Source organism: Camelus dromedarius, chromosome 9, assembly GCF_036321535.1.
Source record: "Camelus dromedarius isolate mCamDro1 chromosome 9, mCamDro1.pat, whole genome shotgun sequence".
Classification (NCBI taxonomy): domain Eukaryota; kingdom Metazoa; phylum Chordata; class Mammalia; order Artiodactyla; family Camelidae; genus Camelus; species Camelus dromedarius.
This window is the reverse complement of record NC_087444.1, coordinates 14,065,447-14,300,520: the sequence shown is the minus strand read 5'-3', so window position 1 is coordinate 14,300,520 and position 235,074 is coordinate 14,065,447. Positions and strand designations below refer to the sequence as shown.

The window sequence follows — 235,074 nt, the reverse complement described above, 5'->3', positions numbered from 1 at the left end:
AACGTTCAGGCCTTTACACTGAAATACTCTGGGTGACTGGAGCCAAAGTTATAAAGAATGTCCCAGGTAACAAGAGATTATTTGGAGGTTTTGGGAATAGGCATTCGGTTCCCTCCATCCTTCTACCTTACAGAGTTTAGAGCCACCCCCAGTGCCCCAAAGCTAGCTGTGCTAAGACCTTGGTCTCATGCCACTTGCTTGTGCACCTGTCATGAGGATATGGCATTGCTATCCTTAGTCTCCAGCAAGACTCTGCCAAGCCAACTGAGATGTGGGACAGGGCTAATGACAGTGGTGGAGCTGAATAGTAGAGACCCAGAGTGAGGCTTAGGAAAATGGGTTGTCTGTGCTTTCCCCCCTAGGTTCTGCTTGCCTAGGATGTTCGATTTAAAACCAGTGGAAAGGAGCATAGGGAACTATATTCAATATCTTGTAGTAATTTATGGTGAAAAAGAATGTGAAAACGAATAAATGTTTGTTCCTATATGACTGAAGCATTGTGTTGTACAACAGAAATTGACACATTGTAAGCTGACTATACTTCAATTAAAAAAAAGTGGAAATGAGTGTTGGAAGCTGCAGTCTCTGAAGAAAGCACGTAAGAAGACTGTCCTCAAAGGGTTGGGTTCCCTGAAATCTGAGGGGAAGCCTGTGATGGCAGCTGACTGCTTCCATGACAGTGAAGGCACTGCCAAAGTGCATTGTTTGTTAAGTTTCAAAACAGTGATGGTTGTTCCTGAGGCTATACTGGGCCCAGGCCTGAAGGAGGAGGGCTCTGGGCTAATCCTTTAAGGAGGTCATCAGTATAATTACAAGGATGGCCTTAAAATTCTGACCTCTCCAATTTTGCTTAGAAATTTTCACCATTAGTCTTATCATTAGATTACAGCCGTCTTTCTTTAAAATGCTCATATTACCTGATAAGCATAACAAATTTACATATTAGCATATTTGATTTATCAGTTTAGAGTCATAGGATTTTTAAAGCTGGAGGGGACTCAATTATCTGCTAGTTTAATAATCCCTAATCTCTTTGTCACCTTGTCCCCATGTTTTGAAATACTTTTGTCTAACGAACATGATTTTTTAAAAAAATTTGTTTTCCCTTCTTACTAATCAGACACATATGGATGCCAATTAGAATTTCTTATCACTGGGTAATAACCAGTTACTACACTGAGTACTTCCTGCCAGAAGCTAACACAAGAGCAGCCCAACATGATACTTGGGTTACTGGTGATGGTGTGAAGCCACATCACCTTCAGATGTGTGATTTCTGATAGGCTTTAATACTGAGACTAGTTCTTGGGTGCTGCATCTGAAAACTCTGGGGATCAAGGACCCCCCAGCTGCTAAACAGCTAAGCCAACTCCTTTATCTTTTATATGAAGAATCTGAATCCCAGGGAAGTTAAGCAATGAAGCCAAAACCTGAATACTGGTTACATGTCTAAGATAGTCTAATATTGGGGCTTGTCTCTGTTAGCATTCATTAGCAGAAAACAGAACCTTGAGGAACTTGGCTAAAAAATGTGGCTTTATCTTATGGGGCAGAGACCATTGGATATTTGCATCTTTATCTCCACAAGACCTACCTAGCACAGTGCCTTACACATGGTAGGTGCTTATTACATCCCCATTGGGTGAGAGTTGCAGGGAGTAGGCTGAGGGCTTAGAAGCTTGTTGCAGTTCAGAAGCAGAATCCTAGGTGAGATACTGCCTAGGGGGTCCTGGGCAGCTAGTAGGCAGCCCAACAGGGAATGAGTCCTTGCCACGTGGGAGCAAGAAAAGAGGGCGGAGCACCCAGCCATAGATGCCATTTTGAGTTTTCACCAGTTCTGAGCTGGCTAATGTGGGACGGCACTCTTGGGCCTCGCTTTAGCACCTCCTTGCCCTTTTTGTTCCTGTTTTTGTCTTGGATTTGGAGTAGAATTTCTCAGGGTTTGACAAGCAAGCCTTATCCTCTCATTCCTCTGTTAGAAGCCTTCAGTGGCAACCTGTTGCCCTCAGGAAAATATCCAAACAGCTTGCAAAGCCTTTCATGATCTGCCTTCTACCAGCTACTCTTATCACGTTCCATCTTTGGGTCTTGGCCTTCCCCCCTCACAGTCCCCATATTGAGCTACTTGTGGCTCCCCTTCCTTGCCATGAGCCTTTATGCAAGCCCCTTCTCCCTGGAAATTCCTTTCCCTCCCCACCCCTCCCCCCACCCCAACCCCACCCTCCCCCACCTCCTCCCCTCCTCCCCCCTCCCCCCACCCCATTCCTCTAAACTGGCTAATTCCTCTAAACTGGCTAATTCCTCTAAACTGGCTAATTCCTCTAAACTGGCTAATTCCTCCTTCCTCCTGTTACCCTCTTCACCCCTTCCCCCAGATTAGTTCCACACCCTTCTAGGTAGCCACAGTACATAAACATTTCTCATACTGTTTCAGGAAGAACTGACAACTTAACCTCAGGTTCTGGCCGCCCACTTCCTTCTATTAGAGACACAGTAACAAAGGAAGTTGATGTTGACATCCTTGGGCAAACCCAAGGAGGAATCATTTAAAAATATTATAGATGGGCTTAGGGGGTGTGTATAGCTCAGTGGTAGAGCACCTGCTCAGCATGCAGGAGGTCCTGGGTTCAATTCCAGTCCCTCCATTAAAAAAATGTATATATATGTATATCATATTAGAAAATATATGTATTACATATATCTTATATAAATATATGTATATATTAGAGAGGGCTGCCAGGACCTGGGGGACCTGGATCCTGCCTCTCCCTCTGTTCAAATTGGAACAGGGTGTCAATTTTCCTACCACACTGTATTATATGGGAGATTACATTTTACATGGGATTGTTAACTTCAGCACTAAAGTGGAACTAGTTTATTCCACTTTATTAGAATATTATTATTATTAGAATATTATTCTAATTGGAATATTAGAGCTATTCCAAACTCTCCTTGAATAGCTTAATTGTCCACAAAGTTTTGTATATGCAACCCTACATCAATTTCTCTGGCTCTCTAATACCCATTGTTGCTCTGTGGTTCTCAATCAATTAAATGTCTTCATTAAGTTTTAGACCAAGTCATTAGACTCTTCTCGCCTGGTCACCTGACAATGTGTTTCACTTCACACATTCCCCACAGCCCCCACCCTGGTTTCAAGCTTGGTCATGTCTGTTGCTTATTTGATGCACTGGGACGCTGCACAGTAAGTACATGACTGAATTCAGGTCAGCTAACTGCGGCATTCCCATGTGATTGCTTCTTCACTACTGCATCCCCAGTGGGTGAACCAGGGAAGGTTTCACAGCGGGGTGACCTTGAACACTTGGTGGGAGTCTGTCAGGTGAAAAGGAAAGGGAGGGGAAGAAGCAGAGGCATTTGTCAAGGCAGAGAGTTGTGATAAGAGCTTGTGACTGAGGGACAGTCAAAAATTCAGTGTGGTTAGAGTACAAGGATGTGCTGTTAGGGACTGTGTACACCACATTACTAAATCTGTGGGAGATGCAGTTTCCTCACCTATTACAGTGGGGATAGGACTTGCCTCCAGGGCTTTTCTGAGCACCAGGTAGGCAATGCTCTGAAAGCACTTATTCCAGTCTTGACACATAGAAATGACAAATGAATTCGAGCTTCCTTTCCTACTTTCATTCTAAAGAGTTTGGACTTTATCCTATAAGCAGGGGGTGATATTTAATCACCAGTACAACCCAGGTACCACCAGTCAAAACAAACATGGGTCACAACCAACTAGCTAAGGGAATTGTTTTTAGGGGATTAAGTGCCCACAACTAGAGTGATGGAAAGCACTGAAACAGGAAAATCCAGCTTCCCTGGGAAATGGTGCATCCTTGATGTCCTCTAGGATTTTATCCACATCTGGTCCATAATAATCCACCTCAAACCAAATAAGCTAATTTTACCTCTTTGTAGGTACATCGTTATGTGGCTGACCTCAGTGCCACCCACGAGAAAACTGAACTGGAAGGGAATGGACCTGACATGCTAAATGTTTTATGTGTTCTCTTTTTTGATCCTCACCCAATCTTGGGAGGTAAGGCATTATCAGCTGCTTTTTATTATTGTGGAAACTGAGGCTTTGGTTGACGGCTGATCCCTCAACAGGCGGTGAGAGGCTTCTAGTGTAGGTCCATATTGTTCCCAAGTATGCCTTTTTCTCTGTCACTTTGGGGTTCTAGAGTCTTTCTCTTCAGTTTAAGCTTCAAGAACATTTACCATTTCTCACTCACCCATCCAGCCATCCAACCCATGTTCAAGAAAAACAACTAAAATGTATTTTTTATTTCACAAAAAAGTGTGACATGCAATACCCATCCCCTAACAAACTAAACTACAAACTCTGGGAATACAGAGTAAAAAGGAAATCCAGTCAGTCTTGATGAGACAAAAATTTGGTTTCACAAAGCTGAAAAATCCATTACAAAGTCTCTGTTGTATAAATATAGTCAGTCTTATCTTTAATGTAGAGTGAGACAAAAAAAAAAAAAAAGTTTTGTTGGCATAAGAAATCCCCTGGTCCTTGAATACAGCACAATCTTCATTTGTATTCCTGGCCAAACAGAGGTGATGTCTACATGGTAAGAGTTACATATGTGTTCAAGGACTCCTAAGTAGCCAAATAGGATTGAAGTATTTTATCTCCTGAGCCCACAGTCTCTCCCCCAATAGCTTGTGCAAAACACTATAGCCTTAGCTACGTAAAGTAACATGTGTCTGTTTTAAATTTGGTTGTGGTAATGGATGCACAATTCTGTGAGTATACTAAAAATCTATTGAGTCGCACATTTTTTTTTCCTCTTTTTTCTTTTCTTAATGGAGGTACTGGGGATTGAACCCAGGACCTCCTGCATGCTAAGCATGCACTCTACCTCTGAGCTATTTCCCTCCCCCTTGAATTGTACATTTTAAATGAGTGAATAGTATGGATTTGAATTACATCTCAATAGAACTGTTAAAAAATATCGAAGGTGTGTCTAAGTTGCTGGGGGAGCAACAGGTGACTCCCATAGCATAACTCAGGAGCCCCTGCCAGGACACAAGGAAGATACGCAGAAGTTGGTACACTAAGGGGTAGTTGAAAGGCAGGAAGGAGATCCTTAAAGTATTATGACCAAATCAGTGGAGTCTGAGGTTGCTCTGGGAGCACTCGGTTTCAAGATGTCAGAGTAAAGACGTCAGCAGGGTGTGTGCTTTTTCCTGTTGATTCTAGAATACTCTAAGGACCGTCTGTGGCCTTTGTCACAAAAGAAAGTTATTTGGTGGAAAAGCAGATGCCTGGGGTATTGTTGAGGCTACAGAAGACTTTAGGCTGGAGCTCGGAAGCTAGCTGTCTGCATCCACTGGGGTAAATCCCACCATGGCCACAGGTTCTGAGAGCCTGAGTCCCACAAGAAGACAGGAGGAGGGAGAATTTAGATACCAAAGAAAAGCTTTGATTCACTGAACCAAACTGAAGCCTGCCTTCAGTGACGCTCCTGTTGGCCAGAAGTCACAGCAGGGTTCCAGTTCTCACTGACCCTTTTACAAGACCACTGCCAGGGTAGCAGAGGCCAATCAGATCAGCAAACCATTATGTGGCAGACAAACCACTTAGAAGTGCTGTCTAAATTCTTCACCTACCTTCTGGTCACCAAATGGCCATTTAAGAAAGGGGACAGGCACAAACCATGGGCAACTGGGCCCTTGACCAGGTTTGGTCATTCTAGCCAGATAGTGAGGGAAGGAGAATTGCCATTAGTAGAAAGACAAATAGAATTTAAACTCTTGCTCTGGTTTTACCATTCTAGCTGCTTAAATTTCATCGGATATAACTTGACGTGGAAGTGGAGAAAGGGGGCGCAGAGGACTTTGACTTTACTCACCTTTCAGAAGGGATACTGCCAGAAGCTGGGACCAGAAGCCTTTTTAGTTTTTTAGCACACAGAGGAAATGAGAACAGAAGAAGGGAAGGACAGGGACTTGAAATTGCGAAGGTCCCAGTTTGGTGGACACCTTGTCCAGCTCCCCTAGTTAGTCCGGTAGGCTGATCTGGATCTGCTGCTGGGGTGTGGGCTGGGAGTCCATGCCTTTCTTGGCCAGCCTAGAAATTGTTTATTCTGTGGCTGAGTGGATGTGTTAAGCTTAGAAGCAGACATCATGGCCACCTCAGGTCCATCCCAGTTAGGGCTGGCTCCCCAGTATGGCCCCACTAAAACCTTGGCCTCCTTGTGTTCTTTCAAAATATGATACTCTTGTTCCCTAATATGGCCCAGGTCTCTAGGAATGGGGACTCAAGGGTGAGGAATTTTGCTCACTGGCAATGTTTGGCATCTCTGGGTAAAAGCAAATAGAGACTAAAGCTTGAACATCTGGGCTTGGGACTTACCTGGTTCTCTTTAGTGTCATAAGGAGATGGAGGGAGGTTAAAAAAAAAAAAAAAAAGGTAGGGGGAGAATAGATCCATGTCCATCAGAGCTTTGGGTATTTTCTTGACGAACTTCTTCCTTTGGCTCCAGTGAAAATATTTATCACTTTAGGGAAGGGAATGAAGTACCTAGTTTTAAAACAAAACAAAACAAAACAAAACCTTCCTTATTGCCTCTCTTTGTGCTTATCAAGCCTTTTCTTACCCAGGCCTTGCTCATCTGGTCCTCAGCCTATCCATTATGCCAGTTCGAGCTGGTATTCCAGGAGAGGTGAATCCAGGCAACCACGAAGATGGTGCATCAGGGCTGCCAATACCCTCCTCCCCCAGCCTCGCTCCTAAAGTCGTGTGCTGAGGGCATGTGATCAGGGAAACTCCCAGCTGCTTCTGCCCTTAAGTAAGAGGACAGAGGAAGTAGTTTCTATACTTAAGAAGAGAGAAACATTTTTGTTCCAGAGCTATAAGAAATATGAGCAGATGAAGCTATGGCTCCGACGGCTGGGCCATTTTGGGAAACAAGATGCAAGCGAGGGAGTGATATATAAACAAAGTGTGGGTATATTTGGCAGGTTTGAGGCAAGCAGAAAGGAAGGTTTGGGTACTCTATAAAAAAACAAAGCTCTGAAATTCAAACTTCTTCTGATAAGGCCACAATGAAGAGATTTCCGGCAGTGGGTGTTGCAGGAAGCTGGCACCCACACTGCCACAGGCTTGCCAGGTGCGGTGCTCAGGTGAGGGGGCAGGTGAGGCGGGGCAGCGCCCCTCACAGGTCCATGTCTGGGCCTCCTGAGGATGTCTTCAGTGGCACCGAGTCAAACCCATCAGGAGTCCTCTGAAAGAGAGATGGTGACAGGAGCTGGCTGCTGCACACGGGCAAGTTTGGGGAACAAAGGAGAAAAATGGAAGATAGGTGACAGAGGAAGCCTCATGAGATTCTTGCTTTTAGTCACTTTGTGGAAACATGGACATAAGATATCCTCTATTCTTCTTGCCCCCTTCAGTCAGTCAGAGGATAAGAAACATCTTTAAAACCCCTTGCTTTACATATTTGCTGAATTCTGGAAGTTCCAGAAAGACTCAAGGTTTCCAGGGTAAATTATTCCCCCATTGGTTAAAAAAAAAACAGTCAACATCTAAGGAGGCCAAGGGAGTTGCCCTGGGAGGTCAGCATAGGGGAATGAGGTTCGGGAAACACCTACCCACATTCCTCTCCTTACCACCCTCCCTACCCAGTTTGGATGAGCTGAATCAGGGTGGCTGTGAGTTGTGGGTGCTGCCAGAGTGGGACCACAGAAACCTGTGGCCCTGGAGCAGTTGCTTGAATAGTCTCTGCTTGTCCCACGCCCAGTGAGTGTTGTCTGAACTGCATTTATGAGCTTCAAACTCACTCACTCACCCACAGCTCTCCCAGCTCAGAACTGCTCGGCAGTGAACAGCCTAGATAGACTTAGCTATGACTCAGCCCTCAAAGGACTGGCCCAGACATCCAGGGGACAGCATCCTCCGCTGGCCAAAGGAGACCCTCACTTCCATCAGAAGTTGATCCTAGAGATCGCCTCTTCCCCTCCCTCCAAAAAAAAAAAAAGGGCAGGAGCAGGGATGATTCTTACAACATGGATGGTTCGGTACTCCTTCTGGAAGTTAAAGGGCCCAAACAGTCCATGAACTGGAGTGCATGTTGGGAGAAAAGGGGCCTCGTCAAGAGCAGCCTTGGGCCCCAGAGGAAAGAGTGTCGGTGTGGAAATACAAGAGGCAGAAGCCAGGATTCTCAGGGTGGGGGGACAGAATAGAATGGAGGGTGGAGGGCAGAGTAGTGGTCCCTGAACGGTGTGGCACCATTCAGTGTCCTAGGACTGGTGTCTTTTCCAGCTCTCCAGGCTGACCTCAGTGCTCCCTACCTTGGAGGTAAATGATTTGATCTTCCCAAAGAGTGACTTCTTGCTGGTGAAGATGAGGTCATCCTCCACATCTTCGCCCTCCATGATGGCACAACTGTCAGCTGCTGGCAGGTCACAGTCCTTGAGGGTAGCATTCATCACCAGCTTGGAGTACTTGTACTCTAATCTATGAAACAAGGAGGAAGGGAAAGACAAGACACCAAAATGTGAACTAAAGGGGAAAGAAGGAGAAAAGCTGGGTGATAAATAGGTATTCCCATACCATGGGTAATGGAAGTGAAGCATGGCAAAATGGTATTAGGTCCGGGCATATAGCTAAGACTCTTGGCTCCCAGGTCAGTGATCTTTTTCCTTAAGGCTGGCTGTTTCTGTGATCTCAAGGCTTAATAGAAATATTGGAATTATAAAGTCATTATTTTTGTTAATAACAACAAATTAAGAATTCTCTGCTTTTTTTCTTTTTTCTTTTTTTTTTTTTTGGTGGGGTTAGGTTTATTTATTTTAACGGAGGTACTGGGGATTGAACCCAGGATCTCATGTATGGTAAGCATGCACTCTACCACTAGCTATACCCTCCCCCCATCGTTGGTTTCCTTTTGATGATCTAACAGCCATTCATAGATTGCCATGTGGTACCATCCCTGTTTAGGAGTCAGAATAACCAAGGCATATACCGAATAAGTGGCTCAGCAAGTCTCTGGCCAGAGTCACAGGGATATGGCCAACTCCAGAGAAAAGCTCCATGAATTTATACTCTCAGATATTCCCCTCCTCACTCAAAGATCCCACCCTGGCTACCCCCAAACTCCAATACCCCATATGTACTTTTGATTCTTTTTCCAAAAGTAACAGGTCAAGACGGTGAGCAGGATGGCAGTGCAGGTGCCTCCAGAGATGCCCACTTTCAGCCAGAAATCTAACGTTTTGCAGATGGTGACTCTCTGCTCAGGCAGGGAGATGCCACCGGAGCATAGCTTTGGTTCTCGCCACACGTAGGTCGTTTTCTGTTGGGGAGAAAAACAAGGAACTCAGATATCACATTCTGTTCTCTCCTGGGAAGTCCCCAAACAGAGAAACATACCTGGATCCCAGCCACGCAGCTACTGATGATAGCGTGGTAGTCAGCAGCCGAGCAGAGCGGGCAGGCAGCCACGCTCTCCCACAGGAAGTGGAAGTTACAGCCATCACAGGTCCCTTCGGAGCATGTGCTAGCAAAGCAGAAAGGAGACTTGAGGGCTTACTCGCCAGACAGCTGGGAAGATCTGGCTGGAGTCCTGTCATCTCACAGCTTGCCTGATCCATCCTCTCCTTGCCAAACTCTTAGCTCCATCAGGATCCTTCCACCTAGTCCTTAACCCAGGTTTTGCTCTCCGACTGTCCTTCTGCTAAGCACCCTCCCCTAGGTTCCCCACCTTCTGCCTGTTTGTTTCTACTGACAGCAGATGAGAGCTAATGTAAGCTGTCTGAGCCCCAGCAGGCTGCCCAACTAACCTGCCCAGCTAACAGAGGCTCCTGTTCTCCCCATGGACATGTGACATTTTGCAAAAGTCACTTTTATGCAGCTTCTTGCCGGGGAGGGTGGTGGGGCAGGGTTCAGGAACGGACTTCAGGTCATGGCTCCCTGTCATGTACTTTTCTGTGATGTTTGCAACGAGAAGAGCGAGCCTACATTTTGACACCACTGCTGGGTCAAAATGTCCTGCTTGGCTCTCCATCTCCCTGACCATCTTCCTCAAGACACTAGTGCCCCTCAAGATGTTAGTGTTGTGTGGAAAAATAAAAAATGAAAAGGGAGGTGGGGGTAGGGTACTGTAGTCAGATTAGTTCAAGAATTCTCGATTTAGTGCACTCTGCTATCACACTCAGAATTGGGTCTTTTCATTGTGGAGAGATTGCTAGGATTCCCTAAACTTTTACTAACCCTAATAGTCATAGCAAGTACATTGCTGACACCGGGGGAAGTCCTCAAATTTCATTGTGTCCTTTAATCCTTACAGCAACCCCGTAAGGGAATTTATTATCATCCCCATTTTACATATAAGGAAGAGGAGGCTTCGAGAAGGTAAGAACTGTATCCATAACAGAGCTAGGAAATGGAAGAGGGAAATTGAATGTGGCTCTCAGCCCCAGCACTCAGTCACTTTGCTAGGCAGCTGCCCCGCTGTGGTCTGGGAGTGGGAGGGCAGCTTTGGCTCTTCCTCCTGACCCATTCTTGATATCTAAAGACTGAGGATTTGGAGGCATGGCTGTGTCCCCAAGAGCCCATTAATGGATCTCGGATGGTTTTCTCTTTTGCTCTTTTTCAGTAACCTTTGGTTCTTGGGGTGGGATGAGTCCAAGGAAGGGAGACTTTGTTACATCCCTTTACCTTGGCAGCGACAGACTCCCAGGCACAGGTTTCAGCGGACTGCATCTGACGCGGATGGTGGTTGACCTCCCAGAACTGCAGGACTGGGTCACGTCATTGGACCTGCAGAGAAAACAGCCCCCATGGGGGAATGAGTCACTCATCTGTGCCACTGGAGAGCCACCAAGTCAACATGGAACAGTTCCCCCACTGGGGGAGTCAGGACTTGGGCTCCAGCCTGACGCATAGGAGAGAGTGAGGATCAGGGAGATCTGGTCGGGGGAGATGTGCTGGTCTAGGAAATGTTAGCATATGCATAATACTGGAGCCTCCTTAGATGGGAAGGGTAGTCCTCCATAGGTCATCCAATATTCCTCCCTGCTGCTGGGGCAGACCTGCCCCAGTAATACCCAAGAAGCTGGGATGGAGAACTCCCAGCCTTTAGCTCTCATGGCTAGGCAGATCTGCTAGCCCTTGGATGTGTTCTGACTTGATGAGTAGTAGGTGGCTAGAGAGGGAGGGACACAACAGAGATTGCGGTGGGGGGGGGGCCTTGGTTTCCCTTGCATTACCCTAGCCTCTCGTTTTCACCTATAAAAGAAGATCACGTCCGGTATTCCCAAGGACTCCGGGTGGAAAAGTTCAGCTGGGGAGGTGATTCCATCCAGAGTCATATTTGTTGTCACGCCTGCCAAATTAGAGCTCCTAATTAGTTCTCACTAGTAGCATTTAGCTGGCAACTACTTCAATCCTTTCAATATCTGTCCACATCCAACCTGCCTTCATCTCATCACATCCCTAAATGGCTCATAAAGGGTGAACCAAAGTTTTGTCAGCAGCTCCTGGGGCACTTGGTATCCCAGGATGGACTAGAAAACAGAGGTCAGGATGATGGGCCCCTCCCTCATCTGGGACCTTTCACCTTAGTGCCCAGTAGCCTCACTCTCTCTTACACAGATTCACGAAAAACAGACTAGAGCAACTGAGTTACTCACCGATAAGTCGATCGGCGAGGCTGACAGGCTGCGAGGACACTCCGGCCTTGTAGCCTGTCACCTCCGGGGGAATGATGACAGCTTGGCAGACGTAGGCTGTGATGGATTTGGAGAAACCTGACTCACCCTCAGGAATCCGGAGGTCTGTGACATTGTCGGTGCACACGGACATTTTCTTACCCTGGGCAGGGGATGTGGGGAGGAAGTGGGAAGGAGCGAGTGATCACAGAAGAAGTCCCAAAAGGGAACAGGGAACAGTATTTCCATGTCTAAAATTTCAGCCTTCCAAGAGTATGCTGCAGTGGAATGATTCATCCCGATTCTAATTACAAGACAGATTTAAAAAGATAAAAAAGCTAAGGATAAGGCCTAGGTGTCCTAGTTTCTGGAACTCTGGCCAGAGACCTCCCCCCTCAGTCTTTTGTTTCCATGGAGTCACCTGGGAGGCTTGTAGGAGCAGGGTTGTGATGGTGGCAACTGATTTGGAGATCTAATCTACCAGCCCACTGGTTAAGGGCCTTCCTTATCCTAGTCGGTTTTCTCAGCAGATACTGAAACATGTGACTGACCACATGAAATTTATTTGAATATCTGGCCTGTTTCACATTCCCTGTCTGTGACTTCCTCGGAGCTGTGATTCCACCATGCTTGTCTTGGAAGCACTTTCCAGATAGTGTCTCCCAGGGGTTAAAACAGGGTCCTCATAACCAGCCTTTTCCCTCTCTGGAGGGAGGGCATCGTAGGAGCAACTGGAACCTATTCCATGAAAAAATATTTATCAAGAGAAGAAAGATTGCTTCTCCTCCTAAAACAACCCAAACTGTATAGAATAGAACTCTGGAAGATGGTAGGAACTGAGACTCCTTCCTCGTGATTTTGTAATAGAAGAAATATTGAGATATGGATGGTTCCTTCAAAAATTTCTTAAATGTATGGAATATCAATATATAACTTGCCTGCTAATGTAAAATCATTTGTTCAATATTTTAAACTTAAGTAGACTAAGCATTTAGAATGCAGGATTTTCGATACTATAAATTTTATTACAAATAGAGCTAAGTTGCTAAATCTGGCATTTATTGTCAAGATTGTAAGAAATAGGTAAAGAACACGAGAACAGAAAGAAACCTTCACGTTATATAAGAATAAGGAAGCAAAGAAGAAGAAAAAAAGAAAGCAGAAAAAAACACAGACTCTCCAAATTCCCATCTTCTCTCTCCCAACTCACTGAATGAAATTTTTGCTATGTGGGACTTGCTTTCATCAGTCTCAATTCCTGAGTCATCACTGTCACCTCGCAGGCTCTCTTTTAACTTCTTCAAAGACTTTTGAAAAACGAGATAGAGACATCTGTCTCCAGTCTTTCACAGATTAGCCTATTTCTCGACAAGTTCTCTATATGAACACAAATCAACTGTTTTGTGTGCTGCAGAAGATGTCTAGAAGCTGTGTGGTGTAAAGGCCTTACCTCCACACAGAGTCACAGACTACATGCTCAAGACACTCTTTATTTTGTAACGTTCGAAACTGATTTTCCGACTGTTAATCCTGGCTTGTTTGTAATTTAGTCAAGTGCAGTCTTGATGTGATCACCCTTTACATTTCTGCCTTTGAATCTGGGATCCAGAATATTTGCAGCAGCATGAAATGCTGACGGTAACATGTACTGTCAGCAAAGATACATGTAGACGAACTAAGCATGATTTATTTTATCCAGCCTCTAGACAACACATGAACAAGTGCCATGATTACTGGAGACTGCTTTTTCAAGGAAAAAGAAAAATCTTTCTCCTACATAGTTTTTTTAAAATTGAAGTATAGCTGATACACATGCATAGTTTCCATGTAATCATTTTGAGGGAATAAAGAAAGGTCAGGGAGGAGTCAATGGATACTTTATTTTAAACATTTTCATTTTTGTAAATGTTTCTAATCCAAATGACTTGACTTTGGAGGAGAAAGTCCTCAGGGAGAATAATAATCATTTAAAAACCTTTGAATCCCCCCGGTTCCTCTGCTGCCTGAATCTCCTGTGTCCTCTCTGGCCTCTTATCCACTGGCGCCCCCTTTCCGTGCTCACACTGTCGGCGCCTGCACACCTTACCTGGTTTCCGCAGAGACTGAGGGTAAAGTGGTGGAAGTATTTCAGCCCTTTGGAAGTGAAGCTTGGCCCCCCAGCCACAGAGACGGTGTTTCCCAAAGCCAGGAAGTTGTAGTCATAAGTCCTGCTCGGAGTGCTGACTGAGAAGGTACAGTCGTTGTAGCACAGAGAGTGGATCTGAGGGGAAAGGGATCCATCAGGCCGGCGGCACAGGCAGGGCCTTGGGGGTGCCCAGTGGAGAGTGGCAGTCCCTCTCCCCAGCCTGGCCCGGCCCATGCTGGGTGAAAGCAGAGGAAGTATGGACAGGGGGTGGGCGTTAAAAGACGTCAACCAGAGGCCAGTGGAGTTTATGCGCATCTTGCCATTCAGTAATTAGCACTGATACGACGTACAAACCCAAACCTGTTATTTTTCAGTAGGTACTTTGGTCCGATTCTGTAGCCTTTTCCTAGGCCTAGATTATAGAACTCTCTCAAGTCACAAGAGATCCCTTCTTACTTTCAAGCAGAAGACAACAGGAGCTAACTGGAAGACAGGTGTCCAGGATAGCAGAAGAGAAGCTCCAAGCCTGGCCCCCTGCCCCCATTTAAAACTCACCGAACCCCAGGTTCCTTTTTCCCAGGCTTTCTGTGAGAAACTGAACCATAAACCCCTTCCTTGCTCCGTTTTAAGGTCCCCATGCAGTATACAACTGTCAGTCCCTCCCACAGCAGCAGGGGGAGCCCTGGGGGAAGAAGTTTGTAATGAAAGTCCAGGGCGCCTCAAATAGGTTGCCAGGGGTCTGCAGAATCGAGGCACTTACTGCACAGCTAAATGGAGCAACGTCTGCAGACTGTGTAAACAGTGCCTTGCAGATGCGTGTCCATGTGGCTGTAATCAGTTAAAGTTTATTTAAAGGCATTAATGAATAACTAAGAGCTTTTGGCCGTGGTACTTTCTTCCATTCGGAAAGTGCATGGGGGCAACAGCACTGCTGTTCCACTTCAGAAGAGACCCTTGGGAGAGGAGATGGCAATGCCAATTAACTGTATGTCCCAGCAGAGGTGGGTTACCTTCCCCAAGAAGAGGGGACAAATTCCCATAATAACAGGCTGGATTGAAGTAGGCTGAATGCGAACCACAAGTCCCACTGCTCCTTCCCCTTGAGTCTCTGCACAGATGCCAAATAACCCTCTGGACCACATGGTCACAGATCTCCCTTACCCATCACCTCAAGATGAGACTTGTCCATGACTGAAGCTCAGACCCTGAAAACCACCCCCTCCCACTAAGAACTCTCCATCTACAGTCACAGCCTGGATGAGTGTCCACTAGGACTCCAACCTGGGAGTATGCTCAGGGGAGTCCTTGAGTATCAGCCCCTCAAGAATCCCACCCAGGACCCAGCACTCTCTGAGGTGGCCCATCCAGAGAGCCAAGGTCAACTGCTGCTACCTTGTTGCTCTTGGTGCCTGGACCGCAGGGCACGCAGGCCTGGGCGCCATAAGGCTGGTGGGCTTTCAGGATTGTGTTAGCGGGGCAGGAGCGGCAGGTTCCTGACTCCCGATCAATATAGTAACCGGCAGGACAGGAGGTGCAGGAAGAGCCCACGTCAGAGGCTTCCAAGGCACAGGGACGGCAGTAGGAGGCCACTCCATGCATGACATTGGTGACATTGATGGAGTAGATCTTGGCGACGTCTTTGGTGTACTTTCTGCCCTGGAAACAAAGAGTGAAGAGGAGAGTGGGCCAAGGCCTGAGCAGCTGCAACTGAGTGCTCTGGAAATAGTAGAGTATGATTTAATCTTTTTTATCCTATGATACTTGAGAAAAATCTTCAGAAGCTTCGTATCCTTTCTACTCACTATTAACTCTAAATGTACATTTTGTGTCATTTAAAAATGATTGAATAGTTTAAATGGCATATAAAATATTAAGTACCATGGGGCAATATGCAATAGATACCCTTTTAAAAAAATTTGGGGGGAGGGTTATTAGGTTTTTATTTATATTTAATGTAGATACTGGGGATGGATGCTAGGCATGCACTCTACCACTGAGCTATACTCTCCCCTAGATACTCTTAAACATATATATAAAGCAGTTCTTTTCCTTATAAAAGGAAAACAATATTTGTAGAGAAATGAAGACTGCATAGGAGATATTCCACATGTTAACTGGGTCATCTCTGGGTGGTAGGATTATGGGTGATTTTATTTCTTCTTTTTGCTTATTTCTTTTTACTTGTATATTTTCTTGCAATAAACCTGCATTATTTTGAGTTAAGAAAATAAAACCAGAGTTGTTGTTATTAAAAATATGTCTGTGAGTCTGTTTCTGTTTTATATTTAAGTTCATTTGTCTTCTTTTTTTTTTTTTGGTGAGGGGAGGGGGGTATATAGGGACAGACTGGGAGTTCGAGATTTATAGATACTGACAGGTATATATAAAATAGATAAACAAGTCTATACTGTATAGCACAGGGAAATATAGTCAAGATCTTGTAGTAGCTCATGGTGAAAAAGAACATGAAAACGAATATACGTATATTCATGTATGACAGAAAAAGTGTGCTGTACACCAGAAATGGACACATTGTAAACTGACTATAACTCAATAAAAAAAATTTTTTTTAAATAAAAATATGAACAGGGTAGCCATGGCGACTAATGCTACTACCACTAACCTGTTGTAGCTGCTCCCTCTAGGTAATGGTTGTTCTGTGGGGAGCTGGGGTGGGGAGCTGAAACTCTGAGTTGGGGCTGAAGGGCAGCACAGCCCTGGCTAAGTGTTAAGAAAATGTACTGGACTGATTGCTTTCCTTCTCCGCGGCTCTCCTCGAGGCTCCAAGTCTCCGTGGCCTCAGGCAACCCACATCTCTTCTTCGGGGTGGTAGGGTTTTCTTGAGGCAGGGACTCCTCAAAATTCACTGTCACCGGATAAGGTTCACACTTAGTGAATGCATTGTCAGCCTTCTTTGTTTGAACTTGCCTTTACAGTAGTGGATAGCAGTCCCGTTCCACAACCTGGCATTTAAACTCCCCAGATCAGGCCTTTTTGTCTATCTGGCCGGCTGAGAGGCACCAGGGTCTGGAATGAGCCTTAAAAGAGGACTCTGGAAACTAGTTCTGATTGTCATTCATTCATTCAACAGACAGTGATTGCACAGTCTGTGCACTTGACGCCGTGACTGGGCACTATTCTTAAATCACGGCTGTTGTCTTCAAATAGCATACAAACCAGTGCAGGAGATAGGATACTGGACAAATAAACATACTGAATAACATGAAATCACACCAGAAGGAAGAAGAATTACTAAATTAGATCAAATTTTGCAAAATGGAAACAATATAACAATGTTAGTTCCTGGAAAAGGACCTGAAGTATGAATGGATATCCTTGACTTTTGCTAGATTCTGTTTTGTCTTATGATGACAACAAAGTAGATTTTTTTTAACCTTTTAATGTTTGGATTCTGTGAAGCCAAGTTTCCCATTAAAGGGAAATGCTTTCAAGATGCATTGTAAATGCTCATTTTTGTAAATTAATCATGATTATTTTGGGAAAAGAACAGTTTGTTCTTTGAAGACAAAAATAAAGGTGTTTTTGGTTAAAAAATAAAAAAAATAAAAATATGAACAGGGCTGAACAGGGTATACCAGGTCCTCAGGGCAGGGTCTACTGAGGGGAGTGAGGTCATTTTAGGAGGTGACAGTGTCACCTTCCCCTGGAAGTCATTTGGACAAGGCTTGATGCTCCTCAGGAGGCTGGAATAGGAGGTTCTCTGCTTAACTCCCTAAGATTCTTCCGATCATTGGATTCTGAAGCTCATACTTAAGCTAGCCTTAGGAATCCTCCCAGGTTCAGAGGTCTCTTCTGGAAGCTGGGGGTCTGAGGAAGGGGAGGAGCTTACTGTCTCATGAAACGTGGTCCTCTGGAAGGCCCAGGTGAAGCTCATGGTAGCATTCTCCTCGATGATGTAGGTATAGGACTGTTTGCCTTTAGAACCTTTCCATGTCTCCACAGGAGTGTTGGTCCTCGAATTCACACCCTGAACCCAAGAGAGGCAAGTGAAGAAGGCAAGATGGCTGGGTGGCTGGTGTGGGAGAGGGTGCCCACAGTGCTGCCATCCTGGGGGCCATCACAATTGGTCAGACCCATATTAAATGGTGAAGTCCCAGACAGTCAGGTCCATGGGGCAGAGGGGACCAACCCTCCCAAATAGTCCTTGGAAGCCCCAAAGCGGGCAAAGAAAGGAAGACATACCACCATGAAGTAAAGCTCGCAGTTCACAGAACAGATGGTCTCAAAGACAAACGTGATCCTGGCCATCTCTTTATTCTCTGTGTCTGCCATCACTGATTGTGGAGGTCTGTGGGGCAGAAATCGGAAGTCAGTTCCAGAGGCCAGGCAGTGGTTATTGAAGAACCCAGATGGCAGCAAAGGGTCTGCTGGGGGCAGATTAAGTTCTGAGTATGCTGGAAAGAGCACGGACTAAGTCCAACTCTGCCACCCTAGCTGCGTGACCTAGACCTAGACAAAATGTAGTTTCCTCGTTTGTAAAAGGGATGTGATAGTATCTTTCTTATTTACCACCTATCATTGTGGTGAGATTGAAAGGCATATGAGACGTGGAAGTGCTTTATAAAATGCTGTATGGCCTTGCTGGCAGAGTGTGGTGTCCAGACCCACTGAATCAGAATCTGTGCGTTAACATGACTCCAGGTGATTCATATGCTCATTAAAGTTTGAGAAGCACCACTATCATAATATGTCAATTGTCCACATTTGCTCAGCAGCGCACCTCCCAGGATAGTGAGGGTTTTGCCTAGGTCAAATGAGCAGATACTTCAACTTGTAATTTCTTTAGTAAAGTTCTCAGACTGGTCCTTCTTTTATGAAAGAGAGAGCCATGCCCAGTGGGTAAGGATGGGGGTGGGGTGGGTGGGTGAGGAAGTGCTTTACTACTGTAACCAGATTTCCAAATTGAAAAGTACTTTGGCAAATGTTCCCTCTCAAAAGTCTAAAAAGTTTGCTCACCTCATGAACATGGAATAAGCTGTTCAGCTCTGAGTAATGTAAGTTAAGGGAAGGGAAACTAACACCTTTTGAGCAACTACCGTGGGCTGAGCGCTGCGCAGGGATGGAAAGGAGGGAGCTTGAAAGAGGGAAGGGAGAAGCCAGACTGGCAATAAGCAAGCCCATTCGTGGTTCCCCCTCATCTTTAAAGCAGATGTAGCCAGAAGACGTCACTTGGGCTTTGGAAATCCATTTATGGCTTTTCTTTCAGCTTTTGCCATTTTCTTGAAATCTGAGGACCTCCAGGTCCCAGCTGCTGTCTACACAGCTGTGCTAACCAATGGGCTCAACCTGAGCTAGCCCAGAATCACAGACTGTCAATCCCTCTTGTTTTACAGACGAGGAGCCTAAAGCCTACAGGGGAATAGTGGCTTTCCCAAGTTCACAGAGCTAGTCAGTGGCAAAGTTCAAGTGCCCTGTGTTCTAGTCCAGTGCTCCTTCCATGGAACCACCTGCTTGTAGTTTTTGGGTTTTTTTGTTTTTTTAGTGGCAAACAAGTTGCTTATTGTCCTAGGTCTTCTTGGGACATGGAGGCAAATAAGACAATAAGAACAATCCCTCCTAATCTTCTTGCACCAAATAAAGATGAACTGTCTATGTGCACGTCTGGCTTTATGTTTTACAGTTTTTTAAAAAAAATCTTATCTCATGCTGTGAGGAGGAAGAATTCGAGTAGCGTGTGGCTAAATGATGGGAGAAGCTAGATGGGATGAGAAAGCAGTAGGCAAATCAGCCTGGGGAGCAGCTAGGAACGAGTGTTAGCGTTCAGGGTGACTCTGTCAGACCATTACCCTGGTCTCCTCTGCTCTGAACCGACACTTCCGCAAGCCAGAAGCCCTCTCCTCTACAACACTCCAAGCTGTGTGGGACTTGGATGTGGCTGAGGTTGGCATGGGCTTCCCCTTAGCTTTGCATTTCTCACCTAAATCCCGGCACAACCAGGGTGAGAATCATGAAGTCATTGTCTGAGGCTCCAACAGCTGTATAAATGTGGTCATCAGCCACCTCCCAGCCTGGAAAAGGAGAGGGAGGAGTTAATACTGAGCAGTCTTGGGTGCAGGGCAGACTTGCACTCAGATGACACTCTGGAAGGGTGATAACACCATCCTTTGAGATGTCCAGAACTACCACGGAACACGGACCAAGTTACTCTTCTGGTTACTTTGGTCAAAGGCTCTGAAACTCTCAGAGCAAGATCTTTGGAGCATGTGCACGTTGTTTCTAGTTCTGTTTTTGTCTCAAAAACTAAGGTTTGGTAGAATTATGTCCATAAGGAGTAGAGCATTCAGGGGAATGCATGGCCTGATTAGCTGGGTTTTTTCCAGACATCACTGCTATGAGGAGACATGAGGTGGGAAGAGCCCCTGTGGCAGGGCAGCGAGCTGAGAGCTCCTGGTCGGGGAGGCGATTACCTGTCATGCCCTTGTACTCAAAGTTGATCCCGCTGAGGACAGTCGTTTCCATGTTTGTGGGCAGCGTGTTCCACCATTTGTATTCGAACCCCACGGCAGGTTCAGTCCCCGCTGGGCAGTGGCTACAATCTGGGGGAGCCATAAGATCCCCGCATTCAGCAGGAAGGCTGCAGCCACCCTGCCTGGAGCTGCTGTTACACAGACAAGTGGCAACAGCGGTGGGCAGCCCCACAAGGGTGGGGCTGCGCACAACTGCACAGTTAAATCAAGCTGACTCGAGAACACTCTGACAGTGTATGTCAACACTGACCCTTCATTCCAATATCCTAGCTAGCCTGCATGCCCGTCAAATGATTCATTTCAAAGCTTAAATGTATCTTCTAGGCTGATACACATAGCGCATATTATTTCTCACATCATTATCAGCAAATGCATTCACAACGGTGGACACACAAATCCCCCAATTCCTCTTTGCAGAGTGGCTTACAAGTTCTATTCGTGTCAAGATGGCCATCCTAGCTCCCCGAACCTTCTAGTTAGCACCACTGCCACGTGGTGGAAGCCTCTGTTGTGAGGATGAGGTCCCTTCAGGACTGAGTCACATTTGCAGTTGGAATGAGGAGGAAGGCAGGCGGTTCTAGGTGTGGCTCGGACCTACAGACCCGGCCCACTTGATGGCTCCTCCCCTGAACTTAGTCCTCAGAGGTGGCCTGGCCCACACTGCTTCCCTGGGACGGACAGACGCCGTATTCAGCTGACACTCTGCGCCCATGCGGCCCGCCCACATGAGTGGTGTGAGAAGGGATGTGCGGCAGGGAGTGGGGCAGGAGGGGGGTTACCGGAGCCATTGGAGTAAGAGCCATAAGGGCAGGGCTCGCAGGCGCTGCTGTTGGTCTTGAAGAAGCCTGGGTTGCAGGGCGGGCAGCGGGTCTTCCCGCCAGAGGCGGGCAGCCTCACCGCCCCCTCCAGATCTTCGCTGCAGACTTTCGGCTGGGCCCATTTGTACATGAGCTGCGTCTGCAGAAACAAAGCACGGCTGCCTGTGTGGGAGCAGCACATCTTCAGGAATCTGCGTGGAAGGTGGGGGGCCCTGGGCTCTGGTGTAAGCTCCAGCAGGGTGGGGAACTTTGTTTTGGTCACCGATGTATGGCAGGCACCTAGCCCAGTGCCAAGCACACGGCGGTGCATCATAAATACCTGCTGGAGAATGTTGACTGGATGAAGAGAGAGAGACCTGAAGAGGACTTGTGTGTCCGAGGGAATGGGGGGACCAGCTGTCTCTAGAGAAAGCTCTGATTCCAGTGTAGACTCTTATCACTACCAGTGTCACAGGACAAGCAGCTGGTGAAGATCCCAGAACACAAAAAGGCATGGAGTTGGCTCACGTAAGCCCTGAGGAAAGAAGGGTGGCTAAGGCGTCCCAATTTGTCTTCCAAGTGTTTGCTGTGCTTTCTCATGTATTCAGTAGACATTTATAGAAAGTCTAATACATTTCTGTGCCAGACCTGGTGACTCAGAGATGACTGACCGGGCCCCTGACCTCAAGGAGCTCACCGTCTAACAAGGGCACTAATCACACAGTAACAATCCCCATGGGGGTACAGACACGGCATTCTCTAGAACATCAAGGCAAGAGGAACAATCGTCAAAGAATAGAAATTTGCAGTTATAAGGCCAGGAAGTTCTGGGGATCTATGGTACAGCACAGTGATTAGAGTTAGTCAGACTGTATCATATACTCGAGAGTTGCTAAGAGAGTAGATCTTAAACATTCTCACCACCATAAAGAAATGGTCATTATGTGACCCAATGGAGGTGTTAGCTAACTCTGTGGTGGTCATCATTTTGCAATATGTAAGTGTATCGAATCAACACATTGTACACCTTAAACTTACGTAATGTTATGTGTCAATTATATTTCAAAAAACTGAGGGGGATAATAGGCAAGGGGACTGGTCAACCAGGTCAGCAGGCAAGAGAAGCATTGTGTCTGTCAGTTACTAGGGCCGCCCCGAGGCTTTTGCTGGAGGCACTGGATAGAGCAGAGGAGATGGACTGCAGGAGGCCCCAGCAAGTCAGGGGTGAGGTTGGACAGCTTCCTGTGTGGTCCTCGGGCAAGTCAGAGACAAAAGGATTGCCCTGGAGTGGTGCCAGAAATGCTCTGTGCAGCATACTGTACGTGTGAAAAGGTGGGTGAATTAGGTATCTGTCCACTTTATTCAGGATAAGAAATGACAAGGTCTTAAAAGGAGCCCATGCTGCCTTCATTGAAGTTGAGCCCTGAACAGACAACTCCTCCCCTGCTCAGCTCAGCCTTCCTCTGAGCAGAACAGAGGCAACCTCAGCCAATGGCTGGAGCCCCAGACTAGTGCTCTAACCTCATCTCCCCCGACTTGTCCCCTCGGGTCTCATAGAGAGAAGGTCTGGGAGCAGGCAGATTGGCCTGGGCTGATTCTTGGAGCAGCACACTCAGCAGCCCCAAAGGGTAGGCCATTCCCGCCCTGAGAATGAAGAACAGCACAGGCCTCAGAGGGGATTACAGGAGTCGTTCAAGGTGTGTCCCTTGATTTTAAAATACAGCTTAGAAGACAAAGTGAAATCATGAGACAGAGCAGAACCAGTGTGGATCTGAGGCACGAAACTTCTGTAAGGGGCTCCTCACCACGTCCCACATCTACTGCAGGGGCTCCTCCCTGAGCTGTGCTTTGCCTGGGCTGCAGTGAGGGTACAATGGCTCTGGCCCCACCCAGAATTTAAAGGTCCCCCGAGGTGGTCAGGGGAGGGAGACACCCAGGCTTACAGGCATCAGAGCACATAACAGATCTAGAAGGCTTGGTCTAAGCCAGGAGGGGAAGGAATAGGGCCGAAGGAAGCAAAGACAGCCACAGTCAGACACATGTTATGTCCTGGAGGGAGAAGAGGAGCAGGATGGTCCTCATTTAATTAGTGAGTCGACTGAAGCCAAGAAAATGACAATAATTTTTACAAGGTCATACAGAACACCAGACACTACAGAGGTCTGTGGGGCAACTGACGAGATATATCATCTTGCTTGGCTGCTAGGGAAGGTGACGGAGTAAGAGATGACTATGAAAACAATCATCATTAAGGACTAGAGTTTATTCCATGCTTAATTAGCAAAAAGAGAATTTAGCCAGCCGTCCAGCCAGCAAACATTTATACATCCTAAGCCAAGCACATGCTTAGGGCTAAATGATGCAGAATTCCTGACTCCTGTTTTCCTAAGGGGCTTTGCATTAGGGATACAGACAGTTCCTCCAGAATATCTAAAATCTCAGACAGATCCCTCCACTTATGCCCTGGAGCCATCCCTGCTCACTGACTGCTGTTCCTCGATGTCACAGGCGCACACCCATCTCCGCTACTCCGGCTGTGCCCACTGGACAGTGGTGTGGCTCTGGCTCCCCCTGACCTCACTCAGGCCTCTGCTCCAAGGTCACCTTCTCAGAAAGGTCATCCCTACCCTCTCTAAGAGAGCTCTGTCATGTGCTATCTCCTGATCCTGTTTTACGTTTTTCTTCTTACCACTTATTACCATCCAACTTATTATATACCCATTTGTTGTTTATCTGTTGTCTCTGCCTTCACTCGCTCCCTAACAAGAATTAAGCTCTGTGGGAGTAGATGTTCCCTTGGTTCCGTGAACTGCTGCAAACCTAGTGCCCAGCACAGTCACTGGATGTAGATGGGAACAAATGACCTCCTCTGAAAGGCCGTCCCTGGCCCTCATTCCCTTTCTGCGTTCCCCCAGTGCCCTGCACACCCTTCTTGTCCCCTCCGCACTGGACCGTGAGCCCTCTGAGGGCAGGAGCCGGTCTTACTCATCTCTGACCAGCCCCCCAACTGGAGCACGATGCCGGCACAGCAGCTGGTACCCAAAAATGCCTGCTGACTGGATGGCAGAGCAGACTACAAAGGGAAGTCTTTCTGAGGCAGAAAGCCTGCGGGGGAAGAGGGAGCCGGCAGAGACTGAACAAGTCAGGCCATTCTCCAGTGAGCCAGGAAGCAGGAGTCATCCCCTCGGCCAACCCGCCAGACCAGGGCCGAGGGGACAAGTCTGACAGATTCCATGAGGAAATAAGAATGCATGGACAGGCAGTCACTGCCCAGGGGGCAAAGCAAATTGAAGAAACCAAGCAAAAGAAAATGAAAGCGTGTTTTTTTTTTTTTTTTTGAAGCAGAGCGTATGTGAATAAGCAGAAGAACAAATGTGGCAAAAACAGTTTCTGACCTGAAATGAATGACCTCATTTTGCCTCCCCACTGGCCCCAGGGGCACTGAGGGGGCCTGTGGGGTTTTCTCGGGTGCCAGCTTCAGGGACCTCTGGAGCTTTTAATCTGGCAAAGCCAAAGGAGTGGGCAAAGGGGCCCCAAGAGCATGCTACCCACCTTTCCTTTGGCATCACAGGCCGTGTGGGTGAAGAAGTAATCTCTGTCCGTGCAGGCTGGCCGCACTTGGCAGGTGGCGGATCCTTTTTCTAAATGGCAGAAGCAAGGACAAATGTTTTAAAGTCACATAAAGAAGCAGAGCTCTTGATCACTTGCTCACGACGCTGTGACGCCCAAGACCCTGGAGGGCAGCGCAGCACAGATATCGTGGAAAGCAGCAAGTTCTGCACACCCACCTTCCCTTTGCCTGAATGGCATCATTTCCAGTCCCTAAAGCCCTGCTCAGGCACCCTCTCCCTGGTGCTGATGAGAAACCACTGGATCCACCCTGTGGAGCAGGGCAAGGAAAGGTGGATGGGCCAAGACCAGCCAGGAAGGAGGTAGCCAGAAGGACCATCTTGCAGGTTAACCACCACCAGCCCAATTCCCTGAAATGCTGCATCTTCCAGGTGCCTCAGAATCCTGACTGTGCTGGTGGTATTTCTACTCCTGAAGGGTTGAAGCAAAACATAGGAAAGCATAGGACAGTGCCTTCATCCTCTTATTCCAATTCTTTCTCTGAATTTTCTCTTACTATATGCCTAGAAGGCCTTCCGCCTTTTGATTTCCCCTTCTTCGTGAGCCATCCTACACGGATAAGGTGATGGTTTCCTCCAACTCTTTCCACCTTCTCCACTCCCAGGCATCATAGCACCATCTCTAACCCTTGACTGTACTTAATGAAAAAAGTTATTAACTATCATTTTATTTATTTTACTCTCTGTATGTTCTTATATCGAGGTTAGTTCTGCTTTAACCCTATGAGCCCCTGGACGGCAAGAACTATGTCAATGAATCGCTCTTTAAAGCAATGGATTTCACTTTTATTGAATTACAAACCCTTTTGGGAATTTGAAAAAAAAAAGACCTCTTTCTTGTATCCTGAAAAATATACGCAATTCATGCAAATAACTTTTTTTTTTAATTTTCAGGGAATTAATTTTCTCCAGAATAAAAACCTTTGCTTTACAGAGTGCCAGTACAATACTGCCACCAGTACTACTGTCACCACTATGTCTCATATGAATATTGTGTCACCCTCAGTTAAGCAGATGATAATGGTGAGACTGCCTCTCTTTGTACATTACCTGACAGGCTGTTTGGTAGAGTGGAATGATATTTTAAGTCAGACAGGTCTGGGTTTGGATCCCACTTAATCATTTAGTAGCTGTGTCACTTTAGGCAAGTTACTTAACCTCTCTGAGCCTTGGTGCCCTGATTTGTAGAGCAGGAATAATAACATCTACCTTGCTGGAACGAGCACACACCTGATACATTGTTAAGTAGGAACTTGCTAAATGCTGGTAACTATTATCACTTGGGTCTGTGGGAATTATTTTTATTTGGTAACTGTCATGGGATTTTTAATAAGGATTACAAGTCTCCTGTCTCTTCCAGTTAAGGCTTATTTCTCAGCTGATCCCTTCTTCTTCCCAAAGCATCAAATGAGTCGCTAGATCAGAGACTCTCCTAATTACCTGCCTTGTTGGCCTGCACTGAGGAGTTTCCTCAGTCACACATTTCCATACATCTTCTGTCCCCATCTTATTAGCCTGGGAAAGAGGGAGCTGCTGGCTGAGAAACAGCTGGGGTCTTTTCAGCTCATTTACTTGGTTAACAAGCAAAGGCCTGTTTCAACATAGAGGGATCCAGGGACTCCTGGTTTTGACAGACTTGGCCAGGAGAAATTTGGGGGGAGATGCTGAAAATATGCCAATCCCCAGGACCTCGCATGTTCGATCTAGCACATTGCAAGTTACATGTTAGAAGCTGTGTTCCATTCCACACAAGGACCTTTCTCTGCTTGTCAAATATTTGCTCAGCCTGACCCCCCCAGCTCCAGGTTTTGGCAAAAATCGCCCAGCTGTTTACACACTGACAACTGCTAAGCTGGTTTTAATAAATGATTAATCCAAATGCTGAGACAGACCTCACTTCCCTAGCTCAGGTTTCCTCAAGGTGTTGAAGTTGGAGACTAGTCTATTTTGAGTGATCCACCTAGACGTCTTATGAGAAAGTGACAAGTGATTCCTGTAGGATTGGCCCTGGGCAAAACTGTAAGAAGATAAAGTTTATCTTGTGGGCTCCAGCTCCTCTTTCTGCGCCTTCCTCCTCCTTTCAGTAGCTTCTCCCTGCCTCCGGAAGTACAGCATTCTTGTTCTGATCCTTTTTATTGAAGGAAAACATTTCCTTTGAGGATTTCAGCACATAATGAACACGAGGCCCAGCTCATACACCACCTCAGGCTCTGGGCAAACCCCTTAACCTCTCTGAGTTTCTCTTTCATTTATAAATGGGGAAATCATTCCTGAACTAGGCTATGAGTTAACAAGTGAGATAATGTTTTATAAATTATAAAGTACCATACAAGTGACTTATTATTTTTGTTACCTATGCCCAGAGTGTTTACACATTAGAAGAAGACTGCTGGGACAAGCTTTAATGTAAATGAATTTATAAAATTAGTGCTTACTACATGCCAGGCATGTCTAAATCCTTTACCTGCTTTAATCAATCCACACAATGACACTATGAGGGAGTAGGATTATTGTCATTCCCATTCTGCAGATGAGGAAACTGAGGCACAGACGAATAACTTGCCCAAGGTGGCATAGCTAGTAAGAGGTGGAGCAGGGATTTGAACCTTATTGATTTTGCTCTTAAACCCTGTGCTATTCTATTAGGAAATGAGTCCCTAATATTAAACATAACACAGAGGAATTAACCCAAATGATCAAATTTAAGCTATCAATGAGAAAGGTGCTCTCAGTCAAGACTTTGTCCTTGACATCTCCACCCCGATCAGCTCCTTGGTCTAGGTCCTGGATACTAGCAATGGCCCCTGCTGCATAATCTTCCGACTGTGGCCCCTGCCTCCAGCTCTTCCCTTCCTCAACCATTTTCCAAACAGCAACCAGAGTGGTCTTTCAAAATCACAAGCCAGATCATGTCCTTCCCCAGTTTTAAATTCTTCAATGGCTTCCACTACTGATAGGGACAAATCCCAACTCTGTAGCAATGACACAGAAGGGTTCATCCATAATCTGTTCCCTACCCACCTATTAGCCTTAGAGACTAATTCTCTCCAAGTAAGCTCCAGCCACACTGAGTTACTCCTGGATCCCTGAGACTTCTGGCCTCGGCTCACATTTCTTCTGGAACATCCTGCCCCCATCAAATCCTCAACTCATTTTTCAAGACTCAGCTCATCTTTCAAGACCACAGCTCGTGAAGCCTTTCCTCCCCCCACAGAAAGGACTGACCACTTCTCTTTTTTGCTTCCACCACACACTACCCTCAGGACTCTCATCCCAGCACCTCCTGCACCATGGAGTTCTTACACTTGGTGTTTCTATAACTGTTTCCACTTCTGACACAAGCTGGAGGGCAGACACCAGCTGCAACCCTAGCATCAGGCCCAAGCCCTGGCACCTCGTGGGCACTCAGAATATATCTGCAAGTGAATGACTAAATGGTCACAGGGTGGTGACCATCTATGTACCTTCCATCATAGGCTCACATGAGACTCTCTCTGCACTTTTCCAGCCTCCAACTGACCCTGTCTTCTGGAAGAGTCAAGTCCCAAAGAAATCTGCCTCTCTTTGTACCCCACGCTGACCATAATCTTCATTGTGAAAACTCACTTTCCAGTCAAAGGGGGTGGATTAGGAAACTTATGGCAAAAGAATAGATTTCAAGAACTCAGATTCCCAATCTAACACTTTCACATTAGCTCTCTGGATAAAAATCAGTTTACATAGATCAAAACACTTGTAGGCAGTTTTTCTAGAACCATCTTGCCATTTAAACCCTGTCCCACGGTGGAGCTGGAAAGGAAGCTGGAGAAAAAGACTAACAAAGACTGTCATTGATAGAGCAGGGAAGAGAAATAAGAAATTCAAGCGGAAAAACAGGAATTTAGACATTTAGACTTACAGATAAAAACTTGCCCCAAGATCTAAACATTTCTATTCTTGCTGAAAACTACACTCGTTTGGCAAGATCTGTGTAGATAAATAAGACTTTTGTTTTAGGAACAGTGTAGAAATAAGCAGTTCACAAGGTCAATGGTTGGTCTTGGCTGAGCAAACATGGACTGTAACACCTGTGTGAAGGCGGGTGTGTCTGTGTAGGGATGGGGGCGTCTGCTTGAGAGAGGGCCTTGAGCTGGGTTTGTACTTAGCTCTGTGCAAAAAGAGCAAAATGGAATACTTATGGGCATTTGCAGGGGATGGGAGGAGACACTTTCTCTCTCTCTACTTGTTTGTTTCAGAACCTGTCTTGAAGATCGGTCCCTGTGCCAACCACTGGACTGCCTGAGCAGAGGCCCTCTGGGGCCACTGTCCATCTTACATCAGAGCCCTGCTGCCCCCAAGACCCTCTCAAGTGACCAGATCCCGTTTCTCAAGTTGGGATGTTTCGGGATGCTATCCAGGGACGGCAGAGATAGGCTGTTTCCAGCTGTCCTCTTATTTTCCCTTAGAGCAGTTGTTTTCAAGCTGTGTTCCAAGGAACTCTGGATGTCCTGGAAAGGCTTGCTTTGAATTCAATGGATGCTTTGAATTCAATGGATATAAATATACCTTCTGTCTTTAGCCCCTGCTATCAGAATGTTCTGCTCATCAATACAATCCCATGGCTTTTCTAAACTAACTTTGATAATAGTTGTTATAAATTAAACTATATACATTTACACCTCTTTTATCTACTATATACATTATAATTATAATCTTGTTTTCATTAAAATACAAAAAACGTCCTTGCCCCTCCCTGCTCCCCCCAAAAAACCATTGCAACCCTCTTCCCAAGCTTTCCTAATCCGTCTAACCCTGACTGCGTTTTATTTTTGCCCTGGTGCCTTGCAGTTTTTGCTGTCTAATATACTATATAATTTATTATGTAGTTATTATAGTTATTATTTATTATCTGTCTTTCCCTCACCAGAACCTAAGTTCCATGAAGACAGGGACCCTCGTCTATTCTGCTCGCTGATGTGTTCTAGACATCTAAAACAGGGTCTGGCAGATAGTAGAGGCTCAATAAATACTTATCGAATGATTTCATTTGAAGGATGATTAGTTGGCAGGGCTCTTCCAGTGCCCAGAAAGCAAGGGCTTAAGAATTATCATCTTCAAATCTGAAAATATATGTATATATGTATGTATATGTATAACTGAATCGCTTTGCTGTACACCTGAAACTAACATTGTAAATCAGCTACACCTCAATAAAAAAAAAAAATTTTTTTAAAGAATTATTGTCTTCAGCTTGGCCAAAAGGATGGCTCTGCTTCCTGTTTCTCTCTCTGTGTATGTTGGTACCTCCCCCGCCAAACTCTTCCCACCCTCAGAAACATCACCTGAATATTTGTCAGGGTCACACTGGTGGCAGGTAGTTTCTCCCTTACTGGAATAAGAGTTAGCTGGGCAAAGTTTGCAGAAAGAGGAGCCCTGCTTGTCTGCGTACGTGCCGGGTTTGCAGGGGAAGCATTCTGAAGTGTAGGCCACTCCTAGGGAGGAAGAAAAACATAGAAAAGCAAGGAGCCTGGAGCAGTGAGCCTGGAGACTGAGCCTCCTGGGAACTAACCCCACCCTCCCTGCAGAGTCACGAGGCCCAGAAGTCAGCAGCAGACCCCAGACCCAACCCCGCTCTCTGCTCTCCGTACCTGTTATGGCGATGTTTCTCACCAGCACAGGCTTGGAAACTTTGGACCACACTGAGAAGGCTGTGGTTCTCCAATAGAGGACATTATTGCCTCGATTTAGCTCGACCTAAAAACCACAAACAGGAAGAGTTCGTTCAGTCACAGAGACAGATGTTGCTAATCCATTGCATTAGCCTCTCGTTGGAAAGTCTCCTCTTGCAGTCTGCAGGGCAGGGCCCATTCTGCTGCTCTCCCTCAGCTTCCCTAGCTCTGCCCTTCCTCCCATCTTGGCGTAGCCCCTCTCTCCTTCTACGTCTTCTCTTAAAACCTTCCCATGCCCTCTCCCACTTCTCCCTCAGTCACCTTATACCATGAGCATCTCTGAGACTGATGAAGGGACCTGAAGGTACTGACAACAGGATGACTGAAACTCCCTCATTCTCTGTGCTATTTATCCATGACCCATCCCCAGAAGACTTGGCCCTTAAAGCTGGAAAGCTGCTCATCCTTGAGGTCAAGCCATAGAAGCAAGTCAGTCCACACCCAGGTTCTGTCAGCTCAATAGGAGAGAAACCAGAGCATCCTCATCATGTCAGACCTCTGCTTTCTAGGGAGAGGAGAGTGGAGGCCCAGACTGGGAGGAAGCACTCTTTGAAGGAAAGGTACCTGGTCCCTTTTCTGGGGTCTCCAGGGAGCAGGCTGGTATGATACTCACACTGTGGAATTCCCATCCTTTCTCTGTAGTTTTCATCCACCTGGAGTCATCTGCATTGGGCTGGCACTGGTCATTTTGAACCTGAGGCAGCAGGAATTTGAGATCAGAGTCTTAGCTTTCTAAGGAAATGAGTTCCTTACCCTATGATGCACCAGCCCCTCCACATGGTCCTTCTTATGGGGGAAGAGTCGCCCATTTCCTCTAGGGACTGAGCTCAGAACTCATGAGCCTTGAAGTAGGGCAGGAGCTAGTTATACACACAAACTGTCAGTGCATTGACCCCAAAGAAATAATGTGTAACTCAGAGCTGCTACATGCTGTTTTCATGTCTGAACAGGGTGAAACACCAAGAATCTCTCAGATTCTACTCTTCCCCCCAGGGTCCTGTGATTTTCTGTCTTTATCTGTGCCTCTTGAAGCCTCAGCTCATTTTGCCCACAGTTCTCTCCAGAGGAAAAACAACGGTGGAAACTTCCCAAGCAGGACTATGCGTGTGATTGCTGTAAAGGAATCTGAACTTGGAGAGCGTTTGCCTCCCACCCTCCCCCTTGGCCAGGGGCTCACAAAAAACTCGAAGATGATGCTGGAGTCTGGGTAGTAGTACTCAAAGTTAACAGTGCCAGACTGCTTCAGGTTGACGGCGTACATCAGCGTGGCTGTACATTCGTCCGTGTTGGAGGAGATGTAGTCGCCCAGAGGAACCCACTTGGACCTGTAAGGGAACGGAAAACAAGTTCACTGTCACAAGCCAAGCCCACCAGGATTTGGCCGATATGCAAGTCTCATGTCCTGCCAGGTCTCTGAGGAATTCTGGATCTGTGATTCAAAAGCGAAAGCTTATACCTGAAAATGCTCAGTAAGGAATGACCTCCAGATCAAGGCGCCTGGAGGTACAGCCAAGAGGAAGACAGGTAGATGTTCCCCCACATTACATGGAGCTACCCAGAGGAGAGACAGGTGAGGCTGGGGCAGGGGAGATAGATAACATTTATTGGTTGCTTACTTTCTCCCAGGTATTGAACTACATGTTCTACATTCCTGATTTCATCAGTAGGAGGAAGTGCAATTTTTCCCCCATTTAATGGATGATAAAACTGAGGCTTGGTGAGTACCTTGCTCAGTATCATGCAGCCAGCAAGTGAAAGGGCTGAGATTTAAACCCAGGTTCGCATAACTTAAAGCTGTCAAAGAATGTTTACATACAACTATTCTTCAGAACTCAGAAATCCATCTGGTCTAATTCCCACCCCACCCCCCTTTTTTTTTTGGAACTGTCCACTTTTACACACCACAAGGAACTGGTTTTATGGGAAGAGGGAAGGCGTATCGGTTTCATTTTCTGAATATCTCTCTACTCTGCCTACCCTGCCCAAGGGCTCTACCTGCTCCTCCCCCAACCCCCCTCAGCTCAGAACTGGCCCCAACTCACCTCCCTATATCCAGTCCTGCCTCCTCCCATTCATTCTCCACAGTGTGGCTGGAGAGATCCTCCAGGACAAAAATCTGACCATGTCACTTCCCTGCTTGAAACCCTGTGACTTCCTGTTGCCCTTAGGATTGAGTACAAACCCTTCGCCCACTCTCTGTACTCCAGAGAAGTACGAATTTCTTTCAATTCCTCTGCCAAACTTTCTCTCACCCCTGAGTCTTCCCACACACTGTTCCCTCCTCCTAGAACAAACTTCCCCCTCCTTCCTTCTGGTTAATTCCTATTTGTGTCTCAGAATAAATGTCACCTAACCTGAGAAGTCCTCCTTGACCCCTTAACCTGTCTCAGCTCTCATGGTTTCCCTTCCCATAACCACAGTCCTACTGCATTTCACTTAAACATGTTATGAAATATTGAAGGCCCACTGCCCTGCCTAAGAAATGCAATACAGCAGAAGCCTTGGTGTATGCTTGGCTCACCTCAACCCCCTTTGCATCACACATTTCTTTCCCCATTGCCAAGGACCTACTTTCCTGAATCTGGTACTTAGGATGTCGATGTGGCTCTCGGCCCTTTACTAATTACGCATGTGTCTCTGAACAGCATAGTGCATGATAGTGCTTCCCGTGTTTTTCCACGTTATGCCAATGATATCATACTAGTGTATTCTGAAACTTGCTTCTTTTTCTTCAACAAGTATAATGATTGTGGAATTCATCCATCTTCACACATGAATAAAACGTCTTTCATTTTCACTAGTATATAATACTGCTTTATATGGTTCACCAAGATTTATTTATGCATTACTTGTTGATGGACATTTAGATTGTTTCCAATTTTTTTTGTCATTGTGCACACTCTGTTAGGAACGTTCTTGTGCCTGTCTCCTTATACACACATCTGAGCTGAAAGCCTGGGAGTGGAACTGCTGGGTCAGAGGGTATGTGAACCTCCAAGTTCACCAGCCACTGCCACGTTGTGCTCCAAAGTGGTTGTTATCAACTATGCCGACCGGTCATGCAAGAGAGCTTCTGTTGCTCCCCGTCCTCCCCACATTTGAAGTGGTCAGATGTTTAAATTGTTGCCAATATGATATGGTGGGAGATAGTGTCTCACTGGGCTTTAAATCTTATTTCCTTGATTATTAGTGAGGTTGAGCATCTTTTCTTAGTTTATTTGCAATTTGGTTTCCTCTTCTGATCATACTTTAATTTTTTAATTGCTTGTCTTCCTGGCTGCCTTGTAGATGCTGTGAGGGCAGAGACCGAACTTAACTTGTTCACTACTGTCTCCCCAGCACCAAGCCCTGGGCCTGGTGCATAGGAAGGCGTCAGGGTACTGAACAGATGCATGCAGGAAATGGGTGATCGAAGACAGTCCCACTGTTCCACTGTTCTGCCTGAGACCAGCCCAGGTCTCCACTTATTACTAACAGTCAGCTAAGGGGACCTCAAGTTAGTCCACTGGTTTCCCCCTGTGTTTGTCAGAATAACATGGTACTTCCAGCTCTTCGATAGTTAGTATTCTTCTCAAATGGAAGTATATCCAAAATACCTAGGCTGAGCTCATCCAGGATACCCAGCTAACCTAATGGTATCGATTTCTTCTCAGTAGAACAGACAGCACTTAATGCTGACGCCCTCCACGGTATCTGCTATAAATATCTCCTGAAGGCGGATGAATAATTAAGAGGATGCCATAAGTGGGTTACATCTGCAAAATGCATCACAATTCTGATTTTCATCAGCGCTGTCCCTGGTGAAGATCATTTCATGTTCAATAATAACATGTCTTGATTGATTTCCAGTGCCAGGCATCACTCCAAATCTTTCCAAGTATCATCTCATTTCATCCTTACCACAGCCTATAAGAAGAGTACCATGTTTATCAGCAGTTTTTAGGATGGTGGCTGGAGCATAGTAAGCAAGGAGGAGAGGTACTTGAGAGAGGCTGGAAGAATGGGCAGAGGGCAGAAGCCAGGTCAGGCAGAGCCCTGCAGGATATAAGGTATTGGATTTTATTCCAAGAGCAATAGGAATCCATAGAATCCAGGGTTTTGAGCAGGAAAGTACCGTGACTGGGTTTGTGTTTAATATCAGCCTGGCTGCTGAGTGGACAGCGGCCTGGAGGAGGCTGGGGGTAGAAGCGGAGACCAGCTGGGAGGTACTAGAGGCAGAACAGGCAGGAGTAATGCTGGCTGGAGCTGGGCTGGAGGCAGTGGGCGTGGACTCAGGCAAACACACAGGAGAGCAGGAAAGCCAGACTCGATACCAGCTCAGTTACTGCCTTTCGTGGGGGCAGTGGGGAAATCACAAAACTTTCAAGGTGGCCATTGCTGCTCCATCTCTGCAGAGAAGAAACATCCTTTCCCCCGCCCAGGGGGATGCCTTCATCCCAGGGATGTCCTGGGAGGCCTTCAGACCTAGGCCCTGAAGCAGTCTGTGCTGTGGAAACACAAGCTGTTATAAACGGGCCCGCATCCTGCCTTTCTGAGAGATAATGATTTCTGGACTGTCATTGCAGTCCCCAGAGAGAGAGAGAGAGAGAGAAATCTTTCCTTCACGCAGGTGGGAACTGACTGAGTGAGCCAGGCCTGCACCTTGTCCAGGGTCAGCCACATTATCTATCAGGACTAAAATGGGCACTGGTTGCCTTAATCACACGGTCTGTCTCCTTCCAGCTTGAATCTTCTCTGGCTTTATCTCTGCTGCCAGTGTTGACATGCTAATGATTTTGGTTCATAATATTGAACTCTGAAATAAATTAAAGGGGGACTATTAAAGGCCTGCTGCCTGGTTCAGACAATGGTGCCTCTAAGAGATTTAAGCATAGGAATGGGAGGCATTGCTCCCACCTTTAGAAATCCAGGTGTAATACAATTATTAACTCCTTTTTATCCTTCTGGCTGCTTGGGTATAAAAGAAACTTTCATGTACTCTTCTCCTGTATTCACCTTCTTCTTTTACTTTTTTTAAAATGCCTATGAATATGTTTAAGGCATTTTTTATTTTTAACACCTTTATTATGGTATGATTGCTGTACAGTAAACTACACATATTTCAGATGTACAATTTGATAAATTTTGACAGATGTGTACACCCATGAAGCTACCACCACAATCAAGATCCCCAAAAATTCCATCACCCCCCAGGATTTCTCCTGCAGTCTTTGTCAATATTTAACAAAGAGCAGTGAAAAATTGTCTTTTACATCTAGGCATTCCCCCTACTTTTCCTCTCTAGACCCAATACTGCCTTGCATGCACTAGATGTTATTTAAAGGTGGCAGCATGGGGCAGTGGCAAGCTTGGGACTGGGTGTGAATTCCAGTCTCCTCAGTTGTAAGCTGGGTAGCAAAGGACAAGTCACTTAACCTCTCTGAGCCTCCAGGTCTTCATGTGTGTGATGGGAACAATAATACCTATTTCACCTTCACAAGGGTTCGTGTGAGGACTATAGAAAGTACCACATGGAAAGCACCCAGAAGAGCGCCTGAACTATAGAAGGTACGTTATTTACTTCCTATCCCTGGAATCAAACATCTAAAGATTTGCTAAGGATAACTCCCAGTTCGCTAAGCACCCTGGGCTGAGCTTTTCAGTTACAGAAAAGATCTGAGCAAGAGAATTTTCTGGTCACCGGGGTCTCAAAGGGTTTGGAAGATCTCAGCCACCACTGACCAAAGCTCTGGTCCTACGTTATCCCCCCAAACCCATAAACTCAGGTTTAGCAGACCAGTTTTAGAACCCAGCACCAAAAGCCAGAAAGATACCCAATGCTTTGCACATTGTGTTGCAGTCAAGTTGAGGAAGTTTATTGGCTGATCTAAAATTCCATGGTAGAAAGCCAACTGGATTTTGTTTTAAACAGACTGGGCCATTTAACCCTTGTTCCTCTAATCCACCTCTCTATTTCTCCGTGTTTTTCACCTGTCACAAATGCCTGTCAGTCACTGGTAAGCTTAGGTCTGCAAGGTTGGGCTGAGGTGGACATGGCGTTGGAAAGCCCAGTGGGGCCCTGCTCCAGCCCTCACCCCCACAGCTTGGCTCCCTCAACCCCATCCTTCCTGCGCAGCCAGAAAAGCAGGAGAGGAGGCTGTGGAGTGCTCCCTGCAGCCCCTTAACAAGCATGTGGAGCAGGGAGGTGAGGGAAGGCGTGGCGAGTGGAGAGGGGCAACTCACGAAGTGCAGTTCTCCTTGGATTCAGTGATGCTGTCCTCGATCTCCATGTTGGTTGAGAGGCTGGCAAAGCCATGGGGCAGCTCGTCCCACTCGTCGAACCGGATGCCTGTGCCAAGGGAGTAGCGGCCCTCAGCGCATGGCTTACATGACTGGTCCTTCATGTCCAGAAACTCCCCGGCTTTGCAAGAGAAGGCTGGAACACAGAGCAGGGACAAGGGTGTGGTGGTGAGGTCAACTGCCGCCCAAGAGGATGGGTTGGTTGTGGGCATCCTAAAGGGAGGAGCAGAGAATGGAGTTCTAGGAGTCTGACCCACTAAGATTTAGAGCCATGGTGCATCTTGTATGATTCCATTTATATGGGATGCCCAGAACAGGCAAATCCATAGGGACAGAAAGTAGACTTGTGGTGATGGGGTGTTGGGGGAGGGAGTACGGGGGAGAGATCACTAATGGGCATGATGTTTCTTTGCAGGAGTGATGAAAATGTTCTGAGACTAGATAGTGGTGATGATTATGCAACTCTGTGAATATTCTAAAAACCACTGAATTTTATACCTTAAAGGGGTGAATCTTATGTAAATTATATCTCAATAAAGCTGTTATTTAAAAAAAAAGATTTAGGGCTTTGTTTCAGGACGTTCGGCTTGCCCTGGTCAATCTCATTTCCTAAACCAGTAGCGTCGGCCATTCTGAGGTCTCTCCAATGAAGAGGGTACCATGATCTCATGCTGACTCCTCTGAATGGGGCCTGGCCCTTCAGCCTTGAATCTCCCCCTGGAGTCTCTGGCTTCTGTCTCCTCCTTTCTTGTGCCACTACCACCATGCTAGTTGGGATTCTTGTGACCTGTTACCTCAACCACTGCAACGTCCTCCTAACTAGTTCCCTGTTTCTTGTCTTGGCTCATTCTGTGGTCAGAAGTATCTTTCCAAAACATTGATATGTATTTAAAAAATAATCAGGAACACCCCCACCTGTGCCTTTTGGTTACAGAATTAAGCTCTCAGCCTGGCGTTCAAAGTCTTCCACAATTTTCCCCCAACCCAACTTTCCAGCTAAATCTCTGGCTGCAGATCTTTCTCCACCCCACTCCCATCTGTCCCCTTCCCTGTGTTGCTTCCACCCCAGGCCACATGCTCTTTCCTGAATGTGTCTGGCGTTCTTCCGCCTCCAAACTTCTGCTCCGTGGTTTTCCCAGCTGTTTCTTATCCTTAAGCATCCAAAACTCCCATTCTTTTTCATCTCATATTAACACATCATATTGATGTGTGCCTCCCAGTAGGCTCTGAGCTCCTCCAGGACGGTGGCTCAACAACTGGCACGGACATAGCAGGGGATCCAGGAAGTTTGGCTGAAGAAATGGATGGATGAACCGACGTTTGCTCCTCCCACCAGAATGTACACTTCTGAAGGCAGAGATTGTGTCTTATTTATCTTTGTGGTTCACGTAGCAGGTGCACATAGTGCTCAATAACGTTGGCCACGTTTACTGAAGATGGCTCATTTGTTTCCATTAGCCACACCTCAGTTCTACTCAGATCGTGGCAGTATCCATTCATTGATTTGTATTTGTCCGCTCACCTACTGAACCAGGCACTATGCTAAGCTCATTGTAGACTTTAAATGCTCTCGGTCTCCTTTCCAAATCTTCAGGCATTCCTTGATTCTAGTCCCTGTCTTTTACTGCCATCCCCTTTGCACTTCTCAAAAGAACAGCACAGGGGAAATAGGCAATGGGAGAAAAGCTGCGGCTAGAGTCCCAGGGGCCGGGGTGCGGAGCTGAGGCAAGTCACTGCCCTTCTGGTGGAATGGTCGGCTCTGTGGCCAGGGAAGATTCTTGGCCCCTGAAGGGACGCCTAGTGCATTTCAAAGGTCTGTCTCTGCGAGAACTCATCTTCCTTAGTTTCTTTTTCAAGAATGACTGCAAATCACAATCTTTCCTAATGAGTGCTTGTGGCCGGTGAGTGTAGATTGGAGAGAAAACCACAGGCAAAAAAGAAAATGTTTGCAAACAGAAAAAATATCTAAGTGGTGCACAGCTGGAATTTTTACTTGCTCTCCTGATGGGATTTAAATTCTAAAATAAAATAAAAGTAAATTGAGATACCCGGTTTGCCTCCACGAAATAACATTTCTGCCCCAAATCTCAACAGGGTTGGGGATGGGGACTAACTGGGGGAAAGATCTGATTCCTTAGCCGCAGGGTCAGGAAGCGCCTAACTTGGAAGGCAGGAGGCTTGGGGCAGAGGCCAAAGCTGCGAGGCAGCACTGCTTACAGCACTCGGTGCCCTTGACGGGGTCAGGGAGGCTGGTGCACAGGCCCGGGGTGTGCGGCACGGCGACCCTCCACCTGGAACCCGTGCTGTCACACGCGGTGTACTCATAGTGGTACTCAGACTGCAGGGGAGAGAAGAGTGGGCAAAATGCACATTAGCAATGGCCAGACATTAACAGCTTCCCACCCACTTCCTGCTCAGCGCAATGGCTACCGACACCCATCACCACAGTCACAGGCCCTGGGGCCCCGGCAGGTAGTAAGGCACTATGGAGCCCGAGTGACTATTATCAAGCACACGCAGGAGCTACGATTATTTGGATCATTCCTCTTAACTGGCCATGGTCTAGTTCCTAGAATTTCCTTTTTTTTTTTCATGACTGTCTTTGCTGTTGCGTATAAATAATGTCCTCATAGGCCAGAGGGATGTGGGAAGGTAACTAAAGATCGGGCTAGAAACAGGTGGAATTTTTCTTGTCCCAAATTGCATTATTTATGAGCAAGGACTGGTCTATGGAATATTTACAAAGGATTGTTGCAGAAGCTGTATTTCTATTTCCCTGATTTCCTTATGTTTTTCATGCTCCCTTCTACCCAGAAAAACCATGAATTTCCACCTCAAGTTTTATGAAAGCGTCATATATACATATTTAGCCCAGGCAGGTGATGGGCTGTCAACATGTGAGCCTATGAACGCCTAATTTCTCTGTGCTATGAAAACTCACAGATCAGTTGCTTTACCTGAACTAAGAATAAACTGAATGACAGCAACAAAACAGCCAAGTCAAGCATTAAATAAAACAACAAGAGCCACAACAAAAACCATAGAAAGTACCACGTGGGAAAAAGAAAGCACAACAGACACGCCAAATACCCTCAAATACCCTCTTTAATCTTGTAATAAACAACAGACCACAGAATTAATGTGCTTTTGGCTCTGACAAGTATTTTACAATTCTCACTTACTAAAAACTATATTCAAGCCATAAAGTACTTTGTATCACTGTCTCCATAAGAAAAATAGAATTAACGTCCCCCTTCAGCCCATATGAAAGGATGATTGCATAACATGTATAAATGCAAGGAACTGAGGCTGAAATTGAGACCATTTGAAGTTGGCTAATCTAAGAATGCACCAGAACCAAAAGGAGAAATCTTTACTTTTTGGAAGGGGAAAGCAGACTGCATTTCATCTCTTCTAAGATGCATATTTCTTTTAAAAAATGCATATTTCTTTCACATTGTAACACCTGTGAAGTCAAGGTGTGGCTTATAACTGACACAATGAGGAAGCATCGTGTCATGTTTTAACCGATGGAGCTTTTCCTTTCTTTTTGGTCCATAAAAACAAAGAAACAAACAAACAAAAAAACCCCAAAACACTAAGAAACTGGAAAAATATATATGTATGTATATATATGCATAACTCAGTTCTTTTGCTGTACACTTGAAACTAACATTGTAAATTGATTACCCTTCAATAAAAAATAAGAATTAAAAAAAACCTGGTGTGTCTTAGAACCAGTAGAATCTCAGACTTGTGGAAATACGGTAAACATGTTGTTTCTTGATTTGTAGTTTCAGAAACTTAGGATGATGAGAGGACAATTTTAGAGTTCTGTTTTTATTTCCTCTATTGTAAATATTTATCAAATATATATTGCCTGCCCAGCACCTCGAGGTACTAGATGTAGTGCCTGGTACGGCTCAGGACAGCAACGCATAAACTTGGCGCTTTAATCCAGACGGAGAAGATGCAGAGGAGACGGGGGAATTGTGAGCCTGACTTCTGATGAGAAGCTTTGGCTTTGGTTTAGATGTCAGTGTCATCTAGGAAAGAAAGAACATCTGGGTGGGAATTCTTTGTGCCCTTGGGCTGCCATTTCTCTGGGTCTGTTTTCCTGTTAATTCCACTCTTTACTTTATCCCAGAAGACTCTGTGGATAAATAGGGCAACTACACACATATCAATTCCAGGTCTAAAAATGATACTCTCCGAAAGGTTTTGCTGCAAGAAAGAGGGGTAAAATCCACAGTATGTAAATTAAATGGAGAATCGAGTGAACCAGGCAGAAATAATTCAATGTTCTGCCTGTGAACATAATTATGCCTGTCATTTGCACAGTGCTTTTCCAGTTCCCAAGCACCATCCCATTTGCTCTTCAGACTCCCCAGAAGGCAAGCAGAGCAGGGGTTGTTTCCTCTACCGTACAGATGAGAAAACACTCCCCACGGGGTGAGATTGCCCAAGATCACAAAGCTGGTAAGTCACTGAGCTAGAACCCGGGCCTTCCCACCAGGAATCCTCCACCCTCCCATCAAACACAGACTCACACTGGGCCAAATTCAACAGCCAAATCTAAAAATTAAATAAGACAATGTTGGTTGTCTGCCAGCAGCCAGGCTCACTTCTGAGTCCTGAGAATTGGTGTTAAAACATTTCGTCTGTTTGAGCGGATCATTTCCGTCACTCTGACTGTATTTGGCCCCCTGGAGACACATGGGCCATGTCCGCTTTGCATCATCGTTTATTTGGCAATCCCTGGGGCCCACTCGGGTGGGAGGTTTGCTGGGAAAATGGTGGTTCCGAGCCTTAGAAAATTTCCTTTTCAATATGTGCTAATTTACTTCACCGTCACTTGAGGATATTTGCAGCCTCTAATGCGCTGGCTCTGCTGCAGCTGTTTCAAATCTGAATTACACTTCGCAATCTCGCCGTCCAAGACAGGCTTAGACAGACAAATCAGAGCTGTAACTGGCAGCACTCCTCAGTTGTATTCAGAGTTCTGTGAATAAATCAATTCCCCAACACTAACTCAGTTTACTCAGCGATCTGTTTTTGAAAGCATATAGTCTGCATAATATACAGATCCACAAAAGGAAACACACAAATACATTCAATACATATGTCCAGCACACAAATTCCTCGCTCTCCCTGTGCACAATGACATAACAGTATCCAAATCACAATTTTAACTGGGGCACAGGAGGCAGTGGCTGCTGCGTGTTCATCAGGGAAAGAAGGGTTTGAAAATAAGAGGTGGGCACCTTAGTTAAGCTGTCCTCCCGTAATTCACCCAGCTACATGCAATGCTCCCAGGGAACATGAGACGTTAGAGTGAAAAACGCCGAAATTGGAATTTGTTTGGCCAAATATTGAGCTATCTGTTGGTAACACTGATCTTTTGGCTCCAGAAGAAGAAGGATCCACTCAGACCCACAACGTTTTCAGTCCTTGCTGTCGAGGTATTGAGTGGACTGCTGAAATGAAAACACAATCGCCAAGCCAGGATGGTGCCTGGATGGAAATGTGTTCTTCCTTCCACCTTTCCCCTATTCTTTCAAAACACGTGTTGTAGTTTTTTAAATGACTGTCAAAGCAATAGATTAGAGACTAGAGACTAGAGACTGGTATCACCAGTCTATAGATTGGTGGAAGACATTCAAGATGAGCTGGTGACAAAGGGATGTGGTCTACGGCACCAGTGGTGGGTAGCTTCTTTGGTGTGCCGTAACTAAACAGCCAGCTAGAAGGGACTCTGCACCCCCTCACCACACGATGCTCAACTTCTCTAAGCCACAGCTGCCTCATTTGAAAAACGGGGAGACACAAATACCTGTCTCCTGGCAGGGCTGCTGTGTACGGTGTGCAGGCTCTCCACAAGGCTGCCCAACTCAGGGCATGAGTAAAGTGTGAAATCTCGCTCAAGTTCCTCATGCTTGGTGGTGTGCCCAGAAAGGGGGTGTCTTTTCCCCATGTGTAGTGGGTTGGTTGTGAGCATAAATAAGATGATACAGGTCAATCACTTAGCACAGTAGTTTTTTCGATCTTCAAAACATCTTAATGGAGGAGGTACTATTATTTCACCATTTTACAGATAGGAAGACTGAGGCATCAAGAGGTGAAGTCACTTGCTCAAGGCCAAACAGCCAGGAGATTGTCAAGCTAGGACTGAATGAACCCAGGCAATCTGAGCCCAGAGCCTGTATTCCAGGCTGCTGGTATTTGAGGGCAGCCTGTGTGGGCTCCAATCACACTCACAAAGTGTGTCTGGGGCCCAGCACTGGCTCTCAAGATGCTGAAAACTTTGCAAGGAAATCAAAGGGTATAAAAACCTTTGCAAACAGGGCTCAAAGGGGAAAGAGTCAAGCCTGGAGCCGTGTGGCGTGGGAAGGCTGAAAGGCACTTTAAACCTGGTTGGAGGACGTCCCCTGTCCTGGACATCTGTTGTCTCCACCTGCCCACCATCCATCGCTCCCTCCTGTGGTAACAGCCTCTTTGGGCAGATACATCCCCTCCTGACCATATTCAGTCTAAGTAGCATTGTCAAATAAGGTGGCCAATTCACTTTTGTCAAGACATGGACACATGGCCCACATGAAGCAAATCAGATGGTCTCCCTGGGTAAGTTGGAGATGGGATAAGGGGTGAGGACGCTTAGCCATGAGTAGGGACCTGAGGTGGGTGGAAGCTCAGGGAAGGATGAGGCAGGAAAGCGGGAGAGCTGGAGATAAGCCCCTCCTTACTTCTCAGCTCTACTGAGGGCTGGCGTTAATGCCTCTCCCCCACCAAAACCCACAGCATAAATAAAAATGAAAATTATGCCAAGTGAATTAAGCCAGTCACAAAATGGACAAATACTGTCTGATTACACTTATATGAGGTGCCCAGAGTAGTCCAGTTCCTAAAAAGAGCGAGAAAGTAGAAGAGTGGTTGCTAGTGGCTGGGCCCCTGAGTACAGTTTCAGTTTTATAAGATGAAAAGAACTCTGTGGACGGATGGTGGTGATGGGTGATGGTGACAATGTGAATGTACTTAATGCCTGAACTACGCACTTAACATGGTTAAGATGGTACACTGTATTTTTATCACAGTTTAAAAAAAAAGCTGCGCTACAGGAACATGCCCATCCTCTGACTTTTCCTAGTCAGTCCTCCAGAGGGCCAAAGCCTGATATTCTGGTAGTCTAAATTTAAGAAATACTCTCAAATAAAAGTATATATGTTATCCTACTAGATGGCCAAATTCAAGAGGAGGGAGTAGAGGAAGAAATGGGAGGCAACGGATGGAGTGGACATCATAACAGTCTCCCTGGAGATGCCCATGGTGGTTCCCTGATGCTTCTGTGTTTGCCATTGACAACTGTTTGAAAGTGTTGCATTGCAGTTGTGCAAATAAATATTTTAAAAAATACCTTTTTCCCAAACATCCAGTTCTTCTGGAATTAAAAGATTTCAACTCTGGAAATACGGGTAACTTGGAACGTGTCAGATCTTCTAACAATCTGGGAAAATGATGTTTGCTCATTCCACATTCAACAAGTGTTTATGAGGGCCTATTATGTGCTAGGTTCCGGTGGAGCAGCGGTGTCTGAGACAAAGTCCCAGTTCTCAAGGAGCATAGACGTGTGTGTGGTAGAGAGTGGGCTGGCAGGGACGGAGAAGCTGCTTTCCAGTCCTCCACCATTCTCTACGATCATTTCTCATTGTACTCTCTGCTTGCCCCACTTTCTCCAGAGAAGCATCTTGACTGATGTCTGTTATCAACTGTATGTTCGTTTTCTCCCCCCAAAATTCGTATGTTGAAGCCCTAAAATGATGGTATTTGAAGGTGAGGGCCTTTGGGAGACAATTACGTCATGACGATGGAGCCCCCAAGAAGGGATTAGTGTCCTTAGAAAGAGAGAAACAGAGCCAGCCCTCTCTCAGGCGCGGTAAAGATGTAGCATGAAGAGAGCTGTCTGCAAACCGGGAAGAATGGTCTCGCCACACACTGGATCTGCCAGCACCTTGATCTTGGACTCCCCAGAACGGTGAACTCCCCAGAACTGTGAGAAATAAATGTTTGCCTTTTAAGCCACCCAGTCTATGGTATCCTGTTCTAGAGCCCAAACGGACTAAGACAGCGTCTAAGGGCTTTGTCAAAGACGGTGACATGTCTCTGACTCCAACTTGACACCAACCATTGGACCATACTATTTCCTTTTTCAACTAATGATGGTTTGAAAGTCATGACAAGCCAGACCCCACAAACATTTAGCCCAGCTCTTAGGAGTAACCTCTGCCACAGCAGAGCTGGACAGACACAGATGGCCAGCTACAACTGTCAAAGGGACAAATAGTGGGTGACTGGGTGGCAGTGGGGTCTTCTGTTCCACTGGCTTCTTCCTACCAGGGTATTTCTCCAGCCCAGCTGGCCAAGGATGCTAGCAACAGGTAGCTCAGACCGACTGGAGAGTCCAAGGGCTGCCCCCCAAATTGGGCCTCCAGAGGTTAACATGGGGGGCATGCCCCAGAATGTAAAGGTCCTGGGGTCTCCAGGGCTCAGTGGGTTACTGAAACAAGCGGTCTGAGAAACTAAGAACAAATGGCCTAAGTGGGCATTTGATGCTCTGGACTTCTTCTCATTTTTAAAATGAGAAAGTTAGATTTAGGCACTTTCTAGTTTTTAAGATTCCCTCCAGTTCGAATACACCTTATTATTTTACAGTTGGTAATTACATAGAACTCTGTTCTTCCTTCCAACTTTCCAACTCTTCCTTCAAAATGGCACTTGTCAGTTTTCAAAATAATTACCAAAGTAATAAATGTTAATTGTAGAAAAAATGAAAATATAGGCTAGGATTAAAAAGAAAATTAATTAAAATCTGCCATAAGCCCACCAAACGGAGATCACTACTCATAATATTTTATTGTATTTCTTTCCAAATTCGTTTCTATATATACATATCCATTTTTAAAAACAAAGTGAAGATCATATGGTATGTAGTTTTGTATTTTGACTTTTTTTTTTTTACATTTTAGGTCACAAGCACTCTCCTGTGTCTTTAATAGTTGCACCATAGTTTCTTTAACCATTCCCCTATTGTTGGAAATTGAGTTTTGTCCAATTTTTCCTTATTTAAAATAGAACTACAATGAAGCTTTATGTGCATCTCTGAATATTTCCTTTGGATAGATTCCCAGAAGTGGAGTTACTAGGATAGAGAGTATGAGGGCCTTTAAGATTCTTGATCAGGGAGGGAGATTTCGAAGAGAAAACAGACATTTCTAAGTTTTTTTTATTTCATCACTTTTTATTATGGTAAATTTCAAATGTATATATTTTTAAAAGCAGGATATAATGACCCCGTGTACCATCACCCAGCCTCCATACTTACCAGTTTCTGCCATTCTTGCTCATCTACCTCTATCCACGCCCCAATTACTTCCACCCCCTCCTCCCCACTGGAAGTTATTGTTTTTATAGGTTGTTTACTTTTAGGGAAAATTTATATACATTGAAATGCACAAATCTTAGCTTCTTGAATTTGGATAAATGGATACACTTGAGTAAAACATTGACAGGGCTAAGAATCACTGCCCAGAGATGACCGAGGAGAAGGGATACCCCCAGCCACTGCCACCCCACAGACAGAGCACAGCCAAGCAGAGTCTCAGATCCTGAATCTTAGAATCACCAAGCTAGTGCTGCATAAAGTCACAGCCACCGAGGAAGCAGCGGATCAACACAGCTTGGGTTTGTCTTGGCTAGGACAACACCTGTGTCAAGAAACAGGTTCTTAAGTAAACACGGATTCTGACTAAAAGTCTTGAGGTTTGGAGGAAGCTCCTCCCCCAGCTGTGGGTCCAGCCCCTCCTCCTCTCACCATCCCTGAAGGCAGATCCTGTGGGGAGAATGTCTGAGATTGGGGCCCAGTGCACCAGGCAAACGCCCGAGCTGGTACAACGGCATCAACAGGTATCTGTCGACTTAGTTGCCAATGCCTCTTTGCTTGGCAAGCGCCTGACCCAGCTGGAAGTAGATCCCATTAAACAATCCTGACGGTCAAAGAGAGACCAGCCCTTTGCTGGGAGGGAGGAGTGAACTCTACTTAGCACAGAACACGGAAAACAGGGGTGAAATGTTCAGAATTTGAACATTAGTGCCTCAAGAGAGACTTTCTCTGTGGCCCAGCGCTGACTTTGCTCTTTTGGCTTTGGAGTGCCCTCACGCAAGTTTTGGGGGGATGGTCTGGCTGACACTCAGGGGCACAGTGACCTCACTGGACCTTTCCTATTGTTCTCCAGCCACCAGACCAGGGAGACTCCCTCTTTCCTCCCTTCTCTCCCTCCCTCCTTCTCACCCTCTTAAGACTGCCCGCTCAGTAACAGTGTCTTCTGGGCCCTAGGACCTAGACATACCAGCCCCACACAACCAGAGGCAGAATTTTAGGTGTATGCATTTTTCTGGCCACAGTTTTCCTCAGATTCTCTAAGGAGTTTGTTATCCAACTCCCCTTCCACACATACACACACACACACACACACAGAAACATTAGAATCTATAATAACGCACTCACAATTTTTAAATAGCATAATATTTTACCCCCAGACTGTTCACTTTTTTCTTAAACACAAACTCCTAATTTATCCCTCGCACTACCCACTAGGGTAACCACTTTCCCCTTTGATAGCCATAGGTTTGTTTTCTATATCTGAGTCTATTTCTGTTTTGTAAATAAGTTCATTTGTATCATTTTTTAGATTCCACATATAAGTGATATCATATGATATTTGTCTTTCTACATCTGATTTACTTCATTTAATTTGATAATGTCTAAGTCCATCCATGTTGCTGTAAATAGCATTATTTCATTCTTTTTTATGGCTGAGTAGTATTCCATCATATAAATATACCACAGCTTCTTTATCCAGTCATCTGTCGATGGACATTTAGGTTGCTTCCATATCTTGGCTATTGTAAATAGTGCTGCTATGAACACTGGGGTGCATGTATCTTTTCTAATTAGAGTTTTCTCCAGATATATGCCCAGGAACTTTAATGGAGCAATGTTATTTTTTAAATCTCTTACATGTTTATTCTTCTCAGTCAAGATTTTGTTTGAACCCAAAGTCCCACACCCAAAAAAAGCTTAATGCCAGTCTCTACTTGAAAGAGCAAATCAATAAAGGTAAAACCACAGGCATGAGGCAGACGCACAGGTTAAGGATGCATTTTTTGCCTTCCTTTAATCACCCCACGTAGTCAGTTGTTTCCTCTACCTACGAGCAATGCTCCTTCTCTCCCCGAGCAGGTGCCAGCAGCAGCCAAAGCAGACAGACCCCAAGCAGACTGGCCCCTGCCGGCTGTCCTCAATCTGTGTGCTGTTGTCTAGCAACATGGTGCCAGGAGCCCCGGGGCTCCCAGTTTGAAGAAGTATTGGGGAGCCTTGGCCTTCATTGCCCCTTCTTTCAGAATTTTCTGTTCTACTCTGGATTTCCAGATTCTGTTTTATCAAAAACATCAGAGACAGTGTTTGGTCACCCTGGCAGGGCCTTCCTGCTGGTCTGGCTGTGAACACATCGCACAAAGCGGCTACTGGGTCTGCACATCCAGCTGGGGCAGTCTGAGGCACCATGCTCTGGGCCAGACAGGCCCCTGACCCTGCTGTCTAACCTGTCTATAACAAGCTGCCTGTCCATTTTGGGCACAGTCTTGTCCCGGGGGATCCTAGAAGATGGGACTGGTATGGTGCTAACAGCCACCACTAGCGAGCACATAGGCACGCCCATGTGACAGCTTCTGGGCTGGGCACTTTACATGCATCTTCCCTTTAGCCCCTACAAGCCCCACGGATGTTAACCCTACTGCATTGACCTCCCTGTTTACAAGTGTCATCCACTCCCCTCAGTCCCACTGATCGTCAAATCCTGAATGACTTCTTTCTTCCCATAGTACGTATCACCTTTAAACACACTTTGTAACTTAGTTATTCATCATGTTTATTGTCTATTTATGCCACTGCCCTCACTCCAGATCAGATGTAAGCTCCAGAAGAACAGAGATCTTCGGTTTTTTTCACTGATACAGCCCAAGAGCCCAGAAGAGTACCTGACACACAGTAGCTATCAATAAGTATTTGTTGCGTGATTTAAAGATGGGCAAAAGGCATGACCCGAGAGCAGCTCTGGAGCTGTGCAAGGCACTGTAGGTTAGTGCTAAAAGGTCTGGGCTCTCATCTTGTCCTGCCACCCCCAAACTATATGATTGTGGGCCAGCTATTAAATCTCCCCATACCTCGGTTCCCTTCCCCATATAGCAGGGATGGTAACACTCTATTAAGATGATTAACAGATCCTCACTCCCCCAGACTGAGTAACATCAAACTCTCAGGCCAATTAGGAGATTGGGTTCAGGAAAGCTGTTTGTAAACTGGTTAAAATAGATAAACAACAAGTTTCTACTGTATAGCACAGGGGACTATATTCAGTATCTTGTAGTAACCAATAATGAAAAAGAATATAAATATATCTATGTATATGTATGACTGAACTATTATGCTGTAAGCAGAAATTGGTACATTGTAAACTGACTATACTTCAATTTTAAAAAATTTAAGGAAAAAAAAGAAGCAGCCAGCTACTGCTATGACCCTGCCTGGAGAGGGCACATGAAGGGGGGCACCCAGGCCCTTCTCTCTTTTTTTCAGCAATAGGACAGGGAGAAAGCAGCTGGGTGACATTTCTGGCCTAACAGCAATGGTGACAGCAACAGTTAGATCCTCCTCGGTTGCTCTGGATGTTTACCACTCGCCCTGACTCACCCCTTCTCTGATCAGAGTCTACTCATACATATGAAACACCATCTGTCCTTCTTCTGCCTTTTTCCCCCAGCAACTCCCCCAAAGTTAATCTCTCCAAGAGAAAGGCCGGCCGCTGACATTTATGACGCTCGGTAACTGCGGCCAGTCCATCAGGTGCAGAGGGCTTTTCACATTGCTTATAAATATCCCTAGGATCGAAGTGGCTTTGTAGCCAGGACACGAAATGTCCCCCATAAATTCCAATCCCGTTCTGATAGGTGAGAGTTTGGTGCACACATCTGTCTGCTAGGCAGGGCTTTATGAGGTTGTATTTCAAAGATGTGCTTGTCTTGGTTTTTAATGAGATCAAAATGTTCCATTAAATGTTTTCACCTGAGCTTTTAATCATACGTGAAAGGAACAAGCCAGTTAGGTCCTGGCCTATGCAAAACTCTCTCCAAGGACAGCTGGGTGTTTGGATGTGTTAGCTGTTTATGATGAAGAAACCTGAACCTGGAGGACAGACTTCTAGCCTAGAGAACCAGGTCAACAGACAAAGCTCCTGTAACTCCAGTGGAACAAATATATATGAGCAACTGCAACACCACAATCTCCCAGTGCACTGTTTCTCAAACTGGGGCTTGAGTCCTCAAACTCTTACCCAGGGACAGTCACTTGCCATCGTACCTTTCCCCGGCCTCTGGCAACCACAAATCTACTTTCTGACTTTCTGTCTTTATGGATTTATCTATTCTGGACATTTCCTATAAATGGAATCATACAGTATGTGGCCTTTTGTATCTGGCTGCTTCTACTGAGCATAATGTTTTCAAGGTTTATTGTGTTGTAGGCTATTTCAGTACTCAGTATTATGGCTCAGTAATGTTCCGCTGTATGGATGTACCACATTTTATTGACCCATTCATCAGTTGATGGACAGTTGGGATTTTTGGCTATCATTAATAATGCTGTTATGAACATTCATGTACAAGTTTTTGTGTGAACATACATTTTCAGTTCTCTTGGGAATATACTTAGGGGTAAAGTTCCTGGGTCACATGGTAACTCTATGCCTCCTTTTTTTGATGAACTACCAAACTGTCTTCCACAGTGATTGAACCCACTAGCAATGTACGAAGGTTTCAATTTCTCCACATCCTTGACATTATCCGTCTTTATACCCACACTGGTGATTCACTTTATCTCTTAAACCAATCCTCCCCTACTGCCTGATAGAATCCTCTGTTTCCATCTGGACTGCACCCAGCTGTGGGCTAGGGTTCACTTGTCTGATCTCGCAAGAGCTGACTGCTCATCTCTCCTCAACTCCATGCTCCGTGGCACTGACAGCTTGCAATTGGCTATGATGGGAGTAGTCACACCATGGAAATCAACAAACACTAAAAAGCAGGGCTTCCCTAGAGAGCCAGTTGTTAAATATTTACCAGCACACCACTGAGAGTATCCACTTACTCCTAATTCTGTAGCTTCCTTTGATTTGTTCTTTTCTTCAGCTTGTAAATCCACCCTTCTACCTATATACCCTCTAGTTCAATTAAAATCCTAGCCTTTTCTAAGGTTCAGTTCAACTTTCTTACACGAAGCTGTTTGTATAGTTTCAATTGCCTTCATGCACTGATAGTTTCTCTCTTGAGCTCAGCCTTTACTCTAGAACTCTCAGTCCTTATCTGTAACTGCCTATGGGGGTGGTCCTCAGGCACATCAGAGCCAACATTTAAAAATAGTTCTCAACTGCTCTCCCCACTGGTGTTCCATATCTAACTGAATGGTACCATCATCCACTTCATGTGGCATTCCTGGTCTTTGGGGTTTTTTGAAAATACTTTCTTTTCATTAATTTTATCTGCTAACAATTCATATTAGAATGATGACAAGTAGTGTTTATATTTTTATAAATGTACATATTACTTCATGTGTTATATATAGAAAATGCATTTGAAGTATTTAAATATTTAGTTTTGCTTATTTCTTTAAAGTATTTAATGAATTTTGAACACTTTAAAAAATAAAATATCACTCTCAGCATTGTCCTCTTGCTCTGATATTGAAACTGTTACATTCAGCACCTCTTCAAGTCAGGGACTATATCCTTGACACCTTTCTCTCTTAGGCCCCGTGTATAATTATGGAGAACTATCCATTTTCTACCTCCAAAATGTCTCGTGAATCCGTCCCCCTCTCTCCATCCCCACTGCTACTTAGGAAGTCAAAACAGTGACTTCTTGCCTCGAGGAGCCTCCTTACTGGTCTTCCAGTCTTGGCTCCCTCCTCTCCTCCAAGCCACTCTCCAGACCACAGCCAGAGTGACCCATCTGAAATGCAAATCAGATTGAATCACTGCCCCACAGTTGCCCTCAGAGTTGGCACCAGACCCCTCGCAAGGTCTACAAGGGCCTTCACTCCCTGGCCCCTGCTTACATCTCCAGCCGTCTCTCTCTATTCCAGCCCTAGGTCCCCAGCCATAACGATTTAAGATGGTGCCAACTTTACCTCCAAGCAATTCAACTAAAAATATTCACCAAGTTTATGGTGAGGGAATACAAATATGATCAAGGCAGTCCTGGCACAGACAGGGATCACTGCATACAGCTGTATAGGTTGTGCACTGCACAACCCCAGGGAGTGCTAGTCACATAATAGTCTACAAGGTACTGTCACATAAGGTACATACAACAAAGTAAGAATGCTAGAAATATAAAGAGAAACATAATTATCAGGGAGAAAGTGACAGTTGAGAAATAACATGCTTTAAGAATCTGAAAAAGAAGTGATTTCTTTAATGCGTCTTAGCTTTCTTTTTACCTCCAATCTACATCTATAATCTCCTGGTTTATAATATCTAGAATTCAGTCCCAATCTGGAATCATTAAAATTAATTTAAAGGACCCCTCATCACTTGTGCGCGATACTTTGATTTTGTGACCAGAACGTTGTCCCATGCGCATTCTCCTGCCTCCGGTTTTTTTCTCCTAGAGAGAGAAGCCTATGGTTTGTCATCATGTCTTCTGTGTGCCCCGGGTGTTACAGGCTGCCCCAGGAGTGCACACGAACTTCAGTAGTAAGACTGAAGGCAACAGGGACTGCTTCCTGGCAGGAGAACCAGGTGGCAGGGGACAGGGGTGGAAGGGACACTCATTTTTCATTCTGTACCTCTATATAACTTTTTGAATTGATTATCATGTGGGTGAATTACCTGCTCAAAATTTTTTCTTAAGTATTTTTAAGTTAGTGCCTCCCTTAGAGAGAAGGGTATTTTGGGGAGGCGGGGGCAGGATTCTCGGAGTTGGGAGTGTAAGGAGTGTGTAGTGCGGGAGGCTGAAGATTCATTTCTCAAACTGAGCAGGAGCCGACACTGCCATTGTGTTTCTCAGATGACTCTGACCCATGGGAAAATGTTATTTAGAGGAAAAATTAGGAAATCAGGAAGTCTCAGCCTGCTGGTAGAGGGAAGGTGACAGAAATAGTTTCTCATGTTACGACATCTTATCTGTATCTCACAAGGGATCTTATCTGCTATGGACACTGATGAGTGTGACACGTGAGTGCTGAGAGCCAGGGGCTGAACAGACACCTGGGCAGGTGCCTCTTGTGCTGTAAAATGAAAACTGTAATGGTGACGGGGTAGCTGTGGATGCATTGTTTGTAAAAGTTCTGAATAAAAATTCCAGGCCATTCTCTGCGACAGTCTCATCCTAGGTCATTGCCAAGTGTCACCAACAGAGATTCTGGCCCAGCCCTCTGCCACCACTGGGGAAACTGGAGATGGGTGAGTAGAGAATCAGCTCTAGAACATCTGGCCTTCTCTGGTCAACCTGATCCTAAAGGCAAGCAGAAGCCTGGCTCTTGCTTAAGCAGGCTTGACTGCAGCCAGGGACCAAGATCTAAGGGCAGGAGTGGCTGGAAATGTGCTTGGGCAGGTGGTTTTAGGAAAGACCCAGCAATTGACCAAGTTTCCGCACCAGCAGACTCCAGTTCCTGTCCCATAAAGCTGGAATCTAGTCACTCTGGGCCTCAGTTTATTTGAGCTTCATTCTAGAAATAGCTAAGAAATCAGAAAAGTCTGTACACTTGTGAAGGAGGAGAGAATGCAGAACTTTCTTGAGAGACCTCTATAACTTTTGAACTGCTTACTGCGTGGCTGTATTACTTGTTAAAAAAAATTTTTTTTAAATAAATTTTTTTTTTAATGCAACACCCTGCCTTTGTCACTCAACCCTCCAGAGTGGCCTGGGTTTACATCTGATCCCCGAAGTGAAAGGGTCAAAAGAGAGCATTTTACTATCTCCTCTGACCCCGCAGAATGCCCTGCCTAATCCTCTTCACAACTCCCATCCCACCAGCCCCAGATGAAGCACGTTTTCCCAGGCCTTCGGGGAACAGTCCGAGATCCTTCTAGAAGGCGAGATTTCCATTCCTCCACACCATCTGTGGGGTAATAATCATGAACTGCTTTGCTCTGTTGTTCCTTCTCAGTTTTCCTGGTCCCAATGAGATGGTAAATTCTCTGACTCATATTTCTGTGTGACGATCTCTAAATGACAATTGTGTTTTGCCTGCAACAGACACTCCCCAGGTATTTTGGAAATTTTCATATTGTTGTAGATTGAAGCGAGGTCTTCTAATCCAAACGTCAACCTGGTGCCGACATCCCTGATAGAGCTGATGGATGGTTAGAGCAGTTGGCTAACTGAGAGATTAAAAAGATCTAGAGGTGGAGGAATGTACGCTCTTCAGGTTATTTAGTGGTAATTATACCTACACTTAAAACCTTTTTCATTATAAGCATGCTTTTAAAAAAATTCATGGGAAATGTATGGGATAAAAAGTAAACATCCTCCTTCACACCCCCTCACTGCCTCCATGAAGGATGCCGTGTTATCCTACACAGGACCTGGGTCAGTCCGCTAGGGCTGCTTAACAAGGTAGCACAAACTGGGTGGCTGAAACAATGGAAGGCTATTCTTTCACAGTTCTGGAGGCTAGAGGTCTGAAATCAAAGTATCGACAGGGCTGATCCTTCTGAAGCTGGGAGGGAGACTTTTCCATGCCTCTCCAGCCAGCCAGCCTTCGAGTTCTTAGGCTCAGGGGAGCAGAACTCCAATCTTCATGTGGCATTTTCTCTGTGTGCATGTGTGGGTCCAAATTTCCTCTTTTTATAAGGACACCAGTCATACTGGATTAGGGCCCATCTTGATGGCCTCATCTTAACTACATCTGCAAAGACCCTATTTCCAAGTAAGTCACATTCTGAGATGCTAGAGCCCACAGGGGGCGCTCTAAGGTACATATGAAGTTTTGGAGGACACAATTCAACCTGTAACAGTACCCATACCTCGAATTTGTCATCTAGACAGGGAGAGAACCATAGATAGCTCTAGGTTCCAGGCCGTGAAATTTGAGACATTTCCCTTTTTGGACCAAAAAAAAGTAAAAAGCAGAATTATGTTGCCTCTTGAGATGAAAATAAAATTAATGATAATTAGACATCTTTCGTGGTCCTCAAACGTTGCCAATTTTATCTCTTTTTTATCTTCACAACCACCCAAAATTCCTTGACATCAAAGACTATGTCATCCATTGTCATGTGCCCACTGTGTCACTTAGAACCTAGTACTGCAACAGTCATACAGTAAATATTTGTTGAGTCAATGAACTCTCAGGTCGATATTCTTTCCCCCATTTTAAGGATGAAGCAGGTAGTGCAGAGATGCTCAGGCCCATGGCCCAAAGTCGCACAGCTGGTAAGGTTTGGGACTCAAGCCCAAGCCTGCTTTTCTCCAAAGCTTTTGTCATTTCCATTAAACTTAAGCCAATGGTTCTCAAAGTCTGTTTGCAAGACCAGCAGCGCCAATGGTGTCTGGGAACTTGTTAGAAGGTCAGCAGTCTAGATTTTAGCAAGCCCTGCAGGTGACATGGAGACGCCCTGTAGTTTGGCAGCTGGGGCACTAAACCAGGAAGCGGCTAGAAGTCGGGAGTGGGTGTGGACTTAGAGATTGGCTTGGTTTTTTTTTTTTGCTTTTTTTTTTTTTTTTTGAGTAGGCTATGCAGTTCCAGGATTTCCAGAAACCTCCCCTGCTATTCAAACCATTGTGATTTTTAATGCTGAACAATTATATTACCTCACTATTTTCCAAAAGGAGGGAGGAGAGAGAGGAGAGTGTGCAGAGGTCATTATTCAAATTTGAACTCTTTCTTCCAGTTTCTCTCCTCTGCTAGAAATGATGAGACATCCTGGGAGAAGCTCAGATGAAAGCCGGCGAGAACTCTCAAGTTCCGCTTCAGCTTTTCCACCCAGAAAAGAGCACCGGCAGTCCTCTCGAGGATAAGACTGGCAAGATGCTTTGAAAGCTGCCAAAGGGCTTCCAAGTTGAATGAAGTAATGATGAAGGTGGAATTGGCTCAGCTCCGCAGACTTTCACCTACACAAGCACGAAAGAAAAGACCAGAACAGCAGGTGCAGCAGCCGACTGAACAGATACACGTTTCTTATCGGTAAATCAACAGAAGGTGGTCATAAAAGCCAACTGCTCAAGGGACAGAGGGCCAGGACTCAGGAACCCTTTGCAAGAATGACCTGGTTCTCAAGGAGAGGCACTTTTCTTCCCGAGGGTGTTGATGACAGAAGAGGGTGGCAGCCACATGCCGGTTGGAGGGGTGAGGCCCGGAGTCCGGCGAGGTGGGGAACTGAGCAAAGTCCAAACCAGGCTTCGGGTGCGGGGCTCCGCCCGGAGAAGGTTCTGAAGCTTTGCAGCTAAAACAAGAGGGAGGAACAGGGCCGCTGACTCGCCAGCAATGTTCTCCTGTGGGAAACTGTTATATTGTCCATCGTGAAGAGAGGAAGTGGGGCTGGGGGAAGCGGAGCTGGTGAAAGAATAGGATCTAATGCAGAACGCTCAACTTCTAGCCATTCGCCTAAGTTCTCTCTCTCGGATGGCTTCCGCTACAAGGTAGAAAATGAAATGTTCCTTCACGCGCTACTAAAATTGGTATCAGCATCCCTGCGCCCGCTCCCACGGCCAGGCATCCGACTGTGCCCGAGGCCCTAGCAACCGCCGCACACAGTCCTTCCCAGGGGGCTCCCCTGGGCCAGCCTGGAGCACCACCTCTGAGAACAGAGTCCGCGTCACCGCTTCGCGCTTTGAAGTAGAAATGGCCTGCGTCCAGGAGTGAAATCTGGCGTAAGAAATTAAGGCAGGATGCCGTTCGCCCTAATTTTCAGGAAGGCCTCAGATGATCCTCTTGCTTTTCAGCAGTCACAGGAGGAAACAGGACAAACCTTCCCACTTCTTTATTTTTATACCTGCTGATAAACAAATCATCTTGGTTTTTTTTTTCCTCCCACTCTGAGTTGTGCCAACTTCTATAATGGTTAACAGATAGTAATTAAACATCATGTTCCCTGCTATTTCAACTTGAGACCAATTTGAGAATCTTCGCTTTGTTTTGTTTTTTATTGAAGTGCAGTTGATTTACAATGTTAGTTTCACGTGTACAGCAAAGCGAGTCAGTTATACATATACATACATATATGTTTTCTTTTCAGATTCTTTTCCATTATATGTTATTACAAGAAATTGAGAGAATCTTAGTTTTTAAGTGACAAAGAAATAATCACTGGTCCCGTAACAGTCTCTGCAGATACTGGGAAAATTATCTTCACTCCATAGAGTCTGTAGGTTGTCTCAGAAACTATATTAACTAATCAGTGAATTGTTCTGTAACGTCCCCTGATGTTCCTAATCTTTTCCATTCTTATGCCACACCCTGCCCATCAATACAGCTTTCTGTTGCACCTGCCTGATAAGTGATTTTTTCCCATGTGTTTTCTTCATGAGCTCTGAGCACTACATATTCTATAATGTTTTTATGTTTTTACCTTGGCCACCAGGAAGCTAGGGTCCAGGTTCCGGTCTGTTTGCTTATATAGCATTCATGTATTCATTTAATTATTATTCCTGCATTTGCCACTGTAAACTGTGTTTTTCCTGCCAGAGTCTTTCTTTTATATTTGGCTTTTACTATTTTGATGGAACATTTCCTGAAAACTAGTCCTTCTAGAAGGAAATGTTATTAATTAATTAATTAACTAATTAAGACAAGACCATTTGTGGTTTAATCCTTGCCTTCCTCTCCTATCTCATTTCTAACCATTCTCCTCCTTCTCTGCTCCTCCCGCTAAACTGGCCTTCTTTCAGTCCTTTGTACTCACCTCAGGGCCTTTGCATGTGCTGACTCCTTCAGTCCTCAGCTGGGTTATCACTGCATTGGGAAGAGTTCCCTGAACTTCCTGATTAGGTCAAATCCCCTAATACGTGCTCTCATTGCTCTTCCCTAGAGGCATCAGAGAGAGCATGGCACTGTTGACACTCTGACTTCAGACTTCTAGCCTCTGGAACTGTGAGAAAATTAATTTCTGCCATTTTAAGACACCCAGCTTGTGGTACTTAGTTACTGCAGCCTTCGCAAACCAACACAACTAGTCCATGTGCACATCTTCTTTCTCACTTCTCATTTTCACAACAAGCCTTCAAATCACATATGACTAACTCCTTTGATAAAGGAGTCTCACAGCCAGGGAAACTACACCTGGGCCATGAACTTGCGCTCTGCCCACTGCTCCTTGCTGTCTGGCCTCATTCCATCATGCACTTGATCTCTATTTGTAACCCCTTGTTCCTTTGAAGGCTGTACATGCCATCAGTGTGAGTTTCATGTCCATAATTCTTCTATGCCTCTTTCAGTTCGTTATGCTCAGTAAACTTGGCGAGTGAATTATCTTAAATGTCAGCAGATTAAAAATTTTAAATATAAGAGAAAAGAATAAGTACTTGGTGCAGAAAGCATGACAATCACCCCGATCTAGAGGAAACCTGTCACTGATGTTTTCAAACTGAGCACTCTGATGATTCCTGCTCTCTGGGACCAGGTACTGAGATGGACAATATTGTCAAGATGCCTAAGAGAGATTTGAAAAACAGAAAGGGTATAGGGTGGATGAAATAAATGTCAGAAACAATGGGCCATCAGGTAACCAGTTATGTTGCTTAAAAATTACAAACATTTAAAAAAGAGTATTTTCTTTTTGCCCCAATGATACGAGTTAACTCTAGAAATAGTGAGCCTCTCATGACCCAGGGTAAAAAGTAGTCCTTTTTAAACATTTGTAATTGCTAGGCAACACAACCCAGCTAAGGATAAAAACCCACCCAGCTATTTTAAGGAGCTAGTGAGGATGCCTTAGGTCTGAATGACCACTGAGATCCACCCTAACACCAGCACTTTATGACATCAGAATTTTACAACTAAATGACACAGAGTGCACCGATCTGTTGATCTCCTTGGCCTTCAGTTTCTGCAAGTATAAAATTAAGATTTATACCTGAAACTAACACAATACTGTAAATCAACTATAATTCAATCCTAAAATGAGTTTAATAAATATGGGATGATAGAAATGGCTTTTTTAAAAACCTTAGATTTTTAGCTTATCTGAAAATTAAAAGGATGTCTCCTCGTGCAAATAAGCTCCTGAGAATCCTCCCAGTGGGATCGCCTTTATCCGCTCCCTTCAGTTACTCATCATCTGACAAAAATGAGAATGTATAAGCAATTCCTACATTAAAGACAATCGAGTGCATCGGCCAGCATCGCACATTCCTCCGAAATAGTCCATGAATCTGTCTCCATGTGGGGAAAACTAGCTGATGAGTACGAGAATCAGGGGCAGTGTTTCAGATAATCCAGGACTAAAACTCTACATGTTCTTTTTAAAATGTGGCTATTCCCTGCTTTGTTTTTCTTTGTTTTCTTCTGATGTCTTGCTAACCTGCTCATTATTTATATTTGGGCACAGCTCCTCCTTTTCTTCTACAGTTGGTTTACACAGCTGAATTCATATTTGTAAATGGAGGCTCTAGCACTAATCTTTTAAAGTTTTCTTTACAAGGAAAATAAGTTGATCCATTAACTCAAAATGTAGGGAGCATCCAGTCTGTGTGTTGTCCAGGGCTGGACACGCCTGACTTTTTCCCCAGGTGCTATCCTAAGCCAGAACTGTCTTTATGAGAATTTGAACAAAGTCAGATGAACAGACAGAATTGATGCACCCTTTGTCTTTTCTCTTGGTGGCTTACTAGCCATTCTCTTCTTGTCATATGATTGGAGATGGAGAGTGAGGTAGTCAATTTCAAACAGAAAATTAGCCAATTTCAGTTTCCTTTCTATTTAGAAACAGCTTTCCTTTATTGTTCAGCACTGGGTCCAGAGAGGGATGCTCCAATTAGCATGCAGGCATAGTATATGAAAGTCCTTTTTCTGTGTGTCCTTTTATTGTGTATCATCAGTGAGAATCAGATTTGGAAAATCACAGTCTAGGCCTGTGAAACATTTGTTTTTCCGTGTTGCATAGTTCCGTGGGTCTTTTTTTGTTTTTAATGCCTTTAATAGTACCTGACAAATCGAAGAAGGAAAACAGGTGATAACCTCCTATTAGGCTTCTCAGACTTAAAGAAATTTGAAAAGTGGAGAGCCTAGGAAGTATGAAAAATGTATTTTCTTTCAGCAGCTGTCAAGCACTAACTATAATTATCTCTTCTGTGCTTTATCTGCTATGACATAGAAGGAGAGCTTAAGAAGACATGTGACAAATGGCACAATTTTTATGACTTAACCAGAGGGACAATACAGACTGAGGAAAAGCTGTGAGTTTGGTAAACCTATTTTCAGAAAATCTAACAGAGTTAGCATCATGCCTGGCTGCCCTGACTGGGACCAGCTGGCAGCTCGAGAAGGCCGACAGTCTCTCCAGCAGGGAGGGCCCTCCAGGTCTCTGTGATTCCCTGGGTGAGAATAAACTCTGGCTGCCACCCTCACAGCCAAAGCCTCCCTCCTCCTCCGTCTGACTGCAGATGGAGGAGACTAAAGCTATCTTTGAAAATCCATGCTGCCAATTTGACACACATCAATCAAAATGTTAAACACTTAGACTCTTTGACCCACTTTTTCTATTTTTAAGGATTTTTCTACAAATAGACTCAAACAAGCATGCATCTGTATATATACCTGTAGGAGGATGTTCACTGCAGCACTGTTACCATATAAGCAACTGGAATCAACCTATTCATCAAGGTTCTGTTTGCATAAATCATGGTACATACATACAATGAATCACAGTAGAGCTCCAGCGATGAAAACAGTAAAACACAGAATAGGACAAATATTCTGATCTGATTTGTATAGAAAGGACAAAAGACTAGACGGATGTGTTTGTATAGGCATAAAACATTTCAATAAGAGTATATTTAAGCAAGTGTTGACAAAGATTAGCCTTTGGGGATTTGCAGGGGGGAGAGGAAACGTGTACTTTCCAGTTTATACCCTCTGCACAATTTGGATTGTTAGCACAGACAGGCAGAAAATAGCATGGTGGTTAAGAGTCAGCTGCCTGAGTTCCTGCTCTTTTGCCAGCAAAGTAATCTTGGGCAGTCCCACCTCTCTGTGCCTTAGTTTCATCACCTGTAAAATGGAGGTTTATTCAGGAAACCTTTTGAGTGTGTACTACATGGCAGACACTGGAGATACGTTTTCATCAGTGGAATATTGTTCCTTCACTACATTAATTCATTGAGAGCCCACAATGTGCCAGATACTATTTGGGGTGTTGGAGACACAGCATGAAACAAAACATGAAAAGCCCTGCCTTCATAGAGCTTATGTATTAGTGGGAAAAGCCAGAAATAAACAAAGTAAATTACAGAGTACATTAGAAAGTGGTAGGTTCACTGGAGAAAATAAAACAGAAAATGGGATAGGAATGACATTTCAACAAAAACTTGAAGGGGATTAAGAAAGAAGCCATAGATCCTGGGGAGCCTTCCAAGCAGAGAAAACAGGAATCACCAAGACCTCAAAGGGGCAGGTTGCCTGCAAGTCTGAGAAATAGCAAGGAGGCTGGTGTGGCTGGAGGTGGGGGGACGGGGATTGTACAGAGGGCCTTGCAGGCCTATGTAAGGAGCTGGCTTCTGTTTTGAGATAGGAAGTCTTTGGAAGGTTTTGAGCAGAGGAGGGACAAAAATCTGTCTTATCTTCAATAGGTTTATTCTGGTTGAGCACTAGACAATCTGTGGGCAGAGCGGAAGCAAGGAAACCAGTTAGGAAACTTGTAATCTTCCCGGTGAGAGGTGATGGTGCCTCGGAGAAGGGTGGGTAGCAGTGGAGGTATAAGAAGCAATCCAATTCTGGATATATTTTGAAGGCAGAGATAACAAGATTTTCTGATGAATTAGATACAGTGAGTAGGAGAGAAAGGTCAGGATTTGGGATCTGAACAAGTGGAAGCATGGAGTTACCATTAGCTGAGATGAAGAAGATTCTGAGAGGCACACTATTGATGGTGATGGAGAGAAATCAGATGTTTTGGATATGGTAAATCTGAGCTTCCAAGCAAGTAGGTATATAAAGAGGTCATGTATGCAGATGTGTGTACAAGTCTGGAGTTCAGGGATGAAGTCTGGATTAGAACTATGTATTTGGGAGTCACTGATGTCCAGATGGTGTTTGTTTGTTTGTTTAAGCTATCTTTTTGGTGGGTGGGTGGGCAGGAGGGAGTTAATTAGGTTTGTTTGTTTGTTGTTTGTTTATTATTAATTTTTTAAATGGAGGTACTGAGTAGTGAACCCAGGACCTTATGTATGCTAAGCATGCACTCTACCCCTGATCTATACCCTCCCTCTAGATGGTGTTTAAAGCCATGGTGCTGCACGAGGTCGTCAAAGGAATTACAATAGAAGAGGTTGGAAAGAAAAAGAGAGAGATGATAGATAGATAGACAGACAGACAGACAGATGGATAATAGATGTTCAGTGACAGTCCTGAGAAACTGCCAGATTTAGAACTCAAGGACATAAGGGGAAAAATCAGAAATCAATCAAGGGGACAGAGAAGGGACTACCAGGGCCTTAAAAAAATAAACCACCCAGAAGAGTTGGTGCCCTGAAAGCCAAGAGAAGAAAGCATTCCTAGCTGGTGAGAGTGATAATTGCTTTACCAAACGCGGGGGGATGAAATGTAATTGAGAATGAGAAATTACCATTGACTGAGCAAGAGCAGTTTTGGTAGAGTTGTGCAGATGACAGTCGGCTTGGAGTGGATTCAAGAGAGAAGCAAGAGTGGATTTAGAGACAGTGATTATAGACATTCCAAGAATTCAGTGGCTTCTGCTATAAAGGGGGGCAGTAAAACAGGGTGGCCGCTGGAGGGGGAAGTGACACTCAAGAGAAGTCGAGCTGCTTTTTTCTATTTTTTTAAGGTAGAAATAATAGCCTATTTGACGATTGATAGGAACGATTCAGTAAATGGGAAACACGGATGCCTCCAGAGAGAGGGAAGACTTGCTGACCTACATTGAGAAGGTGAGAAAAAGGGACAGGTCTAGTGCAGGTGGTCAGAGTGAAAGGGTTGGCATTAGAGATTAGCCAAGGCACTTCACCCAGTTCCTCATTAAAACGATGTCATGCAGGACCATTTAGTGACTTAGAATGATGTTCCCATTATGTTTTATAAAAGCATATCTTAGAATATAAAAAAAGAATATATATATAAATTTATAACTGAATCACCATGCTGTACACCAGAAACTAACACAACATTGTAAATCAACAATAATTCAATTAAAAAAAGAGAAACATCATAAAACCATAAGAAGCACAACATTTAATGATTACTCACTCTATGCTATGCATTTTGCAAAGCACTTTAAGCATTATCTTGCTTGACCCTCCCACCAATCCACCCTACCTCGTCAATCAGTTGACAGATCCTCTAACCTCTACCTTCAGCATGTTTTTCATATCCATGCCTTTCTGTTTATCCCACTGCCGCCATGCCAGTGCAGTCCCTTTGTTAACCTCCTCCTTGACCTCTGTAAAATCCTCTAAACTGGTCTTCTTGCCCCCATCCCTCTGCTCTCAACTTTTGGCCAACCTCAACCTTATTTACTTTATATTCATGCTAATTCACTCTCTGCTAGAAATCCTTCAGAGATTCTCCACTTAGTTGCTAGCTTTCCAACCTTGATTTCTGTCGTACCCCACACTTACTCCACACTCCAGCCACGTGGGCTACTTGCAATTCTCAGGAGCGTTTGCATTTTCCACCTGTGGACTTTTCCTCGGGCTCCTGCCTCTATCCAGAAAGCTCTCTCCCTCCATCTCTGCCCACTGAAACTCTACTGATTATTCCAGAAGCAGGTCAAGTGCCAACTGTTCAAATGTGTTTTCTTTTTCTCCTGTCAACGTCTATATTGCCACTCCTGCATCGTTTACCACACAGTAACCTTATGCCACCATTTTTATGTCATTATTAGTGGACTTACTTTTTCTGCCTACCAATATTTGCAAAGCACCTATGACATGTCAAGGGTACACACTGGCACTTTACATGTAGTATCTAAATTAATTTAATCCTTGCTACAGCCTTGTAAGATAGATGTTACCATCCCCATTTTACAGATCAGGAATCTGAGGCTGGCAGAAGCTAATTAACTTGCTCAAAGTAGCATCCTTATTAAGTGGCAGATTCTTCACTCATTCAACACATTTTATTCCAATCTGTGTCTACTAGATTCCTAAGCCCTAAGGGCCTTTCAATACAGACTGGGAAGTCCCTTTGGGGGCAATTAGCACCAGAGCCTCAGGACAAGACAGATCTGGGGAAGGCAGATTTCTGCCCCTCTCTCTTGATTTAGATTCATTGTGCTATATCGGAAATGCTCCGTGGCTCTCAGCCAGCACTTAGCCAGGGCTAGCACAGGGCAAAAGAAATGATTCAGGAAGACAAACACCACACTTGATGTTTAGTTCCACTGGTGACCCTGATTATTGTAAACCAGTGACAGGAACACCAAGGCCCAGCACACATTTAGCAATCTAGAACTCTCAGCTCCCTCCTTCCAGATTCAGGCCTTCCCCTAAACCTCTCCATTTCCTGATTGGATCCAGGCGGATGCCTCCAATTTCAGAAAACAAGTCAGGAACAGCATTGTTGTCATTAGGGTCAGCCTTGGCCTGATAAGAGTCCGTGCCATTAATACCCAACACAGACTCACAAGAAATTCATATGAAGATTAAGAACAGGGAAGGGCTAGTCTACCCTGAATTGGTTTTTCACCATTTAGGGTGAGAAGCCCCCAAAACTTGTTGGGTCAGTTCACATTGCCAAACTAGGAGTATTATAATAACGGGTTGATTCTCTTCCTCATTGTTTTAGAGTCAAGGGTGTTGAGCGGCCGCTGTTTGCTCAAGGAGAGTGCAAATAGGACTTGCCGACGTCTGTGGTCAAGGAACATGATTGCTAAGCCATTTTCACTCGGGCTTGGGGTGTAGATCTCATGCAGGGTACTTCATCCAGTTCCTCTGGATGGGAAAGGGGGTTAGATAACTCTCATTGTTTCATTTTTCTCTTTCAATCCTCAAAGCAATCTTTTCTGGGCTAGGTGTTACTGAAGTATCCATTCTACAGATCCAAAAATTGAGTGGTAAGTAATAGGCAGGGACTGGAACCCTGGTATGTTGAGTTCCACAGCTTTCCACTGTCCTCAGCTCACGCTCTGTGGCAAGGCCTTTTGCTTAGGCAAGGGTCAGTCATTTAAAAATGACTAAAGGCCAAATTTGTCCACAAGATAGAGTTCTCAAGTATCAGTCTTCTTCTGCCCCTCCTAAGCAAGATGATACAATGTGTTTAATTTCTTAAATGTCTCGTATTTTCCATAATGGACAAAGATCTCAACCAGCAGTTGTAGTTGAACAGTAAGATTCTTACCTTCCACTCGGGAGACTCCCATGTTGGATTCTCAGGCAAGAGGGCTTGCTAGATGGAACTGTTTATCTCGATTGGTTAGACCACAGGCCACCAAGGCCAGTAAGCCACAGTCACTGACAAAATTATCAGTTCCCAGCCATCTTTAAAACAGGTCGTAGAGTGGCTGAGTCGAAATGTGGATGGCTCAGGGCAGATCATCGCTGGGCTGATACAAGTTGCCCAAATTCCCACTGACTGAGGTCACTTGTTCATATACATGAATGAAATCAAATATCTTTATTCACACAAAAATTCTCTCCTCTCCCCCACCCTCTCACTTCTTCATGATCTGTTATATTGTAGGCAGTCTAATGCCTAGAATACCTTCACAATAATGTATTCCCTTGTATTTCCATATGGCATGGGGTTGTTGTTGCTAATCAGTAGTTAACAATGACAACTTATAAAAAATATTTCAGCCTCTCAAAACGTTAGCCAAGTATGACATTTTGGATTAATTGTACAGTGCTAGACTCAATGTATCATAAAGTCTTTCACATTTCACATAGATAACAGAACAACTTTTATTTTGCCTTCCTCCATGCAGTTCTTGTAAACATGTTGCTGTCTCTGCCATATGTTTTTTAAAAAGTTACTCAGAGCACAACCAATTATTATTTCAATACTATAGAAACTATTTTTGTACTTTTTCATACCTTTTTTGTATCCCTCCAAAATAATGTTCAAAAGGCATTTTTGGTTCAAAGACATTCACTATCTATTCTCTGAATTATGTTGGCAACATTTCAGAAACACCTTGAAGACGACTCACGATATATGTCAACAAAAGTCCAGAGAAGGAAAGTAGGAATTGGCGGAAAGTGAGATATTACAGAACTCAAATTCTGGTCAAAGGTGGGTCATGCACTGTCAGATACACTAAACAAAGAACACTTGGGGAGGCAAACTATAAAGAGGGTCCACATTTAGCAGCCCACAAGGTAACTGGATGTGTAATACCGAGAGGAGAGTGACGAGGGGATCCTTCAGTCCCTCTCCTACACCTTCCACCTTCACACTCCTTTTTTGAAGCCATGATAAAACCACAAGGATTCCTACTTCAATCCATTACTTTCTTTTCACCTTTCAAACTCCTTTCTTACCCCACTTCTCCCTACTTTCCATTTTGCCCCTCTGTACACAACCTTTCGCTTTCAACCACCCATCCCAGCTGGGAAACCTCTGTCTTCTTCTCTCATTCCCGAGTCCAGGGACTCGGGTCCCTTCTGGGCTCCTTGGAGCTAGGACCTTTCCCCTGAGCTCAGCAGCCCAAGCTGTGAGGATGATCTATTTGGTGAGTCCTCCAGTGGGTTGGCCTCTCCATGACGCCAGTCTGCTTCTCTTCCACCCCCTCATCCCCCATTCCCAAAGAAACCCAAACTCCGTGGCCTCTGAAACTGTCTGTGGCTGGGCCCCCAGTGTCTCCGCCGGGATCTGAGATTTTTCTGACCAAGAGGGGTCGGGTCGGGGAGGACAGTACCTCTTTGCAGGCGTGAAGCTCCGGTCCCGCTCCTTGAGTCACCTGGAAGACGGTCCCAATCCAGAGCAGCAGCCGCAGAAGCCGGAGTGTGCGCCGCTCAGTTCTCCCCCTGCCTCTGGCAGAGGGATGAAGGCTGTGCCCACGCTCACCCATAGTGTTGCTCTGAGCGAGAGGCAGCAGCGGCTCAGGTGCTGCGGCTGCAGCTACTGCTGGCAGAAGGCGGAAAAAAAAAGGGGAGGGAGGTTCACAGGGGGAGGATGCAAGGGGCTGGGCTCGCTTCAGTCACCTCCCTGCGGCTACGCCAAGGCCGCCCATCCTTCCTCCTCCCTCCTTCCTCTTCTCCTTCAACCCACGTCGCCTTGGCAACCGCCTCCTCTTTCCCTCCGCGCGGGTGGGGCAGGGACCACGCGCTCCGCTGCCGCTCACCTGCCTGTCGTCATGGCAGCCGCTGCCGCTGGCGCACGCCGCGTGCGAAGGCGCGCGCGCAGGGTCTGCAACTGTCCCAACAGGCGCGCACGGGGCTCGTGTAAAGAACGAGGTGGAAACAACCTCCAAGTCATTACCACCAAATTCGTGTTTTCCACTGCTCTTTCGGGTCATCGGCTACTTATGAACACCTCTAAATTTGCAGATGTGGCGTTCGATAAATACTAATATCGATGGTAAAATGCCGAGCGAGAGGCTGTTAGGAGGGATGAGAGGCCCGCGCAGCCGCACACAACTTTGCACGCGGAGGATCCCGGGTCCCAATGGTTTGGAACGCCCAATTTCAGATCGATGCCCATCTTTCATCGATAGAAAGATGGCTGAGATGCCGTCTCTCCTCCAGAGGCTATATCCTGGAAGACTGGCCCCAGTAGGTGTTACCTACTGCGACAGCCGCTTCTGGAGATCTTACTTGCATCCCGCCAAATCCATCTGTGTCTTTACAAACCAGCTCTATGCAGAGCCTTGTGTAGTAGAAGCCGAGTTTAGGCAAGGAGGGTTTGCCTTATCCGGCAATTTTCCAAGCACGACAGCTGGACTCTGCTGTCTCTTGACATTCCCATTCTCTCATAGTTTTGAGAAATCCTTTCGTTAGATGCCAGGGAGAAGGACATTTTGGGGCCACATTTTAGAGCTTCTTTCCTCAACTGAAGTGTTTTGCAGAAGTCCTGTAGATGGGAGGCCGGCGTCTTTCACCGCAGGCTCACGAGTGCAAATCCAGGGCTCCCCAGCGGCGCTTTCGCTCTGCGTTTCCAGTAGCTTCTTCCGGAGGGGCCTCCTGCATTGGACCGCCAGGTGGCGCCCTTCTCGGAGGGAATTCTCCTCAGTAATAGACGGTGGGGCAGTTGCCTGGCAACTGAAATTGGGCGTTCCAAACAATTGGGACCCGGGATCCAAAGTTGTGTGCGGCTGCGCGGGCCTCTCATCCCTCTCAAGAGCCTCTCGCTCGGCATTTTACCAATGTCTGTCACGCGAGACCCTTTCCAGCACCCTACGTTGGATAACGATGACTCCTACTTGGGAAAACCGCTGGCTTCCAAGGTACTGAGGATTCTTGCGTAGATTCCCGGCAGGGTCGACGGCACCCTTCTTTCTGTCGGTGTGACAGTAACTTAAAGGACTCTGATGAGGACACTGAGTCAGTTTTCTGCCTGCCTCCATGTCCCCACATTCAGGTCTGCCAATGTTTCAGAGGTGCATTTGAGCAGAAGAAAGTAGAGCTTTAGTCCAGAGGAACACCGGGCACTCACAGCTCAAAGCAATGATTGGCATAATGGGACTTACACAGGGCCCAAATTCCTCCAAGCCACCCTCTCCTATTTGGAAAATTGTTCTCTGAAGAGATATGAAATATGGAGTGGGAGCGAATCCTCTAAAAGCCACCAGGGCAGGGTTTATACATCTGTCTTCACGCTGTCTCTGTCTTCCGATTCATGCTGGCATATGTTTGTGTATATATACGTGTTTAAAGATGGTGGCCAGTGATTCGGAAATTTAGATGATCTTTTTTCTGGTAGAAGTAGTTGAAATGTTTGAAGTGATGCAAAATAAGGTGAATTAGATGGTAATTGTAGCTTAATAACAAAATCAAAGAGCTCTCTTTTGTTCATTCAACATTTATTATTCACCATATGCCAGACATCTGCTAAACATTGAGGATGTACAGATAAATTAGGTGTAACTCCTATTCTCAGGGAACTCCAGTACAAAAGCCAGCTGACAACAGCAACAGCAAAAGTGCTTGCACAATAACACATGTGTCATGACAGTTATATGTAAGTGTCATGGGAAATGGGAGCTTAAAGGAAAGCTTCCCAGAGCAGGTGAGTTTTGACAACCAAATGTGAGTTAGCTGGACCAGGGGAGGGAGGAGGTGGAATGTGAGTTAGGAGGGAGGAAGCAGGAACTGGACATTCACAGCAAAGGGAGCAGAGGTAGGGAGCAGCAGGTGCATATACATGGAGAGGAGAGTGAGGGTGGCCTCTTGGGGACAAGGGCCCCAAAGTGGCTGAAGTGTTGGTGTGAAATGGAGAAGTGGCGAGGGCGGAAGCTGGAGAAGTGAACTTGTTGGCCTGGGTGTGTTGTGTACACCATGCTAGTGAACTAGGTTTCCATCCTGGAAGCACTGGAGAATCATCTTGGGACATTCAAGTACGGGAGTGATGTACTTGATGGGTGTTGTAAAAAGCACAGGTGGCAGTGGATTGGATAAGAGGTTAGTGGGGACAAGAGGGGTCAGCTAGGAGGCTTGTGCAACAACCTCCAGGAGAAGTAAGGAATCTAAAGCAGTGACACAGGGGATGGCAATAAGATGCAAAAGGCAGGACTGACAGGACTTTGACTGGATATGGACCAAGAGAGGGGATGAGCCTAGGGTAGCTTCTAGGTCTCTGAGGGCTTAATTGATACCATTTACTGAATGAGGCATCCAGGGAAACAAATTTGGGGAGAAAGATGTTGAGATCAATTATGTAGCTGTTGCTTTTGTGGAGTCTGTGGGACATTTACATGGAGATGAATAGTAGGCAACATGGTTGAGAGTTGTGGGTTGAAGACACAATATTCATAAGGTAGTTGAAGCCTGAGGAGGGAATGAGCTCATCCAGTGAAGGTGAGTCAGCAAAGCAGAAACGAAACCCCTGGAGAATAGCACTAAGGGGCAGAGAGAGAAAGAAGAGCTGAGAAAGAAGCTGAGAAGTAACAACCAGAGGCAGGAGGAAAACCAGGAGGAGCTGGACCCACACAGGATGGAGAGAACATTTCATGGAATCAGAGTCGTGGTGCCAGAAACCACAGAGGTCAAATAAGATCGGCTCTGGAAAGGATACACCTGACCTAGCCACAAAGATTATTGGTCACTAGCAGGAGCAGTTTCAGTGGGTGCTTGAGGCACAGGGCAGCCTGCAGTGGGCTGAAGAGTGGGTAGGAATGGGGAGGAAGTGGAAGTAGGAAGTGTTGACTCTTAAAGAAGCGTGGCTCGGTAGGGAAGGTCATAGAGTGGTACCTAGACAATAAAAAAAGGAATGAGGGAGAGGCTGGGGACGGGGAAGCCAGGATAGTGCAGGTCCTGGGAAAGGCTGGGTTCAGAGAAGAAGGGTTATTCTTGAATAAAAGGGACTTCCCTTTCTCTGAGATGGAAGGAAAAAGGATGTTAAGGTGGCACTCATGCTTGACAGGCTTGAGTTTCTCAGTGAAAGGCAATCTTCCTCTTCTGCTCAGAAAGACAATGAGGCTGACGTAGCCTAGGAATGGGAGGAGAGCTGCCTAGGCTTGCATCATATATATTTGTAGTTTTCTCATTTCATTTTATTCTTTTTTGGTGATAGCATAGTGCCTGGTCCATACTCTTCAATTAATGCCTTGTTGAGCTGAGTCACGCAGCACTTTGTCATACACAGGGAGGGAGAGGGTACCAGCACTGGAAGGTAGAATGAGATTTCTACTAGATTATAGTAGTAGACTGAAATTCAGTCATTGATTCAACCAGTATTTCATTTTAGAACACAACGTTAGGTCACTGTGCTGGGTACTTGGGATACAGTGGTGAACAATACGGCATTGTACGTGTCATGAAGAAATCAGTTTTGCACTTTTTGTATTCATACTTGTGGGGTTTTATTGAGGACTGTATGTCCAATGAATTTTTTGACATTCCTGAAGGCACAATGACCCTTCCTTGCTTACAGAAAAAATGTCCTCACTTGATTCTGTCTCTGATTGCCTCTTGTTGTGTCCTTCCTTCACCCCCACCCCAGTTATAATATTGTGCAGTCCACATGAAGCACCCCTTCCTTTTCAGTCAGACTCCTTTCTGCAGGCTTCCACCACTCCTTCATGTGCATGACCCCAGATCTGTTACTTGTTCTGAGTTCTCCTCCAACAGCTGACACTTCCAGTTTCCTACCTGTTAATGGCATCAGGACGTCTCACCTCTTCTTCAAAGTCAGGACTTCTAAATCTGAGCTCATTATCTTGCCTTTCTGCTCCCGACTCTTCACCCTCTATCCCTCTTCACCCCTTTTCCTGTATTCCTGGCCTATTCCTGTCAGTTCTAAGATTGAACACTTAGGAGGATCAAAAGCCTGGGAGTCTTGCCCCATGTCGTTCTCCCCTTTGTAGGTGTCTGAGATTCAGTTAAAATAGGATAGAATAAGGGGATGGATGTCACTGAAGCTACCATATCAGCAAGGCCTCCTGTAACCTGTCCTGGGTGTTGTTTCTCTTTTACAGAAACTACCATATAAGAACCCAACTCACCTTGCTCAACAGCAGGACCCCTGGCGTCGGCTCAACTCAACACCTACAATCACCTCCATGAGGCGGGATGCTAATTTTTTTGATCCTGAGGTAACCCAAATTGAAATGCTGTTTCTCTTTACATCCACTTAAGACAAATCAATATTCTTTTTGAAAGGGAGTCTGTCCCTAACTGCTTTAGCATCTTTATCTTGTCCCCAGTCCAAGATCCTATCAAATCTAAAGCCAAATACCAACTTCTCTGGCCTCTGTAAAGTCAGAAGGCTTGGGTTTTGCTCCAGTTGATTACTTAGAGTAAATCATTCCGTCACCCGCCTTCTCACTCTTCTCATTATAACCATGAGTGAGGCAAGGCCCATTAAGCCCAAGTCAAGGGCAGTACAGTGACCCTCAAGTCTCCAGGAGAGCCCCTGATGCCTTAGACCTAACCATGAGACAGTTCTGTATGGACAAGAGTTAAGAAGTCATCGTGCACAGTGATTTGGTGTGTAAGGAGTTGGTGGCTCTCAGGCCCAAAAGGTTTGCTCTGCTTTGAGGGAAGAGTAGAGCCCAAAAGAACCCGACTGGAGCGGGTGCAGGGGTGGCAAGTTAACCCTGGGGGGGTTGGCTTCCTCTGTAGATACCCAAGGATGACTTGGATTTCCGCTTATCAGCCTTGTACAACCACTACACGGGGACATTCAAGAACAAAAGTGAGATACTGGTACACCAGGAGACCATCCAGGATACCCATGGGTAAGTGGTGGAGGCAGAGCCTCTCTCCCCCAAGGACAATGCCATCCAATCGCGTAAGTTACACCTCGGGAATAACAATCAATAGGTACTTGTTTGTATAGATTTCTGTATTTTTTACTTCTGTATCTGTAAAACAATTTCTTTTTTTTTAACTTTCTAAAATGAAGAGATCCTCCAAGATTGTGCCCATCTGTATAAGCAAAATCTTTGGTTAATGTCACAGAGGGTTAAAAGGGCCTTTGGCTGCTTTATTTTTGAGGTTGCATGCAACTGTCTTTTCCTCCTTACCTTTCTTCTCGTGATTGATTTCACTCTCCCCTGTTCTTCTCCACACCATCTTCTAGAATCAAGATCCAATTCCCTGGAGAACTTTTACCCCCTCCCCAACTACCCCCCATCACTTCCCGAGCTAACATCAGACACTGGATCAACCCTAAGAAGGAGTCTATCCACAGCATCCAGGGATCCATAGGTAAGGGTTAGAAGACTTGAGGGGCAGGGGGCAGACGATGGTGCAAAAGTTTTTCTAAATGGACCCAGGAATCAGGGAGTTGAGGTGTTGGCTATTAGGGAACACCAGGGATAACAGTCTTGGGACAGCAGTGATTCAGTTGACACATATCAGACTATTACCAGGGGACATGCTGCCTATAAAGCTGGGAAATGAATTCAGTTTTTCAGAGCCTCTACCTCAGCTTTAGGTCTAGGGAACAAAAATTTTCAGCAAAAGGCGGAAACCTGGAAGTGGAAGACCTGTAATTCTCTGCTGCCAGTCCTCTATAAACCAGAACCTTCTCCATAGCAGCACCCAGAAATATATGGATGACAACAGGTTCCCAGAAAAGGCAAAGGATCTGAAATTCACAGCCCGCTCCCTCTTCTCTTCTCCAGTGTCCCCTCACACCGCAGCCACCAATGGAGGCTATTCTCGAAAGAATGATGGTGGCTTCTTCTCCACCTAAGTGTTGACAGGCCCCTGGACTCACAAACCATAGTGGAACATCTTGCCACCCACCTCCATTAAATAGACTTGTGTAAGATGAATCCTGGAGTGTCTGTTACCCATGGACTGCTACTTGACTACTCTTAAAATATGGAAGTTTCTCAACTTTTAGAAACTGGTCCTTTGGGCATATTTGCAACTTGGAAAGTCATCTTGCTGAAAAGATACAGATTTAGGACAGAATATCACTGTTTTGGGCAGGAGAAAGGTATTCACATTTTGTAAACTGGAGTCATTCCAACCATACAGATATACACCCATTCAACATTTCTTGCAAAACTTTCTGTCTCAGACACTGAGCTAAGTGTTGGGGAAACAAGAATGGACATGGTCCATTCTCTCAATGAGCTTAACACTGTTGTTTTAGTGGCTCTTTGTAGCATTAATATTTATGCTGAGGTCACACTTAAGAGATTTCAGACTTCCCAGATTTAGTCGTCTGTTAGGCTTTAGTTTTCCATGAGGACTCTGTCTCCCTGGTCCTGGCTTCTCATCATTGTTCATTCTTTTAATTCTGCTACTGCCTCCTTGCCTGGGAGTTAATTCTCTTTTCTTTGCCTTGATTTGTGCTGATATACAGCCCGATTCTTAGAAACAGGGCTCAGCAATCTGGTGCTAGGGTCTGAAAGTACCTAAAAACTGATGCATTAATGTAGTTTCTAAAATTATTAAGTCACTCACAGGAATCTTTTGGAATATTGTACTGTAAATTCCCATTTCTAAGTTTGGACAGTATATGCATTGTTGAATAATTCAGGTATGAAAGTGTTTCTTCCTCGTACTCAGGTGCAGGTCCTTAAATACCACCGAGCTATCACAACCACTCTCCCACGGAGATACTCCGGTATATTCACATAGTGTTTGCTGCTGAGTGCAATATTTTCAGTTCTCATTATTTAGAATGGCTGAAATTGGCAGAGAGTGATGACTCTTAAGAACCATCTCATGCGGATTATTTGATACTTAACATCAAAAAATTTATCATTGCAATCTATGCATGGAGACTTCTAAAAATAAAGATTCCAAGATCTCACTGATCATTCAAATTAAGTAAGTATGGTGCGGATCCCTGGAATCTGAATTCTTAAAAGATGTCCTTCCTAGTTCTCTTATGGATATATACACACATATATAGACATCTGTGTACACCTATATCCCTTCGCGACAGGCCTTAGACCAGGGGCACCAGTGTTGGTACCATAGTCATCATGACAAGGCGGGCCTGAACGAAAAAAGGGAGGAGGCTACGGAAGAAAAACTGCAGCGGGGAACAAGGCCTCTGTCCCCTTTCCGCTCCCGCTCCCTCGCGCGGGGCAACGGCTTATTCAATCGCCCGTCAGCACCCCGGGCCCGCCGCCGACCGTGGACACGTTAGCCCCAACGCCACCGGCGGCCCTGGGCCGGGCTCAGATCAGAATCGCCTCGATAATCAGTGGCCCGGGACAAGCCCGGCCTCGTCTATCTGATCAATTCATCACTTCTGAGCGCCGGGCCCCGTTGGACCGGCTCCGGGACCTCGGGGACCGCGGCGTTGCCACCGCCCAAGGGGCCTCGCTGCACAGCGCCCCAAGGAAAGGGCTTCGCAGGAGGGGAGCTTTTCATTTCGGGTCGGCCCGGCGGGGCTGGAGTCACGACGCGATCAAATAAGATCAAGGTGTAGGCCGGAGGAGGGGCGCGGGGGTGGCGCACGCATTCGCCTTGCACGCACCATGCGCGCATTCACACATTCACACGTCCACTCACACACTCGGCCCGCACGCGCCTTCCACGAAACACCCCGATACAATACACACGAACCTCACCCGAGGCCACTCTCCCTCCGGCAGAGGAGCGGAAGGCCTCACCCTCCTTTAAACCCTTCCGCCCGCCCCTCCCCTGCACCGGAGGCTTCTGGGAGGAAACACGAGCACGGGCCCTCTGCGGGTGCGCGCTCTGCTGCCCTCGCGTGGCTCGGAGGGGAACCCAAGGCCCCGGTAAAAGCGGAGCAAATTCCGACGGTACTGACCCGTGATTGTCATTTGATCTTTGCGGAGCTGCACATTTATATCCATATCTATAGTTTTTCTTTGACCTTTGATGAAGTTCTGGATATAAGATGATTCAATCTCAAGGTATTTATAGGTAAATAATTCCTTTCCCAGGGAGAAGGCAAATCCTGATCACAACGTCAGCTCCCCCAGGAGCTCCTTCTCGCTTGGGAGAAGGCAAACGTTCACCAAAGGGAAAGGTGAGAATAGATCACTTAAATCCAAGGACTAGGTAGTCACAATATCTGTGAAAAGAATAAATGTAGGAAGGCATATCCCTGTCCTTACAGAGCTCTTGCTACCCAGAACTTGCTATGGTGGTCATATTGCTGACTCGTCATTTACTTTCATATCCATTAAAACATATCTCAAACTCCAGGATACGTTGGGGGGGGGGGGGCAGCGGGGAGGGGGGAGGAATGATTTTATAAGTAGAGTTAGCTCCTTTCATATCAGACAGCACAATTTTAATGATTCAGTTCCTTCTTTCTCCTTTTTCAATAAAACACTATGTGAAGGAGGAAGATAAACCAGAATAACTTTGTGAAATTATCATTATGAGGTTATCATTTGTACTTGTGCTAGTCCCACCATGCACTTGGAATAAACAAATAGGGGAGAGTATCCATTGTATGTGCCACAGTCCCATTAGCTCAAGGATTTTCTAGGTGTGTGGTTAGCTAACTGATCATCTTATTTGAAGGAAGAAAATCATGGCTGGCAATGGCAGATGATACTTGTATTTTAGTAGCAGTAGTAAGTAAAATGTGTCAGGGAGTGTTATCTACATTATTTCCTACACCTCAAAATGTATTCATATATATGTGCTTATATATACCACTTCCCTCAAAAGGGAAAGCTGTACCTTCATAGATTCTGAACTGTATCATACATTTCAGTGGCCATCACAAGGAGTTAATAGGACTGACAGTATTCAGTAATGTAAACTACAAAGTTGTACTATGGACAGAACCCAAAGGAGTATTGAACAAAGTTCAATAATTCAGCATGTATTTGACCAACTAAATGAAGAAAAATGGTAGGGAAAGTAATTTTATTTTCAAGGATTTGTGCAGACAATGGTGAATAAAAAATTTTTATTTCAACTATAAAAAGCTGACTTCATTCCACCTCAGTATAAGGGTTTATGGTGATGCCAGTTTGAATCTGAGGCAATATTGCTATCCCATTCTTCCACACCTAAAAGACTCCCTTAGAGGAACAACTTCCTACAATTTTCAGTTAAAAATATACGACACATCAATCAAAGTAATTAGTTAAATAGGTTTCTGCTTATCTGCTCACATAAAGTCGACATGAAGTAAGCTGTGTGTTTGTTTCTTGCTGTAAATTACCTTTACTTCGTGTACTTTTTGGTACATTCTGGCAAGAAAACATCTCAAATATAACAGTTCAAGAGTTTAGGTCAAGCTGACCCACCCAGGAGGCTGTAAAAATTGACTTGAACAAACTAGAACTGTGCAATGGGACGAGTTTAAAATATGAAACAGCTCTAAGCACCAAGCTTAGAGATAGTAGCCCTATTAGAAAACAAAAGTCATTAAAGCTACAAAATAACAAGTGCAAAACATGCTGAACCTGTATTTCCAGGGAGTGACATTCCCACTGGCCAACAGGTTCCAAACTCACACCTACAAGGTGTAACTCTTCCTTCTGTTCCACTAGCTTTCCTTTCTCTCATGTGAAAGATCCTCAGAAATGACAACGCACAACATATCAATCATTGACATTTACCTTGTGGACCAATTCCTGTAGTGATAACAGCCACAACTCCCAGCTGATCAGACATGTAGTGTTTATTTGATGACTTTCTATACTTCTAGGAACCCTCAAAGCACTAAATTGCATATTTCAGAACCTAAACTTCCTAGCAGCTTTTGTTCTTTTGGAATAAAACAAAAGCCAATTTACTACCACAAAGGGGTCAACCACAGCTAACTTGTCCACAAATTTTACTTTAGTGAGCAATTCAACTGGTAGACCTCTGTCTATGCTTGCTTTTTACAATAATTTAATTTTAGACCAATTCTTTTTTTTTTTTTAAATAGAGAAATTCTGTACTTCATAAATGCAACAGTTAATCCTTCTGCAGATATGAGAAGGAGGAAATGGATAAGTCTTCCCTTCAAATGTTGAATCATCTAAAATTATTTGCTCAGGAGTTACCATACTCCATGGAAAAGTCCAACAACCTCAATTGCAAACCTCTGTTTTCCTCTACTTTAGAAGAACCCTCATTTCATTCATGGATTCTATGAACTGTCCAAACATGTCTATGCATGGTCAGCAACTTCTCTCATTCATTCTAATTTCTCATGTTCTTATAATTTCCAAGAAACAGCTATAGAATACTGCAATATTAAGAAAAAATTAAGAGTGGGCCAAGAAACACAACTAAAAATTCCCATAATAACCCAGATTTAAACAAAGAATAAGTTTGTATCTTGAAAAACATGACAAAACTTCCATCTAACATCACAATAAATTCTAGATGAACTTTACTAGTATACAAATTAATATACTAGATTTGTTTATTTTTTTCTACCCTAACAGCAAATATATTAAACAATTATTTCTTCAATAGTTTCTCTTTCCCCTAGTGGTGGCATTTAAAACAGTAACAGTATTGAGCACTCACTAATTTAGAAAGTATTTTAAAAGCTTTAGGAGTAGCAACAGTTTCCATATACCATTTGATGGAGTGAAGTTTCCTTTAGGGAATACTGGTGAACAGAACAATGTTTCTTGTCTACGTTACTCCTTTCTGGTCTCATCACAGAAAGATAATTTCCAAATTTTATTCAGGCCCAGATTCTCTTGGCAAAACTCCTGAGCTACCAGCACACAACCATAGCTGTTTCATCTGTTTTCTTTTTTGCAGTGAGGATCATGCGTCTCTCTTATGTCCCCAGATGGGTATATGAAAGACAAATTTTCAGAGCCAAGAAGTTTCTTGGCGTTGTATAATGCCTATTTCCCACCCTGCCCCTCCCCCCAGCCCCCTGCAATTTCCCAAATCCAAATCAAACTGTTAAAAAAAAGTCAAGTCTTGAAAATTCTTTCTCCTTCCAAGAAGTTTGACCACAGCCTATGTCCTTCCCTAATGAGCTTCAGTTTGAAAAGATCTGATGAGGGACTGAAGAACAAAATAGATGACAGATTTTTAAGCAGGAGACAAGTAATCGTATCACTGAGGGGTGTAACTTATCTGGACGTTAGATGCTCTCTGCTGAGGACTGATTTACACACAGGTCAAAGGAAGTTGGCTTTTTGGAGTCCCCTGAAGCATAATGTTTGTAACCATGAGGAATTTTCCCCACATATGGTAGGGACAGATGCTGTGGTGTCATCCTGGGGACTTTGATGATTTTAGCTGAGCTCTCCTACGCTGGGCCCAGGCCCCGACAGGTTCTTCACCCTCATCCCCCTGGTTGGCAGTTGGTGAAATGGATGCTTTAGGATTCATTTTATAAACAGGACGTAAAAGGCCATTACAACACAGGCGATTGCCACAGCAGCATGCAGCCTGGTTCCAATCACAGCAGCTAGCAAGAAAAAATAAAGAGAAAAGAAATCACACCCTGCCCTTCATATAAGTCCTGGCTTTCAAGGTGATATTTTGAAATTTATAGTCAGAGAGGAAGAGACCCATCAGGGGTCTCAAGAACACACCCAGGAATGTATTTAAATACTACCCTTAGGCCCTAGGTTCTAGCTGAAAATACTGTTTGTTTATATTTCGTCCTATTTTGAAAAAAGATTTAGGTAAGTAGGATTCCAGATGAAGATGCCCAAAATAAAAAGTAAAAAAGCTTTTTAGTTAATAAAATCAAAACTTAAAAGCAGCTCCAATATATTCTTTCCAAAAATTCAGAAAAAATTTTCGTTGGAAAATATTCCTCCCAACAATTCCAATCCAGCCTGAAATTCTTTCATTCATGTACTTTTACTCTGTGGAGAATATGAATGTTAACGTGGAGCTCAAATAAACAATTATGTAAAAGTGGAACCAAGCACAATCCCAGCCTACCTGACCCCCATTCTGAAGCACCTCGCTGTCCAGAGATGGCAATCTCTCCCTGAACAGATATCTTACCTTTGTAAAACACACCCCAAACTCCCTTCTTCTCTGATAGCAGCCAGGTTTTGAGACGAGGTACTTTCTTGAAGTAGGCACAGGTGCAGACAAAGAGCAAACCAAACACGAGAATCCCATCCAAGGAGTACACTGTTACAGAAAGAGATGAAAACCTTTGGTGTGGATCTAGCTTGGGACAGGTGATCTCACTGGAGAACAGAGTGTGATATAACAGCAAGATGGTAACAGTGCCAGCCTTTGACAACAGGGAGCCAAGGTCCTGGGACTAGCAAGGTTAGCTTATTGTTCCTCAAATCATTTGCAGTCATCTCCCTTACAAAAATTTCACTGCCCCATCCTTTCCCTTTTCAAGAACTATAAATTCTGAGAAGAATGTGTCTGTTTGTGTGGAATCAACCTCCTAGGAATGGCCAGTGTTGGCAACAGGTTGAGAGAGGCATAAGAATCCTTGGAGCCTGAGCTGAGAGAATTAAACAAGTTCTTATTATAAATCACTCATGTGATACAGAAGAGCTAGATATTTAGCCAAGTCTCTCAGACGTGCATCTGGTGGTGAAGAATATGTTAAAGCAAAAGTAAAGTTTAATGGAAATTGCAAGAGTTAGAATCCATATGACTACAATTTTCCTATGCTTATCTTACACTTCATGCATGATGTTCTATTTACAAACCAAATTTCTGCCACAGTAACAGATTCTTTTTTAAAAAAAAAGTATCTGAGGCTTCGACATAGTGGGTCAATTGGGGGAAAAACAGCTTTTAACAATGATATTTTTTACATATGTAAACTGAGCTATTTTCTTATAATCACAGTGAATCACCCAAGTGCAAATAAATAAATAAATAAATAAATAAACAAAAGGGGATGGGTGACTAAAATCTATTCAGTAAATATTATGTGTCCAATTGCTCCCTTATTTCTTGGTTCAGATGATTGATTTCTTCCTCTGGGTGATGTCCCTTCTTGTACTGTGTCTAGTAACCTCAGACTTCTGACCATCCAAGAAGCCCCAAAAGGATATTTTTACAAAACCAGCATCTGCCAATTCTGAACCACTCTATCTCCCTCTCTCCCTGCAGTAAACCTATCTCCCAGCGAGGTGTCACACAGGAAAGGGTCCAGTAAATTAATACATACACTTAATACATACACTTAGTTTTTATGATGAACAATACCTTTACGTGCTAGTCTTTTTCTCCCATAAGTTTCTGCAAAGCCAAAAGTCGTAAGGAGGTGAAATCTGAATCTTCAGTGCCAGGCTTATGGAGAAGGTACTTTTGAGAAATGCTTTCCTGTGCCCCTCAAATCATACTGCCCAAGAAGAATTGTCATCTTCTTTCCTGTAAGATGGACTCTAAAAACCCTGTTTCCTCACAAAGGCCCTGTTTCCTGCCCTTCCCCGTAATTCCGAAATCATGCCTATAAAGTGTTTGAAGAGGTCTGGAAAATTAGGTCAGATAAACAGGGTGGCAATTGCCACATCATCTGTAGAAGTGGCAGTATCTTAAACCAACCCTTGCGACACTAGCCACGGTCTCCAGATGGGATCGCCCAGGCAAGACTTGATAATCAAATTAAGAGAAAGCTTTCCGTCGTTTTAACAAAACAAGAACTTTTTTAAGGGTCTGAATTCACCCCTCGAAAGTGTGGGGCTTGAAATCCTTTGTGATTTTTTGGTCCTCCCAACAAGCCTACTATCCAAAAGTATGAGAACGCAGAGGGCTGTGAGGAGGAGCCTCTCTTTCCCCCCGTGCTAAAATAAAGCAATAGTTCAACCCGGACTGGCCTCTCGAAGTGGCTTGTAAGGGCCAGAACGAACTTCTAGGAGGCAAGAAGGGAAAACACAGGGTAGGGACCAAAGACTCGGGTGGGCACAAGAGGCACTGGGGTTCCAGATGGGCACAGGACGGGGGATCCTGCGGAGGAGTATAGGGAACAGGAGTTGGGGCACCGAGAGGCCAAGGAGGGGACTTGGGTGGGAGGGGGCGGGGAGAACAGCCACGTAAGTCCCGGCTCCGCCCTCAACGTTTCCCCTTGTCCTGCACTCCCATCGTCCAATCTGGGAATTGGCTCTCACCGTTCGTCATGGCGACTGGGCCTGGGCCTGGACAGGGGGTCCGGGGGCACCGGTGGTAGCGGCGAAGTCGGGGTAACCCAGCTACCACTTGACACTTCCCGATCCGGGCCGAGGCGACGGGGCAGGAGCCGTAGTACGCAGGCGCAAGGGCAGAGAGGCGAGCGCTGAACGCAAATCAGAAGTGACTAGCAGATTGCCGAGCTAGGGAGCCTGCGTCCGGGGAGCTCGCGTGAATACAGGCGGGTAAGAAGAGCGCGATCCATGAGGCTTCTTGCGTGGCCATGGTAACCAAGTCCCGTTTGAGTGCCCCTGTAGAGTTAGTGCTGGGACGTATCCTAACCTGCTCGCGTCGTTGTGTTTGAAAAGGTAAAGGCGTGCAGTTTTACACTTTACGCTGTGGCAGATGCTCTGTGTGTGCGTTTTGGTGTGTCTGTAAGCTGCAGCCCACCTACAACGGAAAGGTCTCCGTCTGCAGCTTTCATTTAAAAGAACCCGGACTGCAGGGGTTAAGAGGCGGCACCTGCGGCCTCCGGACTGCCCTTGCTGCGCGGCTCGCTCTTACTCCTTAGGGAAATCTGGATAGTTAGGCTGCGTCTGAACTTTCAAATGAAATTAGGAACATTATAACAAACAAGTCTCATATTTCATATGCTAAAGCTTCACGTTGTCGGGAAACGTTCAGAGAATTGCCTGTTTGTATAGATTTTTCTTTAAACTATTAGGATTGTCTCGAATATCTCCTGTGTTTAGTTAATGCTGGGATCACCTCTGCCACTTTGACCCGGAATCGGCGACATCGAGACAGCCCTTCTCACAACACTTCCACAACTTGACGAAAGATATCGTCAGTTTAATGGTAGGGGCAGGGTGGAGGAGACATAGCCACAGATCCCGTTTTACACATTGAAATCTTTAATTGCACACAACTCGACCAGCTGCCTTATTAGAGTGCGGGCGAAAGTGCAACTGAGTTCTCCGAGGCTGAAATAAGGTTACTAGTCCGCAGTTGTTGTCAAGGTCCTAAAGGGACCCTCTATCCCTCTTGCTACAGTGCCATCTGCTGGCTACAGCCGGCTTGGTTACGCAGAAGAACAGCTACCAAATAAAACTGGAGTGGAGAAGCCAGCCAAAAAAAAAAAAAAAACAAAAAAAAAAACTCCGACGCAGGACAGGCTCCTTGCGGAAATATTCATAAATGCAGAAACAAACAAAAAAGAATAAAAACTAAGGAAGCAGTAGAGGACAAAATAAGACAAAGCAAATAAATGCGTGCACGTACATAGACAAATCCTCCTGCCGGAAAAAACTGCTAAGGACAGAAATCACAGCTGAAAAATTTGTCTCCTTACTAGTTCAAAGGATAGCGCTAGTCCACAATATCCTACTGTTTCTTCTTTTTCCTTGTGTCTGTCTTTCTTCTTCCTGCTCTTCCCACTCTAACATTTATTTCCTTCCTTTTTCCCACCACCATATTTTTTCTTTCCCAGGTTTTAAAAGGTATTTTACCTTTTTTTATTAAATAAAGTGAATCTCAGCAGATTTTTACTTCAAAATTAGTTGTACCAAGAATTTCATATTTTTAAAAATTCTATTCTGTTTTCTCCCTATAAAATTGGGTTATAATGGTTGCTCCTTTCTGGGGTTGTTGAAGGATTAAATGAATTACTATTTACAACAATGGCTGGCATGAAGTAAGTTCTCCAATAAATGTTACCTTTTAGTGTTGTTGTTCATTTATTTAAAAAATATTTACTAGTGTCTACTATGTGCTGGGCACTTTGCCAAGTTTTCAGAAATAGAGGAAAAAACGAGTCCCTGCCCTCAGGGAACAAACTATATTGGGGAAGATAGATGAATAAACACATTTTAGTAGAGCACAGGCATTGTGTGTGTAAAGACATTATCTTTGATCTTCACAACTGTTTTGCAGAATATTTTTCCAGTGAGCAATCTGAGCTCAAAGAAGGCAAAAGGGTGAGATCACAGAGCTAGTCTGTCTGACTTCAAAGCTCCCTTCCCCTGTTATCACACTGCCTCAAATTAGGATGCTGTCCACTGATACCGATCTTTGATGATTTTGTTCTAAGCATCAGTGTTTCTGTCATCCCGAAAAGCCCCATAGCCTCACACCAAAGCCTGGGTCACTGGCTCTTGCAGCCCAAAAGCAAGGAATCAATAGAGCCCCACAGCCTGGAGACTCAGTTCAGACAGTCCTTCCTCAGTTCATTTCAGCTTCCACTGGAGGACGGGCAGTTGTTGCCAAACGCCTGTCAGTCAAGAACAGTGGCCTGTTTGTTAGGCTTGTTGCAGTCCCTGTGGTGAACGCTCATCAGTCACGGGGACCATGACTGTGGCATTCTGGTTTAACCAAAGAGTAAGTTCACTCCCAAAGGCACAGCTTGCAACAATAGCTTCATTTGAATCACAACATATTTGAAAAGGGATGTCAAAGAGGCATTAATTTATGCTACAAATATTTGTTCCGGGACCCCTAAGTCTAAGGAATGTGCTAGCCTTTGGGAGCTCAAAGGTGAATGAGAAACACACTTCGTATAGGAGACAAGCTGTGTGTATAAGTAATCAGAAAATACAGTAGAAAGAAGTGTTGCAGGAAAATGAAAACTAAGTGCTGTGGGAGTGTAAGTATGTGCTTTCAGCTGGAGAGCTCAGGGAAAACTGGATGGAGGGGCAGACATTTTAGCTGGGCCCAGAAGTCATGTAGCATTTCAATAGAAAAGAAAGGTATTGAAGTGGGAAAGAGCAGTGTAATCAAAGGCTTGAAGATGGGAAAGTACAAGATAAGTTTGGGGCGCGGCACAGTCTTCCCTTCCTCCTTCACTGCCTAACTCCATTCATCTCTCAGGCCTCAGCTCAGACTGTTGCCGGTAGATGTAACTCGTTTCCAGGTTCTTGTCCCATCCCAGAAAGAATTCAGAGACGAGACACAGTAGTTAAAAAAAGTAAAGTGAGGATTTATTAAGGGATGGATAGTACATTCTCAAGCAGAGAGGGAATAGGCTCAGGTGAGCAGCTGTCCCGAGTGTTATTCATCAAGTTGGTTACATAGGGTGTAAAAATGAATGGGCAGAATATACATTGGGGAGGGAAAGATCTGGGGTCGTATTCCCAGATTTTCATCCCAACTCTAGCTTCCCAAAGGGAGGAGGGATTTTTGTCCTTATTTAGTCTAGATCGTAAGTGTCATGGCATTGGTGCATGATGGGTACTTTAATCTGCAAGGCTAATTTTATTGTAATGAGGGCACAATGAGCAAAAGGTTACATTTGGACACTGGAAATTCCTGCCTTTTCTCATCTTCCTCGTTGGCCTCCAGGCTGCTTATCACCCCCAAAATTGTGACCACTTATCAGTCTAGAGGTTCCTGCTTTTCCTTCTCTGCCCAGGGACCCCTGGTGCTTACATGATGTATACTTTCCTGTATTTGGCCCGTGTCTCTCCTTTCTGCCCAATTCCTGCCATTTGGCCCGCTTTCTCTGTTTGTATCTAGCTATCTGCCCGCTGTAACAAAACCTCATTTGCTGAAGGTGAGACAGGAAGGGGGCAGGGCACAGCCATTCAAGGAGTGCCACAGCAATTAACATCAAAATGGTGAAAGATTCAACTCCAAGTAGGCCTTGAGCCTCAGGATGATGAGAGATTTAATTTCTAGTAGATTTTGGGCTTCATTATATGCCCATTGTAATATATTCACATGGTAAGTAACATGCCCACAGGGACCATGGCAGTCCCGTGGCTAGCCACAAAAGGTCCAAGAGTGGGAAATGGCCAACTTCCTGGGAATACCAGCCCCTTCCCCTAAGACTGGTCCTTCCACTTATTAGCATATGAAGCCACCAAGCCCATAAAAAACAGCAACACGGCGTCTTGGCGCCTCGCAGCCGCCTCTCTCTCTCGCTGTCTTCGGAGACAGCCCACATTCTGTCTATGGAATGTGTACCTACTTTTAATCTGAGCACCCAACCCCCACACCTTGTGGCATTTCTCTTGCCTTTCAGTGTGTCTCTCTGAATAAATCTACCTTCACTCAACTGTGGCTCGCTCTTGAATTCTTTCCTATGCTAAGCCAAGGACCCATGAGACAGGAGGGAAGGGAGCAGGGCACAGCAACTCAAGGAATGACAGCAACAAAAATGGTGGAAGATTCACCTCCTAGTTGGCCTTGAGGATTAAGAGGTTTAACTTCTAGTAGATCTTGAGCTTCATTATATGCTCATCGTAACAGTGTGATCAAATAACATGCCCGCGGGCATCATGGCAGCCCCAAGGCTAACTGCAAAACGCCAAAGAATGGGCAGTGGCCCAATCCCTGGGAATCCCAGCCCCTTCCCCAGGGCAGTTGGATTGATCCCACCTGTAGGCATGTGAAGCTACTGAGACCATAAAAAGTGACAACACAACGCCTAGTGGCCCTTTGCACTCTCTCTACCCTTTGGAGATGGCCCGCACTCTATGGAGTGTGTACTAACATTTACTTTAGACTGACCATCCAATTCCCACACCTGTTTCCTTGCCTTTCTCTTGCCTTACACTCTATGCAGTATGTATTTCTCTAAATAAATCTACCTTAACTCAACGGTGGCTTGCACTTGAATTCTTTCCTGTGCGAAGCCAAGTTCCCACACTTGGCAGGGCATGTCCCAGGGGCTCAACCGAGACCTGGGACACAGTCCTCCTCATGCTCCACATCTGTTTTCCTGCATCAAAGGGAGGCTTCTCTGACCTTCTTGTGTCCCTTTCCCCATCATAAGATTCTGGAGCATACAATATCTATTTCACTCATGTCCCCCTGCTACATTCTTGAACCTGAGGCTTGTATTTATGTTGTCATTTTATCCACAGTCACATAGCAAGTGCTGAACATCTACAAGTGCTTGATAAGTATTTGTTGCATGAATAATTGAAGTCGCCTTGTGGAACTGGATTATTGAGTTCATGAAGGTAATGCTGAAAAGCAACTTCTTGTAGTAGATATTTATTGAAAAAAATCCACGTGTAAATGGACCCACACAATTCAAACCTATGTTGTTCAAGGGTCAGCTGTATACTCTCCTCCTCCTCTCTTTCTTCCCCCTCTTCATTTTTCTTCTTCTATCTTTTGCTGCCTCTTGGACCATTTCTTATCTCTCTATCCCTGATGGACTGTTTCTGAGGATCTGCCCTTTGCCTCCTTCTCTCACTTTTGTTCCTGTGTGGTTTTTAAGCTTGCCCTTGTGTTGATGTCTCCCTTGCCATTTTCTCTAGTCCTGATTTCTCTGGATTTTCCAGACTTCCATCTGTCTACAGGACATCTCCAGACTCTCAAACTCAGATTGAACTGATTTCCTTCCCTCCCCAGTTCCTTTTCCAGTTCATATTAATAGCATTCAATCTGGATATAAACCTCTCTCTCCACAGCTCTCAGATTAATTCAGGCAAAAAGTCCTGTGAATTCTACTGCTAAAATTCCTTAGTCTTAATTCAGGTTCCAGCCATCTCTCATCCTAGGTGGTCTCCCTGCTAAAGTGATCTTTCTTTAAAAGTTGGGTCATGTGACTCTTCTGCCTAAAGACCTCCCAGGAACTCTGCACTTTGAAGGAAGTTCAGTCTCTGAAGAAAACATTCAAGGCCTTACATACTGGAACTTAAGTTTCCTTCCAGCCTCATTTCCTGCGTCTGTACTCAACAAACTTGGCTCTGGCAACCCACCTGAAACAGCTCGTAGAAGCACAGTATGATTTTCACTCTCCAGGCTTCATTTCTGCTCTGCTCACAACACTGTATTTTTTTTCCCCTGTTATATTTTGGATCTCAGGTTCAGAATGTTGACTTATTCACACTGCATGGGTCATGACATACTATTGTAATTGACTGTTCCCAGGTCCTTCACTTGTTACATTTCTATGCATTCCCTTTATCCCTATTTTCATTTCTCCTACCCTGGAACCTTTCTAATGTATTTGATGTCTATGCTTTTTTATATGTTCCTGTAAAATATGTTTCTTGTGTGTATGTATTTTGTTATAGGTCTCATTGTGTTTCTTCTTTTTAAATTTAGCACTATGTTTCTAAGCTCTGTCCACGTTGCTAGTCTGTTGCTTCTCATTGCTGCGTAGTACTCCTTGGTATACACTCAGTACATTTTACCTCTCCATTCCCCTGATAATGGACACTGAATATTTTATACCTGATCCCCTGGACAAGGCCAGTGTTTCATCAATACCTAACATAGCAGTTCTCAATCCTTTCAGACCCAACAATCCTCCTTAAATAACAAATATATTATAATGGCTGCTTTATTATTCTGCAATGAAATTCACAAGTAATATAACCTACTATGGTAGGCAGATTCTCAGGTAGCCCCCAGTGATGTCTACCTCCTGATATTTCCATCCTTGTGTAATCCTCTCTTCTTGAGTGTGGGCTGCACTCGCTCACTTCTGGTGAATAGCATAGGGCAGAAGTGATAGATGTCATTCCTAAGGTTAGGTTACAAAAAAAAAAACAAAAAAAAACTGTGGTCTGGGATGTTCTTTCTGCTTCTCACCCCCATCTGTTCTGAGAGAAGTCAGCTGCCATGTTGTAAGCTGCCCTATGAAGAGGATTGTGGCAAGGAATGGAGGGAGGCCTCTGGCAAGAGCCAGTGAAGGACTGAGGCCCTTAAACTAACAACAGGAAGTAACTGAATCCTGCTGACAACAATGTGAGTGATTTGGGAAGTGGATCCTTTCCCATCGATACCACAGATGAGATTTAGGCCCAACCAACACCTAGACTGCAACATAAGGGAACCTGAGCCAGAGATACCCAGCTAAACAGTACCCAGATTCCTGACCCACAGAAACTGTGTGATAAATGTTCGCTACTTTAAACCACTAAGTTTGGGGATAATTTGTTACACAGTAATAAATAACTAATACACCTAACTACCCCCATAATTAAAAAATGTTATGTCCCGACTGTAATATAAAGGTAAAATAAAGACAATAAATTAAATGTGTTTCAATATGTAAATGCTTAGGCATGACTGCACTAGAGGGTGTAATGATTTCAGAGGCTTGCATCTATATGTAGAGTCACCATGAATGCAAGAGCTACAAATGCAGACTGACTCCAGTGAGTATTGGCTACTGAAGTTGTTACAAGTGATATGGCTTTTCATGACACTATTTCCTGAAATGGCTCACAGCCGTTGGTACATTGCAAACAAAACAAAGTACTGTAACTCTCAAATTTCAGGGTAGTTGCTGTTTTGGGAAAACACTCCCAGTTCTTTCCTTCCTGTGTATCTTTCTCCCTTACTTGCACACAGAACCATTCACTTATGACACTTCTGGTGACCAAATATGTGGGGTTTTCCCCCACACCAAACAATTCTACACCACCAGCTGGGTGTCCTACAATTTAACTCGATGCTGACGTTATTTACTTGGAGACAGTGTCAGATCCCACTAATTAAGGGCTTAGTCCCACAAGACTTCCCCCGACTTTAGAAGCAAATTACAAGTACTAAGTTCCCCAGGTTATCCACGACTTCTGTCCAACTTCGCTGCAAATCAGAGGTTCCCACGACCTCCTCCCCTTTGGATTTGGTTATTTCCTAGAAGAGCTCACAAAACTCAGGGAAACATGTTTACCAGTTTATTAAAGGGTATGATAAAGGAACCAGATGAAAAGACACATAGGGCAAGGTCTGGGAGGGTTCTGAGCATGGAGCTTCTGCTTCCACGAAGTTAGGGTGCATTAACCCTTCAGGTAAGTGGATGTGTTCCCCAACCTGGAAGCTCTCTGAACCCCCTACTACTGGAATTGTTACGTCTTGTGTTGAGGTGGGAAGCCCCATAAAAAGACCGGCAGGACCCCCAGGCAGGGCCACTTAATACTCTCCTGCCAGCACCATCCAGTTCCCTGGCCCAGAGGCTCTATCTCACTTTTTGCCTCTGAAACTGCTTACTTAACCCTAAAATTCTATTGGTTCCCTGAGCTCACTCCTGATTGGTTATTTCCTTCACTCCTGATTGGTCCATTTCCCTAACTTCTGATTGGTCCTTTTGTAGTACTTCATGTGCATGGAGCGCACTCCTGATTGGTCCATTTCTACAAAATTTGTTCCTAAACAGTCAACTTTTGTTATACCTTATTTGTATATGATGTTGCAAAGTGTAAACTGGCAGCCTATAAAAGCCTGTGTAAACCTATAGCCGGGGTCCAGAGCTTGGAGTATTAACTCCTCTGGGCCCGCTGGCGTAATAAACCTGAGTTCTCCAACTGTCCCAGTGCTGTTGGGTCTCTCGCCGGGATCCAGGTTGCTGTCATAACTGAGTTGTAACACCAAGCTGTAACACATCTTTTCTGCAACATTTCATATATGATCAGGGATCGGCTCCGTTTCCAATCCCCCTCTCCTCTGGAGAATTGGTTGGGGAGGTGGGGTGGGGGGCAGGAAGAGGGCTGAAAGTTCCAAGCTTCTAATCATAGCTTGTCTTTTTGGTGACCAGCCGCCATCCAGGAGCCATCCAGGAGCCCAGCCAGAGTTGCCTCATGAGAACAAAAGATGTTGCCAGTGCTCTTATCACTTAGGAATTTACAAGAGTTTTAGTAATCCTCTGTGTGTGTGTGTGTGTTGAGGGGGTATGGGGTGGATATCAAAGACCAGATATTAGAACAGGAGATACTCCTAGTGCTCTTACCAGTTAGCAAATTATAAGGGTTTTTAGGAACCCGTGCCAGGAAGGGGTGGGGATAGGGGTGGGGACCAATATATGTACTTTCTTACAATTGCATTCCTAGAAAATTCAGCGTACCTTAAAGCATACAAAAATGCTTTGTGTTTGTAAGTTAACAAAGTTATGTTCTAGGCCCAGATAATTATGAGTAGATTTTTCACTCACAGGAATGTTTAGCAGGACACTCAGAAATAGTGTATCGTGGGGCAACCTTTCCCTGTGTGGCATCATTTCTTGCATTGCAGAACACCTTACATCCCGAGCTTTGGCCTTCTAAGGTCGGTGGTTTTTCCTAATCATTGTTCTGATTAAAAGAAACAAACCAAAACAAACCAATAACACCCACAAAAATTAAATCCCCAATCTAAGGGGTGGTAACACCCCCGTGAGAACTGCTAGTGAAGTACAATATCCCCAATAACCAATACAGAGCTTGGCAATAAGTAGTAGTACAACTCTAGGCTGTTGAAATTGTTTAAATACATCCTTGGCTAGTCCCTCAGTGATGCACAGCTTCGCAGTCCCAAATCAGGAAGCGTGATCCGATACGCAAAAGCAAATTCAGGGTGACAAGGAGCCACCCACCTTTTCTTTGCTAATTTTTAATTCCTTCTCCCCGAGAGGTCCTCCTTCCCCTTCTAAGTACTGCCGGGGTTCTGCCGCTAGGCGGGACGCGCACGCTCCTCTCCCGCCGGCGCGGCCCGCGGCCCCCGGCCCCCGCCCCGCCCCACCCTGCTCCGCCCCGCCCTGCTCCGCCCCGCCCCACCCTGCCCCGCCCCGCCCCGGCTCGGCGCGCGCCGCCGGAAGTGACGCAGAGGAAGTAGTAAAACCAGCTCGCGGGGAAGCGGGTGGCCGCTGGAGGTGGCTGGCTGATGGGATGGCAGATGAAGAAGAAGACCCCACCGTGAGTGACCACCTCTGTTCCAGCCCGCTTTTTCCCGTACTTCCTCGGGCACAGTAGCGGAGGCGGAGTTCAGAATCGGGTCTTTTTCCTAGTGAATTCAGCCGAGAGAATCAAAGACTTCACCCAGAGCTAGCCTTTCCCTTCGGATTCATCTTTTACTACGCGGGGCAGGGCGTGAAGGAAGAGTAGGAGGGTGACCTCCTGCTCTTTGATTTTGGTCCACATTTGCCACCCTTTGGAACACCTAGAGAATCATTTGAGGACAAAGCCGTTAGCGCTCATTATGAACCAACAATTCAACTGCTACCAAAATTATATACTTACTGTGAAGTAGTCAAAAAATAATGGACCGAAAGTCGGGGAACATGGATTTCAAAATCTTTCTTTGTGAGGAAGTTGTTTAATCTCGAGCCTGTTTTCATGTCATAAAATGGGGTTAAGTCTTACTTAAGGGAAGCAGTGCTTAGTAAATACTAGTTTTGCTTACCTTGATTCAGTATCAACTCTTTTAATAGTAAAACTATCTAGAAATAGGCCAGCTTAGTTGGTTAAAAAAGAGAACATATGGTCATTGGAACCCTTTCAGGAGAGGCAGTACGTTTGTTAGGGACATTGTAAAAGCCATTCCTGCATGAGTCCGAAGTTGGATAGTTTTTAAGGCCCCTAAAATGCTAAGGTTTCATGGTTTCTCGCTGCTTGCTTTAGGCTTTCTGGCATGGTATCAGTGTTGAAGATGGAGAAAAATGTTAATTATTAGAAAGTTAAATGCAGTGCTTAACATATCTATACATACATCTTGTAGTTTGAAGAAGAAAATGAAGAAATTGGAGGAGGTGCAGAAGGTGGACAGGGTAAAAGAAAGAGACTTTTTTCTAAAGAATGTAAGTAGTATTTGACAGTGATTTTACTATAGATAAAAACTTTTGGATATGTCCATTCAAAGGAGATTTATTGTTGTGAATGTGTATAGGGACAATATTCTCAGACTTGCCTTTAAGTTGTTTAACCTGTGATGCATAGATAATAATGATCCTAACCCCAATTTATATGTGTGTGTGTGTGTGTGTGTGTGTATACCTTTGCAGCAGGGACTCACTTGATTGTAAGCCAGAGGCTATGTTGGATCCTGGAACAGATGCTGAGGGTAAAAATTAAGTTGGGGCTTTGGACTAAAGCAATGCATGAGGCAGGAGGGGCAACAACGTGAGGCAGTCTAATGGCACAGAGATTATAAGGTTTTGGTTCTCTGTTCTACTCCCTCAGTAGACAGGTTTGACTCTTTTTGGCAGCAACAAGAAGGAGAGCTGCTGCTACTACTGATGATCCAGGTGGGCCCCTGAAAGGCACCATGAGAATGTGCTCTCCACCTCTCAGTCTTGGTCCTTTACATATAGTATTGGTGAGATGACACATGAATACCTGGTTTATTTATGTATGCTGGTTCAGATGGAAGCATTCCCAAATGCTCTTGTAACTACAGAGTCAGGATGTCTTTTTTTTTTTTTAACCATTCAGATCCCTTGCCATACCTCAATTTCTCACCTAAAGTTGTTCACCCCTTATTCCATTTCTGATGCTTTTTGCTCCATTCGTGTGTGGTTTTATTTCTTATGTCAGCATAAGAAGGGGATTTTTCCGCTAGAGCATCGCAGAGTGATGTTCACATAGTCAGTTCTTACCAGGAGCCTTTGTTCTGCTTGGATCGCTTTATTTTTGTGATGACAAGAATTCAGAATCTTCATAGCCTTCTCCTTGTCTTTTGTGTGTGTGTGTGACTGTTAATAGTTTATTTAACAAAAAAAAGTTCAATAAGAAAATGTACACGACCCAATTTTTATCACAGCAAGATGTGGGGAGGGAACATGTGGAAGCAGCTGATTTCTCTGGTAGGCACAGCCATTTCTCATGCTCGTTCCAAGGTTTCTAACACGGTGATACTATTTCCTCGTATTACCACCTTTCCAGTGTTGTTCCGTTGCCCACTAGTTGCCATCTCCACACATTTATCTATCACAAGAGTCATAAAGGGGTTAAGTCCCCACAATATTCCTTGGTCATGTCTGCCATCATTTAATTTCAGTGATAACTTCTTGTCCATAAATTTCTTCACCTCGGGAGGGTGAGCTTTGCTCATGATTGCCACTCGGTGAGCTCGAAGATGCCTCCAAACAGAATTCATGCCACACTTCACACTCGCCTTCTCCTTGTCTTACCTGAATCTTCATATATCATACTGACCAAGATCTGTTCTCCTAATTCTTTTTTCTTTTTAATTTTTGCTAATAAAACACAGAGTTTCAAAGCATTCACTTCTATTTGTTTGTGTCTCTACAGACCCTTTAACCAAATACAGTTTACATACTTCCCTAAATTTTACCTTTTCCACCAAGTATATTTCCCTACTGAGAATTCTCCCCATCAAAATGTAAATAACAGAGTATCTTCCTCAAACATTTAAGGAAAAGTATTAAGTTTACAGTGGAGAATCATGGCAGACATCACTTTAGCCAAGTGATTAAAGTTAACATCACCAGTAATATATGTTGACATTATGTACCCCTGATACCATGCATTAAGGAGTACGTCATCTCTGTGGTACCCTTTCTAATCATGAGAAAACATCAAACACAAATTGAAGAACATTCTACAAGATAACCGACCTGTATTCTTCAAAAGTGTCAAAGTTATGAAAGACAAGGAATATCTGAAGAACTGTCACAGAACAGAGGAAACTAAGGAGGCATGACAGCTAAATAGTGTGGGATCCTGGACCAGAAAAGGGACATTAGTGGGAAAACTGAATATGTTCTGTATTTGTACCAGTATTAATTTCTTAGTTTTGAGAAATGTCTTTAGTTATGTAAGATGTTAACATAAGGGGAAACGATATAGAGATTTGGGAACGCCATACTATTTTTGCAGCTCTTCTCTAAGTCTGAAGTTATCTTAAAAAAAAAAAAAAGACAAAAATAATTTTAGAATCCAAAAAAGAGAGAGGGGAGGAAATACTGGCTCCTGTTTTTGTTCTCTCCCTCCTATATCTGGACCTGAGGGCGCTTGCCAGAATGAACCCTAGGGATACTTCTCTGTCCCGGGCTGGCTTCCAAGTCACCACTTTGTTTTCTTCCATGGGCTGGTCTACTTTCTTCATAGATCTACTCGTTTTTGCTTCTCCTAAATAGGAAATTATTCCCAATGTACTCATTCTTGCCTTTAGAAGTGTTCTAGGAGTTCCTTCCTTTTTTTTTTTTAAATGTAGAACTTACAATAAATCGTACCAGTTTTCAATGAACGGCTTGATGAATTTTCATGCATACATACGCTTGTAACCAACAGTCAGACAAGATACAAAACATTTCTAACATATGACAGAGTTTCTTAGTATTTATATACCTCTTTGAGAATCTGATAAGGGTTGATTCTTCTTCTCAGAAAAATGCACACACACAAGTAATGTATAAAATTTTTGTATGGAATTTCAGAAGGGTTCCAGAACTCCTCAAAACTTGTCCATGGACTAACTGGGAGTTTATAGGCTATAGGATAAGAATCTGTATGGATCCCATCAGCCCTAAATTACCAAGAAGCGTTGTGGGTAGGAATATAGACTCTGGGACCAGATCATCTGGGTTCAAATTCAGGTTCCATCTCACTGTGTGACTTTGGGTAAATCACTTAACTCTGCTTCAATTTTCTGTGTGCAGTGGGGATAATGATAGTTTCTACTTTAAAGGATTGTTGTGAGGGTTAAATGAGCCTAAGACAGTGCCTGGCATGCAGTAAGGGGTATACAAGTTTTAGCTATTAGCAGTTATTTTTAATACTCTTTATTAGACTTTCCCTCTCTTTTGCATTTTCTGTGGCTCCTTCAGATGAAGCCTGAAGGGCTTTGCTAGCAGTTGCTTTGATCCAGGGAATGAAATGTCAAGATTCTGTATAGTAAGCCCTTTGCTTTCTTCTTTTGATTACCCTTTCTTCCTAGAAGAAGGTAATTGGAGTACTTTCTCTCATGTTTGGTAGTTATCAGAAAGATTTTCGCTTTCTTTTTTCCAGTGCCCCACTGCCCCCCCCCCCAGAGAGAGAGAGAGAGAGAGAGAGAGAGAGAGAGAGAGAGAGAGAAAGAGAAAAAGAGAAAGAGAAAGAGAAAGAGAAAAAGAAAAAGAAAGAGAAAGAGAGAGAAAGAGAAAACTCTCCCAGTAAAGGCTAAACCATTGCTACTCATCCTGTCCCTGCCATGAAGTTTCCTACTTAAAGGTATTCTGGGGTTGTTGGTGAGTAGATAATAGAGATTAGTGAAGGAATATTGATGTCAGGGTTCAGTAGCTGGGAGGGAAGGGGATTTCCTACCTAGGGAAGGTTATGAGCAGTGGTTAAAACGTTTTACACCAAAATCCATACTTGGCGATAGTAAGTACAACGTAAATACACTTTGATACTAATATTTTCTAACTTGACTTAATTGTAATTTGAAAAAAGTATTGGTCAAATTGTCAGATTTGTTGAAGTAAACAAAAATGATTGTTCTTTTACAGTACGATGTATGATGTATGGGTTTGGGGATGACCAGAATCCTTACACTGAGTCAGTGGATATTCTTGAAGACCTTGTCATAGAGTTCATCACTGAAATGGTAAGTTTTTTTGTAATTGGTCTTAGTTAATTGAGGAATAGATCTGAAATTCTAACTTTTGGATAAGACTAGAACTATGGCATTCTTTTTAAATAAGCTATCCATTTGAGTGCCTGTTTTGTGGATATTACTGGTTACTATTTATCATTAAGGTTGGAGAGAGAGAGAGATATATATAAACACACACATTTACACACACACAATATACTCTGTCCCTTCCTCTGAATTTTATTTAGAAAGACATAATTATAAGATCCTTGAATAAAATTTAAAATATTACTTATAATCCCATCATCCAACATAAATTTCCCCCTTCCAGTATTTTTATAAAGATACATAGTGTTTTCAGTAGTGTTCATCATAGTAAACATTTTTTTACTCAGTTTTATAATACATATTTCCTGTGTTCTAATTACAATTATTTTAATAGCCACATAAACTTTATTTAAATTATTTTCTAATATGTGTAACCATTTCTCTGTTTTTTTTTTAACTGGATAGATAAGTTTGAATGACCATATTCATGAAATTTCCACCTTCTTTGGATATGTTCACAGGGATGGGGGTTCTGAGTTTGGTTGTGTTAAGTTCTTAGGAATTTTTACTCTGGGTTTTAGATTATTTCCTTCATACAGAAAAATAGAAATGAAGTTACTGGGTCAGAGAGTGTGCATTTTTAAAAAATCTTTTTCTGCTTATGAAAGTAATATTGATTAAATTTAGAAAGTATTAAAAAGTGTAGGGAAAAAAATGAAAATCTGTAATCCTTCCATTAATGCTAAGATTTTGGTGAATATCTTTTTGTCTTTTTGCATATATTTTCAAACTTTATAAAATTGAAATCATATCGTATATAGAGTCATGGAACCTGCTTTTTTCACGTAGGTAAGTCCACAGCATTTTCCCTGTATCATTGAATACTCTGATGTTTTTGATGGGTTCATTATATTAACTGACTAGATGTACTCAAATTTGTTTGTCCAATGTCTTATTAAGTATTTAGTTTCCCTTTTTAGTTATTAGAAATAATGCTATGATGAACCTTTGTTTTTGCACAGTATGAGTATATAATGATAAGGGATGATATTTCATTTAAGGAAACTCCAATATTTATCAGCTGCTGAGATAAACACAAAGTTTAAATGAAGTGGGTGGTTACAAAACTTATGATATTATTTTATACAAACAGAGACAGAAATTGCATATATCAAAACACAAAAAAGAAACACCAATGAATTTGATAGTTTTAATGTCCTTAATATTTAAAAATATCTATAAAGCACTGAAACTTTGCTAATAACAGTAGAAAGTGGACAAAAGACATTAATAGAAAGACAGTTCACAAATGAATAGCTATAATAGGTCAGAAAAGAAAGTCTACAAACTCACCAGCATTAAATAAATGCAAATTAAAAGGATAAAATATTAGACTTTTAAAAAATTAATTGAATTTAATACGTTTCTCTGTAATAGACTCACAAGGCAATGTCAATTGGAAGACAAGGTCGTGTACAAGTTGAAGATATCGTCTTTTTGATTCGAAAGGATCCAAGAAAGTTTGCTAGGGTTAAAGACTTGCTTACTATGAATGAAGAACTGAAACGAGCTAGAAAAGCATTTGATGAAGCAAACTATGGATCTTGATACCTTTTATACTTTCTGAAGCTTCATTGTCTTCTGGGGAAATCACATTTAATAACTGTATTTTTCACAGTAAGGTCCCGATTTCTAGCCATGTGAATGAAAGATGGAGAACCACAAAGTTTTCAGTCTTTATTTTCATGTCTTTGATATTAGAGTGATATTTGAGCCTTTAATTGCCTGCCATTATATACCATACTTGAATTACTTATTGGATTTTAATGACCACACGTATGTCAAAGTACCCTTGCAAACCATTCAGTTCCTTCTGACTTTTGACCATTTAAATGAAGCAGTGTTTATATATTAGGTGTATTTGTGCCATTGTAGGCTGTACTGTAGCTGTTTAAAACTTGAAATTTAAAAGGCACCTTTGACTTCATGATCACTCATAAAGATGTGTTTTATGTATTCTAAAGTTTTTAGACTACAGTATTCTGAGAAGTTATAAAAAGGTAGTGAACTGATTTGTGTTTCTTTTAAAGAGAAAATGATATAAGAAAATACAGCCTTTTGTCGGAGTGTTTATTTGTCTTAAGATAATTTGTTTTAATACTCTTTAGATAACAAGAGTGATTTTTAAAAATTTTATTTTTTGAGAAACTGAAAGTTTTATGTGACTCCTTTTGTGTTGGAAGGCTTATTTGATTTAAAACCTTTTGGGCTTATAATATACTATTTGTCAAGTTTTAAGAGAACTCATTTTCCTAGGTCCAGATTAAAGCTTCGAATAGTAAGTGCTTTCTGTAGCAAGAATGGCATGGCTGAAAAAGCTGATGGCAGGCTAAGCATTTGCATTAATGTTTTATTAACATATTTGTTAGTACTTGTTCACTGTGGAAATGTGTTCCTGACTAAAACCATATGTTGCTATGGAAACCACTTTTGTAGTTCAGGATATACAGGTTTTGTGTGTATTTAGCTTATTGTATTATTCTTGCACTTAGCTTAAAGAAATGATTAAAATTGTGTTTAAAGGGATCATTGAATATTACTCTTTGTGAAACTGAATGTTTTGTGTGCTGCTTTGAACATTATCTATGAATCAGTACTTAGGAAAATTTTACTTTCCTAACCTATCAATACAAGGAATAAAGTATGAAAAATTAAAAAAGATGAATACTTGAATTTGACTATGTGATTTATCAGCTTTTCTCCCCTGTACTGGTAATAGAATTCTAGCTGCTTAATTTCACTAAAAACTTTTTTTCTATATTATTCTTGTAATACTCCTGAGTTGATAATGGGATTCAAGATAGCTGGGCTGATATTTTTGTCATTTAAAAAAGCAAAAACCAATTAAGAAGCTACTTTAGTCTAAACTGAAATCAAGAATGAGAGTGGAATAATAAAAGATGACTCCATTACTATTTTTGCTATTCAAGGTCTACTTCACCCTGTTAGTAACTTGTACTCAGAGACTTATACTGGGTCCCTGTCATAGGCAGCTTAGACTGCCATAACAAAATGTCAGACTGGGTGGCTTGAACAACAGAAATTTATTATCTCACAGTTCTGGAGACTGGAAGTGTAAGATCAGGGTGCCAGCATGGTCAGGTTCTGATGAGGACTCTTCCCGGATTGCAGATAGCTGCCCTCTGACTGCGCCCTCACATGGCTGAGAGAGACCTCTGGAGTTTTTCCCTCATAAGGCCACCAGTTCTGTCAGATAAGGGTTCCACCTTTATGACCTCATTTAACATTAATAAATCACCTTAAAAGCCCTCTCTCCAATATAGTCAGACCGGGGTTAGGGGGACACAGTTTAGCTTATAGCAGTGCCATTAGTTTAATGACCCTGGCATTAAGAAGTTTTTTATGGGATTTTCTATTAAGAGTTATTTTAGGTTGCAAATGCTAGAACTTAACTCAAAAATAGTGTAAGCAAATTAAACAAAAAGAAAAGAATGTATTGGCAGCTTATAAAACTGAAACAAGAGAAAGAAGGGATGGAGTTGACTCCAGGGTTGACTGGATCTAAAAACTTGAAGGGAATCAAGACTGTCCATTTTTATCCTAATACTGGTTTTACTTTCTTAGGAGCCTCAGTGTGTCAAAGGAATATGATGGCCAGCAGTTCTAGGAGTCCATCCATACAACTCCTGATCAAGGGAGCTCCTTCACTTCCTAATACAGAAGATTCCAAGCAAGGAGTGTGATTGTCCTGGCTCTGGTCATTATTCTTGGGCCAATCATTGTGGCCAGGAAGAAGCTGTATTATAGCCTGGTTCTTATGCCCCACCTCTGTGGTGAAGAAGGGCTTGGAGTCGGGCTGGGAGCTGAGTACTGCTGTTACCAAGAAAAGGAAAGAGAGGTTGGGCAGATAGAAACAACAGTTGTGCACTGACTTGATTCATGAGCTTACTTATTAACTGAATTCTAACAGTAAGGCAACATGGCTCTCCAGAGTTGCACTGTGTAATATGATAGCCACTAACCACATGGGGGCTATTTAAATATAGTCAATTAAAATAAAATTGAAATTAAAATTCCTCAGTTGCACTACCTATTTTTCAAGTGCCAAATAGCCCATGGCTAGTGGCTACTGCACTGAACATTGCTAATACATTTCCATTAACACAATATTCTTTCGGACAGTGCTGATCTATAGTGTTCAGGTGTACTCTCCTAAATTAATTCACTTTTTAAAAACTTACTATGAAAAATCTCAAGTATACACAGTAATAAAATAGTATCATGAGTTCCCAGCTTCAACAGTTAACCTTTTGCTAATTTAATGTCTTACCTACTGGGAGGGGCAGTATTATTTTAAAGCAAATCTCAGATATCGTATCATTCAGTATGTATCTCTAAAAAGAAAAAAAAAAAGCCCAAATACTAATATCATACCATAACAAATTAACACTAATTTCTCAATATTCCTTCTAACACCCAACCCCTATTTAAATCTCCTGATTTGTCTCAAAATATCTTTGAGTTTGTCTATTAGTTTTCTATTGCTGCTATTACAAGTTATTGCAAGTTTAGTGACTTAACACAAATTCATTATCTTACCAGCTTTCCAGGTCAGAAGTTTTAGCCTCACTGGGCTAAAATTCAAGGTACCAATAGGGCTGCGTTCCTTTCCGTATGTTCTGGATGTTCTGGAAGAGAATCTGTTCACTTACATTTTCCAGCTTCTTAGAAGCTGCATTCCTTGGCTCATGGTCCCCTTCCATCTTCAAAGCTAGCAACGTTGCGTCTCTCTAAGTCTTCCAAAGTCATAGCTTCCCCTAACCCCCAGCTGGGAAAGTTTCTCTGCTTTTAAGGGCCTATGTGATTATATTTGGATGCACTTGGATAGCCCAGGATACGCTCCCCATTTCAAGGTCCTTTATTTAATCACACAGCGAAGTCTCTTTTACCATGTAAGGTAACATTCACAGGTTCTGAGGATTAGGACATGGAGATCTTTTGGGGGCTGTTTTCCTGCCTCCCACAGTTTGTTTGCAACAGAATCTAAACAAGGTGTCACCTATTGCATTTGGTTGGTATGTCTAAATTTCTTTTGATCTATAGTAGCTCCCTTTATTTTGTTTGAAGTGAAGTTCTCTTTAAAAAATTCATGCCTTTTATTTTTTTAGTTATCATGTTTATTAGTTGCTCAAGCAGAGTGTCTAATAGATATCTATGACTCACTTGAAATTGTTGGTTTTACTGTATTTAAACTGGTTTTCTTAAGTAAAAACTGTAATATTAATTCTAACTAGAAATTTTAAAATGGGGGAAACAGTTCACTTGGCCTCTCATTAATGAGGGCAGTGTTGTCTGGAGAGTCATTTGGCTGCTTCCCAAGAGGACTTGGGAGGTTGCATTACTTGGGAGAATATATTGTAGTTCACAGTTTGATTTGCAGTATTACATGCTCAGAAACCAATTTCATCAGGAAATGGAGAGCACATCCATCTCTTGGGATGGACTCAGACTCAGAGAAACCAAGTTCGTAAGACCATCGTATGAAAAAGGATGCCGGTTTACAGATGTTAAGTGAAACTTGCATCTGCATGGCCAGCAAATTCTTCTCTTCTCTAGGCAGTCATGTGGGAAACTGAAATATAATTATTAGACTAAACCAGAATTTGGGGAGTTAGATGAGTGCATTGCCTAGAGCATCAGGTAAGATGAGGATAGGGCTGATACAGAAACAGGAAAAATGGCTCTCCAGGGCCTGAAGCAATGCAGAGGGGTGTCTTGCCTGGGGATCTACTTTCAAGACTGCCTTATTACTGACACTAGAAACTTGGCTTGAGTTTTCATTTCCATTGACAATACCCATCCAAGCATTTTCTGTTTGTGAGCTTTAGGGTGACTTCCATATTTCTACTCTAATTCATTTAAATGTTGATCTCAGAGGTAGTTCAAATAGGGCAATTTTTTTTCCTGAGTTCTTAAGAGAAGTCTCATAGTTGCTCATAAGAGCTGACAACACTGAGCATTGTGCCTGAAAATCAAGATCTTTTCAAGAGCCATTCCTGTATCCCAGAACATTCCCAATTCTCTAGGCCTGATTTTCTGAGGTTCCCTATGCTTCCCTTCTTGCCACAAATAGAGACTGGGGGGTGGAAAACCAGTGATCATGGTGTAAATGCATCGTTGAGGCTTCTGCTTTTCCTGGGTCCTGATGAATAGCTACAGGGGCTAGTCAGACTGCTATGTTATGGAATAGGATCAAGGAAAAGGTTTTGATATATCAGATGAGTATTTATTGAGGACCTATTGTACTTGAGGCATAGCACAGATACCATTTTGCTATATAGTATCTAGATAAATAGGATTCTAAATTTACAGAAATAAAGGAGCAGATTTCTTACATGTTACCAGTAGATTGATAAGAGTTTCAGTCTGAACTTTTGTATGAAATCTCAATTCGTATGTTATTTGTACCGCTGAGACTTTAATGCCCAGGCTTGCTTTATTATATTTACACAGAAAGCCTGGTAAACTGTTATGAAATCCTTGGGTGTATTCTTCTAGGATAGGAAGAACAATTGCTAAAACAAATCATTTTGTCATTTGGCCTTTGCATGGCCATTTTAGATAAATAAATAAAAATTTATTAGGAAAGAGCCTGCTTAGTTACTGACCAAACTCTGAAAGAAATGCTAATACTACACTTAATTTTTCTGAAACTGGATTTTTATAAGTATTTTGGGGGCACATGAACTTATAATAAGACATTTACCTTGACTCATTTTGGTGAATCTTTGTGCTTTTCTTCCATTTTTATAGCAAGTTCTACTAAAAATGGTCTCAAGCTTATTGCTAAAAACCTATTAACTTTATCCTAAAACACCCATCTGAAATTATGATGCTTACTGTGCTTTATGTGTGGTAGGGGAGCAAAATTTGCCACCCTACAATGTGTCTCTTTGGTATAAGCATTATTTTAGGCCAACTATTTTCAAGAAACAAAAGACTCAGGACATTCCCTCCCCCAACCACGCCCCACCCCGCCCCACCCCGCCCTGTAACTGCCTAAAAGAATTTAGGTAAGGGGCTTGGTCCAGGAAGAGCACTATTACCAGAGATCTCTGCACAGAATCTGGGCTTAGTGTGGTAGAGGGAACTCAGCAGGGCCTGGAAACCAAAGTCCTCTCTGTGTCCCACTGTCTCTGCATGGCCCAGCAACATTTGTTTACCAAACATTTTTTCATCTTTCTATAAATTGTTTTTTTCCCTTTCAAAGTGTCAAACCTGTACCCCTTCTTCTCTCAGATGGCATATAAGCCTCAATTGTCTAGCTTGTTTTTGGGCCTCATATTCTTAAGTAGCCCCCATATGTGGGTAATTACATTTGTTTTTTTCTCCTGTTAATCTGTTTTGTGTCAGTTTTTAATTATTAGACCAGCCAAAAGAACTCAAGAAGGGGAGGGAGGAAATTTCCTTCTTTCTGACATATTACTAACATTTCCTAACATATACTTTCTACTTAAAAAAAATTATTTTTTGAAGTATATCAATGACTTAATTAAAATAGGTTAAATATTTATTTTTTTCAAAACAAATATTTTATTTGTTTTTGTTTTCAATATAATATCCAGATATTTACTTAATATAAATAAAAGCACATCTTTTTAATGTTGAATAGATTTTTTTTTTATTAGGTTCAACCATCCACATGTAATTTAAACTTTTATTTAGGGGCGTAGGTAGGAGCTCTGGTAGACCTGATATTTTGCCTTCATAATCCTTGAACCGGTTTCAGGGAGAAGCAGCAGTGGTGATACTTTGTTCTCGCAGAGCCAGGGCACTGCTGGCTCTGATGCACACAGCTCTTCGGTGTGTGTATTTATGAGTGTGCATTTTAATAATGAGAATGAAGCTTTTAAAACAAATTCTCTTAAACCCACTGATCTTCCCCTGAACAGCTTGGGGCAAGATATCTTAATTTAGGTTTGTACTCAGATTCCTTTTTACTTTTGAGCAAAAACCAAAAAATTTTATTCTCCCTTTTAGAAATGAGATTTGAGAATCAGATTAAATGGGGTCCACCTTAGCCTATAGGCTTATTTGAGTCACAAGTCACCATGAATCATTCTGTCAAGTTAGAACCTGCATTTTCAAATGATGCCTAACCTAGTTTACTGATCCAAAGGAGGCAATCTTAAATATATGGTGAATGATTGAGGCATTTACCTCAGGATCTAAGGACAGTCCTTCATCTAAGAAAGCCTTGCCCTTTCTGAACAATTCACTGCTTTGCAGCAACTAGAGTGAAAGACAAGAAGATCTAATCTTAACCAGTGTGGCTGAGTAGAGAAGGAAAGATAAAGCCTTAATAGGCTAACAGCTATTAAGTTTGTAGTGTAAAACTTGATGTTACATTAGGAAGCAAACATACAATGCATTTATCAGTGTACAAGCGATTCAGATGTATCAGATGCCTTGTTCTCTTTATCCTCCCATCCCCTTTTTCTGAAAATAAGCATCTGCTTCCAGTAATTCTGATCATAATTCATTGAAAACTTGATGCAGATAACACTATACCCTAGGTATGGGGGACATAGACATGAATAAGACCTCTTATTCCCTCTACCTTGTCAGAATAAAGTCCATTTTCTTCAAGCTAAAGTTTCCAGTTGTTACACAATGAGGTAGAGGAGACAGAAGTTTTTAAGGTTCAGAATGGTTAGAATCTTGGCTCTGCTACCTACTAGCTGACCTTGTGTGAGTTATTTCCCTTAATCTCTAAAATGGTTATAAGTAACAGGCACTTTAAGGGAGATTGTGAGGCTTAAATAGGAACATAGGCCAAACACTTCGTTTCTTGCTTAATGGATACCAAAACAAATCTAGTACCAGAAGGGCAGGTTCTTCCTTTTTGATAGCACTCTTCCCCTTTTTGGTGGTCAAATGTTTTTTGGATTGTCCCTGATTAGAATCTCTTTCCAGACACAGTTGAAGATTTAATTATTTAAATGGTGCTAGCTCTTGCAACTGCTATTGTTTGAGACTCAAGACAGAATCAGGTTCTCAGGTAAGTTACTGGTAAAACAATCTATGGGCTATTTCCAGGATATATCTGCCCATGTTTTCATTTTATACATTCTGTAAAGTTCTTGTTGTTGCTGTTGTTTTTAATATCAAGACCCTGGGTAATATTAACTGGTGTTTATATTTATTTTTCTGTCATTTATCCCTGAGAGGGGCTCTTAATGAAGACTCTTCCACGAGTTAATCAGGACCAGGCAATTGAAGTTTTGCAGTTAAGCTTCTGTGCTTAAATTGTTTTCCATTAATTTGTAAAATTTTTTTTCTTAGAACCCTTTCCTTAAGCTATCGCTTCTTTTATCTTGAATTGGATCAAATTATTCCTTTCTAGAAATGTTTTTGATGTTTATTACCAGTCTCTCCTGCGACATTTCCCTCACTTTGGCAGGCCCAGCTCACCCTCACCCTTTAGCTTTTATGAGAACGAGGTTCTTACAGGTTCGTGTCCTGTGTTCTTTCCTTAGCTCTACGTGGTTATAACCCTGCTTAATTCAGCTCGGTATTTGTGGAATACCACTGCACCGATGGGGTGGGAAGTAGTGAGGTTTGCTGCCAAGGGCCTGGCAACCAAAACAGGTAGTAAAAAAAAACAGTGAGTATGTTAAGCGTTAAGCAACAACAAAAAATGCTTCAAAGCAGATCAGCATTACAAAAGGAGAAATCAAGAAGGGGGCAATTAAACTGTTGGAGATTTCAGGAAGGAAGTGGGGCCTGGGAAAGCAGAGGAGAATGCGGCGAGATTTATTTCATTATCCTTTATTAATAGATTATATCAGGGAGGAGTCTTGAGAGTCAATTCTAATGCGCAGACGACTCTCGATCCCGAGGCAACAACGCCCCTCGCCCTATTTTGGGACGCGGGGTCACCGGCTGCCAAGGGGTCTGCGTTCCGGCCGCCAGTCTCTCACGCAATCGCCGCGCCCGCTCTTCCTCCGAGTCCGGCTGGTCCTTGGGGCGCTAGCGGGGCGCCGGTCCGCCACGCGGGTCCCCACCTCACCCCGGCTTGGGCCCGCCCAGCCGACTCTCCCTTCGGCGCAGGCACCTGCCTGGCCGCCCCGCTCGGCGGGGTCCTGAGGCGCCTCGAGGAAGCGCGGCGATTGGCTGCGACTCGGGGCTGGTGCCCGGCTCCAGCGCCGCTTGACAACCGCAGTGAGCGAGAGGCTGAGCAGAGCGGTCGCCGGCCCGGGAGGGGCAGACGGGAGGAAGGACGGACTGACGAGCTGATGGATTGACGCGCGGGCGGCAGGAGGCAGGACCGACGCCGAGCCCAGACCGCCGCCCTCGCTCGCGTTCCCTCTCCAGCCTGTACCCGGCCGCTTCTGGGCCCGGTCCTCCGGCCTCCCCGCCGCTTTCTCCGTCTCTTCACCGGGCTTGTCCCGGAGCCCTCAGGTGAGCGACTCCGGGAGGCGGAGGCGGGATCGGGCCGCGCTGCACACCTCGGGTTGCCATGGTCACCTGTCACCACCTGACAGGGCTGCGACCCTGGCGACTCCAAGAGCGGCGTTCGCGGCCCTGGGGAAGGGTCTTGGTTAGGCTGGGGTGCTGACTGGGTGGGGACTGGGGTCGTGGGTGAGGCCCTGGCGCCGATGGATGGAGACCTGGGAGCTGCCGGGCCCCGACTCGAAGCCACCGCTCCTGGACCACACCTTCGCCTCACTGCCAGCCCGGCCCGGGGGGCCGAGCGACGTCTCTGGCCCTGGCACCATCCACCCCTGAACAGTAAGCGAGCTCAGGGTTGGTGTCCACTTCGCTGTTGCTGCGGGCCGGGAGGGCGGCTGACTGCGCTGATTCTTCCTTCCTCGCCCCTCTGCCGAGCCCGTGCGACAACCGAGGGGAGCGCTTGCGTCCCTTTCTGGGCACGCCTTGGCCGGGAGGAGGGAAGGTTGCTGCGGGGCTAGGGCAGCCCCGCGGGGCCCGGGGTTTGGCCTTTCTGGCGTCAGTGGTCAGTGAGAGCAGGCCTTTGGGGGTCTGGCCGGGGTCTGGGAGAGGGGCAGCGACAGGATTTGGAACTCCGGTTGGACCGGGGTCCAGGGTGGGGGCCTGCGTATGAGACACAGGAACGGAAGCCTGTAGAACTCTTAGGGTTAAGCTGCTTTCTTATACTGGGGGGAAAGAGAATGGGGCTCCAGCACTGGGGCGAGGCCTTGAGCAGAAGGGGCGGGGGCAGGCAGGAGCGGCGTTTGACCAACATTTGATTTTTTTCTTCTCTATACCCAGTCAGTAACAACGCATGGTATCTGAGCAGAGCATTTTTGGCAACTTGGTTCTCTCTGCATAATGAAGAGAGAAGTCTTTGTTCCACCCAGATTCATAGGTTGTGATCCTTACACTTTTATTTCCTTCTCTTTGTTGCAGACTTCTTAGAATGCTTCAAGAAGTTAATGTTACAGAGGTTAACATCTAGGCTTTAATATGTTATAAATCTTTTTTTCATAGTAAATCCTAGTAGAATTTTTTTTGTCTCCAGTGTTGGCGTGGGTTGCGTTGAAATTTTGTTAGAAAGGAGAAACGCCAAAGAGCCCATTTTTCTTTATGTGGCATATTCTCAGGTCTCATTTAGGAGGAAAATGTAATAAATAATTTTACCTTAGGTTTTAGGACATGGATTTCTTCCACAAAGAAAGATTATTACAGTGACCAAGCAATTGAGCCGTAACAGTATATTGTTAGGTGAAACACACATACACACATTTGAATTTAGGTGGCATTATAAACATGTAATTTTTTTGTGTGAAGGAGTTTTAGCCTATTTTCCTCCCACCCTCCCACTTCCTAATTCTTGTCTCTCTTATTAAAAAAAAAAAAAAAAAAAAAAAAAGCCAGTGCTAGGGTTATATCGTAAGAAAGCAGGGGTACTGTCCTGTGTTCCTAGTTACATAATTGTGTTCAGCCTTTTTCTGTTTGTGAAATTGAGTTTATCAGTTACTTACTGAATAAATACTGTGTGATATGCTCGATATACGACGCAGTTTGAGAAATGCTTAAATGAATATGAAAAGATACAGTTTTCCTTAGTAGCTCAGTAAGCCGGAAATCAGATTGCCTGGATTTAAGTTTCCCTCTGTTACTGATTGCAGTCTTGGAAGCGCTACTTACCCTATTATTGACCCTAATTTCTAGATTTAGGGATAATACCTGCTGTTGTTTTAGTCTGGGAATGAGCTCTGAAGTTGAACAAAATAATGTATTTGAACACACTTAGGAAAAAATTTAAGGCATCTGTTGATTATCTTTTAATAGAATGGAGCATTGGCAAGGATAATTAAGTTTTTCTGCATGATCTATTTATTTAACATTTCTAGGTCCTGGACCTTATTTCTTACAGTGGCCTTAAAGGGCTCATGGGAACTATTAAGATGCATTCTTAGTTCTTGGCAGAAGTTCTTCATTGCTGTGGTGACATGGAGAAAAGGGTGTTTCCTTCCTATATGTGGGTCAGGATTGCTTTCTTGCTTTCATTAGAACGTTCTCATATTTTAGAAAATAAGACTATGGCCAGTAACTCTGACTTGAGTTTCGTTTGGTATTAAATAATCCTCAGTGTGCATCATTGGTTCTTGAATAATCAAGAAATAGTTTATCCCCTCTGACCTATGCTTTTCAAATAGTAGTATTAGAGATATGCTACAGTGTGCTAAAGGATAAATCTGTGGTCACAAAATATGGCACACACTTAAGGCGTTGTCATCAATTTCACTTGAAGACTTGGATAAAAAATGTTTTTATATTAAACAAAAGATATATGGAGAATGCAATATTCACACTAATTTTAAGGTAAAAGTCAAAGACTTCAAAGAAATTTTATGCTCAATTTGTATATTTTGGATATTAACCCCTTATTGAATGTATTATTTGCAAGTTTTTGCAGATTGCATTTTTTAATGTTGTTTGGAAATAGAATTGGATTGGCTTTCTTTCCACCTTTAGGAAAGCTTTTGAAATGAAATCTGGAAAGTGCCAAAAACGGTATCTCACAAATAGATGATGATGTAAAAGCAGCTTTAGGTGTTTAGGTGTGTTCATTGTACAGTGCCCATGTTATGGGAATTGTTAATTTCACTGTGTACAGTTGTTGATCAGACTTGTGTTCTATTTTAGATATTTTAAGAGGAAAATTAACAAATATTCAGAGGAGAATGACCAGAATCATAGGGGATCTGGAAGCTATGTGAAGAATGATTGAAGGGAATAGGGGAATAGATGTGACTTTGTCACATTCAAACGTGTAAAAATTTTTAACATTACAGACTTGTATGATGCTGACCCTGAAGACATAGCTAGATGAAAGTAGATTTCAATTCAATGTTAGAATATAAAACAAAATGCCTTTTTATGCTTGTAAAAAAAATTGAAGGCATTTTGTATTATCTATTGCTGTGTAACAAATTACTCCCAATCTAAATGGCTTAAAACAGCAAATATTTATCTGTTTTTGAGGGTCAGGAATCTGAGCACAGTCCCACTGGGGGCCTTTGATTTAAGATATCTCTCGAGACTGGAGTAAAGCTGCCGTAGGAACTGTGTTCTTACCTGACTTACCTTACCCTAACTCAACTTAGGGATGATCTCCTTCTAAGGTCAATGACGTGGACCTCTGTTCCTTGTTAGACTGACGGCTTCCACTCTTAGTTGGCTGTTGACTGGAAGCTTTCCTCAGTTTGTTGTGTCACTTGGATCTTCCCACAAGCTTGCCTCATGACGTGGCAGCTGGCTTCCCTCAGAGCAAGCAGTCTGAGAGTGGGCACATGCCTGCCCTCAGGATGGATACTACCATCTCTTTAAAAATCTTGGAAGTGACTCCCAGTACTTCCACTGTACACTTGAGTAGAAGTAAGTCACCAAATCCAGCCCACATTCAAGGGCTGGGGACCACAAAAGGGTGTAAAATCATTAGTAGTCTCATTAGTGACCATCTTAAAGACTGCCTTCCACAGGTGCCTTGGGGGCATATAGAAATTTTCTGTCATTGGAGGCATTTATGTAGAGGTTGGCAGACCATCTGTCAGAGATAAGTGTTCACATATTCTTCACTAAATAAGACAGTGGACTAACGTACCTTCCAACTCAATTCTATGGTAAATTTATAAATTATAAGGAAGTAGAGAAGGTAAGGGTGGAGAACTCTAATAGGTAATTTATGTAGTATATGCTCTATTGTACTTTCAGTAGTTAATGAATGTATAATTTTTTTTCAGTGCATTTTCATCTTTTTGGCACTCTTGGTTCAGCACATTTTCTTATGTTTCTGAGTATACTGCTGTATGGTAGCTATAGTCCTATACCTACTGACAAACCATTTTTATGTAGTTCAGTATTTGAAGCATACTCAGATATCTTAAGTTCTACTTTTCTCACTGAAAACAAAAAATTAAGTATGGGTGTAAAAAAAGAACATGAAGGATAATTTTAGTCTGTTTTACAAAGCATTCTTTTGGTACCTTGGCTTTAGGTGTGACAGAAATTATACTAGAAGTTTCATCATATAATAAAGGGTGGAATTGTGTTCTTAGGTAAAGCATCCCTTTTACCACACATAAGGTAAAAACATACAAATAAGCAAATAAAGAATACCGTATTAATTTATATGACTGTTGTACTTTGATCTTTGTTGATACAGCATTATTTTGTGATTTGAGTTTAAAATTATTTTTATTACAAATAGTAGTCTTAAAACATTCTACATTTCTTATTAAATGTGTTTCTATAGGTTGAATCTTTGCTTAATAAATATTTGAATGTTTACCTTGAGCTGCTGCGATAACTTAAGGAATAAACTGTTTAAAACTCCTCTAATTCTTCTCATGATTCTTACCTGAAGCTTTTGGCTGGGAGTCAGCAGGCCTTGACCTCTTAGTTCTTAGCTCTGCCTAATGTCTAATAATAATTCTATAATCAAGTGGTGGCATTGTTACTAGTAAGTTGGATTCACATTTTGAATTGTTTTAAAGAAGGGAGTGGCTTTGGTTTGTCCAAACTTAACCCACCAGGTTTCTCTTGAGATTAGTGATACCATTTGTGAGCTTTCTGACTGGAAAAGTATTTAATCTGAGACTGAAGAATTCAGCAGAGGTCTGATAGGCCTTAAACAGATCCACTGAACCACGCTCTAAACAAATGAGCTGAAAGAGTGTATAATTTAAGAATAAAATAAAATTTTCTACATATATTCTTTTTAGATCTAAAATTCTTATACCATAAATTCACATCCTTATTTTGCTTTTGGTTGTGCTCCAAAACCTAAATTATGTTCAGTAGTAAAGCACTGTAGCAACACATTATGAAAATTTAACTAGATTTATCTAGATTTCCCCATATTTGGTGTAGTTTTTCAAAGATATTTTAAAATCTGAAGTTCGTTTTAAACTTGAAAGTCAAAAAGCTAAACTTTAGGGTGCTTAGATCTAAATATTTCTCTTTTTTTTTCTTTTCTGGAGGTTCCTTTCCCTCCTGGCAGTTTTAATACTGCTTATATTTTGATGACAGTATTCATTTAGATAACATAATTTAAAAATTAAGTGGGTTTTATTCAGTAAGGGTTAGGAGATTTATTCTATTAGACCTGGAGAGATCTTTTAAAATAAAAAATAATCTTTAATTTAATTTTAGTATCTTATACATCTTAATACTTTGGTTTCTGTAGCTAAGTGTGTGTTTAAAAGTCTGATTAGATTGTTATTAATACAGACTTCTAGCTTATTTATGTAACCTTTAACATTGTTTAATAGAAAAATAATATGAAAAATCATAGAACTGGGTACCTCTCTTGGAATAATTTTTAAATATTATTTCAATACTATGAAGGTTTTTCATTTTGGCATATTTAGGTGACTCTATATCCATTTTATGTTTTTCTTTGTTTTTGTAAAATATCATTGCCCTTCCCTTTCTTGGGAATCAGTCTGATACAGAAAGAATTTTAGAATCTGGTCAATTTATGGTTTCAATCTTGCCCTAGGGTTGTAAATTTTGTCTACTATATTTCCTTCCTTCTCTCCCTTCTTATTTATCTCTCGGTGTCTGTCTCTCTTTGCCTCTCCTGTCTCTATTTCTGTTTCTCTTTCAGAGTTAAATTCTAATTTTCATTGTTAAAAATTTAGGATATGAATTGGGGAGGAGAAGGTAATTTCTTGCCTGACTGTCAAGATAAGTTTAAGGAACTAATGAAAAATTGATCTAGAAATTAAATATGTATATTTGCCTCCTCTTTGCCCCTTTGTTTTGTTACACTGTTAAATAGGTTCTGTCTTGTACTTTTCAAAGAGTTTTCCTGGGTGGTGTTGATATGGATGCTAATACCAGGATTTATGTCCTGACACACTTGTGAAAGAAGTATTCAGCTGCTAGTGAGATACATGTTTAGCACTAATATAAACATTGGGCTAATTTCTTAACCTTACAAAGCTTAGTATCTTTATCTGTAAAATGGGGGTGAAATTGCCAATGTCATAAGATTGTTAGAAAGATCAATTAAACAATGTAAGTGAATATCCTAGAATAGTTTTTGTGCACAATAGTTTTTGCATTGTAATCATAGAGTTAATCCTGTCTTTGGGATTCTACTCTAGCTGGTACCTTGATGTAGAAAAGAACCTTTGAGATCTAATTCTGTAATTTTTTTTCATTTTCATAGTTTTTTCTCTATAAAATTAAAAATTTTATTCATATAAGAAATGTATATATAAACATATGAGTAATGTATGAATATGTATTGGTTGTAAACCATTCAGATAATACAGACGATAAAGGGTAAAAAAAAAAACTCTTCAATCCATTTGCCTTCCTAGTTCCCTGCTCTCTATCCAATCTCATTCCTCTTTTCAGAGATAACCACTCTATAAACAGTTTGATATGTATCCCTCCAGACCTTTCTTTGTCATTTATTTAGACACAGAGATATCATGCCCTCCTTTAAAAAAAAAAAAAAAAGAAGCCTATTTATTTTCATCCATTCAGCAAATATTTATTGATAGTTATATTGTTCTGTGATGTGCCTTTTCATTGTTAAGATGTATAGGTCGACATCATTGTGTTGTTAGTATTCTACAGTATGAATTTACCGTAACTTAACAATTCTCCTATTGATGGGAGCTCAGTTTATTTCTAGTTTTTCTTTATTATAAGCAAATCTTAAGGAACATCTTTGTATATTTATAGACTTGCATGTATTTTTGCAGAATAGGTTCCTAGAAGTAGAATTGGGTTTGGTGAGTCAAAGAGTATACACATTTAAAATTTTTGTAGATAAAAATTTTATGCTGTCAAATTCTCTCAAAAAGTCTGTCCCAATTTATATTCTTACTACACTGTATGAAAGGTCATTTACCCACACTCCTGCTAACACTAGATACTATCATGTCTTTTTAATTTTTGCAAAGCTGGTAGGCCATAAATGGTATCTTATTTTAATATCACTAGTGAAGTTGAACCTCTTTTCATAAATTTATTGACCATTTGTAGTTTTGTGAATTGTTTGTATTTTTTGCACATTATTCAACTGGAATTTTGGGGGAGATACTGATGCTATTTTTATGTTCTAGATGGTAACCATTTAACTGTGTGTCGTGCTTAGTCCTAGTTTGTCCCTTGTCTTTTAACTTAGTTTATGGCAACTTCTGTTAAATGGAAGATTTACATTTTACACTTTTAGTGTCAGATTTGGCAGTTTTAAAATTTACATTTTCTGGTTTTTATGTGACTTAATTACACAGCCTGTGTCTGCTTATCTTGTAAATTTTTAGTACTTTGGTAATTAAATGTATTTTAAAATATTTATGGGTTTGAATATGAAAAGAACACAAATACTTTTATAAAGAAAGACTGAAATAATATTTGAATCAGATCTGAGGTCTCAGGTTATGAAAAAATACAGATCAGTCTGAAATGTTATTACTTCATTATATACATATTGAATACATTATATTCATTATATTTCTAATTCTTTCCAGTTATTTGCAATTGGAAATTCATTACTTATGTTTCATATGCATTATTTTTTTTTGAAATAGATAATAGTTGTGCATGGTACAAAATTCAAAAGATACAAAAGGGTATATAGTGAAAAGTCTTCTTTCATTTCTATTCTTTATTATCCAATTTTCCTTCTTGGAGACAATCATTTTTATCAATTTCTTGTGTCTTTTTCCAGAGATATTTTATGTATGTACATAACATATTGTTTATGTTAATTGATTCTTTTCTTTTTATAGCTATGTAAAGCTGCACCTGCTTTAAACATAATTTCTTCTTTACGCCAAAAATCATTCACAGGTCCAGAAGGTAAATTAAAATAATTGATGAATAGAGAACAGCTGTCAAGAGTAAGAAGGCACACATGCTGCAGAAATGTTAGCTGATTAGCAGACATGACAGAGCTTTGCAATTAGAAGGGCCTTTCTTTTGTTTGTTTACTTAAGTGATCTAACACAAATCTATTTTCTCTCTTCTTTTTGAGCTGACCTTAGGATCAGAGACTTCTGATTATTCCAGGCTCGATGTTTCCCCCTAAGGATATATACTTCCTGTTATTGAAATGTGAATTAAAACAAGTTATAAAACTTGAAGGGAAATCATAGAAATTAGCCAAACGAACCCTCTTATTTTATGAATGAAGAAATTAAGGCCTATAGAAATTGACATAGTGTCCCATTTATATTCCTGAAGGACCAGATGGTAGCAAATAAATGATCTGGCAGCAACGTAAGTTTTTGTAATGCTATTTTATTAAAGAGATAGCTGGCAAATCCTCCCTACCCTCCTCTTTTTAGAGGAAAAGGGGCAGTGGTCTTATGTTGCAGTTGGTATTTTTGTTAAAAATCACTTTCTTATCTGTATTTTTGCCCCTAAGCTGGACCGGTAAAGCACTATTTTTTAGTGTTAAGCACTCTGTAATTCTTGGAAGGTTAAAGAGAGTAGTTTTTATTGTTCAGGATAGAGTTAGGGGTTAATGGAGCCTTTCTTAAGTACTTTTTTCTTGACTATGAAATTTATAATGGCTATGCCTTAATTGCCTTAGTCTTATGCTTCTGACTCATTCTTAGCCTTGTGCATTTTTCTTCCTTCCTAATCCGTATTATAAGTAACTAAAATAACTAATTGCAAAGGAACATTTAAATATCTATTTGTATCTGGCTAGAAAGTTACCAGTGATAATTTTTTCATGAAACCTTTTCCATATCTATGGATGAAAATATACATAGAAGTCAATATATTTCTATTGTCATTCTTTTTTTCTTATCTATTGTTAACATTTTACCTTTATCTTAGATTTGTAAAAATAATTTTATTTCTTGCCCACTAATACCTTCTTCTAATCTTGATTCACCAAGATAGTAACCAGTAGGACTCCATATAGAGACCCCATCTGGAGTTTAGTTTCTGTAGGTGTTAATTGTATCTTAGTACTAAAATACTAACCACTTTCCAGCTGGTTTCCAGATATATTTATTTTTAAAGAAAACTCTTATTTCCTTGCCTCACTTAGTCCAGATATTGGATGTAAGTAAAAATTTATTTCTTAAAGGAAAATTCATAAAGTTCTTATTTTTGTGATTTTTTTTTTTACAGTAAATCTATCATTTAATATGGAAACACTGAAACATTCTGATTTTCCCCATTTTGTTTTCTGTTTTCAGTGGAATACACTTTATCGTTGGTCCTACGTAAATTCTTCCTGGTGAGTAATTGTTCACATGTACTGTGGGCTGACAAGTCTACCTAAGATGTTATCAAGGCTGACTTTGGGTAAACAGACTGATTGAAGGGCCAGCACTTTATGCTTTTGAATGGCTTTTAGAACAGTTGGAAACAAAATCATCTACTCTGTAGTTTTTAAGAGACATTTCTTCATTGATTTTTTTGCATCTTAATTCAGCTAACAATTATGAACATTTATTATGTCCTGTACATTTCATTTAAAAAATAATTTTAGTGGTTCCTAAGCTAGTTAAATCTTACTGATATGTAGCTCCCTGAGGAGAGGGAAAGAGGCATTTACTATTGAATTCTACTCCTCTGAATTAGAGAAAAATTCTCATTTTGTAACGATTAATAGTTCAAGGAGATTAAAAACTGTTCATGAATTATGCTTTTATATATTTTATATGTATAGTGTATCTAATTTCTGAATTACATAGCTAGGATTTTGAGAGCCTTTACAAATATTTCAGTAAACACAGAGTGGGTTAGAAAAGAATAATTCTAGGATGTAGTCATTAAGCATATGCCTATGTTTTATGTTGTATCCAGCATTGGTAAAGTTTATAAGAACTGAAGTTCTGGATTGGGTGATTAAAGTATCATGCTTTTCTACCGGGAATTTTACAGTATAGAATTAAAACTTGTCTTTTTAATTAATTTTTTAAAAACCCTGAACAGTTCTAGGTTAATTAAGATGTATTGTATGTATCCAAAAATCTAAATATAAAGTCAGTGTAAAATACATGTTTGTAAGAATGTATCCTTTTCTTAGGCTTTATTGAATAAAAATGATGGCAGCATGAAACTTACAGTCGTGATTTAACTGGGACTGTGGCCATAGATTCAGAGTAACTCCAGAGTTACATAATATTAGGCTGATTATTGAGTAATATGAGACCTATAAAATGTTTACTGCCATTGTGTGTACTGAACAACATTAGAAAGTTATAATCTCAATTCTGTACTAAGTTCTGTGATTGGTATATGGAGATTTAAGTGAAGTGCTTTCTAAGAACTTAGAGATTGAAGGGGGGTTATAATTAAGAGTCAAATTAGTAAAAGTCATTCTTTAGCTAGTAAGAATTATCTGAAGATTTGAGGTGTGCTAAAATTGCTAATCAGTGTTCTCTAAGAGTAAACTCAGAGAGACAGTTCTGAAATACCAGGATTTATTGAGTGGAAATATCATTTTATTGAATCCTCTTTTGGACAGAGTCTATGAACAGAAGGGTGGTCAGCTCAGGATAGCAAAGGGAGACTCAAACTGTGAGGAATTGGGCAGCTGTCTTGTCGAGGGAGACGGATTTGTGATTTGTCTGGTTCCTGAGGCGGGCATGTCCTTATTGTAGAGACGGTTGTATGAGTTTAGTCTGATGTCATTAAATATTTGAGTCTTATAATTATTTTCTCATGCTCTGTCTCTTGTTTACTTTACCACCTTCTCTACCTAAGAGAGAAAATACACTCATCCGATGAACATTCTGTTCTGCTAGACATTTGCACTTCTCATTATGAAGAAATAGATTGTCAAAATAGTAGACAAGTTGGAAAAATAAACTTGTGTGCACACATGTATATATTTATGTTTCTGTGAGTCTGGTTAAAGATAATTGGTCCTGTGAGAAAGAGATGCATACAGTCTGTTTCATCTGATGAAGTTTCTTTGCAGTTAGTCCCCCCTAGCCTGGTAGTCTTTTATGTTGCTCCGAGTCTGTACATTTGAAAACTGCAGCAATATAGGCCATTTACCTTGTGTGGTGTCATCTTTAAAATGAGAATGTTGAGCTAATGATCTTCAGCATTCCTCCTAGCTCTAATTCTTCATAAATTAACCTATGTGCTCAATTGTATCACTGCAGACTTACAGGTAAGAGAAGGGATTTGAGACAGCTGAAGTATCATTGACGTTTAGGTTAATAGCACCAATATGACTTAAAGGTGCACGTTTTAACTATCCTTGTTTTGTTTGTTTCCGAAGTATAGGGTACAACCCTTCACATGTTGCTGCTACACTCTGTAAGCTTCTCAGGGATAGGGCTAGTGTGTCCTGAGTACAGGACGGTGTCTATCACAGAGAAAAAACAATGAGTGGTTATTGAATGAGTGTATTAGGACATATCTAGGACAAAATGTTTAGGACATAGCTAAACATGGTTTGATTATTAGTGACTTTTAAAAATATTCTTTATTATGACATATTTTAAACATATGTATGAGTAGACAGAATAATATTATCTTAGTCTATTTGGGGTGCTTTAACAGAATACCATAGACTAGGTGGCTTATAAATAGCAGAAATTTATTGCTCACAGTTCGGGATGCTGGAAGTCTGAGATCAAGATGCTATCATGGTCAGGTTCTGGTGAGAGCCCTCTTCCTAGTTGCAGACTGCTGCATTTTCATTGTATTGTACAAGGCAGAGGGCTGAGCTAGCTTTCTGGGGTCTCTTATATAAGGGCTCTAATCCCAGTCATGAGGGCTCTGCCCTCATTACCTGACCACCTCTCAAAGGCTCCACCTCCTAATACTATTATTTTGGGGGCTGGGATTTCAACATATAAAATTTGGGAGGACACCAACCTTCAGACCACAGCAAATATAATGAACCTCCATTACCTATTACCCCACTTTATTATTTTTTAAAAATTGATTAATTAATTAAAAAAATTTTTGACAGGAGAGATAATTACCATTACCCCACTTTGATAGTCATGATTATTGTTTTATCTTTATTTCCTCCCATTTGCATCTTCTTATATTATTTTTGAAGCAAATCAGATTTTACATTATTTAATCTGTAATTCCAATGTGTATCTCTTAAAGATAAGGACTTATCATAGCCATACCTACATCACACCTTAAAGAATGTCTTGGTTTTGACAAATATTAAATTATTTCACTTCAGAATTATTTCACTTTCACCTGTACTAAGTATTTCCAAGAAACCTGTTATGTATAGTTTCCAGAGAGTTAATAACACTTAGAAATAAAATGATAAGACTAATTTTTGTTTTTGCTTCGTTTAATATTTAGGCTATCAACATGACGGCTGAAGAAACAGTGAATGTAAAAGAGGTTGAAATCATTAAGCTAATTTTAGACTTCTTAAATTCAAAGAAGCTTCACATTAGTATGTTGGCCCTTGAGAAGGAAAGTGGAGTCATAAATGGCCTATTTTCAGATGATATGCTTTTCCTGAGGTATGATTTCATTAGTACTATGAGGTTTGTAGCTCCTTCCAAGAAATGCTAAGTATTAATAAGGTAATCGGTACAATACACATAGATCTTTCTAACCATAAAAAGACTAAATATAATTTTTTTAAATGTTTTGTTTTTATAATGAACATTTACAAAATAAAATTTTCTGTAGAATGTTTTCAGGTGGAAGATCCAGAGATTTATTAAAAAAAGAAAGAAAGAAAGAGTCACAACTCCATTGTAGTTGTGGCATCATCATAAAAGATATTTGATTCAGAAATTAGAGACTCTGGAAAGTTAAAGAAAATATTTCTGAAATACCATTTTTTAGCCATAGAAATAAAACATACTCATTGTATAAGCATATTCCTTGTATAAAATATAGAAATATAGAGAAGAAAAATCACCCCACCATCCAGATACACTACTGATAATTTGCTGTGCACATTAAAAAAAACACAGTAATTCTGTTGCGTCTGTAATTTTATGTCCTGCTTTATCCTTTAATATCATAAGGATTCTCTGTGTGATTACAGATTTATGCTTTGAAAATTTTTGATTCACTTAATTTCCTAATGATTCCCCTATTTTTAGACAACTAGATTATTCCAATTTTTTTTAAATGCTCGACTGAGCATCTTTTATACATACGACCTTTTCTGTATCTTGGATTATTTTCTTAGAACAAGATTCTTGGAGGTGGAATTACAGAGCAAAAGGGAGTTAACGTGTTTGCCAAAATGGAGAGCTAAATATGTCCTTACTTGAATTGGATGGAAAAAGAAAAACCCGAATTTCCAGACAGAAATGTGTTTTATGCTTATGTGGTACCAAATGTCCCTGACAAGGGATACAGATTCTTGGATATGTAGCATTTTGTGACTAGGAAAGCCTTAAGAAATGAAATGTTTCTAACTCATGAAGAAAGAACCTTTTAAAAAGCTTTATTATATTAGGGGAGTTTATTTAAACTTATTACATTACCCTATATTTGGTATTATGAATGTTTTTCAGCCCCAGGGAGCTTAGTCAATGGTATGGTCAGGAACCAGTACTGAGGCAGAATTATGACCCTGTCTTTCAAGCATTGCTACTCCTGGAATTTAGCGGCAGCTCTCAGATATCCCCCTGCAGAAACCTGTTGGTTTGTGATGAAATTTTAGTGGTCTGAGGTAATATGCAAAAAATTATAGAACAGTAAGTTTTTCATTAAATTAAATGTATTCATCTTAAAGGGCTGGCTTTTGAAATTGTGTCCTTCCTACTTTTTAAATATTAAAATGTCCCTTTATAAAATGATTATGATCTATATTATGATTGCTTTTTATTAATATTCATTCTTTGCAGAATCAAAAGTTGGCAATCCTGTGTAGATCCTCCTGCCCGTTTCTTCCTTTTTAAACTTTACTGTTCTAAAAATGCATGAGTAGGGAAATTACTATTATAAAAGAAGAACAGCAATATGAATGCCTTATAACTTTTGGAAGTTATAAGTTCTTTTCCCATAGACCACTTAAATAGGATGAAACCTTATCTTATTCCTTACTATTTTCATTATCAGAGTATAAACTTTAGTGTCAAATGCCTCAAAGATAGAGAATTCACAGTTTAGAGCAAGGTTTCTCAACCTAACATTTAGGGCCAGATAATTATTTGTTGTGTAAGTATGGGAGTTGTCTTGTGCATTGCGGAATGTTTAGTAGCATCTCTGACCTATACCCAGAAGTTGCCAGTAGCACCACAGTTATGGCAACCAAGAATGTCCCCGGACAGTGCCAGATGTCTCTAGGGGGCAAAATTGTCCCTAGTTGAGAATCACTGATTCAGTGAGACTGAAACCTACCCACACTGGCCCCTAAATAACACAGAGTAACTTTAAACTGTAAGATAAATAGGGAAATAAAGGAACTTTTAGACTTAGTCCAGTGCTTTTACTTAGGTAAAAAGACATATTTTAGAATAAGGAGTGGGTGCAGATTCACAAATTCTTCTCAAATATTATATGTTGTTACAAATAAGTTGTGAAAAAGTTTATTATAGTGGCTGAGGAACCAAGTAAAATGTTAATGTCATTACTTGCTTTGTGAATTTCTGTTGCTATCTTGTCATCTATTCTGCTTTTAATTAGGGTGACACAAATATGATAGTTAACAGGTGTGGATTTTTCTTTATATAGGCAGCTAATTCTTGATGGTCAATGGGATGAAGTTCTTCAATTCATTCAGCCTCTAGAATGTATGGAAAAATTTGACAAAAAAAGGTAAGATTTCATCTGAAGTTTTTAGTGTCTTATCATTGGAAGAAGCTTAGCAAAACAAAACAAGAAACAAAAATTTAAAAATCAGACTTAGCTTTCCTAGAAAATAGTATACTCAATTCCGTTGAGTTGGAGCACGTCTAGGGGAAAAGTTCCATGTAAGTTTCAATTAGTTGAAAATCTGATTTAAAAATCTACTTAGTGTACAGTGTCTATAGCTAAAACATCACAAGGGTCATGTCTGCAGCAGTTGTTTCTTCATAATAGTACAAATTTTAAAGATGTCGTTCCAATGTCTCCTAGCCTCCATTATTTCTGACAAGCAATTATCCTTAATTCTCTTGTAGGCAATATTCTTTCCCTTTTTTTTCTTCTTCTACTTGCTGCCTTCAAGATTTTCTCCTTGTCATTGGTTTTCAGCAGTTTGATTTTGATGTGCTTAAGTGTGGCTTATTTGTATTTTTCCTGCTTGGGGTTTATGAGCGTTTTAAATCTATGAGTTTGTGTCTTTCATCAAATTTGGGAAGTTTCTGGCAGTTATTTCTTCAAAAATTTTTTCTGCCCCTTTTCTCTTTTCCTTCTAATTACACGGTGTTAGACAGATTGATACTGTCCCACAGTTCTGAGGCTCTGTTCCTTTAAAAAAAAAAAACAGTTTTTTCTCTGTGTATTATCCAGTCTGGATTATTTCTGTTGGTTTACCTTCAGTGTTTATTGACGCTTTATTCAATTATTAGAAATCTGCTCATAAACAATTTTTCATTTCAGATATTGTACTTTTTGGTTTCATAATTTCCTTTTATTTATAATTGTTTTGCTAAGATATTCCCATCTGTTTGTTCATTGTAACTGTATTTCCAAAAAAAATCCTTGAACATATTTTTAGTAACTACTCGTTCACTAATAGTCCTTGTTTGCTAATTCCAACTTTTAGGTTATATCAGGCTCAGTTGCTATTGATTACCTTTCCTTTTAACTATGAGTTATTTTTTTTTCCACATATCTAGTCATTTAAAAAAATTATTTTATTTTATTTTCGGGGGGAGGTAATTAGGTTTATTTACTTATTATTATTAGTTACTACTTTTTAATGGAGGTACTAGGGATTGAACCCAGGACCTGGTGCATGCTAAGCACACACTCTACCACATTATACCCTTCCCACTCATATGTCTTTTTTTTAAATATACTTTTATTGAAGTATAGTCAGTTTACAATGTTGTGTCAATTTCTAGTGTATAGCACAATATTTTAGTCATATAGGAACATACATATATTCATTTTCATATTCTTTTTGACCATAAGTTAATATAAGATACTGAATATAGTTCCCTATGCTATATCTAGTCATTTTTTAATGTATTCTGCACATTGTGGATTCATTGTTGAGACTCTGGATTTCTATTATTCCTTTGAAAGGTATTGCTTTTTATTCATGCAGCGTGTTCACTTCATTATACTCAGAATGCAAACTCTGTCTCTCACCTAGTGGACACCAGCTGAAATCTCTGCTCAGTTATACAGAGTTCAATCTGTTGCTTTTCCTGGGCTCTTTGGAGTCTCCCTTGCATCTTCAGTTTCATGGATGGCTAAGGATTTAGGAACAGTTTATACTGTAGGTTTTGGTATATTTTTCACTGTGGCTTCCTCCTTTTTTTTGGATCCTCCTACCCTCCCCACTACTTTTCAGCTGTTCTGGCAGTACCAGACTTTTGCTGACTTCTCAAAAACCTGGAAAACTGCACATTCCACTTCAGTTCTAGCTCACATTGTATGGACTGGGGAGTGCCCTCGCTGGAAGGCCGTATACCCTTGAATCTCACCCCTGAAAGTTCTCTTTCTTTCAAGGATTGACTTCCTTCTAGTTGTGCCCATTTTTTGTTTTCTTCAGTGCTTTCAGATAGTTTTTGTTGTGTCTTATCTAGGGTTTAACATTGTTATCTTCAGAAAAATTAGCCAGATACAAGTTATTCTACCATTGTCTGAAGTGAAACCTCATATTATTTTCTGATTCTTCATTCATACCATGCTATTTGATACCTCTTTGCTTTTGTACAGTCTTCATTTATCTAGAATACTGTTTCTTTCATCATTTCCTATCTTTACGTAGCACATTCCTTATCATCTTCCAAGAATCAGTTCTTCTAAGACTCTCCTCACTTCTAGTAGAATTGGTTTCACACTCCTTTGAAACCTTGCTGAACCCTATACATATTTCATACAAATTTATTAGATGAGTCTCTTCTTTTTCTCTTAATTGAGGTATAGTTGATTTACAATATTATGTTAGTTTTAAGTGTATAGCATAGTGATTCAGTAATTTTGCAGATTATATTCCATTATAGGTTATTACAAGATATAGGGTATAATTCCCTGTGATACACAGTTAATCCTTGTTGCTTATCTGTTTTATGTCTAGTAGTTTGTATTTGTTAATTCCATACCCCTAAGTTGTCCCTCTCCAACTTTGGTAACCACAAGTTTGTTTTCTATGTCTGAGTCGTTTTCTGTTTTGTATATATATTCACTTATATTATTTTTATATTATATATATAAGTGATATTATATAGTATTTTTCTTTCTCTGACTTATTTCACTAAGCATAATATTCTCTAGATCATCCATGTTTTTTGCAAATGGCAGCATTTCATTCTTTTTTTATGGCTGAGTAATACTCGTGTGTGTGTGTGTGTGTGTGTATACCACATGTTGTTATCCAGTCATCTGTTGATGGGCACTTGGGTTGCTTCCATTAGATGACCCTCTTCTTGAAGGCAGGGATTTGGTTTTATTGAACACATACTTGCTGTTACAACAATGGTGAAAGAATGATGGAAGGTTCATTATTATTTTCATTCAGCCTTTAGAAACACTTTTTCTTTGAACTGCTTAAGGCATTTAACATTTTTTGATTCATAGACAAATCAAGTAGATTCTTTGCCCTTTCTTCCTCTCCCTGAAGAAAAATCCCTTTTAAAAGTTTAAAGTCTGTAGTTATTTTATGGCTTTTTAAAGCAATGTTGTTCATTTCTTCCTACACTTTCAGACCTATTTTATTAGACCTTTCTCACATTTGAAAAGAAAAAAGAACATATTTTTGGAAATAAAATATTTGGAATAAAAAGGGTTTTGATTTCATATTAGGTGACATTTGACGTCTTCCATAAAAACTTGATTTTTGCTTAGAATTAATATTGCAAATAGAAATCCTTCCTTTGAGTATGAAATTGTGATTACTTGTTACTGAAATTTTAATTTGGCTCTAATGAGATCAGCTTTGTAAAATATTTTAAGAATTTTCTGAAAGCAAAGGTACTTACAGTAACTTATAAATACATTTTACTCATGAGACATTGGGAAATTAATTTTTTTAAGTCTTAAAAAAGAAATTATTAGTCCTTTAAGACAAAGTTGGCCTATTTTGCTTTAGGAACTTGAGTGTCATTTCTAGTCTTTGACATTGCTGTAATTTAGCTTTTTAATCATTTTAATGTTTCATATTTTATTTTTCACAGGTTTCGCTATATTATCCTGAAGCAGAAGTTTTTAGAAGCTTTATGTGTTAACAACGCAATGTCAGCAGAAGATGAGCCCCAGCATGTAAGATTTTTATTCCTGAAGGTTTGCGCCATAGTCTTGTTTTAGTCATTAGTATTTTGTTCACTAAAACAAAAGATTAGTATCATGAGTTTTCAAGATTCTTTATGAGCAAGGATGGGGCAAGATCTGCTCTTTTGCAGGTGTAGTACTTTCACTCTGTAGTGCTTCTCAATTTGTTCCGTGATTTAGACAAAGATGATAAATGAATGGCTGTCTGGTTGAAGGTATGTTCTCCCTTCTTGTTTAAGGTGACCTAGATAGCAAAAGATGTTTGACCTGATGACTGTATGTCATTGCTTCTTTCCTTATTCCTGAAGTGGATTATGTTTACCTCTTTCTGTCTTCTCAGTATTTTCTTTGATCTAGAGGTGTTTTTTTTTTTAAATAAGATGTTTATCTTTATGATAATTCGAATTTAATGCTATTAAATTCTTTTTGATTAGAGAGTTACTTTTAAAGTTTTAATATTAAAATTGTAACATCCAAAACCAGGGAAATTTTATTAAGTGCCAGTAAGTGGTCATTGAAATAATAGAGAAATATTTGCCAGATAATAATGTTTAAAAGTGGAAAGAACACTGGAATATGAATCAACAAGAGTAATTTTTGTTCTGTCACTAGCCAACTGAGTTACTTTGGTTAAATATGCACTCTAATTTTTCCCATATGTAAGATAAAGAAATATATCTGTACTACACAAGCTCTAAGGTTCATTACGTCATTAAAATCTTATGTTTCTAAGATAATATTCACTAGACAAATCATTTTTGATTGTCTCTCAGCTAAGCTTCCTTTTGTTCTGTCTCTGCCTCTTTTTGTAGTAAGTGAGCTGTAGATGTTCCCTTTCTTGATTTGCTTTCTTTCCCCCAACACATTTGTCCTAAGGCAATTTTGAGAATGGCTCTTTTGCTTTTTGGGTAAGCTGGAGTGATAACAAGCTTATATAAACAATTGAATATTGGCATGCTTCAGTTTTGTTGTTCTTAACCCTTAAAAATATACATTTTTGCAGGTAGGTATAGCTAAGTGGTAGAGTGCATGCTTAGCATGCACGAGGTCCTGGGTTCAATCCCCAGTACTTCCAAAAAATTTAATAATGGTCTTAAGTCTGAATTACAACACTTTTTTATACATAAAGGTTTACTGTGCTAATTTAACCAAATTTTAAAATCTTTTTAATTTTAGTGGTGAAAACATTTTGGTTCCTGACTTGAAAGTTGTTAAATAGTCCACAATTATAAGTATTCTGTGACATGAGTTTATCCTTTGCAATTGAACTGTTTGTGAAAGTTTGTGAAGTATCTTTGTGTTCGAATAAGATGCTCTCATTGTTTTCATATCTCATAGCATCTCTCTTTATGGTGATTGCTTATGTTTTTCTTACAGCTGGAATTTACCATGCAAGAAGCTGTGCAGTGTTTACATGCCCTAGAAGAGTACTGTCCTTCTAAAGATGATTATAGCAAACTCTGTTTGCTTTTGACTTTGCCTCGTCTGACCAATCATGCTGAGTTTAAGGACTGGAATCCTAGCACTGCACGAGTTCACTGTTTTGAAGAGGCTTGTGTCATGGTTGCAGAATTCATCCCTGCTGATAGAAAGCTAAGTGAGGCTGGTTTTAAAGCAAGTAACAATCGTTTATTTCAACTTGTAATGAAGGGCCTACTTTATGAATGCTGTGTAGAATTTTGTCAAAGTAAAGCAACTGGAGAGGAAATTACAGAAAGTGAAGTACTTCTTGGCATTGACCTCTTATGTGGTAATGGTTGTGATGATTTGGATCTCAGTTTGTTGTCATGGCTTCAGAATCTCCCATCTTCAGTCTTCTCTTGTGCTTTTGAACAGAAAATGCTTAATATTCATGTTGACAAGCTTCTGAAACCCACGAAAGCTGCATATGCTGATCTTTTGACTCCTCTTATCAGCAAACTTTCTCCCTATCCATCATCTCCAATGAGAAGGCCTCAGTCAGCTGATGCCTATATGACCCGCTCTCTGAATCCTGCGTTAGATGGCCTCACTTGTGGACTAACCAGTCACGATAAGAGAATCTCAGACCTTGGGAACAAAACTTCTCCTATGTCACACTCCTTTGCTAATTTCCATTATCCAGGGGTACAAAACCTCAGTAGAAGTCTCATGCTTGAGAACACAGAATGCCACAGTATCTATGAAGAATCTCCTGAACGGTATGTATTCGCTCATAAAAATTGGGAAATCTCCAAAAGTGTGAGATAATTTGGGGTGAGTGTGTGTGTGTGTGTGTGTGTGTGTGTGTGTGTGTGTGTTTTCTTAATGTTCAAGTCCCTTTATAGTTGAAAGTTAGTCCTTAAAACTTTATAAGGGGTTTCTAAAATTTTGGTAATGAACATTGTTAGGGAAAATCTTTATTTTTATATCCTGTATTATTATTTTGCTAGTTGTAAAGGTAATACATGTGCACTGAAGAAATTTTGGAAAGTATGAATGAGTATAAATAAGAGAATTAAAATCCCATGCACTCTCATGCTTAGATGACCAGCATTGTTTCTATAGTACCTTTTTAAAAATTGGGAGAGTGCTATATAATATATATGTAATATATATAAATTTGCTTTTTTCCCATGAAAAAATCATACCCCCCCATTCTTAAACATTTATTGAGATCAGTGATTAACGGTGTACACATGATTCCATTTTATGACTGAGTCATAATTTTACCAAATTCCTTATTGTAGGATAGTAGTTTCTACTTTTTCTTTCTATAAATAGTAATGTATTGAACTTGTATATATAAAAATCTCTGATTATTTCCACTTATATTTTCCTAGTAATTATATATATACATGAAAGAATTAAGTGCTAAAGCTATCACTTAATTTTTCCTTCAAACCTGGCATGAAATAATAATTTCCTAGTTAGCAGTTCTTTATTTCATGGGTTAAGAAACTTCTTGCCTTGATTTTCCAGGAAACTCAGGACACATGGTTGGTTTCCTATACTCAGAGTAAATACTATGAAGTATTATTATTGTTGACTGCAATAAATTTATTAAAGGTGTGCAAAAACTAAATAAACTTTTTACTATTCATATAGGCTAGTTGGAAGCATTCTTTATTGAGGAAGGCACACTGAACTCGAAATTTCTGTTTCTAATTAAAACAAGAGGAGATCTTTAGTTAAGGCACAAGAAATACAGAATAAATACATATAGAAGCATTTTCTCTTAATTTGCTGTGTGATTGTGTGGGAGTTTTGATTTTCTTTAATGTTCTTTAAAGAGGAGAGGATTCTAGGATCAGTTAAGTCATGGGACTTCCTAAATAAAGCCTAGTGTGACTTCCTAAGGCATCTTATTGCTCTATATTTTATATTTGAAAGATAGAGATGGTATCTACTGATGAAAATGAATGAGTATGTTTAAAGTGTAACTAAAAAAAATTGGGAAGCTCAGTTAGATCAATTATGTTAAAATGCCATATGAAGAGATTCCTACTTGTGGTAATACATGTTTGAAGTCAGTATTGATTTAAAAATATTTGATTGTCTACTGTGTGCTAGTACCGTGCTGCATCCCTGGGCTATAATGATTGGGTTACTATGGTTAAGAAGAAGATAAAACATGAAAGAAAGTTTTAGAAAGGAGTATGTGGTATTTTTAAGGATATCTTTTCACTCGAATAGAAACAAACTTATAATAAAAAAAGAAAAAAAATCAGTTGAAATATGTAAGCTTTGGCTACTCAATGTAATGGGCTCAAAATTAAATGGCAGGAAAGAAAAAAAATCTGTTGTCAGACATGGGCCAGCATTGAATTTGGCGTCTGAAGACCTGGATTCAAGTCCTAGCTTTATTAACTAACTATGCAGTTTTTGGAAAATGACTATTTTGAGTCTGTTTCCTCATCTTTGAAATGGGAGTTGTAACCTATTTTACTGCTTATTGTGCAAGTTAAATGAGATAGTGCATGTGGAAGTGCTATATAAATTGCAAAATTAAATCAAATGTAACTTTAAGAAAGTTGTTTTATTTATCTCTATACAGTTAATAACCCGTACAAATTTCTATTTTATGGATATAAAATTAGGCTCCCTATGGTCATTAACAGCTTATAGCGCAGTCTGGTAGCTGAAAATGCTTTCCAGGTCTTTATACTTCCTCCTCAAGCTGCATGTGTGTATATGTATGTTTATGTACTTGTTAAATACTAGGCTCCTAACTGATGATATCTTTGTGAAGATGGCTATCTAGCTCTGCTTTCCTAAACCGTAGACCTGTATTTTGATATGTCTTACACACTTACACTTGAAGAGGCCATTATGAAGTCATCTCATAATCAAATTCCTTGAAGACAGAAATCATTTTACTTTTGTACTTGTTCCCATGGTGCCTTTTACCAATAGGTAATCTGTGTAAATGTCTGTGGTATTCATCATCTTTGGATGATGTTAAAAATTTTGAACAATATAGCTATGAAAAGTAGAAATTGCTATTGTTTTAGAAGACTATTAGGAACAATCTGACACAAGACATCAAACTTACTAATTAGTATACATTAAAAATACTTGAAAGATGTATGTTTAGCTTTGATGTTAAGTGCAAATAAATCAAAGAAAGCCTCTTAATAAAATCTCAGCAGTTCTTAAAATTTTGTTGAAATGTATTGGAGAAAAGAAAACTGGTGTTTGGATAACAAAATAACAGATTCAGAATTCATAAAGAGAATTTGGGCATTAGATCATCCAGCCTATTGTTCAATTTGTAGATGAAGCTGAAGCACAGAGAATGTAAGTGATTTTTTCCCAAGGCCACACATACTGTTTTAGTTGAGAGCACCTACTCTCCTTGATTAATAATCCAGTGCTTTTCCATTATAAGCACATTCTATCTGGAAAAAAAAAATCCCTTACATAGTGTACTTAAGAAAGGAAAATAAAAAAATCTCTTTTTGTGTACTTGAAAAACACTGGCTAAATATTCATTGTTTTAAATTAAAATTTCTCTAACTATAATATGTGTTCTTTTACCCCTACCTCTTCCTTTTCTTTTTTTTTTGTCCTGAAGTGATACACCTGTTGAGGCACAGCAGCCTATCAGCAGTGATATCCTGGGCCAGAGTTCAGTTTCAGAAAAAGAGCCTGCAAATGGAACACAGAATCCAGCACCCGCTAAGCAAGAGAAAAATGAGGTAATATTTACTACACTTAGCATCTTTTAGAGTTATTCTCTTTGTAAAAAGTAATCTTACTTGCTTGGATAGAATTTAAAAAGTATTTTCTGACATTTGGGAGTGGGAGAGAGAGATCTAGATTTTCTTAATTAGCTCATTTTCTCCCCTCTCCCTTAAGAATTTATAGTATTTTTAGTTATTATTGTGCATTTTGGAGCATTTTTAATGGGTGAATTTATTAACAGTTTAAAATACCACAGTAGACATTACTTCTACATGTTTCAGCACTCAAGTAATTGAACTCACATTAAATGTGGACAGCTTTTTAAGATACATGCTCTATGTTTTAGTAGTTAGATGTAATAAACAAGAAATGATGACATTTATAATAGAGAATAATACTTTAAGCCTTTAGTGTTCTAGATTATTTTTCTGTGATGTTTTGTATTGTGAAATAAGGTATAAATTTTACCTTATATATAATATCCCACTTATAAGGGGTGAATGGTAGGTTTAATAAGTTGAATTTTTTTTTTTGCTTTTGACTAAATATTAAGAAAGAAGTAGAAAAATTATTCTTAAAAATACATATGGATATGCACCAAACACCAAAATCCCAAAATAATATGAAGCAAACATTGGCAGAACTGAAGGGAGAAATAGACGATGCTGCAGTTACAGTTGGAGACTTCAGTACCCCACTTGCAATAATGGATAGGACATCTAAACAGAAGATCAGTAAGGGCATAGAGGACTTGAACAACACTATAAACCAGTTAGACCTAACAGACATCTGTAGAACACTCCAATAATAGAATACATATTCCTCTCCAGTGCACATGCAGTGTTCTTCAGCATAGGCCGTATGTTAAGACAGAAAACAAGTCTCAATAAATTTTAAAAGATTTGAAATCATGTAAAGTATCTTCTCTGACAACAGCTAGAAATTAACAGAAGGAAAATTTTTAAATTCACAAATTTATAAAAATCAATCAACACAGTCTTAAACAACCAATCGGTCAAAGATGAAATCATAAGAAAAATTAGAAAAACTTAGAGACTAATGAATATGAGTACAACATACCAAAATATACAACAAACTTAGGGGATGCAGGAAAAGCAGTTCTCAGGGAGAAGTTATAGCTTTAAGTGCATACATTAAAAAAGAAGAAGGATCTCAAATCAATAACCTAGATTTACACCTTGAAGAACTAGGAAAAGAAGAGAAAGCGAGACTCAAAGCTAGCCGAAGGAAGGAATTAATAAAGATTAGAGGAGAGAGAAATAAAATAGAGAAAAGTAGGGAAGAGTATACCTCAAGTGGTATAGTGCATGCTTAGCATGTACCAGGTCCTGGGTTCAAGCCCCATTACCTCCATTAAAAAGTAATTAAATAAACCTAATTACCTCCCCTCCCCCCAAAATAAAAATACATGAGAGCAGCACCTTACAAAAGGATGTTATTTATAAAAAAAAAAAAAAGAGAGAGACAGAGAGAGAAAAGGAAAACAGTAGAGAGAATTAATAAAACCAAAAGTTGGTTCTTTGAAAAAGTCAACAAAACTGACAAGCTCTTAGCTAGACAAAGAAAAAGAAACTACAAATAACTTAAAGCAGAAATAAAACCATCAATCTTACAGTAATGAAAAAGGATTATAAAAGATACTATGACTAGTTGGAAGCCAACAAATTAGATAACTTAGATGAAATGGACAAATTCCTTAGAGACACACAAATTACTAAACTGATTCAAGAGGAAATAGAGAATCTCAACAGACCTGTAATGAGTAAAGAGATTGAATTAGTATCAAAAATCTTCCCAAAAAGGAAATGTCCAGGATCAGATGGCTTTACTGGTGAATTCTACAAACATTTAAGAAGGGTTAACAATAATCCTCAAAATGTTCCGAAAAATAGAGGAGGGAACACTTACTAACTCATCCAGTGAGGCCAGCATTATCCTGATACCAAAGCCAGATGAAGATGTTGGTCTGTAGTTTTCTTTTCTTGTAATATCTTTTATGAGTATAGAAGCAACAGTCAACAAAGTACTAGCAAACCAAGTCCGCCAGCATATTAAAAGGATTATGCATCCTGACCAAGTGGATTGATTCCAGGATGCAAGGGTGGTTCAACTTAATCGATTTAATACATCACATTAATAGAATGAAGGAAAAAAAGAAACAATACACAGTTCTCCCAACTCTTGCAGAAAAGGCATTTGACAAAATCAAACACTCTTTCATGATAAAAACTCTTAGAAAACTTAGAGTGGAACTTCCTCAACATGATGAAGATCATTTATGTAAAACCCAAGCTAACATCATACTCAGTGATGAATGACTGAACGCTTTCTCCCTAAGATCAGGAATAAAAACAAGAATGCCTGCTTTTACCACTGCTATTCAACATATATTAGAAGTTCTAGCCAGAGAAATTAGACCAGAAAAAATAAATTGGAAAGAAAGAAGTAAAGCGATCTCTATTCACAGATGACTTGAGTATTATATCACATATATATTTGTGAATATAGAATCACAAAGAATTCACAAGAAAGCTACTAGAGCTTATAAACAGGTTCATCAAAGTTGCAGGGTAAAAGATCAACACATAAAAGTCAGTTGTGCTTCTATACACCAGCAATGAACAATCAGAAAAGGAAATTAAGAAAGGAATTTCATTTATAATAGCATATAAAAAGATAAAATACCTGGGCATAAATTAAACCAAGGAGGTGAAAAACTTGTATACTGATACCTATAAAACATTGCTGAAAGAAAGAAGATCTAAACAAATGGAAAGACATTCTGTGTTCATGGATAGAAAGATTTAATACTGTTGAGATGTCAGTACTGCCCAATATGATTTACAGATTCCATGTAATTCCTATAAAAATTCCACAGCCTCTCTTGAAGTAATGGAAAAGCCAGCACTCAAATTCATATGGAATTGCAAGGGGCCTTGAATAGCCAAAACCATCTTGAAAAAAGAACAAAGTTGTAGGACTCACACTTCATATTTTCAAAACTTACTACAAAGTTATAGTAATCAAAACTCTGTGGTACTTGTGTAAGGCTAGGCATGTAGACCAATGGAATAAATTGAGAGACCAGAAGTAATCCCATATATCTATGGCCAGTTGATTTTTAGTAAGGGTGCCACACCTATTCAGTGGGGAAAAAATAGTCTCTTCAGTAGACAATGCTAGATCAACTGGATCAACAAGAATGAAGTTGGAGCTCTACCTCAAACCATATGTAAAAATTAATTAAAAATAGACCAGTGACTTAATATAAGACCTAAAAGTATAAAACACTTAGGAGAAAACATAGGGGTAAATCTTTACAACCTTAGATTTTGTAATGTGTTCTTAGGTATGATACCAAAAGCTTAGGCACCAAATGTAAAAATTGATAAATTGCACTTCATCAAAAAAAAACTTTTGTGCATCAAAGGACATTGTCAAGAAAGTGAAAAGACAGCCTATGAAATGAGAAAAGTATTTGTAAGTTGTCTGATAAGAATTTAATATCTAGAATATATAAAGAACTACTACAACTCAACAACAAAAAAATCCAATTTAAAAAAAGACTTGAGTAGACATTTCTCCAAATTGGCCAAGTATCTACAAATAGCCAATAAATACATGAAAAAGATGCCTAATACCACTTGTCATTAGGGAAATGCAAATCAAAACCACAAAGAAATATAACTTTAGGACTACTAGAATGGCTGAAATCAAAGCAGTAGAAAATAACACATGTTGATGAGGAAGCAGAGAAATTTGAGCACTCTAACATTGCTGGTTGGAATGTAAAATGGTGCAGTCAGTGTGGTTTCATGGGACCTCAAAAAACTAAACCTAGAATTACCCAGTAATTTCACTTCTAGGTATATACCCAAAGGCATTGAAAGCAGGGACTCAAACAGGTATTTGTACATCCATATTCATAGCATTATTCACAGTAGCCAAAAGGTAGAAATAACCCATGTCCATCCACAGGTTAATGGATAAACAAAAGTGATATATCCATATAATGGAATATATTATTCAGCCATAAAATGGAATGAAGTCTGACACAGGCTACAACTTGGATTAACGTTGAAAACATTATGTTAAGTGAAATAAGCCAGATACAAAAGGATAAATGTATGATTCCATTTATATGAAATGTCTAGACTAGGCAACTTCATGGAGACAGAAAGTAGATAGAGGTTATGGGAAATAGGGAGTGAGTGCTTAAGGGTTATAGAGTTTGGGGTGATGAAAATTTTTGGAAATAGTTAATAGTGATGGTTGCACAACATTGTGAGTATAATGCCACTGAATTGTACACTTAAAAATGGTTAAAATGGCAATTTTTATATTTATTTTACCAGAATGAAAACTTTTTGAAAAGGAGTTAATTTTATCTCAGTGTTATTGCTGTAAGTTATGAAATAGAGGAGGATTGTTACTGTTTCCTGGAAAAGGGAAATAATTTTAGCTTTAGTTAGGGGCACAAGACTCTTGGTTAAATTTATTGTCAGTGTTGGCCAATTTTAGAGATGATTGATTTATTCCAGTTCACATGACCCAGGCAATGTCAGCAGACTCTAGCTTGGCAGGGAGTTCTTTCTTTGCTAATATTGAAATTCACTGAACTAAGTCCCATAAGCTTGAGTGCTATGCAGTGCATTTAAAGAGTGAAGTCGGAATGTTGAGACTGCTAAGTTTAACACCCATTTGTTCTACTTTCTTGAGAAAGCCTGTTTGAAAGCTAAATTAAAGTATTATTTTTAAGGGAAATTTTATAAATTTCCCTCCTGAGTAATCTATTAAACCACTTACATGCTTAAATTAAGTGTGTTGAACAGGGTTAATATTGTGCTTATTAAATATTAATGCAATCCCTCAGTAAGTATTTTTTCAAGAAATGTAGGTAGATTTGTGTTAGTCTTTATCTGCATTTGTATTCTCTATCCACGTTCCCCTTGTGACCACTATAATTTGTATTTTTATTTGGTGTTAGTCAGGGATCCAGGATGACTATTCATTTTGGTCAGTCACTTGCTGTAGAACAGAGCAAATTAACTGATCAACTTGACTGTTGAGACTCATGGGTAATAATGTTACTTTAAAAAGAGCCAATATATTAAGTATTTTCTGATCATTATAATTTATAGCTGTCTGTATGTTGTATTCAGCACTTATAGAAGTTACTGTTGAGGGGTGACATGACCATAGTCTGCTCAGATACATTATTTTTTCTAATATTTTTAAGCTTCGAGATTCAACGGAACAATTTCAAGAATATTATAGGCAAAGATTACGCTACCAACAGCATTTAGAACAGAAGGAGCAGCAGCGACAGATATACCAACAGATGCTGCTTGAAGGAGGTGTGAATCAGGAGGACGGTCCTGATCAGCAGCAGAATCTTACTGAACAATTCCTTAATAGGTTGGTCTTTCAGTCACTTTCTTAAATATAAGGAACTATTTAAAATGATTAAAAGCATGTAGTAACTGCTACTTTCTGTGTATTGTTTGAAATTTTAAGGCTTTTTAAGTGTTTCAAGTAACGTGGAGTTACTTAATCTCTTCCACGATTCTGGGGGCTCATCTAGTTTTGTCCTTCTTCCTTTTAAACGTCCTTTCACATCTAACAATGGGAGCAGAGAGGGAGTGGTTCAGCGCACCGCTTGGAAGCAGACTACCAGGTGGATCCAGCTCTGTCCCAGGGCAGCTGAGGATCAGGGGAAATTACTTACCTTCTGCTTGCTTGTTTCTTCATCTACTTCACAGGGTTGCCATGAAGATTAAATGAACTAATCTATGTGAAGTGCTCAGAACAGTACCTGGCATATAGTAAGCACCATGTTAAGTGTTAGCTGGTATTTTTATTGTTATTTTGAGACCATAAACTTTCAGATTCTTTGAATTCCGTATATGAAAAAGATTCTTTCTTATAATTTCTACCAAGACAGTATGAACTTATATTGTTTTTAATTATAGGAGGTAAATATATGGTAAGGTGTTTTTTAGAAATCAATAAGCCAGAATAGGTGTATTTAAATGAGCAAGGGCTGTGGAAACATTAAGTAAGCTGATATATATAAAAAACTAAGAATAATTCCTAGCATATAGGAGGTGTGCCTTAAATGTTGGCTATCATGATTATGATTAGGCAGTACAGTGGTGACTGTCAGTTCTTTATTTGGTTCAGTAATACTGGAAGTAATCTGTTTGACACTCTGAGGGTTGTGCAAGTCAGTGAGCCTGAAACTGATCCTGTCTTCAAACCTTCACAAAAGGAACATTTATAGTGGTAACCGGGGCCTAGGGAGGCCTATGAACATTCAATTTGAGGATCTTTTTCTTAACACCTCTGATCAAGTCAGTTGCTTGTCAGAATTTTCCTAATTTGATGAATTGCTGCTTCTGGTTCTTGGATGTCATCTTTGCATCAATAAAAGTCATGGTTGCAATTTGACTTCCTGACCATTTTATTATTCAGTAAAAGCAGATGTCTGGCATTAAGTCAGAAGATGAGGTGGCAAGGCTCTGTGATTCCAGTAGTAGTAGGGATGTCCTTTCTCAGAAAAAAGTTAAACTATTCAAGATGGTTTATTCTTCCTTTAAAGATAATTATAAATGAATATATGTATGTATATGCATGACTGGGACATTGTGCTGTACACTAGAGACTGACACATTGTAATTGTACTTCAATAAAAAAAAAAGACAAAAAAAAGACAATTAAAAATAGAATTCAAAGTATTTCTTGTAATTTAGGTTCAGTTTAGAGCCTATTAACAACAGTTCTCAACTTCTATAGAGATTAGAATTTTAAATTACATTAAAGGTAAGTATGCTATAAAAATCCACAGGATAACCAGGTCTATTCTAAATATGAATGAATATTTATCCTAAGCTTTTGTAAATTGGTTTCTCATAAATTCCATTGTTCTTTTAAGCATTTCTTACCTATTCTGTTTTCTAACCCTTTAATATAATATTTTATTCAATCCTTTTTCTACACCGTCAGTTTTATGTATCTGAGCCTGTACCAGGACATTAAAGTACCTGACTAATACCAAAGACAAATTGAATAGAGATACAATCTATACATTAAAATATACTTTTGCCCCCATAATCTTTTAGTTTTCCAAATCATTCTAGCAGAAGAGCACAGTTGCCAGATTTAAATTTTGGTTCTTCCCTCCAAGAGGCATAGAAAGAGGAAGAGAAATAAGAGTCATGATATATAATAGATTTTATAGAAAAAAACAACCAAAGCATAATAGGATTTTTATTAACAGTACTGTATCACTACTTTATACCTCTAGATATTTTGTTTCTATACCAGTAATTGGAACCACTGATTTGACACTTATAGGCATATTCTGGCCCTTTCCCACCCTCCCCACTATTAGAGAGTCAAAATGATGTTAGCATTTTAGACTTTTTATATTTAGCATTTTCCAATTTATTTGACCTCGGACTCTTTTTTTATGAGGAACATGTCACAGTAGATTAGTGTTTGATAGAAACTTAGAAATGCTGCTTAGTTTAAAATTTTAACAAATAGATGTTTAGTAATGACTACTGTCAATTCCTTTAGTGATACTGAACTGCTCCTTTAAAGTTTTTTTATGCCCTAGACATGCACATGCACACACACGAACACTAATGTTTAATGTAGAAAAATTAAAAAATACAGTGAGCCACAACACCTCTTGGTAATCACTCCCTTTGTGTAGTCTGCTCTCATATTAAATCTAGGCTTGAGGAAGAGATGCTTGGCTGATTCTGGTTCAAATCTTACGAGAGCCTGGCAGCTTCCTCTGTGCCCTTTGGAGCCCTGAGTCCAACATAAGGAGTCAGGCTACCCTGATGTAGGGAGACTTGCAGTGAGGGAAAGGCCCTGAGGCTAGCTTATTTTCCTTCATATTTTATCTCCTTAGTGCCTAGATCAGAGCCTGGCAAATAGTCTTTTTTGATTGAATGAGTGAGTGAATGTGTGCATAACAGGGATGCCACCTGACTTTGTCCCATCATGGCCTGCTCTAGTCGTCCATTTCCTAGTTGATACGGTATTACTAGACAGAGTAAATGAAAATGCTTCTTTTGTTGGTGGGAAATTTGGTAATGGTGATGTTTTAATAATTGTTCTGGGAAATTAAGCTTTAAATTGAGAATTAAACCAGTTATACTGGAGAAGAAACATTTTTTTCCTGTTTTTATGGTGAAAGTTGCTTTTAAAAAGTCAGTGATACCCATTATGCCTGTCTCCTTTATACTGTGTACTGTAGGAAAATTTGGATCTTTCAGTTTTGTGGTTGTGTCTTACGCTGATGATGGTAATTTTTTTAGTACTAAGCTTGTCATATATTATATGTTATATGTGCATATATTTACCTTCTAAAACTTTCAGTCTTCTATATGTTAGGAATGTGATTAAGTTTTTATTTTGATATAATTGCATTGTTTTATTTTATAGGTCTATTCAAAAGCTTGGTGAATTAAATATTGGAATGGATAGCCTTGGTAATGAGGTACCAGTGCTCAACCAGCAATGTAATGGGAACAAAGGCAATGGATCTAATAATTCTTCTGTAACTAGTTTTGCTACACCCCCCCAAGACTCTAGTCAGAGAGTAACACATGATGCTTCAAATATTCACACAAGCACTCCTCGTAATCCTGGATCTACAAATCACATACCGTTTCCTGAGGAATCACCCTCTTGTGGAAACCAAATGTAAGTGCTTTACTTTGTAAAACCTTCCTACTAATAAATAGAAACATGGGAAGTTGAACTTCTCTTTGGAGCCTTACAAATGAAAGCTTTTATAGTTCATTACCTACCAAATATTTTTCTAATCTACCTTCATTTATCTATATTCTCTTCTAACTCCTGAGTCTTTTAATATTCTTTATTCTCCTAATTTTCTTTTTGCTTTCTTACCACCACCAAGACAATTCTGTTTTTTTAATAAGCCATCTTACTCAGAGTTCATACAGTTTTAGGCCTTATCTTCTCAGTTTTTTTTTTCCTTGCCTTTGCTACCTTTCAACAAATAATCTTTTAATTCACAGACTTTTAGGGCAAAGGAAGATATTTTATGACATAGTGGAATGATGGCAGCAGGACAGTCCTGGCAGCTCTGGCAGTTACAGCAACTGAGAATTCTTGCATGTTTCTGTTTTCACTAGTCAGAGAAAAATTTTCATCTTGCTGTCATCAGTAAACAAGTGTTAATTTACGCAGTGGGAATAGTTGAGCATTGTCTTCATTTACTATAACATTAAACATCTTTGAGAGTGATTCATTTTAAAACACATACCTTGCTTTTGGCATTTGGATGTTTATAGGAATTAGCCTATACAGTTGAGTGTCAGAAACTCTAGCATTATACTTAAGAATGTAAGTTTATCTAATATTTGCTTCTTTATTATACTTCCTATAGTATTTGTTTTGTGAACTCCAAAACTAGAACTCAAATTTTAAAATCGGTTATTTTTATCAAAGTAATATACATAGTTATGATTTTAAAAGACAAATAGCACTTCAAACCGTGAAATAACACAGAATCCTCTGTCTTACCCACCTTTTTCCATGACTTCTATCTCCAGTAGGCTGCCATTTTCAACCTAGTTAGCCATTTCTTTTGCTCTGTATCTCCACATTTCTGAATAATATGCTTCTATTGCTGTTTTTATTATCCCTTGATTCCCTGCCAGTTAGATTTAGCTACCATATTCTTCACCCATAATACATTCACTTTGTCTGCCTTATCTTCCAATATATATCAATTTTTATTTGAATTGATATTCGGTGTTATCATTACTACAGCCATGTAAATAAATGTTATTTACAACTGAGACATATAATATAATCTGAATATATTTCCTTTTCATATAACTTTTTATTTTTCATGGGGGCAGTAATTGTCTCATTTTTGGTGTATACGTGCACACACACTTAGTCTTCTTGGTACCTATCACTAAGCTATCTGCAGAATTTGGGGATGGAAATCATCCCTCAGAGTTTCAGAGGCATTGCTGCATGTTTCATTGTTCTTATTAAGAAATCTGATGCCATTGTGACCTGCTCCTTTGTATGAGGTCTGATGCTTTTTCCACTCTGGAATTTTTTAGGACTTTCTCTTCCTTGATGTTCTAACACTTCGTGATGGTTTACATCAGAGTAGGTCTGTTTTCCTTCATTCTGCTGGATACTTCGTGGGCTCTTTAAAGCTGGAAACTTAAATTCTGGGATACTGAAAACATATTATTTCTGTAGCAATTTCCTCACCTCCATTTTCTATTGATTTTTCCTGCTATCATATTTTTCTTTTCTAAGCTCGCTCTTATTCTCTAATTTTCCTTAAAATTTTCTTTTAATATTTTTCTTGTTTCCTGATTCATTATTTCCTCTTACATCTCTGAGGATTTTAATTATAGTTTTGTAGCTTTTGTTTCCTAAATTGCCTCCTTTCTTCCAAATTCCTTTCCTTGTGTGTCTTAGTCTCTGACTTTTATCTAGGAGGCTTTCTTTAGGCATCTGGAAATCTTTGTTTGTAAAGAGTGATGCATTGGAGGGAAATATTGGGGTTCAGAGTAGGCTGCCCCAAAATGTGCCTGATGGATTATGTTGAATGAAAGTGACTTCAGAACTGGCCAAGGGGAAGGGTATAGCTCAGTGATAGAGTGCGTGCCTTGCAAGCACAGGGTCCTGGGTTCAATCCCCAGTACCTCCATTAAAATTAAAGAAATAAAGCCTAGTCCCCCTCCCCAAGTACACAGTGCTGTATGTCAACTATGTCTCAATAAAACTGGAAGGAAAAAAGAAAAGAATGATTTAAAAAAAAAAAAGAAGAAGAACTGACTGAGTCAAGAGGGACACTCTGGCCCTCCTTTCTGCCTCCCTGAAAGCAGGAGAGGAAAAAAAAAAGAGTGACACATTAAAAAAAAACTGATTAGAAGTTGCACCTGTCTACCTGTTGGCCTCCTGAAAAAAGTGACTAAGTGGAAACATTGTTTTATTGTGGGCCCTCAACTGTCAGTTTCTGTTAGTCTTTTCTCTTGGGCCAGGTGACTTTTTCTTGGATCAGATAATTTTCCTAAAGAGCAATCCAGGTTCCTGCCTGGGATAGGATTTAAGCATAGCGACCAGGATTCTAGAGCTAACCACGGAAAAAGTACTTGACATCTCACTATAAAATTTGTGGCCTTTGACTTAATCTCTTTTCCAGAATAGTTTCTCATTCCTTTCTTAAAACTACACTTCATGTTATGGAGTCCAGAGCCTCTTAATAAATAGCTCCAGAGAGTATCTTTGACTGGAGTCAGTAATGGTTATTTGCCAAAGAAATTAGTATTACAAATTGAAAGGATAAATTAATTTAGTTTCTGTTTTGATATTCAGAGTAAACTGTGCTTGAATTTCTATTCACACAGCTCGTCAGAACATTCGGTCATTAAGACACCTGTTGGAGATTCTCCAGGGAATCTATCAAGGTCAAGAGGGGAGGAGGTAATACTTTGGGAAAGGAGGTTTCGTTGTTTTTTATATTTAACAAATTTTGCAAAGAATTGTCAATTTAAAGAAAACCATTTTTAGAAGTAGGCATTATTGTTAATGCTGGTAGTTATCTTAAGGTAGTTGAATTTTCACTGGGTGAAGTGAAGAGGTTGCCTGAAAAATCACATTTGAGAGTATTCATATTAATGGCCCAGTGATGATCTTGGCACATGAGTTGGGGGCTGTGCACTACTATCTGAACCCTGTGGTTAACTAGTTAAGATGCTATTGGTTTCTCCTTTGGGCTTCTCATCAATGCATTTGTTTTTTGCTTTGGAGTCAGACATCCTTCCCTAACTAGCATACTCCTTCACTCTATCTTATTTTCTCTAGTTCAAATTTTAACCCCATAAAGAAAGTTATTATTTCGGATGCTTTTGGGGCCAATCAAGTAATATAAATGAATAAACTATTATTTTTGTGATAAGCACATAGGAATATTTGTCCTTTGCACAAAGAAATATGCTCTCCTAGTTTTTCCAGTTCTTTTGATTTTCAAGAAAAGCTAGAAATGTAGATTTTTATGTGAAATCTATTTTTTTTAATTTTAAAAAATTATAGATACCCTGGGGAAGAGCAAATAAAGTTAATTGTGGTTCTACCACTTCTGCTATAAAGCAACCCTTAGTAATTATTATTAATGTGCTATAATCAGTTAGTCATTCCCTTTCCTTTTGTATTATATACCTGTGCTATTCATTTGGCAGATAGTCACCTTTCTTGTACATGAATTAATGGAAAATGTAGCATTTCTAGTCAAATAAATTCATATAAATAATATAAGAATTCAATTCAGTTACATAAGACAAACATAGTGTGACATCCCAGGTTTATTTTCTGTACCCCCCCCCCCCCCCATGAGGATGTATTGCATGAAGACATACAAGTTTCAGTAGGGGATGTGTTATCTCTTCAGTGGTACTTACTGTGGGTTCTGGAGCTCTCAGCATACAACCAGAGCTGGAATGATTTGCGTTTGTGTATGTACTGGACATTCATACTTCCCAAAGGCAGGATTTGGTTGGGTCTGTGCACTACATTGAGGGCCTTGTTCCAGATCCAGGTTCCAACCTGATCAAGGTAGCAGGATGGTTTCAAATGACACCAATAGGAAGAGTCACCAAGCCTTTTATACAGAGCTGCTTCACCTTGCCTTCCTCAGAAGAGGGCTGTGGGCAGACAGCTTGACAGTTTAAAATAAAAATGAGGCTGAAATTAAATGTTCTGATTAAAATCATTTTTACAATTTAAAAAGGGTATTTTACAATTTCAGTTTGAAATACTAAAGTACTCATTGCTGGAGATAATGGCAAACTGTTTTTTGGTTTTTTTTTTTACCTTAAATGGATTAAATAATGGTGCTGTATATTTCTTTTTAGAAACATGAATGATGTTCTGTTGTTTTTGTAAGAACTATGTGTGGTCTATCTTTTTCCTTGACAGTTAAAGAGAACTTAACATGGAATGCATATTCTTGTATCTTGTCATAGTAAGAGAAGAAAAACTTGAATGTCTATTATTATTATTAGCCATCTGAACTTAGTTTAGTAATGAGTAGCAAAAATAGAAAAATTGAGGTTAATTTGGATGTGCCATTCAAAAGAATGTATGGTTATAGGTAGTGAGCTTCAAGTGATAAAGTGAATAATACAATTCAAATGAATTTAGAATGGGATAAAGATGAAGTCTTTGAAATTCATTTTTTTGTAGGATGACTTTCATATTCATTTTTTCCATAGGATGACAAATCGAAAAAGCAGTTTGTTTGTATTAATACCCTAGAAGACACACAAGCTGTTAGAGCAGTGGCTTTTCATCCAGGTGGTGGTTTATATGCTGTCGGTTCAAACTCAAAAACTCTGAGAGTTTGTGCCTATCCAGAAGTAATTGATCCAAGGTAAGGAGAGATGGTTTGTACTGTCATTCTTGCTTCAGTTTTTAATTTAGCTGTATGGTCCCCTTTTAAGAATTGCTACTCAGTACTGTTTAATTTTTATTTTCTTTCCTTTTATTAAGCTTTTACATTTTTATTTTTAATGCTTGGAAAATATACATAAGAATCATAAATTAACTTTATAAACTGCTCTTCATGAAGTATTTTTGATTCAGCAGTTGTTCACTCAATAGTCTAGTTTTCTTTATTTCCATGGTTTTTGTTAATTTTTTAAAAAATCTGAAAGATCTTTATATTCTAGTTAAATCACATAAAGACAAAGTAATGCTAGTTATAGACTTGGAGAAAATTTAAAGTGTCTCATAATAATAGCTTCAAAGAAGTATTAGGTTGAACGATGTGAAATTGCTGATATTTGACCATTTGACCTACAAAGATTCCATTTTCATTTGGTCAGCTTAACAGTGATTTTACCTTCTTGTCTTAACAGATTATGGGATTTGAAAAATAAGGAATATATCTTTAAAGGCGTATGTCACAAAAAGTGGACATGTGACCTTATCTATTAGGTGCACAACTAATTCTTTAAAGTCCCTAAGAAAGCAAATACTGTAGATATAACCTCACAGAAAACTATCTTTGAACTCTTTACTCTTTGATTAGGTACTCTTTATGTCAATTTATTTATTAAGGCTTTTACTATCAAAATAAATCTGCGTAATAAAGATTCTGAGTATTTGGTAGATTTTGTGATTGCAGAAATGAATGCCACAAATGGAATAGTTTTCATACCAGCAGACAAAAAATACCCAAACAAAACAAGCTACAAATTTTTAAAAATTTAAATGAAAAGCAGTAGATGAGTTTATTTATTTATTTGCATTTTTTGGTGTATCTCTGTGTCTGAAACTAGACATTTAGGCATTTGGACTGCAGTGGCATTCAAGGTTGGGAAAGAAATAGGGCTCATGTTAGATAATAGTGGTATAACTTATGGTTGTTAATTGTGTTAATTAAATAGGATTATATGAGAGCGTATAGGCAGAATTCCAGATCAGGGAGTGAAAAAGAGCAGTAATTCTGGAGGCAGAGCCAAAGACTTGTATATTTAGGGTTAACCTGATCTTAAGTTAACTCTCCTTTTATATTTCTTATACTGGCACAGATGTTTCATAGACTCTTCGTGAAGAAACTGACTTTTATGAAAATGAATTCATTGATTTAACAAATATATTTTGAATTTCTTCTGTGTGCTAGGTGCTATTCTAGGCTTTGGGGATTGTTGCGAGTAAAACAGACATGTTTACCTCTTGGAATGTCTGTTTTAGTCGAGAAGATGGACATTATGCAGATAGACACACAAATATAATTATACATTGTGATAGATGTTATGAAGAAAAAGTACAAGGTGCTGTAACAGTAAAACAGGGAGGTGAGGGGGTTGAGGAATCGGAGAAGGGCCTCTTTGAAGAAGAGGTGTTAAAGGCTGAGATCTGAGGATGAGTAGAATGCAGCCGTGTGAGGTGAAGGGAGAAGACAGCAAACAAAGGTAACATGAAGTGAGAAAGAGCTTGGCTTTTCAAGAAACCAAACAAAGCAAGTTCAGATTGGCCGGAAGTATTGTGAACTGGAGTGTGATGAGGCTACAGAGAGAGAGGTAAACTAAATTACGGAGAGCTTTGTCGCCATTTTGGATTTTATGCTGAGTGCAGTGGGAAGTTGCTGAGTTACCAGCAGAGCAGTGCTGTGAGGTAAACTCTGGGTCAGATGGCAGTAAGAGTAGATGCTAGGAGAAAGGTAGGAGGCTGTTGTCAATGGCTGGTGTGATGTCAATGGAGATGGAGCAAAATGGATGGAGGTAACATGCATATAAAGAATTCGTAGGCCCTGGCAACGAACTGGGTGTGTAACTAAAAAGAGAATCTTTTGATCTGATTTATTTTCTTGATCACCATTAAGTATCTCCTAGGTATTGAAGACTTCTTAGTCTTCTTTCTTGCTTTTTAAAAATTTCTTCATGTATGACTGAAGCATAGTGCTGTACACCAGAAACTGACACATTAGTAAACTGACTATACTTCAATAAAAAAGTAAAAAAAATTTTCTTAATTATGAAAAATTTTAAGCATATACAAAAGTAGAGACTAGTACACTGAAATGCAATAACTGTCAAGATTTTTGTCATATTTGCTTCATCCTTTTTGTCTACTAAAGTATCTTAAGGTAAATCCTAGATACGCCTTTTCACCCTTTAGGCTGAATCCCCCAGAACATGTACATATTCTTATATGTTTTGTGAAAGGCTTGATGTTATCTTTGTACCTAGTAAAATGTTTGTTATCTAAGTATTAGTCTGTGTTTTAAAGTGCAGATAAGATGCTACTACTCCACTAAACCAATGTTTGACTCCCATTAAAGGCCAAACTCTCGAGGAGCATGGCATTTAGGACCTTCCCCGGCAGTGCCTGCAGCCCCTCACCCACCATGTGCATCCCACTCAGCCTCCAGAATGCCCTGGTCTTCTCCCCTCCAGGCTCCACAGACTCTGTCCCATGCTGCACGCTTGGCTGGTACTCTCCCTACTATATTTTACCTTCAGTGAAGCAACTCTCCTGCCTTCATCTTTTCCTGTAATAATTCTCCTTGTCCTTTAAGGCCTAGTGCTTTGTACTGGACTATGACATTTATACTTTGCTATATGTGGGTAGTCACGAAACGTCTAACTCTGCCAGATATTAAACTCAGGACAGAGCTCTTGCCCCCCTCCTTTTTTTTCTCCTGTCCTTTGCCTTCCCCCAGTCCCAGGCAGTTGCGTATATTATATGTTTAATAAATGCTTATTGAACTTTTTAAATTTGGAAGCATTTTTATCTCTTTTAAAAATTCTTTTGTGTTTCTGCGTTAAAATCCATAAAAAATATGTGAAATGGAGACTTAAAAAAAAATCCTATGTGGTCTGAAATAAGATTGATACAATAATAATAATAATAATGGCTAATAATTTTACTTTTGGATTTTAAATATGCTTTAAATTTATTTCTTCTAAGATTTTGAAAATTGCTATAAACATGTCTGTCTTTTTGCTCCCTTCCTCAAGAACAAACATAATATAGAACTTTACATTCATTAGCTTTAGTAAGCAAGAAATTGAAGTATCTCTTTGCGATTTTTCTTTTTAGTGCACATGACATCCCTAAGCAGCCAGTGGTACGTTTTAAGAGGAATAAACATCACAAAGGATCCATTTACTGCGTGGCTTGGAGTCCTTGTGGACAGTTATTAGCGACAGGATCAAATGACAAATACGTCAAAGTGCTGCCCTTCAATGCGGAGACCTGTAATGCAACAGGTAGGGCCCGAGTACGTAAGCAGTAGCTGACCAGACGTTCTTCACCTTTCCCCATGTGTGTCTCTGATTTAGCTCTGTATTGTTTTTAGTAAAATCTACGAATATAGCCTTAACAAGAATTTTTTGACATTCTAATTACTTGCTTGCATTCACGAGGCATTATTCTTTTTTTAGTAAGTTCTTACAAGGTGGCCACGTAGTGTCTAACCCTTAGGACATTATTGTTATTAGAAACATAATTTTTAAACAACTTCCAGAATTGTATTAGTAAATATTTTCCAGTATATGTTTTCTCTTTCATTTTATTTGGGATAAAACCAAGGAAGTAACTCTACATATAGTTCTGTTTTAGGGATGATGATAACTGAGTCAGTATTTTGATTTCTTGAAGTTCTTTACTAAGGAAAGTGAAACTGTTTATTATATCAATCCCAAAATGAACATATACACCATGCTTCTCTGCTGTTATTCTCGGTCAGGCAGAGGCAGTTTAGTAATCTCAAAGTATCACAGTCAGTTGAGCAGCGTCTTTTTTTTAAATTCTTACTGCTGTTTCAGGACCGGATCTGGAATTTAGTATGCATGATGGGACAATTAGAGATTTGGCATTTATGGAAGGCCCAGAAAGTGGTGGAGCTATTTTGATAAGTGCTGGAGCAGGGGACTGTAACATTTATACAACCGATTGTCAAAGAGGACAGGGCCTGCACGCTCTGAGTGGACACACCGGTATGTGATAGCAGTCTCAGATGCTACTTGTCTTTTTGTTCATCCTATGCTTTTCCCCCCTCTGCATTTTCATTAATGGCATATATTGCATCAAAAGGGATTTCTTCAGGACAGGAACTTTTTATTTCAAAAATTTTAAATGTGGACTTTGGGTAACAGCATAGTAATGATAGCTAACATTTCCCTGCGTGCTATATCCTTTACTTATACACATAATTCCTTAATTTAATACTCAAAACAACCTTATGAGGCAGGAAGTTTTATTTCCATTTTATATATGAGAAAAGTAAAACTTGAAAAAACAAAATGACTTTCCCGTTATCATACAGCTAAACTTGGCAGAGCCTGAGGTATGACCCAGGTCTGTCTCTTCCAAATTTGGTGACCTAATCCCACAGCCCTGTGTTTCCTCTGTGGAAAAATCTGCTGTAATTTCAAATGCTAATATTTTTTTCAGTACTAATTATAATGTCCTGAAATACTGAATCACCAAAAAAGATTAAGTTTGTACAGTATAGTTTTGAGGCGCATTTTGCTGAATTTTAATTTTTTTTAAATTGTCAATATATTTGATATATATGGAAAATCTCTACTTCTCAGTAATTTGATTAACTAGATTAAACATGCCCAATAGAGAAGTACTTAGCTTTGACTGTGTTATAGAAAAATACTGTTTCACAGTAATAACTGCGTATATGTGATCTTTTATAGGGCATATCTTAGCACTTTATACTTGGAGTGGCTGGATGATTGCGTCTGGTTCCCAGGATAAGACTGTTAGATTCTGGGATCTTCGAGTACCAAGCTGTGTTCGTGTTGTTGGCACAACATTCCATGGAACTGGTAGGTTTTTCTGCAGTTTAAATAAATTTATATGAGAAAGAAACTTTATAAATTGCATTCACCTACTTCTTCTCACTGCAAAAGATACGCTGAAAAAAATAGGAACAATATAAAGTTAAATACTTCACATTTTATTGATTAAATTCTTTCAAAATGCTTTCTTTCACCTGTTACTTTATTTGTAAAAATAACATTCAGCTAAGGAAACCAAGGCCCAGGGAGACTAAGTGTCATGCCCTAATTATTCTGTTAGCAGGGCCATTTTAGAACTCAGACCTTTAAAAAGCATTTTTTTAAATGCACTCACATGGCAAAAATTGAAATTGAACAAAAGGGTGTACCATTTTCTTCCCACTCCTATTTTTTTTTGTCTTTCCCTAAAGGATCAGTTTCTTATTTATTCTTTTAGAAATATACTGTAAGTATATAACCAAAAAGTTTGTGTATATCATAATCTCTGTTCTCCTTTAAACAGACACAGACACAGACACAAACGATAGCATGTGATACTTGCCTTGCTTTTTTAACTTAACAGTATGTCCTGGATTGTTCCACGTAAGGCTAGTGCTCTTTGTGTTATATCACCTTGTAAAACATCTAAGAGTGATGCAGTATTCTGCTATTGTCTTTATTTTATTTTAGATCCATTTTTTGCCTTTGTAGTTCTTAACAGCAATTCTACGGCGCTATTCCAAGTGAAAAGGCCTGTCTTACATTCTTACTCTTTTTATTGTTTTGTAATGCTTTATCTATTCTCTTGACTTTCATAGACCTTTTTCTGTGCTTTGATTCAAACTGGATATGATTTGTCATAGAAAATTTGAGTCTGGAATATACATACATGTATAGTTATATTTATATATTTATGAATATGTGATCATTGATAAAGCTTAGTTTGCATTGTTATCAAAGTTAATGTATAACACAGTTTAAAGAATCCAACAGTTCAATAAGGCTTATTAAAAAAAACAATACTGCCCTGAGAATCACCCCTCTGCCCTCCAGCCACTGCCTCATTTTCCATTTCTCCAAGTCAACCATTTTTAACTTTTGTAGCAGTTTTATTTTCATATTTATTTCTGTTTTTCTAAATAACATGCCTATAATCATAGTTTTTTAGGGTTATTTATTTTCTTCCCACCATGGAAGATGAAGATTTAACTTTCTCATATCCCTTTCTTATTCTTACCATCCTTCACCCACTTCCTGTATCCCATCCTTTGGATATAGTCACTCAATTTTGGTTAGATCAGTATTCATCAGTGACATTATTTTTAACCATGTAAGTGCTATTCCGATCTTTTTTTTCTTGCATATCTTTCTGTTTTCCTTGGTGTTAATAATTATATTTTTTTGTTTCATTTGCTTAGTTTCTATACACTTATCATTAATTTATATCAAATTCTCCCCTAGTTAAGTAAATTATTTTCAGCTCCTTTCTCTCCTTTTCAGAGACGTCAGTTTTTGGTCATCTCTCTCTTACAACATTAATGTCTCCTTCTCTAGTGAATCTTCTTTTTTCTTTCTCTACCATATGTATATTTGAAAATTTTATGGAATTGGCAATACCTCAGAGTTCCTCTGTGGACCTCCTTATTCCCCTTCCCAGCTCTCACCCTAATTTTTTGCTCCCTTTCTTACCCAGATATCTCAAAAGCCTTGCCTGCCTATGCTGTTCCCCATTTCCTCACCCCTACTCTTCAACTGTGCCAGTCTGTCTCCTGCCACGACCACTGTAAAGTGAGCTGCCTTTCTCAGATCACCAGCAATCTTCGTGTTGTCAAATCACTTCTAAATGTCCATTTTACTTCATCTCCCAGTGGCACACAACAGTTGATCTCTTCTTTTGAACTTTCAACTCTTTTTTTACCTTTCTGGGTAACTACCCCTTTGCTGACTCTTTCTCTTCTGCTCACCTTCTAAATTCTGGCATTCCTTAGAGCTCAGGACTTCTGTTTCCTTTCTTTCTCTAGATGAGTACCGACTTGAGTATAACTCATATGCTGACAGACCTTAAATTTTTATCTATAGCCCAAACCGTTTCTGTATGCCATACTCTTATTTCTGACCCACCTACGTGACCTCTGCTTCTGGAAATCTCACAGAGTATCTCAAACTTAACATGTCTTAAAACAAATCATGACCCCTTCCCTCAAACAAAACTGCCCCAGATCTCTTCACCAAAGTGGTACGACTCACCCATTGTTCATGCCAGAAACCCTGAAGTCTCCCCGGATCCCTCTCTCTCTCCTTTTTTCCGTATCCAATCCATAAGTAAATCCTGTTGTTCTAGCCTGCAGAATCTGTCTTAAATCCATTCACTACTTTTCATCTTTATTGCCACCATACTAGGAGAAACCACCACCCACCACCCTCTCTCAACCACTCAGGAGTTTCCTACTCTATCTGTACCTCATTTTGCCCCTTCCAGCCTGTGGTCCACATGGCAGCCGGTGCATGTTACACTTTACTTACAGCACTTGAATGACTTCTCACTGCTCTTAGGTTAAAGTGCACACTCTTCACCATGAACTATGAGAGCCTGCTTGATCTGGCATTGTGTACCCTTCTGGTCTTATCTCAGATCACTTTCTTCTTGCTTTTCAGTTATTGGAACGTGCCAAGCTCTTTCCACCCACAGTGAATTCACATGCTGTTTCCTTGGCCTGAAATGTTCTTCCACTTGTCTTCTCATGGTCAGGTTCTGCTTCTCATGTTTAGGTCTTAGCTTCACTAGCACCTTGTCAGAAAGGTCGTCTTTGCCTTGATTGGGACCTTACCATAGTCTTCTCTCTTTGAACTCCATTTATTTCCTTCATACCTCTTACCGCTATTTAAAAGTACATATCTGTTTATTGCTGGTCTCCTTCAATAGATTTTAAGTTTTATAAACTTAAAAGGCAGTAGTCATGTCTGTTTTATTTCTCAGAGTAGATTTAGCACCTATCATAAATGCCTGGCCCAAGGGAGTAGTGATATAATAACTTTGTTGAATAAATGAACCTGGATCTCTTTTGGCATTGTCAACTTTGCATGTATAAAGCTAAACTCATTATATTTCCCCTGGAAATCACTTCTTCCCATTTTCCCTGCTTTTGATAACAGTTCTCTTATTTCCTCATGCACCTAGATTTGAAATATGGGACTCATTTGTCACTTCTTTTTTAGCCCCTATACAGGCAGTTAATTGTCAATACTGTTGATTTTTTTATTCAGTTTTTCCTGAAATCTGTCTACATGTCATCATTCAGACCTTTATTCTCTCATTGTTCTATTATTCTATCTTGCCACGCAGTGGTTTCTCTTCCATAATCTATCCATTTTAGTTTGATACACATTTTCACATAGATTAATCTTCCCAAAGCACTCCTTGGATCATGTAATTCTCCCGCTTGGAAACCTGCAGTGATGTTGCACTGTGTACGGGTACAAGCTCACACTGTGCAGTTTGGTTTTCAGCATGCTTGACAGTCTGGCCCTAACCTGTCTTTATGTCTCAGCTACAAGCTGCCTTTCGTGTTAAATTACTAAACCAAGTAACTTCAGCCAAACAAAGCCACCTGTCCTTAAATGTTTTTATCCTTTTCCTCTAAACATTTTCTCATGTAATTCTTCCTGATAGCCCTCTTCTTTTCTCTATCAAAAATTCAAGCAAGGATTATTTTTAATTACATTTCTGTGTAATACATATAAACAAACACATAACATATTCTCTCTTATTTATCCTGTTTACTGTTCTTCAAGATCTAACTTAAATTCCTTTTTTTCTGTGAAGTCTCCCCAGGCCACTTTGATTGAGAGCAGTGTTCTTCAAACTTATTTTCATTATTGCTTCCACTAAGGAGAAAAATTAAATTAAATTTTTTCCTAACAATAGAAAGTAAATACTAAGGAATGAGATTTTGTTGGGTAGGGTTGAGCTTAGCATCCCCTTGGAGGCATTTTGTGTGGTCAAGAGTCAAGGGTCCAGCCTGTGGACTCAGAGCTTGTTTTCTATTCAGTTCCTGTTGGTGGTTAATCATGTATTGCTTAGAGACATTTCCCATACTGTGACCTAAAACTTATTTTGTTATTTAATTTTCTGTTCCCCCGACTAGACTCTAAGCTGGGTATGGGAGAATTTCTGAAAACATACCCAGCAGTGAAAAGATTGCATTAGGAAAAGTGGCTCATCTTTTGCACTATAGGTAATGCTGCCCCAGGGGGTCCTCCCAAATGACCAAACAGAAAAAAAGGGGGGCCTTCTGATGTCTTACAGAATTTTGCTTCATATCTTGCTTCTAAAAACGATACACGTCTTTATTGGTTGACTGTTAATTTGGATTTTTCCATAACTGAACAGTATTGATAAGCTACATTAAATCTTTAGTGTATGGTTCAGTGAACATAATTAGGAGTTACAGTTTAGCTATATTGATTTTTCCATATTGAAACTTCTGTTTCTCTGCTATACAGGCAGTGCAGTGGCATCAGTAGCTGTAGATCCCAGTGGCCGTCTCTTAGCCACTGGACAAGAAGATTCTAGCTGCATGTTGTATGACATAAGAGGAGGAAGAATGGTACAAAGTTATCACCCTCATTCCAGTGACGTTCGCTCTGTTCGATTCTCTCCTGGAGCTCACTACTTGCTAACAGGATCCTATGATATGAAAATAAAGGTGACAGACCTACAAGGTGATGGAAATTGACCTCTTTCCTCTTTTTTACTCTCTCCTGTTCTATTTGGGATCTTTCTCTTTTGTTAACGTAGTGTGATTGATTATATAACATTTCCAAATTTTATAGTGTTTACTGAGCAAATTGCTAGTACTGTATTGAGATGAATTGTAGCAAATTATTAAATCTAGTGAATAGTCTTATTTTTATTGTTAAGTAGCTTAAAATATTTTAAAGACTCAATGTTTATCACACTGAATCATTTTGATTGCAATGATGTAGATGTTAAAATATACATTTATGTATACTTGCTCCTACTTTAAAACCCTTAGTGTATAATCTGTATAATTATGTCTTCAGTACCTAGTTTTTGTTCTTAAACATTCATTAAGCAAATATTTACTATATACCAACCAGGGGTCAGACAGAGAGATGAATAAGACAGGTAACTTCCTGATGGAGCTTACATTTTAGAGGTCAGAAAAAAGCAAACCAATAAAAATACAATTTTAGGTATTGACAAGTGCTATTAAAAAGCTTGTAAGGTAGGAGAGTGTGACAGGGTGGACAGGGGGAGGCTGTGCTAGGTAGGCTAGAGAAGGTCTCGCCAGGGAAGTGCCGTTCGCGCAGAGACCTGAAGGGTGAGAAGCAGCAGCCATGCCAGGACCCAGGGAGCAGACCATAGCAAGGGTCAGGGTGCAGAGGCAGGAATGGATTTGGCTTGCTCAGGACACTGCAAGAAGCCAGTGTAACTGAACTTAGTGAACTAAGGGAGCAAGAGACGGGAATAAATCAGAGGCAGTTTTCTAAGCATTAAAAGTATAATTGGAATCCTTTTGAAGATATAAAACGGAGTTATGACAGTCTGAAATATAAAATTTTTTTTTGAGTTTTAGAGTGAGTGGATTATAAGTATAAATATCAGAGAGGAGATGATTGGACCAATTCAGGAAAGAGAGGCTAGGATGGGAGAGGTGGAGGTGGTAAAGGAGTGACTGAATTAGGGATGTATTTTAATTTGTTTGAATTAAATTTGGGGAGTGAGGGGGAAAAGAATCAATACTGATTCCTAGGGTTTTGGCATGAGCAACCAGGTGGTGCCGTTAGTTGAGAATGAGGAAGACAGGTAGGGAGAGGAACAGGTTTAGGCAAGAAAATAGTTTGGTTTTAAACAAGTTGAATTTAAGATGACTATCAAAGCAATCAATTGAGATGTCAAATAGCTATTTGTATATTGGTCTGAAGATCAGGTGAGAAGTCTGGTTGGTATAGCCTTCCCCTACCCACCCTGTCACACTCTCCTACCTTACAATTTTTTAATAGCAGTTGCCAAATGTGTGTGATCCTAAGTATACAAATGGCCACAAAAGCATGGTCCTAGATAAAATTTCATAGAAAGTGAGGTATAAATGGAACAAGAAATTTGAAGGCTGACTGCTGGGATTCACCAAACTTTAAGTCGGAAAGAGAAGGACAACCAGCAAAGGAGACTGAAGTGCAGTGGCACTGAAGTCAGGGAGGTAATCAAGGTGAGAGAGCTTCAAGGAGAGAGTGGCAGCTGTGTCAAATGTTGCTGTGTGTATGTTACCAAATACTGCTAACATAATTAGGTCTTCAGTGACTTAAACCTGTGTAAGCTTTTAAATGCATTAGTGTAGTTAGGCTTTTTTTTTTAAATACTGTAATGTCTTAAAGTAATAGGAAGTGTATGAAATCTGTGTATATTTTGTATTGTAAATCAGTCTCTTTTCTTTTTTAATTAGGAGACCTCACTAAACAGCTTCCTATCATGGTAGTGGGTGAGCACAAGGACAAAGTGATTCAGTGCAGATGGCACACCCAGGATCTTTCCTTCCTATCGTCCTCTGCGGACAGAACTGTAACCCTCTGGACTTACAATGGATAGGGTACAACCAATGTCGATCTATGCAGTGAAAGCACAGAAACGTAAGACTACTGAATTGTGAACATTGCAAATTTGAAGAACGTGGACTGACCTGAAAAGTGGCTTAGCACGAGGAGCCCCCTTATTACCATGTATCCCTTTGATAGGAGCTATTGGGTGGTGTTATTCTGCAGTGCTTCCAGTCTTCCGTGTGAGCTCGTGCTGCTGTGACCTGCTGTATGTAGTCTTGTTGCCAAAGTCTGCGGAAGAGCTCTGTTGTTGTCAGTGTGCACCCCAAGTCAAGGTGGACGATGTGTTTACGGTTTAGTATTAAAAGCATTCCTTGGTCTTTGCCTAAATAACAGTTTTATATACACACTGAAATTGAACTATACTTTAAGCATATTATTACATGTAATGCAACCAAGTTCCACACAGATTAAACATAGGTATTCAGAAAATTTTGCTTTTCTCACAATCCCATGATACTGTATCACTCAGCTACAGGTCAGAATTTTTTATGTCTCTTCAGAGTTACATTGTTGCTTTAACTAATGATCATTATGGAGTTTAAAAATGGATGGAAAACTGCTTCTTAATACAGTATAGGCCTTTTCTTTTTTCTTCAACCCAGGGATATAATTACTGTTTTGTTACATTATTTTGTTTCAGGCTTAAAAGGTAAATGTGTTTGCTTCAGAAACTTGTTGATTTCAATTTTTTGAATGCAACAAGATACCTCCCTGTAAACTGTACTGTAGGCAGAGCAGCAGCATTATGTGATGCGGCACTTGATGGTACAGTCACTATACCGGCTAGCATTTTTCCTCTTAAAAATTAAAAACTTTGCCATAGATTGTAGCATGGCTTGAAATGCTATGTCTGCATGATAATTTAAAATGGAAAATTTAAACTTTGCACTCCAAAAGCTTATTTGGATTTTTTTTCTTGCACTGTTTTGTGTAATGCAGAATAATTTTATTTCTATGTTGTAGATCCTAACATTTATGTATCTTTATTTTCATATTGTACAGTAATTTTACTTTAAATTATTAAATAGGCTATTTTATTTATTTCAAATGCAGTTGAGTTAGTTCTAATTATTGAACTGTCTGTGCACTGTATGTAGCAAGCATTTTTAATCTATTATATACCAGTGGAAAGGGTATTCGAAGTGTAACTGTGCTATTATTTCAATAAAGACCTCTTGACACCTGAAACTATTCCTGTTCCTCAGTTTCCATGGTTTAGAGTGTTTTTTCCAGTTTACATGGCAGTAGTGTTGTCTAGTGAATGAACTCACATCAATTTTTTAAGTTTCTTTTCAAATTTCTTCTACTAACTTACTTTTTAACCCTTGACAACTGCATAACTTTTGTGTCTTCTCTTTTATTCACTATCTAGAGAACTTTCTATCCTTAATATATTGTGAAAGTTGACTAATAAAAGCCCAGCAAAATGTATAAATTCTAACTTAGACTACAAATACATTGAATCAAGTAGTTTAGAAAGAATTGAAATCTAATTAGCTTGTGGATATTCAGTAGTACAGTTTTCCTACCTCTCAGGCATGCAGAAGGGAGTTCTGCTAAAAAAACAGGCTGCAGTGTCCTCTTTAGTTTACTTTCATACTTAATTTTACACACTTTATATATTATAGCAGGTCATTAGTCTTAAGTTTAAAACTAGAAAAAAGGGCAATTTCTTGATGTAGACCAGATCAACTTCATGGTAAAAAGTGTGCATAAAATTACGTTTTCTACCTCCATCACTGTCAGGGAGAAAACTTTAAGATCCTCCTAAATGTGTGGGGTATGGAATTGCAGTGCATTAGATAATAAGCATGAGAAATTCTCTTATTTCAATATGTGGTTACATATGTCCTTCTTCCCATGCCTCCACACTGTCTTCTGCATGAAGGAGATTCATGTGGAAGAGTAAATAAGAGAACTAAAATATCTACATTCTCTGAATCCTTCTCAGTTGGGGGTTTGGGGAAGGAGAGGAGGTATGGGAGAGGGGGCAGAAGCTTCAGAAGTCTGATTCAAATTTGATTTTTTTTTAATGTTTAATTATTTTTTTAAAAAAATTGTAATAAACCAAAAGATGTAACAGTGAAGAGGCAACCCATGAATTGGAGAAAATATTTACAAATCACGTCTCATAAAGGATTAATATCCAAAAATATATAAAGAACTCCTACAGTTCAACAACCCCCCCAAAATTAAAAAATGGGCAAAGGATTTGAATAGGTATTTCTCCAAAGAAGATAGACAAATGGCTAATAAGCACATGGAAAGATGCCCAATATCACTAATCACTAGGGAAATGCAATTGAAAACCACAATGAGATACCATCTCACACCCAATAGGATGGCTCCTATCAAAAAACAAAATAACAATGTTGGCAAGGATGTAGAGAAATTGGAACTCTTGTACACTGTTGGTGGGAATATAAAATGGTGCAGCCATTGTAGAAAACACTATGGTGGTTCCTCAAAAAACTAAAAATAGAATTACCATTTGATCCAGCAACCCCACTTCTAGGTATGTGTACTCAAAATAACTGAAATAAGGGTCTCAAGATACTTGTACACTGATGTTCATAGCAGCATAACTCACAATAGCCAAAAGGTGCAAGCAACTGGAGTCCAACAGATAAAATGGATAAACTGTGGTATACAATACAATGGAATACTATCCAGCCTTTAAAAAGGAAGGAAATTTTAATATATGACATGTATGATCCTTGAGAACATTATGCTAAGTGAAATAAGCCATTCACAAAAAGACAAATACTGTATGATTCCACTTATATGGGTACCTAGAGTAGTCAAATTCATAGAGACTCAAAGTATCTTTGGTGGTTGCCAGTGGCTAGAGGCAGGGAGGAAATGATGAACTGTTTAATGTGTACAGAGTTTCAGTTTTTCAGGATGAAAAGATTTATGGATATGGATAGTTACACAACAATGTGAATGTATTTAGTGACACAACTATACACGTAAAAATGGTTAAGATGGTAAATTTTACTGTCAGGTGTATTTTGACTTAAAAAATTACAATAAGCAACATGCACACTCAGGTGTACTACATTATACACCAAATTTTAACACACTTAAACTTGCTGCCAACTTTTGTGTACACCTCTCATTTCCTCCTAGTGAGTAAAAATCATTATTTCCTCTTTGGAGAATTTTCTGAGCATGCAAAAGGCCAGTACTTAAAGACAAAATCAAGACTTAAAAACTTCCAATTACCCCATAGTGTACCCTGCACCCTCCCCCCGCCAATATACAGAACTATAGTTATTATTCGTTATGCCCCATTTTAAAAATTATGCTCGAAATAGGTTTCTGGGTTGTACTGCAAATGTTACACATTCGAGAACTTATAAAATAAATCGATACCAAGAAAATACGCTTCGCATTCCTTTTACGTATTTGGCTTCTATGCAAGATTTCTCTTGCACGGAGTTCGGCCGATGAGGGTGAAAACAAGCCAACGGAGGCCGGCCCCGCCCCCTCGGCGGGCCAATCAGCTGCGCGCCGGAGAGGGGCGCACAGCTGCCGGCCGAGCGAGTCGATGAGGACGCGTCGGAGGCGGGTGCCGCTGGAGCGCCAGGCGGCTCGGGAGGCGGCTCGCCATCTTCTCTAGGAGCTCCGGCAGGTGTCCTGTCTCCCTGGAGAGGCAGGCGGGCGACCCGAGACGTGAGTCCTCGCGGTCGCGTGTGTATGTGCAGCGCGCAGGGCTGCGGTTCGGCCCTGGCGGGTCCCGCGGGCTGCGGCGCAAGGGAGGCCGGGGGCGGTACCAGGGGCGGGGGCCGCGCTCGCCCGGGTCTGCGGGGGACTGGGCGCTGCGTCCTCCCTGGCGGCGAGCGACCTGTCACCCTCTTATCTCTCGGGCCGGTTGGCGGTCTTATCTCTGGTTGCCGCCGTCTTACGCGGTTCAAAGAGCGGCCTAGGGAAAAGGGGCGAGAAATGCAGAGCGAGGCGCGAGCGAACGTTGAATTTTGTTGACTTAAGTTATCTCTGGAAACTTTAAGCACAGTTTGAACAAATGCTGGCAGCAGAATGGCTCGGATTTGGTTGTAGTTAAGTTTTAAAAACTCCAAATTAATTTGAATGTTGAAAGTTAGAGATGAATATTTATGAGTAGGTGGTGAAAAACAATGACGATTTTCCTCTGTGATAGTGGTTACGAAAGTGTGGTCCCAAGACGAGCTTCATCATCATCATCAAGGAACCGTTAGAAATGAACATTCTTAAATATGAGAGCCAGGGCTCCAGGAAACTACACACACACACGCGAACTAAATCGCAACCCCCTGACTTATGCCGTGCTATATATATCCTAGGTTAATACAGAAGTGGACTCTGTTACCCAAGTTAGTTTTGTCTTTCTCATTTCACTTGTAAATTCATTGAAATCACCTACTTCTCTTTTATGCCGATTTCCACTCAGTGACTTGAAGTCTCCTTGGAGATCTGTCTTTTTGGTAGCTATCCAGTCTAGTCGCTCCTGTTACAGCCCATTCCTGGTATTTTTCCCGCTTTGTAGAGGGGATCCCGCAGTTTCTCCTTCACCCTCGGAACAGCCCCTCAAGCCCACTAGCATCTTGCCTTGGAGAGGCCGTTTAGGTAGAGCCAGCCTGGGTTTGACCAGCTACTAGCTTTGTGATTTTGGACAAGTTACTTGTTTTTCTAATCTATAAAATGAAGATAACAATACTACTGCTTTCAAGAGTTCTTGTGAGGATTAAATGAACGAAAGCATGTAACAGTGTTTGGCAAGTAGTAATCAAATACCAGCTATTATAATTATATAGTAATTTGATATTATTGGTGCCAAAGCCTGACACAGATGAGAAAAATGATTAAAAGAAATAGAACTAGGGGAGAGAGACTATTACTGACAGAGTCACAGGTGCCACCACTGAACTAAACCAGCATTGGATGGTTACTTTCCCTTAACACTTTGCTACCTGGGAGGGTCTGTGGGCCAGCATCTCTGCCATCACTAGGAGATTGTTAGAAATGCAGAATCTCCGGCCCACCTGAGACTTAGTCAGAATTTGTTTTTTAGCAAGATCTCGACCAGGTTTAGACGCAGCTTTGTTTGGAGGAAGTGTGAGATCACTTGTAAGATCTCTTAAGGAGCTCCAGCCTGACATCAGTGATTGCAGGGATTTGGCAGGAGGGCCTGACTTTGCAGCTGTTTCCACTATACCACTTCACCTGGTCTTCCATCATTTCTGCATTGCTAATCCCTACTGCTGAATCTGCTGATCATCATTGGAGAAAGTAACATAGTTGCCAATAGCATGACTTTGTGGGGGTCATAGTCAAAACTCAGCTGCTGACAGCCTTTTGATTCCTGTCCCTTTGTGGAATTCCCTGTATAGGGCTGTTTTTCCAAATCTCCATTTTCTGTCACAGTCTCCGCAAGAAAAGAGACACTCCCAACTTTCTAATGGACTTTTTTGTTATCCTCTTGATATCATATGATAATGTGAACTCCGAGCTTCTCTTCTTTTTGCTTTAGAAAATTTATTTCCATCTTTCCTCATTTATGTTAATGAAGTCATGTAAAACCTTGTTGCCTATGAAAAGCCTTTCCTATAGCCTTGATTCCATTCACTGCTCTTTTCCAAGTGTTTGCTTGGTTCAGACCCTCCCCCTTGTCACCTACTTAGTTCTTAACTGCTTAGAATTAGGCTTCCCCCTTTTCTAAGAAAGTCATTTAGAAGATAACCAACTAATCTACTAGTTCGGTGGCTTTTATTGGACTTTATTTTTCTCAGTTTCTCTGAAGTATTTAATATAGTTGACTAATACCTTCTTGCAGTTAAGCCCCTCTTGGTCTCTACACTGTGGTTTTTAGCTTGCTTTCTATTGCTCTTATTAGTCTTCACTCCTTTTGTATTTGGGTCTTCTCAAGGCTTCATTCCTTAGCTTTTTTTTTTTTTTTTAATTCAAGCCTAGTCAGTTTACAATATTGTGTCAGTTTCTCATTACAGCATAATGTTTCATTCGTACATGAACATACACATACTCGTTCATGTTCTTTTTCACCATAAGTTACTACCATCTATTGAATATAGTTCTCTGTGCTATACAGTATGAACTTGTTGTTTATCTAATTTATATATATTAGTTAGTATCTGCAAATCTCAAACTCCCAATTTATCCCTTCCCACCCCATTTCCCCCTGGTAACCATAAGTTTGTTTTCTATGTCTGTTTCTGTTTTGTAAATAAGTTCATTTGTCTTTTTTTTTTTTTTTAGATGCCACATATAAATGATATCGTATGGTATTTTTCTTTCTCTTTCTGGCTTACTTCATTTAGAATGACGATCTCCAGGTCCATCCATGTTGGTGCAGATGGCATTATTTTGTTCTTTTTTATGGCTGAGTAGTATTCCATTATATAAATAAACCACAACTTCTTTATCTAGTCATCTGTCGATGAACATTTAGGTTGTTTCCTTGTCTTGGCTATTGTATATAGTGCTGCTGTGAACATTATGGTGCATGTATCTTTTCAAATTAGAGTTCCCTCTGGATACATGCCCAGGAGTGGGATTGCTGGATCATATGGAAGGCCATTTTTAGTCTTTTGAGTAATCTCTATACTGTTTTCCATTATGGCCACACCAAATTGCATTCCCACCAGTAGTGTAGGAGGGTTCCCTTTTCTCCACACCCTGTGCAGCATTTATCCGTTGTGGACTTTTAAGTGATTCTGACTGGCCATTCTGACTGATATGAGGTGATACCTTGCTGTAGTTTTGATTTGCATTTCTCTAGTAATTGGCAGTATTAAGCATTTTTTATGTGCCTATTAGCCATTTGTATGTCTTCATTGGAGGAGTGCTCATTTAGGTCTTCTGCTTATTTTTGGATGTGGGGTTTTTTTTGTTGTTATTAAGTTGTAAGAGCTGTTTGTATATTCTGGAAATTAAACCTACGTCAGTCACATCATTTGCAAATATTTTCTACCATTCTGTAGGTTGTCGTTTTGTTTTGCTTATGGTTTCCTTTGCTGTGCAAAAGTTCATAAGTTTAGTTAGGTCCCATTTGTTTATTTTTGTTTTTATTTCTATTGCCTGGGTAGACTGCCCTAGGAGAACATTGCTAAAATTTAGGTTAGATAATGTTTTGCCTTCTTTTAGGAGGTTTATGATGTCCTGTCTTATGTTTAAGTCTTTAAGCCATTTTGAGTTTATTTTTGTGTATGGAGTGAGGGAGTGTTCTAGCTTCATTGATTCACATGAGGCTGTCCCCCTGACTTAACTCTTCTTTCCCTCAATCAAGTGTACAGTATCCAGTATTTCTAAGTGTGTCTAGAGCGTGACAGGGATCTTAGGCCGCCTTTCCCATCCTCACTGTTATCTAGTATTTGGGGTTTACCTCTTTAAACATAAAAAGTTAGGGTTTTTCTTTTGAACTACCAGTTGTTTACTAAATTTATCAGTATATTTGATGAGTTCTCGTGCTCATTGTTGTTTCTTTTATTCACACCTTTCCTCATTGAGGTGAAACTTCTTTAATGTATCAAGAGTCAATGGTTTGTAGACTTCATTAATTTTTTTTTATGTCTGAATAAATCTGTATTAGTTTTCTACGGGCACCACGACAGAGCAGCACAGACTGGGCAGCTTAAGCAACAGGAATTTATTTTCTCGCAGTTCTGGAGGCTGGAAGTCCGAGATCAAGGGGTTGGCAGCATGGGTTTCTGCTGTGGCCTCTCTCCTTGGCTTGCAGGTGGCTGTTTTCTCCCCGTGTCTTCACGTCATCTTCCCTCTGTGTTCAAATTTCCTCTTGTAAGAATATGAGTCATACTGGATTAGAGCCCACACTCATGGCCTCGTTTTAACTCAGTTACCTCTTTAGAGACCCTACCTCCACATATTCTGAGGAACTGCGGGTTAGCACTTCAGCGTGTGAATTTTGGGGGAGGGGTACAATTTAGACCATGACAGTATCATCATTAGTCTTTGCCATGGGGAGAAAAAGAACTTTTGTAAAATGTGAAATACACATACAGAAAAGTGTGTAAATATAAATGTTCACTTTAGCAAATTATTAAAAAGCAAACACCTATGTCACTACCATCCAGGTTAATAAGTAGAATATGGCCAGTGTCCCAGAAGCCCTCCAGCTCCTTTTCCGTCATCTCATGCTTGGTCTCAGAGGGGAGCACTTCAGTATTCACCACCAAGTCTAGTGCCTGCTGTAAGACTCCATCTGACCAAGGTTTCTGTTATTCCTGGGCTGTTAAGTGTTTGTTTTGTTTTAATGTTGAATGAGTTTATCCTGTTTCATTCTTGCTATTGGTTTTGGGGGCCTTCTCTTTTTTCATTAATCTTACTATAGGTTTATTAATTTTATTAGTCATTTCAAAGAACCAAGTTTTGGCTTTGTTATCTTCTCTATTACATGCTTTTGTATTTATTAATTTTTACTCTTTATTTTTGCACTGACTCCTTTTCCATGTTCTTTCTCTGGCCTCCTGCTCATGCACTGATCAGCGCTGTGCTGAATACTTGAGGCGTCTGTTCTCACACCAGTCCTCTGATACACACCAGGTGTCCTCCAGTTCAGTTCAGTTCTGACACTAAAACTGTCCAGAATTAGGCACATCCCACAAGTTAAGGGCCATGTCCTTTGCAAGACTTTCCTCACATCAGATGCATGTCTTGGGGGCCACTTGCACTTCTGACTAACTGGCTGTAGATTTGGGGGTTCCCACAACCCCAACAGATTGCATAATTCGCTAGAATGACTCACTGAAAGAACACACTGAAAGCAGTACACTTACAGTTTTATTATAAAGGATATAGATCAAGATCAGCCACATGAAGAGACACATAGGGCAGAGTTTGTGGGGGAAGACGCAGCGCTTCTGTGTTCTCTCCTCATAGAGTCCAGGCGTGTCACCATCTCAGCACATCAGTGTGTCACCAACCAGGAGGCTTCTCTGAGCCTCAGGGTCTAGAGTTTTTATCAGCGTTTCAGTCCATAGACTTCCCTGATTCCTTGGCCTAAAGATTGAACTCAATCTCTAGCTCCCCTCTCATCCTCAGAGATCGGATGGCTGGAAGTTCCAACCCTCTAGTCATGAGCCTGGTCTTCCTGATGGCCCTTCCCCAACCTGAAGCCATCCAGGGTCCACCGTGAATCAGCTCATTAGCATAACAGGCAGTCCTGTCCCTCAGGAAATTCCAAGGGTTTCTGAAGGAACTGAGGACAAAAACCAGATAATCTCTATTGTATTTCAGGGGCCCTCTGCAGATCTTTGGAGGTCTGTCTCTGTGCGGCTTTCTCCTGTGAACTCCAGCTGCCTTGGTTTCTGCAGACTCTCAACTCCATCTCCTCAGAGGGCCTTCTGGGCTCTGTCTGAACTCCCCCTCGGGGTGCCTATGGCCTGGAAACTCTTCTTAAGACAGTAATCCAGGGCAGTGGAGGGGCTTTCCATGTTTGTTTCACATCTTTTAGGGACCACCATTCTTTCTTGTCTGCTGTCCAGTGTCTTGAAAACAGTTTCATTTATTTTGTGCAGAGTTCTTGGTTGTTCAGGCAGGAAGGTAAATCTGGTCCCTGTTACTCCATCTTGGCCAGAAGTAGGAGTCCAGGGAGTGCTTTGGAGCACGGAGTCACTGTGTCATCTTGACCCAAAACCTCTGGCTGAATTCTTCCTTTATTCCTGTGTCAGGCTCTTGTCCCTTCCACTTCGTTAAAAGCTGCTGTACCAAATCCAGTGGTCAGTTTGTTGCCCTCTGATCACCTGATCTTTCAGCAGCATTTGATGTAGTTATCAGTTCTTTTCTTTCTTCACTTGTCTCCTGGAATATCAGCCTCTCCTGGTTTTCCTCCTGCCTCACTAGTACTCATGGTCAGTGTCTCTTGTCTGCTCCCCCTCTTCTTTCTGACCTCCTAGTGTTGGCATGCCCCAGGGCTCAGGCTTTTATCTTAATAATAGAGCACCCCATGATCTTATCTAGTCCATGACTTTAAACCCCATCTACATCCTGATATTTCTGTAGCCACACTTCTCTCCTTAGCTCCGTGCTGTATATTGGACATCTCCACTTGGGTATCAGTAGACATCTGAAATTGACGGTGTCCAAAACAGAACTCTTGATCTGTCAGAACTTGTGATCTGCCCACCTCAGTGTCCCTCAGTCCTTCCCATTCTCCCAGTTGCCCAGGTCACAAATCTAGATGCCATTTCAATCGTCTCTTGTCCCTACTTATTATGTCCAATTTACCAGCAATTTCTGCAGTGTATTTCTGTATTAGGATAGCACAAGATGGTGTTTAAAAAAAACAAAAAACAAAAACCTTCAAATCTCAGGACTTAACCATAAAAGAAATTTGTGTTCACATGAAAGACATGTTCCCACTCAGTGGGTGGCCGTGCATGGGGTTGTTTAGGGTCCCATCTCCTTCCATAGTTGGGCTGCCCTCCCATAGGGCTCAGGGTCCTCCCTGTTCCCTGCTGGGGCCGGGGTGGCAAGGCAGCCACAGGATCGTGCACGGGAGGCTTTCATGGCCCAGACCTGGATGTGGTGTGCATACCCTTCCACTGCTGTTGCACTGGCCAGGACTTAATTGTCACATACCTGACTGGAAGAGAGGCTGGGATATGTAGTCACCATGTGTACAGAAAGAAGAAGGAATATGCTTGGTGACCTGTTAGCTGTTCTTTGCAACATAATGTAATGTCTACCTCAAATTTTAAAAATCTGATCATTCCCCATCACCTTCATTGCTGTCTTAGTTCATGCCACCTTCATCTCTCAGCGGGACTACTCATATCCTCCTTACTAATGTCCTGCTTTTGTTCTTCTGTTCCCGCCAGCACATAGTAGCCATAGTGATTTAGTTTAGAACGTAACCCAGATTCTATCACTTCTGTGCTTAAAACCCTTAAGTGGCTAGCTTCCTGTTACATTTAGAGTAAAAACTACTCTCGTTACTGTGGCCGATTCCCTCACTGCACCCCACCCCCACCCCCTGCCCCAGCTAGCTCATTCACAAGACCCAGTTGTTCTGACCTTCTTGCTTGTTCTTTGAATGCTTCAAATTTACTCCCTACTTGTGCCTTTATACTTGCTATGTCCCCTCTCTGAATGGTCTTTTCCCAGATCTTCCTAAGGTTATTAGCTTCTTGTCATTTTTCTGCTTAAATGTTGTGGTTATCTACCACTGTGTAACAAACCACCCCAAAGTTTAGGGGCTTTAAACAACCATTTTATTACCTCTCATGATTCTGTGGCTTATGGAGCTTCACTGGGCTCCGCTGGGTAGTTATTTTATTCCATATGCTGGTGGCTAGATCACCAAGTCAGCTACCAAGGGATTGGATCAGAACCACCAAGATGGCTCATCTACATGGCTGGCCATTGATGTTGGCTGCCAACTGGAGGCTTAGTCTGCCCCGACACATGACCTCGCCATGTGGCTTGGCCTTCTCACAGCGTGGTGGCTGAGTTCCAAGAGCAAGCATTCCTAAGTGATAAAGTAGAGGCCGCTGATCCTGGTATAGGTTAGGCCAGGCCCTGGCCACAGTATTTTGGTCAAGTAGTCATATGGCCAACCTAGATTCAGGGGGAGAGGAGATAAATTCCGTCTCTCAGTGGGGGAAATGACGGAGAATCCGAGGCCACCTTTCATCCAGTCAGAGGGCTTCCCCAAAGCACCTAGCGTCACCTAATCCATCTGCACCATTGTCTTGCTTTGCTTTATTTTCCTCAGAGGACTTACCACCATCTGAATTTTTTTTTTTTTTTTTTTTTTTTGCCAGTTTATTGACATCTCCCATGAGAATGTAAGCTTCTTAAAGAAGACCTGGCCTATTTTCCTAGTAGCCCTGCCACTTAAGCAGTGCGCAATATCCAGCAGGTATTTAGTAAATGTTGAACAAGTGAGTGCTGAACTCTTTCCCCAAAGTGTATTCTCTTTCGGAATTGCCTTTTTAAGTTAACATATCACCATTTTCTTTGTCAGGAGGCCTTGGAATCTTGGAGTCATGTCTGCCATTGTTCTTTCTTTCCTTCTACGTGCGTTCAGTTGCTGAGGCCTGTAGGAATAATCTTTAAAACATGCCCTGTGTGTTCTTTCTGTCCTTGTTACCACTGCTCATTGAGACCAACATCCTTTTTCTACTTCAGCCTCCTTGTTGGACCCTCTGAATCCAGTTTTTTCCTCATTCTGTACGCTTAATGCTAGTTTCATCTTCCCAAAATGTAGCTCCCATCACCCTTGAATGCTGCTGTTAGCAGGTGAAGTTAGTCATAAGCTTTTTACTCTGGCAGAGTTTGTGCAGCCCACCTCTCCATTTCTGTGCTCCACCACATCCGTCCTCACGTTTCCAGTTTCTGAGATGTACACTGTGCTCTTCTGCCTCTGCCCCTCTTTATCTCGCACTTTCAGAATGTTACCCATCAAAGTCCATCTCCCACGCCCATTCCTCCATGAAATCTTCCGTTTCTGCAAGTCAGGTGTCCTTCATCCTTTGAGCCCCTAAGACCTTTTGGATCCCTGCTGAGGCTTTGATCATTTGCATTTGCTGCTTAATGAACATTTACTGAATGTCTTTCACATGCCAGCCCCTGGGCTAGGCATCAGGCTTGGAGAGGTGAAGGGGGCAAGATGGAGAGGGAGTTGGGAGGGGGAATTCAGTAAGTTGTTACCTTCCCTGGGGAAGTTGACATTATAGTGCAGTGGTTTCCTACCTTCATTGTGTGATGGAACCAGCTGAGGAGCCATAAAAATCCCAGTGCCTATGTCTTACCCCAAGAGATTCTGATCTAAGGGTCTGGGATGTAGCTTTTATTTTAATAAAAGTAAAGAGATGTCATTTTTAATTTAAATTAAATAGCCACATGTGGCTAATGGCTACTGTATTGGATAGTGTTGAATAGAGGAGTTATTAAGTGTTGAAATGATTTGAAATGATTCTGGCCAAGAAGTGGCTAATCTCAGAATGTGTTATGCTACAAGAAGAAACAGAGTAACTAGGAACACGAAAGAGTGTTTGATTTGGCCTGGTGTTACTTTTATTCCTGCAGCTAGACTGTGAGTCATTGATGGCTTTCTTGTCTTGGAACTCCCTTACCTGATTGTTATTCCCAGGAGGTATAAGAGAGGCTGTCCAGCAGCCCATTTTGCAGTAATGGAAATGTCCTACGTCTGCACCGTTCAGTTTGGCAGCCACTAGCCACACATGGCTATTGAGTGCTTGAAATGCAGCTTAGTAAGAATGAGGACCTGATTTTTAATTTAATTTTAATTTAAATAGCCACATGTGGCTAATGGCTACTATATTGGACAGTGTTGAATAGAGGAGCTATTAAGTGTTGAAATGATTTGACAGTGATTTTACGCAGAGGCTTGGATGAAGCATGCTGTTTCCTCTGATTATTTGAGAGTTCGGCCACCTCATTTGAATCTTAATTTTGCACCTCTTTAATGTCTCATTTGTTAAAAAAAAATGGGGGATGAGGAAGGTTTGATTAGAATGTGTTTTTTTAAAAGTTTTACTGAGAAATGATTCACCCATTTAAGTTGTACAGTTCAATTTTAGTATATTCACAGATATATATATATATATATAAACTGTTACCACAGTTAATTTTAGATAGCTTTTCATCACCTCAGAAGGAAACCCTCTACCTTTCAACTACCACCTCTCTGTCCCTTATTATACCCTCAGCAGCTCCAATCTACTTCCTGTCTCCATAGATTTGCCTATTCTGGACATTTCATATGAATGGATCATATAATATATGGCCTTTGTTTGGTAACTGACTTCTTTCACATAATAATGTTTTCAAGATCCATCCATGTTGTAGCATGTATTAATACATCATTCTTTTTTATGGCCTCATAATATTCCATGTATGAATATGCCACATTTTATTCATTCATCAGTTTATGGACATTTGGGTTATTTCTACTTTTTGGCTATTGTGACTAATATGGCTATAAATGTGTACAAGTTTTTGTGTAGACATAGATTTTCATTTCTCTTGGCTGTATACCTAGGAATGGAATTACTGAATCATTTTGGAAAATCTTATTTTTTGGTCTCAATGAGAAAATGTGTGCATGTGTGTATGTGTTTAATATGCAAATACCATTTTACTGAGTATTTTTATCTCAGTTATTATTGGGAAAACATTATCTTAGCACTGGAAGGAAGTAGATTGTTTTTATCGCAAAAAAGTTCCTTCTAAAAATAATTATGTTTCATTGTATTAGTTTCTTTAGCCTTCATGCAGGATGCTGTGTTCTTTGCTCCTTTGCGAGTGTCTGTGGTTGATAACTGCCTATGGTCATGATGATGACTGGATTGACCCCACAGACATGCTTAACTATGATGCTGCTTCAGGAACAATGAGAAAATCTCAGGTATTTAAAAAATGTGTGTGTGTGTTTAAGACCTTATCAGTCCTACGACGGAAATAGTGCAATTTTGTTACTATTTTACACAGAGCAAGGAGTCCATGCTTAGCAATCATGAGAACTTCCCGATTCTTAGTCTAAGATGAGTTCAACCCCATCTGGTTATTTCTGTTTCAGATTTAAATGTAAAGCCCATCAAGGAGCAAACTAACTTGATTTTGGTTCCTCACTGGTAGATAAATTTAAGGCTCTTATTTTTTTGGTGGTTTAATACAGTTGAAGAATATAATGAGCAAAGTCATAAAATGATGAAGCCAAAATTTTAGTCTTCATTAACTGTAGGTTATTTTTACAACTGAACTATAAAGACAAAATCTCTCTCCACTTTGCTTTAGGTGAAACATGGTATATCAGAGAAACAGGAGGATAGTCCTGACGCGTCATGTGCTGATGAGTTGTCAGAATGCTACAGCAAACTTGATTCTTTAAATTATAAGGTTAGATTTTTTTCATTCATGATTTTTATATTATATATAGTATGTTAAATTGCTCCGTTTTCCTGTCTTTGCTAATATTATTTGTGTTTCTGTCTAAAGTAAAATTTACATACATATGATTTTTTTCTTTAGTTACTCTAGCCTTGATTTCTCTTTGGTTACTCTGGCCTTGGTTTTTTAAAATAGTACTTTCATTTTCCTGTAATAACATTTAGCTCTCACTATGTTGTAATTATTTCTTCACGAGGCTGAAAATTTCCTAGGGCAAGAAATTGTTTTGTTCATCCACGATTCTCTATCACCTGGTGCAAAACTCCCGACAGACGTAGCAGATGAAGCATTGGCTCTGGTACCAGCTTATAAGCATTAAGAGTTACTCTTACAAACACAAGGGATTACTGTAATTTAGTGTGTGGTAGCTGTGTCTTCATTTACTCAGTCCTTTCATTTATGTGACTAGAGTTTATGGGAAAGGAAATAAGTCAAGATTGTTAGAGGGTTTGATCTTCATGCTTCATGGTTTTCAGCTTTAAAATTGCTGAAAGTCATCAGGAAAACTGCTAATCAGGGTGCAGTGCTGCACATGTGTTCCTCATTTGTTGCCTACTTGCCTTTTGCAAAGAGAACCCATAGAAATAGAGAAAAGCTTATGCTGCGAGAGTCCACCTGTTGGTTGTGAGGGAGCGTGAGCTGGTGGCACTGGGGAGGGGGCCTCAGGTCGGGGGACGGCAGAGGTCCAGCACCTGAAGACTCAAACTGAGGCAGTGACCGGGGTTGAAGAGAAAAGTGTTTGGCCTTTCCATGGTAGAATAGGGGAGTTGTGGTGGCTGAGGTAGGAGGGGAAACAGATAGGGAAGAGCTGGAGTGAATGAGGGAGGTTTCCAGCTAGAGACTTGCTCCAGCTGGGGAGGGCTTGTTAACTGAGATCCGGATAAATCCCAATTCAGATCTATAAGCAGCTGCTTATGGTTCTTATCAAATGTGAATGTTGTCTCACCCAAGTGCTAGCAGAGAAATGCCCGGATAAAACTTGCCTCAGTTTAACTGTTTTGTGGTGTAGTGAGCTAATATGGCTGCTCAGTAGGAAAAGCAGAAATGGCTTTTTACAGACCATTTTTGTGACTTTGGTTGAAACGTTGTAAAAACGCTATTGGTAAAATGGAGTCTTGAATCCTTATGTCTTTTTAAAAAAAAGTTTCTCTTAAAAAGAAATTTAAAAAATTTTAAGGTTTGTAAACCTTTCCTGAAAGCAGAGGAAACTGCCACGTGACTTCTCTAGTGTCTTTCTATCCTGAGTCTGCGTGTGCTGCTCAGTTACTGTCATGTTTATTGCCTGAAGCCCATTTCAGTGCTCAACTCAACTTGTAGTCCACGCTCAAGTAAACAATGGAAATTGCTTAACACAGGGTCTAAATGTCTGTAAGATGTACACTACCCTCACTCAGAGGTTTGATCGCTGGGGTGTTTGTAGAGTTAAGTTCAGGGGAAGACTATTCTAATGAAGAATTCTGTGCTGAGGGGGTGGCATGTATCGGACACCCTGCAGAAGCCATGGTTTCTGCCTGCGTGAAGCATCTCATGTGGTAGGGGATGATCAGTTGTTGACAGGAAAAATTAATAAAAGGCCAGAAGTTATAGGCACATTCAAGAAATTCTTTGCTGGGTCCATCCTTTCATCTTCTGGCTTCATCCTGTCTCTGTTTCTCTTTCTCTGTCCTCTCTCCATTTTTTTCTTTCTACCTTTCCCTTTTCCTTTCATTCCTTTGTTAAATCACCACTTTGGAATTTGGAAGAGGCAGATGTTCCACATCTCTGCCTCCTTGCCTTGTGATCTTCAGCTTTAAAATTGGTGAAAGTCAGCAGGAAAAAACTGCTAATCAGGATGCAGTGCTGCACATGTGTTTCTCATTTGTTGCCTACGTGCTGATTGCAAAGAGAATCCACAGAAAGCTAGCAAGATCTATGTTTTAGTGCAAGCTTGATAAAGATAACCATCTCCTTACCTTGATCTTGATGGGGCCACCAGGCTAGAAACTTGACCCTTACATTAAACTTTGACACTAACTAATATTGTATTTCTTTTGTGGTTGCAGATTGATGAGTGCGAACAGAAAAAGAGGGAAGACTATGAAAGTCAAAGCAATCCTGTTTTTCGGAGATACTTAAATAAGATTTTAATTGAAACCAGAAAGCTCGGACTTGTGAGTGTTTGATGATGTAATGCTAATCAGTGTAGTGGATATTTTCGTTGTTTATTAATTTCAAATTGTGTCAAGCAGTGATAAAGCATCATTATGGTTCAGCAGAGGATACCTGACTCACCCTTTTACCAAAACCTTTTCGTGCAGGACTGAAAGTAGCAGCCTGCTTTGCAGTGGTTTGGCCAAAGGCAAGTGAGCAGTGCAGACCCCTCCTCTTTTTCTCATAGTTCATGGGGATTTACTTACTCAGCTGTGCACTGCTGTGTTGCTTAATTTGTTGCAGAAAAACGTGTTACAGCTTGGTGTTACAGCTCAGTTATGACAGCAACCTGGATTGGGACAAGAGACCAAACAGCACTCGGAGCATTGGAGACCAGCAGGCCCAGAGGAGTTAACACTCCAAACTCTGGACCCTGTCTGTAGGTTTACACAGGCTTTTATAGGCTGCTAGTTTACACTTTGCAACATCATATGCAAATAAGGTATAACAAAAGTTGACTAATTAGGAACAAGCTTTGTAGAAATGGACCAATCAGGAGTGAAGGAAATAACCAATCAGGCGTGAGCTCAGGGAACCAATAGAATTTTAGCGGTAAGTTCCACTTTCCTAGAAGTAAGCCATTTCAGAGGCAAAAAGTGAGACAGTGCCTCTGGGCCAGGGAACTGGATGGTGCTGGCAGAAGAGTAGTGGCCCTGCCTGGGGGGGTCCTGCCAGTCTTTTTTTATGGGGCCTTCCCACCTCAAATTGAGTTGCGGGGTCACCAGGAAGGTTTTAAATTTGCTGTTTGAACTTTACTGAACAGTTGGAAACTTAATGAACTCGTGGCTTGGTAAGGAATTCTATCCCAGTACCTTACTTCTTGCTTTCTACCACTTCCACATTTCCTTATTCGGATGATGTAATATCATTATATATTGAGAAAGAGAGAAATGTGTTGTAAGTCATTTTCCCCCCTAGCTGTTTACTGTGGCAAGGGATACTTTATAGGATTACATATTATGCACATGTTCCTTATGATTAATGTTAAGGTTCTATTTTTTAGAGTTATTGTTTACACTTTGGGGAGTCAAAACATCAAGGAAACTTAAAGAAAAGGAGTGTTAGATGAATAATTTACTGATCCCACCTTATTTTGGGAATGTAAAGGAAGATGTACTCATATGTGCCCCCTTCAATTCAAGTCTTACAACTGAGTGAGAAGTGGAACAGAGAATATTTTATAGATGAGGAAACAGATGGAGCCAGAAAATACCCAAGATGGAGATACTTGGAATATTTAGTTTCTGGTTTTTTAAAAATATTAATCAATGACTGCTTTTTAGTACTTTCTGATGATTTGTGATATTTACATGAAACTTTGGTTTTTCTCAATTTATATTTTTTGATATAAATATCTGGATTTACTGTTAGAGAAAAAAGAATTTTCTCTTACTTATATTAACTGGTTATGTTTATAGTGATTATGCTAACCTGAACTCACCCTAATATAGTTGTGAATGTCATGTATGTTCATGGAAACCCAGTTTTTGCTGCTCCTTCGGATCCCTTTTGTTTTTTATTTATAATACTGCAGATTTTAGGCTGTTTGAAAACTGTCAGCAAATGAAAAGTCATAAACTGAATCATAAAATAATGAGTTTATCCTCATTATTTGTGGATTCTGTATTTTTTAATTTGTCTATTTACTAAACTTTATTTGTAACCTCAGAATCAGTACTCATGCTTTTGTGGTCACTCTCAGACATGCGCAGAGCAGCCATCCTTTGAGTTGCCTGATGAGCCCATTCTCAGCTGAGGTGGAGCCTGGCCCTGTTCTGCCTTCTTGTTTCAGCTCGCATGCTATAAACAATTCTCATGGTCTCTTTAGTGACATTTTTCAGGCTTTTTTTTTTTTTTTGCTGAGTAAGAATCTCCCAGATGTAGTGCTGTCTAGTGTTCCTAAGCACAGGAAGTCTGAGATGTGCCTTAGAGAAGATTCCCTTGTTAGATAAGCTTAGTTCAGTCATGGGGCACAGTGCTGTTGGCTGTGAGGTCAGGGTTAAGGGATCAACCGTATATATTAAGGTGTCTTTAAAGAAAACATTAAAAGGTTATGTATTGATTGGTTGATGGAAATGTGCTTGCAGGAACCTAATCCTGTATTTCCTGTAGGAACCATGGTTCAGTGTTTGCTGATTAGGGTTCAGTTGACTTTATAGAACACAACTACTGCAGATAGCAAGAATCAACTGTATTTTACTAAAATGTACAGTGAGTTACTTTGCATAAAGTTTTATAATTTTTGAAATGTTTTTCACACGTATTATCTTTGGTTTTCTTGTTGGCCTGTGAGACAGACAGGTATTATTACTTATTTTTAACTATGAAATATTGTGAACTAATTATATATTTAATTCCAAATTAGTTTTTGTCTTAAAATGTTTCATTGAGTAATATAACAATGAAAATCTCCTTTTCTGGTTTTATTTTTTGGCAAATTTAATTCAGCCTGATGAAAACAAAGGTGATATGCATTATGATGCCGAGATTATCCTTAAAAGACAAACCTTATTAGAAATACAAAAGTTTCTCAATGGAGAAGACTGGAAGCCAGGAGCCTTGGATGATGCACTAAGTGATATTTTAATTAATTTTAAGTTTCATGATTTTGAAACATGGAAGTGGCGATTTGAAGACTCCTTTGGAGTGGACCCATATAATGTGTTTATGGTAAGATGGGACGAGGGGGACATGATTAACAGCTTTTTTTTTTTAATGCTTTAAAAACTCCACTATAATTATGTTAAGAACTCATACTGTGTCAGTAATACTGGATTGAAGAATATGCAGCAAAGTGGTACAAATGATTTTGTGTATTTGAGTCCAGTTCTTTTGTTTTTGCTGATGGTTCGCATTTTTTGGTGGGGAGGATGGCTTGGCAGTGACTCTTCTCTCTGCTTCCTCCTGTTTTTGAGGTGCTTCTGTGTCTGCTCTGCATCGTGGTGTTAGTAGCTACCGAGCTGTGGACGTATGTTCGCTGGTACACCCAACTGAGACGTGTTTTATTCATCAGTTTTCTCATCAGTTTGGGATGGAATTGGATATATTTATATAAGGTATTAAATAGCCAAAGGTTTTACAATTAAAAATGTTATTTCATAATAAAAGACCATTTTGAGCTAATCTCAGGTGAGGGTGGGAGGCCGTGGTTAGAGATGGTGTTGGTGAGGAAATTGGCACCTGCTCAGGTGAACTTGATTTTTTGGGGTCCTTGACCAGTTGGGAAAAATGTGCAGTCCTTATTTTCATAATCCCACTCCTGATGATGGGGGGCATCTGGACAGCTAAATCAGAGTAGAACTAGGCAGACGCATTTGAAAAATGCTTATGTAGATAATTTGGGGTATATCCTTTTATTCTTTGCTAGAAATGATACCAAAATATTTTTTTTAAGTTAGGTTATTTTCTAAATATAAAAGTGATGTATTCATGGTAGAAAATAAAGGAAAAATAGAACAATACAAAGAAATTTAATTTTTAAAGATGGACTATAATTTTATCACCTAGAGATAATCACTATCGATATTCTGAGGTATTTCTGAACTTTTTTCAAAATTTTAATTCTTTCAAAGTTGGGACCATGTTGTACATAGAAATTCAAAAGAAGCACTATTGTTCCTGTCAAAGGAGCAGAATCATTGAAGGGAATTTTAGACCTTTTTGGCAGGGTGAGTCAGGTGGCCAGCTGTTTCAGTGCGTTTATCTGGTAAAACATTGTGATGCTTTCCCTTAACCTTTGCTCTAAGTTCTGTGGCTTCTAGAACTAATTATTTATTAGAGGAAGGAAGGTTGTTTGGTTGAATATTATTATCTCAGTGATTTCCCCCAGGGCTTTGATTAATAAAATATATATTGGTCATTTGTGCTGAAAACCATAGTAAAACACCATTTTGTCATGAATTGTAAAAGAAAATGCATGGTCATTTAATATGTATAGCTTTATTTTGGGGCATGATATGAGCTATGTTTGAACTAATTTTTAAAACAATCTTTTTAGTAAAAAGGTTTTCCTTCCTCATCATAATTTACAAAGAAGGCAACTGTAGTTAGTTCTTTCTCTTTTCCTGTTGCATTATGAGTGTTTTGCCGTGAGCTGAAAAGAGCTATTCTTTTAAAAATAATATATATTTTTTTCTATGAAAAAATTTTAAATAATCCAGTTTGGACAAATAGTGAAGACACACTCTGGACTGAGGTTTTGAGGGTGGAAGGCATAACCTTCCTTGTTAGCAGCATTTCACAGCTCCCTTTTGGTGTTGGTCAGCTAGCCTTCGCCCAGCATCAGGCCGAAGTTGCCAAGATGGAGCCACTAAGTAATGTGTGTGCTGAGAAGATGGAGTGGACTGGAAGTCTCTGGGGTAAGTTGTTGGTTCCCTGGGTCTTATTTTGAGTAAATTTCTGAGAATGAGAAAACATATTAATAATTACAAGAGACGATAAAATGCCAGAAGGAGGCTTTCCATGACTGAATCTTTGGTATCAGGACAAGGGGAGTCTTAGGTTTCAGACCAGTGACTTCTGTGTTCATGTAATGTTGCAGGAACGGTATTATCTGCTCACTCTGATACTGTCTGCCTCCCTGTATTCGACTGTGAAGGACCCTGGGCTCACTTTGGCTCATCTAGTCCTTAGCATGGTGTCCAGCATGTTCTAGGTCCTCAACACAGCTTTATTAGAGAAGTGAATCAGTGTACATATAAATTAATTTGCATCTTTGATTTAATCTCCTTATATTGACTTATGACATCTTATAATGTAGCTTGACTATACTCTTTAATTAAGGGGGAAATTATTTTTTCTTTTTCCTACAGATTTTATAAACATTCTCATGAATGTTGACTGCTTTCGGTTACATATGTCTAATAGTGGGAATGGTTTAATGATCAAAGGCTCTGTAAATGCAAGTCCATATTGACTGATACAGAATAGAATTTCAGCAGCAAATGAGGCTGTCCAAAATTAATTTTTTAAAAAAAGTTATGGTTAACCATTATATATAAAAATAGATAAAAAACACATTTCTTCTGTATAGCACAGGGAACTATATTCAATATCTTGTAATAATCTTTAATGAAAATGAATATATGTGTGTATATATATATATGTGGGCATGACTCGAACATTATGTTGTACACCAGAAATTGACACATGGTAACTGACTGTCCTTAAAATAAATAAATGGCCTTAAAAAAAAGATATGGGAACTAAACCAATCCAGCCTTGCTTCCTGGCTTCAAGGAACAATTCAGTGCCTCCTGGAGCTCATGTTAGTACATAATGTACATTTATGATTTAGAAAAAGCGGGAGAACTAATGTTCTACGTTCTTTTTTTGAAAAGTAAGTACTGACTTTTTAAATTGAAATTTTATTGAGATAGTTGTAGGTTCACAGGTAGTTGAAAGAAACAATACAGAGAGATCCTGTACCCTGTACCCATTCCCCACACTGGCACCACTTTGCAGAGTTGTAATAGGGCAGTATCGCAGCCAGGATACAGGCCACCAGTCTTACTCAGATTTCCCCAGTTTTACTTGGACTCCCTTGTGTGTGTAATGAACTGCTTTTAATTACTTTTTAGAAATCTTCATAAAATATTTTATGTGTATAAGACTTGTATAATTTGAATAGATTTTAAAAATATTTAGGACATATGATAAAATTAAAAAAATCACTATTACTGGGAGTCTATTTGTAGAACAATTTGAAATTGATTGGGGGCTGTGGGGGAGGGAGAGTTAACACCAAAATACTGTCTTATCTGGGAATGAAATGTGACTTTTTTGTCTTAATGACTCAATGTTTTTTGTCTGTTTCTCTAAATAGAATGGTTTAGAAGTTCATGGACCTATAAGGATGACCCATGCCAAAAATACTATGAGCTCTTATTAGTCAACCCTATTTGGTTGGTCCCACCGACAAAGGTTAGAATGTATTTTTTAAAAGTTACCTATACAAACAAGTAGAAAAAAATACATGTTTTTGAAGAATTGTTAGTGCTTTTTACAGTCATTTTGCTAATAATAAACCTTTGTTCTAGGAAAAAATACTTCCACTACACAGTGATCTTTACATTAAAAGCATATGATAGCATTTACATTTATGGGATTTCATAATTAGAGCACAGTCAATTTTGGCTTACTCTATGTGCCTCAGTTGTTTGAGGGGGAAAAAAATTAAGTTACTTTTATCTTATGTTTTAGGCATTTGCAGTTACATTCACCAACTTTATCACAGAGCCCCTGAAGCATATTGGAAAAGGAACTGGTGAATTTATTAAAGCGCTGATGAAGGAGATTCCAGTGTTACTTCAGATTCCAGTGCTGATAATCATGGCATTAGCTGTCCTGGTTAGTATATAACACTGTTGACACTTAACAGGATTTTCAGAAAAAAGGCAGTTCTAAAATTAGGTTTCTTTTATGTTGTAAATCAGGCTAAATCGTGCTTAATGGTATGAAATTATATATATGTACACACACACACACACACACACATACATATATATATTATTTTGAGGGGAGGTAATTAGTTTTATTTATTAGTTTATTTACTTGCTTATTTTTTAACAGAGGTTCTGGGGATTGAACCTAGGACCTTGTGCATGCTAGGCATGCATTCTACCACTGAGCTACACCCTCTCTCCCCTGAAGTGGTATGATTTTTAAGTGGTAGATGCTTATTTATACTTATGTGTACATTCCTCTAAGCAAGGAAATGGTTCTGAAGTTTGATTGTAGATGTCAAAACAGTGATTTAGAATACCTTTTAAGATTTGTTCTTTAAACTTCGTGAAGTTGTTTGAAATCAGTTATGTCCTCTTTGACAAAGGGGGCCTTCAGTCTTGAGTTTTGGCCACACTGAGAAGAACACTGGGTTTAACATAGAATCAGAAAGGAATGAAGAAGGGGGTGGGTGTGCCGAGAAACAATTTGGGAATCCAGGAGCAGACGTTTATTCAGCAGTGTTACACCATTACTCTTCGTTCATCCATGGTGTCTTCAGCTTTTTTGGGGTTGATTTTCAGCCCTTACCGCAATAAAACAGTTGTCCCATAAAACAAAATGTAAAGAACTCAGATGTGCCATGGGGAATTAGTAAAGAATTGTCTTCCCTGACGATGCTCTGTTTACCTCAGAATTGCTTCTGTTTTGTTTTTGCTTTTTGGCTTGTGATTGGGACTCATTGGTTTAGGGGAATGGTGTTGCTAGGTGACATCAGTTGTATAATGTACTTAGTTAGTCTCTGAAACTGAAATTATAAGCCCCTTCATCTACTTCATCTGCTGCCTTAAAAAAGGCCTTTTGCTGCTCTGTCATCAAATAATAGTATCTCTAGGACAGTGGTTTTCAAACTTTTTGTCCTCAGGACCTTTTGTATTCTTAAGAATTGAAGACCACAGAGAACACTTGTTGGTGGGTGTTTTATTTATTGATATTTACCAGACATTTTTAAAATACAAGTATACACAAGCCCACAGTGAATGAGCCACAAGAGTGAGGAAGTCACTCTAGCCCCACAAGACTCTGCTGTACGCTCACAAGACGAGAATGAAGGAGACTGATGTCATTGCATTATGAAAAGTTTTGACCTCACAGATTCCTGAGAGTCTCAGGGGTCCCCCAGGGGCCTGTGGGCCATACTTGGAGAACTCCTGCCTAGTTTTTCCTATGGAATGTGACTCAGAACCTATTGAATTTTAGCTAAAGCTAAAGCAAGTTTGTATTTATTAAAACAAACAAAAAAGCTAAAAAACCTACAGGAGAATGTTTACATAATGATATATAACTTTAAATAATTTTCAGCATTTACCTTACATAATGGGTGTGGCTATAGACAATATATGAGCAATTATCTGACAATTAGCACTCCCTAATTTAAATTTCTAGGCTTTACCTGTTGTTATGATATAATTCAGTCAAAATGTGTCCAACTGATTGAAATGTCTACTTAATACTTAGCGATTTTACAAATTTTGTTGGCTGCTCTGGCCCTGTATTAAAGAAGAGACTGCTAATGAAAGCCCAGTGGAACTGACATGTTTGTGCCTATAAATGCCACAAGTTAAATTACATAATTTTGTTGGTACTGAGGAAGGCACCTCATAATTTCGTTGTAAGTCAACCATTAAGTACTCAGGAAGGTGCATGTCTTTTCCTTCTAGAGTTTCTGCTATGGTGCCGGAAAATCAGTTGATCTGCTGAGACACGTGGGTGGTCCTGAAAGCGAGCCGCCCGCGGCACTTCAGCCAGGTGAAAGACGCCGGCAGCAGGAACTTGATTATAGGCCCTATGGTGGAGCAGGTGATGCAGGTTTCTACTATAGGAGCCAGATTGGCCCCATTGAGCAAGGCCCTTATAACAAAACATATGAGGGTGGAAGAGATGTTTTGAGAGAGAGAGATGTTGACTTAAGATTTCAGACTGGCAACAAGAGCCCAGAAATACTTCGGGCATTTGATTTACCAGGCGCAGATGCAAGAGAGCATCCCAAGGTGGTACCCAGTGTAAGTTAGCAACTGTTTTATTTTGCTCTCCCTTCATACTAGGCTTAAGTGCTTCCTATAGAGCTTTTGCTTAAGTGTTTTGACTCTAACTTTACTTTCATGGCTAATTATATCATTAATGATATAATTATTCACTCTCTCTGTCCCCCTTTCTGGTCAAAAGTTAGTCCAGCCTCCTCAGAAGAAATGAAATTTAATTTTTATGTGAAATACTATATAAGAGTAATTTGTTAGAACAGATGGTAATTCATATGAAATTTCATAGGAAACCAACAAGTGAGCATGACTGAAATTTCTACCTTTGAAGAGATCGGAGGGAAGACCTCACTGAAGGCCTGGAGCCTTAGGGAGCCTGCAGGAGAGCCCTGGAGCCTTATCTACATGAGGAGGGAGCTGGGGAAGGCTCAAAAACCTTGCTTTCCCAAATCTTTCATATCGCTGGCTGGCTAGACTATTTTCTGTCTGTGGAATGGCAAGGCCTCTTTTCCACCATTATTGGCCACGGACATTACCATTTCTGTTTGAGAGGAATTTGTATTTTCATTTGCAGATGTAAACCTTTGAGAAATAGTAATAAGCACAATGGAATTTAGGAAATTGTTAGAATCCTTTATGTGGAGTTCCTTATAAGAAACATACCTCCATGCATCTAGAAAATTAAGATGTTCCTTTCAGCTTTAATAGTTAATGGTTATCTGTCACTCATCTCAAAAATTGTCTCGAGTTCCTGGCTTACTTGAAGGAAAAGCCAAAGATACCATGATGGCCTAGGGCTTCCCTCCTCCTGCTCTCCCTCCCTGCTTCGGCCACAAGGGCCTCCTGACTACTCCTTGAACTCAGCCTTTGTACTTGCTATTCACTGTCAAGAATGCTGTTCCCCATATATTCATATGGTTCATTTCTTCAAGCCTTCACTCACATCACCTTTTCAGACCACCCTGATTTAAACAGTAATCCAACCCCCTACCCCAGCATGATACTGCTAATTTATTGCCTGATTCTCTTCCCAGCCTAAATGTCAATTCCAGAGAGGGCAGGGATTTTTGTCTCTTTGGTGTCTGTTGTATGCCCAGCACCTAGAACTTAATATATACTCTGTAAATACCTGTGGAATGAATTATTCTCACCAGGTAAGAGGAGTTTACAGTACTGGGCACTAGTCCTCCTCACCCTTCCTAAGCTAGGTACTGGACCACCTAGCGTATCCCAAGTGTCCCACTCCTCCATGTACAGTTCCGTGAGGCTTACTAATTTGTATAATTACAATCCAGCACTGGAACCAGGACTTGAAAGAGTTGAAAGTTTGCTATAACAGATTTGTTTGGGAACTTACTAAACACGTTTATTACAAAACTTCACATTATGTTAAACAGTGAACACTGTAATTCTCTACTTTTTAGCATAAATCACCTGTTTTGGACACAAAGCCCAAAGAGATTGGTGGAAACCCAGAAGAAAGCACACCTACAGAAAACCGCACTGAAAGCAGCCACTCTGATAAGCCTGTCTCTGGCCAGAATGTATCAGAAGAGAGTGTGGAAGCGTCCCCTGCAGTGGAAAAGGCCCAGCTCAGGACTGTTGCCCCAGGCAGCCCAGAGGAAGGCAGAACGCCCAGCCCAGCAAGCACCGCAGTGGGACTGTGTGGAAAGGATCCGGACGACGGCCCGTGTGGCTAGAGGAACACAGACACGGAGCACATCTGTGAGGTCGACTTTGGGTTTTATGAAGTATACTGTTCCCAGCTATTTCCTCTTCTCTTCAAACATTCTGATATTTACTACCCAGGTGGCAACTTTAATATTTCTTACTGACAATCAGAATTAACAAACACACATGTATCTGTTTAATTTCTTCTTTGATATTAAGATGCATCCCATAAAGTTTTAAAGTGTTAATTTTGGAACAGGATCTCATAGGTGAACATATGGCAGGCATTAATGATTTTGAATAATTTAAAAGGCCAGTTTGAATTAGAGGACTTTGAAAAGGAAGTTCTATTGTTTACAGGCATATATAGGAACCAACTCACCAGAGTGTGTGTTGCCTAGTGGAAGTCCTGTTAACTTTAGTTAACAGAATAATCTGTTAGTTGTGCATTGGACTGAAAGTGTTTCTGAAAGTGGTAGGTACTCAAAAACGACTTTTAAGGAAAGTCACTGTAGTCAAGCTTACCTCTTCCTGCACTTCAGCATCTTAATGCAGCCACAGAGTCTGCATCACCAGTGTCGATTTGTCTCGTGTAGGCTGCCCCACAGATCAGCCTTCATCTCAACTCTTACAGCGTTACTGGGCCTGCTTCCTTATCCCGCCTTTAACTTTATCCTTATCTAAGACAGAGCTGAAGATTGGCAGGGGGATTTAGATTATACAGCTTGTTAAATTGGTAATCTCAGTTTTACACATTTTGAGAATACCTTTATTCTTTCCCCACCAAATGAAGTGCATAGGCTTTCTAAGACCCGTGTTCCTTGCACTCAGAATCCCAGCAATTGAGATTGTTAGGCATTACTATATCTCATTTATATTACACTAAACCATATTGTGCAAGACATACGAAGTTCTCATTTTTAGAGATCTATACAAAGAGAATAAATACCATGATAAGGTAGAGTAGGGTGTTTTTTTAACCCTAGGCAGGTGATTTAATCAACATTTTAAATTACTCATTTTTAAAACTATTCCTCATTTTAAACTTAAAAAAAAAGCAATTTATAAATTTTGCACAAGACCTAGCTAGGAAGCAAATTGTACACATATTTGGGTATCCTTTGCTTTAACCTTCACACTACAAGTTATATTCAGCTGCTTATTAAAAATGATACCAGTCAGGAATAGTCTTAAAATATTCATGCAGGCATTTCTTTCAGAAAAAAGGTGTATTCAAAGCATTCACTTTTTGATGTTTTTTACATGAAATGCAGAATACCCATTTTTGGCTCCCAGAAGCATCACTTAGATGCCTGTAACAATTTTATGTGTTAATATTATTTTATAGTTTAATGTTGCAAATATCTTTAATATTTCATCAGGAAGGTAATTTTTCCCAAGAAATGCAGAAGGATTTTATATAAAACTTTCTAACACAGTAGGCATGTAAGGATGCCTGCAGTTTGGGATAGGTTTGTGAGCATCAGTGCATATCAAGTCCTCTAGTGGCCAGGCCCTTTCACACTGATGGGTGAATATGCTCCCAAGGTGCTAGTCGTCCTCTGAGCTGTGATCGGAATCTCCAGTGAAATGAATGCCTCAGTTGATAGACAGTAACTATGAGAGCAGAGTTAATGCTGTTTTGCACTTCTGACTGCTTTTATCAATCTAAAAATGAATCTTTAAAAGAAAATTTAAGTTCACATTTGTATTCTTTCATTACAGATAACCATTTGGGGATGGAATCTACTTTGACAGCTAGCAAGGCAACAAGCTACTGCTGTTGAAAGATGGCAGCAGTTCAGGGAAGACTTATTAAAGTAAATGGAACATATCAAGGCTAGTTTATAACTAGAAGAAATAGGCTTGTTTATTGTCTAGCCAATATTTATCATTAAAATCAAGGATTATAGTAATAAGCTTATAGGGAAATCAGAGTGGGGTAGATAGCTTTTTAAAAGCAATTTTTAAGTGGAATAGATAAGGTTGAATGTTTACAGGGTCTAAGAACACCGTATACACAAAATAAACCCTTATTTTTACATTGTTGTGGTTTGGTATGCTGTCTTTGCTCAATAAATATGCTTACAAGAAAAAGCCCATGAAATTTAAGTGTACGCTTAAAAGGATGTTAATCCAGGACATTATACCCTATATATAATACATAAAACATAATATAATACAGGTGTTAACTGAGTACTTTTGACAAAATTTCTGGCTGATCTAAGAACCAAGAGTAATCTTTTTTTTTTTTTTTCCCCTGAGCCCTTAATATGATTCCAGATTGTGTAACTGTCTTTCTTCTCATTTTTTAAAACATCGGCCATTTGGAGAAGTGGTTTGCACTGCCCATCAAAATCAGCTGAAGGATCTTTAGAATGAACACAGACCCAGATCCCTAGATCCCATCCCAGCTGTGCAGAGTGAGAAGCAACAAAAGGTGAATGAGTTGCCAGCTTGTTCCAGGTGTGGGCATTTGTATCACGCAGTTCAGTCTTAGTCCAGGCCCTGCTCTGTCTCATCCTTGTTGACTTGCTTTTGCTAAATTTATGGTGTGTCTTATTACGTGCACTTGTAAATCAGCTTCAGTTCCAGGGAAGAGGAGGGTGAGGCTTAATGACAACTGAGGGTTAACATTTCTTTTCGTCCTTAATTTCTGTGTCCTAAGTTCTTGACGTACACAGTCTTTTTTTTTTTTTTTTTTTTGATATTAGGTCCTAAAAAGTTTTATAGCAGTATTTTGCAAAAAAAAAGATAAATTTTAAACTATTTTTATATACACACATATATGTATATGTATGTATATACACATATATATAAACTAAATATATTTAGTTATTTTTAAGATTACACAAAGAGCCCAAAACACACTAGAAGAAATTTATTCTTAAGAGTTTCTTTTATAATGGCTTTGGCCTAAAAATATGTTGAAAATAGAGATTTTCTTAGTGGAAAAAAAATCTGTATTTATTAATAGACTGTATAATTTTTTACACATTGGTCAAGTACATTATTGTTATGAAATGGCATAATTTATCACTACATCCATGATTAAGTATAAAAAAAAAGCCATTGTCAATTAAGAGTAAAAAAATTACCTAAGCAAGAAGATTAAATTCTAGTTTAAATTCGTTTAACTTCCTACTTTACAAATACCAGGCAAAGGAATCTAACAAGTTGCTAAAGAACATAATCCCAAGCAGTAATCACAAAAGTTGATGAAGCACCTTTTAAGACACCTCCACCCTGAAACAATAGAGTGTCCAGAGGAACGTTGATACTATACTATTACAGGTTAAATATTTACATCATGCTAAAAACATCTGAAGCTGTAGTACAGTGCTATAATTTCTCCTCTTAAGGAAAAAACTAATAGACTGTATTTCCCTGCAGTGTTCTGAAAGGAAATAAGGTCACTTAAAAAAAAATTCATAGTAATTAGTGGTTTGCTTATTTTTTTCCTGACTTTTTAAGTTCCGACAAAGCATTACTGTGTAAAAGGTCCTTTAGCCCAAATTCAGTGCCTCTGTTTTGATCTCGTTGTAAAAGAACTCTCTGCTCATCCATTCTTTTCGCCTGAGACCGTAAAATAAGGCTAAAAAAGTCCTCATCTGGTACTGTTTGTCCCTTTGTGGCAGCAGGTGGTGGAGCACATCTTTGATCATCTAATCTGGACCCCTAAAAATTTACAAGAAAGAGATTAAAATACAAACACTGCAGGGAAGAAGAGCACCAAGGTATGTTACGTCTGTCATTCACAAGAAAATGGGGCTTTAAATGTTTACTGCCTCTTAGAAATACTTAATTCTCAGACTTGAAACCTAGATCAGACCTTTCTTTTGAAATGATTTATATAATCAGAACATAACAAGTGTTATTTAGACGTGTAGCCATAGTTTCATGGCTTTGGTAAAATTAAGGCATGAGGTCCCCTTTGTCCAAGATGACAGCTGAAGATTATAATCTTACCATAATGGGCATCAACAAATCCAACCTACCAGATCCCTAGGAATGTAACATGAGGTACAAAACCCCTGCATCACTACCTTATAAGGATTGTCCATTGGGCAGTCATCAAACTGTAACCCGTTGCCCATTGTTTTTGTAAACAGTATCGTTTTCAACACAATGCTCATTTGTGAATTGTGTATGGCTGTTCGCCCACTACAGTGGCAGAGCTGAGCAGGTGCAACAAAGGCCGTAGAGCCCAAAAAGCCTAAAATATTTTCTGTCTGGCGCTTTACAGAAAAAGTTTGCCTATTCCTGTCTTAGGCATTTAAATCTATTAAGGAAATAGCCCAGAGTGAAATTTTCCTTCACATTTCTAATTTACGATTCTTATTTTAGAAGTACGTTAAAAATGTTTTTGATCAAATGAAAAATACAAGCACTTAAAAGTCTACAGTATAGCGTCTCGAATTAGAGCTCGCGGGAGGGTGTGGTGGCAGCCTGGCCGCCTAGCAGTGCCACCCCGCCTTCCACACACACCTGGTTCGCTCTTCACCATCTCTCCTGTCACAATTCTAGGTCATTTCATTGTCCTCTAATCCATCCAGCACTCAGGTACTTCAGTTCCTAGACCTCCTCTTCTCTGGTGTTCTCATCCTTACCCTCTGCCTTATCCATTAACTCCCACGGTCAGAGGCCAGACACAGTCATTCTCAATAATTGCACCATCTTTGAAATGATTTTAAAACATCCCATGTTGACCATTAACTCCTGTTTTTCCAGATCAGGCTCTCCAATACTCCCCCCAGTAAGTCATTTTTTTTTAAACTGAGGTAAACAACATAAAATTTACCTTTTGAACCATTTTTAAGTGTACAGTTCATTATCAAGTACATTCATACTGTTGTGCTATCATCACCACCGTCCATCTCCAGAACTCTTTTCATCCTGCAAGACTGAAACTCTATACCTGTTAAACAACAACTCTCCATTCTCCCCTCCTTCCAGCCTCTGCAACCACCATTCTACTTGTCTCTATCAGTTTGACTACTCTGAGTACCTCCTGAGTGGACTCATACAGTATTTGTCCTCTTTTGACTCCTTATTTCTCAGCATAACATCTTTAACGTTCATCCATGTTGTAGCATGGTATTTTTTAGGCTGAAAATATTCCATTGTATATGTACACTGTGTTTTGTTTATCCATTCATCTACTGATGGAAACTTGGGTTGCTTCCACCTTTTGACTGTTGTGAATAATGCTAATATGAATATGGGTGTACAAATATAATCTGTTCATGTCCTTGCTTTCAGTCATATCCAGAAATGGGATTGATGGATTATGTGATAATTGTATTTTTAATTTTTTAAGGAACTGTTTTCTTTAGCAGCTGCACCATTTTGTATTCCCACCTGCAGTGCACAAGGGTTCCAATTTCTCCATATCCACAGCAACAGTTGTTATTTTCTGGGTTTTTTTTTTTTGTTTCTTTTGATAGCAGCCATCTTAATGGGTGTGAGGTGGTATCTCACTGTGGTTTTGATTTGCATTTCCTGAATGACTTACGATGTCAAGCATCTTTTCCTGTGCTTATTGGCCATTTAAATGTCATCTTTGGAGAAATATTGGGTTCTCTGCCCATTTTTGAATCAGTTTCTTTGTTGTGGAGTTGTCTATATTCTGGATTAGTCTTTATCAGTTAGATGATTTACAGATATTTCCTGTGGGTTGTCTTTTTACTTTGTTGATAGTATCCTTCAGTGCACAAAAGTTTTAAATTTTGATGAAGTCCAATTTGTCTTTTTTTTCTTTTGTTGCCTGTGACTTTGGCATCATCCAAGGAACCACTGCCAAATCCGAAGTCATGAAGCTTTCCACTTATGTTTTCTTCTAAGAGTTTTATAGTTTTCTACCTCTTACATTTAGGTCTTTGATCCATTTTGAATTAATTTTTCTATGTGGTGTTAGGTAAAGGTCCAGCTTCATTCTTTTGTATGTAGATATCAAGTTTTCCCAGCATCAACTGTTGATAAGACTTCCTTCCACATGAATGCTCTTGGCACCCTTGTTGAAAATCACTTGACCATATATGAGTGTTTATTTCTAGGCTCTCTATTCAGTTCCATTGGTCTATATACGTGTCATGCGAGTATCACACTGTTTCGATTACTGTAGCTTTGTAGTAAATTTTGAAAACAACAAGTGTGAGTCCTCCAACTTCGTTTTTCTCCTTCAAGATTGTTTGGGCTGTTTGGGTTACCTGAGGTTCTTTATACATTTTCAGATGGACTTTCTATTTCTGTAAAACATTGGAATTTTGATAGGAATTGCACTGAATCTGTAGATCGTACTGAGTGATACAGACTTTTTTTTATTGAAGTATAGTTGATAGGTGTACAATGTAGTGATTCACGGTTTTTAAAGGTTACACTCCACTTACAGTTATTATAAAATATTGGCTGTATTCCCCATGTTGTACAATGTATCCTTCTTTTATATATCGTAGTTTTTACCTCTTAATCCCTCCTGACTAGTAACCACTAATTTGTTCTCTGTATCTGTGAGTCTGCTTCTTTTTTCTTATATCCACTAGTCTATTATATTTTTTAGATTCCATATATAAGTGATATCATACAGTATGTCTTTCTCTGACAATCCTGACTTTTTAACAGTATTGTCTTCCAATTTATGAACATGGGATTTATATCATCTTTAACTTCTTTCAGAAATATCTTGTAGTTTTCAGTGTACAAGTCTTTCACCTTCTTGGTTAATGCCTGTACTTTAGTACTTTATTGTTTTTGATGTTATTGTAAGTGGAATTTTTCCTTATTTTCCTTTTTGGACTGTTCATTACTAGTGTATAGAAACACAACTGATTTTGGATTTTTATCTTGTATCCCATAACTCTGCTGACTTTCCTAGTTCTAACAAGGTTGTTTTTGTTTTTGTGTTTTTGGTGAAATCTTTAGGATTTTCTACATATACGACTTTGTCACCTCTGCAGAGATAATTTTACTTTTCTTCTTTTCCAATTTGGATGCTTTCTGTTTCTTTTCCTTGCTTAATTGCTCTGGCTAGAATTTCCAATACTATGTTGAATATAAATGGCAAAGTGGGCATCCATGTCTTGTTCCTGATCTTAAAGAAAAGCTTTCAGTCTTTTACTACGGATTATGATGATAGCTGTGGGTATATTTCATAAATGATTTTTATTATGTCATAGTAGTTTCCTAACTATTCCTAGTTTGCTTTTTTTAATCATGAAAATGTGCTGTATTTTTGTCAAATGCTTTTACTGCATCAATTGAGATAATCGTGTTTTTTCTTTCATTTTGTTAATGTGGTATATTATATTGATTGATTTCCATATGTTGAACCATCTTGCATTCCAGGAATAAATCCCAACTGGTTATGGCTTATAATCCTTTTAATATCCAGCTGGATTCTGTTTGCTAGTATTTTGTTGATAATTTTTGCATCCATATTCAAAAAGGATAGTTTTCTTGTAGTGTCTTAACTGGTTTTAGTATCAGGGCAATATTGGCCCCATAGGATGACTTGGAAGTGTTCCCTTCTCTTCAATTTTTTGGAATTGGTGTTCTTTAAATATTTGGCAGAATTCACCAGTGAAGCCATCAGGTCCAGGGCTTTTCTTTTGTCACAAGGTTTTTGATTACTGATAATAATCTCCTCTTATGAATTATGGGTCTATTTTCTATTTCTTCATGATTCAGTTTTGGTTGGTTTTGTGTTTCTAATTATTTGCCCATTTTATCTAGGTTATCCAGCATACAACCATTGATAGCATTCTCCTGTAATTCTATTTTTGTAGAATCAGTAGTAATGTCTCTGCTTTATTTCTAATTTTGCTAATTTGAGCCATCTCTTTTTCTTAGTATAACTAAAAGTTTGTCAATCTGTTCATCTTTCTAAGGAACCAACTTTGATTTTCTCTTTTTCTGTTCTGTATTTTATCTGTCTCTGTTCTAATCTTTGTTACTTCCTTACTTCAGCTAGTTTTTAGGTTTAGTTTGTTCTTTTTCAAGTTCCTTAAGTTGTAAAGTTAGGCTGCTGATTTGAGATCTTTTTTAATGTAAGCATTTATGGCTATAAATTTCCCTGAGCACTTCTGAGCACTGCCTTCACTGTAAACTAAGTTTTAGTAAATAGTGTTTTCATTTTCATTAGTCTCTAGGTATTTTCTAATTTCCTTTTTGATTTCTTCTTTGACTCATTGATTGTCTAACTGCCACAAATTTGTGAATTTTCCAGTTTTCCTTCTGTTGCTTCTAACTTCATCCCACAGTGGCTGGAGAAGATACTTTGTCTGATATCTATCTCTGTAAATCTGTTGAGACTTAATTTCTGGCCTAAATATGGTCTGTCCTGGACAATGTCCTATATGCACTTAAGAACGTGTATTCTGTTATTGTGTATTATTCTAATCTGTTAGATCTGCTTGGTTTATTGTGTTGTTCAGGTTCCCTATTTTCTTTCGTATCTTCTGCCTGGTGGTTCTACCCATTATTGAGACTGGAATGTTGAAGTCTCCAACTATTATTGTAGAATTGTCCATTTCTCCCTTTGGTTCTGTCATTTTTGCTTTGTATATGTTAGGTAAGTATCTTCAGTATTTCGTCAATCCACTGACATCACAGCCACTTTTTACTTCCACACTTTTCCTTACTTCCCTTCTTAGATGCAGCCTAGATTCCAAAGTCTGTTACTAAAATCACTCCTTGGTATTTCTTTCCCCCTTCACCCTATTCTCCTGGCAATACCAACCTTGATTAAATCTCTCTCTCTGCCTCCTAAAGCAGCTGGTAATGACTGGAGAAAATACACAACTGCACTGACCAGCCTCACTTCCTTGACAGTGAACTTCAAAGTGAGTCCTCAGCACACCTCAGCAAACCTGTTTTCCCTGGTCAATATGCTTTCAGTTTCTCAAAGCCAATTATGTTCTACTTCCTTGCTTTTCAAAATTACAATGCTCCAACCTCAGTCTTAGCTAAATGGCCCTTCTTCTTACTTTGCTAAGAAAATAAAAGGAACCAGAGATAATTCCTACTTGCTATACTTGCTACCTTCAAATCTGTATACATAATACTGTTTTCCTTCTCATCTATGCAAAAACTATTCTTTAATTATCCCCTACTCTTCTGCATCGCTGATTCCCCTCTTCTACTTGATCATTCCATCAGCAGACATGCTATATTAACTCTCAAAATAAGAATAAACCCACCTTTATCCTATGTCTCCCTCCAACTAATGATTCATCTGTTTGTCCTCCTTTGCAAGCAAAACCACTTGAAAGATCTGTGGGCTATTTTGCCATTACATTTCCCCTTTTCTCAACCCACTGAATCCTTTACCCCATCCACTAAACAGTATCTTTCAAAACTACTACTAATCTCCATGTTGCTAAATCTAGTAGCTCAGCCATCATCTTTCTCAGCTGTTCAGCAGCATCTGACACAACTGAGCATTCCTTAAAACACTTCCTTTGCTTGGCTCCTACCACACTTTGCAGGTTTTCTTCCAAATCTCTGACTGATAGCTGCTTCAGTGGCTCATCTTCCTTTATCCAAATAGTAGATTTTCTAGTGCCCAGGGCTCTTAAGTATTCCTGTTTCCTTTTCTATTCTTTAGGTAATCACTTCCCAGGGCTTTAATAACAGCTATATGCTGATGACTCCCAAAGTTACTTCTCTCTTGGGCTCCAGGTTTTTATTTTAATATTGCTTGTTCCACTTCAATGTCAAACTAGATATCTGATAGAATACCTAATTAATTTAGGCATTTTAAATTTAAATTTAAAAATTCTCAATTAATTTAGAATTTACATATCTAAAGTAAAACTTTTGCTTTTCTCTCCAAGCCTGTTTCTCCTCTAGTCTTCTCCACATTAGTAAATGGTACCACCCAAGCCCAAAAGGTATGTCATCCTTAATTCTTTCTCATACCCTCCATCTAGTTTACCCTATTATGACCACTTATCACTACTCTCACCACACTGGCCCAAGTCACCAGTATTTTTTGCCTGATTACCACACGCGTCTTCTAACTGGTTTTCCTACTAATACCCTTTGCCACTACACTGCTTGTTTCAGCAGTAGTCAGGATGATCTCTCAGAATCCTCCAGTGTCTTCCTATCACATTTGGAACATAAGACCTCATCATGGCCCTGATGACTTCTCCATCCTCATCCTACACCAGTCACACTGGCCACCTTGCCATTCCTTGAACCTGCTAAGCTTTGATATCCAAGAGGGGACTTGCTGTCTCTGCATGGAATGCTTTCAGTAAATATTCACATATCTGACTGCTTTACCTCATTCAGGTCACTGTTCAAATGTCAATCCAGAAAGGTCTTCCCTAACCACCATAACTAAAACACTCCTTCAGCAACCACCACCATCCATGGTTACCCATTACCTCTTTATCTTGCTTTAATTTTCTTTACCACAGGTATCAGTACCTGATATATACTACCCATCTATCTACATATCTATATGTAAACACACACTCTTATTCACTCCTTCTCCCACTAAAATGTAGGATTCCTTAAAAAGCAGGTGTATCCCCAATGTCTAGAATACTGCCTAGAACATAATAGGTGTTCAGTCATTTTTTGTTGAATGAATGAAAGGTATCATTATCATATCTCTATGAACACAGAACTAGGGTCAGGCATAGGAAATGTCTCTTTTTAAGTGAAAATAAGCATTATTTTTTCATGGTCCTGTCCAAGCCATTTGAGACATTCCTTAACCACTTTGGTTAATCACTATTAAAACAGCTGAAATACGAAAGCTATCTCAATTTATCCATTTCTCCTAAATGGTAAACTGTGTAGACAGGGCCCCATCTAGACTGTCTCCATATTAATCCCTGGTTGCTCTGATACTATCTCCTAAAACTGAGGAAAGAGGGGCTTTTTTTTTTTTTTACTAGTAGTTGCCTCTCTACCACGGCTCAAAGGGAGTCATCAGCAACCTCTCACCTCACCAGCCAAAAGGAATACAAAATAAGCTCTTCCCAAGTTAGAATCATAATACTGCCAAAGCTCTCAACAACATCTGGGCTACATACAAGCTGACAAAAATATGCAGACATACTTGACATTTTACAAGGATGTCGAAGAAGTCTTCATCAGGCTCTTTGTTGTCATTAGTCATCAGGTGGCCGAGTACCGACTGACTGTTGTTTTGTGTCAGACGGAGCCCTGGTAAATTACTGAAACTGGCCCTCTGGTCATCCAGACGGCGGCTCTGTGAGCTGGCAAGAAGGTCTAAAAACTCATCTGTGTTGGGGGACACCATGGAAGCAGATGGCGCTATGAATAGGGAAAAAAAACAAAAATAAAATTATTTAAACCTATTTGTTATATACATATAGTTTCTTTTTTGCTGTGTTCAGTCCCAACACCCTCTCTGTCCTCCTCTTTAGTTCTTGTCACTATGAGTCACTGACAGGCTGGGGCCAGACAAGATGGGCGGAGAGGGAAGAATGGATCCCAGAGCACTGCCAGTGGGCCACTGAGAGTTTATTCGGACTTGACTATATTTCCCTTTCTTTAATGCCACCCAAAATAGAACTATATAAAGTACAGGGCTAGATTTCAGAAGATAAATTGTTTTTCTTACATAATTTCTCAGACCAGGAATAAATGGGCCAGTATTTTTATTCTATGCCCTGGGTAGGACATTTAGCGAACTCAACCTAGAGTTAAGCACTGCTGGCAAGTCTTGGTCTATGGTAGAGGGAGTCTTTTGGCAGCTGAAATAGAAACAGTCAGGTAACCTACTGTAGATCTGTCTAAGGCTCAGGCAGGCTCTGGCTTCAGCCGTAGCCACAGGTTCTCCAATCCACACATGAAGCATCTCCATTTTACACAGAATCATACAGTATGTGTATCTGTAATTTTTTCCTATTTTTTAAAGTTAGATTTTTTTCCCAGCTGTGAAGAAACTAGGGAGGCAGTAGGATATAGTTAGTAGAAAAGGCACTGGACTAGAAATACAGAAAAACTTATGGGGACTGAAAACCTTGTTTAAACTGTACAAGTATGAGCATTTCAGAAATACCTGGATTCACATTCACTTATTGTGCCTCCTATGATTAGAACTCAATTCTCAGAAATAAATCAGAAGAATATCAAAGGGAACTATTCAAACTGTCAGAGAAACATAAATAACTTACTTTTTCGCGTTATTCTGGGGGGAGTGGAAGACGCAGGTGCTGACGCAGATCCGGAGTTCTTCTCTTGTAAGCAGCACCTCTGGTCATCCATCCGATTGCTCTGAAATCGGCTTAATAGGTCAAAGAACCCTTCATCTCCAATACTATCTGCACTGATTTTCTAAAATATTGAGAGAAAATCTAAATATTCCAGCATTATCCTTAGATCATCAATGAAACAATATCATATATCTCAAATGCAAAAGGTAAAGGATGAAGATTAAAGATAAAAAATTGACATTTTCTTTATATAAGATGGCAACATTGGTCATAAAAAATTATTTCAATCCAACCAACAAAAAGCATTTCTAGTTTTTTTTTTATCCTTATATTTCTAAAGCTAAATATATGTACCTTAGACTCAAGGGAACAGCTATGGATAATGAATTATGCAAATATTAGTAAACAGGCATGGATCCTACATTCAAAGTTCAGTTATAAGATTCTATAACAGAATTTAAGTAAACTCATCTTTCTAAGAACTGATAAACTAAGTAAGAAAGCATGTATATTCTAGCATAGTGATTTGTAAAGTCTTAAAGATTTGAAGATCTTGAAAAAAATACAAACTTCAAATAAATGAATAGAGACAGAGGGATACCTGTTAGACTTTATGTGGAAAGCTTCAGAACTAAAATGACAAATGCAGTGTTTACTAAAAGCAATTATTTTTCATAATGATAATACTGTAATAGAGGTACATACATACAAAATGTTATGAGCCTCGGGAGAAGGGTGTAACTAATTCTTAGATGAAATAGCAGAAACTTGTGTGATACCTGAATTGGCTCCTGAAGAGTAAATAAGCATTGCAGGGCAGAGATGTTTCATACTGATTAACACTCAATTCCAAAGGTGGTAGTATTCAGGGGATGATGGACTATGGGGTAGGCCGGGGTGGTGAAGAGGATAATAAAGAAGAAGCCAAAACAAAGGCCTCTGTGTGACATACTAACAATACTTACCCCATGGGAGAGAAGAGGAGCATTGGTAATAGTTTTAAGAAGTTCTGTATAGAAACAGAACTGGCCCTCCCAGTGGGCTGACGGGGTTAGTAAAGCAGGGAGAGAGATGAGTTCAGGTGCCCATTCCAAACTCCGGGTAAGAGATGAAGTAGTACGTGAACTAAGACACAAGAGTAGTTTTTTTTTTTTTTCCTTAAGGGGGTTGGGGGAGGATGGTTGGAGGGGTGCAGATCTGAGCAATACAGGGATTAACTGGATGTGGTCAGTGAAGGAGAGGGAGTCTAAAATGACACTCGGATTCCTAGCTTGGGTGACAATGTAGTAACTGAAATAAGGAAAACACGAGGGTTTGAGGGAATACAGTTTTTAACATGGCAAGCTTGAGGTTTGGGAATGATAAGTATGTACGTAAGCTATAGTCAAGTGCAGTAATCACTAACAAAGTCAAGTGCAGTAATCACTAACAAAAAGAGTTTTCCCTAGGGGCAAAAAGCCTCTAATTCAAAATTCTGAACATCAAAACGCAATAAGGCCCCCAAAATATAGGCACTTCCAGTTGGGCTAAGTGGGCTTAGTTAAGACCTCAAACCTTGAACAAAGGTATGCCTCCCAGTTCTGCTCTGGATCTATAAAAAATTCTTGAGCCATTTTTATTAACCCCATAATGTTTTTTGTTAGCCATGCATATGTAAGGAACACGTTAAAAAACTTATAAAAATCAGGGCAAAGGACACCACGAGGGCACAGACATAAACGGAATGCTGACAACAGGACCAATAGAAATCTCTGTTAAAAAACAAAAGACTAACACAATTTTTTCAAAGGTTCTCACTGCTTAAAAAATGGATTTGATAATTTGAAGTATCTTCTTTGTAATTTATTTTGATCGCTTTATCAGAGTGTAAGGTAGCTAAATTAGAGGTAGCCCTGATACTTAGTAAACCCACGGTATTTTCCGATTTCTAAATATTTTGTTATATTTAATAACCTGATTCCTATGCTTACTTTCCATCAAAATTGTTTTAAATTCTATTATAATTTCAATAATATAAACAGAAGTTGATACTTGCAGACACTCTTCATTTTAAATTAGTAGTTAAAAATCCTTTAGTATCTGAATTTAGTTTGACTTCTAAGCTGAATGGAGGATAGTTTTACTGGGAGACACTGGTGAAACAAAAGGTTTTGCAAATGACAGTGACTTAAAACACAACTGTAACTGACTGTACGTCCATAAAAAAATACAAAGAAATAATTACTGTCTACAGTAGTGGAGCAACTTGTCTATAAATGGAGTAATTACAGTTTCTAGCTTTGAAGACTACAGAAAAGATAGGAAAATATAGAAGACTTCTTTGAATAACAAAGATAGTTTATACTGAATATCTAATAATTACAAAAATCAAGTATGAATACAAGAAGACTAAAATGTAGGAACTCAAAATACAATACCCAAAAGCTTATTTTAAACTTACCCTTTGAGAATTCGCAATTCGGTGATTGACGGAATTACTGGTATCTTGAAGAACTTTAGTGGAGGAATTAGTTTTGTATTTTTTCCCCTTCAATCTGTTGACAAAGAGTAACTTTGCAGAAGGTTTGGCAATAAGAGGTTTTTGTTTAACAAGAATTTCACTGTTCCAGTTTTGAACCTACAAAATTATAAATATAAATGGAAAACAGGACATGAAAAAAAGAACACCAAAGCTATCTCAGGCTTCCTATATTAATCTGCCGTCATTTAGTAACGGGGGTGGGGTGAGTGGCTTAGATCTCTTACTAAGTTTCTTTCCGCCAGTATATCTCACTATTTTCAACAGCTTGTACCAAATGTATACTGTGAATTTCTCATTATCAAAATATTAACATGGAGGCTTTTAATAACCTAAGAATAAAAAAACAAAGTTTGCTGTAAGTCTAAAATATAACTTGGCCAGAAAAGGAACCAAGGTTTTATTCTTGATGGGAGTTACTTAAAAATCTGGTAAAACTGGAAATTTTGGGTATATGTAGAATTCTTAACTGTAAAAATTAACAGCTAAAAACTTATATAGCAGTAGTACTGAACTCTTTGACAACTTTATCACAAGGGGAAAAGACCATTACAGAGAACTGATTCCACTAAAACATGTTTTATTTTTTAAAAATTATTTTATTTATTTATCACTGTATTAATTACTTTGGTGGGGGTGGGGGAAGAGGCCATTAGGTTTATTTATTTTTAGAGGAGGTACTGGGGATTGAACCCAGGACCTCCTGCATGCATCTCATGCATGCTAAACATGCACTCTACCATTTGAGCTACACCGTTCCCCCTTCAAACATGTTTTTTTTTTAATTGAGTTATAGTCAGCTTACAATGTTGTGTCAATTTCCAGTGTAGACCACAATTTTTCAGTTATACATGAACATACATATATTCATTGTTGCATTCTTTTTCACTGTGAGCTATCACAAGATCTTGTATATATTTCCCTGTGCTATACAGTATAATCTTGTTTATCTATTCTACATATACCTGTCAGTATCTACAAATTTCGAATTCCCAGTCTGTCCCTTCCCACCCCCTTACCCCCTGGCAATCACAAGTTTGTATTCTATGTCTATGAGTCTGTTTGTTTTGTATTTATGTCCTTTTTTTTTAGATTCCACATATGAGTGATCTCATATGGTATTTTTCTTTCTCTTTAGGGCTTACTTCACTTAGAATGACATTCTCCAGGGACATCTATGTTGCTGCAAATGGTGTTGTCATTTTTTATGGCTGAATAGTATTCCATTGTATTAAATATACCACATCTTCTTTATCCAGTCATCCGTCAATGGATATTTAGGCTGTTTCCATGTCTTGGCTATTGTAAATAGTGCTGCTATGAACACTGAGGTGCAGGTGTCTTTTTGAAGTAGGGTTCCTTCTGGATATATGCCCAGGAGCTGGATGACTGGGTCATGTGATAAGTCTATTCCTAGTCTTTTGAGGAATCTCCATACTGTTTTCCACAGTGGCTGCACCAAACTGCATTCCCACCAGCAGTGTAGGAGGGTTCCCTTTTTTCCACAGCTTCTCCAGCATTTGTCATTTGTGGACTTTTGAATGATGGCCATTCTGACTGGTGTGAGGTGATACCTCATCGTAATTTTGATTTGCATTTCTCTGATAATTAGTGATATTGAGCATTTTTTCAGGTGCCTAATGATCATTTGTATTTCTTCCTTGGAGAATTGCTTGTTTAGGTCTTCTGCCTATTTTTGGATTGGATTGTTAGTTTTTTTCTTATTAAGTCATGAGCTGCTTATATATTATGGAGATCAAGCCTTTGTCAGTTTCATCTTTTGCAAAAATTTTCTATTCCGTAGGTTGACGTTTTGTTTTGCTTATGGTTTCCTTTGCTGTGCAGAAGCTTGTAAGTTTCATTAGGTCCCATTTGTTTATTCTTGCTTTTATTTCTATTGCTTGGGTAGACTGCCCAAGGAGAACATTCCTGAGATGCATGTTAGATAATGTTTTGCCTATGCAAACATGTTTTAAATTACAGATAAAGCTTTATCATCATTTGACCCTTAGGAAAAATTACAGGGTTGAATCTGGTTAGCTTCTCATGGAATTTACTTTTAGTACCACTACTACAGTGGTACCAAACTAATTTTGCTGCTTATTAATAGGTTCCTACCTACTAGAAGGAAGGAGACCTAAATTGACTTAAAAGATTTTGTTCTGTTTTTTTTTTTTTTTTAAATAATCTGTAGATTTAATGGATTTGAGAACCACTCATAAGAGAAGAGATGAATATTTGGGGGAAATCACAAAGCTCTTCAGAAGTTAAGAGTTTTTAAACAACTCTTAACTGTTTAGAATAAAAAAATAGTGGATATAAGTTCAAATTAGTTAGTGTTGGTCTTATGAAGACTTTACACAGAAAAACATCAATATTCAAAAACATACCTATTAAAACAATAGGGCAGAAGAATATTTTATGACATGGAAAGATGTTGATATATTACTACATATTATAAAACAGTATCTAATATTCATATGAAAATGCAAAATAAAAAAATACCAAAATAGTAATTTTAGTTACTACTGGGATGTGGGATTACTGACAATTTCCTTGTTGGAAGTTTCCGAAGTTGTTATAATAAACATATTTTATAAAAAGTGTCTTTTAAAAGTATATCATAAAGGAAAAGGAGCCTACTTTAACAATGTAAAATTAAAATAGAGTTGGAAGAATGTAGCCTAGATTTGTTTTTCAATAACCTTTTTTCCAATTATAAAACCCCTTTTCTGTTAAAAAAAAAAAAAAGGCTTGAGAAGATGCATCTTGAATAGTTATTTTTTGTAGTTAATAACAAAAAGCTTTTCAAAAATGCAGCTAAACTAGCTTGATCATAAATATCATTAATCTTGCCAATAATGTTGCTGTCACTCAGTTGAGAAAAAAAAAAGCTTCCTAATCCTTTTTTGATTTTCTTGATCTTTTAATTAAAAAACCAAAGTAATGGAACAGAACAGAGAGCCCAGAAATAAACCCACAGACCTACAGTCAATTAATCTTCAACAAAGGAGGCAAGAATATAAAATGGAGAAAAGATGAAAAGCTCTTCAGCAAGTGGTGTTGGGAAAATTGGATAGCAGCATGTAAATTAATGAAGTTAGAACACTCCCTCACACCATACACAAAAATAAACTCAAAATGGCTTAAAGACTTAAATATAAGACAAGACATTATAAACCTTCTAGAAGAAAACATAGGCAAACATTCTCTGACATAAATCTTAGCCATGCTCTCCTAGGGCAGTCTACCCAGGCAACATATAAAAGCAAAAAATTAACAACTGGGACCTAATTAAACGTACAAGCTTTTGCACAGCAAAGGAAACCATAAGCAAAACAAAATGACAACCCACAGAATGGGAGAAAATATTTGCAAATGATGTGACTGACAAAGGTTTAATTTCCAGAATATATAAACAGCTCATACAACATAATAAAAAAACAACCCAATCCAAAAACAAGCAGAAGACCTAAACAAGCAATTCTCCAAGGAAGACATACAAAAGGCCAATAGGCACATGAAAAAATGCTCAATATCACTAATTACCAGAGAAATGCAAATCAAAACTACAATGAGGTTATCACCTCATACCAGTCAGAATGGCCATCATTCAAAAGTCCACAAACAATAAATGCTGGAGAGGGTGTGGAGAAAAGGAACGGGACCCTTCCTACACTGCTGGTGGGTTATGTAGTTTGGTGCAGCCATTATATATTACGGCTTGGAGATTCCTCAAAAGACTAGGAATAGACTTACCATATGATCCAGCAATCCCACTCTTGGGCATACATCCAGAGGGAACTCTAATTTGAAAAGATACATGCAACCTAATGTTCATAGCAGCACTATATACAATAGTCAAGACCTGGAAACAACCTAAATGTCCATCAAAAGATAACTGGATGAAGAAGTTGTGGTATATTTATACAGTGGAATACTATTCAGCCATAAAAAAGAACAAAATAATGCCATTTGCAGCAACATGGATGGATCTAGAGATCATCATTATAAGTGAAGTAACCCAGAAAGAGAAAGAAAAATACCATATGATATCACTTATATGTGGAATTTAAAAATAAAAAGAGGACACTAATGAACTTATCTATAAAACAGAAACAGACTCTCAGACATAGTAAACAATTTTATGGTTACTGGGGAAAAGGGAGTGGGAAGGGATAAATTTGGGACTTTGAGATTTGCAAATGTTAGCCACTATATGTAAAAATAGATTTAAAAAAACAAGTTTCTTCTTTACAGCTCAGGAAACTATTTAATATCTTGTAAAAACCTTCAATGAAAAAGAATATGGAAACAAATGTATGTATGTATATGCATGACTGGGACATTTGTGCTGTACACCAGAAACTGACACATTATAACTGACTGTACTTCAATTAAAAAAAAATTTTTTTAACTGCAGAAACAAAACAATAAAGAACAAAGTAATACATGTACATGGTAAAATATTCAAACAGTTCAAACTAGTATATAATTTCTCCTAACCCGGACACCACTTCTTTTCCCAGAGGTAATCGTTACTAGCAAGTTTCTTACATATTCTTCCAGAAATGTCTTATGCCTCTACAAAGGCTATATAGGAAAACTTTTCTTAAATAGTTGTAGCATTCTGTATACATTCTTTTTGCACGGTACTTTTTTCTGATTGTTTTTAAAGGTAAATTTTTAAGTGATACTTATACAGAATAAGGCTTATTTAAACTATTGCATTTTAGTTAAAAGCTTCTAAAATATTTTATTGTAAAAGCCCAAGAAATTTAAAATATAACTGCGAACCTTTTCTGGTGTTAACTTCATAAGTTCCATGTTTTCCATACTGTGTCGGCGTCCAAACTTGGGGCGTGTACCTTTGTCAAAAAAAAAAAAAAAAGTTAATTCAAGTAAACCAGGGAGCCCTTAAGACTGCAAATTCAGCATCATAACACAAACCCATATGGAAGGAGGAAACATGTATAAATATGTATTCTTTTAAGAAGAATAATTTTCCACCCTATATAAAAATACACACTCACTCTAAAATGTTTTGATGTAAGGAAGTTAACATTTTGGTTGAAAAGTAACTTTGGTTACTAACATTACTCCGTAATTTAGAAAAGACAATTTTATAATAACTGGTTTTGTATGATACATACAGTCTCCAAAAAACAACCCAAACAAACTGTAGAGTGGTTTAAGTAAGTAAAAACATAAGGAAAACTTAAGGCCTCCAATTTTGAGGTAAGAAGCAAAACATTTCCATTATTCTTTCCTGAGTTGCCCATTTCCATTCTAAGATTTCACTAGATGCTAGATATACTGCCAGTCAAAAAACAAGTTAAAAAATACTCAAATTTTTCTTCAATAAAGTTATTAAATATAGAGAATTTCCATATCCATTCAATCTTTAATATTTTAAAAGGCATAACATAAGGAACAGATGATACCTAATTCCCAGCTTAATAAACCATGGCCAACTCCCCCAATAACATCCCTCTGCCTCCATAATTTTTTATATTTCTATCACATATGTATATGTCTCTAATAAGCAATGGGGCTTATTATGTAACATTATAGAAACAGCCTCATACTGTATATATTCTCTAACTTGCTTCCTTTGAGCAAGCAACCTCACGTTTATGAGATTCATCCAAGTTGGTATGAGTAGCCTGATTTTCATCACAATTTTAGGACTAGGAAATTATTTATGCATTCTGTTGGTGACAGATGTTCAGGCTGCTTCTTCCTTTCTGTCATTATAAGCAATACTACGACAGGTGGAAATAGCTCTTCATGTGCACTAGCAAGCCTGCCTTCCAGCCTGGACGTCACAGGTGTTGTAACTGGGAGTGAAACTGCTGGATCACACGGGCAGTACAGCTCCACCCCCACCAAATGTTGCCAGAGTGCTCTTTCCAGCACACCAACTTCTACTCCATCAACACTGTGTGAGAGTTTCTATTATCTGTACCATTTCAATATTGGTATTATCAGGCCTTTTCATCTTCATCCACCTCATCCATCAATAATTCCTCACTATGGTTTCTCCTGATTAAGAGAGGTAAATACATTTTCATATAATTATGGGCTATTTGCACTTCTTCTGTTCATTGCTTTTACCTATTTTTTTAGTTGGGTGGTTTTGTTTTTAATTCATAGGAGTTCTTATACATTGAGGATACAAATCCTTTTTTAATCATAGGTACGGCATATGTCCTCTCAGTTTGTGTTTTATCTCTTTATGGTTACTTTTAATGAAGTTCTTAATTTCAATGTCAATCTTTTCCTTAATGGTTTTGTTTTTGTGTTTTGAGAACTCCTTCCCTTTTGAAATCATGAAGATACCTTTTGTTTACAGAGGTAGTACAGCATACAATTGAACATGGACTCTAAAGTCAGACCAGTCACTCACTCGTGATATGACCTTGGGCAGTCACCTCTGTGATTCCGTTTTCTCATTTGTAAAGAGCAGCAGTACCTACCTCTCATCACTGCGATGATACGTGTGTCATCATCTGCAAAGGGGTCAGCACAGTGCCCCCTGGTAAGTGCTGAGCACTCAGCAAATGCTGGCCTGCTGATCACCATCACTGCTACTTTAAATCTGTCTTTCATACTGAAATCCTTAATCTATCAAGAATTTATTTTTGAGTGAGATATTAATTTCCACATATGCAAGAAATACAAATACAGGCTTTACGTTCCATTCACCGGTCTGTCTGTCTCTATGCCTGTGACACACCGTATTAACTACTGTGGCTTTATCATCTTTATAGCTGTGGAGAAAGCACTTCTCACTTCTTGTTTTTCGTCAGGAATGTTTCGGTTTTGAGTTCTCAGCTTTTTTTTCTTTCATATACGTTTATGAACGACCTCGTCAAGTTCCAAGAAAAAACTGTCATAATTTGCTGGGCAGCATACTGAATATAATTAATTTGGGAAGAACTGACATCCTTGATAATATTTAGTTTTCTGATATGAGCAGTTACTGAGAGAAATGTGTTAAAATTTCCCCTTATGATTCTGGATTTTCCCATTTCTCCCTTCAGCTTGCTCAGTTTTGCTTTATGTAACTGAAGCTTTGCTATTAGGCTTACTAGGCACATACAAACTTAAGGCTTTTATCTTCCTGGTCACCTGAGTTGTTAATCATTGAGAAGTGACCTTCTTCATTTCTAACGACCTTTTGCCTTAAAGTGCACTTTACCTGACATTAATACAGCGATACCAGCTTTCTTTTGGTTAGTTCTTCCATGATACATCTTTTTCTATCCTTTTATTTTCAGGCTTACTATATCCTTACATTTAGCTGGATTTTATTCTTTTACCAATCTGACACTCCTGTCCTTTAAATGAAACATTTACATTTAATAGAATTACTAACATATTTGGATATTTGAACTATTTTCTCCTTTACTATGTTTACTGGTATATTACTGACCTCCCAATGTTCAATCCACTGAATTCCTGTTTGGTTTAAATACACTGAATTCCTGTTTGTTTTAAATTTAAAAAATTGGTTTGCTAATATTTTGTTTAGAATTTCTGCATCTATGTTTATGAGAAAACACTTGATTTACAACTCATTAATGGGTGAAACACACAATATGAAAAACACTGTGTTAGACCAACCCCACTAATTGTGCTGGTCAAATCCTCTATATTATTACTGATATCTGACTCCTGATTGATTTTTACCTACCAATTATTGAGAGGAGTGTTAAAATCACATTAAGATATAAGTATCAGATAAGACATAGACTCTGAAGCCAGACTGACTAGGTTTAACTCGCATCTCTACCACTTGGATAGAACTCTGGGAAATTTACTTAACCTCTCCTGCCCCATTCTCCCCATCTATAAATTAAAGGTAACAGAAACTTACTTCCTAGGGTTGTCAGGATTAAATGAGTTAAAACAGGTAAAGCACTTAAAGCATTGTCTGGACACATAGTAAACGCTCAATGATTGTTAGCTATTATTATTTTTTCACAAATCTACCTGATCATTTTTGTTATTCCTTTGTTTCAATTCTGTTATTCCTGTAAACATTTAACTGTAGTCATTTTAAATTCTGTATCCAGTAATTCTAATACCTGAAGATCTTGGTGATCTAATTTTGCTTTCGTTTGTTTTCTTACTCCCATTGGCTTGTTTCTTTAGGTGTTTGGTAAATTTTGTTGTTGTTGTTGTGAGCCTTTATAGGCCTGGATCAAGGGTGGCTTTCCTCCAGAAAGTATCTGATCTTACTTCTGCTAAGTCCCAAGGAGCATTTCTGACCCAGAGCACTTTAATAGACTGGGCTGTCTTACATTGCACAGGCAGAATAAATCAAATTCCAAACCAGTATGTAGGCAGGGTTATGAATTCAGATTCTTATAAAAGTCTCCTTTTCTCCACCTTGAGTCAACACCAGAAATGTAAAGTTTTCTTGCTGTTCCTTTAGCCAGCAGGCTTTCCCTGGCACTGGGGATACAGCAGTGAACATAAGAGACCAAAAAATACCTGTCTTTATGGAGCCAAACTGAGCAAGAAGGGAGTGGTAGGAAATGATGCTGAAGTAGGTAGGCTGGGTCCAGATTACACAGGGCCCATTAACCATGGTGAGGACGGAGGATTTGTTCTAGGTATGATGGGACGTCACTGGGGGAGTTTGAGCAGAGAAATGACACGACATGATTTACATTTTAAAAGAGCACTCTGGCTGCTGTGAGGGAGTCAGTGTGAGGGATCAACAATGGAAGCAAGAGGAACAGCTGGCAGGCTCGTGCTCTACTGGGAGATGTCGGGAGAATGTACCAAGACTGCTGCAGCACACACCGTAAGAGAGATTAGGGATATATTTTGAAAGTAGCAAGTTGGATGTAGGAGTGAGTGGAAGAAAGGAAACAAAGGTGACCCTTAGATGTTTGTCCTGAACACTTGTTTGATTCAATGGTGGCACCATTTCCTGAGATAAGGTGGACTGGAGGAAGGATATGTTTGGAGAGAAAAAATAAGAGGTCCATTTTGGACATGTTAAGTTTTAGATGCCAATTAGATATTTAAATGGAAGTGTTAAATATATGAATTTCCAACTCAAGAGAGAGAGAAATTATGACTGGAAATATCAACATGCAAATCATCAGCATTTGATGGTATAAAAGCCAACCAACTGAATGAAATCATCCAGAGTTGTGCTGTAAGATATAGTAGCCACTAGCCACATGTGGCTTTTAAAATGTTAACTAATTAAAGTTAAATAACATTAAACAATTCACTTCCTCTTTTGCACTAGCCACATTTCAAGTGCTCAACAGCCACAATATGGCTAGAGGCTACTATACTGAACAGCAGATGTAGGCCATTTCCATCCTCACAAACAGTTCTATTAGAAGCACTGGTCAAGAGTGTAGGATAGGAGGAATAATGATAAAATCAAGAAGGAAGGAAGGAGATGGATCAGCAGAAAACAGAGAGGGAGAGAGGGAAGGGAAAAGAGGTCCAACAACTGAACCCCAGGCACTACAAATGCCAAGGACGGAAAGATGAGAAAGAGAGGAAAGAATAATGAGAACAAAGTGGCCAGTGAGGTGGAGGCAAACCAGAAAAAGCGCGTAATCCTGGAGGCCAAATGAATGAAGTATTTTCAGAAGGGAATGATCAACTGTAGGAAATAATGTTGAAATCAAATAAGCTGACATCTATAACTAATCAAGGTATTTGGTAAGATGGAGGTCTCTGGCAACCTTGAAAAAGCTTTAGTGTCATGATGGGGCCAAAGCCAGACCCCAGTGGGTTGAAGAGAGAATGGGAGGTGAGGCAGTAAAGACAATGAACAGTAATATCATTTTCAAGTTTTGTTTAAAGGGGAACAAAGGAATAGGTCTATAAGCTTGAGGGGTCCATGAGGACAAGTGATGCTTTGTTAAGATATGAGAGCTATTACAGCATAACCTATTTGAGAATTAAATAAAGGAAAATTTTTTAGCCTATTACTCAACTACAAAGCACACAGTCCAACTTACTACACTGTTCAAACTTCAGTATCATTTTTCAAAGTCTTGATCAGATGACTGGCCACTAATTTTTTTTTCTTTTCTTTTGTATGGGTTTAGAGAAGGAAATTGGAAAGATAAAAGCTAGATTTTTCACTGACTTTCAACTTCAAAACATCTGTCTGTGTCAGTAATTTTTTTCAGACTGAGAATTTTTTAGCATTAGAATCAAAAATGTGATTCTAGTCTGGTTCCTTTTTATTTCTTTAACCAAAACTAGATTATTTTTCACTTTCAGACATTATAGCATGTTTTTTCCTATAGCAATGTCAAACCAAACCAGCACCTAAAGAAAATTTCCCGGGTTTTCTAAACTTAAAAAAAAAAAAAAATCCTAAGAGATTTCACTTTAGAAATGAAATAGGGGAGAGAAAAAGCTAAACACAAACATGTAAAAACATTTGAAATAAAAAGGATAAACAATACAATGTTTTAATTTTTGCATTTTCATTGATAAATTTTTGAGTTGAGTCTAGAGATACAAAATTTAAATACTTTTTTACGAAAGAAAATAATTATACCTTTACCATTTTTAAGTTCATGATAAAAGCTATAAAATACTGTGTTCTATATTAATGAATTAACAGGTAAAGCGAAGAGGTATGAAAGTTGAGCTTCCTATGGTGTATATCTCTCTGGATGAGGTAAACATGACACAAGTAATTTAAATGCAAATCTTGAGGGCAAGGAAACTGGGTTTTGAGGACCTAATACTTACCATGCAAACTGTTATCAATTTCAATATTTTCAGACATTATTGAATTGTTTGTGCTGTAGCTCAGACCAAGAACCGTCTGAAGATCTGAGAGATTCAGTCGTGCTGTTAGTTCACCACTTCTGTCCCCAACCTACAAGCACAAGCATTTACATTTTAGAGTCGTATTTAAAGTAAAGGATGGTGAAGACTCGTTGAAAATGTTGTGAACCTGAAACTGGAAAGAAAAATATAGAGAAATGAAATAGTTATTTTAGAATTATAACATTACAGGTGAAATGGGTTTTTCCCTTAATAGTATTTTAAAGAAGAAAGAAAAGGGAAGTTTCTAAAATATGGCAGTAGGATAGCTATATATTCTATAAATTCTTCTCCAAATATTAGATTGCTCTTAATCTCTATGATCACATTAAATAGTAATATAAATGACTGTGACATGTTAACTTGGTATCACATGAATAAAATTTCTTCAGAATACTTTATTCCCACACTATAGGAACAGTTAGTATTTATTTATTTAACCAACAGTACACATTATACAATTTGCAAAGTAGATATTATTATTATTATTCCCATTTTACAGGTGAGAGAAATGAGGCTCAGAAAAGGTTTCCAGCCACAAATAGCCAGCAAGTGGCAGAACTGTAACAGGAACCAGTCCTTGATTCCATAAACCATGTTCTTCCTTTCATACCACACTACTCTTCCATGTAGAGGTGGGGGTACACTGGAGGCATATTTCAGTAATCTTCCCATTCCTCCATGTCAGCCTTACCTTCCTGTCTTCCTATATCAAGGCCAGTGCAAATATACCTCTGATCTGTATCTCAGAATGTTTTATGTAATTCTTACACCAAGAGAACATATAATTAAATTTATTACTCAGCCATATAGGAGCATTCTAGAAAAATAAGAGGGCTGCAGATCTGTGAATCACAACAGCACAGATAAATTTTTTTAGTTTCATACCTCTCTTGAAATTTCCAAGTGCTTTTCAGCAAAATGCATCGCTTGATCATGATTTCCTAGAGCTGTGTATGCATTTCCTAAGCTCCAACATGCTCTTCCTTCACCAATTCTACAAAATAATTCAAAGCTAACATGCAGTTATCTGGAAGGAGGTCTGTGTGAGAAGTAAAATCTATTTAGTAGTAATCAGAGGTATAAACAATGCTTTGGATTTATTTGATCTTTCTTACAAAGAACAAACTATCATAATACTAGAGACAGAAAGTTGGCAGCCATTATCTTTGGGTTCTGCATCCATGGATTCAACCAACCACAACTGGAAGAACTCCCAGATATGGAGGGCCAGCTATACCACACCATTTTATATGAGACCTGAGCCTCCATGGCTTTGGGTATCCACGGAGGTCCTAGAACCAAACCCCTGAGGATACTGAGAGACAACTGTATTGGAATACCCAGATAATACTGAACTCAGAGTGAAGTTTTAAAATGAAAACATGCAGTTTTCATTTTAAACACGCAGTGTGCTATCAAACAAAGTCTCAGGGATAGGTCTTATAGTTCAACTACCCCATTTTCTTTCTATGACAGCCCTTCCAGGTAATCATTCAGTCTCTTTGAACATCACAAGGAAGAGAGAACTCACTCCCTCTTGAAGTAGCATACTTCATTTTTAATAACTGTACAGGGAAGTTCTCCATACTGAGATAAAAGTCTGCCTTACTAAAGCAAATGTGACAAACTGAAGTCCTGCACAAAACTGTTTTTTCATACAGTAAAAAAAAAGAGCCATCAACACTTAAAAATCAGAAGATTTGATATAAAGCTCAGGACTTCCAGCTTCTCTTGAAAAAAGAGGATGCTCTGGACATAAAAGACCCTCAGACACGTGGCTAGAATTGAACAGCAGCTATCCCCTTAACATTGGCCTAATATCTAATTTCACCATAATCCCCACACTGATCTAGTCAGGAGGACCTTTGCAGGCAACTGAGTTTGTGGCCTGTTCACTGATCTCAGCTCAAGGTTATATGGAACCAGTCTAATCCTCTAACACGTGCTAGCTCTTCAAACAGTAACATACAGAGGATGTTACTGAAACAGGAAATTCCTTAAAAGGAAATTAAAGAGAAAACAAAGAAAACAAACTCTTCTTAAAGACAAATGGAAAATTCTAGGGATTCAACAATGTATCTGTATTTTATCATAACTATGTAAAAAAGTGTGTAACTTACCTATCATTTAGCTCTTGAGCAATTGCTAAGTGCTTCAAATGATAATCGATGGCCTTTTCATAATCTTGAAGTAAAGTATGCGTGTTCCCGAGACTGTAGCAGGACTGCGCCTCCACAGCTCTGTCCTTCAGCTGCCGAGCCAGCAGCAGTGTCTTTCTGAAAGGAGAAATTAACTCTCACATACTGAGCACTTTTATTTTTGACTATAATAATCATAAAACTGATTTTTCCTCCTGCCTTTAAAGTAAGTCTATTTTAGAGGCTAGTATCTCATACTTTCTCCATTACTTCTAGAGAAAATGAAAAGAAGTCTTTGAAACACAAAAAGCAAATCCAAATTTAACAATAAATTTAAGAGGCTCATTAATTCCCCAGAGAAAAGGAGAACTGACATGAGACCGCACGCCTCTAAAGATCAGCATATTATTTTTATCATAAACAAACTTTCCCTGTTGTAGTGTAGTAACTTGAAGTAAGTGACCTTCATCCACGTAACCTCTCTTTTCAATCACATTGTTCCCTTTACATTTTGTCAAAATTGAAAATACTTAGTTAAAATTCTTATGTGTAGGCCACTAACCACCAATTCATGAAAAATATTAAATACTACATTTAAATTAACCAAATTCTATCTAATACAAATGGGATCATCAAGGAGAAGCTAGTGTCGCAGTTAAGAGCATGAACCCTAGAGCTAGACTGTCTGGGTTCAGATCCCAACTTTGTCAGGTGCCACCTCTGCGTTTGGGGCTGTCACTCACCTCTCCACATGCACTAGTTTCCTTATATGTAAAATAAGAGGAAACACCTCACAGGGTTTTGTGAGGTCTGAACGAATTAGTATATACAGTGTGCTTAGAACAGCATGTTGCTCACAGTAGATGCCAATACCTGTTAGCACTGTCTCACTGTTAACGGTGCTTAAACCTACAGATGCTTTTGGATCCAGTAATTTAAATGACTGTTTCCTATAATTTCCTCCGAACAGTATAAATACATCATATTATTTATAACCATATGAAAAATAACTATATGATAATGTTGATAGATTTTTAGGCAAACAAACCTGAAATTACATATTTAATGATGATACCTTCAAAGCTGTCACCTTAGGAGGCTACACACTTATTCTAACACTGCCTGCCCTCTGAGACATTTTTGGAAGACTTCTGGAATTCCCTTCAGATCCTCTGGCACAACCTCTTCTGACACATCATCATTACTCTTTGAGAGTACAGTTAATTTGTAAATGGTTGGACGTCTTTCTGGAACCAAATTCAATCACTAAAGTAGGTTTACCACACTACTGCTTTCTGTCCTAAAGGGTACAGATCTATAAAGTTAAGATAGTCTTGTTGTGTGGCCCTGAAAACAATTCCAAAGAAGAGTTCCGAAAATACTTTTAACCAATATTTTTGGAATATGTGTAAAGTTATGAGTTCTACCGTGCTTGTGGGTGTGTGGGCCAGTAAGTTTCATTCCTTTTCACTCATGCTTCTTTAGTCAAGTAGCCACCACCCACTTTATTACAGAACTGTTCAGTATTTAATACAAATACATCATTTATTAACTGAAACGCTTCTATGTCTTTTTAAATTTAAAATAGATGAAACTTTCATATTTAAAATCAAAATAAGGGAGGATATAGCTCAAGGGTAAAGCACACGCTTAGCACACACAAGGTCCTGGGTTCAATCCCGGGTACCTCCTCTAAAAATAAACAAAGCTAATTACCCCCCCCCCAATAAAAAAAAATTACAATAATAAATAATTTTTTAAAGGTAGTTTAAAAAATAAAAAGTGAAAAATAAAATAAAAATATATACTCCTTGTATAGTACTATGTTTCATTTGCAAGGATATTTCACATCTAACTCAGTCAGTTAGAATAGCCAACAAATATCAACCATTAGTCAAAGTTTAAAGGAGGGTGGGGTGACATTCTAGATTTTCAGATGGACCTAAAGCAGTTTTATCTTTTTTAGATGATAAAATATCCAGAGCTCTCTCACACTGGATTTTTTAACAATAAAAATTATATTAATCAGTGTATCTTTGGTTCAGTCAGACTGGCTTCTGTCTAAGGTCTGTATGGGCCTTCAATTCCCACTAATTAGGAAAAACGCAAACCACCTAGAAAGCACAGCACAGGCAATATGAAGCAGTCTGAACTTTACTATCATCTGTGTTTCAAGTCTACTGATACAGCAGAAAGACCCTGCCATTGAAGAAGCTGGGATTTCTAACTCCTCAAATAAAAGAATGGAGCCTCAGCTTATAGTGAGAATCAAAGATGGGCAGAGAGAGGCTGAAAGGAGAACTGCTGGATGAGCCAGTAGGATCGATGGTGGGGAAAACAATTCAATGATCACTGCTGGAAACTAGGCTTCTATCTGTTAACCAGGCTTTCTTATGGCCTCTCTGCAAACCTGTAATTGGTGGTGGGGGGGAGGTGGGGGTGCTGAAGCATATAAACATACACACCACACATGATAAACAGGTTTAAAAGGCTTTAAAAGTTTAGAAATTCATTTAAAAACAATTAGTTTTAAAGATAAAAGCTAATAAAAAATCAAGGGCCATACTGCTGCTATTAAATCTTAGGTATGGCAGGATGTATTGAGCACTGTGTGTCATGTACTGCGCTAAAAAAGTGCTTAATATATTCTTTCATTCAATCCTCACAACAATCCCAAAAGCAAAGTATTGGTATCTTCTGTTACGGATGAGAAAACTGGGACTTAGAAAGCCACGGTCCTGTTGCTAGTGTGCAGCAAAAACGGTTAAAACCCAAAGCCTATGATCTATTGGATTGCACAGCTACTCATTTTACATTTATCTACAGAAATATTAGACTAACTTGTAATATTCAGAGGCAGTTTCAAATTCACCAAGAAATATATATGCATTTCCAAGGTTGCTGTATGCTCTTCTTTCAGCCGCTTTATCTCCAAATTCTTTTGCAATAAGGAGACGCTGAAACAGAAAATTTTAATTAGATATAACTATAATAAAACTAAAGAATAATCTAATCACTGTTCAAAACTGATGGAGAAAATAACCTGGCTCTAAAGCCTTGCACATACCTGCTCATGAGCTATAACTGCATCCCTGAAGTTCCCAAGGAGGTAATGCGTGTTTCCAAGGTTTCCAAAGGCACGCCCCTGGGCTGCTCGGTCTCCCAAAGCGGTCACCAGTGATAGGTTTTCCCTAGGTGATAACAAAAAGTTGTGAAAAAATAAATTTAAGGAAAAATAATTACTGATTTTATTTACAAATCTCTTTTTATCAGAAAAAAAAATTTAATGTGCCACATTTTAAAGAAATCTATGATGGAGGGTGATTATAGGAAATAGCTGGGAACATTTTACTCAGACATTCAGGTAGGTTTCTGCCCAGAGTCACAGGCAGAGTTAATCTTAGAACCCCTATAGCTAGCTGAGAAGTTCTATGAAATTCTACTGTACTCCAAAATAACTTTAGACTAACCACTGACATTTCTTGTTTGTGCCACTAAGTGGCACTGGTCTGTAGCTTAAATGAAAGCTTTCCCAGGGAGGGAGGGGACTGCTACTACACTTACTCGTAGTAATCCACGGCTGCCTGCAGAGCGGTTCTTACTTCTTCTGGAAATTCTCCTACCTCCTGGGGACCAGGGCAGCCAAAACTTTTCCCCTTGGCGTGATACACATTTCCAAGGTTGTAAAGTGCCCTTGCTTCTCCCACCTAGACGAAGGTAACAGTTTACATTTTGAAATCAGAGGCCAGGTATTATATTACTTATCACATATATTCATAATATCCTCGATATTATAGTCAAGGGGAAGAAACGTGTACCTAGTAGCCATCCATACAGGACCCGACAAATGACTACTTACGAAAGAAGGACCTCTCACTGCTTCCTTTTTCTCACCTACTAAAAAATTTGTATTATGTGTTTCTTTTTCTTCAACTTTTCTACAGAAAAGTTTTTTGGTATTAACTTTTAGATAAACTACAGAATAATTAAATAGAATTAAAACACAAAGCAGTTTCAGTGCAAACATTTGGCCTACCATCTAATGTTTCCTTATTACCTTGTCATTGAGCTCTCTGGAAATATCTAGGTGTCGCTGACAACAAACTACAGCTTCATCAAAATTCCCAAGAACCTTTAAGGTGTTCCCCAGGTTGCCACTAGCTTTGGCTTCCCCCAGCTGGTCTCCAATAGTCCTGGAAAGAAAAAAAGAAAGCAAGCCAATGGTGTGTTAAAATATAAAGCAGCCAGAATAGTTTTCCCTAGAGAACAACTGACAGGCTTAAGGTAAGAAAGACCTTGAAACCTATTTTTAATAAAAATTTTAAACTTACATTTCTGTATTTAAATTTAATTAATTTCATTCATTTAATTAAACTCCATAGGTCTTTTCACTGCTATTCATTTATTTAATGAAACTGTTTAACCTAAAGATTAGTTTTAAAATGCAATGCTAATGAATTGGAACTCAGCAAATGTACTGTTAGTTTTTTTTTAATGGAATGAAAGTGTTTTTTAAAGGGACAGTTAATTCAGGGAGAAAGAGTATGAAAAAACCTAAATTAATTACCTTGCAAGAGTTAAGTCATGATGATGGTATTCTAATGCTTTGGCATAATCATGCAAATAGAAATAAGCATTGCCCAGCTGGCTGTAAATAGCACTAAGTGTTTTTAGGTCTTCAGTTCCGACTTGAACCGCAGCTTCAAAGAATGACACACCAGCCCGGCAATCTCCGGATTTACACAGACGTTCCCCTTCCAAGGCCAGTTCTAGGCAAGAAGCTTCCATTCTATAAAATTATATAGGACAGACATTTACAACGTTACATTACAACTGCATCACAGTTTTTAACTTCTAGTAATATAATTTAAACATGGACTGTGGCTACTGTTGCTTAGCAGATGCCTCCATAATTGAGTTAATCTACATTATTGATAAAATAGTAAACTATTATTATTTATAGCAAAAGCTAATTTGCTTATTCATATGTCTCTGAACCACAGAGGTCTTTTTATAGGATAGCTAAGTATCTCTATATGAAGCTAATGAAATAAAATTCACATTTTATGGCAAGATGAGAAAAATTTAAACATAAAATTTTCCTTTGCCTGCTGGGCTTCCTTCTCTCCCCTTTAGTGTGCGTTGTGCATCTGCATTAACCAGACCTCCTTAGAAGGCAACATTTCTTCTTAATCTCATCAAGGATTCACAGCTCCTTAGGAGATAACCTTCCTTCTTAATCCTGTAAGGGGCCACAATGACCCATGATCCACTACTTGCTTTGTACGTGTAGATCTGGATTGTGTAAAATGTCAATAATACATCATCGAAAGTACAGCCCTCCGTCTCAAAAATTTATATAACTGTTTTATATATAGTAGTTCGTATCCCCTAATCCCAAACTCCCAATTTATCCCTCCCCCTATCTTTCCCCTTTGGTAACCATGAATTTGTTTTCTGTGTCTATGACTATGCTTTGTAAATAAGTTCATTTGTCTTTTTTTTAGATTTCACATGTAAGTGATACCATATGACTGAATCACTATGCTGTACACTGGAAACTGACACATTGTAAATCAACTATACTTCAATTTTTTAAAAAATTATATAACTATGCTTTTACCTCCAACAGGCGGAATAGTTGTCAGTGCTTTCTAGGAGACTGTTCCCATGTTATAATCCTCAATTTGGCTTGAACAAAAATTTCCGTTTCTTTCTTAGATCGACTGATTAATTTTTTCATCCACAGAGCTCATTCTAATTGGCCCACCCAGAGCAACCAACTTTACCAATGAAAGGACCAAAGTAGTGTTTCCTAAACTGTTCTGAGTTGTGGCAGACTTACAGACTTCCTGAGCGTTTGGGGAGAAGAGGGGTGCCTGTGGGAGGTGAAGTCCTATAACTAATACTCCTCTCTACCCAGGTATCCAGGTGATCTACTCAAACTGTCCATCGAGCCCTCCTACCACATATCTCTACCTCATCCTCTTCTCACCACCACAGGATCACTTACACCTTAGACAAACAGAGGAGCAGAATATCTTGGTGCACAAGGTACACTTCCATGAGAGAATTAAGTGTCAAGAAACTGTTAGAAAGCAATGATTTAAAGATTTGCAGAAATTCTAATTCTCAAAGTCTGTCACTGAATTTTAAAAGCCAGAAAAATTTAAGTTACCATAAATATATCTAGGAGAAAAAGCACCAATACTTCAGGTTCTTATCCTAAACTCTGGTAGGTGCCCTTAACCAAAGCTGCCACTGTTTCTTCAACATTTTCGTGATTTCTGCCATGTCTATGAAATAACACTCACTTAAACATGCTTCTATAATTTGGAAAATTCCTTTAAATTGGCACATGCCATTAAAATAAAAAAAATACAGCTTCATCCAAAGCAGTATCTGTGAAACTGTGAGTCTGATGTGATACTTACGTTTATTTTGTAACACACATTAAAACAAATACGTAACTATTAAAATAAAAAAGTAAGTAAAATTACCTTATGTACCACCAGCAGGTACACCAGTACCACCCTTTGGAAAACTGTGATTTAGCTCATCAGGCATTTTAATTTTTGGAGAAGCTCTGAGTTTCTCCTTCCTAGAATTAGCTTTGAGCAACTCTACCACAGTGGTGGTTCTTCACCCAGGATGCACAACGGCAGAGCTCACACGGAGTGATTTTTAAAACTCTCAGTGCTGGGTCCCACCCCCGGGGTATGACACCTGGTCTTCAGCATTGTTTAAAAGCCCCCAGGTAATTCCAACGGACAAGCCAGGGTTGAGAATCACTGCCTTAACAGGAAATGTAAATTAAACTACCATTCACCCTAAATTTATTCTAATATTATATTATACTTTTGTATTTTTAGTAGCAGGTCAATTAATATATTTCTTCAGGTGCTATCTTTTGGCCTATAAAATCTATAAAACTTCAAAGTTCTTTAGAGTTATAAATTAAAATGGAATTGTAAAAGTGGAAAATAAATCAGATGAAGCTAAAAGAAAAGTCTGGACTAAGACTAATAGATCCAATTACAAAGGTCCAAAGCAGACTTCGGGCTCAGAATAAGCAGATGTATGGGAATATATATACATACACATATATACACACATATACATATCTATCTAACAGGTAATTTTCATGTTTTATATCCAGGTATCTTTTTTTGTTTTTAAATAATTCAAGTGATTTAGCCAAAAGCTTCTGTTGGTTCAAGGTTAGACTAGTGACTTCACCCTCACTTTATGGATCAAGGTAAAATAATGCAATCTCTTTTTAACATTTTGCTTCAACATTAGACTAAGTCAATTAGATATTGAGAGGGAGGTCTACAGCACATGGAAAAATAAATCAGTTTATTAGAAACCTTAAATTGCTATATATATGTTTCTTTATACGTCATTTCAAATTAATAAAGCCTATTTTTGTCTCACAAGTGAAAACTGCCCTTTAGAACTGTATTTTGAAGATGAGATTTCATAAAAGAAAAAGATTATTTTTGCTTAAGGTTTCTGAGGTTACTGGTATATTCTGTATGTAAAGAGAAGTGAGTCAGCAAAAGATTAATATGTAAAAATGTGCTTTTTATTAAAGGGCTCTTCTGCTAGATGAGGCACCTGAACTAGTTGTCTTTATTTGTCTAAATACTGAAGCCACTGAATCTCTAAGACTAATCATGGGGGGAAAAATCAGAAAAGATGTTTCTACATACAAAATACATTATTTTTTAATTAAAAAACTTAATTTAAGCATACCAATTAAGTAAAAAAATTATATATTGAGCAATTTCACTGCCAGGAATTTATCTTAAAGCTGTACGTACATAAACTCAAAGGATGTTCACAGCAGCAAAAAAACTACCAACAATTTAAATGTCCATTAACAGAATGTTGGTGAAAAAAATTAGATGCCACCATCAAATGGAATACTAATGATGGCACATGATTTCACTGAGGGAGAGGTAGAGAGACAGTCACACACAGAACATCAGTTCAGGACAATCAGGTTGCTGGCCAGGAAATGAGGGATAAGGCTATCGATGAAACAAAGTTATTTTTAAGGCAGGGCAAAAAAATTAACGTTTCTTTTTGCTGTTTGAGTCACTACCCTCTCCCCTTTGGTGTGCACTGTGCATTTGCACTATACATTAACTAGATTCCCTAAGAAGACACAGGAATGCCTACTTGCCAAAAAAAAAAAAAAAAAAGCAATTCTTCCTGGAGCCAGCAAAGTAACTCCTTAGAACATTCCTTTCTCAGTCCCATAAGGAGTCACAATAATCCACTACTCGCCTTGCTGGACTATGTAAACTGTCAATGTGTTATTCTGATGTACAAGCCTTTGTCTCAAAAACTTACATAACTGCGCCTTGACCTCTAACAGGTGGAACAGTCCTCAGAGCTTTCTAAAAGACTATCTCCCAAGTTACAATCCTCAGGTTAGCTCAAATAAAATTTTCCATTTCTTTCTAAGGTTGACTATTGATTAATTTTTTTGTCAACACATTAGTAAGTAAGACATGTGAAAACTAGAAGTTAACAACAGCATATCCATATAAAACAAAGAAGAATCTTCTTCAAATAAATATCTTTACCACAAATATTTGACCTTTTGGATTTAAACTTACACATTATAATGGAACCATCAATCCAAATGATGTTGCAGCCAGCAACATTTAGTTATAGGCTGAACGGTATCATAAGAGCTACAAATTATTTAAAAGATATTTTACATAATTCTCATTGGAAACAGTGATAGCCAACTGGAACGCTACCAGCTACTCAGCTGTCCTTGAAGGGCATGGGGTGAGGCTGCCCTACAGAAGAATCTACCTTAGAAAAGTCATTTCAGTATCGAATGCCCAAAATAAAGCTCAAAATTCTCTAGTTTATGAATTTATTCTAACACACCTCAAATATATCTAATTGCAAAACAGTCAAGGCAGGTTGGTTTATAAATTTTTTAGAAGATCATTAAATAGTAACAGAGAAAGTAATTTCATATCCCCTCTGTCTCTGTGAGAGAATAGAATTACTTCATTTGTTTAACCAGTTGGGCTGAAAACGAGGAACATACACAGAGTAGAAGACAAGCCAGGAAAATAGCTCTCCATTAAAAGACATCCCACATACAAAGTTCCTTTATTCTTCCTAATGGCCTATCTAATCGTATAAGCAGTACGTTTCTGGTAACTATAAATATAGCACTGCTATCCTTGGCTGAAATGTTTTCATTTTAGTTAACACATTAAACATTATAGCTTTAATTCCTCATTTTCTGCACAAACTCATGTTACTTCAATTTATTTTAATTTTTATATTTTTATTACTTTTTACTTTTCTTCTAAACTTAACTTTTTCTTTACCTCATTTTTGGTTTCTTGTGTTTATAGTATATCAACAAAAGCAAGGGAGGATTAAATCTTGATGTTACATTATTTTTTAAAATTTAATACCAATTTTGCCCAAATCTGACTCTCCCTTCAAATGACTTACATACTAATTAAGAATAAGTGATGGGATTCAGGACTTAAGATCAAAACAGGAGTGCTCTGCCTCTTCACGTGTGCTCTAATTTCTGTGGCTGTCGAATCTCTCATTACAGACCTTAGCTCCACCTTCCACGTGTTCTAACTGGGAGTGGATCTTTCCCATTACCAGTCCTAGCCAGCACCCACAAACAATTTCCATCCATTCAACTCACCACGTACATCCAGTTATTCTAGTTTACTTTGTAAAAGGGAAAGCGCAAAATGATCTTAATTTAAATTTAAATTTTGATTGGTAACTTAGTTTTAAAAGTAATTCTACCATATATTATATCAAATGTAATTCTCTAACCCTCTGAGATGGGTTTTATTACAGAAGGGGAAACACGCTCAGTGACCCGCTTAAGATCATATGATGGCAAAGCTGAGAAATGAAATCCTGTATTTGTCCCCAGATCCAGTGCTCTTTCCATCACACATTACCGCAAACTAGTCTTCGGAAAGATTATTACTAACAATTATACTTATCCAGCAAAATTTAAGAATTCAACAACATAATTGTATTCCTTTAGAACTTACGTGCAATAATCTAATTCTTAAAGTATTGATTATTCATAGTAAGTCTGAACAAGAACATTTCTCAGTGAAATGCAAAACCAGAGAAACCAGAAATGATGAACCTGTTACATCCATCTTTCAATATCAACAATTACCAAGGCATGATATGATATTATCAATACATGTTTTGTCTCTACTTCTATCCTCACTTTCCAACTCCAGATTCTTCAAAGTATGTACCAGAAAGCAAGTGACTTCATTGGTAAGTATTTTAGTTTGTATCTCTAAAAGATAAGGAGTCATTTTCAAAAAATATAATCACAATACTATCATACCTTAAAAAAAACAATAATTACTTAAAATCATTAATACACTTTTCAAAAGTTTAGAAACCAATCCCATTTACTACCAGTCCCCATTTCTCTATACTCTCACAAATAAGTTGCAAAATATTTCATAAAGCATTCTCATCTCTCTCAGGAGGTTTCTTTGTGTCTGAAGATTTATTTCATTTCAAAATTACAAACTCGTTGTGCCACAGAAACTCCTCCAGAGATAGATGAGGACCTCCACAATGGAAGAACCAGATGGATAAAACATTACATGCTAATTGTTTACGAGAGTAGAAAAATAACCTATACTAGGCCATGACTCCTAACACAAGGGATAGAAACTACTACCTGCAACCAATTGGTATACATAATGTTGATTTAACAGCACTGATGGAACCAGAGATTTGTGTGGTAATAGTCTTACTAAAAACAGTTAAGAATTTTAAATTTCTTTTGGTGAAGTCCTGTATCAATGTATAACCATGTTTGACCTATGCTGTGTCATGGCAAAAGGATGGATTGAAGACCTTCCTATAGGCAAAGGTACAACCCACTCCTCCTTATCTATTGCTCTTAAAGTATTAAAAAGTATACTACTCTTGAAAATGTTTTTAGCAAGACAGATGAACATCTTACTAGGTTCATCTGGTGGTTATGTCCAATGAAGTTCAATGGACATTCTATCAAATGTAGACTGGGAGCCAGACAAAATGCTGGGCATCATGGCTGCTCCAAGAGAGCTAATGGCCAAAGAAGGGTGTGGCAAGGGAGGAGGAGACAGACAAATACAAGTTGGTGCTAAGAAAAAGATATGCACAGGATATGTGAACACACGGAGGGCACACAGCTGAACTATGGAGTTTAGAAATGGTTTCCAGGAGGAGAACATTTCTGAGCTGAATCTTAGATACTGGGTAGAATTGGCTAAACAAAGAAAGTGGGAGGGGCATTCAAGTCATAGGATGTAGCATGAGCAAAGGCACTGAGACACGTACAGGGAACCACAGCTCAAAGTGCAAGGTAAGAACTGGAAGGAAGAAAGAAGGAATAGGGAGAGGCCAGATAATGGAAGATCTTGTGTACTGTGTTAAGCTTGGCTCTGCCCTACAGGCGACTAGGAGCCCCCACAGGGTCAAGCAGAGGCTGCATGATTAACTGGGTTTTTAGACTGAGCCCTGCAGAATGGAGAATGGAGGGAGTCTAGAGAAGACCACAGGGGCCTGAACTGCAGCAGTGGTGGGGAGGATCTAGATGGAAAGATGAATCTGAGCAAATTTAGGAGGTAAAACTGGCAAGACCTCACACTGGACACAGAATAGTGAGAAGGGAAGAAAGTACATACAGTAACTCCCAGGTTCCTAGAACTATGCCCAAAAAGATAGAGTGAGAGCATTTCTATTTAAGGATCATTTTAATTATGGTGAATGTCTTCCATTTTATTTTATTTGAAACTTAAATTTTTAATGGAAATGCCCTCAGCTTACCTATATAAACTTCCTTGGCACCATGCTCTAACAGAACCATCTGCTCCAAAGGACAATAAATCTCCTCACTATTCCCTAAACGTGTGTAAGACATCTAAAATTTGGCAGCAAATGCCTTCACTCATTAGAGATTTGAATACTATTCAATGCTACAAGTTCTGATGTTTATTTAATATTAACTTATAACAAGTTTGATAAACAGTCTATTAGTATCTAATCACCTTACTAGTAATTATAGGTTTTCCATTTTAATACTTGTTTATTTTACACTTCAGTACAATGACCCAGAACTTCCAAATAAATGTTAAATAATGATGATGCAGGTATTCTTGCTGTTCCTAAATGCACCAAAAATGTCATTAATAATTTATTACTAAATATTAAACTATTAGTTTATCATGTTTAGAAAGTACTCACTCATTCCAACATTAATACTCATTTTTTAAAGCTCATTTATAAAAGATCACCATTTAAAAAATATAACACAAAAATCAGCTCATTCCAGCTGACCACATTACAAACTCCATCTTTTACCTTCAAAGACTGAGAAATATTTTATTTTTATATTTGCATTATATAAGAAGTAACAAAATACACAGTAACTATTCATAAACTCTCCCACAGAACATTGATAAATAAACTATAGTATATAATTGGGCTCTACTACCATCTTCCTATAGAAAGGATATAAAAGCATACAACAACCACAACAAAAAGAAAACACTGTTTATAAGTTACTATGGCTGATATATTTTTAATATTTTCAAATTTAAATCTGAAACGATCATAGTTAATTTAAATACATGTTTAAATAAGGATTAAAAATTACCCACTAAGAAAGCAGTAGTCTTACCTGTAACGAACATGAAAAGAATGGTCTTCCCTCATGCTTATCAAGTTTTCCTCCATCAAGTCATATTATAAGCTGAGTATAATATGAAATTATTTTATTTTGTGCCAATTCAGTTCTTTACAACGTAGAATTGCTGCAGAACATTGTCCGGTTAGTATATTAATGAGTTGGTGTTAATACACCCTAAGCTCCTGCTTCTTCTTTATTAATAATGAAAGGAGGTCAATGTCAGACAGCATAGAGGTTCAAAATGTGTCCCAAATCCTTGCATCTCTGGCCCTTTCAGCAGCACTTCAGCAACATTTCTGCAAAAGGAATACAAGATGCTTTGCTTGAAGTCCTACTTTCAAAGAATAACCTAAAGTAATTCCAAGCTCTACATGATCACACAACTAACTCCACAGACTGCTGTCATGGCAATTATGGGAGAAAAACCTCAGGGGGCTCACCACTCAGAGGGCTTCTAACTGAGAATGTGAATGCATGGTATTTATTGGAGAACCGTAGTTTAATTTTAAAAACCGGTTTGAAATACAGTAATTTTATGTAATATTTCCTATTATAAACAAATATAGACGAATTTGTATGATATTAGTATCTTAAAACAAAATTATAATACTTGATTTTAAAAACTACTATTAACAATTAAAATGAAAATTCAATAATTCATCTGAACAAGTCAATTCTAACTGTAAATTTATTTCTTCAAAGAAGATATTTGTGCTGATAATTAGATTATCTTATATTCATTTGCTCTCAATGTATATTCTATTTAAACTCTTTAAAGTATTTTAAATGTTTCCACTGAGTAAGTACAAAAGAAATTTAGGGAATATGTGTATAGTAGAATGACCCAACAAACAGTTATATACCACCACCCACTTTGATAGAATAAAGAACATCATCACTGCCTTTGAAGTCTCCTGGGTGCCTCAGCCTAACACATCACCTTCCTTTCCCCTCTACGGTGATCTCTAAACTGAATTGTGTTCATTATTCCCTTGCTTGTCTTTATAACTTTGCCACAAATGTCTGTATAGTCTTAAATAATATATTGTTTAATTTTGTATGTTTTTGCTCAATATTCTTTCTGAGATTCATCTTGCTTGTTGCACACAGCTGCAATTTGCATATTTTTATTGCTGTATCATATTCTGTCCTATACCAAATGTATTTTTCATTCTACTGTTGATGGACCTTTGGACTGTAATATTTTGGATTTTTTTTGCTACTATTAGAAGTATTGCTATGAATGCTGTAGTTAATAACTCAATATACTGGTTAAACAGGACAACAGATAAACTAAAAAGAGAATGAGTGAATTAGAAGAATATCTGAAGAAATTACACAAATAGATAAAGACATACACAAATAGATAAAGAGATGGAAAATACTAAAGAACAGTTTAAAGAAAAGGAAGACAAAATGAAAGGCTTTAACACAGGTCTAACTACAGTACCAGAAGGAAAAACAGAAAGAGGAACAAAGGCAAAATGTTCAGTATAAAGACTGAGAATTTTTCAGAATTGAAGACAGACTATTAATTAGCAGATTGAAGAAGCACACTAAGTCCTAAGTGGGATAAATAAAAATGAATCCATACCCAAATATATCACAGAGAAATGCATATCATCATATATAAAATATAACCTTTAAGGTAATAGTTGAGAGAGATAAGTAAGGGTAAGATTAAGGTGTGTGTGTGTGTGTGTGTGTGTGTGTGTGTGTGTGTGTGTGTGTGTGTGTGTGTGTGTGTGTGTATTTTATATATATATATATATATAGTCGGGGAATCTCAGTGTTATAAACAACCCCACAGGTCAGTTAGTACCACATATTACAACATTCCCAGAAAGGTCATAAGGAAGCTAATCCTAATTTTGAATAATCCTTTTCAAAAAGTTTCAAGAAAGTTGTTCCGTACTTTGAGCAATTTTTCCATTTCTACCCATTTCTTCCTTCTGCTGCCATCCAATAAAGCCTAATTCCTCTTCCACATAACATCCTTTTAAGGATTTCAGCTATAAAACAAACCAAACTCTGAATAATGCACACCCACAAAATACACTTAGACAGAGGTTAGTGGGGAACAGAGCAGGCAGAAGGAGGACAGTGGGAAGTGGCGAGCATCAGCCTTGGGAATCCTGACAAGATTCCTAGAGGAAACAAGGTTTTCATGTTAACAACCAGTTTGGCACATAAGAAACACAAAATATTATCCCTCTTGACCCCTCCTTTGGCCAGCAAAGGAAGTAGTATCTTAAGAAAGGATGAAAAGATAGGTAGCAGTTATTAATCCAACAAATCTTTTTTTCTTTTGTTCAGAATTCCATCATGCCTCTTTTTCCCCAGAAAGCATTAAGGGTATTAGTGTAGATATTCACAGCAACAGCTCCAAAGTGCATCTAAATCACACAACAACTCAACTGTCAACCAAAGTGGCTTTCACTACCACTTTGAGGTTTAGGTTCTTATTTATAATATGGGCAGGAGGTGAGGTATTAGAATTAACTTAAAATTAAGTTAAATTATAATTTAATTGAAACATTTTTTCAGCCATATCATAATAAAATCTAAAAATTCATCAGTCACTTAAAAAAATGTTAACTTCATACTTATTAAAATGTAAGCATGTAATTAAATTAACAAATGGATATAAATGGAGCTGCAAAATACCTTACTTGATTAGGACTGCACACAGAACCATTAAAAAAAAACTTAAAACAAGCAAGACAGAATGCTATCCACCATTTTACCAAGGACAATTTAGAATATGGTCTTACTTTTTTCAAAAGAACAGTACCCTCCTCAAGTCATTCTTAAATTTCAATCTCCCTAACAATTAAGCAGCATTTCTTATCTTACAATTATTCACTAAACAAACAAGCAATTCTTGATTCAGTGAGTCACACTACAAAAACTCTCTAACCAACTTAGTAACAATGTGTTCATTCATGTTCCACATGGAATTAACAAACCCACTGCATATTTAACACATAGTTTATATATTACTAGTGTAACACTAATAACATTTGCAACAGATATTAAATTATGAATTGTTCATTAAGATAAGAAAATTTAATGACAGGACCAGGAAATGGAATGGAAATTATAGGTTTGAAAGAATATTAAGAAGTCTTCAAGTCCCCACTAGAACTTAAATAAATAATAATCTGCAAGGAACACATGTACCCTTAATAGCATCTCCCAGGTTTTAAAAAACTTCTCTGCTAACAAAGCTGTTGGCTCACAGCATCTTTTGGTCTGACTATAGATAAAAAGAAAGCAATAATCATTTTCCATACCCTAGAAACTGATAAAAGCACACAGAAAGATCAACTAGTGCATAACTCTGATTGCCTCACATTTAATTATCTGATTAGGAAATCAAAATAGGCAGACTCCCGGTACACACCTAGGTGGACTTCCAGACACTGTCCAAGGTATGTAATCAGAGTAAACAATAAAACCTAGCCCTGCTTTACTCCACTGGCAGTAAAGTTATCTTCAAACTAGGTGACTGGGAAACAGGGGATAGACAGTTACAACTACAGCTGACCCTTGAATGGGGTTGAACTCCACAGTCCACATATGCGGGGAATTTTTTCAATAAATATGTACTACAGTACTACATGATCTACATGTTGGTTGAATCTGCAGATGCAAAACTACAGATATGGGGGACCAACTGTAAAATTATACGTGGATTTTCCATTGTGCGGGAGGTCAGCACCCCTAACCCGCACATTATTCAAGGGTCCACTGTGTTTCTTTTGTCTTTGTTTCAATTTATCCAAACTATCTATTCCTGACTACAACTTAAGCGCCAGTTACCTTTGGTCTGATTTTTTCATTTAGTGTATCTATAAACTGGTAACACTATCAGATTATAAATATAACTTACTTTTCTTGCCTCCAGGTTAGATAATCTAAATTCTTTAAACTTCTCTTATCCTATTAACTTCCTCTAAGGTACAATGCTCAAATTACCCAAATCCCTCTCAGTTGTAATGTTTCAAGTCAGATACAGTAGCCCTTTGTCAACTGGAGCTGGCATAAATATTAAGGAAGAATCAAGAACATACTTAAAATAAAGTTATTTTATATTAGAATTCAGGGTACAGGTTATAGTAACAAATACACATCACAGTACTAATGGGGGTAGCAAAGTAAGATGCCAACACATCCACTTCTAAAATAAACTCAAGTAACTACCCTAGGTAAACTGGTTATTTTCTGCCAAATTATGTACCTGTAGGTAGACACTAATTTATTTGTAGATGGACTAAATATGTCCTGTCACCTAATCCAAACATCTATTTCTAACTGCATTTTACCTGAAAGATACAGTGGAAACAATATGGCAAGTATAAGGAACAATACATGCAAAATCAAAAGTAGGAAGGTAAAACCAGGAAGTTTACATAGAAGAATATAAGAGTATAAAAAAGCAGACGCTGTAGTAAAGTCCAACAGAGAGTTCAGAGCATGATTTTAGTGTGGCAGGCAGACATCAGAATATAAGACTAATGTGGAAAACTAGTGTTCAGAACAAGAGAATAGGACCAAAAATGTCTGGGTACTTGATTAAGTAATCTGGCTGAGTACTTACAGAAAATTGAAAACAGTGCCCATTGACTAGATATGAGAGGCAAAGGTCAAGCAAGGACAGAGAACTTATGAGACTTCCAGTTTTGAGGACAGGGTGAACAGGAGCAATGCGCAGTGACTGACAAATTGGATTGCAAGAGTGATAGTTTAGAGAGGGAAAAATGGAATACTCATATTAAACTTGTACTTGGTAAAAATGCTATCTTCAGAAATAATGGCTGAAAGAAACAAAGATATTGAGCTTGAGATAACCTGAAATCAGACAAAATCTGATAAATGGGGAAGGATGGAGTGGGGAGAGAGGGAGTGACTGATAATTCTTAATTTTTGCACATCTTTAAAACTAAAAAAGTTTTAAAGTACAATGATATAAATGTCAAAAACTGCGATGTCAGTGACAAAATTAAAGAGACACTGCAATGGGAGAAAAAAGCAATGCATAAAAGTTCTGATTCTTTATTCAACACAATCTCTAAACCAATAATATAATCAAACTATTGCATAATACTATGAACTAAAGATAACTCAAGATGATATGCGTGTGTATCTATCTATATCTACAGTGCTGAACATAGTTTTAGTACTGATAACTGTCATACATACCAAATGTAAATTACTTTACATGATCCCAAATTAATAAAATAAACAATCATAGTGCCGAGTAAAGCAGACTGCTCCAATTTCTATCATTCTGGAGAAATGAGAATTTACTACAGATTATTCTGTAACAACTGTATCAGTAAAGTTTTCCTTTAGTAAATATATAATCCTAAAGTATGCACTCCAATTAAGGTTATATCTTAATTTATTCTTAATCTTTAGGTCTGCAACAATACATATAAGTCTGTAAAATGTTAGGCCAAGTTAGGTTAGAAAACAAGTGTAACTAACAATGTAACTACTAACTAAACACGTTTTATTATAAAGCTCTTCTAGTAAGTTGTTTGTGACTATGGAACAGCTAAATAAATTGAATAAATTCAAAGGATAGATTAGAATAATGGTTCCAGATTCCAAGTAAATCTGTATCTTAAAGTCACAACACCAGTCAGAAGGGTTCCCATGTGCATTTGAAATGAATCCTCCTAGGTCATTTGGAAAACCAGCAAATACATGCAAAGTAAAGGCACTATTAATTTTAAACTCTCATATTTATTCTTGGCAGATTTAAAAAAGAAAGAAAGAAAGAAAGAACTTCAGGTCAGGAGCTGTGGATACTGAAAAGGTAAAATAATGAATGCAACCATTTCAGAGTAGTGTAACCCCAAAACAATATAAAATAAGAATTCCTTTTCATGTTTTGAATGTTTACACCAAACAGCTCACCATTCTAAACAACTCTAGGTAAACTTCCTTTTTCGGTGAAGAGTAAAGTACTTATATTTTTAATCCATCACATAAAGCTAAAAGGACGTCAAAGACTATGTTTCCTAGATAACCAAAATACTTAATAAAAGCCACATATGCAATTTCAAATTAGATAAATACTAAAAGAAAATGTAATCTAGAAGAAAGAGATTTGAATATTTCAAGCCTTCATCTTAGTACTGCTGTTAAACAGTGAGAAAGGACCAAGCGCACGAGTCTACCTCAATGAGACATGCTGAATGTTTGTAGTTCAACAGGAGTTTCCAAAGCTCTCTCACAAAGCGCTACCAAGATAATCATTACTGCATGGTAGTCTCTTAGTATCTTAGGGTTTGGCAGCCCATGATAAATTGGAAAGAAGTTGAGTATTTTCCTGGGGAAGGTGATAAACCAGAAAGGGGCTGTTTTTAGATTACACATGGAGCCAATCTGAATTATGCCCGTTACTATACTAATCATTAAAACTGCTGGTATGAAATTACAGTCCTTAGTGATTACAATAATTCAACAGAGGATGAAGCAGTTGCTTAAAAATTTCAAGGCCAAAAGGAAGATTACTTTTATGCAACATCTTTAATCTTGGTTACCTTTTTCCCCTGCTAAGCAATTAATAAAACAAAAGTCCTACTCCGACAAGATTACTTACTTATTTTAAGAGTATAAATATGTCCAACTAAAGGGAAAAGGTCTTACATATGTTCATTAGAATAAAATTTGTATTTTTCTCCATATTAGTTTTATTTCTCCTCAAACTGAAGCTCAAAGTTTACAAGTAATGTTGATTTTCCCTCCTATAAAACAATTTTAAACAAAGATTGTCCTTTTAATCCAATAGTAAAATTAATAACCTTTTGGAAGAGTTTCAATTAGACACATAAGAAAGGTGATTTTTAGTTAATTATTATAAACACATAAAATTGGATATATACCGTATTTTAACATCAAGGTTACAAAAGACACACAATGATAGTTTTTTTTTAAATTCTAAATTTTAATCAACCTCAATTATATTTCCAGTACATTCCAAATGACTACACAGATTATGAGGCCAGGAGCTCACAAGAAAATGTTTGCAATCTAAAAACACCAACATACACTAAGCCCAATTTCCAAAAAAAACACAAAAATTCAAACCAAAATATATGTATTAGTCCTCGCCCTTTCCAATCAGTAATCTTTTGTTAACAAAGAAACAAATTATTGGATAAACATGATGTTATTAATAGGAGCTCAAAGAAGTAAATTCAAAATAAACATAATCTTATGAGGAAATTACTGTCAGAAAAAAAAGAGAAATACTTATTAGTAAGCAATGGGGAGAACACAACTTTGAGAAACAGTGGTCACCAAGTCACCAGAAAATATGACCCACAGCCCTTTATTGCTACCAATGTTGGCTTAAGCCATCAGCTTAAATCAATTAATATATGTATGGGAAACAATAATGAAGGAGAAAAGAATTGGTCCTTTCTACTGAGCATTGTTCTTGAGTTAGTAAATGACAATGTATCAGTCATCTTAACAGAAGAATTTTGAAATGGCAAAACTGGTTTCAAGTACACTTTTAAGCAGAAATAAATCCCAAATGCAAAAGGATAATAAAGGCCTTAAAAAAAAAATCCCTAGAGAGTTTGAATTTCGAACCCTTCATAGGAAAATACACTGTTTTCTCCTTCCAAAAGTTATCACCATTCTGTGGAAAAATGTTTCTGCTCAATTCAGTAATGTTATGAGACCACATGAGAAGAATCACTCTAAAAAGGACCAAGGAAAGCTTTTTGGAAGCGAGGACATCTGTACTGAGCCTTGAAGGATGGGTAAATCTTATTAGGCTAATCAAGAAAAGGCACTCCAATCATGGGAAATGGCTTGAGCAAAAGCAAGGAGGTGGGGATGCAGAGAAAGTGGGCCCAGGTGGGTTAGGAGTAGGAAAGAGAAATCTAAGAAGGCACTAAATTGTGAGGGACTCTATGCATGTGGCTGAAGCAGTACTTGGCCTTGCATTCAGATAAAGAGGAACCTTGGAATTTTTTCAACAAAGGAATAGCAAAGTCAGATCTGTGTGTTAGGAAGATAAACTGGCAGCAACATATAGGGCAGGACAGGACAGATGAAAGTCACTGCTAAAACTCCAGAAACCACTACTGAATAGGAAGCCTTCTTTCCTCATCTCACAACTCAAAGCAAATTGCTTTGCACATAATCGATGTCTAGCAAACTTTCTGGATTTCTTGCCTGGGAAGAAGAAGAGAACTACGAAGCAGCAAAGAATCCTGTAACAGCGAGAAAACCAGATTTTAATACGTTTCTGCTCTACGCTAAAGGATATATTCATATTCAGCTAAATAACTCAGGAAAGTCTCACTCTTAATTTTTTACTGTTTTTATACAGATGATAAAAGGGATACTGAAAGTGTTATGTGATTTATAAAGTACTATAGGAAGACAGCTGTCTTGAAAGAAGGGTTGAAATATCTATGCATAGTTCATGACAAAACAGCACAGCACATACAGGCATCTAAAAAGTAGGATTATGTCTCTACAAATGGAATCCAAAGAACTGGAGGAGATTTAAACAAATACACTGAAGCAATTCAGCATGTGCTTTGGGATCAGGCCATGGTCTGAATCTCAGCACAGTGACTTATTAGTTATACGATCTTGAGCTAGTTAAATTCTCAGTGCTGGTTTGGGCATAACGATATCCATCCAACATGTGTCATGATGATGATTAGAGATATGATTTATAAAAAGCACCTCAGTGCCTGGCTCTGATACTTAACAAAAGTACTCAGTATGGTAGTAATAATGATAATTGCTATTGTTATTATAAAAAAGAACATGTCTATTAGAATCAACTTGAATACTAGTCTTAATCTATGTCAGGTTTTCAATTTTAAAATTTCAGAGGACTAATTACCAAATTTTTATCTTTTAGGTAAATCTTAGAAATAGTTTATGCTTAAGAACAAGGCCATTAAAAAAACTACTAAATCCCACCTTTGCTTTAATTAGCCTAGTACCAAGTCTGAGATTTATATTAAAATTTAATATTTGTAACACTGTCTGGTTTAATAACAGAAGGAAATACAACCAAACTGCTTATCTAGCCAAAGAGGATTTGGAGGGAATGCCTCTACACCAGTAACACACAACTTTTTACATTGTATCTGCTCCACTCCTTATATTATAAATAATGGCCTGAGAAAGAGTTTGCCAGACGGAATCCATGGTAATGCGTAAAGAAGAGCAGGTATGAGACTACCCCAGACACACACACACACGCGTCAACCAACAGCGATCCTCCCTTTTTAACGTTGCTTACTGACAATTAACCAAAGATGCTTTTTGAATAACGACAAGAAAAGCAAAAGTGGAATTTATCAGGTAATCACATTGGTGGTTATCAGGCCGCAAATCTTCTGTGCACCCTTCTAAAGTGGCAGCTTGAAAATTCAGCTTCCTATACACGCCACCAGACTCCGATACAAGCCGACCGAAAGGAAAGCCAAGAATCTACTTCGTTTAACTCCACAAGAGGGTTAAATTATGCATTAAGGAAAATAAAATTTCCATCCCTACTCGTTTTCTTTGCGAGTTCAAATGATACCAGTTAAAATGAGCTCACTGGTTATCACTGATACAAGGAAAGGACAAATTTTCTGTCTGTTACTATTCGAAGATATTCTATAGGTTTTCAGGAAAGGGCTTTCTTAACATTCCACGTTTGCGAAAACCTTCTGCAGCAACTACCCATTTCTACGGTAAATCGACCAGTTGGTGCCTCAAAGTTCATGAATTTCAAAATGGTAAGTGCAGGTGTCTGACAAAGACTGCCCGCTTTAAGACAGCAAACTCACGACCACACGCGAACGCGATCTGCCTCGGATTTAATTAATTCCACAGGGTTTCGGATTTTTAACCTACTGTTTGTTTCTTACACTCAGAATACATGAGAAGTCGTTGTGTTCTATCATACTTTTTTATTAAAAAAAAAAGCTATAAGCAATGAAGCTCTTAAGATTTACTCTCATTTTAAAATCTCCAACCTGAAAGCAACTAAGCGCTCGAACTGGAGCGGGCTGCTCTTCACTCCGAGTTTCTGGTTTCTCGACGCCGGCCCCCGCGACCACCCCCCCGCCTCCCTCCCGGAACAAAGGAGGTCGCCCCCAGACCGTGGATACAGAGCCCGCCCCCGACCCCCACACACGCCCCCTCCCCGTCGCCTCCCTCCGCCGGGCGCCCACAAACGCCCCTCCGAACTCACCTCCCCACGGGCCGGCGAGTCTGGGGAGCGCGGCGGACGCGGCGAAGCTGCAGCAGCTGCCGCCTCGGCGACGGGCCGGTGACTGCGGCCCCTCCTCCCCGCGGCGGGTCCGCGGCAGAGGCACTGCTGGAGGCCGGCGCGCACCCCCCGCCCCCCAGAGGTCACGTGGGCCAGAGCTCTGGGCTCTCCCGGTGTCCGCCGCGCGTCAGCCGCCACTCAAGGGCCCTGCGGCGCCGCCCGCCCGCTGCCACGCCCCTCCTCTGCGCCTGCGCCCCAGCTGCGGGCGCTCCCATTCAAACGGACGACGCCCCGCGTCTTTCGGACTCGCCAATGGCCGGCGCGGGAGGCGGGGCGGGGCGAGGCGATCCGCACGGGCCTCTGCTGTCCAGGACGGGCTGGCGTGTGCGTGCCAGACTCGGGGGGACCCTGGGGCACTTGGTCCTCCGCTGCCCCGGGGTCTGTCCTCAGCCACCGAATTGAGTTGCTTTCCTGCCCTCCTGTTTCTTCTTCACACACTGAAGGACGGGGCGATAAATACTGTCCAGAAAGAGTCCTTCAGAGATGGTCTAACCTAGACCCTTTTAAAAGATGGGCATCCCAAACAAGCCCCGCCTGCCCTGAAGTCTTGGTCCCGGCCTGGAGAATGAATCTCCCAGCGGCATTTGCAGGATGTTTAAGAAAAAGAGGTCTCTGTGAAAGGAACAGAGGGACCCGTGTGAAAGTCTGAACAAGGCTGCCTTAGTTCTTGAGGCTATGTCACAGTTCTGGCGTTTCCAGCTGCTAAAAAAGCAAACTTGTGTTGACTGCAGAATCGCTGGTTCCCGGGAAAATTGGGTGGCAGTTTTGCTCAGTTTCAAGCTGCTACATTCTAAATGCATTGGGAAAGTTTATTTCCATTCACTTTCTCTCCACATCAAGTTAACCAAAAAATAGATCTGTTTGATCTTCACAAAAATACTGTTGTCACTCTGGGCTAAAGAATCTGATGAATTTAATTAGATTATTTCTCAAATAGATATTTCTTCACTGAAATGAAATGTAAATGTTTTTTACAGGCATAAGGATGTACTAAGAAAACACCAGTTTCAGTTTCTCTCTGAGTAATGGCCATAACCAGTGATCCAAGCAACATTTCTCTTATTGGGAGCATAGTCTGGCAAACTGGTTAAATAACAGCTTTGGCATCAAACTGGACCTGGATTTGAGTTCCACCTTTGCCATTTGCTGGTTGATTGACCTTGAACGAGTTTTCCTTATTCTCCTTAGCCTTAGTTTCTTTAGCTGTAAAAGACAAAATAGTAAAATCTCTTTTAATATGTAAGGGTGGTTGTGGTACTTCAGCGAGGTAAGTGTTGTTAAATGGTTAACATAGTGTCTGACTGCTCAATAAATGGTACCTATTATCATTATTATCAACAACTACCCTTAATATCAGGTGCTTATAAACAACAACTGAATCAGCTGGATGTACTATTTCAGAGGTATTATAATCCCGTCTTACTTATAAATTCTTTTTTGGGTGTTGATACGAAAGCCACAAAGGAAGTACAGTAGACCAACTTCAGCATGAATAAATGAATCATTATTTCCCCCTTGAAAATCTTCTCTTACACCTGAGACTTTCGATCACTGATAATAGTTATGTCCATCTTACTCAAGCTGAATTATCTTTTAAAGTATCTTTTAAGAGGTATAGATCAGATTATGTCACTCTCCTCCTTGAAAACCTTCAGTGACTTCTCATTTGATTTAAAATGAAATCTAAATTCCCTACCATGGCCCATAAAGCCCAAAGCATCATGCCCTGCCCACCTCTTCACTCTCCCGCATTCCTCCCTCTTGCTGGCTCACTTCCCTCCAAGTACACAGGACATTCCTCAGACCCTAGAATTGACTAAGATTCAGGGTTCTCTCAGGGCCTTCTCCTTGGCAGTTCCCCCTGCCGAGTTTATTTCCCCAGACTCTTTAAATGGCTGGCTTCTTTTCAGCCCTCAGCTTTTAGCTTATTCATCACAGTATTCAGCAAGTATTTACTCAGTTTTTGCTATGTGTCAGGAACTGTTCCAGGTTCTGGGAATATAATAATGAGCAAGACAGAACACAGCCCCTGCTCTCATGGAATTCAATTAAAATAAATAACAAGAAAGATATCAGGGTGTGATAGGTCGCAGGCAGAGAATTCAAGGTAGGATGAGAGGAGCTGGAATGACTGCTTTACGCTGGGGGTCAAGGTAAGAGAGGCCACTCTGAGAGGACGGATTCAAACTGAGATTTTAATTACAAAAAGGAGCCAACTTTCAAGCAAAGCTCAGGGAAGAACACATTAGGCAAAGGAACAGCTAATATAAGGCCT

At 39.8% G+C, this 235,074-nt stretch overlaps 8 protein-coding genes and 2 non-coding genes across 14 annotated transcripts; 5 read left to right on the top strand and 5 right to left on the bottom strand.

The window, feature by feature from the left end:
- Window positions 1–6,960: 6,960 nt before the first annotated feature.
- Window positions 6,961–67,526, bottom strand: ELAPOR1 (endosome-lysosome associated apoptosis and autophagy regulator 1). Its single transcript, XM_010975896.3, has 22 exons — window positions 66,843–67,526; window positions 38,923–39,043; window positions 36,649–36,841; window positions 31,604–31,751; window positions 31,040–31,120; window positions 30,346–30,451; window positions 30,040–30,189; window positions 24,642–24,730; window positions 21,072–21,249; window positions 20,233–20,361; window positions 19,743–19,833; window positions 18,008–18,113; window positions 17,655–17,792; window positions 15,197–15,460; window positions 13,766–13,939; window positions 11,662–11,842; window positions 11,258–11,354; window positions 10,688–10,789; window positions 9,401–9,527; window positions 9,145–9,323; window positions 8,320–8,485; window positions 6,961–7,253 (listed from the first exon to the last, which is right to left on the bottom strand). Exons 1-22 carry the CDS (start codon window positions 66,993–66,995, stop codon window positions 7,185–7,187), a joined length of 3,042 nt encoding a protein of 1,013 aa, XP_010974198.1. The 5' UTR covers window positions 66,996–67,526; the 3' UTR covers window positions 6,961–7,184.
- A 706-nt stretch (window positions 67,527–68,232) lies between these two features.
- CFAP276 (cilia and flagella associated protein 276) lies at window positions 68,233–73,364 on the top strand. The gene is made up of 5 exons (XM_031457732.2): window positions 68,233–68,369; window positions 71,559–71,675; window positions 72,205–72,320; window positions 72,665–72,792; window positions 73,212–73,364. Exons 1-5 carry the CDS (start codon window positions 68,289–68,291, stop codon window positions 73,280–73,282), a joined length of 513 nt encoding a protein of 170 aa, XP_031313592.1. The 5' UTR covers window positions 68,233–68,288; the 3' UTR covers window positions 73,283–73,364.
- A 1,365-nt stretch (window positions 73,365–74,729) lies between these two features.
- Window positions 74,730–75,151, bottom strand: LOC116155029 (small Cajal body-specific RNA 2). Its single transcript, XR_004139062.2, has one exon. It is a non-coding gene; the product is annotated as a small Cajal body-specific RNA 2 (non-coding RNA).
- Window positions 75,152–76,432: 1,281 nt separating this feature from the next.
- TMEM167B (transmembrane protein 167B) lies at window positions 76,433–81,678 on the bottom strand. Of its 2 annotated transcripts, none has more exons than XM_031457730.2 (3): window positions 81,549–81,678; window positions 79,407–79,599; window positions 76,433–78,916 (listed from the first exon to the last, which is right to left on the bottom strand). In XM_031457730.2, exons 1-3 carry the CDS (start codon window positions 81,556–81,558, stop codon window positions 78,718–78,720), a joined length of 402 nt encoding a protein of 133 aa, XP_031313590.1. In that variant the 5' UTR covers window positions 81,559–81,678; the 3' UTR covers window positions 76,433–78,717. The 2 variants fall into 2 exon arrangements, with proteins under 2 accessions (XP_031313590.1, XP_010974197.1); XM_010975895.3 differs by having other exon boundaries at window positions 79,468–79,599.
- A 9,405-nt stretch (window positions 81,679–91,083) lies between these two features.
- On the top strand, window positions 91,084–98,560 carry TAF13 (TATA-box binding protein associated factor 13). Its single transcript, XM_010975894.3, has 4 exons — window positions 91,084–91,175; window positions 91,978–92,056; window positions 95,708–95,805; window positions 97,279–98,560. Exons 1-4 carry the CDS (start codon window positions 91,149–91,151, stop codon window positions 97,447–97,449), a joined length of 375 nt encoding a protein of 124 aa, XP_010974196.1. The 5' UTR covers window positions 91,084–91,148; the 3' UTR covers window positions 97,450–98,560.
- On the bottom strand, window positions 93,079–93,309 carry LOC116154730 (small nuclear ribonucleoprotein G-like). The gene has a single exon (XM_064489565.1). The coding sequence runs from the start codon at window positions 93,307–93,309 to the stop codon at window positions 93,079–93,081; it is 231 nt and encodes a 76-aa protein (XP_064345635.1).
- A 7,471-nt stretch (window positions 98,561–106,031) lies between the features above and the next one.
- Window positions 106,032–155,987, top strand: WDR47 (WD repeat domain 47). Its single transcript, XM_031457729.2, has 16 exons — window positions 106,032–106,326; window positions 115,569–115,609; window positions 118,666–118,832; window positions 121,009–121,092; window positions 124,605–124,689; window positions 126,076–126,878; window positions 129,734–129,857; window positions 135,104–135,282; window positions 138,325–138,585; window positions 141,288–141,363; window positions 143,151–143,308; window positions 146,485–146,654; window positions 147,213–147,383; window positions 148,095–148,226; window positions 152,682–152,900; window positions 154,646–155,987. The coding sequence occupies exons 3-16, from the start codon at window positions 118,675–118,677 to the stop codon at window positions 154,786–154,788; spliced, it is 2,763 nt and encodes a 920-aa protein (XP_031313589.1). The 5' UTR covers window positions 106,032–106,326; window positions 115,569–115,609; window positions 118,666–118,674; the 3' UTR covers window positions 154,789–155,987.
- Window positions 140,514–140,587, top strand: TRNAA-UGC (transfer RNA alanine (anticodon UGC)). The gene has a single exon. It is a non-coding gene; the product is annotated as a tRNA-Ala (tRNA).
- A 2,356-nt stretch (window positions 155,988–158,343) lies between the features above and the next one.
- CLCC1 (chloride channel CLIC like 1) lies at window positions 158,344–184,120 on the top strand. Of its 3 annotated transcripts, none has more exons than XM_031457727.2 (11): window positions 158,344–158,477; window positions 169,039–169,188; window positions 169,578–169,679; window positions 171,773–171,880; window positions 174,369–174,590; window positions 174,836–174,976; window positions 176,185–176,278; window positions 177,745–177,842; window positions 178,122–178,268; window positions 180,083–180,424; window positions 181,825–184,120. In XM_031457727.2, exons 2-11 carry the CDS (start codon window positions 169,060–169,062, stop codon window positions 182,098–182,100), a joined length of 1,659 nt encoding a protein of 552 aa, XP_031313587.1. In that variant the 5' UTR covers window positions 158,344–158,477; window positions 169,039–169,059; the 3' UTR covers window positions 182,101–184,120. The 3 variants fall into 3 exon arrangements, with proteins under 3 accessions (XP_031313587.1, XP_064344859.1, XP_064344858.1); XM_064488789.1 differs by lacking the exon at window positions 158,344–158,477 and adding an exon at window positions 166,602–166,677; XM_064488788.1 differs by lacking the exon at window positions 158,344–158,477 and adding an exon at window positions 166,681–166,699.
- An 817-nt stretch (window positions 184,121–184,937) lies between these two features.
- Window positions 184,938–232,863, bottom strand: GPSM2 (G protein signaling modulator 2). Of its 2 annotated transcripts, XM_031457723.2 has the most exons (15): window positions 232,722–232,863; window positions 222,476–222,780; window positions 214,325–214,546; window positions 213,815–213,950; window positions 213,322–213,464; window positions 212,825–212,948; window positions 212,599–212,714; window positions 209,740–209,895; window positions 208,505–208,613; window positions 207,539–207,668; window positions 201,584–201,654; window positions 196,709–196,885; window positions 194,230–194,389; window positions 193,146–193,363; window positions 184,938–185,749 (listed from the first exon to the last, which is right to left on the bottom strand). In XM_031457723.2, exons 2-15 carry the CDS (start codon window positions 222,529–222,531, stop codon window positions 185,522–185,524), a joined length of 2,046 nt encoding a protein of 681 aa, XP_031313583.1. In that variant the 5' UTR covers window positions 222,532–222,780; window positions 232,722–232,863; the 3' UTR covers window positions 184,938–185,521. The 2 variants fall into 2 exon arrangements, with proteins under 2 accessions (XP_031313583.1, XP_031313584.1); XM_031457724.2 differs by lacking the exon at window positions 222,476–222,780.
- Window positions 232,864–235,074: the final 2,211 nt, after the last annotated feature.

What these genes read in the sequence shown, in the direction of transcription:
- ELAPOR1 (XM_010975896.3), bottom strand. Translation starts at nt 66,995, where the DNA reads ATGGGTGAGCGTGGGCACAGCCTTCATCCCTCTGCCAGAGGCAGGGGG. An exon ending in GCTGCGTGGCTGGGATCCAG is followed by an intron (nt 9,324 to 9,400) that starts GTATGTTTCTCT and finishes TCTCCCCAACAG; the next exon opens with AAAACGACCTACGTGTGGCG. An exon ending in TCAAATCATTTACCTCCAAG is followed by an intron (nt 7,254 to 8,319) that starts GTAGGGAGCACT and finishes TCTCTCTTTCAG; the next exon opens with AGGACTCCTGATGGGTTTGA.
- CLCC1 (XM_031457727.2), top strand. Translation starts at nt 169,060, where the DNA reads ATGCTGTGTTCTTTGCTCCTTTGCGAGTGTCTGTGGTTGATAACTGCC. An exon ending in ATTGGATATATTTATATAAG is followed by an intron (nt 174,977 to 176,184) that starts GTATTAAATAGC and finishes GGTGTTGGTCAG; the next exon opens with CTAGCCTTCGCCCAGCATCA. An exon ending in ATCCCAAGGTGGTACCCAGT is followed by an intron (nt 180,425 to 181,824) that starts GTAAGTTAGCAA and finishes TCTACTTTTTAG; the next exon opens with CATAAATCACCTGTTTTGGA.
- LOC116154730 (XM_064489565.1), bottom strand. Translation starts at nt 93,309, where the DNA reads ATGAGCAAAGCTCACCCTCCCGAGGTGAAGAAATTTATGGACAAGAAG.
- GPSM2 (XM_031457723.2), bottom strand. Translation starts at nt 222,531, where the DNA reads ATGGAGGAAAACTTGATAAGCATGAGGGAAGACCATTCTTTTCATGTT. An exon ending in GCTCAAGAGCTAAATGATAG is followed by an intron (nt 208,614 to 209,739) that starts GTAAGTTACACA and finishes ATTATTTTGTAG; the next exon opens with AATTGGTGAAGGAAGAGCAT. An exon ending in ACTTGGAAATTTCAAGAGAG is followed by an intron (nt 207,669 to 208,504) that starts GTATGAAACTAA and finishes TTGTGCTTGTAG; the next exon opens with GTTGGGGACAGAAGTGGTGA.
- CFAP276 (XM_031457732.2), top strand. Translation starts at nt 68,289, where the DNA reads ATGTCTGTCACGCGAGACCCTTTCCAGCACCCTACGTTGGATAACGAT. An exon ending in GAAAACCGCTGGCTTCCAAG is followed by an intron (nt 68,370 to 71,558) that starts GTACTGAGGATT and finishes TCTCTTTTACAG; the next exon opens with AAACTACCATATAAGAACCC. An exon ending in CAGCATCCAGGGATCCATAG is followed by an intron (nt 72,793 to 73,211) that starts GTAAGGGTTAGA and finishes TCTCTTCTCCAG; the next exon opens with TGTCCCCTCACACCGCAGCC.
- TMEM167B (XM_031457730.2), bottom strand. An exon ending in CGAGGTGCTTCAGAATGGGG is followed by an intron (nt 78,917 to 79,406) that starts GTCAGGTAGGCT and finishes TTTTCTTGCTAG; the next exon opens with CTGCTGTGATTGGAACCAGG.
- WDR47 (XM_031457729.2), top strand. Translation starts at nt 118,675, where the DNA reads ATGACGGCTGAAGAAACAGTGAATGTAAAAGAGGTTGAAATCATTAAG. An exon ending in CAGAAGATGAGCCCCAGCAT is followed by an intron (nt 124,690 to 126,075) that starts GTAAGATTTTTA and finishes TTTTTCTTACAG; the next exon opens with CTGGAATTTACCATGCAAGA. An exon ending in AAAGGTGACAGACCTACAAG is followed by an intron (nt 152,901 to 154,645) that starts GTGATGGAAATT and finishes TTTTTTAATTAG; the next exon opens with GAGACCTCACTAAACAGCTT.
- TAF13 (XM_010975894.3), top strand. Translation starts at nt 91,149, where the DNA reads ATGGCAGATGAAGAAGAAGACCCCACC. An exon ending in ATGAAGAAGAAGACCCCACC is followed by an intron (nt 91,176 to 91,977) that starts GTGAGTGACCAC and finishes TACATCTTGTAG; the next exon opens with TTTGAAGAAGAAAATGAAGA. An exon ending in GAGACTTTTTTCTAAAGAAT is followed by an intron (nt 92,057 to 95,707) that starts GTAAGTAGTATT and finishes GTTCTTTTACAG; the next exon opens with TACGATGTATGATGTATGGG.